This window comes from Corvus hawaiiensis, chromosome 8 (assembly GCF_020740725.1).
Source record: "Corvus hawaiiensis isolate bCorHaw1 chromosome 8, bCorHaw1.pri.cur, whole genome shotgun sequence".
Taxonomy (NCBI): domain Eukaryota; kingdom Metazoa; phylum Chordata; class Aves; order Passeriformes; family Corvidae; genus Corvus; species Corvus hawaiiensis.
The window spans coordinates 16,604,443-16,885,478 of NC_063220.1; the positions used below are offsets into that span (position 1 = coordinate 16,604,443).

At 38.6% G+C, this 281,036-nt stretch overlaps 6 protein-coding genes across 12 annotated transcripts; 4 read left to right on the forward strand and 2 right to left on the reverse strand.

Moving 5' to 3' along the window:
- The first annotated feature begins 13,972 nt into the window (after window positions 1–13,972).
- Window positions 13,973–21,155, forward strand: SLC35G1 (solute carrier family 35 member G1). Its single transcript, XM_048311958.1, has 3 exons — window positions 13,973–14,269; window positions 18,176–18,356; window positions 18,855–21,155. The coding sequence occupies exons 1-3, from the start codon at window positions 13,981–13,983 to the stop codon at window positions 19,612–19,614; spliced, it is 1,230 nt and encodes a 409-aa protein (XP_048167915.1). The 5' UTR covers window positions 13,973–13,980; the 3' UTR covers window positions 19,615–21,155.
- Window positions 21,156–29,276: 8,121 nt separating this feature from the next.
- On the forward strand, window positions 29,277–179,195 carry PLCE1 (phospholipase C epsilon 1). Of its 5 annotated transcripts, none has more exons than XM_048310526.1 (34): window positions 29,277–29,386; window positions 62,104–63,701; window positions 101,046–101,337; window positions 127,153–127,469; window positions 136,521–136,666; window positions 138,456–138,714; window positions 139,397–139,605; window positions 143,827–144,493; window positions 145,023–145,205; window positions 146,057–146,174; window positions 146,556–146,709; window positions 149,898–150,020; window positions 150,105–150,241; window positions 151,169–151,407; window positions 152,410–152,471; window positions 152,634–152,799; window positions 154,582–154,689; window positions 155,105–155,221; window positions 155,304–155,462; window positions 156,475–156,598; window positions 157,933–157,974; window positions 158,726–158,850; window positions 159,534–159,651; window positions 163,902–164,033; window positions 165,161–165,451; window positions 166,170–166,333; window positions 167,245–167,506; window positions 168,409–168,527; window positions 169,654–169,782; window positions 170,530–170,739; window positions 172,522–172,683; window positions 172,842–173,060; window positions 173,801–174,012; window positions 175,221–179,195. In XM_048310526.1, exons 2-33 carry the CDS (start codon window positions 62,514–62,516, stop codon window positions 173,978–173,980), a joined length of 6,921 nt encoding a protein of 2,306 aa, XP_048166483.1. In that variant the 5' UTR covers window positions 29,277–29,386; window positions 62,104–62,513; the 3' UTR covers window positions 173,981–174,012; window positions 175,221–179,195. The 5 variants fall into 5 exon arrangements, with proteins under 5 accessions (XP_048166483.1, XP_048166484.1, XP_048166482.1 ...); XM_048310527.1 differs by lacking the exon at window positions 29,277–29,386 and adding an exon at window positions 36,970–36,999; XM_048310525.1 differs by lacking the exon at window positions 29,277–29,386 and adding an exon at window positions 37,527–37,677.
- Window positions 179,196–180,135: 940 nt separating this feature from the next.
- On the reverse strand, window positions 180,136–196,047 carry NOC3L (NOC3 like DNA replication regulator). Its single transcript, XM_048310531.1, has 21 exons — window positions 195,995–196,047; window positions 194,513–194,720; window positions 194,000–194,126; window positions 192,437–192,594; window positions 192,264–192,320; window positions 191,149–191,279; window positions 190,548–190,709; window positions 189,713–189,806; window positions 189,336–189,511; window positions 188,995–189,123; window positions 188,401–188,532; window positions 187,951–188,031; window positions 187,315–187,415; window positions 186,779–186,851; window positions 186,643–186,706; window positions 186,484–186,555; window positions 185,328–185,509; window positions 184,965–185,093; window positions 184,260–184,357; window positions 182,369–182,453; window positions 180,136–180,656 (listed from the first exon to the last, which is right to left on the reverse strand). Exons 1-21 carry the CDS (start codon window positions 196,001–196,003, stop codon window positions 180,525–180,527), a joined length of 2,400 nt encoding a protein of 799 aa, XP_048166488.1. The 5' UTR covers window positions 196,004–196,047; the 3' UTR covers window positions 180,136–180,524.
- A 127-nt stretch (window positions 196,048–196,174) lies between these two features.
- Window positions 196,175–238,022, reverse strand: TBC1D12 (TBC1 domain family member 12). 2 transcript variants are annotated; one of them, XM_048311043.1, is made up of 14 exons: window positions 237,147–238,022; window positions 220,599–220,722; window positions 213,791–213,847; window positions 208,839–208,954; window positions 207,078–207,160; window positions 205,352–205,469; window positions 204,905–205,011; window positions 204,211–204,291; window positions 202,642–202,736; window positions 201,882–201,953; window positions 199,911–200,039; window positions 199,474–199,583; window positions 198,092–198,350; window positions 196,175–197,854 (listed from the first exon to the last, which is right to left on the reverse strand). In XM_048311043.1, exons 1-14 carry the CDS (start codon window positions 237,974–237,976, stop codon window positions 197,786–197,788), a joined length of 2,250 nt encoding a protein of 749 aa, XP_048167000.1. In that variant the 5' UTR covers window positions 237,977–238,022; the 3' UTR covers window positions 196,175–197,785. The 2 variants fall into 2 exon arrangements, with proteins under 2 accessions (XP_048167000.1, XP_048167001.1); XM_048311044.1 differs by lacking the exon at window positions 213,791–213,847 and having other exon boundaries at window positions 237,147–238,021.
- Window positions 238,023–251,290: 13,268 nt separating this feature from the next.
- On the forward strand, window positions 251,291–255,125 carry LOC125329707 (D(1) dopamine receptor-like). Its single transcript, XM_048312025.1, has 2 exons — window positions 251,291–252,672; window positions 253,207–255,125. The coding sequence occupies exons 1-2, from the start codon at window positions 251,413–251,415 to the stop codon at window positions 253,210–253,212; spliced, it is 1,266 nt and encodes a 421-aa protein (XP_048167982.1). The 5' UTR covers window positions 251,291–251,412; the 3' UTR covers window positions 253,213–255,125.
- Window positions 255,126–266,561: 11,436 nt separating this feature from the next.
- FGFBP3 (fibroblast growth factor binding protein 3) lies at window positions 266,562–267,718 on the forward strand. 2 transcript variants are annotated; one of them, XM_048311545.1, is made up of 2 exons: window positions 266,562–266,649; window positions 266,985–267,718. In XM_048311545.1, exon 2 carries the CDS (start codon window positions 267,052–267,054, stop codon window positions 267,559–267,561), a length of 510 nt encoding a protein of 169 aa, XP_048167502.1. In that variant the 5' UTR covers window positions 266,562–266,649; window positions 266,985–267,051; the 3' UTR covers window positions 267,562–267,718. The 2 variants fall into 2 exon arrangements, with proteins under 2 accessions (XP_048167502.1, XP_048167501.1); XM_048311544.1 differs by having other exon boundaries at window positions 266,595–266,683.
- The last annotated feature ends 13,318 nt before the right edge of the window (window positions 267,719–281,036 follow it).

Genomic DNA, 281,036 nt, shown 5'->3' on the forward strand with positions numbered 1-281,036 from the left:
ATTTCTACCATTCACAGACAATGATTGGTGAATAAAACTAATCATACTATGCAGTTCAGCTAGCCACATGAGCTGATTAATGTATATTTTAGGAAGCCAGTCCTAAACAGTATGCTTCTGTAATAAAGAACGGAGGGGTTTTTATATTTAATGTTATTTGAAAAGTAAGAAATCTCACCTGAACAATACTACTCTAATAAGTTAATTTTTCTGATGCCTTTTTATCCATAGCTGCTAAGTATTTGGCTTAATAACTACCTATTCCGTAAGTATTTACAATGTGAGTAGAAAGATTTTAAACTATGTTTCACAGCTGAAACCTCCCAATTTTTTCTTAATAAATACATTTCCAAAAATCCTCTTAATAAATAATCTCTTGTTTGGCAGTTTCCTTTATATGTCAAACCATATTTCCTTTATGTGGTTTTAGCTTTTATATGAGCATGATTTCAAACCCCAGATGAACCCAAATAATACTTTTTATTATTTCTCAACATTGGCTACACATCTGTGATTGCCAACTCAGTTTGTCCATTTCTTCTTCAGTGCTCTTTGCATGGGAAAGGAATGAAATACAAAGTCATGAACCCATCTCCAATCTACCAGCAAACCATTAAATGTTTTCTATTTCTTCTTGTCTTCTGTTTCAGTCTTTTACTTAAGGTCCAATTGAATTATGTGCACTGTTTCTGATCTGATTTTTCCCATTGTACTTGTGCACACTCTATCAAATTATAAAGATAATGGCTATGTATCCTCCTCATTATGAACATGTTATCCACATCTGGCTGAATTTAAGTGGAATTGGAGAAACTTGCTAATCTGCTACCAACATTTATTTACAAACAACATATTTTGTACCTTGAAAAATTTATGTTTCACGGAATTGTATTTCAGAGCCAGCCAGCTTTGCTGGCTAAGGCCTATGCTATAGTAGTGCTATGATTGTTTTTCTGAGTTACCTCATTCTGAAATAATATGACAGACTTACGGGAATTCATTGTTACTCCTGGGTTTAAAGGAGGAATTTAAATGCCTGCAAGGGTGTGAGTCACTAGAATTTTACATTCACAGTACATACAAAACTAGCCATGGTACAGTGGAGGGTAGCAAGGGATTAATCTGCTGGAAAACGCAACTGTGATATCAGTTTGGTTGTTGTCTCAGAAAATTTTACCTGTAATCAAGCATTAGTGATTTGGGAAATTCTTAATGCCTATGTAATTTTTGGAAGGCCAACTAATTACTATAAAATGCTGAATTGAAACCCATTCTCTTTTGAAGATCCCTTTCTTTAGTCAGTCAGGTGGAGACTCACAGGGACAAGAGCCAGTTTCTTATTGTGTGAGTATAGCATTTCTTTGTGCCACAGAAGGAACTGAGGTATTTTTAGAACAGAACTCATAATCCCTAACGTAGAAGAGCGTAAAGGCTCATTAGGTGGTTCCCTGAGCTGTTTCTTCCTGATTCCAGAAACTGGCCTTTTAACAGCTCATCTGAGCATAAGGCTAAGACCATATTCCATCCTGGTTCTCTGCTCAGTATTCCTTCTGATATCAGTGGAAGAGTCAGCAAAAAACGAGAATAGAACCTTTTATCATCGATACATTGATATTTTTTTTAAATGTTGTTTTAAAAAACCTGTTTCTTTCAGCAAAGTCTCTGTTACTTGTGGTTGACTGGCTGTCTTCGGTAGTTGTAATGGATTTTCTAAACTCCCTAATTGTTTTGTTTATGACTGACAGAGTATGTAAGCTACTAAATGTATTACAGAAGACAGTGTTGAAGGTTATTAATGGGTACTGCTGATCCTCGACGCTCCTTAGTCATGTTAATGTCTAAGACAGAGAAAAAGAACATTAATGGAATAGTATTGTATTTCTACAACTACTTCATTATATTTTTAATAGAGCACAAATATAAAATATGCACCTCTCTACTTTGGAAGAGATATATAAAATACATTCAGAATATCTGATACTATACCATGTGTAACTTTTTTTATTTTGTCTGTTGCAATGTCTAGGACTTGCAGGTTTTTTTGTTCCTACTTATTTTCCATTAAAAAAAAAATTCCAAAATGCACTCTGCTACTAAGAAGGAAATTCAGTAAGGAAATATCTTGTTGAGTAAGGTAAAATAAACAGAAATGTATTACTGGTTTGTATTTAATTTTAATTATAACTTAATTATTTTAATTTTTTTAACTTTATTTGAAGGGGTTGTAACAGCCACTTGAAGTACACTTGATGATGGGAAACAATTATTAGCATAGTTCATAACGTGTGATATGCTTTGATATGTTCTAGTGGGAAGCTCACTAACAGCTGTATTTATGTATATGAGCATTACAATATATTGTGTTAGCATTCAGTGGAAAATAAAGAATGTTTAAACCATAGAAGTAACAAAAAGTCCTCAGACTGACAATAGCACCAAGAGAAAGCAGAGAAGTCAGCATGCCCAAAATGTTACAACTAGGAACAGAATATAAGCCCACAGCAAGTCTCAAGAGTGTGGAAGTTTTCCCCTTCAAGGAAGTAATTTTCTTTCCATGAAACACGTACCAGGTTTCTCTTCAGTGGGGACCCCTGAAAATCCAGATAATCACCCAGTTCTTGAAAAATACAGTTAGAAGCTTACAAACTAAAAGCATTACATCCATGATCCTAATATGTGGATTTTTTTCCTTTTGATACCTCTCTGTTACATCAGAGTGGTAACACAAAGGGAGTGGTGAGCACACTACTGCCCAGTAAAAGGGCCAGGGCCCTGCCAGGGCCAGACAGAAGTTAAGCCAGGTTCAGCAGATGGAAAATGCAAACCCAAGCACTCAATTCACTCAGCTGTTAATGCCTCCCCCACTGCCTAGCAGGTTTTCTCTCTGATTTGTTATACATATTGCCAACAGTTGCCACTACCTTTCATATGTCTGAAAGCCTTCTCCTCTCATTCTTGCTGATCTGGAGCCCTAGGTGTGGTAGTAAAGCTGTGATTTAGACTCCTATTGATTAGAATGGCTGAATGTGTTTTTGTGGCCAGGAACTCACCGATAAATGTCGAGGTCTTGGGGAGTTCAGTTCCTCCAGACCGAGCTGCGGTACACTGCCTGACTTACTGCTAATGGCAACTTTTCTTCCTTACTGATGACTCTGAATCCTAATGGCTGGTGTTACAGGCATGTCTCTGTTTATAGTTCACTTAAACAAAGTGCTCAGAGGCGAACCTAACCCTATTTCTATTCAGGAATTTTCCTGAAATGAACTATAACTACAAAGACCTCCAGTGTGCTATACAGAAGTGGTGTTGTATTTGTGCTTTGAGACTTTGAATTGCTCCAATTAGTTATGGTAGTGTAATACTTCTGTCTTCAAATTTGTTACAGTAGAAAGCAATTTGCCCCCAAATATGCATATTTATATTCATAGAATTGTTTATTTATACTCCAAATAAACTGAAGTGGATGATGGCAATAATTATGTTACTGTTTCCGATCTCCCATTCATCAAATCAATTTCTGAATTCTCAAAGTTGTTTTCAACTCAGCCTTACTTTATTCTTCCTACTGAATTATTTCAATTGAAAAAGAACTTTCTGACCCATTCTCACTTCCTGTTTGAAGGCCTGGATAGCGACAGCAGTATGTTAGCAAGTTGTCAACCTGCCCAGATGGTGAGCATCCAAAAATGCTGAAAGAGCTTCAGAATAAACAGGCTGATCTGCTAAGAATACATAGTCCTTCATTAAAAACAATTTATGTGCAAAAGAAGTAGAAGTAACGAACATTATGTCTATTTTTCTAAAAAGTTCATGGGATAACCAGTGGGATTTCAGTAAAAAGTAAAAGTAAAATCCACATTTATCTGAAATTATAAATGAAAATGGAAGTGTAAAATTTCAGGAGAAATTAGGTAACTAAGCAAGTGGGACAGGCTGACTAGTGAAGTTGAGGGTCCAGAAATGCAAAATATTATACATAGGAAAGAAAGGCTTGCAAAGTTTAAAATTAGCAGTAAAGAAAGTCAACTTGACATTGTTGTGAACAACTCAGAAAGATACTGATCTCAATATACAGCTACAGGAAAGAACAAATAATGCTACTACATGTGCAGGATAATAGGGAGAATACAACACTACATGTCATGGCAAATCACTGCTGTTGCCTTATTTGAGATACAGCATGCAGTACTAATGTAGCCATCTCAAAAAACACTGCAGGGTGATTAAGGACTCAGAGATGTGGAAAAATTCCCTGAAGGCGTGGAACAAGATGGCACTTGACACTATCAAACCCCAAGCCATAAACCAAAATACCTTCCCCTACAAATTAAATTGTGGCATTCACTGTCATAGGCAGTGACATAGGGGACAATAATACAGCATTCAGAAAGTCAAATATGGAAAAATTACATAAAAATTGTAATTCTATTTTTTTAGTACTAAACATAATTGCTCTTCATTAGGGAAGAGAAGGGTCTTTGCACTTCTGTCAGAAGCATCTGGCTGTAACTACTTTGGATGAAAAGCCAAGCAGCTGGATAATGAATGTGCTCCAGTGTTGCATTTCCTATCTTCAGTTCAGAAATTAGCTCAACTTTGTTGCTGAGGTCCACAAAATAAAATATGTAAGATGTACATATGAGACAGACATTCAGAAGCATTTACAATACTGAGAAAGTTAACACTGAAAAAATCTGTAAGATACCAGCAACATAATTCCTTGAAATTATGTCAACAATTAAAAAACTTTGGCAAATTATTTGCAAGTACTTGAGAATATAATTGCACAACTTAGGCTTGCTTCAGCTATGTAAGTCATGACAGAAGTAGATTCCCGTGGGAAGAACAGAACTCAGCTTTTTATGAACTTATTAATACGATTTGAATATTAGAGCTGTAGGAGCATTAGTAGCAAAGTACCTTATGATTAAGCAGGTAATAGTATTTTCCTGTGAAGGAGTAATTTCTAAACCACAGGAACAGATCAACAATTTTGGAAAAACAAACAAACAAACAAACAAACAATCCCAATGTCACAATTTCCAAATAACTGTGAAATTTGAAACCCCTATCCTGCTCCATTTTGTCCTCCATATACAATAACATAAGGATACTGCCCATTCAGGAAAAACACCGTACATATGTTGCTCCAAAACGTGAAACAAAGGAAGAAAAAGGATAAATCTGGAACAGAAAGTTTAATTGCACATGTGAATATCTAAATTTTTTGATATATAGATTACTATGAAAAAGAGAACATCCTTTTAATGTTTACACTTGAAGGCGTTAGCTACCTGAATTATAGATTGCAAACACAGATAAAAATCCAGTGCTTCTAAATAATTCATATGCACTGGCATTAGTCCAGTCTTAAATCCTATCTTTAACTTTTCCTTAGCATTATTTAAGATAACAATGAGTCCTTCCAACTAAACTCACTTCAAGGCTGGAACCAAGAAAAAATATCTGGTACAGCAGCTGCTAGAAAAGCTCTGCCTTTTTATAAAGTGTTCTGCAGTACATCAAACTGCAACAGCACTATGATAATCATATTTTATTAGCTTGAACCGAATTGGAAATGAATGTTTGTTCCAGAATTACAACTCATTTCAGAATTTCTGTAAAATCATTTTGAGAGCAGTGATGCTACCAGAGGATCTAAGAGTTAGAAAAAAAGGAAGCTGATTTCAACTACTTATCAAAAAATCCTATGGGTTTGGTTGTGACTTCGCCTAACTGTTGTATAAATGTAATTAAGTAGAATTATTGCAAAATAATAAGTTAAAGAAATTATATCAACTGTAAAGTGTACCTGGCAAGATTATTACAAATAAACTATGCCAGAGCAACATCACTCTATACAGCCAGAGCTCCCTTAAGCCAGTGAATTGCAAAGGTCCTTCCTTCTCTGAGAGTACCTTATAGCCCTCCTTGTTCCTGCACAGGGAGTAGGCACCCCAGAAGCTGCCCTTGGAAGATGGGAACGAGCTCCAATCATGCCTCAACAGAAACAATTTCCTTGAAGTACAGCCACAGAGCAGAGGCATTCCTCCCAGTGACAAGGATAAGTCAGCAAGGTCTTGAGGGCACCAGCTCGTGCATGTCAGAACATTCCTAGTTTTGCTGGTATTTCAGGGGGAGTAATCAGCTTGTGTGTGTCAACAAACCCAAGCTCACTTAGCATCCACTTGCTGGGGAGCCAGGAACAGATTGCAGAGGTCAGCACATGCCGCAAAAGCTTGGTCAGCCCATTCCTGGGGGGCTGCCACTCTGGCACTGTTCACAGGATCTGAGGTAGCTGAGGTTACAGGGACATAAAAATAACCATTTGGAGTTAGACCTGGGTTCGTGTGCTCCAGTGTCCTGCCTACTTGGCCAGAAGTGATGCTTATTCTAAAACCCAACAGTATGGGAATTACAGCACTATGATTTCCCAGTATACCCTCTCAGCCTCCAGCAAGAAAGGAAAAGAAACCCTGCTTCTTGCCTTAAGGAGGTGTTCTTGTGGACAGCAAAATGCCTAGAATAGGTACATCCCTCATGCAAGGCAGCAGCAGGGTTTTTTGCTCTAATGAGGAATGCTCTTCTGCATTGCGGCTCCTGGAGGTAATGAAGGAGCACTGACTCAATTAAAAAATAATGAAAAAAAAAAAAGACCCCATTTATGTCTGTGAGTCTGACAAAGGGAAAGGGTTTTAAAATCTGTGTTGCAAGGGTTTTTTTTCTTAACAAAACTGGAGTTGCATTTCAGCTCACTCCCCTTTGAACATACTCATACAAGCAAATTGAGAGGAGTAAGCATTGCACCAGCTTGTTGGAACAAGGTGAGAGGTGCACAGGCTGAATCATGCTAATGTTTCATATGTTTATCATGTGTCTATATATAAATACAAAATATAAATATGCTTTATATAATAATATAACAATATCATAAATCATTCACATATATAAATACATAAATGTGTTATAGAGTCCCAATAAGCTAATACTGATCCATCACCTGTGACGAGGTTATTTACATTTTATTTAATTTTTGTTCTGGGGAAAAGTAGAAGCTAATGAAGAATAATCTCTTTTAAGTAAGGCATATAAACAATTGCTTAATAATTCATAGGAGTTTCGAGTAAGGCAGCTTCCCCCCTTCCTGCCCTGCAGAGCCGCCCCAGGCAGATAGCTTACAGAATAGGAAACATACTGTGTAAGTGCCAAGAAATGCAGCTGATTTAAATAATTCTCTCCCTTTCCACAAAGAGAAACTATACATTCAGCCATTTCTACTGCTGTAAAAAGACAGTTAAAGTGACTGTGAAAATATATAACAGTCACAAAGGGCATTATAGAACAGAACAAAATCAGACAAGCAACAATGGCAACTATGAGCAATTTCCACTTTTCTCCATTCCTCCTTGGGAGCTCTGACCCTCAATGGCACTCAAGCTATACTTCTGTTCTCTGATTTTTGTACTGTACTGCCTGCCAGAAAAGACATCTCTGGAAAGTCACCACAAACTTTAAAGTTACATAATATTTTATTTCTCTTTTTTTTCCTCTCCATAGTGCTGCATGCTATGAAGAAGAAAGAAAAACTCCCCCTTGTCTGCTACTCATGCTCTGAGTAAATTAGAAGGAGTATGTATTTAATGATGACATCATTTCTATTCAAGCACATTACAGAATGGTAACTGATAACCTTCTGCCTATCTTCTGTATCTGTGGTTCAAAGAATATCTGCCCTTCCCTCTTGCAAGCCCTTTGGCTTTAGTGGCTGTGTTGAGCAAGCTTTTACAGCAATTTCAGTTATACATAGTGGCAATTTGCCACTAAATAACAGGAAAAATTCTTTCCAAGATTTCCAAGGAAGAGTCGGAAAACAAAAAAGGTTATCAAAATTTCCAAATATGTTTTTGAAAGATCCAGAAATTGGGATGGGTTTGGGAAAGAATTTTAAATGAAGGCACTTATATTGTTGAAACATCAAATTTAGATATTTCAAAATAAAGCACTGTATTTTGGAAATATATAAATTTAAGCAACAATCAGGAGGAGATGCTTACCAGGAGAAGCACCTACCCAGGGCAGTGCATACATAAATTCTAGCATGCTCATTTCTTCTTTTCCATAATCCCATGCCATCAATTTTTGATTTTTTTTTCTGGATTCCTTGTTTATTTTCTTGTATTTTCCTTTTCCCCCCCACTGTGCATCTCTGTATACACTGACTGATCTTACTCCTTATGAGTAACAACTTATTTAAAGGGAATAGACCTTTACTCAGTTTTATGGCTAATCTCATAACTCAGAACTAGAAATAGTACTGACACAACAGGAAATGCAGTAAGGGAAAGGGAACATGCCAAGGTTGCATTCTCTTCACTGCATAAATGGCTCTAATAAACAACTGGAATTATAAGAGTTACTGTGCTACAGTGAATCCATACTCCTCTAGCATTTTTTAAAAAGGCACTTTCCCGGGAATTTTTTGTGTATAGTGAGTACTCAGATACCTTCAACCCACCAAATGAGACAATATGCCTGAATAAAACCCCACCCACAATTATTTTGCCAGAAAGCAGACTTTTCCAAATTTATACTTTCACACTGGTTGCCTTGCCAAGTTTATATTAAAAATATAGATTCTCCTAAAGAAGTAGAAGTAATAGCCTTGAACATGTTTTATCAAGCACTGACAGTTTGATACATTAGGAATTCTGTTCATTACCTGCACTGTGTCCCAGCATAAACTAAGACCATACCCATGTATGTACGCACCATGACATGCAGGAGTTACAACTGAGAGAGAGGCACACAGGGTGTGTAAATACACGTTTCCTGTTAAAAACTCCTTTCGCTGAGATTTGCATGATATACTTGTTACATAACAATCTATAAAACTTCACTGCAGTACAACAGCAAGTGCTGCTGCTTCCTCAGAGTACCAGGCCAAGACCTGAATGCCACCCACCACCACTGTGCTGTAGAAAACTAACAGTGTTTTGGCTTGTGGCAAATACAAATGATCAACAAAACCAGTACTACTGTTCATTTTCTTTTCTCACAGTGAGTTACTAAAGTTCACTCTATTGGTTTGCTTAGATGTTTATGTTCTTCAGTGGAAATAAAAAGATAGAGAAAGAAAGAAGAGGAATCAGACAGATCTTTCATCAAGAGATTAAAAGAAAATATTCTTTTGTCCAAGATGTATTGGAATAACAGCCTTTTCCACATGCTTAAAGAGAATAAAAAAATTTACATAACTTTTTTAATTTAAGGATCACCATCTAAATTTGCATAAACTCTCCAGACATTTAAGTGAAATACAAGAATGAAAACACTACAGTCTTTAGAGTACGTGGAAAACTATTTTTAATTTATCCTTCCAGGAATACTAGCTACAGAGACTTGATTGCTTAGCAAGCAGTGTAGTTAAGCCATCTGAGGATAGAAGCATGACCTTTATGTGGCCAAAATCAGCTAAGCAGTACACCTTTAATACTGGATTGAAAGTACACTAACAATTATAGAAGCAGAATTTGAATATTGTCCTGCTTATCCATTATTTTTCAATTCTTCAGAAGTAAAGAAAATGAAATCTTTCATTCTGGAGACCATCGAATTTTTTGTTACTCCTTGAATCTACATATCTCAATACTTTCAATCTCCTGAAGAGCAACTGCTAATAGTGCAATCTGGAAAATGCAGTTAAAAAGAGCCTCAGTTTATCTCCATTATATTGACCATAATTGCAGGATTCCCTATTATTTCAGTGTTCCACCCCATCTCCTGTTTTATAGTACTATTCATTACAAACACCAACTCAGGAAGAAGAATACTGTGATACTTGGAACACACTGTGACACAAGATTAAACATTTGTACAACAGTCCTATATATACATGCAGAAGCAATTTGTGGTGATGGCAAAACTAAGAATCATTCACCATCCACCGAAACAGGGAATCTGAGAAATACAGGTCTCTTCTAACACCTAAGATGGACACAAAACCCACTAAGACAGACACTGGAATTTTGATGGGGAGGCAGGAGCTCATATGGACCACATTTTTACTGGGCTGAGAGACTACAAGTGTTCATTCATTTTAAACCTAACTTTTGTTTTTTAAATTTCTTTTACCATGTGATCAAACACAGGAGCACATTGCCCAGGGAGGTGGTGCAGTCGCCACGCTTGGAGATATTCAAAATCCCAAGAGAGAGAGTCTTGAACTCTAGCTGACCCCGCTTTGAGCACGGGGGGGGGGGGGGGGGGGGGGGGGTGGAGTAGATGACCTCTCAAGGCACCAGAAGTGCCCATCAGCCTCAGCTATTCTATGATTCCCAAACAACTCTGGGTTGGACAGAAGTTTGAATGAATGACCAGGACAATGAAACTCCTTGGTGCTGCAATAATCATCTGTTTTATGGCACTCAGGTGCAGAGGTAAATGGTTATTACAATGCACTTAAGAGTTGGATCCATTTCAGAAGCTGAGGAAGTAATTCTTATCTGGTTTTTTGTTAAACCTTTTCAGAAGGAAAGGAAACCATGCAAGTTTATTATTTATTTTGTTACTTATTTGCATTAGTCTATATTTCTTTTAATGAACTTTTTGCTAGACAACTTAAAAAAAATTGGTTTACAGACTTATCATTTTTACAGAATAAAAGCCATAGGAATGGACTACTGTTTTGATTTAAATCTACTACTTTTATAGCTTAAGCAGTATGTAACAGTGCTGACTCAGCTATATTCAGATCAAACTGGGATAGATGTCACCAGGGTGTTCCACGTGCAGTACCAGGAATCCAGATGTCCTTCCTGCTGGAGCTCTGCAGAGCTTTAGTGCTGCTCTTAGGAGAAGTGAGTAAGGGCTAGGTCAGTTCCAGGGCTCCCTCAATTTATATTAATTTAGTTCTTACTAAGCCTCCAAGAGCAGCAGTGTTCCCAAAAGCTTATTAGAATATATCAGCAGTGGATAAAAGAAATTATGTGATAGTGGATAAAGGTCTTATAATCTCTTAGAAAAGTCCCACGGTTCTCCACAAAACTTACTTAATTGCTTTGTCATTTGTGCTTGTTAGTGTTTCTGGAAAGCCACTGTGAGGAGTCAGAGACAGCATTTGCAGGGGGGGGAGATGGAAACCGAACACCAAAGGGACCCTTACCAGGCACACAGACCAAGACCAGTGACACATTACAGGACTTTGAAGTACGTGTCAGGCCTGTATGTCAACCGGCAGTGAAGGACTGGCTTGTTCCTGGCACTTATAATGACAAAAACTGTCTGTCTAAATTCTGGGTGAGGATGATAATATTCTTCCTCTGGAAAGAGTAACCTCAGAAAGCTCCCTGTGTGGAGAGTGGTGACTACGCAGGAGGTGGCTCACTTTCTGCACTTAGGATATTATGGAAACCAAATGAATGCCATTTCAGCTGCTGCTGCAGTTTAATTTTCAATGATCGAATTGCCCAAGTTTACTAAAGCTTTTTCTTATGGACTTTGCACTCAGCAAAGATACTATAGGTGATGTGCTGGAGAAAGGAACAGCTAGTTCTGGGCACAGTATTACAGAGATGAGACTTAATCTGTACTTGAAAAGGCTGCATTGACACGTCACATTTATGCACGTACTTAATTTTCCAGTCTACGGCAGCATGACTGCAAATTACATTTGCCTGCTGGTTAGTTTGGGCAGCTGCAACTGCTCTGTTTCCTTGTTCAGAGATGAGGGTTGTACTTCACAGGGAGAACTTGGAAGCTCTCAAGCTGAGACAAACCTGGCAGTTTGACCAGCAGCAAACAGAACACTTCATGTATCTTGGCATAAACAAACACTGCCCTCAGATGTTCCCTTTCAAAACCAGACATGGAGGGGTACAGAGGGGGTTGTTGCAGTCTCTTTGAAACTCTTTACAGCTCAGTACTTGGCACTGTGGCACTTAGAAAAATTTACTTTGGGTTTCATAGTGGCAGTATTATAAAATAAGTACATAATCTGTGTATTTTAACAAATAGCCAGAAATTGTAAGCATTCACTAAAATTTGTTCTGTGTCTGTACTGTGGACCATGTTTGGCCTCTGGTTTCCTTCACTGAAGACTCAAGTTAGCCAGCTGCTTCTGCTGTTACTGACTACAGAGGCAACTCACCAAGTGACTGTGCAGACAGCCACAAAAATCCCACTGCTCAGGGGATGTGCCAGGTGTTCCTCTGAGACACCTGTGGGATCACCAGCCCGGGATAGCTGCTGAGAGACAGAATCCCCACTGCCCTTCCACCAAAACTTGTCTGGGGAAGGACAGCTCTAACTTTGTTGGCGATTCATGAACAGTGGCCTGTGAAAGCTGCCTTGGAGTGCAGATAAGTTTAAGTTTCTTGAGAAAGCAACAGGTTGCCAGGTTTATTTGCACCTCCCTCTCTAAATTAAACCAAACTCTGAGTAATAGAGAAGTGCATTAGGAAAAAGTAACTTCTTAATTAAGGGTGTCTGTTTGGGAAATTTTGCATCTCCGGAGGAAAGCTTTAGTAAAGCTTTCAATATAGACTTTGTACAGAGCTATGCTGATAGGAGCTGTAATACAAGTTGCTTATAAATATGCAGCATATATTTATTTTCTTGGTTTATAGCAATAAGAGTTCAGATAATTTAAATATTTAGAAATAATTAATTCTGATTTCAACACAACCTTATTAATTGATTTATCTTGGTTTGATAATTGATATGGCATATCTAATTTTTAGTTAAGAACAATCTGTGAAACAATTCTGGTCATATTAATCAAACACTGGCTCCAAGATAATGAAATACTTACAGCCTCTGGTGGGTTAGCATGGACTATAAAATGTGCTAAACCAGAGACCCAGAAAGCTTGAAATAGCTTTTATGAGGTAGCTTGAGGGAAAACTTAAAATCATTTGTATGAAATACCTTGTATCTACCATTTGGCATTCAGTTTGCTAAAGCTGTAGATTACATTTCCCTTTGTTAAGAATAAAGAAACAAACACGGATTAATTTATGCAGCTAAGAGATTTTCCTCCCATTTTAATTATTGGTAACAGCTCAACTTGCTCAAAAGGGGAAAAAATAGTATTTTAAATTTATTCTGCTTCTTCTACTCCGCACTTTCTCATGGGTAAGGAAAAAGGGCTACTCCTGTTTTTCTCTCTACCCTTTCCGATAGGCGGCATTGTTTTCTTAGGGAAAACGTACCCCGAGAAGGTGGCTAAATGATTTCTGTGCCCTACTAACGATCCTGACTGAATCGCCCACCAGGTTCCCATCTCCATTTTGACCCGAGTGCAGGCAGCAGCTCTTGCAGGGAGCGATGTTCTGCCCTGCCCACTGACACGGCAACACTGACGGGCCCACCAAAGGTCATCCCGGCTCTCCCAACGGGCGCGGAGCCCGGTCCAGCGGGAATTCCCACCGTGACACCCCGGACATGCGGGGCTGTGGCGGGTCAGAAACGGGGCAATTGATGACCCCGCCCAGGCTGAGCTGTGAGGGGTCACTGCCGCGGACACACACAGCGACACTTTCATTTCGGGCGCGCAGATGACGCAAAAACGCCCCTAAAATAACTTTGCGTCACCGTTTCCCAGCGTTTTATCTCCTCTGCTCGGCAACAGCCGCGGCCTGTGCAGCCCCCGCCGCTCTCCGGCGGGGTCAGAGTTCCCCCTCCCGAGGCACCGCGGCCTCGCCGCTCCCCGGCACCGCTCCCGCGGCCCTCGCCGGGTCCCTCTGGGGGGGACGCCGGGAAGGAAGCGGTGGGGCGCTGCCTCCTGTCCCGGCAGGGGCGCTCGGCTCCCGCCGAGCTCGCAGGCAGGTACCCGCCGCGGGAGGGACGGGCCGCCCGGCTGGTTCCGGGCGGGGCCTGGCGGGGGGTGGCGGAGCCGGGACCCGGTGTAGTCCCCCCCGCGGGTGCTCGGCGCTGCGGGCGGGCGGAGGGAGGGCGGCAGGCGGCGCTGGGCGGCCGCACCGCATGCGCAGGAGGGCAGGTGTCGCCGGCAGCCGAGGGGCAGCCGAGGAGCCGCCGGGAGCATCGTGGCAGCCCTGCGTCCTCATGGTGCTGTGTCAGGGCGGAGAGGGCGACGCTGCTCCGGCAGCGGGCGGGAAGGAGTCGGAGGTGCCGCCGGGCCGTGAGGACGGAGCGGGTGCGGTGCAGCCGTGCCTGTGCCCGGCACCCGGCGTCGAGGCGGCGAGCGCCGAGGAGCGCTGCGCTTGCGGCTGCTGCTCGGGCATGTCCTGGCCGTGCTGCTGCGAGGCACCTGGTGAGGAGGGGGAGTCCGGCAGGCGGGGCAGGTGGCAGCGTCCTCCCGGCTAGGCTACCCGCTCTCGGGGTGACATTGCCGGGCCGCGGGGGAAGGAGAAGCGGCCCGAGGGCAGCGGGCTGTCCGCACGTGGCGGCAGGGCGCGCAGCGGGCTCCGGCGGCCGCAGAGGGCGCCCGGCGCCGGTGCCCGCCCGGCCGCCGGCAGGAGCCGCCTCGCCGCTTCCGAGCCGTGCCCGCGGGTCACCTGCGAGCGGGTTCAGTCTCGCCCTCTTCCTCCCGCTCCTCTTGTCCGGACAAGCCGGCCCCGGTGGAGGAATCAGCGGGCTGGCAGGCGCGATCTGCTCCGTGCCCTTGCACCTTGTGCCCGTGCGCCGGGCGCGGCTCGGGCCGGGTGCTCGGTGCCCCCCCACGCCCCGGGAGCGGGCAGAGCGCCGGGACCGCTCATCCCCAGCGCCGGGCGGCTCTGTCGCCTCTGAGAGAGCTTTGAGAACGATTATGTCTCGGGAAAACAGTATTTCCTGTTGTTAAAATTTTAAAGTAAGACTTGACAGGTTTGGGTAAATAGAGGTGCCTTCTGCCAGTGTGCCTTCTGGCACTATAAATACGTTTGAGAGTGCAGTTCAGCAAGTCCACGTATTTGGGACTGTGACTTCCTGGGAATTCTTACATGGCTTTAGTCTGAGTGTAACGTTTATTTTCTCCTAACTCGAGTCCTCGCGTCACTTCTTGGTGATGTTTAGTTGATAAAGCCACAAAGTTATTGTGAAATATGCAACATGTAGCTTTAAAGTAGAGTCCTCTTAAAACATAAATGTCGTCTTGAAATAACTTCTGAAGTTATCTGGAGTACTTTTTTTTTTTCAAACGACTTCACTGAAAATGTGTTTGTCATTGAATTGACTGTAATTGACTTTCCAGCAGAAAATAGATTTGGTGGTGAGCTACGGAGAGGACAGAGTCCTTCACCGGTGAAATTCACATTAGTGTCCCTTCTGAGGCAAAGCTTGGGGGAAAAAAAAAGTGTTTGAAATCCTGAGAAACTTACATTAATTAACCAGAAAGAGTACTTTGTCTTTGGGATGTCTGTCTCGCAAAATTGTTGACTGAGTCTATGACTGAAGACTATGAATCATGCTTAGATCTTGTCTGCATGACCATGATTAGTTCCAATGCAGGCTGTTGTGCTCCTGGCACTTTACAGAAGTCAAAGAGAGCTCTTGTGCTTTTTACAACATGGAGACTCTCCTACCTTTCCTGAAGGTCTGGAAGAATCATCTTCTCACTTACCACTTTTCCCATATCCAGTACTCTTCTGCGTCTGCTACTGTTCCTGAGATGCTTGCATGTGATAAGTGTGATTTTCTTCATTGCGTGCATTTTGCAAGTATAAAAACTGTTTGGAACAAAGCACGGCATTAAAAACACCGTCAGAGTTTACACCTAAAACAGTGCACAGTGGGAGGCATTTACCTACAACTTAAAACAGGAATGGAAAATTGTTTGAAAGCATTACCTGTGGAGATGGCCAGGGAGTAAAACTGGAAAACCAAATCTCTAGCCACTCAAAAAAGAGGACTTGGGTACTGCTTGAAACCTTTTGATTTTCAGGCTGCTACATTCTTTCAAAAAAGCATGAGTGCTTGACTGTTTTGATGATGTTCGGCTAGTATTTTGAGGCCTAATATTTTGTGGGGTGGGAATGTTATCTTAACCTAACTTCTCCCTAAAACTTACTTTGAAATAAGCACTCTTCAGAACTGCAGTTCTTGTTTTTGGTGGAAGAACTTGTACCATTTTATTTTTAAAAGGAAGTAAAACACTTTCTCATTGCACTGAGTACATGCTTTGGCAATGCAAGATGTTGATGGTTTAAATTCTAGTATTACAAGATTCTGAAGATTCTGTTTCTGATAGGCTTGGTATATTGGGTAGTTTACAGAAATTAGTTCCTTCTGGTTTTTGTTTGTTCCTTACGATCCAAAGCTTAGTTCTGGGTGTAAGATCCTTTTGGTGTAGTTTGCTTTAATTTGATTGGTTTTCCATTTCAACACTTTCTTTATTTAGGTTGGCTTCATTCTGTAGTAATCAGACAAGCTGTCATGCCTGAAATAAAAGTTAATAGTTCTGTTTGTGCTGTGTTCATCCATAAGCCAGCCTGGGTTTGGATTTCCCATTTCAGTTATAGGCCAGTCTGATTCCTCTTGCTTCAATATTAGAGACTGTTGATTTTGTAGTTCTGTTATGTGACTATGTGGATTAAGGTATTACATAGTTCATGAACATTTTTTAAATCCACTTTGTTTCATAGTTGGTAGATGTCCCGGTCCAGTGTTGGTTGGTGGTAGTTTTTATAGTCAGTTTTATGTAAGAGGCTGTTGCTAAACAGAAGTATTTCAAGTAGGAGCTGTAACTCACTTTCCGCTGCAGTGTGGCAGGATTCCTTGAGAAGCAAACCTTTTGCCTACTTCAGGTTGTGGTTGCTGTTGTAAAGCCAGGGTCCCTAGGACTGTCAGCCTGCAGTCTCCCCTCCTAGGCAGTAAGATGCAGTTTATCAGCCTTGAGTGCTGATCTCAAGGAGGATCAAAATGGTTTGTGACAAGTTTTATTAATTAAAAAAAAAAAACCTCTCAAAACCGTACTTAGTTGCTAAGCAACTCACAGCAGTACCCTGCTGATTATGTTTTAGAGGATCCGTAAGGCTTACAGGCTGCCACACTAATGTGAGATGAGGCACCCTTTTATCAAAACACTGCCTCTGGGACATGGAGTTCTTGCTCCTATCTTTAGAGGGTGTCGCAGAAGAAAAGGTGACTCCCAATGTTTTATGCAGGTAGAGAAGAAGAAAGAGATAGTGAGATGACATCTCACTCAGATTTTTAGGTGGGCTTTATTTTCCCTGATGTTCACCTCTAGGTTCAGTGGAAAGACTGTTACTTTTATGCAACAAAGCAGTAAAAAAAAGGCTGATTTCCTTGGAGATTGCTGCTGCTGACCTCAACACAGTTCTCTCTCTCACACAGTTCTCCCTCTCCTTGCTTTTTTTTTTTTTAAATAGTTCAGGGTGGAGAAAATGAATGGAACGAGGAAGAGTATGTTGTTGAAGAAAGCCTTAGGCAATGAGGAAACTTTAATAGAAACATTAGACTCGGGAAACTTTCAGGAAGGGGAGGTCTGATAAATAAGCATAAACTAAGGTCTTCATGGAATTATGATAGACATCAGGCCTTTGATGTTTTAACATTAGTTACTTAAACTTTTTTCTGCTTAAAAATGTATATTTGATGCCTATTTGAAGAAAATATTTGAATTCTTACAGCAAGATAAAAATGTGATCTGAAACTTCTGTAGGTCTGGGTCAAAATTAGGGTGACTTAGCTGCAAAATAAACATGAGGTATAACAAAAATGATGTTCTGTATACAAATTTTACATTGTGTATTTGTGAGAAATTAAATTAAATTTTTCCTCAGGATCCTTAGTTAACTTAGTTAACGAAGCAGCTGATTCCCAAGATAATTGTTTCAGAATCTGATTATTTTGTAGTCAGTTATATTTATTGGTCCCTGGGCAGAATTGTGACTAGTCCCTATAGTAAAACACGTACTAGTCTGATATCTACAAGGAGTCCTACTAACTCATGTAGAACTGCAGTGTTGTGTATCCCAGGTGTTAGAGTTCATGTCTTACACCCTGTTTTGAGAAAAAAAAGAGGACTCATGATGGTCAGTGAAAAGTATTTTCAAGGTATGTCTGTTAAACAGATGTAATATTTGCATTTGTTTCTTTGGTTCCCCTGTTCTCCACCACAAAAATCGCTACAGAGGTGTGGAGCACTGCAGTGTGTGGAGCTGCCTGATCAGAGAAGTCTTCTAATAGATCTTTACTAACTGTAGTTTATCTGTTGCAGGGACAAAGAAGAAAGCTGCGTGCCCAGGACTTGGTCTGTTTTATACCATACTGTCTGCCTTCCTTTTCTCACTGGCCTCTTTATTTCTTAAAAAAATAGAAGATGTACATTCAGTGGAAGTGAGTGCATTTCGATGTGTTTTCCAAATGGCATTTGTTCTTCCTGGTTTAATATACTACAAGTAAGTGTAGAAAATGTTTAAAGTTATTTGTTAGAACTAGATCTAGAATTATGACTCACTTAAATAAGATTGCAGTGTTATTTTAGTTTGGACTTCAGTTGCATAACTGCATTATTTTAGATTAGTTGATAGTTTCTTAATACGAATCAGAAAACTGAAAATCTTTGACTCCCTGAATGGTAGAGGCTTGTACTAGGATTATTGTATCAAATGCTTTGGTTTCCACAAAGGGGTGATCTTAAAAAAATAGAAGGTAATTTGTAGGTACTCTTGGGTTATTTTGCAAGCAAAAAATTAATTGCTAGGAGAACAGGTTCTGGACTCTGAATGTGATTGCGGGTCATGATGGAAATAAATTGGTCTGTGATCAGACAGTTAAGAATATTTGGGTATTAAAGTCCCTCATTTAGAAAGGTGTGTACCATATTTAAATGTGTTTGGATGTTAGTCATGAAATAAGCAAGACAGTGACATTAATGTGACCTTTCTGTTTTTCAGAACAGGGTTTTTGGGACCAAAAGGTAAAAGAATTTTTCTTTTCTTCCGAGGATTCCTTGGTTCTACTGCAATGGTTCTTCTCTACTACGCTTATCAAGTCATGCCACTAGCTGATGCCACTGTTATAACTTTTACCAGTCCTGTTTTTACATCATTACTGGCATGGATCTTTCTCAAAGAGAAATACAGCCTTTGGGATCTTCTGTTTACCCTCTTTGCAATCACTGGAGTGATTCTTATTGCCAGACCACCATTTCTGTTTGGGTCACATGTTACGGGGATTGAAGGAAGTTACACAGATCACCTTAAAGGAACTATAGCAGCAATTACAAGCACGTTATCTGCAGCTTTGACTATTGTTATACTAAGGAAGGTGGGAAAATCTGTGCATTACTTTTTGTCAATTTGGTATTATGCAGTCATTGGATTAATTGGATGTGTTATAGCATTGTTTGTTTTGAATGAATGGCGTTTACCACACTGTGGCAGAGATAGGGTTTTTCTAATATTAATAGGCTTGTTAGGGTTGGGGGGTCAGGTATTTCTCACAAAAGCATTACAGATAGAGAAAGCTGGACCTGTATCAATCATGAAAACAATGGATGTGGTGTTTGCTTTTATTTTACAAGTTCTTTTTCTCAATCATCTCCCAACTTGGTGGACTGTGGGTGGTGCCCTTTGTGTAGTAGCCAGTAGTTCCGGAACTGCCATTCGTAAGTGGCGACACAGCGTGAAAAAACCTAAACAGAGGGAAATCTAATAATAGAGACACTAATTCATTACAGAAACAAGCAATCTTGAAATATATATAAATACAATATTTATTTTTATTTAAGTATCCCATTTACCAAATTGTAGTACCAAATTATATCCAATAAAATAAGCTGACTTTTTTTTAACCAAAACTGAAGATATTTTAGCAACTGAGGAGGTATATACTTTCCTTTCTTATATTTAGGCATGCTCATATGGGCGGTAGATACTTAAAATTTGTTGCTTCCTTTCCAAAGTGGACAATATTTATTTTCCTAAATTTCCTGACTCTCTACTTCTTAGATGCTTTCTTTATTTTTCAGAGCAATGGAAATAAGTCTCCCAGACTTAATACCATTCTGTGCTTGATTACCACAGGGATTGCAGTACAAAAGTTAGAAGGGAATGAAGAGTTGATAATCCTTAAACAACCAGCTTTTATAGAACAGATAAAGCTTGTTCTTCTACAAGCTTTCTAATTATTATTTTGCACAAAACAGATGCCAAATGTGGATTTAATTTTAATTTGGATTCTAAAAGAACAAAAGCAATTTCATTTTTCCAAGTAATACCAAGGGAAAATTAACTTGTGAAAATTACCTATCAGCTTGGCTTTTTTTAAAAAAGAATTTTAAGTGTTTGCACTTACCTTACCGACATAGTGAAACAACCTAATCACCTTTTTTTTTTTTTTTTTCAAATGTGATTTTCTCAATAAACATGTCTTTAGTTGCTGCAGTCTCAGTGATGAGAGACAACAGTTAATCCTGTACCACTCATAAATAAGCCCTTTCTTGTGGTATGGAATGCTGCACTGTAGCTGCACTTTTCTGTATTCTATGCAAAAGATTGTATTTTTTAGGTATTTAATATAGTTTATATTTAATGCTGCTTATGACTCTTTTTAGATCTTCTATACAATAGTTCTTTATGAGATGAAGTTTGAGTCTCTTTTGCCTTCATAAAGTTAGGAGGATTTACAGTAAAGCTTTTGCCAGTTTCCAAAGAATGTACAAGCCTGCAATCTAATTGCAGTCTCACAGAAAATGGGGGTTGGCCAAGGTCGTACAGAGGTTCTACAGAAAAGGTTTGAGGAAAGCTTGGTGTAAGGATGAAGCTATGCATACACATCACATTCAGGCATCCACACTACATCAGACAGTGCTAGTGGGCAACTTGAATCCCACTTCTCCAGCTGGCCCTTTTAAGTCTGCATTTATCACTTCTCTTGCACATCTTCTTTCTTTTGTAGGCTTTATCTTGAATGCAACAAATACTAAAGAAAAATACTTGTATTACTGGTCTTGGTGTCCTTCATGTTTCAGGAGGACTAAATGTTTAGTATCAGAAAGTGGGATTTTCCCAAGTTGAATCTTACATAGTTTTGGATCTTGTCTCAGTAGAGTTGAAAGAAAATTTTAACTTGAATCTTGATTTGGTTCTTTGTATCATGGGGACGTTTTCAGTTACTTACTCACTCTAGTGTTCTTCTAAAAGAGAATGCTGTGTTTTGTACACTTGATAACATGATTTTTTCAAAATCACTAACGGTGGCACATGTTTTCTTATTTTGATTTATAGATGTCTGGTCACATGTCTTTTCTTTTGCCAGTAAGCATTGCATCATATCAGGGCAGATCTAGGGACTTCAGTCCCAAAGGCATAGAATGTATGTAGTACTTTAGGGTCAGCGTGTCATCTAATCTATTGAGTTGGAAAGGGCCTGTCAGGATCATTGAGTCCAACTCCTGGCCCTGCACAGGACACCCCAAGAGTCACACCATGTGCCTGAAAGCATTGTCCAAATGTTCCTTGAATCAGACAGGCTTGGTGCTGTGACTGCTTTCCTGGGAACCCTGTTCCAGTCCCCAAACATCCTCTGGGTGAAGAATCTCTTCCTGATATCCAGCCTAAACTTCCCCTGACTCAGCTTCAGGCCATTTACTCGAGTCCTGTCACAGCATGGGGAGAAGAGATCGGCACTTGCCCCTCCGCTTCCCCTTATGAGGATATTGAAGACCACAGTGAGGTCTCCCCTCAGTCTCCTCTTTTTCAGGGTGAACAGATCGAGTGACGTTAGCAACTCCTCGTAAGTCTTCCCCTGCAGACACTTCACCATCTTTGTGGCCCTCCATTAAGCTAACAGCTTAATGTTTTTCTTATATTATGGCACCCAAAACTGCCCTCAGCACTTGAGGTGAGGCTGCCCAGTGCAGAGCAGAGCAGGACAATCCCCTCCCTTGCCTGGCTGGCGATGCTGTGCCCAGTGCTTCCCAGGACACAGATGGCCCTCCTGGCTGCCAGGGCACTGCTGACTCATATTCCCTAGCCATCTACCAGGACCCCCAAGTCTCTTTCTGTGGTGCTGCTCTTCAGCCTCTCATTCCCCAGTCTGTCTGTTGCCCTACCCCAGGTGCAGAATCTGTCACTTGACCTTGTTAAACTTCATATGTTTGGTGATTGCCCAGCCCTCTAATTTATAGAGGTATCTGCAGGGCCTCCCTGCCTTTGAGGGAGTCAACAGCTCCTCCCAATTTAGTGTCATCAGCAAACTTCATATTCCTTAGAGTCCTGTGTCCAAGTCATTAATGAAGATGCTGAAGAGAACTGGGCTGAGGCTAGAGCCCATTGGTGACTGGATGCCAGGCTGATGTCACCCCACTCACTGCAGCTCTTTGTGCCTGACCCGTGAGCCAGTTGCTCACCCATCATGCACCAGAGTTATCCAGCTGTGTACTGGACAGTTTGTCCAGAAAGATGCTGTAACAGTATCAAAAGCTCTGCTGAAGTCCAAAAAGATGACATGTACTGGCTTTCCTAGATTGACTAGGTGGGCTATCCTGTAGTAGAAGGAAATCAGGTTTGACAATCAAGACTTGCCATTCATGAAGCTGTGCTGGCTGGGACCAATGATTGCGTTGTCCTCCAGGTGTTTTTCAGTACCTCAGAGTACTTTTCCACGTATCATGAGGAACTGTCTTTGTCCAAGTTTCTGTAGGTAAGACCAGCACCCTGAATCTGAATGTGTTTATGGATATGAGCAGATTCCACTTGAGTGGTAGAATCAGTTCCTGCTTACAGCTGTCTGTTCTCTGCTTTTCCTGAAGGCTGAAGCTCAGCTACTGCTGACAAGGTCAGGAAACTGCTTTACTATCTCTAAAAACCCTCACATAATAATAAAATTCCAGTTTGGCACCCTTTTTGCATAATACTGTGAACTGGGATTGTTTTTCTGCTGCTTAACCATCACTGCCATTGAGCAACAGCTTTCAGGGGAGGGAAAGAAAACAGGCTGCATTTTTTACTGCTTCACTTCATGTTTAATATGCATATGTTTGAATTGCCACTTATAAAGGTGTGGTTCCAAAGCAGTTCAGATTGATGCAAACTTGGATTGTCAGCTAGCCCAGATCTCTCCACTTGGCTCAGTGCTTATGTGGTTATGATGAGCTACCCCTGGGAGCTGATCCAGTACGATCTTTTAGTAAGGTTGTTGGAGAGGGCAAAACCAGAGTAGCCTAAACTTGATGACAGTATGAAAACATTAGGAAGTAGAATTAGATAATAGTTGAAAGTACAGTGTATGAATGCTGCTTTGTCAGTACAGAATAAAAATTATGTGGAAGCTTACATAAAAATCTTTAGTTCATATGATTTCAATGAATCTTGTTTACACTTAGTAGAGAAGAACAGGCTACTGAAGAAAGGATTGTTTTCTTGCCCTTAACACATAAGTAAATGTAGAAAATATGCTACATGACCAGAAATCAACATCTAGGTACAGTGATTTGTAATTTTTGTCTCAAGTTCTTGCAGAAACTCTTTCAATATATTTCTAGTGCCAAAACCCCCAGATGATTGATTTTTTTCTTTGTTCAAACATACAGGGTTTCCTTATGGCATCATCTGCTTTTTTCCTCTTGCTGTTCTTAAACCTTCCTAAATATTTAAGTTGTTAAAATAATAATCTAAACCAGTGTTTTGGAACACTGTTTTGATTTTGATCTGTCTTTTAGGGAACTGTTTAACTGGAATGAGAATGAAGAACTTGACTAGGGCTTCTCTATCCATAAAGCATGACAAGCTAGTTTCTGTAATCGGTTTTTTAGATGATGTTGAGAATGAAAGACATTTAAGCTTTAAGTTCTTCAACCACCTCAATTTAAAAATTTTTCTTCCTCTTAAATATAGGCTGAAAACATAAATATTAGTTGCAAGCCTTAAAGAAATTACAAAAGTGTGGATACCATGAAATGCTGGGGTTTTTTAATTGAAAATATTTCTTTAAATTTCTCTTAGGATGGTAAAACTCTTCTTCAAAGCTTAACAGTTTGAGAATCTGAAATGAAACTGAGCCTTGATTCTTTTAGATTCTGATCTTTTTTAGCTTTTTAATACAGCAAGTTTCTCAGGGTCAAAAGTTATTTTTCTGAGCTTTGAGTCAGAAATATATTGATGTTCATTGTCTGCAGTGTCCTGTTGTTATCTTTACTTTAAAGTTTGATAAATATACTTTTCTAATAGAAACTCTTTCCTTTGTAATATGATGAAATATTGTTGCATTGCAATTGCTTTCTTAAAATGTTAAGTTTCTCTTGAATTTCAACATATTCATTCATTGATTCTGAATAGAAAGAATAATAGTTAATTATTGGTTATTTTGCACAGAAATGTAGGGATAAAAAGATTTAGTTGTTACTGATGCATCATAAGTTTGTTCCATGTGTTCTTTACTATGCAAGACACTGTAATTGCCTGTGGTCTTCAGTGAGACTTTGTAGCCTTAAAGCCTTATGTACCCACCTCTTCTATAGAAAGCTGATGGCTTTGTACTGTCACTGTGCAGCAGCCAATTTCTTTCAGGTTAAGTTGGTTGTTTAAAGTATGCTCTAAAAGCCCTTTAAATAAATCTACACCAAGAATTTGACAAACTCGTTGTGTAGACAAGGGTGGTCTATGTAATTAAAGTGGATTTCCAGCATTTGTCAAACATCAGGCATGAAGTAACCTCAACATAACAGGTGATATTACTAGTTAAATGTGTCATTTTTATTCTGAAACCCGACTCCCAGTTCCAAAAAGTGTTCCAAGATGGTGCTTCCCATAATTGGTAATGACCAAATGGATCATACTTCCCTTGATCATAATTTAAAATAAATGACTACCCCCATCGTTACTTTCTCTTCCTTGCGCTTTTGTTTAAGAGCTGTCTGTTGGAAGGTTTATTTCTAGGGAGGCAGCCTCTTTAGAAGTTATTTCCTTGCTAACTAGCAGTAGTTACCCAGGAAGAGTCTGTCTTTTAGTTCTCTAACCATGATAACCATGGCAGGCTCTTCAGGGTAATAAAAGCCCCACAAGGGTAATAAAAACACGATCTCTGTCTCTGTGTGGATTCAGCATTGGCAGTGCTGACAGCAGATGTGAACACTGACTTCAGCAGGACATTGCAGCTACCAGAAGAATGTTTTTGGGGTCATAACTGCCTGTCCATCCAAAGAAAAGTTGTGGCTTTATGTTCCTGCAGATGCAGGTGACTTCAGGGGGGAACATACATAGAGTTTTATGGTGATAACTTCTGTGTATCAGAATGAGTAATTTCCTATGTTATATGAATTATTGTTTGACAAAAAGGGGGTAAAAATACCCTCAGCATTAATTAAAGGATTTTTACTATGTCCTATATATTGTTAAATATATGTTGAATTATATGTTTTGTAGAAGTTACTGGCTTTGTTATGTAGTAGTATATTTTTATAGACAATTCTTATATATTGAAATGTTAAGATATTTTCATAAGAGATTTATATTCCTCATTCCTAATAAAATGATCCTGAAGAATTAGTCTCTGGTTTTGTATTGATTAGTGGAATATAACTGAATGTAGTGATTGTAAAACTTAATGAAAGAACTGTTAATGAAACAGTCCCTGGTAAACATGAACATATGCCTCAAATTCTGCTAATATTAGCATGCTGCATCGCATCTTATGCCTTGCAACAAGCTAGTGACAAAATGAAGCTTCATCAACTTCCATACGTTCATGTCATAACTGGAAACACTGTAGCATTGACAGATCAGTAAAGTTAAATTTTCCTGTGTCCAAGTGGCAGTTTGTTTCTGTGGATTTTTTTGTTCTGTTTTATTACTGTACATCATGATTGGAATCCAACTCTTGTCCCTCTTGTCACAAGGTGATACTTAATTCATCCTTGTGCTTCCCATTATCTAGTGTGTCAATAATTAATTTTTCACCAAAGAGGAAGGAAAAATTCATGTTTGCTAAGTATTACAAAAAGATTGCAAAATTTATTATCCCTAGAGCACTACTAGTTCTACAGCATTGCCAGTTTTTGTAAGAGCAGAAGATAGCAGAAATGAACTTCTCAAGCTTGCGCTTGAGAGCTTTGAGAGGAGATGACAAATCTTTTTTTCTGGGTGTAACTTAGGGAAAAATAGATGAGGGGCTATGAGTTACATCGTGGGGAATTACTGGCAGTGTTGGCCTGTCTATCCAGCATCCTCTTCATTTTGTATGCTCAAAAATTAGCTTCTTGTAGAATGACTCAGTGCTGTTTGTTTCACGTGCTCTAAAGTAAAGGAAAAGCAAGGTACTTCCTAGAGATCTAACTGTGCCACAGATAGGCAAGGGAAGATTATTTGTGAAAGAAACTTTGCCACTTTCTCTTGGCAGTCCTGTGTGTTCTTTGGAATAGCTAAAAATATATAATAGAAATTTAGGCTTCAAGGGAAGGGGGGAAAAAGAGCTGTTTGGATAGTATTAAAATATTTATTCAGGAATTATTAGTGACATAGCATAAGAGACAAAGGCTATTACTAGATAATAAAACTCTTGCAACAAAATTACAGAATTATGCTATTCACTCAAAAAGACCCCCAAAACCCAAGCAAAAGGAAAAGAGATCAAAGGATTTCAAATTAAAAAGCATTCCCATTATTACTTGGGAAACAAACTTCACTGAAGTTGTAAAAATACGAGCACTGCAAGTTATCCCCTTATTGATTTGATAAAGAGTTCTTACAGTCCTGAGCACAGGAAATAGTATTTGAGATAAAATGTGCAGATGAATTCTTCAAATAGGTTTCAGTTGATTTTTCTTCAATTAGCTTTTATTGAACCGTATTTTTGGACACTATGGAATGGAGTTTGTACATTGCCCTGTCAAGGAGCAGTGAATTCTAGAAAGGATAACAAACTAATTTGTCATCTGAATTTACTTGTTGAGCAAAGGGAAAAAGAGATTTGAGTTCTTGCTCTGCTGGAATGAAGTGGTTTTGGGGTCTGTATGAAAGAGGTGGAAAGAAAACTTGTATTTTCTGGCCGGTGAGTAGGAAGTTCATTTTCCCTTTGTACTGTGACTGTTCTGTCGGCAGGTGGGGCTGTCTTTCTTAATTTATTCCTCAGGATGTAAGATTAAATCCTCTTAAAAATCCACGGATCTAGACGTTAAACATTTCAGTACAATGTGATGTATGTAGTATAAATACTAAATTTAAGTAGGATTCCAAATGTTGTTGAAGCATTTTATTGACTACACAGAATGCAGGTCAGCAGACCCTTGAATAATCTCTTAAACTCTTTTCTCTGATGTTTTAAACTGTATCCTGCACCCCCCCAGAGCAAAAGATTCTAGATGGTGCTGGAGGACTTCGGCAAGGCTCTCTCTGAAGTTCTGGGGAGCAAGGAGAGAGGGTCTGCCCCCTTCGTGTGAGCATCAGTGAGCTGGCAGGGATCTTGTAATGAGATTGGACATCTTATCAGTAATGATGGTACTGGGTATGATGCAGTCTGGATATGTAGTATATATCCTAAACATTCTTATTATTATTAAAAAAAAAATTTAAAAGGGAGGGATAACAAGTACATCCTTGCTGTTAAATTCTTTGTGGCAATTTGTGGTGGGCTAGGATGAATTTAGGCTACTGGTTCTAATGTTGCACAGAAACAGAGCACATACACTGTCTGAGCAGTTGACCAGCAGGTTGTAATTGTTGCCTTCTGTTTTTCTCCTGTTTGGCTGGGGGATATAAAAAATATTTCTGTTCCACTCTTAATTTTTATTTTGGGGCTGGGGTGAGACCCCTACATAGTTCTTGAGCTGGTTCTTGGTGCAGGTGCTGGGGCAGGGAGGCCTTATACATCATCTCGTACCTCATCCCCAGGCCCTACTGCCAAATATTTCCAATGCCAGGGTTTCCCAATAACTGTTGCTCTGGTCACCACAGCACGGGGCTATGGACAGGAGCAGGTGTGCTGGAAGAGTCTCTTCAGCCAGAGCAGCTGATTAAGGAAGATGTGCAAGCTTTTGAGCATAGACACACCATATTGTGCCTAAAGCCTGGTAGAGTTGGGAAAGGTTGTCCCAACTTAAATTAAGGGAGAGAAATATTAGAAAGGGAGGAGGTGACATAGCTAAGTACTGCAGTGAGCTAGAAAAAATACTTGTCAACATGTTTTCCATTGGAAGGTTGGCTGGAGTATTTTTTGCTGGTGTTAACTGGCACTGTTAGGTGTTGTTCTACTTCGTAGGAAGTACTGGACAATTTTTGGGAAGCTGAGTAATGTTAGAGAAGAGAAAAACCTTTTTAATATTATTTGGAAAGGCAACGTGGCAAATCCATTTTATTTTATAAAAATACACACAATGCACTTTGAATCAGATATTAATATTTTCTTTCTTGTTTTCCCATTAGTACTTTATTTCTTAAAACAAATATTCCTTTATATTACCATAAAAATTTTTCAGTCACTATTGAGTTTTGATCAGGAAGTGAAGGAAAAAGCCGTTTGCTTTTAAGAAGTAAACCTGATTGTATTGGGTTTTTTCACTTTGCCAGAAATATTTCATGTCAATCAACGCCTTGTAATAGATGTGTGTTGAATTTCTTCATTAAACATCATCTTTATGTAATATGAATAAGACCCTATGTTCTGCTATTCGTAGTAATGTATGTGGGGAGTCCTATGAAAACACTTAGTTGGTGTTCTTTATTCTTGCCATATGACAAAACACTTTTTTCGTTATTGAAAATGGAGAGTGAGAACACAATACTACAATCTGAAATCTCTCATGGGAGGACTGCAAGTAGCAAGGTAGCCTTTTCTTCCCCAGAAGCCTTGTTTGCTTACGTGATTCCTCTCCCTTTTCTGCTTTACCTGCCAGAACCATGTAGCTCTATTTCCTTTGCAGTTCTTTACTTCTTAATTTGCAGAAAAGGTGGCTAATTTTAATTTCAGATGTTATCAGCACAGTTGTGTTGTTTTTTTCAAGGAAAGAAGGAAGGTGTGAAACATATACATATACGTATATATATTAAGCTATAAACTTTACAGATTAGCCATATTTTCTGCATCAACAGGACTTGTACATTTTAATGTCAATGTCTATCATAAATCATCTTGACAGAGCCTTACAGAACAGCTTCTTGTATCTCTTGTTCTCTTAGGAGGGAGAGAGAAGGGAGAGAAAAGGGAAAGGAAAAGTCTTCGGGAAAATCTTTGTTCTCTCACTGGCAAGTACTCTGTAGCAAAGCTGTCCCAGTGAAGCCTGTCTGTGTGATTGGGTACAGATTTAAGGAAGAGAAGGAACAGTTTGTTCTCTGCTGATTATATAAGAATACTCTTCACAGCATGTTGCTTGCTTCACGTTACAGCCTGTATCCCATGATTAGCATGGAAAAAAATAGGAAAACTAGAGTTATACCCACATTTCTATTTCTTTACTATGCCTTTTTTGAAACCTGGAAACCTTGGGCTTAAGGTAATGAACGCTACTTTATTTTAGCCTGTAGCTCTCTAAATGTCAGTTTTGATCAAGAAACTTAAATGCTGTTTTTCTCAAAAGAAATATATTTGCCAGTTTGATTCTTCTCTTTAAAATTTTCTGTAGGGTTCTGGTCTTTCCAAGTTCTCCGATGCCCACAGATATTTTTGTAGCATGTTCTTCTAATTTGCCTTTTGTCCCCTTGGATATTTAGAACTTCATTTCAGGATTGAAAGCATTTTTGCAGTCTTTACTGATGGTTTTTTTGTGACAAGACAGATTTCCTCTTTCATATGCACACTTAGAAATAATGCTCCAGGTAGGTAATTAATGAAGAAGCATTATTCACTTTTCATTTCTCCCATTTAAATGTTTTTAGTGCATTAGGAGCTTATAGACAGAAGAATGAAGGGTTACACTGCACTTTTAAAAATTGCAGCCTAGATCGCTCTCTCTGGAGCTTAACAGATATGTGTAGGCCCCCAAATTTTTATATAGATCATACTGTGCTTACATACAATGTGCTGTAAAGAACAGCGGCTACTTTCAGTTCCTCAGTTGTGCTTACACTGTTGTCTCTCAGAGGTGGAATTGATGGGGGCTGCTGTGGTTGTACTCTCAAGGGCACAGGAATATTGGGTGTGTAGTGAGGGTGCACAGGAAATGGAATACAGCACTGCAGATCAGTCAGGACACTGCAAAACTCCTAATCCTGCATATAGGGAAGATTATTGGGGTTTGAGGTCATCTTATGCTCTCTCTCCCCTCAAATGCTGCCATGGATGATGGACTGTTCACTGGAAAGCTGATCACATTTACAATACACTGGCAACTGAGAAACTTGAAAACAGGAGATAACAACACTGTACTGTCTTCAGAAATCCTAGAAATTTGTTTTGGACAAATGTTTTATGAAGATCTTTCCGTAACAGCCCCATTCACAAACCTTTTGGTTCTTTAGCCCTTTTTTTTTTTTTTGCTGTCACAATCTTCCTGGTAACTTTTCTGCACATGATCTTAGGTCATTAGTTTAGAATCTGGTGGTGCTTATGTATAGTTTTATTATTGACTTTTTTACTTTAAGTCTCAATTTTGTTTTTATGACTTTTGTGATAATTTAAGGGGTACTTTTATTGGTATGTTATCACACTTCAAAGAATTTTCGACTAGGCTGTCTGGGATTTTCAGTATTAAATGCCTCATAACCACATGTATTTATTTTCTTAGCCTTAGTATATATATGACTCCAAGCTGTAATTAGTGACTCAGTGTTAAACTGTACCAACATGTCTATAAAACACAGCATATGGATATCTTGATGAAAGGAAATTGGGAGATGCTGCTTTTATAAACCTGAAAGCTGCAGAGCAGATGTGGAAGGAATTACTGCAAAGAATCTCAACTGGCATATAAAACAGAAGCTGAAGTTTATTTTGGTTTTATTATAAAAGAAAAAACATTTTACTAAAGTTCTGTTGTATTTAAGGTTACATAAAATTGTGTTGTTTAGAACTAGCTGTGAAACTATGTGCACTGATGGGACAATGGAACAAGGCAATTGTTTTTGCTTTAAATATTTAGTACTAGAAGTACAAGCGGATTGTAAAATACGTATTTTTAGAATTTACAGGAAATTTAATAATGTTCCTTTTTGGGGAGAAGACTGGAATAGATATTGCAAAGTTAATATCCTTTTTTTAATTTCATGAGCAAAGAGCAAAATGGTGATTACCCGTTTTGCAGTCTGATTGTCTGGCTTCTTCCGTGGAAAGTCCTAGTCATAAATGTTCATTTCTCAAGAACTATCAACCACAAGCATTCCCTTGCTCTCATATTTTCAACACCTAATCAGTCAGCCTGACTTTGTAGAAAACACTAGATTGTTATTTACTTACCTCTTATATATTTCAGCAAAGCACTGAAGTGCTTACCAGACTAAAACATGGGTGCTGTTACAGCGCTAAAAGATTTTACTCACTTTATTTTCCTTTTCAATTATCCTGTTAGTGTAATGCTGCATTAAAATTGCAGTGAATTACAGTACACAGTGAAAACACTACAAGATTTTGAGTTACACTTTTACATAGAGGGTACTTGAAATCTCCCAACGTGAAATACCTTAAGAGAAAAATACTAACGTACTGGGTAATTACATGTTTTCTAATGTGATTGCCCACTGTGTTGACACCATATTCTTCAACTATTAAAAGAAAAACAAACAATTAAAATATCTTATGGCTTTAACTATTCTGGTTACTTACCTAAACAAATTCTTGTGTTGGTTCTTGAATTTGGTGAAATGTATACTATGGCAGGTTGCCAGTAAAGGAGCTGAATGGGGTTAATATTAAATTCAACCTGTAGACTGGTTGTTGTTTAGACGTGAGCATTAAAGACAATACAGATTTTATAATTTATTACATGAATAACTCATTGTCTTGGCTGCTTGTTTAAAGGGGTGACAGAGCACGGACAAGTCAGGCAATTTGTTGCTTTGCAGATGAAGGGAATCCGTGAGTGCAGTGATAATTTGGTATTCAAACTAAAGACACAATCATGAACTACCTTTTGGTGAAGCTCCCTTGAAAATGTCAGTCAGGACAAATAAGAGTAATACTATTCTAGAAATACTAGAAGAGAAATACTGTACTAGAAATACTGTTCAAAAGGATTAATAAGGTGAACTTGTTAATGGCATTAAACAAAGACAAATACATATAATAATTTAGATCCATCAGGCTTTATTGTTTAGATGCTCAGGACAATACTCCATTCTGGTTGGACCATGTAATTTTATGCAAGAAACAACATATTTTATCATTATAAATGTATTGAGGATTTTACTGTGTATTTGAGGAACTTCAAATCTAAGACTATATGAGGAAAGCAATAAAGCAGGTTTCTCAATACATTTTCATCATGACTCTATAATTTGATGTGGAATGAAAGGGCTAGTTCCTTGCCACTTTAATATTGCTAATCTTTATGTATATTGTTGGCCCCTAAATTCTCATAGATTAATCAATTAATAGCTATGTATTTTCCATCCTCTGGGTTTTGGTTTTTTTTTAGGGAGAAGTAACAAAATTATGGTATAGTATTCAATTTTATTAAATATATTAACTTTATTCAATTACTAGTATTAATACTTAGACTTCCATTGTCCCTGAAGTGTAATATGAAATTAAAAAGTATTCTAATGTAGTCTCTAACTTAAAAAACTGTCATAAAATAATGGTATACTAAAAACATAGCTAAGTTATACAATGGGAATACAGTTAAGGCATAAAAGGCTTTCTTTGATCTATATCAGGAGCTACTTCACTGAAATATGAAATTTCTTGGACTACAACTTGTGTAGCCAAAAAAAAGATAATGCAATTATTCCATATTTGTAATTAATTATCTTTAGCAGAAAAGTTCTCTCCTAGAGATAATTGAAAAAATTGTGTGAGCTTTTTTCAAGTTTGCTACAAAACCTTTTGTATCTCTTCCAAAGACTAATTGGGGCATGACTTTATTAATGATTTGAAAGTCAAACAGCTGATGTCAATTCCAAAGCTCATTGCTTCAGCTTGTTTTTAACTGTTATTTTTTTAAATCTAGATACATTTTTTTTTCTAATTTAAATGTCAGAAAGTCTTTGAGCAAGTTCATTAGACTTTCAGAATTGCCTCTATGACTGATGGTTAATAGGCAAAACTGACCTCACATCACATAAAGTAATATTAAGTTTGTAATTTAGTTACAAAGCTTCTGGAACCTTTTGGAGAATAGCAGACTTCATAAGAAAGCTCCAGTTCAGAGTTAATAATTTAAAAACAATTTCTGAAATTCAAGTAGTTTGTCTTATGCCTGTATTTATTTATTATTTTGAATCAGTATAGAAGTTGTACTGGTTGGGATTATTTATCTAGCAATCACAAACAGCCTCAAAATTGGGCTCTTAGTAAAATAATTGTCTTAAGTGAAACTGCCTTTCTGTAAGAACTGGTTTCATGGGGCAGAATCCCTTCATGACTGAAGTAGGGTTGTGCTTTACAGAGAGAGCTGAGATGCCCTGACGGAACAGTCACCACCCTGCCTCCATGGGCTGTACTTCTGCAGAATGATAATTGGTTTATTGGAAGCAAGGAATGAATTGCAGATAAGGCCTGTGTGTTCCTTCACAAGAAAACTGTCTATCCATTAGTAAATCAATGAAAAGTTTGCTGTACTGAAACCAGAGTGCAGTTAAGAAAACATTCTCAGTCCTTACTTTCATGTGTTTCTAATTTTCTTTTAGAATTTCTGTTTACATTTGTGCAAGTGTGCGTGCTTTTCTTTAGTCCTAGCTGAAGGGTGAATTTTGGAGCAAAGCCCAAGGAAAAACCTTCTGGCTATTTTTTTAAAATCAAAAGCATATTTTAAGTGTTTTATGTAATTTGTTAAATAAATTGTTTGAAAATATTGCTATATAATACCACAATTAAAAACAAAATATTTCTTTGTACATTATACTGCAGGGTTTAGGCAAGTGATACATAGCTCAGACTGAGTGCAGAAAAAAAGCCAGGTATTCTTGAGTACTGATGCTACCACTGTAGTTACTTTTTTCCTGATGGGAAAATTGCCCAAGTAAACTCACATTGCTTTAGTTTCCCCATCTGTATAATGTGAATAATACTTACCATCTCATGGGAATGTGTGGAATTTAATATTCATGCATCACTTTGAAGTTCATCTCTAAATCAATTCTGTAACCCAAACTCCAAAATGCATGGCTGATAGAAGACTGTGAGACACATCAATATTTTCTGGAAGTCCTGTATTTTTCTCTCCCTATAAATACTGTATTTTAGCTGGATGTGTTGTCTTTCTATATTGTCAAGCCTGATGGAGCAGTAGGGTACAATGTGATGACTAACAGTGAGTTCTCGTGAGAACAGGGTAGACACTGATGTACAATGAGGGAGAAAACTGAAGCACTCTCAAGACACTCTCTGCTTGGCTAAGAATGTTAAAAAGAAACCATGACCCGTGAGTTAAGTCCAGCAAAACAATACTTTCTTCATCTGTTTAATGCTGAGGTTACCAGGCAGCTCAAAATTCACTTCTGCAAAGCTCAGATGTGGTACCCAACAGAAAGTGGAATTCTGGCTGCCTGCAGAGTTCTCCCACCTTGGGAACAAATTTGAGGAGAGGTCAGTGACTTTTTTGGGGGGGAGTCACTTTCATTGTGTGTACAACCAGGGAGAGACATCCTGGGTAACAATCCTAACAGCAGCTTTCCAACTTGTCATCAAGGAAATGAGCTTCTTCCCAAGTAAGTCTGCTTGCAGCAACTTTATTAGATATATCTAGACACCATTCATATTCAAATTTTTCTCATCCTGCAATGCTTGGTAGCAGGGATACAATTTCTGAACTGTTAATTGCATAAATACTTTTTAGGAAAAGAGCAGTCCTGCAGCTTTGTGATATTCATAATTTCTTCATTCCTACAGTATTCAGAGAAGCAAATGTCATCCCAGAGAAAATGAGCATCTAATTATTTTGTAGAGAGCACTTCTCACTGTTGTATCTAACGTGTAACTTTTATAGTGTTCAAAAATATTACTGTTATTAAATAATCATCCAGTGTCCTGGTGAAACAAGAAGTTTTCAATTTACAGGTGAAGAGCTGGATCTCAAGAATAAGATCCTTAATGCAACAAATTGCTCGAGCTTGTTATTGATCCCTGGTATGCTAAGTTGGCCCATTGATGTGTGCCTGACGACCGATGCCTTTTTGGCAAGTCAAGGATCTGGTGATTTCTCCAAATTTCCCATTCAGTAAAATGTAACAGTTTCTTTTCAGTATAGGATATCTTTTATTGTTGGAAATTTGGAAGTTGAAAAAAAGTGCAAACACATTGTAAAGGAAAAATTATATATCTTTCCCCCTGGAATAATGTGATAGCAAATTTCCTGCACTCTTTAAAACAAATGGAAAAGCAGAGAGAAACTGGAAAAAACTTCTGTGGAAAGGTTGGTGTTGCCTGTGTGTTTGGAGGATAATTCATTATCACTATTGTAGAGCTGAAAATCCATTGCATGACCTGTTATGAAGCAACTGACACAAGTTGCAGTGTACACTAGAATATTATTAATTGAATGTATTTTGAGCCAATATTCAGGATCTAAGTATATGAAAGTACTGAAAAATACACAGACCACACAAAACATGAGTTGGAAAACATTCACTACTCAAATTTTAATTTTTTCAAAATATTGTATCATGGCATTTTTTGGATACTATATATATGCAGTGAATGAAATCCAGGCCATGCTGGAGGCAAAGGGAATGTTAAATTTTCTGCAGAACCTGGATTTTATCCAGTATGTACTGTATTTCAGTATAGAATGACCAATATTACAAGTTAATTAGCTAAATTAGTTCAGATTGATCATGTCTCATGTCTCCTTAACAATAAATTATTTAGATGGTATTCTGCTAAAAAGATCAAGGTGTTTTACTATAGTGATGTATTTTCTTCTCTGTTCTGATAATCAGAATCTGTAAGCCATGGACAGACTCAGAATAGATAATAAATGTAAAGCCAGGAAGTAATAAGTGAATAAATATATAACACACTATACCTGACCTAATTTGTTTAAAAAATCCAAATAACAACATAAAAACTGTTTAAAAATACGTAACTTACCAGTGGGCAACCTCACTGGTGTTTTTTGATGTATTTGTTGAATAGACTATTTGCTAACAGACTTTCTCCACTATTATTACTATCTACAGGACACTAATACTCTTGTATTATGCTCACAAGATAATTATTGCAATGAGGTGATGAGTGTTTGCTCAGGTAACAAAGTAGAATACTTAGGGATAGATCTGATGTTTCAAGTATAATGTAAATAGTATAATGTAAAATGGTACGACGAGTTCCTTGCTTTGAAAGAGAATGAAATAAATGAACTGTAAGTTTTATAGCTCCACACTGGGACACAATCTCCGCATACCTTCTTTATGAGAATCGGTGCCCTTCACATAAAAACGTCCTAAACAAACCCGTGTTAGCTATAGCCAACTCTCGCCAGTTTAAGAATTAAGAATGATTCCTTTAAACTGGAAGTTTACGACGCTCTTCCTTCTTGTACTTCTTATGGAAAAAATTGCAGGCAGAGATGCACTGCTGCCTTCACCAAACCGCATAGTCCCGCAGCACCGACGGAAGCCACGCCGCGTTGCCCTGCCCTCCCCAGGCTCCGCGCTGTCCCCGGAGATGCTGTCCCCGGAGATGCTGTCCCCGGAGATGCTGTCCCCGGAGATGCTGTCCCCGGAGATGCTGCCGGGCCGAGGCGCCGAGCCGGGGCTGCGCTCCCGCGCTCCGCTGCGCGCCCGGGGCGCTGCGAGGCCGAGCCGCGCTGGCGCTGCGGAGCGGGGGGCGCGGGCCCACATTCCGATGCGGTGAGGCAGCCGCGGCCCGGCCCGCCCCCGCCCCGGCCCCCGCTCGGAGGGCGCGCACGCCGATGGCGCTGGACCGGCTCCAGCCGCGCGGGACGGCGCCGCTATTCCGCGGTGCGGAGGCGCGGGGCTGGGGCGCTCGGCCGATGGCGCCCGTCTGCGGGAGGTAGGAGGCTGTTCCGCGGGCGGCTCCAGCTAGCAGCTGCCAGCGGCGGGACGGGACCCGGGGCGCGCTCTCTGGCTCTGGGGGTCCCTTCAGCAGGCGCCGCCTAGTCCTTCAGGAGCAGCAGCGCGCACGCGGAGCCGGGGGCAGCGGTTCCCGGTGCTGCACTTGCGGGACGTGGAGTGCTCCACACGCCGCCCGCAGCGCGCCGTGCCTGTGGGAGCGCGGACAAGGAGGAGCTGCCGCATCCCGTCTGCCTCGTGTGCGGGGGATGTTCCCAGCGACCCGTCCCGAGGGCAGGCATCCGGCGGGAGAAACCCGCTCTGCACCACCGAGGAGGGGCGGTCCCGGGGCAACCCTCCCGGGCAGCCCCGCGCCCTCTGTCCGCGGCTGACTCAGCCGGCGGCGCTGCCCCGCGGCCCCTCCCCAGCTCTCCCCGTGCCTCCCGGGCCCGGCGGGGCGGTGCGCACCCGCAGCCTCCGCCCCCGGCCCGCCGGGGAAGGCGCCTCACTCGCTCCGCCGCCCCGGGCAGCGGCGGCCGTGGAGCCCTGGCGAGGCGGGGGTGGCCCCGTCCCGCAGAGCCCTCCGCCGCCGCGGCCCCGCCGCTGCTGGAGTCACCGCCGACCCGAGGAGGAGGAGGAGGAGGAGGAGGAGGACAAGATGCCGGGGGGACGCTGAAAGGTGCGTCCGTGCTCACCCCCGCCCGCTTTCATGGGCTCTTTCCCTGACTCTCGAGCGTGGCTGGCTCTCCTCCGGGGGCTCTCTGGGGCCGGGTCCCGGCCCCCCCGCTCTTGTGGCACCGGGGGATTGCCGAGGGCTGCTCGCTGCGGCCGTGCCCGGGGGCGGGCGGGGGCTCCGCTTTCGGCCATGTTCCGCAGACCCCGCTGCCCGCGCCCTCCCCGCCTGACCTTCGGCTTAAAGGCTCTCCCCCTTCCTCCGGGAGGGTTCAAGAAGATCCCAAATGTAAAAGAAAACTGGGGTGGGCTGCCCTTAGCCCATATGCTAGAAATTGTTACAAATTGATCCCTCACTTTCTCTCTTCCACTGTGATTGTACAAGCAGTTGTATTTTTTACGTTAATGTCTGGCAAATTGTAGTCCAAGATTGGTGCGGCGCATCGGAGATGTAGCGTTGGAAGGAGCCTGTGGCTGTAAGCGACAGGGGTGCTGTCTCTCTCCCCCCCCTTCAGTGGGTCTCTGCTCTTTGGGGGTGCTGCAGGCCCTGACACCCAGGCGTGAAGGGGCAATGCATTCCTCCCAGCTCCAGACTTCACTTTGCCCTGTTTGGTGAAGTGTTGTTGAGTTAGAAAGACTCAAAGTCTGCAAACACTTACAGAAGTAGTTTCACTGAAGTGTTCGTAGGATCAGGACCAAAGTGTCTAGATGTGATGCTTATCTGTTCTGCTGCACCCTCTTTGGATGCCACCAGCACAGGTGATAAAGGGAAGAGCCTATACAGGTGACTGAACTGGGCTTCAGATGAAGGAAGTGAAAGACCTGGATTAAGAGTGGTAGAGAAATGCCTGAAGGATCAGCTGTACTTCAAGGAACAGTAAAATGTTTTGTTTCATAGTGAGGTGTTTGTGTAAGGAGCAGAATTGGCCTTCTTGTTGTATTTATTATGCTAAAAGTTTGATAAAAAGTTTTCCAAATATTTCAGTCCTCTACGTTTGTATGATAAAAGTTTGCTAAATATTTCCATTCTTTACATTTGTATATTTGAAAGAGGATCAGAGAACCTGCCAATTATGAAGCAACCACTTAGTAATTGTTGCAGAGCAGTGACTACTATGTAGTTTAAGAAGTCATGTCTTTCCAGCTACAAATAATCATCTCTGATCTGTGGTATTGCATCCCTTGAAAAGTCAATGGCAAATAACCAATGTTTGTGATCATTACAAAAACACCTAAGGAAATCTGTGAGCAATGAAACATACAAGGTGAAACCAGAAACAGACACAATGTTTTGTGTATTAGGAAGTGCTTGAGAGAAATTCACAAGACATAAAAGAGCATGTCCAGTCTGCATAAATTTGCAGAGGATTACTAAAAGTCTTGCTTTCTTAGTCATCTATATAGAATTCATTCTTGTTCTGCCATATTGAGGTAGTAATCTCAGATTCTATAATGAGTTCATTCGTGTTTTCATACATGGTAAAAAGTTTGTTACTAAGATTTTGTGACTGTAGATCAGGCACTGTAGTGCAGTTCTTGTCCTGTCAGTTAACACTGATTTCATGTGATACATCTTATCCAATAAAAGTGTGATGTTCAAACCAGAGCTCCAAGACATTAAGTAGGAAAAAAATGCCGCAAGGTAAAACTTCTGGGTGAAGAAACATGAAAGCCCTACTGCAGAATAAAAAAAATCTCAAAACTGTGTTTACTGGAGATCATTGAGCAAGTTCATGAAAGAGATGATAAGATAAGTTGAGATTTGGGAGATTTGTAATATGAGAAAAAGAAATTCTCGGTATTTAGGTTATCCAAAAGAATGTCATGGAACAGTTTGAGCACTGTTCGTAAGTACCCGTAGAAGTGAGTATTTCTTTTATCAAAGGGCTGTTTTATTTAAGAGAAATATGAATGTTAAGATCCACTGGTCACTAGAACCTGCACTGAAATCCAATATAGAAGCAAGGCACATATTGAAAAGTGACAGGTGTGACTGTTCATGGAAGGTTGTAGATTTATAACCCCTGGAAACATTTTGCTTAAGTTAGCAGCTCTTCCTTTTTTTGGAGAACAGCAGCTATAATTTAGTAATAGTTCTTGGATTTGAAATGAGAATTAGTTAAAGGAAAACTTCGGTTATAAAGGAGGCAAAAATAATTAATCTATTATTTCATTAGAATTCTGTGATTTGCATAGGGATTTTTTTCATTAAATATTAAAACTAAGGGGTTTTTTAGCTATCATCTTGATTTATGTGCATATTTACAAAAGCATTTCTTTAAGAGTGTTTTTTCTTTTAAAACACTTGACAACTGCATTTCAGAACAGGGGTTGTCATTTTGTTTCCTGTTTCTACAGCACTTACTGCAAAATGGATTTTGGGTCATGACTATGACTCTTAAATTTTATAAATGACAATGATATGTGTTATTAGCAATAATTCACATCTCTTTTTTGTTTTATATACTTCTTGAAAATACCGGTAACTGAAATATTGGAACAAATTATGCAGCTCCAGCATGGACAGACTTACTCTCACGCCTGTTCACAATGCAGCCATTGATGGTTTCATTGAGCAATGGCTATAATTTGATTGTGCAGACAGCAGGTTAACAGCTGTCTGTACCTTTAATATGCAGTTTGATTCATTTGTAAATAACACTTTTCATCACATCTCTGTTTTAGAAAGCTGTTAGCATGCTAATATGAAATCCATGTTTTTCCTTAGATTAATTTTGTCCCTTTCTGAGCCTTCTTAATCATTGAGAGGTGTTGCACATGTACTTGAGGACCTACATGATTGAGTACATACTATGTGAGAGCAGTCCAGCTAACTCTGCATACTGCTTTATTTATCTTGGCAAACCTATATATATATATATCTGCTTGTGGGTGGGGTTTTCCGTAGTCATGCTTCTGCCAGATATTGGTCATATTTCACTCCTTGATTTTTTTGAGCAAAGCATCTATCTGCTGAAACAAGACCTGTGCTTAAGAGCTGAGTATAAAGTACTGATAGACTTTCTATGAATTTCCTGATTTGGGAGGTCTCTAATATTTTTCTTTTGTTTCGAGGCACAGAATTTTGGTTTTACTTGAAACAAATAAGTTAATTTGTAAATATGTCAATGTGGGATCAAAGTCTGATCCACTGGTTTCGCATACTCTGCCATGCTGACATCTCGGTGCAAGACATAATTAATGTCACCGATTTTAAACTAGGCCATCCACAGTACTTTCTTCTTAACTGCCCAGTCATTCATAAATAATCCAACATGTTCAAGCAAGAGCTTGATGTGGCAGCACTTACTGAAAACTGGTAAACTCCAAGAGCGAAGAGGAATGAGCTCAACTCCCCAGAATTATACTTCTTCCAGAGTCCGCTACATTGCTCCAATTTATCAGGTGTCAGTGATGGTGCCACAGGTAATACCAGCTCTTTCATTAAATGATTTAGAGCAGCAGGGACACAAACCTTGTGGAGCATGGTACGTGCCCCACCGAGCTTCCTCCTGCATTCTTTACACCCGAAACTCATGTGTACTTGGATTAGCATTTGGGTATTGAGACAGTGCAGGCTTGAGTCTTGTACAAGGAAGTGTATTCTGTGGGCCAGTATATGTACTGTGACATTTTACTCACAGTAGTCTGAGGCATATCATAACAGTTTGAATAGGCTGTACACTGTGGGATACTTTTTATTCTACATAGCTATCAGTAAGTAGTATTTAATAACTTGTTACAACATTTTCAGTGGTGCCTCCTCATTAAAAGAAAACTGAATATACTATTATATTTGTCAGGTGTAACTTTTCATAAGTAATTAAAAAATTAAATGCTCAGGTGTTTTCAGTATTCTTTATGTTACTCATTTCAATGTTTTAAATGAGACACAAAAAGTAGAAACACTGAGAGCGAACTTGAAGCTACCATTTGAAAATATTTATTTTTGGGGTAATGGTTTTATTCTATTAGTATGCACAAGTGCTGCATAGCTTGCATCTAATAATAGTGTGTTTTCTTAAACAGATGACTCTCCAGTTGTATTGACCTTGCCTTGTGTAGTAGGACCTTGCTGTCTGCTGTTTCAGACAATGCTCTGATGTGAGATCTCTCCTCCCACAGTATTTTTCTCTGTCTTGCTAGAGCATACAGCAAGAATGCTGCTGCAGTGATCTTCGGTATTTGAGGTTTTTGTTACACTGCATCTTCTTTCAAACATTTTCATAATGCATTCCTTTACTCCAAGTACAAAACTCTGTTGCTTGGATTAGGTTAATTTCTTTCTGTAGTGGTACAAATACCTTTCAGCAGTGTTTTGGGGAAAACCAACTTGGTTTCCCTTTGGAATTTAGCAAGATAAAAAGGGGTCATACCAGACCAGCTACTGCTTTGTGCACTACCAACAGTTCACATCAAAGAACAACCTGTAGATTTCTTCTTGAGAAACTTTCTTGATGTGAATGCCTCCTTTTTAATTCCTTTAGGGTTTTGGATTTTTAGCTATGTACCAAATTACAAGGGAAAAAGAAAACCCAGTGTTTTAATATCCAGGCTGGTTTGTGTTTTGAAGATTGTATTCTGCCTCTGTTCTAATTTTAGGTAATTTTCATACTCTGACATTTTTCAAAGATATATTTTCAACCAGTTAGTTATTGGTCAGTTTGGACAAGTATGTTAAAATGCATTTATAATCAGATTGTTGCATTGGTGGGCAGAGATTTCTAATAGTTGGTTAGTATTTTTCTAACTTTTTCTTGAAATAGTCACACTTTCGGTGACTTTCAAGTGTATCAGATGTTCTGTGAGTACATGCCTTATTTCTACTGAAAGCTGTGGGAAAATAACCTCATTGCAGGTATTTCTTGTGAAAGCTTTAAGCTTCTGATCACTCAGTGTGCACCCATTCTAGTTCAGCAGACTTATGGGAAGCAGTAAACATAGAGGAGTATCTTTGCAAGGCTGGAACCCCCTGGATTTCTCACTGCAGGAGGGGCTGGCAAACAGGCTGAGTCCCTGCTTGGTTTTGGAGTTCACTCCGTAGTTATGCCATGGGCCATGATTTTGTAACATATTGAGTGGCAAAGGTGTCAAAGAGGACCAGGCAGATAATTCTTCTTGAAGTCTTTTGTGTTATGGTACTTCTGCATTTTTTTAGGTGAAGAATATTTCTTAATATGGCTCCTTTAGAGCCCTTGAAGATTTTCAGTGTAGCATGGATAGTCTGTTGTTTGCATTTTTACCCCCAAAGAACATGCAAAAAGGGGAGAATCTTGCCTAATTACCTTTGTTTTGTTATGATTGCACCTTTTTGTTTGTTTGTTTTTGTTTTTCTTAATAATCAATTTATGGAATAGACAACAAAAATAAAAACAATAAAATCAAACAGTTGGACACCTGTTGGAAATATTTTTGTCTTAAGAGCCACTCAAAATGTTGCTGTCATTATTGATTTGAATATACGTCTGTTCTCATTCTGTGCTTTAATTCAGAAAAGTATAAGCAAGAAGTTCAACTTCAGTGGTGGTGTTCACTCAGTAGACTTAGAAATGTCTCAGGGAGAAACAACATAGAAATGGATGCTTTCATGTGTGTGTCATTTACTAAACTTCTGTGACAATCCCATTTAGAGGCATTCCTAATATCATTAGCCTGGGTAATTTAAATATTTAAGTACCATTATAGTGTTTTAAATTTTTTTTCCCTTTTTTTTTTTCTTTTTTTGTTGGATGGATTTAGAAAGTACCTATCAGTATTTCATCATCTCATGAAATTATATAGCTTAGGCCAAGTCCATGTAGCATTGGATGCTGTTGTTTTCATTGTGATACTTTTTATGCCTTTGTCCCCCTAATTAAAACAGATTTCAGAGACTGTATGACAAGATTCCAATACGTGGTTAAGCTAACTTGCAGTATGAAACAGAATTGTTTATTAATTCTTTCATTATTTTTTTTTAGATGTGTCAAGTTGAAGAAGAAGGTGGGATTTTTTTACCTAAGCCAAACTAGCCTTAGGTACTTAAGCAGAAAACATTTGTAGATAAAGATCTAAAGTAGAAACTAGTTTGGAAATACAGTTGAACCCCAAAATGCACTGTTCAGTTGTTTCCATTCTCTTCTAACTTTTCTGAAAGAAAATAAAAGTGTATACGTAGTAACCTAGTATAGGAATGTGGTGGCCATTAAAAATCTAGCTTTAGCAGCCAGTTTCACTGTAGAGAAAGAGTATAATATTAATACTGTTTGTTCTTGTTTGTATTAAGCAGATATCGTCAACTACCAATCTGTTGGTAGATTAAATTGCACAGATTAAATTTGTTTATATATAGTTATGGAAACATTTCGGATTTGCTATAAAGACAATATTCTTGTAAAACGCTAGTTTCGGCCCACGACTAAGAAGGCATTTATGAGTCTTCTAAATTATTCAATGCCTTTTTTTTTTTGTTCTTAGTGGCCAGCTGAAATTTTTTCTTGTTCCAGCAAATTCTGAGCTATGGCAAAAGTTTTTAGCAGGATCCCTCTGTCACTCAATTATGAATACTTTTTGGAAGAATGTTTTGCTTGGTGTGATTATGTTCGTGCAGCAAATTCTGGAACTCTGTATTGGTTTGGCACAGCCTGGTTTTAGGTAGCAGGGCAGCCACAAAGCTGGCTCCTGTGAGGAAGCTGCTGGAAGCTTCCCACCGTGTCCGGCAGAGCCAATGGCTGATGGCTCTGAAGATGGACATGCTGCTGGCCAAAACTGGGCCAATGAGAGAGGGTGGTAATGCCTCTGTGATGACATATTTAAGAAGAAAATCAAAACAAAGTCACAAGATTTTGGATTCTAGTCAGAGAAGAGGAGGAGGTGAGAACATGTGATGGAAAGCAACATGGCGACACCAAGGTCACGGGAGAAGGAGGGGGAGGAGGTGCTCCAGGCGCCGGAGCAGATGCCTCTGCAGGCCGCGGTGCAGACCATGGTGCAGCCCATGGTGAAGCAGGTTGTCCCCCTGCAGCCCATGGGGATCCACGGGTGACGCAGAGATCCACCCACAGCCCGTGGGGGAGGTGCCCATGCTGGAGCCAGTGGATGCCTGGAGGAGGCTGTGATCCAGTGGAAGACCTGGTGGAGAGAGAGGGCCCTTGCTCCCAGGCTGGAGCAGCGTGTCCTTGGGGGACTGCACCCTGAGGAAAGAGAGAGCCCCGGTGCAGCAGTTTTGGGAGGGCTGTGTGCCCGTGGGAGGGGCTCAGGCTGCAGCAGGTGCGGTGTGGCTGCTGCTTGTGGGAGTGGGCCCAGGCTGGGGAAGTTCTCGGAGAACTGTCTCCCCTGGGAGGGACCCCACGGCCTCATGGGGAGGACTCCTCTCCCGGAGCAGCGGAAGGAAATCTGGGGATGGACTGACCAAACCCCCGTGCCCTGTCTCCCTGTGCTGTTGGTGGGAAGGAGGGAGGGGCTGGGGGTGGGGGGAGGGTGTTATAAGGGCTTATTTTACTTCTCATTATCCCGCTCTGATTCTGTTAGTAATAAATTCACTTTGCAACTTAAGTTGAGCCTGTTTCGCCCTTGAAGTGTTTCTCCCGGTCCTTATCTCACTCGTGAAGTGTTCATTAATTTTTTTTTTTCCTTCTCCCTCCACTGCCCAGCTGTGGCAGGGGAGGGTGAGCGAGTGGCTCTTGTGGGTGCCTGGCATTGGGCCAGTGTCAAATCACAACACTCTATGTTAAAACTTCTTATTTCTGTGTAATAGGAGGTATAAGAACTTGAGGGATCAGGGAAAATAGTGTTGTTTAAAATTTTGTAGATTCATTTGTATAAAGGAATTCAAATACCTTGGATATCAGCAACATTTTGGGTTGTAAATGGTCCTTCTTCTTTACCAAGAGAAGGAAATACTAAAATTTTAGATTAACTTCGGGAGAATTAGAAAAATAATTGGGTGATTTGTGATATTAATGAATGGATAATATCTACAATTGAGGTGTATTTTCACTGTTTTGTCTAGTCATTCCAATCCATTCTGGGGGCATGCCAACAAACTTGTAGTATGGAAAATGTGTTGTCAGCACCAGCTGTTTAGAGCATCAAATTCCAAATTTTCATTATCCTTCGCCTTCTATGATTGATATGGCTTAAAATTGATAAGTGTGGGACCTTCCTTTTTGTCTTAAAATTCTTAAACCATTATTGTTCCCATTTTCATTCTGTTTTTAAGGTTGAGATTATGAATAATTATATTACTAGTACAACTAGGGCTTCTGGAAAAACAGTGCCTTTCTGAGTATGACTGTAAGAACAGTGCCTTTCTTACATGACTGTAAGAATTGGCAATACTGGGATGCCTCTTCAGAAATTAATTCTTTATACTTTGTGAACTGTGATTCTAGATTTGCAAGCCAGGTTCAGTAGTGGTGTGCAGAAATAAACAGTTCCCTAGACAGCAGGCTATAAAACAGGTCAGTGTTAAAATATGCAGTAACATCCTTCAAATGTCTGTATAGTATTAGACTACTATGCCTGCCTGAATTCTCTTTCAGGGTTCAGATCAAAACATCTGTTTGGAGTTTTGTTACCTGATAGGTATGATAGAATGATAGAGATGCACAGACAGTAATGGGTTTTCTGGAGGTCTTCCACCCTCCTAGAAGAGGCAAGTTTGTGTATTCTCTTAAAATTTGCGAATGTCTTCTACTTTGCCCAAGGCTTAGCTTCATGTTTGTGTCATTCCCTTGTTTTGTTCTGCATACTCTTTATTCTGTTATGCAAGTTAATAATAAAAATGTTTATCCTGAACAGTCAGTTGTCCTGTTGTCTAGGTACAGAAAGCTGGTTTTGAGGCTAAAATTTCTGAGGACAAAAGATTTTGTACCACAGTTACAACAGTACAGCACAATATTATCCTGTATAACAGCTTCAGTGCACCCCTGAACTTCATTTCAGCCATGGTGCTTTATAGAAAGCTGCATAGAATTGACTTAGGAGTTAGTGGGAGAGCTGTAAAAATATTTGAGGAAGGTGTGTACACAGATTTAAAGCAAAGAAAATTGTTTGGTATGACAGCATTGGAGCTCTGAGGTTGCTGTTGCGAAGAGTGGAAAGCCCTGAACGAAAGAAAAAAACCAACTTTCATTTGCTTGTTCTTGCTCGAATTTACACTTAGCAAAACTCTCCCATACATATTCTGTGCATTTGAGTCAAAGAAATCGATGGATAATTTAAAAAAAAAGCCTTTGTGTCCTGGTTTTCCTGCTTTACCCATTTTGCTTACAATAAAGCTCTATTCTGTGAGCAACCATATGCATCCCAATAAAGGTTTTAAAGTTTGAATTGAGACAGAGACTGTCTCAGCTTTTGGCCAGCAAATGCAAAGAAAGTTGGCCATGTTCCCTCTATTTGCCAGAAAAGCATGAAAGCTGGGGCCCCTCCTCTGTCAGAGAAAAAGGGAAGCTCTGATCTTTCTGCATACAGATTTTTGCAAGTATTGAGTCCCTGACATATTCTTGGTATGACTTGTCTGTCTCTTGCTTGCTAGATGTGGCCCAAAACCCCCAGGAAAAGACCGCCCATCTACAGTGAACTTGGGTAGATTAACCTGGGCTTTTTCCTCTGCTTATCAGTTTGGTAGTAGTTTTTTCCCTCTAGTTGTGGTCCTAAATATCAACAATTAATTCCGTATCTACAGAATTACGATTTTTATGCACGTGGCTTGTCTCTCATTCTACTAAATCTAAAGACCTACTTGCATTTTTACTATTTGATGTACATATGAGTGTGTAATTAAAAAAGCCTAGATATTGTACTATTTATTGTATGTTTGTGTGTAGGCACTTCTAGTACTTGAGTTTCTCATGTTCAGGGCCTTAAAACTTTCAGTGTTTAGATAATCTGACAATCCATTGAATGATGTGTGACTATATAAAATAAGACTATTAAGTTATGAAGGAGATTATTAATAAAATTTAGGCTTATTTTTAATGTTTTCTGGTATGGTTCAAAAATATTTAATTAGTTATTGTCAAATATTTGAACTTAAAGTATTAAAAGTAAGAATATGGAGTTTAGTACGTAATAATATCTCTTGCACATTCTTTTTACCATAACTAAGATTATGTAAAGGTTGCTGTGTAATTTTTTTCTGGTGAGTGAATCATGAAAACTAAGCAAGTGCTTTGGTTTTTATGGTTATTATAGGCAATAATTATGCACACCTGGATTATGTACAACTATTATAAAGTTATATAAACAATGTACACCCTTCTGGCTTTTTCTCTATAGTTACGACATATTTTCTGTAGTGGATATAATTTTTATTTTTCAGAGAGGTCACATGTAAGATCAGAAGTGCTGAAATATATACATTGTATTTTCAAAAATATGTTGAAATGTTGTAGTACTACTAGCCTTATTACTTCCATAGCTGTTTCTGCTTTTATAAAAGCATTAGAACACTTAAGGAAAAGCAACCAGCATTAATGAACAAGTAATAAGCCAGAAAACTACAGAATCCACGAATACTTTAGTGTAAGGAGTGTGCTGTCTGTTTCTAATTTAATTTGTTCTCAGATTACTTTCATGAACTGTTGAAGTTTGTCAAATACTTTGCGAGGTCTAAGGTAGATTTTGGTTTTGAGGGTAGAACTTGCCTTTTCTAAACTGTATTTCATTCTACTGATTTTATTTTTCTTAAAGGTAGGTAAAAAGGGAAAACAGATAGTTTTGGAAATCAAGAAAAAGACGTCTTGAATACAGGGGGTCTGAGTGTGACATAGTCCCCACTAAATTAACAGGAACTAAATTAACAGGTGTAAGGAGATACTTACAAGATTGCAAGATAAGCTCATAATAAAATTAGAGGACTACTGATAAAAAAAGTAAAGAATCAAGGAAAAAAGCCCTAGACCTTGAAGGAAAGAATGAAAGTGAAAAAGATCTACGGGAGCAGCTAACTGTTTTGAGGTGTGGCAGTAGCCTGCCTAAGAAGACAGATGAACAATATTTAATTTGAAATCTCAAAGGACAGGTTAGTCTGCATTCATTTACGTATGCTGGTTTTATATGCTCTTTCTACTGTTATCCATGAACTTTATTCTAGATGTACAGGTACTATATCTTTATTTCTCATCACCACATTTCTCACACAACCTTGTGAGAAATTGATTTTTCCTTGTTGGCTTTCTATCAACCAGAAAGTGCCGGAGAGGAAAGCAATACCGTCCACATTAGAAACTGTTACTATTTAAACAAAGATCTCTGTATAGTATGAAAGATATTGATTGGGGAAAAAGGAGAGCTTCATTCTGCCTGTTGCACCTTGTGAATGCTGGTACAGGTGGTACCCTCACTGAGCTGTCATTTGTAAATTCTTTCTCTTCGTATCATCAATGGACTTGAACAGTGGTGGCAAGTCACTGACATTTGTGGCAAGCCACTGGTAGGCATCAGCTTGCAAACTTCCTTGAAGTAGTTTTTTGGTTTTGCACCGTTTTGAGACATTACATAGGTTTTTGTTGCAAGCAGAGCTCTGTTGCCAACATCAGCCATTGTTTTGTTCAGAACTGTGTAGCTTGCACAGAGCATTAGTTTTCCTTGCTGCTTTGCCTCCCTTCAGGGATCTTTTCTCGTGCCAGTTATTACTTCATAATGCACTCAGCCGCCTGCTGGGGTCATCACTGGTTTGAACGGTCTGTCCTGCAGGTGAGCCTCCTCTGCGCTGGTCTGCAGGGTTTTCCTCTCAGAGGGATGAAGTAATTGCTGTCATCTTGCCCAAGAGAAGTCCGATTACAAGGCCTTGGACTGCTCCTTATCTTTCAGTTTGCTGCTTCAGTACTGGCCCGAGAGTGTTTGATTCAGGGTTTCAGAGCAACCTCCTCATCCCTGCTTTTGGCGACTTAGAAAAGTCCATATTCATTGTGCTGTTCAATAATTAATTTCACTCAATTTCTTTTTATCGTTTGTGGTTGTGCCTGATGGTGAGACCAATGACCTCTCATCCTGGAGAGTTACAGGAGGGGTCAGTGGGAGGACAAGCCAAGGGTTGAGACTCTGCTGCAGTCCACTTGGGTCAAGAAAGGCACCAGTGGGTGAGTTGGGTCCTGATTCTGATCTACAAGTCTGATCAAATGGTGAGGAGTGGCAGAGAGCAGGGCCTGAGCCCAGAGATGTCAACATCATAGCTCAGCCCAGAAATGGGAGCAGTCCTGAGCTGAAGTGGCTCCTGGGCCTGCTGGGGGGGGTTGCAGGTGGGGCTGGTTACAACGTTTATGGACTTGGTGTTCTTCAGCCTTGACGGTGCCTCTGATAAATACCCACATTGATCCCATCCTGGGTTAACGTCATGGCGTTCTGTGCTGGTTGCAGCATTGGTTCGTTGTTATCCTGCCCAAATACGTTACAGAAAACAGAGTGGTTTGATCTTCTTTAAGTGTTACAGCAGAAATAACCTTGAGCGTTTCAACATGCATTTGCTGGCTTGTTATCTTTTACAGTCCTTTTGTGGTTGTGTTCTTTGGCTTGTTTAATTGTGGCACCAACTGCTTCCTCTGTGGTGCTTTCCCTTCTCTGCTCAAGTTTAGAGCGTGGATCAGGCATACGTGCATGCCTCCTCCCTTCTAGGACCTTTTTGACCTAAATACAAGGAGTTGAGTTGTATTGAGTTAATGTGTTAGCAGCAGGGATGCACAATCAAATGGATGCAAAAAAATCTTTCTGCTTGACTAAAAAAGTATGTATGTAACACCCATTTTTTATGTAATATGTTATTGCACAAGCATATGAAAATAAGACTCTATCCTAAGGTAAAAGAACTGAGAAGATTGCCTAGCAGCATTTTCAGATTTTAATGAAACAGTTTTGTTTGGATACTAGCGGACTCTCTGGCACATATTGCCAGCTAAGTCAAAAAAAAAAAAAAAAGGTGTTCTGGAGAAGGAAGTGTCATTTTCCAAATTATGACTGCAGTTTTTAGCCTAGTTTCATATGGAAATGACTTTGCAAAGGCACACTGTGTGTCTATACATACTTTCTTCCAACTTTTAACTTGGCCTGTAGCAATTGGGTTTATTACAAAGCGCAGATCTCGAAAATGCTAAAGACTCAATAAATTTCATGCAGATGTTACTCAGGTGCAGAAGAGAAGTTCTGTAAATCATTTTGTCTGTGAAGAAACTGCACATTAACTGAAGGTCCATATAGGAGAAAGTCCTTAGTAATACCTCAGCTCTAAGAAAAGCTTTAGTTCCAAGTGGCATCATGATTATTTCAAATTCATTACTTCTAGGAGTAACTAAGGTATATTATGCTTGGTTATCATGCATTCTCTTGTTTTAGATTGTACCTTTAACTACTCTACATGAACCTTAAATATCCTCTGAAATACTTGTCCATTAATTTTACCAAGAACTTCATTGGGTTAAAATTGCATCTATTCAGCTGAAAGTACAAGAACTTTTAAGAAATGTAAGAAACTTTGAACAAGTGATCATTTGTGTTAGATAACAGAATTAGCTTTTGCCACACATTCTTACTCGAATTAACTATAATTGTGAAGACTGAAGTAGACTAAAAATTTGGCATAAAGTCCCATCTCATCAAGGGAGCAGATTTTCATGTTTAGAATTCCATATTACTATTCTTGAAGCAAGGAGCTTGACTGTGCTACCCAAACTGAAGCTGTTTTATGATGACTGAACTTAAATTGAATACTGGGTGAAGGTTATCTTTTTATCCTAAAATAATTGGTGAAGTGCAAATGCACATTTATAAGCCACGTATTGTAAATACAAGTAGGCAGAAATACTTAATGGACTAGTTTCGTAGTGTCTAAAAGATAACCAGGAACAGCAAATAAATATCTCCTCAGCAAGGGTGTAGGTGTTCATTATGATGATCTTAAAGGTTCTTGAATGAAGGAAAACCTTAATATGTCACAGTCATTAATGAAGACATGCTATGTTAATCTTCAGGCATGTTTCTCCTTCAAATGGGTTAGCTTGTTAAAGAAATGCAACTGGAGCTTAACAAACGTGGAATTTGCTGTGTATTTTCTATGTTTGATTCTGTTTATCTTGGAAGATGTGACAATATATTATAGAAGAAACCTCCTAATTTTGATCATGGGTATATTTCTGTCCCGTTTATTTATTGAGTAGGATTGAATAAATAGTATTTATATTTTGAATTACAATGAGGCCTACAGGGGTTTTAAAATATTGAAACATTTAATTTAAAATGATCACAGAAGAGGTCATTCCCAACATAATCAATTTTATCTTAACTTAATAAACATCTTGAAACATCCTGAAAAAATAACTTGCAGTTGTGTGGTGACTTGCTGCTTGCACATTTAATTTTGGCAAGAGCGAAAATCTCAGAGATTGCTTCATGGCTTGAATTAGACGTCAGGGTGGGCTTTCTCCCAGAGAATGATGTGATTGATAAAGCCATCATAGGAAAAAAATGAATGTAGTGGTGATTTGCTGAGCAAATATTGTTTGCTATATTTGAGTAGTGCTGTTGCCAGTGTCACAGTGCTTGATATCTAGAAATGTTAGAACAATAATAGTAGTATAGAAATTGTTTCGTGTATCTTCAAGGGTGCTGAATCAATAGGCTTCTGAAAATTCCATGATTTTAAAGCAGATAATTAATTACAATCTAAGCAAACAGGTTGTTTGCTCTTGCCTTTTGCTCTTATCTTGTTTTTTACTCATATATTCTCTCTTCAGCATAATAATATGCATGTGACATAGCAGATGTTCAAAAGAGAAAGAATAAGAGGTTAAATATTAAGATTCCTAAATGAATGGCATGAATAGGTCAGGAATGGTATACAAAGAAAACATATTTTGAGAAAGGGGAATAGTAGTGTAATAATTTAATAATGTCAGTTTTCAGCATTTGAATTATTTTTCTTTGCTTTTCTAGAACTAAAGTGTGAATGCATAAATTGACAAATGACTGAACTTTTGTCCTCATACAGATTAGCATTTAATTTTTATTTGAAACATACACTGGGGTTTCAAACTCACTCTTGTTGTAGTTATGACGGCTGAACAATAACATAAAAATTATTCCTCAAGTAATGTTTTAAATAGGACTACTGTGGCTTAGCATACTGTGAGTAAAAGTGTTAGCTTGGGTTTACAGAAGATAAACTGTAGTGATATATGCGCCTTTAATATACCCTCAGGCATTTTAGTACTCAAAAATATTTTTATTACAGGTTTGTTCTGTTCTCACCAGTGTGGCTTGAATTACAGCTAATCCAGGACAGAGAGAGAGGGAAATGAGAGAAGACTTGGGTGTTCACAGGAGAAAAATACTGTAAGGAAGCACAAACAAGACAGGGAAAGTGAAGTGTTCTTGTTGCTTATTGTGTCACACCTGGATTGGAGTAATTTTTAAACTTCAGCAGGGTGACAGTTTCTTACGACAAAGTGCAGTTGCTGTTTATTGAGATATGTGTCTGTATGGCACATTAAGTCCCTTGAAGGCATGGTTTCACATTGGATAGAAATGCTGGTGAGCTCAGATGGGAAGACTACTATTAGCGGCACTTTGCTGTTAAGCAGAACTAGATAAGAAAGAGGATTGCCAGGGCTGGAGATTCCTGCTGGATGTGGGGTTTTGCTTTGTGATGTGAACCTCTCTGGTATCGCTTCAGGAAAAAGGACAATGAGAGATAACGGTGTTTGGATAGCTGGTAAATGGTTCTTTACCTCAAGGCTGAACTGTCACTGTGTTACCAGTGTCCAAGCAAATAAACCTGTTGCTGTAGAAACTGATGTGCTGGTTTCTATCGCTGCTCAAGTGTGGATCCCAGTACAGGGGGTGAAACTTTGCTGGGAGGCATAGGTGGTGCTCCAGGTAGGGTGTGGAGTGTGGCTGGCGTGCTGTGGTATCTGAACCCTGTCCACTACTCCGAATGGGTCAGCCTGCTGTAGGGCTTGGCCAATGGCTGGCTGACCAAGGCATTAACCTCTGAAGGCTTGGAGCAACTGACTCAGGCAAATGGTATCCTCTAGTAAAGGCAGCATCTCCAAATGCATCTTTCAAAAGTGTAGTAGGAAGAGAATGAGATCAGAACATGGAACACCTAATTCTGTCACTGGTGTGCCATTGTGAATCTATGGTTGGATGTTTTTTATAAGTGAAGGCCTGCAATCAGTTTCCTACTTACTTTTCCTTCGAATTTAAGAACTCATCTGGTTTTCAAATAATGTAATTTTTCCTGCTCATGTACTTAGTTTGCATGTGCTAATGACTCTTCGAAGACAGAGTTTGGTAAAAACTAGGATGGATGGGGTATACCATGTTTACAAATTACTACTACATTAGTATGTAATCCGGGGTTACTGTTGACTCTTTACAGTCATAAACAGTTCATATTTCCAAGTGGCAGATTTTGAATATGATAACCAAGTTCTCAGAACAGTAGTGTTTGTCTGTAAGCCTTCCATTTTGTATTAATGTTTAAAGGCCACAGAAGTGACTGGCAAATAAGTATATACAGTCATTTCCCCTGTATTTATTAATTGTATTTTGATGACAACAATTATTTTCATTCATATTTTAACAGAAACATGATTTGCACTATTTTAAAAATAATTTGAAATCAAGATGTCTTGTGCACAAAACACTTTCAATTCTTCTTCTTCACTTCTGTTTGATGGACTTAGAGCCTTAGTAGAAGAGTCTCCTGTTACTTTCCAACATATTTACTACTGGGTGGCCTTAATGAAGAGACTTACTGTGTTTTATCAGTTGAGGAGAAATGGCATAATTTGAGTAAAGAGAAACCACACAAATGAAGGACTTGGGAATTTGTTAGAGTAAAATGAAGATATGAATGATGGCATTGAGTTCAGGGTGAATCATAAAGTTTTCAAAAGTGGACAAAGCCTTGAAAGAGGATGATGGTTGAATTATTTTCAAGTCTGAAGCTCTAGGTGTTTCAAAGGATCTGAAAGACTGATTGTCGGTATTCAAATACACACTCAACGTGTGGGCAGTGCTGTGAATGTGTTTCTTGCTGTTCACTGCAAATTATGTGAATAATTCCAGTGAAGCAGAGGATAACATCTGAATTTCAAAAAATGGTTGATCCTTTCAGCTAGTACCAATCTTACTGTTATGGTCTTTGATTTGTTTTGGTTTGTCTTATTTGTTAGTTTTAACTTGTGTTGCTTGAACCTCTCAGATTTTTATACTTACATGTCTATATTCCTATAAATCAACTTTTAGAATGTATTTTGATGACTTATTTAAGCTGTCTCAATGTGACATGCTGCAGATGCATTTCTACTCTGGCCTCGGATTCTCCCTTAGTCTCCGCCCTGCTTTATGCTTATGCTGTCTCTGTCAATTTACATGACTGAATCATGAGCATCATCAGGTAATTCTACCTGAAGACTCTCTTCCATTCTTTCTTGGTTAGTTTTCCTCTGGATTAGTTGATCCTTCTCGCTGCAGGAGTTCCTATTCAGGAGATACCTTACTGAGAGTGACAGGGAACGAGGGATCAGCTAGTTTGGCTAGAGCCTGCCAGTAGCTTGGCTTAAATCTCAAACCTCATTTTTAATTGTGTTTATTTTTTTGCATGGTTTTGTATGACTACTTTTTAAATTTTAAGATCTTAAAATAAATCCTGATGCACTAGTTCATTCATCTTTTACATGCTTTTTTTAAAAAAAATTATTTCTCACTGTATTTCCTGGTTTTCTTCTGTATAAGCATTATTTATCCTTGTCTTTTATACATACATTTTATTGTCAGTCATTTTCTTTATAGTTTGTCTAATCTTTCTAAGAGATCTACTTACCAGTGACAAGTCTGTTGAATTCTGTACCTTGAAGATTTTTATTTTGAATTGTGCTGCACTTCGTTTTCCTGTTAGTGTGACTCAGTGCTTGAAAATACTTTTTATGCATTTAAGACTGTTTTCACGTTCCTCAAAAAATTAAAAGTTATTCCAGAAGTACTTGTTCAAAGATGGAGAGGAATTATACTGCCTTTAACAGCTAGAGTTGTTGTGCATCTCAGGTAGAAGGACTTGTTCATCCAAGTGTCGATGATGGAATTACAGCTTTCAGATAAGGTCACTTAGCATGAAATTCAAGTAACCGCTAAACAGAAAGTTTATTTAAACAGCTTACTGCCGATCATCTAGAAAGAAATACAGAACTGATCCTGAAAATAACATAAATGCAGTTTTGGCTTCTCTCAGTGCATCAACTTGTGCAGAAAAGGAATTTCTGTAAAGAAATAATGAGTGGAGCTGGTATCTGGCAGAAGCTTCACATTCTCCCTGATGCAGTGATGAATGATGAGGCAATTGAGAGGGTTCACCATCTGGCAGACATTTGCATAGTTTGAGACATCTAATACACAATCATGTTTAGATAAGTATTCTAGAAATTAGAAAAAAGGCTCTAACTTGACAGGATATATAAATACTGTAGTTCTTTGAGATTTTTTTGTTGTTGAAACACAGATGCTGGTGGTAAATCTGAGGTTTTGCATGATGCTCTATGCCAAATCAAATGTTGTTATAACTTGTTTCCAACTGTTCAAATAGGATTTGTGCACATCACAAGTGATTCTTAAGAGTCTAGCTATTTCCTCCTTACTGTTTGCCCGTGGTTCCCTAGGGAGAAGTGAGGTTTAGAAAGTGGTGATGACATATTGGTGCCCTGTTCTTGTTCTAGTATCTCCTGCTTGTTTCTGACATAAAACACTGTAATGAAAAACTAATAGTGTGCATAATACAGCATAAATTAAAGAGGACTTAATAAATGTGGTTTCTTATTCTGTTCATGGAATTGCTCTGGAACAAACTATAGCTTATCTACTAAAAAATAAAGCTCATTATTCTTTTTTAATTGTAAAATGATAGTTCTAATATACAAACAATTTTCCTAATGAATTAGTTTTCTCCTTAAGAGCTTGAACTGGGGTTGTAGTTGTCAAGCATGTTGTTGAGGTGATGTGGCGAAGATGATCAATTGTTTTGTATCCACTTACCATGCCAAATTATTTCTGTAGTTTGCTGTTTCCCAAGAATCTCTCACTAACTGATTGCTTATGCCTTAGATAATATGTAAATACTTAAGAATTTGAAATATTAATAAAATTATTTGGTTGTTGGAAGGGGATTTGTGTGCTGAAATGTCTTTTGCTTAGGATAGTTACCTTATATACATAGCATGTAGGATGAAAGTTGAAGAAATAGTTATAAATGTCTGAGTGTGGCCAGGGTAGAGGGGAGGATTGTCAGGTTGCTTGCATTTGCCCTTCAGCTGTTTTGAATTACCGTCTGTCCCAGTCCAATAGCAGTTAGCCCATGGAAACCACAGTATGTGTTTAGTAATGTCCTGTATCTGTTTGTCGGTCCGCCTTATTCTCTGCACTCATAATCCTGGCCCTACCAGGGAGTCACTGAGTTTCGTGTGCGGCTCCCACAGCATTGTACATACAGAATTGCATTTGGCATCATTGACAGCATGCAACTTCTCTAAACAATCCCCATCTTCACCTTGATACCCATCCTTTACTTGCCCCTCATGCAGTTGCCACTTGTTCCCAATATTTACATGATCATCTTTTCCTTTGACAGCCTAGAACTGAAAGGCTTTCTAACTTACCACATCATGTGATGGTTCTGGTCCTTCATATGCCTTTCCTAAGACTAAATAATACTCTTAAGTTCAACATACTGTGTTTTGTTTTTGCTGAAGCAGAATTCTTGCTGACTTCAGAAGTAAATTACCTTGAGTAATGAGTTATAGGTTAAACTGATAGTAAATTAATACAGTTTTGTAGTCTTTGATTATATTCGATGTTTTACCTAGACTGTTGTAGACTTCAATTCCTGATATCTGGGGAATAAGAAATCTTTGAATGTTGTTATAGATTGTTATTAATACTAATTAGAACAAGCTTGTACTTGGAGTCCTAAAGTGTATGCAGTCAGTGTAAATGAAAAAAAAGCAGACAAATTGTAGACAAATTACTTTTGTGTCACATGTTTTCAGACTTAATACATTCTGTGAATGCATGTGCTGTTGTTTATTTTAATTACTCATTTGTCTTTGTTGGCTGACCTCTGCATCCACAATGATTCACTAATGCTGGATCTAGTTTCTTATATTTTTACTTTCCTTTACTGATAGAAGGAGCACATTACATTTCTGACATAACTTCAGCCTTGTAAAATGAACCAGTGTAGTTATTAATGGATTTAATCAGCTAATCTAGCGGCTTTAGAAAATGCCAGCATGTATTGAATACAGTGCAGGCTTTGCTGTTGACTTCATGTGCTTTTATGTTCAGATTTAACTGTAAGTCTAAATCAGCGTGGATGTACAACAGGAAGAATATTCTTTTGAATAATTTCAGCATTTTTATGTGCAAGTGCATGTATATGTTTGTATGAGGATTTTATATGAAGATCTAGGCTTTGGCCACCAATATGCAGACAGGCAAGAAAAGGAAGCTACAGAGAGTGATAATTCTGCAAATCTACAGTACGATACAAAATACAGTTTTATTGGTTGAGCTTGTGAGTTTTACAGTTGATAGCATTTATAACACCGTGTTAACGCACTTCACAGCATGTGTAATGAATTCCATCAGTTTCAGGAATTTGCTGGGCACACTGAACTGAAATCTGTTGATCGCTGTGGAAAGCAGACACTGAGAAGAGTATAACTTAGGACACATGAAACCCATGTCATCTGTTCAGCAGAGCCACAGCTTCAGATATTTTTGCAGTTGTCCATAGATCAGAGGCTCTACCATCATGGTTTTTACTTGCTGTCTCATGAGGTTTTGCATACTCATGCACTAAACATACCAGACTAAGAGAAATTTCAGGGTGCATTTAGACATCCTAGCAAACATGGTCTAAACTGAAGCTTCTACTGAGAAGCTTCTACCAGGCATTCCTAATATTTTATTTTCATGGAATATAGTGATCATGTGACTGCAATGTGAGTCAGTTTGTTTGGATGAAAAGAATAGTTTTGTGACTTATCAGCCAGGTGAATCAGTTTAACTCTGTGGACTCATGATCTCCAGAGGAGTGAGATGGTGGGAATGGGGACAAAAAGAGAAGAGTGAGGGGAGGGGTAGGTCTACCAGGTTTGGTGGCAGCTACCTGCTAGATTGACATAGCTGAAACAACAAATTATGTTTTCAAATTGCAGAAATGTGTAAACCACATTAGGAAGCATTTTCTTCCCTTGCCTGTGCTGCTCATTTTCTCCCTTGTGCTGTTGTGGCGCATTAGTACAGCCATACTATGAACTAGATTGGGAAAGTGTTTTAGCTGTGAAGTAACTTGAGTAAAAGATTCTTGAGATGGATCACATTTGCATTGCAGTCACATTGCAGTGGTCACAAGAGGATGGGAACAGCTGGACAGGCAGTGGGAGCTTCTTATGCAGACATTATTCTTGAATTGGATTTCAAACAGGCACAGATAGAGAAGAATGATATTGGTAGAGAGAAATGGGCAGGTGTGTGGCCTCAGCAGCTGAGGGGAGAGGTGACCAGCAGAACAAGTGTTGGGGGAGATTTGAGATAATTTCTAGAGAAAAGAAAAAGGTCTGAGAGAAGCTGTTTGGGGAGGATGTGTGGAAACACTTAGGTGTAAGAGAAAGATAGGAAAATTATGTAGGAGGAAGGAGGACTGAAAGACCAGTCCTAGTCTCTGAATGAGCTTTGTGGATAGTCTGGGATATAAATGGACTTCTGGTTTTAGCAAAACCTGCTTAGAGAAGCAAATCAGTTATGTGATTATATTTATTTTTTAAAGTTTCTTCATAAAAACCCAATGTAAGTTAACGAACATGGTCAATTTCATTATCCTAAAATCACTGTGGGATGTTAAAGTTGCATAATATTGTCTTTTTGCATAATAGAGTGATATTTTGTAAGAGTTTCATTTTGCAACAGATGTAATAAGAGGTATAATATTTGCAGTGACAATCCAATTCATTAATTTTTATTAAATACAGAGAGTACAGTTATGAATATATCAGTGGCTTGTATTTTCTTTCAGTTGTGTGGAAATTTGTGTTCTGGTCCAAAGAGGAAAGATAAATCAGTAGATTAAGACATTTTGATAGATCACAGAATTCCTTGAAAAATCAATGCTGAAGACAACTACTACTACATATACATGTTTTATACCTTTTACAAAGAATTATTGTTACTTGATATAGCAAGAAAGAAACTAAAGAGATGAAGAAAAAAATCAGCTGCTTCTCCTTCCTAAATCTTTCTCCTTTGATCAGCATCATCATATGTAGATGTGAACTGAAAGGCCAGTGGTTGCCAGAAAAAAATAAGATGGGATCCATCAAGTGTGCAGTGGCAAAAAGTTATGTAAGCTGTCACCTGTGGATTTGAAAAGGAAGGACAGGGAAGAGGGATAGGAAATGGTAGAATAAGAAAATTGACGAAGTGCTTTCCTTTTTTTTTGTGGATGTGTTGGGTTGGTGGTGGTGTGGGGTTTTTTTTTTGTTCTTTTTAAAGTGAAATAGGTGAAGTTGAAGAAAGTGGAATGCATTTCAGGGTACAATGTAAAAGTATAGGGACTACCAGGGAATGTAGACTTTAAAAATTGCTTGAGTGTTGCCTTTTCATTGCATGTGCTCTACAGTTGTGCTGTTGCAGTATTACCTAGGCTGCTCTGTGAGCTGTGTTGGTAACATGAATGACTCTTTTAAAGACCCAAGCTTGCCAGCCCATTGAACTACTGCTGTCTCCTTCTACAAAACTTTTCTATGAACTGGAGCTGTTATTTTCCTTTCTGGTGCTAAATCTGTCTAGTACAGGATCTGAGTTTACCACCTGGACTCTGCTCCGGCTGATCTGGCATGCACATGCATTTTGTAATGGGTGGAGAATGTAAAACTTGTGGCTCTTTGTTCTCTCTGTCACTTTCCTTTACAACCCTCCCTGTCATTAAACCAATAAAATTGAAATCTTGACTGAAGTATTAAATTGTATTTTTTTTTCCACGCACCTGTGGTAGCTGTACTGCATGAAGAAACAATGCTGTTGGTGGCCTAGCAAACTTTTAAGCCACTGATTTGTAGCAAAATGTAACTACTCTTATTTTGTATTTCCTTTTTTTGTGATCCTCCATCCACCCTGGCAAAATGATACATTTAGTTACAAATTTAATTATGTGAGAAAATAGCATGTCAAATGTCCTGTGAAGTAATGAGTGTATTTACCTTTTGATTTGTGCTAGACTGCTTTTGGATGATGGTTAGTAATCAATAAAAATGAAAGCTGACACTCTAAAGTGCATTAAAATAAAATTGTTAATCATAGTTACTTGAGAAGAGTATCAAAATAGATTTTACACCTCAAATTAATTATTGAGCTCTTCTGCTTTTTATCCCTACCGTCATTCCTAATTCTATCCACTACAGATGATTTAACTATTATGTGTAGCTGAACCAGTGATTTCATAATTTGCCTCAGTTTTCTGCTACTTGTTGCTGTTGAAGCTCTAAAGGTTTTTTTTTTGCTTGTTTCTATTGAATTTAGACTGTTCTAGTAAATGTAGGCCTTAGTACAGCTCTACATTTTCTACATTTTTAATAATACAGTTTATGTTTTTCAGTGCTAAGTATGATAAATTGAAGTGTAAGTGCACGCTTGTTTAATTCACCGTGATTTATCTCATGAATTATCTAGGTGTGTCTCTTTTAGTCTTCTGTTTCCTTTGTTGAGCTGTCTGTAACCTCATATTTTCTGATTCCAAGATTTACTTCTACCATGCTGCTTGCAGGAAAGAAGCTGAGAATTAATGACAATGTTGAAATGCAGGTTAACTTTTTAGCTTAAGTCATACAAGTAAAGGAGTCAAAAGATTATTTGTATTTCAGTCTTGCTCTAATCTGTCTTTGTGCTTTTTCAGTTGTAAACTTGTGGCAAAAATACTGTTTTCTTCATGATTTCATGGTAACAGCATACAGTTTAATGAAAGCAGAAACCATGTAACACCAAAACAGTTGTATTTCTGAACAAGAAAAGAATTATTTAAAATCACAGTGTGGGTTTAAAATTTACTGTGTTCTTGAAAATGTTTTAATTTATCCTGGCTATGAGTCAGAAAAAATATGGAAAATACATTTTCTTTTTTCCCTTTTTTATTTATGTGTTTGATTTAATTGTTACAGCTTCAGTATAATTAGTTTTCTGCAGTCATGTGGCTTTCCATAGTGAAGTGAAGAAAGCTATTTAAATATGTAAAATATGACTGTGATGTTCCAAAATTCTTCTGTGAAATTTTAAGACAAATTTAAATGTGTATTTTGGAATTCTCTAGATCTCAGTACAATTAACTCACATTGTTGTGTTTGTAGTTGTGATGGTGGATTTTGTGCCATGGATGTTGTTCAATATATCTATATATGTCTTTTCTTTACAGAAAACCAACTTTTTGGATGCCCAGTGGGGAGATGCATCTGTGACATGGAGTACGTGTTTAGTCATCCACAATTTGAGACAACAGTGGGTGTGCTATATATGACAGAAGAATTAATTGTGGAGAGTGTCCAGCTGAATGGCTACATCACAATAAGAAACTGGTTTTAAAATGTTAGTGTTTCATGCCAGTAATCCAAGGTTGGGAAAGCCTAGCAGCCCAACAGTAAAAAAATACATTTTTTTGTAAAAGCCACTTCAAAAAGAACAAGCAGTCAATATACATTTTACCATGTGTACCCTGATTCTTTAGCACTGAATCTTTTATTACACTGAAATCATGGTGTGAGAATTGGTGGAGAAGGTCCTCCCCCCATCCCCAGCACACATCCAGCAACTAAAGACTGTGTCAAGATGACCTCTGAGGAGATGACAGCATCTGTTCTCCTCTCTGTGGTACAGGGTAAAGTGATACCTGCCCAGTCAGCTGGAGATGAAAATACTGAAAATGCTTTGGACACCAGTGCTATAAAAAGACATACTGCCAGTTCAGGAAGGCAAACCACACACACTCTGTCTTACTTACACAGACTTGAAGAAGAAAGTCTTCAGGGCTCAGTGCCCAAAATATTCCCTCTGGCCAAAGAACAACTGACTAATGACAAGAGTAATGAAAACTTCTGGGAGAGGAACAGCTCCATCTCTGATTCAGTGGAATTTCTTAACATTAACTGTAACATTGTGCAGAAAAACTACAAGAGCAATATCCCGTGCAGTCAATTGTATCAATCTTGTGATCCTTTAGCAGGGGAAGAGGCATGCCTGGAAACTGGAATTCCTGTTTCGCTGGAAAGAGCCATGCTTGCTGAAATTCAGTTGAAAATGAATGGACCTTCATTAAGAAGCCAGACAGCAGTAAATAAGAATGACAACAGTGATCCCGATAAAGTGGCCTTTTTTCACTTACATTGTGCTAGTGAAAGGAATATATCAAAGGCTTTGTGCAGTTTACACAACAGCTTCATTCTGGATGACTGCTTGCAGCCCATGAGTGATGGTGATGGTAACAGCACTGGTTCCCCAGCCTGCACCTGCAGCATAATGGAGTTGACAAATAATTGTGAGAATGAAAATGGGCAGCAGTTGTATGAAGATGCTCTAAGGGATAGGTATTTATGTCTGGAAAGAGCACCACGAAAGGTTAAAGTGGCATGCTCAGGTCACAACTTCTGTGGAAATAACTTTACTGGAAGAATGCCCTCAAAGCCCTTTCTGAGCCATTTTGAGGACTGTAATGATAACTGTGAAGAAGAGTTGGAAGAGGATTTTTTTAGAAGCAAAAAGGAACGTTCTACACTATTAATAAGACGTTTCTGTAAAAATGATAGAGAGGTTAAAAAATCAGTTTATACTGGAACGAGAGCAATTTTTAGGACTTTACCTTCAGGGCACATAGGAACCGTTGCTTGGAATTATATTGAGCAAAGGAGGAACAACAGTGGTGTGAAGCTTTCTAGGATTACAACAGAACAGCTAACCATGATTCAGTCCCTAATAAAATGGAAATTTAATTCCTGTCTTGAGAAGTCTTTATGGTGTGAGGTACGTTTTTCATAGTGGTTTTGGGGGTTTTTTTTTTTTGTTTCCTTGTTTGTTTTGATAACCTGATGTCCTTTCCATTAAAAAAGTGCCTTCAACTAGTAAACACTTAGTAACAATGAATGGGATATTTCACTTACCCACATTGAACAACCTTATGCTGAACACTGCTTTTTAGAAAAATTTATTGTCATCCTTTAAAATTCTTTTGGTTTAAAATACATGTAGTAGATATGCCTATAACTATATGTGCATAAAAGCTATACATATATATGTATATACATATGTATCTGTATAAAATGTGTGTAGGTAAATATTTATACCTAGATTTATGTATAAATTTATTTATTGACAAAGATTCTTTACATATAAGAATATAACGCACCTATATACAGATTAAAAATATATTTGCATTTTATAGATATTTGTATTTTAAATAGAAAAGGTATATTATATACATTTATATTTTTCCATATATATGATAGGTGTATAAATATATATTATAGCTCTACGCATTTGAATATATATAGCATATATGTGCATATAAACATTTGATGGATATATTAATGATATAATTGTTCCATAAATACAGTAATAACATTATATGTGAGAGTATTAGATTACAGTGAAAAATTTGTCACTCAAGAAAAGAAAGCATAGTATTTCCCCAAGTTACAGGTATTTCTATTTCTTTTACACTAGCAAATAAGAAAACGAGTAATATTTGAATAATATACAGTAGTGTGCTGATATTGCCCTGATTTGTGTTCTCTTAAGTTACATAATGCAAGGAATTCTAAGTTTAGAATGAAATCATGAATGCATAAATTATTATTATAGAAATTACATAGCACATTCTTAATATATTATTTTAAGTAGTAAAAGATTTTCTGTGCTGGTAAAAATTACATAGTTGTCAATATAATCTATAAAAGATTTTGACCACTGATTACTGAGCTTAGCAAAAAAAGGAGCTGTGGGGTTTTTTTGTTAAAATGTATGAATAAGCTCTAGGGAGGGGAAAATAATCAAGGTAAAGGAGAGTGTTGTCATATAAGCTATGCTTATAAATTGGTCCTGAATAAATGGGAATCTCTTCTGCTCGAAGAAATTTCTCGCACTTAGTGCTCAGAGTCTTCAACAACTTTCAGTAGGACTGAAATGGAGGAAAACTTCATGAAATGGAATCACAGAATCATCTTATCATTTATGTTCGTTTAAGATCACAGAGTCCTATGGTAAAATTGATCAAACAAATTCAAAATTTTGTCAGTTATAAGGGAAGAGAGGACTCTGTGACTTCATTATAATTGTGCCCTCCTGTAATATCCTCATGTCCTTCTAGAAATTAGTATTTTTCCATTTAAATAGTTGATTGGAGAGTTCTATAAACGTGTATGTCAGGTTTTTTACCAGGTTGCAGAGCTTTGCGGTACTGTTCATTATTGTGAAATTCACTACACTGGTCAGTGGAAGTTCAAACTTGCTGGGACAGCAGATGCACTGCAGGGTGAATGGTCATGCTCCCATGAAGGAGTGAATATAATTCTGTGGATTTATTTAACGTGGTGTATGCTCAGTACATTTCAGTATCATTATAACTTTTTTGGAGGAGAGATGGGAGAATGTTTTGTAGCTGCGGTAGCTGAAGGATGTGTTCATGTTTCTTCACTGGACATTTCCAATTTGACATGAGTTCCTTAGCTTTTATCATGCATGCCTGTTTCACCACTTTCTACCACTGCTGTATATTACTGAACATACAGCATTTGAAGATTTTTTTGTAGTTTATTTATATGAACGCAGAAACAAAAGTAGTAAGTACTCACTGAATAATTTTAAATAGAAAAAGTTCTGTCTACAAGTGAGCAGAAGATAAACAGGCACTGTAAAGCACTTTGCGGAACTACAAGGCACAAAATGTTTTCCTCATGGTCAGAAAAAGCTTAAAACCACATGTTTCTAAGTCTTTCTTGATCCAAATGGACACCAAAACTGTTTTTCTTCTTATCAACCTCTGTATATAATCTCTTTATGTATAACGTGCATCAAGTTCTCTTAGCATTGTTTTCCTGTTATTTTAGTGTCAAATACTATTTCTGCAGTAATATTTCTATGTGTTTATGGCTTATATTATTAGCACTATAGATAGATTTACACAAACAGAAATTAACTTAATGGATGTGACAAATATATGGACCTGTTGAACATAGGCACCGGGTTAAAATAATTTAATGAATTATGGGCATTTGTAGGAATCTTTCATGCTAATAATCAAAGGAAGAAGGAAAAAGTAGTAAATGAATGTGGTAATTTGTTCTTCCTTTCCCCTTATCTCACCCTTTGAGCATGCATTCTGTTTGGAACAGCTAAGGGAACAGTAGTTCTGTTCTTCAAGAGGAAAAAAAAGTTGAAGAAATTAAGTTTTCATAGCAGTACTGGTGTAACATGGAACAATAGAGACCTTTATGTTCTAAGTAGGAAAATGTGGGTCTCATTTGTGCATATCCCTTACATAAAAATTCTAGCACTAATATAGGAAAGGCACTGAACTGTCGTCTTATTGAATGATTTTTTCTTTTTTCTTCCTCTACATAGGGAGGTGGGACTAAGGATTTGCACTATATAGAAAATACATGAAGTTATATTTTGCTTCATGTAGCATATTATTACTGTCTATAGGTATTTTGTATACAGATTTAGACCCCTCTGGATTGAATGTGTGTGTTGTATGAGGGGAGAAGATCTTTATGTTGAATATTTTTTCTAGTTTTGCTCTTAGTTTTTGTAGCTAAATACAGTGCAGCACTTACCCTTGTCAGATGGGTGTTGTATCTGTTCAGGAGACATTTGCTTGTCCATGTTGGAACAGTGCAAGCCCCACACATCAGTACATATTAAAGAAGTCACAAGTGCAAAGAATTTGCCATGGAAACAGATCTTGAGAGTGCAGGCGCTGGTGTTGGCTTTGCTTGGGCAGTATCCACTGCTTGGGTTCAGCTCAGCTGCACCATGTTAGCAACCTGACTAATTCCCAAAGTCAGAGTTTCTGAGATCTGTGAGATGTTAGGTTCATAGGGCTGAAATACACTTTGTTTTTTCCTGATATGGTGGTGGTTTGGCTGTGGTGGTAAGGTAGTGTGACAAAAGTAACCATGTCGGCCATTGACTAAGATATTAAATCTGGGCAGCTCGCTAGACTTTCACTGATTCTCTCAAGTGACCTCAAGATCTGCAGATGGCAGCTGCAACAACATAGCTGAATTCTTTAGTTAAGCTTATTTTCTAGGCGTCAGTACTATCTTTGCTGTGTCATTACATTCCTGGTGCCAGTAGTTTGAGCTTTAAGAAGCAAGAACTCTGCTGGCTTGCTGAACTCTGCTCAGATAGAAGTTGGCACTCTAATATACCTGATATTCATCATAGTTGCTAAGGCACTACTGAAATGCCAAATACTAATTAGGCAACAATTAAAGAAAACATTAACTGCCCCACTCTGTTTCCAGGTAGAATAGTGATTCTATTATAGATTTATCTTGTGGGAGTGTTTCATAGTTAATGTAATGATTTGGTATAGTAGTTCAGCATCTGTTAGCATCAGGTTTTTTTTTTTTCCTTGTAGTATCCATAGTGTTTTTATGACTCCTGTGTAAAATGAATGTAATGCAAGGATTTGTGATACGCATGGCTAATGTAAGGAGCCCTTTGTTAAGATTTCTTTATTTCCATAAAGTTGAGCTGTAGTCAGTTGGTGGTATCTGTTAATAAAAAGTTAAGGAGAGAAAAAAGATTTGGAGGTAAAACATTTTTATATCATGTTTTATTAATGTTGAATCTAAAATAGTCATCTTGGATAATATTTTTTAAAAAATAGAGCTAGGCACAATTTTTTTTCTGTTTAATAGATAGTATTTGATTTTTTTTGTTGTTTATAATTGATTATTAATTCTGACTATATTCTTAACTAAAATAAATACTTTGTAATTAATATAAATACTGTTTTTAATTTTGAACCTATAGAGAGCTCAGTTTCCTCCCTCTGCTGCCCTCCTCCCTTCCAGAGCTGTATCAGCAATTCTAGTCTGCATGCTTTTCTGGCATTCCTGAAAATATAGATAGATTGAATATTTCACTATCAGTCATGGAAATAATGTCTGCTTAGGTTATTTCAACAACAATTGCACTAACCGAATGCAGGAGCTCGTTACTGCAAATGCTAACACATGACTATGAACAAAGGAAGAGTTAGCAATGCAGTGTGTTTGGAGAACATTTTGTTGGTCATTTTTCTCAGGTGTTGAGTTAATTGTAACCTTTAATTGTCAATATTTTGTCAGAAAGAAGAGTGTTTTATATCTAGAGTCTTTTATATCTAGTAGTATCTTGGAAGATACACTTTTCCAGTGCATTCAAAACATAATTTATATCATGAAGAGGCCCATGTTGATTCTTAAAAAGTGAAACAAAAGCTTGAAAGCATCTGATTTACCCTCTGTACTAAAAGGGATAAGCAGCATAAGAGTCTCTGTTTATGTGCTGTTTCATTCAGATGACTGATCTGATTTAGTAGACACAAAGCTTATGGAGTGTCCACATGAAACCTGGACATAAGAGTCTTGTTAGTAAAGTTATTCTGCCAAACTCAGAGATTCACAACCCACAAAGCAGCCTAAAAAAATTAAATTATTGCTGGCTTTCACTTCTGGGTTGTTTTTAATTGTTTCTGTAGGAATTTCAGGTCTGGGTTTGCTGTCATACCATCTTTCTGTTAGAATTATGTGCTTTTCCCACTGTTTGTTACTTCTTGCTACTTATTTTAAAAGATGGAATTCTTTAAGTGGATTTTTATTCTCTCCCCTCACAGTTTTGCCTGCATACCTAAAATGTAGCACTGCTCTTTATGCTAAACTTAATGCTGTACTTGTACTTCTATTTAACAGAAAAAAGGCTACTTTGTGATTCTGTGGTGTGGACTACAGGCAGATTTGAGATTTTTCAGCTTTCCATTTTGAAATAAAATTTCTAGTCCAGCATGCTGAAAGGAATTTACAGGAAATAATGACATAAAGCAAATAATCTGCAAGTGGTTGGAGTGTTCCTCCACTCTAACAGTAATTTTTTTATCTGACTGTGCATGAGTATTTTGCCTGTTAAAATGCCATTGTGCTTTTAGACATAAAGGTTTATTTACTTATGTTAAAGTAGTTGCTAGGTAAGGACAAGCTGGTATTTATTCTACCTGGACCTTGTGTTTCTTGTCTCTTTGTTTGAAGAAAAAAGTTAATGAGCAGAATTGACTATTTGGAAAAAAATCAGGGAAGCAGGAGAGAAGCCAAACAGGCATGAAATTATGTTTTCCCTTCAGTAAGTGCTGTAAAAATAAATTGAACTTTTTAAAATGAGGCTCTATACTTATATTTGCTTTGGGTTGAGTTACTCCAGTTTTAAAGGCTAGCTTTAAAAATAGAAAATTTACCCTCTGTCTGTAGAAGAAGTCATTTTACTACCATAATGTGCCACAGAGTTTGAGCTAAATTGCTTAATACTTTGTATTATTTTTTAGTTGCCTTATACCTTTAACAACATTGGGCCAAATTATGAACAATAAGTTTTAGCTGTGAGCACACTTAGGTATTTAGAGCCAATAGTGTGGGAGTCTTGGCAAGAGTATTATATTATGCCTTCAGTTTTTCCACATTTTCTGACTTTCCTTCTAGTGACTGTTCATTAACTGTAAAGAAGCATGAAGGTCTGGTTTAGAAAATCTCCCTGCAGCACATTAAAGGGTTCATTTTAGAGTGTTAGAGTTGGACACTTTTCTAAATTCTTTCTCAGTTGAAACTAAGTTATCTCCATTACCTGTATGAACTGTTGAAAAGTTGGGTTGTTTACTCTGGTGTAAGTTAATAAATCTGTGCCATGTAAAGATCACTCTGTTGGTGAGTGAATAACTAAAATCTGAATTTGTGAGATTTCATATACATTTGAATTTATCTTGCTTTTCTACAATCTTTCAGAATCTTTTAAAAACAAATTTTTCTAAAATTGGGTTGGGTTGACAGTAATTGGTAGGCATATACCTTACCAGTGTGAAATTTAAAACACAGTTTAGAGGAAAAATCTCTACTGGAAAATTTTACTTGCCACAATATCTTAAGGCGTCCTCCATGAGATATGAGGCTATTTGGTTCCTCTGTGTGTCAAAAGTGATTGGATAATGTACGGTTATGAGCCCTCTGGTCATGGAATTTTCTTGAAAATACGAATTGGTGACGGCCTAAAAATCAGAATAACAATTGAATGTAATACAGCCATTAAGTACTGTCCAAGTATTTATGAGCTGGACTATCAAGTGACGGGGGGCTCCAAGAGTGCTCCCACACCAGTCTAAACTAATGACTCAGGGCAGTGTGACAGCACACAGCCTTCATCAGGAATGTCAGAAGTGGGGCAGTGCTGGAAACAAACATTAGGACCTGGTATTTGTAGACACTTTTTTATTTTTCTTTTTTTCTTTTTTAAATTTTTGTTCTCCTAATAATTTCACTAGACAATTACATAGTTAGACACTATTATTTACCTGCAAAACACATGTATCTGACAGTGCTTCTATTGCCCTGCCAATTGTGTGAAAGTAACAATTTGTTTAATATTTTCAACTGTAACCAGATACATTAATTTTTGAACTGAGAGATTGAAGACCTGCTTTTAGTATAGAAAATACTCAACGATGGAGACCTACAGAGAAGGTTGCTGTGATAGCACGGAAGCATGCAACAGTAATGAAAAGTTTATTTTTGTCTTGAAATCAGCATCTGCACTTGTTTCAGGAGTCTGAATACTCTAATGAACTCTCATGAAAGTGGGGGCTTTTCTTTTTCCTCTTAGCTTTTATAGTAACTGTAATGCAACTGAGTGTTGCTACAATTTGGACTTTGAATCCACAGTAAAATAATGTGAGCTTCTTTTAAGGTGATTAAAAGTGATTGTTAGGTACTGGTTATTTTCATGCTAGTCTCCTGACACTGTAAAAATTGTTTTCAGGCAATCACAACAAATACCAACCTTCATTAGTAAATTGTGGGCAAAACAAAAGATGTATTATTAGCTGCACTAGTTTCATGTTACAGCAGTCTTAGTTCTTAGAATGTTTAGGAATTCCCTTCAAATATTAGAGAATGGGTGAAATCCTGGTCATACCGTAATCTGTTTAAAATCTCCTATTGGGATAATGTTACTTGGAGGGAGAAAAAAAAAGATGTGCAGAATGGAGCTGTTGGCTTCATGGGAACCGTAGTTTTATGTCAAATGTTTTAAGAGACAGACATGTGCCAAACTTGGATTAAGCAATTTTAAAACCATAGTTTTAAACTAAAAATATTCTCTATATAAATATGTGTAATGCATTGTAATATAACTCAGGTGGGATCATTAACTTAATAAATAAAACTTCCCTCAGTTGCTTATGCTGTTTTTTACTGTTCATGTTATCACACTGCTTGGAAGCTGTGCTTCTGAACTTGAATCTGTGTCCTAGCTGTTTTACAAACAAGTAATGATCTCATCTGTTCTCTAGACTTAGAGGCAGTTAGTTGTTAGTGAGCTCACTCAGAGTTTGGAGAAGATAAACTTCTCCCAAACACTCTCCATATGCTGTGGCTAGATTTCCTTTTATCTCAGCAAGCTCAGTAGCTGTGTGCTGCACTGTAGTCTGCAGAAGAGACATATCCTGTAAGTTTCCAGTGGGGGGAGGGGGAGGGAACCAAAATGTACCTACCAGTTCCAAATATTAATATTAGGGAATTTTAGAGTTATGAGCATAAGAGCAAAGTAAAAACCAAGTCTTTAATAAAAATGTATATAACCCATCCCCAATGGTTAGGCGGAATAAAGGTCTGAATGATAATTCTGAATGGTTAGTCTTTCAGCAAGAACATAAGAATGTATCCGAGGCCTGGAGAATTGTTCTAAATGGGATTTTGTGTTGGATCAAGAAAAAGACTCCCGAGAGCAAACTGTCCTCAATCTTCTGTTTTAAATTAGGAATTTATCTTGAGTAACTTTGCAGACTTAGAGCATCCTGCAGCATGCTTGAGGCCATTCTAGTTCTGACCCTGTGCATATGTGAGATTTTTTACTTTATATAAGCACATTATTGTTGTCATGGGAGCTGTAACATTGGACTTCCTGTCTGTTGTTTGCAATCTTGGGATTGCACTGGTGGCTTGCGTATGTCAATGTATATATTTTCAAGGGAAAAAAGTGTTATTTCATGAGCATTTAGAATATTTCCCTTTTAGGAAATTAGCTCGTATTCTGGCTTACCTATGTGTCCTTTTTAAACTTACCTTACTTAAAATACAGTCAGGGAGAACTACAAGAGTGCAAAACTTTTCCCGTGTGAACATTTCATTGAGATGTAGTGATTTGCCATCAGCATAAAGGAGGCTTTGGTCTATTCACACCAAGTCACTCAGCAGGGCTGGGGGTGTAGGAAAGATAGAGGTTATCTATAAGCACGAAGTATAACATGAACCATATTTAACAGCAGTGTATTAATTTTCTTATTTTCTGTTAGTCCAGAAATAGAGGGATTTTGTTTCTTTTTCATTACAGTTTTCCTTAACCAAACGATTGTGGATGGACATTTATTGTAATTTGACTGCTTTTGAGCAACAAAGTTCTTTTATCTTTAGCAGGCATTTGTGAATCACTGCATATGTAATTTAGCTTGCACCGTGTTTCTTTGCCATTGGTTTGTAAAAACTGCAAATCCAGCCTTTGTAAATGATGATCACTTTTGAGTCATATTTTTTTTAGTTTTGAATGAATTTCTCATCACACTTTAGTTTTGACCAGCTGTTTCCTGTTTTTCCTGCCAGTGGTTCAGCTGCTGAGGAGATAAATGCATCAATGGTTCGTTTCAGAATTAAATTACCCTTATAAAATGATGGAAAAGTAAAACAAATATGTTGGACACCATTACAAGTATGAAGTTATGCTGAAATTTGAAAGATGAAGTATTGTTTGCTGTACGTAGATGTTTCATATACTACAGAGCTTTTGCCACACCAGGAACTCACTTCATATAGAAGAAGTAATCCAGCATCGGAAACACCAGGATGAAGCTGTGTGTGGGGAATTTGGGGGTGTGTGTTGGAATTTTTCAAGCAGTTCCAAGTTTTTATGTTTGCATGAGAATATTCTGATTTATCTGATAAATGATCAACATAATTACCTGACCATTACATCATATTTGTCCTGTTCTGCCACCCCCCAGGTTTTGGACTGCTTTGGATAGATGATACATTCATTTTTGTAATCATACAAATTGCTTTGGAATTTTAGAACTGAGTTTGTATATGTGTATTTTCAGAATAAAGCAGGGCAGGTGTATCGGGGAAGACAGGGAATAGCTGGTATTACCGTCTATTAGGACTGGCTCGTGCAGTACACTTTGTTTCTGTTTTGTTCATGGTGAACTTACTCCATATCCACATAGACAGCAGCTGTGTTTTGTCCTTGCTTCAGACATCTTTCTTCAGGACCTTTAAATGATTTAGTTACTAAACCAAAGAGGTGTTTATATAGATAGTAAAGAAAATATTGTCCCCTATATTCAGATTTGAGGTCATTACTGTGTAGGATTGTGGAAGGATCACCCATTGGCTCTTCTTTTTGTTTTAGTGTACCAGGCTGTTCTGTGGCATCCAGCCACACCTGTCCCTTGTGCTGTTTTAGTCCTCTCTGGGACCTGAGTGGTCAGATTTTATTTAATCTGCACCCCTCTGGCATGATAGAAAAGCACACAGACCGTTGGTTGCATTTCTACTCCCATGGCCAATCCCCTGGATTGTGAGCTTTAAATAATTCCTTACCTGTTAGGTCACTGGGTTTCTTATCAGTGAGTAGCAGAGGAAGAGCTGGGTCTGTAGTGAAAGTCCCAGCTCCAGAACCTCAGAGTATGCATTTGCTCCCCTGGACAGGGTGCCTGAACTATTTTTTATATTTACCCATTTATAGGCCTTATCCCATGCCATTTTAAGGGCTCTGCAGTCTTCTACACAATGCCAGCCTTAATAGCATTTACCTCAGGATATCGACCAGCTATTGCCATTTGAGAAAGATTCACCCCTGCATCTTGCACTCTCTTCGTTGCTTTAGAGCTTTTCCAGGCTCCTCCTCCCCAAGTTCCTTTTGGTGGATGACTCCAAGATCTGCTCTCTCTTTCGAGGTTTCCTGATCTTGGAAGTCTCCATGGGAATTCTCATTAAATTCAGTGATGGGAAGGGGGAAACATTTTCCTCTCTCCCATGAAAATTCTAGTTATTTCTAACTCCTCCTAACTAGCTTTGCTGTTTGTACTTCAAGCCGATCAAGTAGCTGTCTTATCTCGTCTCCTAGTGCCATTCTTGAATTTACAGTCAACATGCTTACTATTCCCTACACTGGTGGTCTTTATGGAGTCTCCTTTATTCTTCAATCTTTTATAGAGACAAAAAACTTCCCATTTTATTTCCCTTTAGTTCTCTACTATTAGATAGGGTTTTTTTTGGCAATATTCACAATCTATGTTCAGCTGACTCTCACACTTAAAGCTGAAATTCCTTCTTCATGCAACTGCGTGGTCTTAGTGGGCATTCCTACTTATATCAGCCTTAAGTCCAGCTTTGTGGAGCTCATATAAATTCCCATGTGGTGGCTGTCCCATTTTTAGCTATTATATTTCAGTTTAAACTTTTCTTTTGTCCTCTTTCTTTCCATGTTCTTTTAGGGGATTTTTTTTTTTCATGTGAAGATTAGTAAACAGCATTCAAACTTTACGTTGGGTGGTTGATATGCAAATGGTTGTACTATTACACTTCTAGACTGCAATTTGTTTTTCAAAAGAGATGGTATTTTTGGCCAAAGTTAAATCAAACTATCATAGAACATATTACATTTGTAAGGGTTTTTTTTCTACTGTACTCATCAGGAAAAAAGTATTTGCTAATTAGTATTTATATTAGGCATTAATGACCAGATTCCTCTGATCCTTGCTGAATTTAAATTTCTCCAGTCTGCAAAAAAACACAAGGAAAACAACAGCCAAGATGAAAGCAGATTCACAGGACATACCCCTGTGGTTGTGACTCAGTGGATCTGACAGAACAAAAACTTTAAAACCCCCTTTTTTTTATTAAGTAAAAGACATGGAAATTGATTTAACAGTAGTGGGCGAATTTGCTAATGGGATATGAAAGGTAGTTAACTGAAGGAACTAATGAAAAGGAGCCAGTGTTCTATGAAAAACTTGGAAGGAAAATAAAAGAGATAGTTGACAAAGCATCCTTTGAGTTTTGGGACTTGAAAAATGTTGAGAGCAAAAACTGACAGAATCTTGTTTTCAAACCTAACCAGAACTAAGAGATTTGCTGATTTTCTGTGGAACTAAGGCATATGTAAAGTAGTGCTAGTGCTATCATGCTAGTTACATACAGAGTTTGCACTTTCAAGTAGAAATGTAATGAAAATTAATAGAATTTGGAGAGAGATTACTAGTCATCATTTGATTCCTAAATCATTGTGAATTGAGACACTTTGGCAAGGCTTGATGTGACAAGGCCAAGCAAGTGTGGCAGGGCTCAGTAGTTGGGCAATTTTACTACCTTCTTGGGGTTTTAATTAGATGATATTTTATAGGGTTTTTTTTCCTTAACAATATTTCTGCTATGGAAAGTATTTGATAAAAATAACATGCTTTTATAAAATGGATGTTAGTTTAAACAAAACAGATCTGCAGGAAGAGTTACTGAGTCTCAAGTTTGATAAAAATTGGGTTCAAATTCTTACCTGGTCAACAAATGAAATTAAATAATGAAATAGAATGAAACTTAATTTTGGAAAGCTTAGAATAACAAAGTTTCTTAGAAGACTAAGATGAGGCATATCAGAAAATTTAACACTACTGCTGCTACTTTGACTCTCTGTGCGTTCCAGAGACTTGCAGACTTCCACCTTTCTCCCAAAGACAAGGAGCAGAGCTTTCTACTTTACCTAGATCATACATTACCATTGCCACAGTAGCCACAGTACTTGTGCACATACAAGAAGAGATTTTTGGTTCTTAACTGACGTTTGTGTGTCATTAATAGTATGTGCACCGCAGCTTGGAAACCCATGACTGAGACCATGACTTTGTTGGACCAAATTTTGCAGGTTTTGGCTGAGATGAGATTATTTGCTTTGTATTGTGTTGATAAATTCAATGTCAGGCCCCATAAAGACAATCTAGACCGTAAGTTGTTTTCCTGTTGGGAGAACAGAAGAAAAGTTGACATCTAATGAAATTTTAAAAATGAAATTAAAATTAGAAGCCCCCTAAGCATATCATCATCATTCTGTAGTCTAACTTATGCCTCTACCCCAGGCCTGTCCATATGTTCTCTGCCCTATTATCTTCGATGTGGGTACTTTTCAATTTCAGATCTTAAACTGCTGCTGCCATAGCTGTGATCTTTTTGTCAGGCATTATGACTTCTTTCAACACTGTGAGTGGCCTGAGGGCATTGAAGCCCAGGGTCCAAATTTTTAGCCACTAAAACTATGGTTTACTGAAACCTTGCTGAGCTGAGGAGTTACTGCAGGGCCTTCCTTGCACACCCTCCACATCTGCCATTTAATGTTCACATTTAAATGGGATAAAGAAAACGCTGTTCATCCTCTTGACATTCCCTTATCTCTTAGGCTTGTCCTGAATCACATCATAGAGCTTCTCTTGGTGCCTGTGTCAGTTCCAGGTGCTTGGGAAGGAATCACACAGCTCTACCAGGGACTGGAGCAGCTGCTAGGTGAGCAGGGGCTGGATAACACAGCATGTCTGCAGAATTGTAAAACAAGTTTCAAAGTTTACAGATATTTTTTAAAAAGCCTTGCCATGTAGTTAGGCCAAGATGTTAAGATATTAAAGCCTTCAAGATCCATTAAGACTGGGAAAAAACTTCTTAATGACTTGTCAAGATTACCATTGTAGGATAACAAAGTGTTTGGGGAATGTTTTTATAGACTAGATTATTCTGTAATGTTATTTTGTAACAAGGAAAACCATATTATTTTTTCTTCTCTATATTTGCCTCTTTTTTTTTTTTTTAAGTAAGAAACGTTCATAAAATTGATTAAGCATTGACAGGATATTAACTGGAAGTTTGAAACTGCACTGTTTTTGAAAGATGTTTTTGCCACTGAGCATTCTGCAGTTCTAATTTTTGTACTTTTCTAATTTTTAACTTCTTTATGCAAGCAAGCACTATAGGCAAGTCACTGGTAACAGCTTTTCTCTAGCCCAAGAGAGAAGTAACTTACTAAAGTACTATACTTTGTTTTCTCTTCTAGATGATCTTCTGTAGTTAGAGGATCTTATTAGTATGTCCATTCACATGTGGTCCAGCAGTTAATCCTCTGCATTTATTAACATATGACCTAGGTAAGAATGAAGGGCATACAAGAAATTATATTTTATGTGTCCTGCCTGAATCAAGTTTGATTATAGGATTTGCTTGGATCAAATGGCTCTAGGACCATTAGACTTTGTACATCCCTGGTTCAAAGGCTATTTGCATTTTGCTAATTGTTGCAAGTTGCTCCTGTCAGCCAACTGTTGTCATGTTGTTCAACATAGTGCTTTTAACTTAGCCTAATACCATGGACAGATGCAATTGGTCTGACTGAGATCAGCCAACGAAAGTATGAGGGTTCAAACTATTCTTTGTCAGTTGATCCTCCAGAACAGGAGGGAGATGATCTGAGAAGGCTTTGTTTATACAATAATTCTCATTATACTTTTCTGAAGTTAGAATTCACACTTTGGTACTACTCAGAAAAAATGCAGCCACAATTGTGTGTTTAAATTAGACACATAAATTTCTTAATTAGTCTACTGGATGATTTACCTACTATCATGATTTTCAACATGCTGAATGCCCTGTGTTCCTCATAATCAGACCAGCAACAGTTAGAAGTCTTAGAGATTTACAGGTTTGATTTTTAGGACTCCAGTTAAAAAATTTGGGCTTAAGTTCCACTGAAACACTCCTTGAAAGTATTGACAGGGCTGCTGCATCACTGTCATCACTGATTTCCACTTAGACCTGGTTTGGATGCATATATACATGCACATGCATATATAATCACGCATAACTGAGTATGTGATATGATACCCTTGATGATAATGTCTTTGTCTTTCTGCAGTCCTTTTGACAATAAAACTTCACTAGAGAAGAATCCTTATACTATATTTATGCTGACCCAGATCTCTGCAAGGATAGTTTTACAGGTATAACTTTCCTAGTAGAACTGTATTAGCATCTCTTTGCTAGGAGAGCAAAGGCTAAGGTTTCAAAACAGCTTGTAGATGGGCTGTGTGTATTTAAGTGTGGAAATTAGTTCATTTTTCCATACCATGGTTACAGCTCATATATTTTCATTTTTTGAAACTATGTAAATACTAAAATATTATTGAAATTTGTACATTAGAAGAGAAAGAAACAGGAAAAATCTGATTGTTGCACCTGCCACTGAAGTTTTACTGTATTTGAAGTAAAATGTGAGGCATATGCCATCTGGTGGATAGAATAATTCATACAGTTTTATTGCTAATTGTGATACATTTTCTCTGCTGCATTATCATTTTTAATTGCCATTGGTAGATATTTCTTTAGTCAGAAATAAAGGGAAAAAAAAATCTAAAAACTGAATTTGAGGGAAAATAGAATTCCAAACTTGGCACTGGTGTTTGATTAGACAACTGGATGCTTGGAAGAAAAACCCCAAAACCCAAATGGTAATGAAACCATTTTCCCCCACTTCAAATAAGAATTCTAAAGATTTAAAATTTTGTACCAACTAGTCAAAGATCATGCCTGATAGACCTTTCTCCTTAAATAGCCTCTGGCTTATTGCAGATTATGAGGTGTTTGCCATGGTCCTTGCAGACAGGTTGGCTGTTGCTGTGACATGGCAAATGAGACTGGGGCAGCCTTTCTGAGCCCGGAGGCCCATGTCCTACAGCAGCATTCAGGTGCCTTTGCCTGCAGGTCAGAATTCCATTTTGCCCCCCACTTGGGGCACAGTTTCATTAAGTACCATTTTGTGCAGAAAGCCGTGCTTCTACAAATGTCGGATTTCTAGTACGTGTGAATGCAGCTGTGACTTGGCTATTTTAAAAGCCTAAATTAGGCAGATACAGTAAAGAGTGTGGCCCCTATTGAATATTTCTCTTTGCACACAATGCTACATGGGGGCATGACTTCATGATATGCATCTCAGGACAGTTTATGGAGTAGACATAGTATGGGATAACAAGTGGAGCAGTCAGTGTATATTGATAGAAAATTTCTGTTATGTTGGTGAATAGTTTTTATTATTTGATCTTTTATGGACATGGAGGAATCTAACATCCTGTTATCTACTGGAAGACTGATAGTACAGCTCCCTCATTTTTTCTTCAGACTGATCAAATATCTAAAATTATTTTTTTCAAAACTTATTCTTAGCATATTAGAAAATAATGAAAGAAGTGCTTCATAATGCCTTTCATACTGTGATTTACTACAGATTTGATCTAATAAAAGCAAGTTTGTGCTTATAGTCTGAAAAGGAACAAATTATTTAAATACATTGTAATCAGTGCATGTGTGAAATGGAATTGTCATCACCATGTTATGTCATTGTTCCACTAGCTAATGAAAAGGCAAGGAAAGGAGCTGAAATACAATACAATGGAAAAAACATTGTAAAAAAAGGTAGTGGTATTGCTTCCACACGCTCCTGATTTCACTAGTTCACACTAGTTCAAGTGTTGGCACTGTGCTGCACCACATTCCCACACAAGAGTGCACAAACAAGAGGGAGATTTAATTGCACATGGAAGTATTCATGGTTTATTTTATTACTGGAAGTAACTGACTACTTTAGAAATATTTTAAAAGATTCTTCTTGACAGTAAACTTGCTTAGAGTGGACTCAACAGACTTACTATACGTGACTCCAAACTTCATGGCTCTGTTATTCTTCTTGTAACTAATTTATTTCTCAACATTCAAAGAGAAATAATGCTTAAAAATGCAGTAGGACAAGTTTTCCACTTATTTGCAAAAATTAGAGTTGAAATGTTATTTGCACTGTAGTATAACAGAGCTTCTTTCTGAACTAAGATGCTTTGGCACTTTTTTGTGTCGAGTATTTAGTGATGAAAGAACATTTACAGGCTTACCCGCCTTTTAACTGTTTCACTGGTTGGGAAATACATTCAGTAGAACATTGCTAAAATGTTTACAGGTTTATACTTCACATGGTCTGCACTCTTGTGGAAACATATGTATGCTATATTGGGAGTAAATTCTGTGGTTTGTGCTATGAATCTTACTGTGTCTAAAATGTTTTGTATGATTATTTACCCTCAGAAAGGCCACAGCACTTCAAAAGGTTCAACAAACACTGGTGTCTAAAGTTGCTTTGAAAAGATCCTTTCTCATCAATTTTTAAAGCATTTTCCGTATGCTGCTTTCTCCCCTTGAAGTTCTGAATGACTTCTATCATATTATATTTTTTTTAAAAAGTGTTCTTCCCAGTCTGATTGAATGATAGGCAGCCAAAGGAGAAGCCCAGAAGAGGTCATTAAAAAAAAAAAAGGGAACACGTATAGATATATTTTTCTAATGATTCTTGGGGGGAGTGTTTTTATGATATTTAAAGGGCATTCAAGGATTTCTTCAGGCAGTTTGTGGGGAAGCCCCCCTACACTGTCATTGTAGAACTTTTCCAACTTAAGAGTGCAGTTAGAGAGGCAGGTCTTCTTCCATCCTGTGGGACCAAGTAGAAGAGTCAGGTCTTTTCACGGGCTTTGCAATGTCATGTAGTTCAATTGGCCTAGATCCCATATTTCATTTAGGAGAATTAGGTCTATGATGTATATGTCAAACCTTAGTTTTGTGAGATCCATCCCTTTACGAGCTTGGGAATCCTCAGAAAATGGTTTAAGGTTGAGTTTTAGTGTTTTGCTGACTTTCTTCTACAAACCAGACAAAATAATCTTTTCCTAAGGTGAATTTGCCCATCATGGAGCCAACCTTCCTGGCTTTTTGTGCTTATATGGCTTGAAAAGAGATGATATTTTCTCTTGGATAGTCTTATGTCATGGCACTTATGTTTATATGAATATAAACAATAAGAAGTTTTATTTTGAGCGAATTATCTTAATATAAAAGATTTATTCAGTTTGCTTCGTGTTGTTGATTAAAATGTCCTTTGTGTTCACATATGTATTTAAAAACAGATTAGAATCTGTTTCTAGTAAAATGTTGCTCTTGGCAAAAAGATGAAAAGAAACTTTTTTCATGTAAAGAACAGTACAAACACTAACTAGAATAGATTGTATAAAAGAACAATTTAAAATGAAATTAATTTTTTTTTCAGTCCTAAATGCTATGTATTTCAAACAAGTTTAGGCTTTAAAGTTAGTCAAGCCTCAATACAGCCTGTGAATTAAAAAAAAGAATGGAATGTCACTCCTTCAGCTCTTTACTAGCACCTTTTAAAACTGGTTTCCTTGTTGAAAAAACCAATTGTCCATTTTACTCTCTACTACTTGAATAAGATTGTGGGCAATGCTTTTTTCTTGTTTATACCACTGTCAAGGCTATAGAAAACAATTTTCCTACCAGTAGGTGGAATCAGATGAAAATCTTAATTATTAAACACAGCATGTAGCTGTATTTTCTTATCCAGCCAAGAGAAAACATCTGAGTAGCTCCAGTTTTGAAGTTCACAAGTAACAGCAGATTTCTAAAAAATATTTAGCTCATAAGAATACAAATTAGATAAATGAAAAGTTGTTACTATTTATATTTAAGAATATTATGACTTTGACACTGGTTCTTTACATGCACTTTTGGAGAGTACTCCTGGATAGGTTAAAAATGTTGTGTGAAAGAAAATGCTGTTATTTGTTAACATCTATAGCTGTTCAGCAGGCAGTTACTCTTCTGAGTGACTTTTTCATAAAACTTGAGAATTAAATCTTCAAATTACAAATACACGATACAAAAAGAATACGATGCCAAAAACTTATGAACATCTGGGTTTTGTACACACTATTTTAGAAAATAATTCTGATCATCTTTGTAATTTTTTCATATTAGATTTACTCTGAGACCTCTTATAAAGAAGTTTATCAGTATAATTTCTTTTATATGTCCTAGAAGCATTCAGAATAAAAGAGGGAATAAAGGTTTCCTGGTTGTATAGTGTATATAAGGTTTTGGCAGTGTTAACTCTTAGTTTTACATGTAATTAAAATAACAGGGTTGTCACATATTCATATCTCCCCTGAAAAACCTGAGTTTGTGCAGAAAACTCAGTTGAAGACTGACTGATTCATACACCAGTTTATCTTTACTGAGCTGATTGAAAGAGGTATGGAATCCTTTGGAAAGCAGTAGAAAAAGGTTTGTCCAGCCTTGTACTCATGGCAGTTGAGGGAGCAAGAGCAAAGAGCAAGACACTGAATTTAGAAGTTACAGATTTTTCCTTCATATTTTTCCTCTGAGTAGTTTTCATTTTGGAAATGTTATTTACATACTTATTTTTTCCATGTGCTCTGTATTTGTAAACCTAAAGTAGTATTATGTACTGATTTTGGGGTATAGTTTGTTCTCCTCCTGGGTATTTTGGAAAGTAAGTGAAAATATTCACCCACCCTGCACTTGTAAAACTTTTCAATAAACTTTAGAAATTAGGAATTATACAGGAAAGAAAATGTTAAGGTCTTTAGTGATGGACAATGCAGACTTTCCAGCTGGTCTTTGGCAGGTATAAGAAGTGCAAGTTAGACCTCAGTCTGTTTTGTTTTTTTTTTTTTTTAATTCTGCCAAAATGGTCTCCTGAATTCTCGCCTTTCGTCCTCTTTACTGGTGTAATTTTATGTACTGGGGAGTTCCCATGTATGTTCTTGGAGGAAATTTTTCATGGGAATGTTTTTTGCCTTTTTGCTGAGGAAAAGCTTTCCAGGGATGCTTTGGATCAAATCATACAGAGTATTGGTGATGAAAAGCATAATTTACTGGAGCTCAAAATGCAGCTCACACTTTCTCAGTGAAAGGACTGGGGTGTTTACTGTATTGCAAATGCATGTCTTGGTATGGACAGAGGTTCCAAAATATCTAAGAAACTAAAGCCCTTTGGGACAAACCTACACAGACAAAATTCATGAAAGGTGTGTGGGAGAACTTGTAACACCAGAGTTTTGCATCTGGGGTTTTCTGCTCTGGGACAGACTTGGCAAGGAGACCAAAGGGAAAATGTTGGCTGTTGTTGTCTTTTTTTTTTTTTTCCCAGGCTGTATACTGTAGTACAATTCCTTGCAGATATTTGCTCTCTCCAGTTCCATTCAGACAGAGAAGCGGAAAGCTAATGAGATAGGCATTTAAAGATTTGTAGGAAATACAGAGTTTGCTTTTGTTCCATAGCACAAAGTTCCTGCTTTTTGTAATGTCAAAGAAGGTCCCTGTGAAATTAAAGCTATTTTAGAATTGACAACTCTTAATTACGAGGTCATATAGTCAGTCTTCTGCAGAGATGGATTGTTGTCTTTGGAAGGAAAACAAAGCTGGCTAATAGTGCACCTTCACCTTTTTGTCAAGAAAATCCTGCAGCTGGGGACAATGTCACCTTCTCTGAAGACAGGTCACACCATTTATGACTTGTGCTGGCACAATAAACTCTCATCCCTCGGGCATTTTGTAGTGGTTTATTTACCTAAAATTCCTTGACATTATTGAGAAAACATTGCTTGTCTTCCTTGGACTGAAAGAATGACAAACACCAAAAAAGCTGTTGACGTGGGTGGAGGGAACAGTGTTGTTCTTCTGTTGGGTTCCACAGATTAATGGAATTTCTTGTAAATGCTATTAGGTCCATATGTTATGGCACTAAAAAATACATGAAATGTGTATTTGACAGGAAAAGCATTTGGTTTTCTTGCTGACCCTGTGCTAAGATGAAGAGAGCAAGGATGTCTTAGCGATGCCTGACTCCTGACTGTTTTAGTCATGTCAATACTTACCTCACATCCTGCATGTGATATTGGAGTTCCTGATGAGATCTTAGAAACTGCTCAGAACTGACAACTTAAATGAATGTAGACTTGTCAGCTGCCTCCTCCCAGTCTTCCTGTTTTGTTTTTTTTTTTCGGTGCATGTATGTGTGTGTAGGGACTCACTTCAGAGTGCTGTCAGTTTAGTTAGTTTGACAAGCCTACTTGTGTAGAAAAGAATATATTCCAGACCATAGGGGCATGATGATATTAAATTCAACTGATAGAGAGCATTACCAAATTATACATGGAATTTAGATAGCATTATGTTTTTCTACACAAACCCTAAGTCCCCAAAGAGGAAAGAGAATTTCATTGTTTATCTGCCAGAAGTGCACTTAAATTGTATTTGAATAAATCTGTTAGTATTGTTGTTTTGTTGGGACTGCCAAGAGTGGATTGGCTGTCTTGAAGTATTTCTTTGCATAGTGGATCATGCTGCACATTAAAGAAGCTTAAAAGAGGAAAGCAGTTTCTGTGCTAGATGGTATCGAGGTTCACACTTGGGATAATGATATGGGCATAGGCACTTAGAATGAAGATTTTATTATGAGCACCAGGAGTTAGGAATTTTCAGTTCAAATTACATCTTTTGACCAGGTGATTTGTTTTAAATTCTCAAAGAACATTTCTGCTGCATTTGTGGAGTAGTAGCTATGAAAGACCGTGAACCTTAGCAGCACACAGTATATATAGGTAAAGCTACAGTTTCTAGATCTGCTTAGGTAAGTCCATTACATATTTTTAAACTTTTTTTTTCTGCTACCTTCTTTCAAAATCATTTTGCTAAGAAATCATTAATGTCTCCTTTGAAATATCCATATACTTGAAAATGTCAATACATTATGAACTAAATGCCCATAGATGCTTTCCCACAAACTTCAGGTTTATCTTGCAATAAATTTCCTTGTAATTAAGAAAAAGAATTACAACTATTTGTCTGAACTGTATTATATTCACTCATTATGTTAAGTTTTCTTCATTCAGAATAATAGTTGTTCCCCTACTTCGCAGTGGAAGTAGAAGCTGCCATGGAGACTGGAATGAATATAGTAAAGATGATAATCTTTTCATTGATAATCTCCCAGTAGGGCCACCTGTTACACGGAAAGTGGTTTTGCTGAAATGAAGGAACAGGCTTATCATCTAAGATGTCCATTTTTTAAAAATATCAGCAGGTTGAAAACATCTGTTGATGTTTCTCTCTGTTTCCAGTAAAACAGTTGGCAGGCCTGCTAAGGGAGAATAGTTGGGTTTTGTGACTTGTAGTTTCAAAACATATAATAATGGTAGAGGATTTCTTTGAGGAGCTAATCTGCATTGCAAACCTCAGCATGGTTAGAAGTGTGTCCAACATGTTTTCTGTAGGAGAGGTATCTTTAAATATTTATATGATGTGTCTCTATCAAAGAGTTTAGATATTGACAGATGCATTTCAGCATGAGTTAATCAGTAGCAAGAAAGCAGATAGCTGAGTGTGTACCTACTGTTTTGTTGTTCTGTGTAGAAAAACACTCATTATTGGGCATAAAATAGGCAAGAATAGACTATAGCTGTTCCTCTTGCTCATTAGCCATATGGATTCTCCTTCCAGCATAGTTTTCTTGTTGCCCTTTTGCTCAAAAGTAATTGATCCATCTCTGTCTCCAAAAGAAGTAATGAAATTGGTATACATGGAAGAGGTTTTTACCCTGTTCTTTTCATGCTTAGGAATTCCAAGGGGTTGTCTTCTAGACACAAATTTGTGTGGGAAAAATGAACCAAATTTTAGAATATCCTAAAGTCACCATGCCTTGTCAATCAAAAATACATTTTCCCTGAATATAACCACTAAAATATTTCTTCTGGCTTCCAGCACTTGAGAAAATAAACCACAAATTGGTATTAGGGAAAGATCAGTTATTAGAGTTAAACAAATTATTTTTTCCAAAGAAAAGTTCTTCACATGTAGTTGTTGTATGATATTTCATTATTTTTAGTGAAAGGAAAGATTCTGTAGGAAAATATATCATATTTATTCCAGGAGGTCTTATTCAAAAAAAGCATGCATGTGAAATTGTTCTTGCTTCAGTTTTGGAAGAGTGAAAAAACTGTATTGTAATGCCAGAGCCTACAATGCTTAAAATGCTTCTAATGTACTGGTCTATGGGGTGTTTAATGACAAGGTGTCGTGAAGTTTTGTAAAATTTTTTGTATAGACCTTAGCTACTTCCTGCTATTTTTGCTTTACTTGCCTAGATGATGTTCCATTTAAAATTGATAGTCCTGATAAATTGAATAATATTAAAACACTTGTTACAGATTTCTTTTCAGAAATCATTATATTTGTTTTCTTTGAGCATAATGCTCTCTGCCATGTGACCTTTTTTATGTACTTGCTGCAGTCTGTCAATTATTGTAAGAGAATACTGAATGAAACTATCATGTTTTACTGATAGTTGGATGTTTTGCATGCTTTTTATTTTCCCAGCACCCTAGTATGCAACTGTGGCATATCTTTTAAGAGTTTTTCTTCTGTGTGTTTCCATAATTGTAAAGGAAGGTATCTTAAATACAGTAAGTGGTGTGTCATGTTACTTAAAAAGAATTCAGAAGATATGCAACTCTCACATTTACTTCACACCTTCTGCTACTCAGTGGTTCTTCAAAACTCCTGCTAGTCAGTGCCTTTGCAACTTTCACCTTTGTCATCATTACCTTTATCACATACTTCTTTTTTTTCCCCTTCCATAACTTGTTATTCTCACCTATAGTCTTTTTTCAATCAGTGTTTGTCCACAGATCAAGTTACTGAAGAGCTGTATTTGAGGGTTAACTAAATAGTAACAAGGCCCACTTCTGAGATAGTTACCCAGGTTACCAGATATGGAATTATTCATGTTGATTTAAAGTGTGACCCACTCTAAGGACCCTATCTGAGGAAAGCCACAAAATACCCAGTGTGCTGCAGTACTTTTATGTTGGCTCCTTCATGTATCTTTAATCACAAAAAAAAATACATTTGTAAAGCTGCTTATTTCAATTCCTGCACTAGCAAAAATTCTCCTTCATCCACTCTGTGTTTCTCTGTGACCCTCTTAAAGTTGTATACAGTTGTCCTTGGAATTTTTTGGCTTGCAAAAATAACTTGTGAACCAGGCCTTTCCTTTCTAAATTGTGCCCCCTTGTGAAGAAGTATGGTGAGTTAGCAGGAAGGGATACTGCAGCATGAGAGCAGAGCAGTGTGTGGCGGCCTCAGCAGTGTGCTTGGGAACTGGTTCAAGAGGACCCTAATTAGAAATAATCCTCTTCTGTTTATATAATTTGTCTCAAAGCTTTTTTCCTAATAATCTGCATATTTTCTGAAGTAATATAATTGTATTAGTAGCTTAGAGATGAGAAATTTAATGTGGGAAGAATTATTTTACTGAGAGTGAGTTTACATCATGCCAGTGACCTTATTTTCTGTATTTATAAATACATTTTAGAAACTGCTTAATGGCTGGCATTGCAAATTAATTTTTTTCTATAAATTCATACAATACCAAGAGTCTAAGGCGGTGCTTTCAGATAAATTTAGCATTGCATCATTTCATTTGCAGTAATGTAAACACAAACTCCAGTAGGTCTGCAAAATTAAACATAAAATGTATCAGATTTTATTATCTGTGTCTGTGATCACATTGAAATGCTTATGGAGTTTTTACAAGGAACAAATTTCCACTGACTGTTGGGAAGTAGACTTGTAGGAGCTGCAGAGGTGAGGCAGCACCATGTGAAATGCAGCGACGGGATTAAGATTTGGCAACACACTTCTTTTCTCTCCGGGCTCTTAGGCAGTCTCTGTAGACGGGAACAGACTGTCATCTTGTGTTTCTGAAAGCCAACCTGCAGTTTCTGCTTGTATTGGCTTGTTTCAATTTCTGTACAGTTTTGTCATGTTTCCTGCCAGTTGATATGATATGGATATGGTGAAACACAAGGGAAAAAGGTATGGTTCATGTAATATAAAATGCTAAAAAGTTTTTCTTACTGCAGGAATAATAGGAAAGCTTTCCTTCGTCAGAAAGAAGAATGCAGTGCTGGAGAAAAATATATTCTTGCTTTATTAAGCAAGATATTTCTTTCTGGAATGAGTTTCTTCTCAGTCAGTGCTTACCCTGTAGATGTAAACAATTAGTAATTTTGAAAAGTCTGTGTTGTTTCCTTTTTATTTAAAATAGGCATACTGCATGTGAATGTTTACTGGCTTATTGTGTTTACTTGATTGTAAAGCCACTTATAGAATTTTAGCACATGAAGTTATGAAAGTCTACTGTTTTGTTTAGTATTGGCTCTAACTCTATAAATAAAGTAATTACTAATTTCAGGCTTTTTTTTTTCTTACTTTATTGTTTTTATAATATACTTAGACACAGTTAATGAAGTCAACATTAACTCCCCCCAATGAATATCTGACTCTTACTGTGACTTGATGAAGAAATATTCCATGTACAGCAAGGATTTATAGGAAACACTTGATATTTTTTAGTAAAGTATATTGCAATCATAAACAAAATATAAAAGATTTGGTTTTTTGAATATACAGTAGAATATAAATGAGAAAAATTCTGTACCTATCACTTTACCCAGTGTAATCAATAGAAAACTGTTCAGTCAAAATGCTGTCAGGATGACATTTGATTATTATGTATATTTTTATAAATGCTAAAAATACTGTTTTGTCTTATTTTCCCATCATGTGCATGTGAAGCTAAAATTACACTACCCACTAGTGATGATAGACAATTGTTTCCTTTTCTCAAACATATGTTGTACTTTTAAATAGTCTAGATAATTTCCAAGTTTTTTAATGTTTAAATGTACTGGACTAGTCTTCCAGTAAAGCAATATGTTTCAGGAATTTAAACTATGAACAGTGCTTTTGACTTGGCGCAAGCAATTTATTGTGTAGGTTGGTTAATGAGGGATCCAAGTACCTACTTATAAAAATAACACGATAATGTTCTTTTTTGTACATAAGCTCTGATGATTAGTAAGAATAAGTTGTGATGGTTACACTAAATGAACACAAACTGTGTACCTCTGTGACAACTTGTCTTATTTTCACTTAAATAGCTGGAGGAGTTTTACCTTTCTGATACCTTTGTAGTTTGGTTAGCTTTATTATGTTCAAAGCAAATGACCTGGGAACATTATGACAAAGCTTTGATGCTTTCAGTAAAGGGTCTAAAATACCAATTTTTTCTTTGTGCTGCTAAAAAATCGTAACACAAAGGGGAATTAAAGGTTGATACATTACAAATAATGTTAAGTCATATATACTGTGATAATGCCTGGCAGCATTAGGTTGTGGGACTTACTCTCCAAGAAGCAGAATAAATGGATAGGAAGGTAAAAGTTCCTGTTTTAAAGTGATAAAAAAGGAGAGCTGTGGGATATACAGATAGGATATTTTACTAAATGACCATATTGCTAAGTAGCATGTGAATATGGGCTTTTGCTGATATATTACTAAGTCCAGGGCATTAATGCCCTGTAAATGAATAAAATACATCTTTAGGTAGTCAGAAGATTAAAAAAAAAGAATGACTAGACAAAATATTGAATTACAGTCACACATTTGTTAAGCACATATTGAGGGTGCACTTAGCAAAACCATTCTTAGTTTATGGAATTGTATTTGTTGCCATCTTTATTGGTTCTTCCCTCTCTTAATTTAGAGGGGGATCATGACTCTCAGCTAGTGTCTTTTTTATATCAGTCATTTTAATAAAACTAAACTAGTGCCCAAGCTTTATATCTTACATTTGCATAAGCAGCTAGACCTCCATCATTGCTTCATCTTTTGTTTTCATGTGGTCTTCAATAAATACATCTTCATAAGCAGTTTTCATTGTAGAAGAATGTGTTAGTGTAGTTTGTAGAGTAACTTCTGGAATATAAAGACTCAGTTTTAAAATAGGCTTTAGAAGTACCTGTCTCAGATGGAAATTAATTTTTTTCACCACAGTATTGCCCTTTTCTGCACCAGTATTACAATAGGTTTATGGATTTAATGTAGATTTGGCATTTGATGAGATTTCTGTTATAAAAAGGATATGTACACTTTACCCTCAACAGAATAGATTGTCCTTGATGTGACTCTGAGAAAATAGGGGCCTGGAAATGATCTCTGATTGTTTATTCTGTACTACAGTAAAGATCCATTAGATCTATATAATCTTTATAAAGTACTGCTTTTCTGGGAGTTTTTGTCCCTGATGTCGCCTCAAGTTCTTATCGCAGCACTGTCTGAACAAGTCTTCCTGCTTATTCTCAGAATGATGACGCTGTGGCAAAATTGCCCTCTAAAGATCTTGAGAATGTACTTGTCAAGTTGAAAGTATTTGGGACTTAGTAAAATGTTAAGCTACTACTAGAGTTTCATGGAAACATACAATGCTTTCAACATTTTTTCATCTTTCTATGATAATTATTTAAAACAAGAGCAAACAACCATTTTTGCTGAATAGTTAACTGAAACATCCATTACAAATTTTCCTCCCTCAAGTACGTGAGTAGTTTGTTATGTACATGAAAACTTGCTGCAGTTAATTCAAAACAAATCTGTACTCAGCTCTCCCAAAGCTGTTGAAGAGCACTATTTCTCACTAAGGTGAAGCTTTTGAAATTTAAAGAATCCTGAATTTGGCACACGTACTTACAGATAAATGAGTCAAAGCTTTTTCAGAACTGGTGTGATAGTATGAAAGAGAAGCTTGTAATAGGAATCTAAGTTTTATCCTTCATTTTGAGAGGCTAAGCATACACACAGGTCACTTATGCATGTAATTCAGTATAATATAATTGCAATTTATAAAAATGATTACACTGAGCAGAGCGGCTATGAATTTTGGTAAGGAAGCTGTTGTATATACAGAGTTTAGTTGAAGCTAATGCTAAAGCAAAATAAATCTCATGGATGACTAAACTCTAGCCCCTGGGTCTGTAGCAATCCCCAGAGAATAAGGAAAGTTAATTTAAAATATTTTTGTTCATCTGGTATTAAGCCAGATACCTTAAATTCTGAAAATCAAGCCTCCAGTGACATTCCACTCCAGTGGGAAAAGAAAGGAGAACATACACTCTGGTCCTGCAGAAACTTTCTTCATCAACAACAAAAACCTGCAATTTAAATACTGAGCTAATGTGCTCTTATTCCCTCTACCTTGTTCAGTCACTCTACTTTTTCACTCATTCTCTTAAAACAAGCATATTTACTTTAGAAAGCATATTTTAAATGTGATGAAGGAATTAGAACTTTTGAAAATTGCAGAACAGTGGATTACCTATTTTGTGATTTTCAGTCAAGTTAAACTGAACTGGAAATACAATTAATGAACCAATGCCCTGTGTTTAGATCTTGGAATTGGCTTCCAAAGCTCCATTTGGAGACAGCATCAATTTTAATTAAACCTAATGTTACCATCCTTTCATCATTTTAGCGGATTCAGATGACAATCAAAGATTCTTTCAGTGACAATTACTTTGGTAGATTCAGTTTTATTCCAATATACTGTTGTCTTAATGTAACTATGGCTATTGATGTGTATTAGGTGTCTGTCATCAAAGTTGTGTCATAAAATAAAAATATGATGTGAAAATTGAATGTATGGTGTTCTGCAGGACAGTTGTTTAAAGGCAGCAGCTGAACACCCCAGCTGGAAACACGGAAAACAGGAAGTTATTTCTTTAGGTTACTGCATTGTTTATTAGTTGTTCACACTGTCTTCACATTTTTAGCTTTTCTACACTTGAGATGCTTTCTATAGATCCAGCACAGTCTTCCTTAGCAGCTAATGACAGGGAAGATGAATAGTGTTGAAGGTACTATGTTCTTGATTCAAGAAACCAACATAAGTAAAATCGCTTCATTGTACCATGATGGATTATTGTGATTGCTTAATTTTAGCCAAAATTTTTATTCTAAAAATTTACAAAATTGCCCTTTTTATTTTTATCTTTTTTAGTGTTGTTATTAAATGTTCATTGTGAAGAGTGATGAATGAAGACTCACTTTTTATAAGTAAATTTAGATTAAACATGTAATTTAGAAACTAAGTTTGAAGTGTCAATATTCTGTTGTGAGTTTGGGCAAGGAATTTTGTGTTTCCTATTTCTGGGTAATTAAAAAAAAAAAACCTCTTAAAGTGGAAAATGCCTCTTTATAGAACAAAGTTATTTTGTTTCATGAAATCATGTTCTGACCTAAAAGTCTATCAAACAATTCAGTCATGAAAACTCTGAGAATTTCCTGGCCCCTAAGTACTATCCAAAATAATCTTATAATTATTCATGTGACCCTATGAACCCAACAGCTGAAGTACAAGCAAATAAATAGGCATGGATTCAGTGTCTATAAAATTAGAAAATGAGAACTAGATTTCCTGTGCTAAGGAAAACTTGCTCTTTTATTAGCTGTATGCTGTGGGTAGGATGCATAAATTTTACAGCTGTAGTAATCTGCCTACCAATCTTTTACTGTAATATCAATTGCAGTTGGTTATAAATGAAAATATTTAGGGATACAGCAAGGTTTTGTTGCACTTTACATTTATTTAATCTTTAGGTTTTTGATTACAGATCTGAACTATAGACTGTTATTGATAGATTTGGCAAGATCCACCTTTCAATGTAAGTCCAGAATGTAAAGCACAACAAAGTCCCATTGTGAGCCTTTTTTGATACAAATAATAATAGTGATTATATAATTACAAAGACAGTTTAATTACATGTACTTTGTGTTTGAGCCTTGGCACATTTACTCTGACCTTGAGACCTTCATAATCAATTCTGAGCAGTTTCTCTACTCACAGGGATGCAGCATCACCTGTGTAAAACTGAATTAGCCAGTTCTGTGACCTTTAACCCTTCCCATTGGCTATCTTATGAATTTTAATATGAGAGACATGGGAATGGAACAGACTGTGTGCTTTCTGAATCAGTTATGTAAGTATACATATTAACGTAATACTTTTAAAGAACACGTAAGGCCAGAGTTTGGCATAAGCAGCTATGGTGAACTTTGACAAATAGATGAGATTGTAGAAAGAGGATGAGAAATCAAACATGTAAAGGGTGGTGAGACGTGGGCTTCAACAGCCATAATTTTTAGGTTTTTCTGTTTGGTTCTGAGATGATCATGTTGATAGGAGATCTCTTAAGTGGTTTTTTCTGTACTGTGCGTTACCCCTCAACCTTATTGTCAGTTGGTAGTTCAGGAATATGCAACTAAGCTCATCTTTCAAAGTTGTTTAAATAGTCAGTTCACATGAGTGAGAATGCAGCTATTTTTAAATGTGTGAGTTCTGTGGAAGCCTTTCCTCAAATGGGAAGGATACAGTTGATACTAAGGTAAAAACCCATACAGATTTCTGCCTGTATCTGATGAGTGTGTGAGGTTTTTGTTTGTTTTTTAGAGAAAATCTAGACTTGGTATTGCTCCACATATAGAATAATAGAAAGAAGACAAGGGAAGGGGGCTGTTGGATTCCTCTGCTTTGAGTGCTCAGTATTCACCTATTTTGAATGCACCCATCACGTCAGTATTTCCGAAATGAAAAATATGAACATGATGCCTGTTTGAAACCTTCATTGAACTAATTGAATTAATTTTTTCTTTTCTACCTTTGAAGAAAGAAAGCTTTCAAGGATGTATAAATAGAGTTTTCAGTAGCTTCTGTTAGAATTTCTTACTGTTTCTTACTTGCATTTGAAAGGTTCAGCGATCCATTGTAATAGTAACGTCCCATTACAGTTTGATGTACCAAAGACTTTTCTCCTATGATGAAAGGAGAATGTTCATCTCTCTTGAATTGAAATTATTGAATCATGACACATTTAATATTCTAACATCTAAATGGTTTGAGTGAATTATTTCAGTCTTTCTGACATAGTTTTAAGCCTAATTAGCCTATTTTAGATAATGTACTTCGTTACATTAAAGCTTCTATACTGAAACAAAAATTCAACTTGCTAGTCATCTTCTTGTTTTAAATATTTTTAGAACACACCTGTGAAGTTTTATATGAATGATTTTTTTTCATCAGTAAGGTGCATCGAAAGTCATTATTAAAAAATATTTTTGAAAAGTAGCTATGTGTGTGGTGCATATACTTTTATGTTAAAAACACAGTAGGTAATTTAACACAGTAGGATAACCCAAGAAATTCTAGTCCGCATGATCAGGGCGTTCAAAGACGTGACCCACTTCAGACTAGTAAAACTAGCAGCTTTTCAGTAAAAATACCCCAAGTTGTGCATTAGTTAGGTGGAGATAACACAGATGTTTATTTGAAGGAGTAATTTAATTTATTTAGTTACTATGACAGCATATTGTGTGTAAATTATATTGTTGGTGAAAGTTTGGAGGAAGTAAATAAGCACTCAGGAAATAAAAAGAGTACTGTCTGCATGTGGAGTTGACAGGGGTAGAACAGTAAACAGCTAAAAGTTGAAAGTTGCGAAGTACTAGAAAAAGATAAAATATTTAAAATGAAGAAGTTAGCAAGTTAGTAATAAAATAACTAGTAACTATGTATTTTTTCACGTACACTTTTGTACCAACAGAGGTATAAATATCTGACCCAGCTGACCAGAAAGTGTTGGTTTTGGCTTTTTCTGGCTGAGATTACAGAGGTTTCTCTCACTGGCAAGGGTATTGTTTCACATTTCTGAAAAGTGATGTGAACAACTCCTGTGTTGTGTTTGGTGTCATCCTTTCATTTTCTCCATAATCGACTTGAAATTTCAAGTATTTATGGAAAAACTTTTGAATGACAGTTAATTAATGCCTTTCATCAGCCTCTGTTTTATATCTTGACTCTTCTTAGTAATTATTTTAATCTAAATTGTGTTACCTGCCTTGAAAAGCAGGACTTTCTGGGGGTGGAGATGCTGTGTTAAATCTGTATCCCAATTACACTGCTTTTTCCATCTTCTGATTCTGTGAAGTCCATCTTTCATTTGGTAAGGGCTATTAAAATTAGTACTGTTACCTTACAGAAATGGAAAATAAGTAAGTAATAGCCACCAAGTTTTATCAAAAGTGAAAATGATGACTTGTTGGAAGTTTGGACCTGCTGTTACAATTTCTGGTCTTAAACCCAAGTCTCAAATTAATTTTTTAAAAAACTGCATCATCATTTCCTGATGATAACAGATGAAAAAAATTCTCGACTAATGACACTTGTCAGATATCAGAACTGAATAGTGGTGGCTAATATTTCTGAAGAATGTTGAACTGTATTTAAGGATCGCCTGTGCAAGATAGTTTGATCCTCATTAAATTCTGCTTCTGTTCCTTGAAATTATCTCATCCTTAACAGGATGCAATTCATAAGAAATATTGACTGGTGAGGTAATGCAGATTCTGTAATTGCAGTTGAAGCTGTAGAAAGTTCACAGAACATCACTTAATGAATATTAGTGTTTGGGCACATCTATGCTTGATCGCTCTTTTGGCAGCCTTCCAGCTGCCATCAACACTGATTTCCATGTTCCCAGGGTCAACTCATCTGTTTTCTGTGTGTCCTCTGCTGCTCTGTGCCACATTGCCCAGTTACAACTTACTGTGTAGAACTGAATACTCAACAAAACTTGCTGTTGAAAAAGCGCACTTTATTGCTCTGTAGCACAGTACTGTTGTCTTGTGCTCTGTCCTGACGTTGTAAATATCAACATATTCCTCATCCTTCCTCATCCAGGTGGGGTAGAGTTTTCTTCTTAGTAGCTGTTACAGTGCTCTGTTTTGGATTTGGAATGAGAATGGTGTTTCATCTCCTGCTGGGCTGTATCATCGTGAGTCTCTCACAAATTTCAGTGGTGCTAGAATTTAGAAAAGCTTACAGTTGGCTATTTGTATTCGTCCACTTCACCTGGAATAATAAGTTAGGAATGGAATTTAATTGACCACAGGTTTTATCATAAAACTTGCCCTATTTGTAAAATACCAGAACTCCGTAAGATACATAGCCAAAAATTTCATCAGCTCTCTTGGTGTGTGCTTATTTGGTTACAGGCTGCTGAGTACCACCAAGAAGATAATGTTCTAACAGTCTAAATGTCTGGCTTTTGTACTCCAAACACTGAAAAACACTTACCAAAATGTCCAGTTTCTTGAAAGGATTTCTGAAGACCTCACCTATTCGATTGCTAAAGTGAACAAGACTTGCCAGTGAACAGAACTAAGAAATAGTCCTGACAGAGCAGACCTTTCAGCTGTTCAGAGCATCCTCTTTGTCAAACACAGTAATATCCTTTGGCTTTGAACAACCTGCACAACTGTTTGATATATGGGCTCCGGCATGTACTCTTGAGAATGTCACATATACAGTAAGAAGAAAGACAACATATACACTATTCTAGGGATAAAGAAAAAAGCATTCAGTGTTTAATGTATTTCAGTTCTTATAATTGATACATAATCAGAAGTTGTTACAAGAGATTAATATTTTAGAAAGACCTTGAATTAAAGATTTGTACTTTAGCAATGATCTTGAAACGTCGTGAACTAATCAATGTGGGTATGGTCATAACCTGAATGAGATAAAGCTGAGAAAATCCAGTGTACTTCAGAAAATTAAAATCAGCATCACCTCTTTTTTACATTTGTACTAATAAATGCTCCAAAGTGTTATGCTGGAGTACCATTTTGGAAGATGTAAGACTGAAGTATTAACCAACTGTGCACTAATGCCTCATTCACCCAAGTTCACCTTGCATACTACTTTCTTTCTGCCAGAAGTGGGTTTTTTTCATAGCTTGTATTCCATGCTACAGATATCTGAATTAAATGGTAGAATAAATACCTGTAAAAGCAATTGGAATGGTCCTTGGTCATGACTTCCAAGAGATCACTGTTAGCTTCATTTGATCAGTATTGGTAAGGGTTTTCTTCTGAAAAACCTGCAGGGCCAAAATGAAAAATCACCATCAGAGTTTCCTCATTTTAATGTAATTTTTCTTGGAGCAGAACAAATTTGAAAAGAGCAGCATTTCCTGTGATGTTAATTGTGTTTAGGCTTGTATGTTCTGTAAAACCTTTGTGTTTTCAAAGGAGATATTTAATTGATCTTCAACACATGCTGTCCTGAGAGTTATTACTTGATATACCATTCTGGCTTACAGGCATTTAAAATTGCTTTTAAAGTGTGCAGCAAATGAAGGCAGGCTGCTATCAGCAGCCCTCCATCATAGAAATGCTCTGTAGGTGAACAGCCAGGAAATCAGACTGAAATATGCCAAACCAACTGAGCACATGCACACACCTGCTACGTTTCAGTATTTCATCTTCATCATTCAGGATATCTTTATAGATATGTTTAGAGAGAGTTTGGACAGATGCAGTGAAGTATTAAAGCTCTATTACACCCTATTTTCTCATAATTTTACAGTGTACTAGCAATAAGCATAGTTTTTCATGACCATTCTTTGCAATGAAATTCTTGGGTACACATATTCTTCATTATTTTAATAAAGTGAGAGAAATTAAGCTTGCTTCCTAATAATGGGACATTTTTTGTCTGTTCGTAATTCCTGTCTCTGGGTTTCATAAGCACAGCAGCTGCTAAATGTTTGGCAATATGGTAACATGCCTCCAAGTTTTAAGCTAAATACCTGAGGCAGAAAAAAATATGAAAAGAGAAACAAAAAAAGACTACAGTAAGAGGTACATGTAAGTTTAAGTAAGAAATCACTTTTATTTCTTATGAACTGCTATATCTGATATTTCCAGTACAGCAGCATCCATGAACTCCAGCTTCATTTTGGGGGAATATCTGTCATAAACTGGGCAATAAATAGCTGCAGTGTTTAGATTTCCACCATTTCTACACAGTAAACCTATAGTAATGTCGTGGAGAAAAGGACATATTGCAATTTGCAATTGCTTGATGATTAAACAGAAAAAAAGATTGCAAGAGAAAAATAAGGAATAGTTTCAAGGCTAGCATAAGTTCCTTGTTCTTACAGTTATTTTTAAAGTTAATTTTAATATCCTGGCAAAATATGTCTGTTGTCACTGTAAGAAAGTTTTATTGCCTGAAGGTTATCAATAAGTTAACTTGCAGATACCATTTTAAGTTACTTGAAGCAAAACTGAGGGACTTTTTAGAAGTCCCTCAAAAAGTTTTGATGGTTTATTGCATACATTTTTAAGAGCTGAAAAATCTATTTTGTTTCCATGTATTTTCCAAATATGGACTTGGTTGTAAAGCTACAAGGATGGAATTTTGCCTGAATTTAATTTTTATTTTAATGCTAATTTCCATTTTTGAGTTGGAGGACATTTTTCTCCTGTAGAAATCAGAAATATTGTATGTTGCAGGTAATTTTTATTTTCCTTTTACTTTCCGTTAAAATCTCCTTAAAAAATAGAAGAAAGTAAAAATCTCTTGAAGCCATAGCATACTTTGATTGAAATACTGGTGTATTAGTATGTGTAGTTTCCTGTTTCATCTCAGTTCTTATTTTAAAAGTGTTGTATGCTCATTCTAGAATGTTTAATATCACAGCACTTTTAGATTCGGATGCTGTCCTGAGTTTCTTTTGAATTACTGTTTTATATGCAGTAGGTGAGACTTGGCAACATCAGACTGCAGATGGTTTTGAAATCTTTAATTTGATATGTAAGGCAAAAGTGAGACTTTGTTTTTTGATGGGTAGCTGTCAGTTTAGTGCTGCATTTTCCTCTTTTTGGTTTACATTCATTTTTAATTACATTAGTCATTCTTTGGTAGTGATGTGGATCAATAGGATCTGGAGTCTGCTAGGACGAACTATAAACCCTGGCTTGGAATAAACTTCTTTGTCTCCCAGGCAAGATTAAGTTTCCCCAATTGTCTGGTGCAATCTCTCTGAAAGGTGGTTTCCCCTATCAGTTACCTGAGGGATTTGTGGCTATTCTGATTGTTTCAGTTCTTTTACAGGGGCTGATAAGTATTCACATTTTTTCATAACCTCATCTGTGTGCAGCAGAGGTAACACTCTCAGAACTTTAACACATCAAAACAAAATTTGAAAATGTTATGTGACGTGCAGAGTCTTTGGAGACAGCTAGTGCCCTGAAGTCTACTTTACACAGAAGAGATTAACACCATTATTCTATGTATAATCTCTCCAGCAAAACACTGTCGCCTATTTCTGTCAACAAATGGTTTCTTTGCTTTGGCAGCTGAAAGAAATTTTAGTTGTGTAGGCAACAGAACATGCCTTTATAAGTTGCAGAACCCAATTTAAAAAATATTTTGGATGGTAACTGCAGTTTTGAGAAGTTAAATTATATTCATTAACTAAATATTTTTTTAAACAAGCTGAAAGACTAATTATGTCTGCTGTGCATGACACGCTCATAGTCCAATGGTTCACTATTTCACAGTACACCTTTTGAAAAGGTACTTGCAGACAGTTAGCTAAATAAAAGGTCTATGCCCATCCTGTTCAGATAAGGCATGCTGTAAGAGCACGTTTTCTTTCTGAACTAAGGTGGAAATGTGTCTGTACTGACAGTCTAAAAGTCCATAAAACTGCCAGATAGCAAAGAAAAGAGGATAAAAATGCAGGTGTAATATTTCTAGAAACCTCAGATCAAATAGATTTTGGAAAAGTTGCAGAGAGAGGGGAAAAAAGATGCCACAGCATTTCATGGTGTAGTGCATCACAGAAGCTCTCTTTTAATGGAATTAGAGTTATATATAGCCATAGTCAACATGTGAAAGTTTCTTTTTTTATGTTAACAAATATGTCAGGGTTCTTTTTCAAATCGTTGAATTACATTACTAGTTAAGAATTCTTATACTTTTAATATAAAATTTTACTGGTTTCTCCCAAACATGGTTAATACAAAAATTAAGGCTAAGACAACAAATATGTACTTAATATATTGGATTGTGTTTGATTTTCTGCAATTTGTTTACGCGGATGAAAGAAGTACAGCACTGTTCACCTCTTCTGTTAGTGGAGGGTCAGATCCCTCATGGGAGCAGGGATTTTGATCCCTCCTCTTTTATGTGGCAGGGTAAATGCCAGTCTCAGGGCAGAAGTGGATGGGTGTGAGATCCCTGTACCGGGAGCCGCTTCCCTCCTTGGATCTGTGGCTGGGCACGTGTGTGTCCTGTGGGCAGGGTGCCGGTGCCTCTGACATGTGGCATGCACAGACTGTGCAAACAGTTTCTTATCGTTTGACTGAGCACACACGTGCTTGCTTTGTAGGACTCGCTGCAGTTTCTGCCATGTTGATGGATAGCTGTATTTTGTTTGTATGTGGGAAAGGGTGGCAACAAGAAACAAGGCATTAATTGAAAAAAAACTGTCATGAAACCATCATCTTACTTCTGAGACTTCATCTAAGACTGGTGGGGAACAACCTCATGAAAATTTTCTCAGCACCTGTCTTGGTGGCAGTTGTACTGACCTTTCCCTGTGTTAATTTTTAGTTTGGTAGTTTACACTTTGTAATTACGAAGCACAGATCACTGAAACAAATTATTAATGTTAATGAATAAGTCAACATAGAAGAATGCAAAGAATCAAGTCTCCCCTTGTATACTAAATGAAGAGATTTCTTCCAGATTCTTGCTTTGATCGTTAGACTCTTTTAAATAAGCAAACACTACTTAGTTGCTAAGCCACAGGCTGAAGTTCATTAATGTGTTATCACAAATATTGGAAAAAGAGTACTAAACCAATATAAGATAGAGGACCTGTGGGTAGGCTGGACTTAACGCAATAAACGTGACACCGGAACATTTTGAAAGAGGGTTCAGAGGGATTAAAGCCATTTCTGTTTGCAAAACCCCACCCACTCAGTAAGAAAAAGTGCCAGCTCTGAGTTGATCTGTTTTTTCTGCTACTGATATCTCTAAGATTTTCTGGAAGTACAATAGATTTAATACTATTATAAACAAATTTCTGCATATTCTATATTTTAAATGCTGATGAGGTATATTGATGTGAGGTTTTTTTAGTCTAATAGTTATCCTTAGAATGCTTTTAACCATAGATTGAAAGCCAGAATGACATCTTACTTAAATATCCTGTTTGGGAGCCTAACACAAAATCCTCAAAAACCAGTTTTGGATAAGTAGATATTGCAGGTCATTGAACTTCGCAAGAAGTTGTGGTCATTTGGAATCGTTTTATATTCAATGTGTTATCCTAAGCAAATGAACTAACGGTCCATGCTTTTGCATTCTCCACAGATCTTCAGTACAGTGAGAGAAGAAGAGGAAGGAGCAGAAGATATTTTTGAATATATTCCTCATCTTCTGAGAAAGCTCCCAACATTTGTTACAGACTGTATATGCAAAGGAGATGGTTTTTGTGTAAAACCATGTGTAAGAGGTGCTTACTGTCAGTATCGTGCCACTTTACAGAGGACTGCACTCTCTAACTATATAACTGGTGCTTTGCTAGAAGCAACTACATCGTTAGGAGCAAGAAGCGGTCTTTTAAATATCTTTGGAGGCTCAACTGGAAGAACAATGCTTAAAGGTAATGAAGATATATTTTTTTTTATTGCTGCTTTAATTATAGAATGAGTTGCAGAATTATTAATACTATATAGTATTCTGTAGTTTATATACTCATATGAAGTTAACAGATAAAAAAGGTTTTCATGTTTTCAGGTATTTTCCTTTGCAATCATTGATGTGTCATAATGACTAGCTATCTTAGTTTACTAAAGTAAAAGTGCAGTTAAACTGAAAAGAGTCTTATTACAAAACAAACACCTTTTCAGGTTTTTTTCTTGGAATCTTTTCTGCCTGCATCCAAATTTAATGCCTAAGCCATTGTTTTTAGCGTGTTCCTATGTGTAGTTTTTCTCATTTACCAAGTGCTCCTGCTTATGGGCTGGCTTGGTTCAGAACTGGAGAAAGAAGTGTATGCTCTACTTGGTTATTACTGTTGTCATTATACAAGTACCTGTCAGCATAGCACTGTGTTGTGAAGTATGTACACTTCGTTACTGATGTATTGGTGGTCTTCTCCCGGGTCCATCATCTTTCTAGTATTGAATCATTTCAAATAACGTGGGTATTGTCTACGTGGAAAATGCCTTTTGGAAAATGGATGTTGCATGCTAAACTTCCATGCTGATCATCTTCATATGTAGTAAGAGTATCCTTAATGTGATTTAGTTTAGTCAGTTTTGGAAGTTAAATAAAGCCTTCTTGGTACAAATTCTGTGCTTTAAAAGATGGTTTTGTATAGAATAGTACCTACATTATCGATTAATTTTTAATTAATGCCTAGAATATTTCATAAGTTACTCAAGCAGTTGGAGATTTATCATCATCTGATAAACCATAACTGAAGGATATAGTATCTCAGTCATACCATGGTAGAAGTGATGCATGTGGATATTATGGCTTGCCCAAAATTTTACAGGAATTTGACAAAATAAGTGCAAAATCAGCATGGTTCCTTAGCTAATGCAGATACTGACTTCATTTTTACAGACAAATAAAGGTATAGTTTATCCTCAGATATGGCTGTCTTTTATCCCAAAGAGTGGCCCTTTCTTGTTTCAATTAGTTTCTCTCTAGGTGAATCAAAGGGCAGAGAGAGGCAGTAAAATATCTAAGAATAACAGGTACAGATGGCAAACTTGTAGCATCTGAATGAATTTCAGTAGTACCTTGAGCAACACTACTAAGCTTCATATACCCTCATTGTCTGTAAGAGACAGATATATACAGTATAGTGTCCTATTTTGTTAGGGTTTTCCTTTTTATTTTGTTTGGTTTGTATTTGTTCTGGGGACATGAGTGCTTTAGACAAACGGACAGGGACATTCCTGCAACAGCTCGGAAGGCGTGTGCTTTGGAACTGAGTTCTGGAACTGGAAGCAGCAGCAATAGTTAGGCTCACTGAGCTGCTAATATGGCTTTATCTTTTTATGGAGCTTGAGCTAGCGAGTGCACATGTGTGCTCTGTGTACTCTATGTACTAGCACACTTTGCACTAGTTTGGGGATATCTGTGCCGACAGTATTACATGGTGTATATTGTTGGATTCTGAGCCAAAGGATGTAAGACATTAAGACAAAAGACAGGATTTTGAACTCAGTTTGTGATTCCACTGATAGCCTGTGTACATGGTAGAGCTTGGATTTACTGTAGTGGTCTAGGCATGATTTACTCTACTGGTCTCTGGTGAGGAAGAGATGTGCTGCAGCTTTAGGATATTGAAGTTTTCTGAGTGTGGAAGCTTCCTGTTTAGTTATGTTGTGGTGATCTATTATAGCTGAGAAATGACAGAGTCCTCTCTAAAAACGTTTATGGAGTGTTACCTGGGGATGTGGCTGAGTCATTCACATTAGCAAGGAACCCAACCATATTCTGAATTCAGAGCTGTGGTCATTATTCCTGGGTGTGTACCTTTTGAGAAATTGTCCTGTCCATACAGATTGATAAGAAGGTTATTTTCATCTGTCCAGCATCCTCTCCATGGCTGGATTTAACCTCAATAAGCTAATCTCATCTAAACCTGAGAATTTTTAATTCACATCAGTAAGAGCTCTGTCATCAAATGCAATGGAGGATTTATCACAGGATACAGAATGTCATGGGAGCACTTCACTCAGTAGTTTGGAGGCATTGAAAAGGGACTATATTGATCCTATTGTGCTTTAATAGTTGCTGTTGTTTCACCCTAGTAGGTAGCACTGTGCTGCCACTCACTCCCCTACAATGGGATGGCAAGAGAATCAGAAGGGTAAGAGTGCAAAAATTCATTGAAAAATTCAGTTGAAGAGAGTTTAATACATAAAGTAAAAGCTGTGTGCGCAAGCAAAGCGAAAATAAATAATTAATTCACTACCTGCAATCAGCAGGCAGGTGTTTAGCCCTTTCCATGAAAGTAGGGCTCTGTCACATTTAATGACTTCTTGGGAAGACAGGCACTGTAACTCCAAATCAGTTGTCAACTGAAGAGTAAATATTACTGCAGTTCAAATGATTTTCAAGACAGTTGTTAAAAAGCTTCCAAAGCAGAAGTAAATTTGTTAATTAGAACCAGTCTGTATCATCAAGTCTTGAAAAGATCTCAAGGGCTGTTGAATTTGTATTTGGAGAACCTTTTCTGGATGAGACAGTATTCCACTACTTTTCTTTCAAAATGTTTGCAATTTTTGGAGACAAAGTTCAGCACTCTCTTGCCCAGTCTATTTAAAGAGGAGCCCGTTACTTTAATGGGGAGTGCCTTCATGATTCAAAAGGAAGACTTCTCAAAAAGGAAGACTTCTCAAAAACTTTATACTCTCTTTAGTTAGGGCTTTTACGTAATATCTGCCCTGGAAATAGGGATCCTGCAAACAGCAAGTCCCTAATACTGGGATAGCCTCCTGGATTTCTGTCTCCCTAGCACCAAGCACTTAGTGAGTTCTTTGTGTTCAGTCCTTCAGGGGTTACTTAGTGACCTGAGCAATGAACCTTGCAGTCACAAGCAGTCCAACTCCAGGGAATAGTTTTCTAAGGTTTTGCTTGGTAGCTAAGGACCTTAAATGCTCTGAGTCCCCAGGGCTAGGATGGTTTTGTGGGCAGATCAGCCAGTGTTGTTAGTTCCACAGAAGGCTTCCAAACATACCAGACCTCCTAAGCCAGAATCCCCAGTCACATGGATCTGAGACTGAGAGTTTTCAGAAACTCATGTAGGCTTGTTGTGTAGGAGAGTCCTGTCTTGGGCCTGGAGCAGGGAGCCTGCAATCCCTCCTCTCAGACGGCTCACAGAGCCGTCAGGCTCCCGACTGAGGGGCTGCGACTCCGGTCCCGGTAGCACAGGGACAGTCTGAGAGTGGACTCCGGGAACCACAGATGCCTGGAGTTCCCACAGCTGGTCAGTGACATTCACATCCTTGTCAGCATCTTTGTTGCTACAGAGAACATAATTTTCACATATGAACACTGAAGACATTTATCCTGCACTGTTTTAGTACCTCTGTATGTAACTCAGAGTCTTTGGTTAGTAAAAAGTTTTGAGAGTGTCTTTCAGTGGGATTTGGATTGAAGCCAGCTTTTTTTCCTGTCGAAAGGAAATCCTGCTTTTCAGCCTGTTCTGTGTCTTACAAATTGATTGTTACAGAAGTCTGCTCATAGTTGTGAATGGGCCAGAACTTTCACTGGAGTCATATTTGAAGGGCCAGTCATTGTCACAGTTCATATGGTATTGACATTTTTATGCAGAAAGTGAAAAAAAGAAGGAAATAGAGTATGTGAAAATGTTTGTACTTTACATTTGATAGAGTTATCATTTGAAAGAAACTTGTACTCCTCCCTCCACCCCAATTTAATTCAATTTGTAGTCTAAGATAAAGGGAAGGAAAGTAGAAGGAGGTGTCTGAAGATGGAGCAGACTGCAAACATTTTGTATCAATATTCTTTGACTTTAGCATCTTCTAGAATTGATGAGTCTGATGCCACTCTCTGTGATATAAATCGGACTACCTCTTCCAGAGAAAGCTGGGCAGGACTTGTTAAATAGACAGTAGCAGGTTTTGACCAAGAACATAAGGAAACTAATTTGTCATGAATGTGGAGGCAGACTGCATTGATCTTAAACAAACCTACTTCATTCATACCACAGAATTTAGTGATTACCCTTTATCTGTAATCAGACTTTGCCATCTGCAAGACTGCACAGCAAACAGGTGCCCAAGTCTCTGTGGCTTTTCCCACTGCTATTTCTTGCACCCTTTGCACAAAGTGTATTGTTACAATATTGGGAAAATTCCAGGATCCCTGAAATTGGGGCAGTTGTCTGATAGCTATATGTCGGAGTAATGGGTCATAACAAGCTTGATGTACATAGATTTAGAAAGGCCAGCATGATTTAGTTGGTGTGTGTGTTTGGGCCCAAAGGTTAAGACCATTTAGAATGAGGGATAAAGCCAAATGAGCTGACATTAAGGCCTGAAAAGACAAAATGTGTCTTAGGCTGAGAATCTGTGGTAAGTAGATGAGCCAGGCAATGCACTGTAGGAGAGGAAATCAAATACTGGAGATAGGTCAGACTGTATGTAGATAATGTGGCCTGAGGCAAGGGTGTGAGTCAGGAAAGAAGGATTTCATGCCTGCTGTGTTGCCTCCAGGATGTAGGTCAGGAAGAGCAGGAACAAGTGCAGGTCATCTGGTTAGGAAGAGAAAGAAGAGTGACATGGCAGGAAGCACAGATCAAGACTGAGATGTCAGGAAGGAGGAGAAGGATTTTGGAGGACAGCTGTAAGTCTAGGGACACGTGAGACCGTCTGGAGCTGGCTACAATGATTGTCCCTGCAAATTGACAGAAGGGAAAGATCACTGAGGTCAGTCTCCTGGACCTGTCACCCTTCGGCCAGGCCCAGTTACAGCCATATTGGTCACACCAAGGGTAGTAGGAGAAAGACTTAAGGAGGATCCTTGACAACATTAATTTAACAAAAACTTCCTTTAATCCAACATGTTTAATACATTATAGGGACAAAGATACAAATTCTACCAGCATAGCTTGTCTTGTCCTTACAGTCTTCTTTCCAGGTTCAGTAAGCTGTGTTACTGCAAGATAGACACATAATTGAACCAGGCAGTAGATCGAAGTTAACCAGTGTAAGTAATCTAAATAAAAAAATGTAATATATTTTCATCTGTAAAAGTCCGCCTTTGTATGTAATAGCTATCATACTCAAGGTACATGTCTGTATGGATCTGGATATCCTAACCTGTGTACAGGGGTAAGCCATTAAGAAACAGAACTGAGTTTCAGATGATTTTATATAGATTTTGGTTCCACTCATACTGTGTGATAGTTTTGGTACTGATGATCCTTTAACCTGTGTATCTGAGTCTCAGCTTACAGCAATATTTTTGTTGGGAGTCTATAGCTGTTACTTCTAACACAAGAAAAAGAACAGCTTAAATACATAGAATGAGTTTGTGTTGTTAGAGGTTTGTTGTGAGGAAGGTAATAAAGGACATGCTAATATCTGGATGAAGACTGAGAGAGCAGAAGTTTGTGCAAAATGATGTTAGTTTTAAAAGCAAATTTGGTTTTTTTTTATGACGACTACTCTTCTGAAAAAAAAAGAAATGGGATTCTGAGTGCAGATAGTTAATCCCTGAAATGCTTATTATTGTTTATTATTTCAAAGGTCTGAACATTTGTTTGAATGGACCTTGTAAAAGTAGTGTCCATGGGAACTTTTAAAGCGTAGAATGGAAATTTTTTGTATGTTTATGTTAGCATGTCAATCATGAGCAAAAAACCCCAAGGACTCAAGCATCAAGATGACTCAAAAGTCATCTCTTGAAGTTTTGGTTTTAGGAAACAAACTAGGAGAGAAAGTCAAGTTTTTGTAGGATAATGCTGTTTTATTTCTCTCCAGACACATTTTTTTGTTGTTGTTAAATTCTAAGAAATACTCTACAGTTTACTTAGCAGAATCAAAGACATTCAGATATTTTTCTTTGTGTTTTCAGATACTTGCTTTTATGACTAGTGAAAAATACTTTAGTATTGACCCTATAATGATGAGAAATATTTAATTTGATGATTTATTTTGTGTATTTGTAGTGAGATAGCATTAATAAAATTGATATTTATAAATAAAATTAATTTTAAATTTTTCTATTCCATCTCCATGAGCATCCTTACATTATCATATTTAACATGAATTTTTAAAAAATCTAAGTGTCCTAGTTTCCAGCTGGAAGTTGGATACAACACTGAATTGTCATTCTTCCAATTAAGAAATAATATGCTTGTGTTGTCAATGAAAAAATAATGGTGTGTTGGCCAGGTCCCATGGTCATTCCTTCAGTAGAGATTTTTCAGACAAGACGTATATTCACCGTATAAACAGAGTGTCTGTGAGTGTACCGCTCGCATTCCAGTTCTGCACAGACCTCTCTCTCAGACTTCCTGGGGAAATGGAGAAAGCTTTCTTGTGGCAGCATATTGGTTTTCAGTCTTGTGTACTCTAGCAAATTTCATAACTGACTTTTCAGTGATGTAGTCCTGCTGCTTGTAAAAATGATGTAAACTGTGTGTAGACAAGCGTAAGGTTAGAATGAAGAAAAGAAGTGATAAAAATGCCAGAGCCAGATAATGACTGTGAGATGAAGGCAGGCGTTTTGTGTCTACTTACTTTCTGAACGTAGATGCAATGTGAGGACTATGCTCTCTTTTTAATTCCCCCTATTTGTAATTTCTTTACGGTTAATCACATTTCTGGAAGCCTCAGGGAGGTTTTCCTTTACTTTGCCTCTCAAAGAAACTTTTTTGGATGGTTGCCTAAGTCATAGCCCTTTGTCCCATTAAAGCTAATGCTATTGCCTTTTACTAGAGTTGTTAGTGCAGAGAGCATAATAGCTGTAAAGGTAGGGCATTTGCTAATAAAGAAACCCATGTTGTGTTTTTTGTAATGCTTCAGATGAAGTTTCCTAAAACAAAAGTAATTCCGTTTATTACTTTTGGCCTGTTTAAACAACACTGTTATAAATATAACTTGTACAAAAGCCTGAGTGTAGGGTAACTTATTTCTTAATATATTAAAAGACAAAAATCCAGCAGAATTAAAATCACTCTTGTTTATAACTCTGCTGTCAAAATCAAATGCTTTTAGTCTTAGCGGGATGTATGCTCATCCTTAATTTCTAAACTTCCTTCCATTTGAATCCTAGTGTTTCAGCTTTTATCTGGGGAGGTGGGAAATCTGACCTTTCAGTGAGCCAGCCAAATGCATGTCTTCTTCATGGCTTACACAAGGCATGTCAGTTATGCATTTTGCCACAGTTTGTAGCTTTAAACTGAGCAGCTGTTGCCTGACTGTTAGTTTGGACAAGTGCAGTGTGGAGACTTTTTATGGTACTGAAAGTACCTGCTCTCCTGGCATTTTAGGAGGAATCTAAGATTCAATGGAAGGTACATTTGCTGGTAAGATTTGCCCTTCTGTGGCCCTGATTATATGCGGGGAGTTTAATCAAAGTGGTAGTTTTATTTCCAGAGAAGTAAATTGGGTGACAGTTTTCTAATCTAATATTAGATCTATAATGGCTGCATTTAATAATAGTGCTTTAAGGACACAAAAGTGTTTTTAGGTGGAAAGGGAAGTAAGGAATATGAAATAATGTTGTGACTGTGTATTTTGTATTTCAACTTGTTTGAAATGGAATACAACATTTCAATTAATTTAGGCAAAATGCTTTGCATTTATCCGGTTCACATTGCAACTATTTCAATGTTAAATTATGTTGTGGGACATTCCTTTGTTTCTTATTCTACAAAAAAGAAATGTCTTTTTTTTGCTGGACAAAATATGAATTTCAGTACTTTTTAAGGTTCTAGAACAAGGTAAAAGTATTTTTTTCCTAAAGTACATAAATTACTCAAATGTTGTAAGTTAGTAATATGTTTTTGAATGTAAATGCACTGCTGCTTTTTTCTTTAGTGAGCTTTTCTCCCTGTATCTTCAGTATACAAGTTTAAAACTTGGAATCAATTTTTGTTTCATGGTTGCTTAAGGGAGTTTACCTTTTTTTTCTTTTCTGAGTGGCACAAATGCACAGCAGCATGTAAAAGCAATGCTTTGCTACTAACTGGTCATAAAGAAACACCTCTGTTTGCACGTTTTTTTAAACTGGCATCTGTAACTTTAATGAAGGTTCATAATATTTTACTCTGTGAAAGGAATGTCTTTTATGTGCTAACCCTCCCATTTCCCTAATCTGGCTGTTAGCTAAAGGCTATGACAAACATTCACCATTCAAGGTGGTAGTAACCCATTGCAATAGGAAGGTTGTCTTGGTTGTCAACACTGTTATTTTCACCTCAGTGATTTAGATAGCACAGAAAAAAACCTCCCTGATACCAAGTGTATCTGTATTAATTGCAAAACAGTGGTGTTTTTGATGTCTTTATTCAGTCACTGATAGCAAATCTGAGATACTTAGAAGTATTACTAGAAAGGCAATGAAAATTATTTTAGTTAATTCCAACCCAGACACTGCCTTTTGGCTGTTTTGTAATGTTCTTAGCTTTGATTTGAGGCAGAATGGTGTAACCATTTTTCTAAAAATTAAGCTGATTTGGGCATTTTCTTAGGGCATAATTGGTTTAGCTTTTATTTCAGGGGCTTCATATTGACATAGTTTTCGAATGTTTAAGTATTTGCTTTTGAAATACTAGTTATGTATATAAAAGCATTGCTACATATTTTAGTAATTCTGAAATAAGTAATTTGCCAGGAAGATTTATCAAGCGCAAATTGAAAATGTTTCAAAGCAACAGTAGAAGAACTAGGATACAATTTGATGCTAAAAGTACTTTGATTTTTTTCTTGAGCTTAATTTTAAGGGCTTTGCACAATTATACAGTAATTACATATTTTTGTCTACATTTCCTACAGACTTAGTGCAACAGATTTCATGCACATTTTCAGCTTTCTTTGTAAAGTGTTGAGATCTTCTAGAAAAGGGTTCGATCTGATGCTGTTGCATTAGGTCTCTTCTCTTCACCCCTATCCCCAGGCAGGAGTGGTGTCTTCTGAGAGCATTTTTCTTTGAGATGGGAGAAAGAATTCTCTGTCTGGAAAAACTATTGCTTTAAATGCTTTTAATTATGTTACTGTTAGCTTTAGACAAGGTTTGACCTGGAGTTGTCCACCTGTATTTGCTTGTTCAAAATTAAATTGCAGAGCTCTGCAGAGAAATAGAGCAAAGTGGTCCTGTGCAGGGCCAGGAGTTGGACTGGATGATCCTTGTGGTCCTTTCCAACTCAGCATATTCTGTGATTCTGTGAAAAATTTCTTTAATATAGATATTTCCTTTTAAAAACAGAGTAGTTGTTGAAGTATCATAAATGTGCATAACTTACTCTAAAAATTCTTATATGCTTTTTTCAAATAAATTGCTCTGCTTATGAGTTTCTAGAAGTTTCAAGTTGGAATTCAGAAGAATTCCGATTTGAAACATTGTTAATCTTTGATAATTGATTCTGAAAATAGCTATACCTAAAAAGAACGCTTTTGTCATATTTGCTGAGAAGAGGTAGTTCTGGTTTTGTGTTGGTGTAGCACTTGGGTGATAAAATGTAATTAACATTTTAGAACTTACTTGTGGTATCATACTTTAAAGCACCATGAAGTAGTTTTCTTGTTATTTGAGTTAAAGTGTTTTCAATTTGAAAAAAAAAAATGAACCTTAAAAGTAGAATTTTCTTCTAGGCTTTAGATCTTCATAGTGTGCAGTTCTGTAACTGCCATGAAGTAGAAGGAATCAAATTAATCATATAGTTCATGTCTACCTCATAGGTACAGGATTTGTGAATATAAAACCTCTTAACAGCTACTAACAAATCTTTTAAATATGCATTGAACACAAAAAAAAAAAAAAAAAGAAGAGGTGCTGCTTCAGGTACTGGTTTTCTGGAAGATGGTGGTAGGATTTGCATACAAGTTCAGTGTTTGGGAGAAAAATCTTCAGGTATTTTCCATAACCATATATAGAATGAATTGCGCTGAAAAAGACATCAAGGAAAAACAAAAATATATTTAGAATTCTTGTTTGCAAAGATAGAACTAGAACTGTGTCAGTAACTAGGATTTCTGTTTACTTCCAAACCCGACAAATATTATACTTCTTTTTGTTCAAAAGAAACAGACAGATCTTCGAAAACCAAAACTTTTTTTGAACATCAAATATTAGAAAATATTTCAGAAAGCTTGAGAAAGAAAAAAAAGGTTTAGTGATTGCATGGATGATGGTACATCAAATTTGAAAACAGGAGGGCAGTAACAGCGTGTTGTTTGGGAAAGTAAGAAAGCTCGTAGAATTGCAAAGCCTAATGTCAATGGAGACATTTAGCTGGTCTGACATCCTTCTAAGTTGTCTCAATTCTAAGCTCAGTAGTTGAATGGTGCTACTGTACAGCCTTCAGAGGAAGCCTGAGAACATGCACAGCTTTTCCCAGTAGCCGCTGAAACTCCAAGACAAAGAAGGGTGACACTTCTAGTTTGAGTTTGTCTGTCATCAAGGACCAACCATTTTTCTTGTTAAGCATTTTTTCTGCTAGATTTCATTATTTAAAATCTGATATATTTCCCCTGTTGGGAAGTGCTTACATATCTACTAAAGTCAAGTCTCTTCTCAATTTCACTTTATTGAGCTAAAGTTATGCGTTTCTGATCTCTTTTTCTGGGTCTCACTATTCAAGCCTGGAATAATTTTATAGCTCTTTGCATATTCTGTGGTTTGTCTGTGGCTTTAAAAATACAGAAAAGGTAACTGTGTATTATTGATGTTATCCATGATCTATTCAGGAGGACCTGTTTTTGCCACTACCACCTCCTAAAAGCTCATAGAAAACATTTAGTTTTAGGGTCCCATCTTATTTCTTCAGAGCCGTGAACTTTAGGAAAGCAAAACTTTTCATACACAGTATTTGCAATTTTTTTGTGTAGAATACTTCCTATTTCCAATAGATCTATAATACGTATGCTGACTTGACTGCTTCTTGCTTTTCTATTAAAGTCAGGTTTGTAAGGTAAAATGCTAAACTGCCATGTAACGGTCGTGGAATAATTTGAGTTGGAAGGGACTGTGCTGGTCTTAAAGACGAATGTGCTTTATTTTCCCAGCTGTTTTATTTTTTTACTATATTAACAATATTGCTGACAAGGTTGGCCCTAACTCCATTTAAAACCTTAGCTGCTGTACAGGTAGCCGTAGCACCACAAGGAAGGAAGAGAACAGCTAATTTTTACTATGCACTTCTAGAGAAGGAATTAATTGCTTTTGAAATCTTCAGGTTAAGGGAGATTTCTTAAAATCTGAGGAAGGTACTAGTTTTGAGTTGGTTTTCAGATGGTAAAATCACTAGCTTTGAAGGTTTTCATGTTAGGAAAGGACTGCAAACACCCCTTCTAGTATAATCTGCTGAAGCTTAATGACAAAGACACAATTCATTAAGGAGTCTTGTGACTGTTTAGAATAGCTTTTATGTAGCAAGTGTATTAATCCTGTGAAAGCCAAATGTAATACATACTTCCATTTTTTTACAAGATAGCTAGTTCCAGCAGTATAATACATATAGCTATCCTCTGTTCACTTGAACACGATTTTGTAAAAACATGTTTTTGCTAATTTACCTTATGATGCCCGAATGATGTAAACAAAAACAATTATAGAAAATAGTTGCTTATAGCAGGGTTTAGTCTAAGCAGAACTATAGCAATTTACTAGTGAAGATGTAAAAAAGCTTGCAAGGATAAATAAGTACTTAGAACATTTATATTTGACGTTGGAAGAAGTAAGTAATATTGAGGCAAGTCATAGATGTTGAGATTGTTTAGATCTCTATTATGAAGTTAAGGTTGATTTAATACTTTGTGTAGTCTATTGTTTTACTTCTTTTGGCTTCCAGACATGCGCCTGCCCTGTTCTCTGCTGTCTGCTGTATTCCACTAATCCCTCTCTGGCTTAAACTCCTGCGTCGTAGAACAGATCTCAGTTCTAAGGCTTAGATCACACAGGCTCCTCCACTCTGTAATTTAAAAACATACGAAAGAAAGAATCAAAATCTTTTCAGCTTTGACTTTTTGGCAGTTCTTGTTATTGTGATGAGTTCCTTTCATTAAGCTGCATAATATTTTTGCTGTCTCAGTACTACAGATTGTTTCTTGGACTTCAGAGTTTTATTAAGCGTATCAGCATTTCCACTGGTAGCTCACCTGGCCATGTCTGTACTGCACAGCAGTACAGTACTTTTCTGGTGGTGAGGTAGCCCATGATGTAACCGGTCCTTTAGTCCTTGGTATAGCCACTGAATTTTGTGACTGTGCATTTGATGTGTTCTGTATGTCAGTGGTAGGACTTTGATCATATTGACTCGGGTTTGGTGCATATTTCTCTTTTCCCCTTTAAAATGCCTCTCAGCATCCTTTGAGTTGTGCTTCTGGCACAGCCTTTGTGATTCCAGAAACCTTGCTAAGAATAGCTGGCTAGTAGCAATACTTTATTAAAAGAAATCTGGCATGATATAATACTTATATAACATCATGAACATGACTTACTATCATGGGAAGTTGTAAATTAATGTTAATCCCTTATCAAAACAGCATATGAATTTCCCTTAGCTTCCCATCAGCTTCCTCATGAGAAAAATCAGCTTGTTCAGGATGCTTGCTGTTATAACCCTTTTGAAAATTTTCTGGTAATTGGCATAATTAGATGTTTGCATTGAAAGATGCCTTTCAAAATTATCTTTTAAAATTTGGAAATTGCATTCTAGAGTAAGGAATACCTTCTTTCATTTAATTCTGTAAACTACAGAGTCCTTTTCTTTACTCAGTAAATTTAGCAATGTTATTTGGACTTTGCCAAACAGGTGTTGTACTACACTGGAAACTTGCATTCAAATTGCAGCTTAGGAGAAAATGTGAGACTGGGGTAACTAAGAGGATTGCTGCTCTTCTGGGTAGAGAGATTGGTTTTACTTTTCCTGAATTATGAGAGGAAGTAGTTTACAGAAGAGAAGAGCTGAATTACTTCCCTTCTGAAAATAAACCTGTATGGTAATAATTTTATTTTATTCCTCTGTGGTTACAGACTTCCCTTTTTTCAGGCTGGCTTCCTGAGTTGTATTTTAACCCTATAGGAAAAAATGCTAATTCAACATTTTGTACATTTACAGTACATATTCACCAAAGAGCTTGAGAAAAGACCGTGTCTGGGGGAAGAGAAAAAGAACGTAAACGAATCCACCCTAAAATAAACAATAAACATGTATTAGGAAAGCCATCTGTGTCTTCCCTGCATGGATCCCTTTGCATGTTGTGCATTGTAGTTTTTATCCATGAAGTGCTCCCCCAGTGAATTTGGCTAACTGCATTGGCAGACTTCTAGAGGTTCCCACAGCTTTCATCTGATGTGTGTCTCCAACTGCTCGTTTCTTTGATATTGCAGAATCTTTGTGGAAGAAACATCTTATGTTACTCTGATTTTTTTGTTGTTCTTTTAAAGTATCTGTTAAGTAACATGCTTTTTGTCCTGTGAGCACTCAACCCATGATACTTAGCCCATAATACTGGATTTCTCAGAAATGGCTATTAATACTAGCTTTGAAGATAGTCCACTTTTAATTCCAACCACAAGAAAAAAAATGTAAATAATATGTAGAATACAATACAGTAGTTCAAAATAGTTCAGTTGGAAGGGACCTACAGATAATCTAGTCCAACTGCAATAGAATAATAATTCTTTTAATTTAAATTTAAGAGATTGTGCATGTTTTTATCTAGGAATACACATAAGGATAACAGCAAGGGCATCGACTATGATTTCGCATCTCTGTTTCTGTGCAGTGTAAACAGGACACAGATCAAATGATATTTTGTATGCAGAAACCTAAGGAGGAGTAGCACAGCTCTGGCTGTGTTGGGGTAGAGTCGAGGGAGCTGACCACCATGACAGTGCTCTGCAGCACATGTGAAAAGAGCCATGGATTTGCTGAACAGCATTCCCAGTGGCTGCAGGTTACTGACTGGGTCATCATCAGTTAATGACGTACTCATTTTCACATCTTAAACATCTCCCTCTCTTTTTGACCAATTTCGGTGAATACTTTTTTAGTATGTCTTAAAATACTTTTAAGCCATTTCTTTAATAATGAAGTGCAAGTGTTGAATGGTTGTGAATTATGAGTATTAGCTTTGCCCTTCACCCTGTTATGTAATCCATTATTTTATTTCCAGTTCATAATTTTTCTCCATTTTTAGCATCCCTTTCAATGAATGTCCTTGGTTCACTCATATATTCTTTTGTGAGAGGACCTTTTAATATTTTTCTCTACATTGTGAATTTTGAACTACAAGGTAGAATTACTGCAGTATTTCTTTGTAACAGCATAGAATTTACTGTTCTTATTAACTTTGTTAAGTATCTTTATAAATGATGATAAAATGCTTTAAGAGCACTTTGAAAGACCATATTGTTATTAGGTTCTTGCTGCTGTACTCTGCTGACACAGATAATACAAAAATATTATCACAATAGTTTTGTGATGTTCCATTACAGCTTTTTGACAGATGCCTTAGTAAATCTTGCTGTATTCTCTGATTTGTCTTAAGCATTTCTATATGGATGTTTTCGTTTAAATACAGGTATATTTCCTGGATTTTGTTTTCCTTAGAAATCTAAAAATCTTAGATATCAAACTAAATTATAGCTGCTACAGTAAATCTGCTATTCACGAAATGTTCTCATCATGAGGGATATTCAGGGCACACAGTAGAGTGAGTAATCGAATCCTCACCAAAACTAACTGGTGAAGCTGTAGATTCTGTAGGTGCTTCAGTTATGTAGAGGTTGAATTGATATTATTCAAAGTGTAATATAGAATAAGGGAAAAGTTTCCTTAGCAGATCATACGAAGGTATTTTGTACGCAAGTGCGCAGTCGAGACTATCTGCTGTTAGTGGTTCTATTCTCTATCCATTTTCTGTGAAATAATTACGTAGAGGACAGGTCTCAAACAAGCTAGTTTTAGGAACAGATTCTGTTTAGGTAACTGCTGAAAGCAAGCCAGAATGATGAAAACTCTGAACTGATCAAACATTTTTCAAGTGTGTTCCGTTCCTTTAAAATTCTTTCACTGCTAAGCTTCAGGGCTTAAATCGGAAACATCTAATCAAGTGTTGTTGTTTTTGCTGGATGTGGCTTGGATTAATTTTGTTCCAATCATCAGTAAGAATAATAACCAAAACACCTTATGCAGCAGATTTGTGTGCCCTTTGGTCTATGTGGAAAATCTGGTGGTGTGTCTCATGCACTGGATTGTCTTTCATATGAAGATTCAAATGGCAAGAATAATGAGTTGTAAGTGTTGTACACTTATCTTACTTAATTCTCATGTTATTCTTTGACATAATTATACTTAAAATTAAGTGCTCGGATTGGCATCTAGTCTTCGTCTTGTACTGCTAACATCAATGGCATTTTTAGTATTTGTTTCACTTGGTATGATCACTGAAGACATAGGAAATATTCTTACTGTTTTTACCTTAAAGGACTATACTTAATGATTGTTTTCCAAATAGAAACAGTTTTCATTTGAATAGTTATTTGAACTTAGGCATTCCTGTGCAGTAGTTGGTAAACGGGACCAGATGGGAACATACCATTCCTCTTTCCCACCTATCCTTGAAGGTTCACTGTCACGTATAATCTAGTCTTCAGGATAAGACCAAAGTAAGGAAGATGATGCTTTTTACAAATTGTGTTTCTGAGCATCTTAAAGCCAAAAATGCACTTTGAATTTGTGCTTGTGGTAATTTTTAAAAGTTGTGCGGCCAAGGTGCAAACTTCAACAGATCATTAATTAAATGCAGGGATTGCTGATGTCAAAGTCTCAGGCTAGAAAGGAATGCCTCAAGGCTGAGGCTCTGAAGCACTGAAAATGCCTGTTGTTGCAGTTTTACAGTTATTTACATTATGAATGCTATATTTTGCTACAGTTTGTATGGTCTTTGAAAATTAAAAAGTTCCTGAAACAACAACAAAAAAGAAAATACAGAAAATCAGTATCATAAGACCTTGCTTTAATGGGTACCTAACTTCATATACATGTTGTATTTAACATCCTTTTTTTCCATTCCCAAATTACATTTTTGTTTGCATTTTCTCCCATTCTCACTGATTTATAACAGAGTTCTTTCATTCTTAAAACTGAAAAGCTTCTGCTTTACATAAATGGAAAAAAAATAGGAATAAGATAAATTTTAATTGTCTTGATCAAAATACTCAAATATTGGAACCCAACCTGAGATTCTTGCACTCTATGTAACTGCTGGATATTTCTCCATTGCAGCCTTAAGTCAAAGTTGTATGCATTTTAATTTAATTCTGTTCTGTCAGTGAACAGCAGCTCCTGCTTTGATTTTGGACATGCTTTGCATCAGTTTTGGGGGGTGGGGTTAAAGCTTGAGTTCTGCTTTAACTCAAGCAGTAAGTAGTTCATTTTGCAGTGAGAATTTTACAGTTCTTTTTCTACAATACTCTTTTCTTCCAAAGTAAACTCATAAATCCTCCCTTTTGACCATTTCGTTCTTATGGGCTGGAATTTATCTGGTAATTTACTTGTACGTTTATTAGCATTTGAACTTAACATTCCATATGCTATGCTGTGTTTATATCCAGGATCTTAAAAGGTCTTGAATACAGATGCTGCACAGAGAACCCTCCTGCTGGTGTGTCACTCAAGTCAAAATCCTGTTAGTCTACCACTGTGACAGCCTTTAGGAGAAAGATTTATGAAATGTATGTGAAAGTGGAATATTTCTGAAATAATTCAGGAGTTTTGCAGAGGATGGGATTCGTTAGATGGGATTTCATTGCAGGAAAATAATGAAAAACCCGAAAACAGTTAAACAGCAAGTGCGGTGGTGTTGTATTAACCACTTTCCAGCCTTTTCACATGTGTGTTACACTGTGATATAAAGGTGTAGATTTAGAAGATCAGTCATTATTGCCCAGAATCCCTTCACCGAGCCTTCCTGATGATAGTTGCCTCTGAAGCAATGAAATCTTGTGTCTGGTCTTGCACAGTGCATGCTGCAGCATGCCACAGCAAGACAGATGGCATGTTGGTATCAAACAGCTTTTGAGAGCTAGTTTTCAACCAGCCAGCCAGACATTCACAGTCTATCTACCAAATTATAATTAAACCTTCTTCTGGCAGGTGTTCTGAAATCATGATATAGTTTCATGAGTTACAGTAGTAGGTGAAGGTCCCCTAAAATAGCAGGTTGCAGGTGGCCCATTGCCATACATGTAGTCTGGAAGCACTAAAGCTGCTTTCTGACTAAGCATGTAGATGGTGGATCTCTTCAGACTTCTGGCAGTACACACTGCTGATTCATCTCTCCCTAATACCTATGTCTATGTTCAGCCAAACCCTGCGTAACATGGAGTGCCCTTTGTAGCTGAGGGGTCGGTTTGCTGCCCTGGTAGCCTCAGGGTCATTTGTTGCAGCACTGTCTTCAAATCCTATTATTTCAGGTGCAGAAGAAATGTTTACTGGCTGGGGTTAACACACAAAACGACACTGATTCTTATGCAGATATTCTGGAGCCATTGCTAGTTACACTTTTCTGCATGAGAATGAAGTCTCAGCTCTTTGCTAACTGCCCTGAAAATGGAAAGGAATTGGAAAATCGGCATCAAATTGGATAAATTTTGTCCTGAGATCTGCTGATTTTGCAAAGTTAAAATTACTGTTACACTGCTACTAGTTGCACCTTTTTTCTTGTGAGTTTACAGCCAGAAGAATACCCAGTGGATCTATTTATTATGGACATGTCTTTGGTTTTATCAGCTGTAGCCAGTACCAGCCAACCTGCCTACAGAGAGGAAATGGTTGGTTAAATGTGTTGACAGTATATGGTAATTCAGAGACAAGCAGCCAAGTTCTCTTGTACGCTGCAAAATATTTCCATGAATGACTCAGGCTAGTGGAGTGGTAAAAGCCCTTGGATACACTTCCAGAAATCTGAGCAGCAGTAATGGATGTAATTACACAGGGCAGTGTAGCTGTACCCTTGGGATGATGGGAGGCAGGCATGGCAGTTCAGGTGTGGTGAAATCATGGTGATGCTTTGAATGCCTTTCATGTGTTATGTCAGTGCTCATATTTCACAGAGATTTCACAGGATATTCTGAGTTGGAGGGGACCCACAAGGATCTTTGAGTCCAACTTTTGAGTGAATGGCCCATACAGGGATGGAACACACGACCTTGATGTTACTAGCACCATGCTCCAGCCAACTGAGCTAATTTCACTATATATAGCTTACAACCAGGATCCTCTAATCCACCCATAAACAGAGTTTAAGTAGGTTTTCAAGCTCATACTTATGGGTAGGAACTTCTGAAAAATGTAAGGACTGCTTTGTAATTGTTAATTTAAAGTTAATATATTAATAAATACTTTATGCTGATTGTCTTTCTATCAGCTTTACAATCTGAATGAATGTTTTGTTGTGCATAGGTTTTACCCTGTGAAGATGTTTACCCAACTTTTGTGGTTAAAGAAAAAAAAATTCTTTCCCATGCACGTGCATCTCAACTATCCTAATAATTTTGTCACTTTTTAGACAACTTAAATTTGTTTCAAGTCAGAAATTATATAGGCAGGCTGTATCTCTAACTATACAGTACTTTCAATTTTTTTCCCAGGTTTTCACGTGATTGATGTTATAATTGCAAAAATAAAAAAGTGTATTCAGAGTCTGGTTTTCAAAACTGAACTCCTTGCCAGTTCCTAAAGCAAGAAGTGATTTTAGGAGTAAGTGGCTGTTGTTATGATCACTCCATACATATCTTTCTTTTTGTTGAATTCCACTGTGCAGTCAGTTCATGAGTCAGGATTTTGTGGTATATAATGTAATTTCATTCAGTTATACTTCAACATGCTAGTTGCCTTTTTTAAAAATCCTTTCCAGAGGTTTCATATATCTGTTCAACAATAAAATCTCAGCCTAAGTAGAAATATCTGTGTGTTGCAGTTTTCAGGTGTTCTATTTCCAGCCAATTTCTTTTCTACAGGTGATGTCTACCTTTTTCTGTTTCTCTTTGTACTGTAGAAATGATTGTTTTTTTCAGCTGGCCCTATGTGGTAACTTGCTGCTGCTCCCCAGGAGGTCGTCACCTTCTTCAATGTCTTGCTGTTACTGTGACTGTATTAAACTCGAAGCAGGCATTCTTGAACTAGCTGTGAAGTTTGCTGTTTCTATTCCAAACCTGAAAAAGATCCCGTGCCCTCAGAGTCTATCAGTAATCTTACTTGGTTTAATAAAAAAAAATCATTTTCCTACAGACCCTAGCTCATCTTTTCTTCAAGTCATCTCTATGTCTTCTGCTTACTGATGCTCAGGTCGTAATGAACTCCAGTTTTATTTAGTGCAAGTACCCTGTAGATCAGAGCTCCCCTGGTGATAATAATTTCCAATGCATGTTGATAGGCAGTTTTAAGAAGTAGCCCGTATTGCTAGATATAGGTATATGGAGAGAGAGCCTGTGCGTCTTCTCATTCTTTGATTACTTGACTCATAAGCAAATTTGAAGAAGAAACAGATCTATTGATTTCAGTGGTTTCTACAGTGAAATTAAACTTGAACTTGATCCTATTCTGTGCCAAGCTTCCCACTAAGTTAAATATCAGGCTCTTTAATACTGGAGTGAGTTGTTTGCAGTCAAAATTGATAACAGTGAATTCATGTTCATTAAGGGAGAGAGAGATATTTTTAATTAGATAGAAGAGAAACAGGAAATTAACAAAAGCTTGTTGGGTTGATTATTATGGTACTGAGATACGTTACATCCAAGGGACAGCAAAACAATGCTATCCCAGTTATGCTGATCTGTATTGGAAGCTGGTGTTCAATTAAACGGCCATATATTGCATAGGTGTCTTCTGTTTGGGGGAGCTTTTATTGTGTTTTTCCTCTTTTTTGAACAGAACGCTTCCGCTTTTTATATATTGACAGCTGTTTATCTGTGGCTATTTTAAAATTTTTTTTCTCTGGTCTGTTTCTATTTTCTCACTGTACACATAATCCATATGTTCTCTTAAAGCAAATGAACAGTTTGCAGGATATCTGTAGCATATCTTGTTAAAAAGGCTTCTATTATAATCCATTTATTGCACACATTTTAATACCAGCAGAGAAAAATAATCCTCTAAGATTTTTCTGTACTTTCGGTTACATTAGTATAATGTCATGGAAGCAAAGTCTATTATCAAAAATCCAGCTAAGTTAAAAGATGTTATAGTAAGTTGAATAATTACTTTTATTCTTACATCTATTGAAATCCATCTTTTGCTTTAGAACACAGTTTGTCATAATCACAAGATCGTCGCCAGTAGCCTTCTAGAGAGTGAGCATGTTGTTATTGATTATAATTTTCACTTTACTGCTTTAAAACTGTTTTTTGAATGGAGAGAATACTTTTTTTTTTAATCAAAGTAATGTAGAAAGAAAAGAATCTAGAAATAAAACTAAGAAAGAAATCCAGTTATTTAATTTTTCAATTCATCAAACTTTGTTGAAAGTAAATTTTCTTATTCTAGGCAGGCTTACTCTTTTGCAATTGCATTCATTTAAAAAATGCAGTGAGCTTTCCCTGGATGAGCTCCCATATGCACAGTGCATTCCCACAAGTATCACATGTAAGAGTTGTTGTAACTGAGTTGGGATGAAGTAATTCTGTACCACTGTCCTTACTTGGTCACAGCTCATGTGGAAAGAGATGAGATTTTATCAAAGTACAAATTACATGGTTGACCACAGTAATTTTAAGTAGGATTAGCACTTTGACATTGGTGTGATTTCTGTCAGGGCTGTATTTATTTCCCTTCTGTTTTTGTATCGATTCCACTTACCATGTTCAAACCCAGTCCTGAATTTCTGCCCTACGGGAAATTAATGGCAGCAGTCCAACATTTACATCATATTGTGTATTAATAAAATATCTGTATGCATGATGAAATAAAATTTTATAAAGCAACTTCTTTTAATTTTAGCTTAAATACAATAAACATACAGACAATTTTACTTTTTTTTTGTTAGGACATATCACTTGCCATATAGCTACTATGTTTAGTAGAACATACAAATATAGAAAAATTCTACAATTATAGATAATTAACACAGCCTTTCCAGCAGTATTTTACATTGTTTTATTCATAAAAGTTTCTTGGCTTTTTTCTTTAAAGTGAACTTCTCGGGTTTTCACATTAATACAGTACTGAATCAATCAACACTCTTGGTAACGTAACAAACAAACATAACATGGTTCAATAGAGAAAAACACCAGAACAAAACCCAGTTTCTTAAGACTCTCTTGAAACTTCTCTGCATACATACACAAAAATGCACACACAGTTTTTACATATTTATCTGCTTGAAATTCATTTTTTCAGTAAAGCTTTTTAGAGCCTGTACTTACACAAGATGTATGGAAATTCAAAGTTTTATAGTAATAAAGGCTGAATTAATTCTAAGTTACTCTGTTGACCGAAGAGCTCCTTTAAGCCTTGTAGAAAGTTTTAAAAAATAACAAAACCACGTTGTTCTTCAGACAGGGTGTTTTATTACTTATGATGTGCCTAGGCTGAGTAATATCCTGAAGCAGGCACTCTGTATTTTTCTCCCATTCTTAAAAAGATTATTATTTTGTTACAGAAGAAGAGACCTTTTTGTTCCCATGGGCATCAGCAATGATTAAGTCAGTCCACGAGTCCTTTGTTAGAGCTAAGCAGAGGTTATCTTGTTTTGATTAATGAACTCAATACTTGATATGTTAAAGATTATCTGCTTCAGCTGTTTATCAGAGGGATAAGCAAAGCTGTCAATTTCGGCTTTAAGCAACTCGCAAATGAATAGTCTGGGTCCTCATTTTCTTGTAGTACTTTTAGCATTAACTTGGTGTGGTAGAACACAAAAACCAGTAACATTTACTGCAGCAGCAGCTAATTTTAGTGAGGACTGTATCTTGCCTTAACTAAAAAAACTACTGTGATTTTGGTCTGAAAGCAGTTCCATTCTGCAAGTTACTCGAAGGACCTGGCCATTCTTTGAAGAGCAGAATGATACTATTTCCTGAAGAACATAAACTGACAACGCAAAGCTGGAGGACTTGTGTATGAGACTGGATAAGGAGTTTTATAGCAGAAACAGATCAGTTCCTGGAGTGAAAAATGGTAGAAGTCTGAAGCATGCACACACAAAAAGATAGTCCAGGAAAAAAACCTAGTTTAATACAGGCAAAGAGACAGAAAAAGGAATAGGTTTTCATGCAGAGTGTAAATCATGGAAGGTGGTGAAGTTGAGAATAAGGATCCTGGATTTTCTGTGATAAAACACAGAAGACTGGAATGAGGAAAGATAAAATATCTGAATATGCCAGCAACCAAGACCTGCAAAAATGTGAATTATGGAAGAATTAAATATTTATAGGTGTAGAAAATGTCAACAGGAATAAGTTACTCTACTTACTTAAATAAGTTATCTATACTTCTTCAGTATTTATAGCCATACTTTAGCCATGAGCTGTGCGCCTTCAGATTTCTGTTTAGCCTGTGTTCCTCTCCTTGGATATCAGCTGCATTTTTGTTGCAGCAGCCTGTTCCATGGACTCTCACATTACACAGAGAATTTACATACAGTTCTTCCAGTTTAATGAAGAATTGAGAAATGCTAGTTTGAAATTCAGTGTTTTGAATCAGGAAGTGTTTTATATATTTTTGTCTTCGATCTTCTTCCAAATCCAGCAATATCAGTGGCTGCTCTTGAATCACCTTGGCTTAGCTTCCATGAAAAGATTTTCTTTTTGACAGCTTACTTTTTCTGTTAGAGTGAAGCTGAGTTGTGAAGATTTCATTATGAAAGATGATAGTTTCATTAAAAGTAGTTTCGTTAAAGGCATTCAAACTCCCTGCACTAGCTTTCTGCTGAATTTGATCAATGGGCAGTCAGTTTAGTGAAATCAAGTTCTAATGAGACATTTATTCCTGGTGTCTTCTGGCAGTATGGAGATATGCTTTAGACCCAGCCTTAGCTGTGGTCAGCTTGTGGTGTTGAGCCTTGTTCTTAGATATGAGAGGTTGTACTAAGTGGAGCCTGAAGGGTGGTTATAGTTAGGCAAGGTAATGCGCAAAGGAGCATGATCAGTGCTCTAGCGTATTGCAAATTCAGTGTCAACCTTTGCCAGATTTTGAGGTCTTTGTGCATGGTGTAGTTGTTAACTGTGATGGAGAAGATGAATTATTAAGAATGCACAGCAAGCAATGCGTTGGGGAACAGCTCATCTTCATTCGTTATCTCTCTTTTATCAGTCAATAGGCACTCCTTATGGAGTTATATCTTCCTTTCCTGCCATATTGGTAGCTATAAGGTGTTTAAAACTGTAGTTACCAAATAATGTTGGATTTCCAAAGCACCAGTATTGCTGTGGCATTGCACTGTCCACAGTACTTGCTGTCTGTCTCCTGTGGTATGTGATCACCTGCAGCCAGGCCATAATCTGAGCTGTCTGGGCCAACCGTCCTTTCCTGACCTCAGTGCCTGTTCCAGAGACTGAATGTTTCTGACAGCTACAGCTTTTTACAAATTGGGATGTGCTAGTTGCCTTCTGGTAGTGCATCTTCTGGTGCAGTTTTTTCTGAAAAGGATCCACTTTTTTGCACTAAGACTAAACTAAAGCACAGTAAGTGAGGATGCTTGAGACGTCACTTCAGAAGTCCATTTGTGATCTAAAATAAATGTACAACATAGACACAACCAGTACACCCTCAATTTCAGTGGTGAGACACAGGGGAAGCTGGTGCAGGCTGCACTTTTTCTGCCTTGAGTGGGAAGAGCTGTCATGCATGTGGAGTCAGAGAGGCGTTGTGACTTCTAGGTAGCAAATGGGTGTTGGTGGGTGTTTGTGTCATGCCTTAGATATCATTCTCTTGCCGAGATAATGCTGGTTGGGACAGTGACAGTTCAGTCCATATAAGCAAAGCATGTGTAAATAATCCTTGTCATATAAAATGAACATGGTATTTTGCATTGTTTTTATTTTGGCATAAGCCTATGTTCTGTTGCAAAGTCAAGGATAGTGCACATGAGCTTTTAGTGCTTTTTATTACGAAACCTCTCAGAATAGTTCTGGGCAGATTGAAGCAGGAAACAGAACTGAAGTCTCACGTAGAATTGAAGCAAACAACTGAAAGGGAGCCCAGAAGCTCACTGCGCTCCACCTGTTGCCTGAACCATCAGAGTCATGTCAGTGGTGTTCTTACCTGGCTTTTCCCCCTTAATCTTTCCTGCAGGTGTTTCAATGACAGAGATTTCTCAGTATCTACAGATACTGTACAGCACTTCTTCATTATCACCGAAGTTACATATGTTCCCCACTATATAACCGAGATACTGCTTGTTGCAAATTAAGCCCATTAGTTTTTTTGCTTCCTAGTCTAGACAGAAACAATTTGTTCTTTCAGAAGCTTCTTCTGTGTTTGAATATTTCTCAATAGGTTCTGTTAGCCCAAAGACTTTATTTAGGGCTGCTGCAATTTATCTTTTGAATTTCAGTAGAATATATTAACAAAAGCCAATTTTCTGTCTTTTAAACTTCCCTCTGATTAATAATAGTTTGCACAAAGTGACTGAGAGTGGAAAACTCATGTAGCATATTTTATGTTTATTATAGGGGACTGAATTTTAATCAGTCATTATGAACTTGTTTTTTTCATTTTTAGAGAAAAGAAAGGATATTTGCTATGTCTATGAAATGAGAGTTTATATATATATTAAAAAAATTAGGTAAAGGGTAGATCTAGGGTGTACCTCCATTATGTGTGGAAAAAATCTCTGAAGATATTTTGTGAAGCAATGCAAAAAAATAAACTTCTTTTTCTGAGAATGAGAAAGAGTACATAATATATGACTATGAGTGTTTATACATTTAAGTAATTCTTGAAAAATTGTTCAGAGAACTCATTCTAAACTTATCTAGTAAGAAGACTCACTCACTATTTTGGAATCATTGTGATGATGTTTCATGCTTCCCACACGATCTTAGAAAGCTTGCCTTCTTCCTTCTTAGGAAAAGTTTTATTTTTCAAGAGATATCACTGCTGGGATATTATAAAACTACCATGAATGTTTTGTATTAATGGATAAAACATGCATACTCCCAAATATATGCATTTTCTGAGAGGAATGAAAAATGTTTTGTAGCCTTAGACATTTGGTTTCACAATGCAGTGAGCTCAGATGCAATTTATCTTACAGCAAGAGGATTATGAAGAAAAATGCTGACCCACATGGGTTTTAAGTTATCATTATACATTATTTCTTGTGGCAGTAGGGTCTCAGTGCCCCAGCCAAGGACTCAAACTTCTTTGCACTATAGCTGTTACATGGAGGCAAAGCAGAGGCACACTCTGCCAGATGACGCTTTTATTTGAGGCTGTGACAAGGCCGCAGGTGCCAGAAGCAGGTGTTTGGATGTTTCAGGAAGCAAGTCTGTTTTGGTGGGTGGTTTAACAATCTCCCAACTCTAGTTGCCCTCTATCTAGCCAACACCAGATATAAAGAGCGCAGAAAAACCCCACGTAAAAGAATGTATTAGATAGTTTAAATAGAAAGAAAGTAGTTAGAATATAGTGTATTGCTGAGTAAATGAATGAACAGTTTAACGAAACCAAAATAACAAGTTGTCTTGTTTTTGCACAGCATGGTCCAAGAGTTAAAGGCAGAGCCTAATAAATTTTTTATTTGTTTTGTTTTAGAACGCCAAGCGTGTACATCTATGGCTGGCTCCAGCATCCTTCCCTCCAGCGTGGCCGGTATCAGCAAGGAGCTGGTCGAACTGCAGCACCTCATCCAGTTCCCAGAGGAGGTTGCCAGCATTCTGACCGAGCAGGAGCAGGAGCTCTACCGGAAAGTCTTACCCATCGACTACCTCTGCTTTCTAACCAGGGATTTGGGTAATGCTGAATGTCAAAGCAAGCTGCCATCTCTTAAGGCTTCCATATCTGCTACTATTCTTTCTTCTCCCAATGGTGAACATAATGCTGTAGAAGATCTTGTGACAAGGTTTAATGAGGTAAAACAAAACTTTTAAATTGCTTTTCATAAGGGTTATTACCTGATGTGTGGGTTAGTTATTTCCTTTATCTCTCAGAGATGAATTTAGCTGGAATGACAAATTTTTAAAATATAAGTCAAGATGACCAGGGATTTAGCTAAATAACTTGGCACTGAATTTAATAGGAGCTATGTGACCAATTTGCTCAGTGAGTTTGGGAAACAGTGGCCCAACTTTTTCTTGCACATTGTAAAGTAAACATGAAGAAAAAATTACAGACTTCTAATTCTTTGTATTTATACTGACAGTACGGAGTACAGTTTCAGTCAGTTTATTATTTTGTTAGGTGCTGGAGTTATATTTATTTGTTTTGGATTTTTGTAGACTAAGCATGATCTTAGGAGTCAGCACAGAAATATTATAAACTAGAATTTTCTATATTTTCGGTAATATAACTATGCTAATCTGCACTATTTGTTTATTTAATCACTGTGTGTGTCTTGAGCATTGTTATACAAAGAAGTGTCACTTGGCATGACATTTTTACAAGCCAAATCTTGAGGTTTTTAGTAAGATTTTATTTTGTTTTTAGTAAGGTGATCTTCTGACAAGTTTAATAGAAAATTGATTAAGGATTGAGAAAAGTGTAAAAAAATCCACCCCAAACCCCAACTCAAAATCAAACCACCCTAGTAAAAACTCATGTTTCATCTGCAGAAACATGGAACAGTTGTTTCTTCTTTTTTTTTTTTTTTGGGGGGGGGGTGGGGGTGTGAATTAGGTGCAACATTAGCAGTTGTGTATTAAACCCCAGTGCACTTCCTTTTGCTGGGCAAAGAAGAATCGGTGACTGAATATTTAGAATGTTTCAAAGTGTTCCTGATTTTTGCAAGTTGCTGAGATTTAGCAGCTAAAATAGGGTAAATATATTGGCTTCTCTCACCTCATTCCATTATGGGAACATACATAAAAGTTGCAACTACAATATTCAGTCTTTAAACGGCATAATAGTTTAAATTAGCTGTAGTAGCAATACTTAAGAAGACACTGTGGCTGGTGTGTTGCTGGACAGGACTGTAGGTGCTGACCCAGCTGGGGCCCCGCTTCCTGTGGGGCTTCTCTTACGGGGATCACTGTGCTGAGGCCAGGGGAGACAAGGTGCACTGGCCAAGCTGGGCTACAAGCTGGTGAGGCACAATGCCAGGGCAGTTTCTTGAGGACATGTTCCCATCAGCTGTACAAATTAGACTGACCATGACTGTGTTCTGAGCTGAAGGGTCACTTGAAAAGAAAGTAGGTGCTGAAGAAGTCTTGTTAGAAATGACTGAGTCTGTTCCATACCAATTACAATTTTAGTGTTAAAGTTGCCTTTTGTTAAAACAGTCAGCATTATCTTTTAGTCTTAGAGGTTTGTGACTTTGCAGGTTTTGTAGTCTAGCATTACTTGTTTGGTAATGCTACAGGATAGTTTTTTATGTAATTTGAATTAATTCCTAAATATTCAGTGCACAGATTCTCTGGTGTTTAGTGCAATAGATTATTCGAAGTGTAATCTGGAGTAACTTTTTAAAAACATAGATGCTATGTGTTTAAATGGAGTTATTGTACAATATTCACTGCTTGTAATAAATCACTGTTTTGCTATATGCTGTATCTTATGATGAAGTATATCAGTTGCCATAGCCAATCACAAGCGTGAGCTCTCAAAATGTCTATGTTTATAAATGGAAAGAAAATTCTTGTACAAAGAGTCATGATTTTGTTGGCAAAACTCAGTGAGCACTTGCTGATTTTTTTGGCATTGCCTATAGAAATACTGAAGTGTATTTATAATGTGGGAGCCAAAATTACTTTTAGGATGACAGGCTTCTGGTACATGATGGGTAAAAACAATTACATGTCATTGTTCTGTTAAATAACAATTATATTATTTAGAGTATTTTTCATAAAGAAATATACTTTTTAGTATTTTTTCTGACAGTACATATTAACGAGAAGCACTTTATAATACTTGTGTAAAATGACAGTCAATCCCAAAGATTTTGGGCTACATGCATTCAGTACCATCAGCTATAAATAAAGCCTGTAGTCTTTAAGTTTTGATTAAAAATACCGTTGCATGATAGTGGGACCTTGGGCACAACACATACTTATCAATGAGACACAGCAGATACTTCATTTGCTGCTAATAATATCCAATTGATCATAGAGTCTTGTCAGAGCAAGACTGTAGACCAAGCTAAAGACAGATATTCTTTCCTGTTACTAAATGTAATTGAAAGCTGATTCTGAATTAGTGGCTAGTGTGGGAGGATAAGAGTGACATACAGTAACATCTACCTTTACAAAACTATTGGCTCTAAGTCTCTTAGACTGTGCACTTAACAGTAGCAGTAATATATTTTTCTGCTCTAATGGAGCTCTATCAGAAGTTTAGTTTTCAAGGATGTAAAACTGTAGGAAGAAACTGTTGAGATTCTGCAGAGTTAGTGGAGCCCTGGCAGCTGGGAAGAAGTTAGGAAAATGGTACCTAAGCATGCTGTAGGACCCTGACAACTGTGACATACTTTTTCTCCATCTCTCCTTGTTGCCTACTGTGCCTTTCTCTTCTTCATTTTATTTTCTCTGATTCCTGTATGGCATGAGTTCGCCGTACTTCTTTACCTGGAGTGACATGTGCTCCTTACTCAGTGTCATATGTCACAGTCCTCCTGGGATTCTGTTTCTTTTTCTGTCTCTTTACCGCTGCAGGCTCTTGCACCTTTATGACTGACTCCCAACCACTCTTCCACCTCTCACCAGCAAAGCAACCACAGAGACACAAGCACAATGTACATGTTATAAACATTTATGTTTATGTAAACATTTAAAATAATTTCAATAATTGCTGTCTATAAACATGAAAAGAGTCTCTTGTAACTCAATCTTTCTGGCTTAAGCTTCAAGTAAAAGAAAACCAATAAAACTTAAACTGAAACATTTAATTTTCCATGCTGAGATACGCATACAAAGCAATTGCGATGTCTTAGACTGAAGGTTGCACCAGATTGGAAGATCATTCAGACAGCTGACTGAAGGTAGTTCCACTACTGAACTGAAAATGCAAAATAAGAAGTCGAATGGATAAGATGATTTTTTGGAAAGATATGACTGCCAAAAAATAAGCTAAGAAGGTAGAAAAGTTTGAACAGTGTTAGTATAGCCCTGCTACTGGAGTGGGTTCACCACTCACTAAGTCATTCTTAGTATCAGTAAAGTTAATTAAAATATGGGTACTTAGGACACTTAGTGATGATGTTAGCTTTATTTTTAATGGTTAAATTTTGTAAGGTTTTTTCATTGTTCATTCAAAATACAAATTTAAACCTCACTAGCAAAACAGAGACATATCATTTTACTGAAATAATGGAATGTAAATAAATATTGCACTGTGTCTCTTAGTTCAGCATTTTTTTGCAATGCCTAAATGGGTTTGCATAATGCTTTTAAAAAGATTATGTTTGTAAAAGTATCAAACTGTTTCCAGTCCTTGTTTGGAATAGTGTTTAATCAGATTTTAAATGGTAAATGTTCTCTGTAAGATTATATAATTTCACAAAAGCATGTAAAGTAAACCGTCTGTTCATAAGATATGCAGTTTAACATATTCAGATTTTAAAAATGCATCTGAAAATTATTTTGCATATTATACCAAGAGCCAAAAAAAATGTAATACTTAAACCTCAGTATAACCCATGTAAAAAATTCCAGTTCTGTTTTATACACAGAACTGTGTATAAATATATACACAGATATTCATCAATATGCGCTGACAGGTTTGTGCAGTTAGCAGTGCAGAGGAACTCATTGCAGCCAGCTATTAGTGCTAGTGCTGCACACTGCTAGTGTTTTTTAATTATTGTTTTTAAAGGGAGAAATTGGACTATACTGATACACTCAGAATTCTGCTTTTAAACAAAATCATGTTTTTCCCTCTTGCCATAATTACTGCATGATATCTGATGAAGGTTGTTTCTTACATGGGTTTTTCATGTTCTTCAGATTTTACTCAGATTTCTTGATTTTTGTCAAACAAAATTACTAAAACCAGAATGACTTGGTTAAATGGGTTATAGATTGCTGTGCTTATCCTTTAGATACCTGAAAAATCATCTTCTTGTTTTGTATTCAGAGACTTTTCATACACATACTTTATTTTGTCAGTATTAAAGTTTCTTGCTTTCTCGGTCCAGTGTAGGCAGTATTTAAATCAGCTGCAATTTGTTATAGAAACATATCCATGGCTAATTTTTATGTTACGTGTTAAAGAAGGTATGTACTGTAATGTTACTTTGTGGTAAACCAGAAGACTTTATGTTACTTTGCTAGCAACGGTATTTGTTAAACTTCAGGCAGGCAGCTGTGCTTGGTAATTTCACCTCTGAAAGCTGCATCTCTCAAGTATTATGAAGTTCCTAAAAATGTGATATAAAAATAGAAGACATCATTTCTTCCATGTAGCATCACCCACTGAAGTATGTAGCTTGGGAATTGCTGTAAAAATTTTACAAACTTAAGTGCTGGGGAAATGAGTGTAAAACACTACAAATGATAAAACACTGCACATTGCAAGTGGAGATTGCTATTAATTTCCTCCCTCGATAGCACCACTACATTTACATTCTGATAAAATATAAACAATGAATTAATGCCCATTTAAAAAAAATCACATAATACATTCTCTAGGAGCTATATAGAAGACAGTAAAGAAACTATATATATAAAAATATAGCCAAATATATATGTATGAATTATCACAATCTTGAGTATTAGAAGACTGAAATAAGAGAATGAGTAAAGACAATCCATGGCAAGTTTAGGGATACAGTTAATAATTCAACATGCATTAAATGCTGTTCCTTCATGTGTACTACATGTAGCAGGGTTCCCATAGAGTAAATGATAAACAGTCCCACAGATTGCACTTGTAAAGAGATTTAAGGTCATGTACCGTAACTTGAGGATCAAGTTCCATCAGGGGTGTCTCTTTCACGTCCTTCATGTTTTATTAGTAAAAGCAGCTGAGCCTCAGTAATAAGCTATATCCTACCCCTGACAAGTTGGGAGATTTTTGCCTGCATATAGATTTGACTTGAAATCAGTGGTAGTTCAGTATTTAGGTAATCAAAAACATAGGATCATTTTACGTTTTAAATGACTGATATATATTTACCATGTTTAAAAGTAAAGAAAAATTAATGCTGAGTAAAAATATGCCTTTCCCAAATGTATTAGCAATATCTAACTTGAATTTACTTGAAGTCTTTGATCAAAGTAAGATAAGCCAAAAAACTTAAAAAAAAAGAGTTATTGAATAGTATAGATTTTGATGCAGTTAAAATAGTAGAGGTGATATAAAAAGATAATTCCAGAAAACCTGAAACTGTACAGATCTTTTTGTACTACAAATTGTGATACATATTGCTCAGTACAGCTTGCATTGCTAAGACATCTGGTGCAGGTCCTGTGTGCTCAGACTCAGATTCAAAGGAGATTCCTATATCTCTGAAAATTTGCAAATGAGGCTACTTTCTATGTATCTGAACTTAATTTGGCTCAATGTTGTCAGTGCTTCTCTCTATTAGGGCATCGGAAAATATTTAAGTCTTAAGCAAACACCTATTCGATTTTGCTTGTTTAGTACTTAGTACTGGTATCCAGTAATCCTGAAAGACACTCATTTTTATCCATCTGAATGAAAAGACTGATGTTATTATCAACTTGTTTAAGTGGATTGTGTTTTAATTTATTACTTTTCTTGTGTCTTGCAATCATGTGGGTTATCGTAACGAAGCCAGGATACATTTTCTCATGCTTTTCAGACTCATCAGCAGTGCAGCGGAAATCTAATTATAGGTTTGCTGTGATGATTTCTGTTCTGAAGGGAGCTTAAAATGAGTTACATTAACAGAACTATGTAAGCCAAGTGTGAAAAAGAAGTAAACTAAGGAAATAATGATTACTATGTTGATATGTAGATTGTGATCTGATGTTAAAGTGCTGTCCAACACAAAAACTTGGTCCGAAAAGCTTTAGTGCTCATTCTGAGAAATATTTCCAATGTATTTTGATCTCCTTGGCAAGGCTACTCCTGCGCAGTCTTTGGCTGGGATGTGCTGTCTGTGCTCAGGCACTGCCTGAGTCGTGAAGCCCTCGTGCTGCTGTAGTGGCAGCCTGGTACCAAGGCAGCTGATGGTGCTTCATCTCAGGTCAGGTGTTCCTCAGCTGTGGTGAAGCTGGGGAGGTGGCTCTGCAAGCCAACCAGGAGGGAAGTGCCGCAAGAGGAGGTGCTGTTCTGTATCCACTTGGCTGGAGTGTCCAGAGGTCAGAGCTTGCCGGGGTGGGGCTTCCCTTTGCTCTCTTCCCCCTGCTAGAAAACCCCTGGTTTTAGTGGCAGAGAAATTGTGCCGCATTAAAATACCATCTGTGCTACTTGCTTGCCAAAGTGGAAAAAACAAGATTCTAAATTCAGCTTCCAGGTGAATTCCATAGCCACCAAGAAATAAGTAAATATACAGAGTGGTTTTCTGCTTTTCTTCTGTGTGAGGTGCATCTAGCTCAGCTGCACGCGGACAGCATCTGAGGAATCCCACTTCTGAACTTCCAGTTCAATGAAAATTTGATAAGTTTGTTATTTCTTGAATATCCTCTGTTCCTGATCTCCAGGAAAAAAATAAAATACCAGAGTTTTTAAAGCAGGCACGTTCATTATTTTTCAGGAGTGGATTGTATCATCTGTCCCCTGATTCAGCCCAATGTGTTATATCTCCCTTTGCCCATTCTATTTTAAAATTAAAAGATTCAGACACTTTATTTTTCTTCTTGTTTAGTGAAAGATTTTTAAAATATTTTCTACTCCCAATTGTTGTCCTGCAAGAGGAGTGAGCATAAACTTCATGGTGCTTTTTGTACCCTTCTTTTGCTCTTACATGTTATACATTATCTTGAGGCTGCAAATGCTCACCCATGCTGCCTTTTATAATTTTTTGTTTGTGTTTACAGATTATAAAAGTTCATCATACTGTTCATAGCAGTCCTAAACTCCCTATTAAATGTAATTTCAGTAAGTGGCTGCCCTAGTTTCAAGGTTTCCTCTTAAGGGAGAGAATGAAGTCAGTTGCCTTTTGAGACATTCTTTCTCAATTTTGATACTGTTTTCTCCTGATCATTACATCTTTACTACCTTAGGTTAAAACATATCTGTTTAAAGTGATATGAATCTTTAAAACGTCTACAGCCATATTAATCAAATCATTACCACATTTGGTATTTCATAGAAAACAAATACTAATTTTTTTGTGAGGTTGCACATTTAGAAGTTGCATTCCCTAACAGCCATTTCTGGAAAATGAGAATAATATCCAAAAATAATATGTCACTTTATTCCAGTATACAAAAACAAATCTGTGCCAGCTTTGAATCACAGATCTGACTGTTTTGTTTCACAATTTCTGAATTTTTAGTGGATTTATATTATTACCTTTTATTCTGGTTTTGCCCTCATTTGACCCCTGCGCCACACAGTGCTGTGGTGGTTTGTATTTTCCATACCTTCCTGCTCTTCAGGTATGCTCTTCTTTGTTGATTGAGTTTTATGTTTTAGGAGTAACTAATTGAACACATCAAATGAAATTTTAGCTGAATTCAGAATCTCATTATGAGCTGCTGCAGCATTGTCCTCACTTGTGAATTACTGTCCTCCCCAGTAAATTAATTTCTTCAAGAATTCAGCCCTAAAAATGTGATTTTTTTTTTTTTTTTTGTACAGACATATACATTGCATGTAGGGACTAAGACTTTTCTTCTCATCTGGACCTTTCTCATTTATTGTTTTTGATTGATTTGGCCATCAGAAAGGTTAAATAGTAACTTAGATTCTTCATATTCTTTGACTGTCCTCCCTCAGGAATGGGCGGCTTGGAACTCTGAGTCTGTATAGACTTGCATAAATAGAAGCCCTATATATTTTCACTGGGGTTATTTTCTTGTTAGTACTTAACGCATTTTATTTCACATGCTTGGTTTTTAAAATAAAAGTCTATGGCCCCTGAGGGGTGAACTAGCATTTTCTAATTTTTATAAGCCTCTCCTCACACTGGTATTATCTCTAAACACTTGAGTCCTTCAGGACCAAAGAATGGAACACAGTGTCAGTAAACAAATCACGTTTATGCCTCCTAAGTGTTTACACAATGACAAAAGTCAAGCCACCAGGGAGTCATATTGTAAAAAGAAACAGTTGGTTTAAATTAGGTTTCCATGTGAAATATATCTACTTTTTATGGATGTTGTGGGAACATAAACTGGAAAGAAAATCTGCACACTGATAAAATGAAGGTTTGATTTTTATTTGTTTAAATGCAAACAGAATCATGTACTAAGTTGCTTTCTGATTCTGGCATTAATTAATTACCAAAGAGAAGTTGGTAGTATGGGCACACTTTGGAAGGTGGGATTTCTTTTTATTTACTTCATTTGTGATCTTGCAAACAGATAATGCAAATTATCTGGAATGTTCAATGCATATAGGAATTAGCAAAATTGTGCATTAAATGCATCTAGTTTTATGAAACTAACGGAAACAAAAAAAGTCCAATTTATCAACTTTCACTGTTCATATTGTTAACAAGGGTTATTCACTGTCAGGCTGAGATTTGTAAGTCATGTTAATGAGAATTTATACTGCAGACTGCTCCAGCAGCTTTAGAAATCAGTGCTAGCTGAAGCTGTCCATTTTCTTCTGTGGCATCAATGCACATTCAGAATATCTTATATTAAGATGCAGTCGTTTTTTGTTTAATAAAAGTTTTTCTAGACTAGTTAATGATTTTACTGTTGTGATGTGAATATGTCACTGTGTAAGTTGTGTGTGCAAGGCATATGTGATTTGGACATGAACATGTAAGTGGAATTTTGACTGATACCCTCCTGATGGACAAAACCAAAAAACCCACGTTATCTGTCAAGTACACATGAATGCTCCAAGTGACGTTGCTTTGGCTGACCATACTGTTTGTTTGATTTTACAAGGTGAGCTCGTGGGTTACCTGGCTGATCCTGACTGCAGGTTCTATGGAGGAGAAACGAGAAGTCTTCTCATACCTAGTACATGTGGCAAAATGCTGCTGGAATATGGGCAACTACAATGCTGTAATGGAATTCCTGGCAGGGCTGAGGTACTGGCAACTCTTTTTTTCAGATGGCTTTTCAGTGATAGATTACATTGCAGCTTCTGTTAAGCAGATGTCTCTGGAGAACAATGAAACTAAACAAAAATCCATGGCTAAGCCACATCATCTCATGCTGTGACTTTCTAGTAATCCCTTTTGGAGAAATGAAGCATGCTAAAGCCTTTTTTTTTTCTCAAAATGCTCTGAAGACTCCATCAGTTTTCCTGGTGCATGAATGTGTTGCATTAGAAAACTTTTTTTTTTTTTAACAGAAATTTTTTAAAATGAACAAAGAAGATGGGAAAGCAGTTGTGGTTTATCTAATGAGCTACAACTAATGTAAATTGGGGTTGGAGTCTCCAGAATATAAGTGGAACATAATCATGGTGATGCTCTAAAAGGATCAGTCTTAAGTGTAAAAAAGAAACCAACCCCAAAATGACAAAAGAACCCCAACAAAACCACACAGCCAAATATGTTTTTTAACCCCTCTCCTTTACTTATGCAGACTGATGTACTTAGACAGACTCATGCTGTCATGGTCTTATGTAGAAGGACCTGCATTATCTCAAAGAGGAGAGAGTAGGGGGTCAAAGACAGCTCATTGTGTGCTTTCCTCTGGAATTATAGGTTTATGTAGGGCCAGGGGAGCAGGAAAGCAGTGCCTTAGCACTGGCAATTCAGATGGCAGGAAATGGGACTGAACAGGGAAGAGTTAAGATCAAATTTCCCATCTCTTGGCTTTGACCCTTGTTGTATAAAATGTTTGTGTAACAAAGCTCAAAAGTGTTTGCATTGCTGTTCTCTGTGGTTTAGTAAGGCTCTCACTGAGCTATTTGTTTATGTTTTTGGTATATAAAGCACATTTGGAACACTCATAGGCATGGGGAGTATATTTCAGCAGAATACATCCACAATCTCCAAGCCATGTAAGTTATGAGGGAAAATGCAAAGCCAGTTAAGGGCTTAATTTTATCTCCAATGTATCTGCACAGCACAAGGGAGGAAGAGGAGAGGAAGGCTAGTCCTGATGAGCAGCATTTCTGGGCCAGGGATGGAAAGTGGGGTTAAGGGCAGTCTACTGTGAGTGTATCTTTGGACTTTTTGGTATGTCTGAGGCCAGGGGTGGGAAGAAAGGCTATATAATTACATAGACAAACAGTTCAGAAGGTAAGAGAACTCCCAGAGGTACTCACAGTCCTTGGAGCTGTTTCTGTCTGAAATGAGAATTTCTTTCCGGCTACAGCTCCGCACTGGAGCTGGAACATGGTCCTGACGTCCTTATTTCTGTGAAAATAAATAATTTATTTTGTGAGCAAACTGGGGAGGAAATCAATGTAAATTTTTAAAAATAAATTTAATTTTATTAAAACCCCCCAACTTCAGCTAGTTTTATGGATTGTTCATAATAAAGCTGAAGGAATTTGTAAGAAACACTCTGGTTTATCTTTATGCTGTTTCCTTAATCTTTTCTTATTTCTTTCTGGGCCCTTAGAAATTTTAGGCAATGGCACAATAAAAATGTTAGAAAGCCTGTTGGTATGTTTTATACAGCTGGGCTTTTATTAAAATGTGAAATACTACTCCAGTAGATCAGACTGCTAGTTTTTAATTTTTAGTTCTGTTCTTTGATAATTCAAGGGAGGGAATTTTTATAAAAATAATGGCCTTGATTTCATGCATTCATTTCTGAGCAATGATAATTTCCTCTATTACAGATATGCTGCAGGTGTTGAACTTGAAGGTAAATTGTTCCATTTTTTTAAATAAATGTGGTGATCTCCTCTTGCAATAGGTCAAGAAAAGTGTTAAAAATGTGGCAATTTATGGACCAGTCTGATATTGAAACCATGCGAAGTCTGAAGGATGCTATGGCACAACATGAGTCATCATCTGAATACAGGAAAGTGGTCAACCGGGCACTCAATATTCCAGGCTGTAAAGTTGTTCCTTTCTGTGGTGTATTTTTAAAAGAGCTCTGTGAAGTTTTGGATGGAGCATCAAGCCTCATCAGTCTCTGTCCGCGGTATAACTCCCAGGATGAAACATTAGAGGTAAATGAGATGAATATTCTAAGTTGTTATGTTCTTAGCCAGTGCTTTATTTTATATAATCTTACACAAAAGCATCATCTAATTAAAGTTTTCTAAACCAGACTGTTACTAGATTTGTCAGTTACATGGACCTCAATTTAATTTCCAGAGATACTTAGAAATTTAGATTTGGTTGTTTCTACCTAGTTCAATATCAGAGTACTGAGAAATTAGCATTAGGAGCAAAGGATCATATTTATACTTTGGATTAAGTAAGTATATAAACCCTGAAATGTGTAATTATTTTCTGCTAAGTACTCTGACCTTCCACTTAATTCACTGGGAATTGGAAGTTTTCAGTTCCTTAAAAACAGAATTTAGAAGCTCATCAGGTCAAGCTTCTCTATGGAAAGAAACAATTCTCTTGAGTTTTATTATTTTGGTTTGAAAAGAAAAATGCCCCTGTTAGATGAAAAGTTAAAGACTGAGGTTTTTTAAAAGTTTTCAGGAGTTACTTTAACTTGTGTTACTAGATTTATGAAATGATTTGGTCTGTTTTGGGTTGCAAGTAGGCACAAAATCTCTTGGGAAGCAAGTAGGAAATATGCACTAAATAATCTTAATAGTAAAAATTTCTACAGTGAGAAGTAGATGACACAATGTTCTATTTATACCTATACTAATCTTTTAGATATCTATATAGTTTGTTTCAGATTACAGTGGACAAGACAATTTCTTACAACGAGTAGGCCAAGATGGTTTAAATAATCCAGAGAAAGAATCAACAACAAACAATATCTTTCAAACTATTCGGAGCTGCAATCGCAGTTTGGAGTCTGAAGAGGGTGAAGACAATGTTAGTGAAGGGAGCAATTCAAGGAAAAACTCCTTGAAGGAAAAAAACCGGTACCAGTAGGTCTCATTTTATTTTCTATCATCAAATGTATATTTCATGGTTTTAATATTTGATTTTCTTTTACCAAGGCTTGCTTTTAGAAATAAGAGCAACTTTAACATCTTCCCTTGTATTTATCCACTTCCAATTCAGAACTTTTCTCCCCTGATACTCAACTACTTGGAAAGTCTCTGTATAGCTATATTTTCCCTCATGATGTAATTACTTCCTCTCACGATAAGGGTAGATCCTTTTTGTCTTACACAGAGAGCTTTAAAAATCCACAGTTACAATTACAATTTTGATCTCTAGTGACAGGAATAGCACCAGGACATATTTGTTATCAGAGCTCAGAACATTATATTCTGCATGCTCAGGGAGTGTTCTGGCCCCTCCAAAATAAAGATTATTTATTATCCTTCAAAAGACTTCTTCTTTTAAGGACATGTTAGTTTGAGGGGTTTAAATTTTGTCCAGAAAACATTCATGTGTGAGTACACATTTTGAATTTTTAGGTTGCTATAGTCCTGCTATTTTGCAAAGAAGTTTACTTCATTGTGCCCTGTGTAAAAATAGCCCAGTGTTCAGTAATCTGATTTCACTTTGAAGACCACTTTTGAAGACTGTACTAGTCACCAACAGGAAAGACAGTAAATGCAAAGTTTAAGACATTGCATGATATTCTAGAGTGTTGCTTTGCAATTAAGTCACATTGCAAAGCTCATGTAGAGATAGGTGGGTCAGGTCAGCTTTCAGCTGAGTAACTGTGTTAGACTAACTTCAAATTAAGTAACAGAACTGTACTGCTCTGAGGTGAAGCACTGTAAAATTATGTGAGGGCTTGCATAAAAAAACATGCTTAAGTCACTGCTTGATTTATTTTATTGATAAGGTGTGTCAGAAATATCAATATGTTCAGAACTATCCAACTTATTTCAGCTACTTAAACATTAAATCTAATAAGTGCCTGAGAGGCAACTACTATCTTCCTGTTGAAAATGCATTTATTTCATTAACATATAATTCTAAATTTCATTTCAAATAAATAATCATTATTTCCTGAAAGAATGGTTTCTAATAGAATTATTCACATCTGGCTTTAGTTGCTTCTGGGAAGTGGAGCAGTAGATTAAGCCAAGAAAGACAGACCCACTTCTCTGCCCATTTATGTTATCTCTTACTTCAGTCCAAATACTTTCTTCCAGGAATTACTTTTTGTTAATAAATATGCTTTAAAATCAACTTGCAAATCACAGTTCAAATGGTGAATAAGCTAGGCATATAAACATTTCACTTGGATGAACAAAATAGAAATTAAATGGAGTTCCTTTCTTTATGTGTTTATGAAATAATTTTTGTTAATTTACTTATTTATGCTTTATATGTAAATAGAATCTGGGAAGTTCTGCTCTAAAATAAAGTAGGAATTCAGTTTTTTAAAAAACCCAGTGTGAATCTGAAATGAAAATTTAGGATTTGAATGGACAAAACTGCGGATCGGTAGTTAAAGCTATGTTTCCTGGTTCAGGCTACTAACTACTCAGTTATGAGTATCTGTACTTCTGATGCAGTAAATACTGATTTTAACAGTATAATACTTGTAGGAGAATACTTCTGAAAGTACTGATTTAACTCAAGTATCTCATAGGCTTTGGAAATTCCTTATTCACTTGCCGTGACTTTCCTGGGCATGCAGAAAGATGGGTGAGGTACAGGAGCAAATGGCAACAGAGGCATGTTCTGTTGTGCTCGTAAGCAGGCTGTGTTTGGTTTATTTTTATGAACAGCTAAAAAGTTCTAAGGAAGAAATTTAGTCCTCTTTGTTGTGAGACGTGTCATATTTGCATACAGTGTTATAAAATCCAAATTATATCATAATTATGCATTATCTGATAATTGTAATGTTGTGGTCATAAAGGCAGAAAAATACACTGCATAACATGTTTCTCATTACTTTATAATTACAAGAAAGATTTTCAATTAGTTTTTCTTTTGATGATTTGGATCAGTATTGTGGAACATGAATGCACCAAAGCTGGTAGGTTAATTTGATTTGAAGAAAATGAAAGGCATCTAATAGAATCAATGGGCAGTGGATATAATTACTTTCCTAGTTGCGTTAGCAAATAAGCTCTATCACTCTGTAGTCAGTGACCCATCTCATTGCCCTGGATTTCTGTACATGCCAGATAAATATCAAACATTAATCTTTCTTAGAATTCAATTTCGACAATTAATAATTTTTTTTAAAAAAAGGTAGGCAGGAAAATGAAAAAAAAAAACAAACCAAGTTTGAAATACAGTTTTTATGGAATTGTTAATTACTGAGTGACCTATGAAGATACTGCTGACTTTGAGTCATTGCTTTATTAGCCTGATCTTGTCATCACTTTTAAGCCTTTCCAATGACACTAAATAGCATATAAAATAATAAAGGAAAACCTCCCATTTTTTTTTCTTTTTGTGTACCTTGCAATTTTCTCCTCTAAAACTGCAATCTGTGTCACTGTTTCCTTTATCTTTTCATTTCGTTGCCTCTCAGTGCAGCACGTGTAAAGAAAGCCCCTGGTGCACCCCAGGCTCTGTAAGTGCTCTCAGTAATTGACAGTGGTGTGGCTTTTGGCAGCTCATGTCAGAGGCTCCATTTCTGTGTATGGTTATGTGTGTGTGTGCTTGGCTTACCTGCTTCCTGTATGTTTTAATCTGCAGCATGCAACACATGTGAAACAAGGCATAAACAAAGCTCTGCCATCTCTGCTATAATAGACTCCTCCAGCCATGCACATCTACTCTCAGAATACATTTTATAGCATTTTTACAGAGACTTGTTTGATTGTTTTGAGGGCATAGGGGAGAAGGAGCTGCTTCAGTTGTTTCTTTAATTTTAAAATGTTTGTTGTGTATAATACAGGTAAATATTTCTATTTACATGTGTCTGGTAAGACTCTAGTAAGGCAATTTATACCAACTCAGTTATCATGCTTGACCGTTATTTTTAGGAATATTTCTTAAATAAATAGAGCTATAGTTAAGACTGCAGTTATTCTGCCAGGGCCCCTCACCACAAGCAATAAATCCTCAGCTTATTTGTCCCTTTTTTATAAATTTGGTGAAGAGATAGAGATCTCACCAATAAATGAATTTGTAGAGGAATCATTAGAATTGCTGTATGGAATAAGGGAAAAATTCAGGTTAATTTGTCATCCAGGTAGGGAAGAGTTTTAGGGAAAGCTGATGGTCACTGGGGGAGATGGTGTATGTGACTTGGAAACACAAGTCATCTTTGGCTTGGTTGGTAGGAGAGGGGCAGGAACTGGGAGTGCTGTGGTGATAGGAAGGGGAAGCACGGAGGTATTAGGATAAGATGTCTTGAAGAATATGTAGAGGAAGATGGTTTGGATTTTATTGGCCGGATATCCTTAAGAAAATATGCTTCATTATTTCTGTTGTACACAGAACAGTTTGTCCTTTTTTATGTTCACTGAAGTATCCAAATATTGAACATTTGTACATTCATACATGTTAGAAGCTTCTGCAGGGAAGGCATTTTATTTAAACTACCTCATCTACTAGCTCAGTATTGTTGCTCTGTATCTACTGTTTCTAACTTTGGCAAAATATTTCAGAAGTTCTGGTTGCTGCATACAAGTTTTATGTTAATATTTTCCTTAAGTAAAATAAAATTTCTGATGGAAAGTATCTGATAAAATTCTCGCTGCATTCTTAGGAGGAAGGTATGTATTTTAACCACAGTTTTGCTAGTGTTGGTCAGAGTATTATATAATGTGAAAGGTCTGCACATTAAATCAGTAATAGAATAGAGATTAGAAGTCCTGTCTGAAATCCACTACATCCTGCTAACATCTTCCACATATGGTACTTGATATTTCAACTGAAGCAATCTTACACAGTGTATTTAAAAACTGGAATCACTTGGCTTTAAGAACCAATCAGACACCTCTTATTATTAATGCAAAGTTTGGAAACTTCTAGGAAAATATAATCATATTGTTTCAGGAGTTATAATTAATTCTAGCAGCATCTATTAATTAATGCAAAATTGCAATAACATAAATTGTAATACTTCAAAAACTACACAAGTTCCTGTAAGTCCCAATTATACAGTGATGATAGTAGTTCATTTATTTAAACTACAGCAGAAAAAATATTAATAAAGCATAGCATAAATCAGCACATGTATTACTAAATATAATTCTCTCATCTTTGCTCATATGCAGATTTCTCATTGGAGATCTTTCAGATTCTGAAAGTGACATATTTGAGCAGTTGAAGGAATGGGACACAAATTCAGTGGAAGAGCAGCAAAAGGCTTTCTGCCATGGGATAGAACTCATTCCCTGGTACGTGCTGTCCATCAGGGCTGACGTCCATCAGTTCATGCAACAAGGGGCGACCGTCATTCATTATGACCAGGAGACACATCTCTCAGCTCGTTGCTTTCTTCAGCTCCAGCCTGACAATAGTACTTTGACTTGGACAAAACCCACAACAGTTTGCCCTGCAAATGCCAAGGTAAAACTGAGTGTGCTGGGTAATACCGCTGAGCTTGGTAAATACCAATTTCTTGGTAATACTGGACTGGTGGAAGGTTTTTTGGACTTGTTTTCAGCCAAGGCTGTATATATGGGACACTTGGGCATTGATATGCACACTGTGTGTGTTCAAAATAAACTTTGCAATATGTCCCTTGAAGAAAATGGTATAACACTACTTTATGGACTTCAGACTACTGATAATAAGTTGCTGCACTTTGTTGCTCCAAAATACACTGCCAGAATGCTGTATGATGGATTGCTGGAATTGACTAAAGCTGTAAGAAAAATGAGGAGATTCCCTGATCAAAGACTACAGTGGCTACGGAAACAGTATGTCAGCCTTTACCAGGTAAAACATGCTGTGATTCTCTATAAAAAAGTTCAAAGATATCAACAACTTAATGTAATGCAACTAGTTTCTATCATAAGTAAGATTAGATTAATAAATCTCCAACTTTGTAACATGGCTTAAGCAGTAAGATCTGATTCTCCACACAAGGTTATGTCAAATCTTGTAAGTTTTCAATACACTGAGGTTAAATTTTTTTTTCTTATGAAGCTCTTCATATGTTTGGAGTTTTAGCCTGATCTCATCTTCACTTTTAAGCTTTTCCAATTACAGTAAACAACGTAAGTATTTTATTAAAGAAAAAAGCAATGACAGTACTTGAAAAGGGCACCAAAATACTGAGTGATAATAGTTAGGGCCAAAAACATCTCCAAAGCAGCAAACAAAATAGCCCTGGGGAATTCACTCAATAATCAAAAATTGCCTCCTCTTGATGTTTCTTTCATTGGTTCCTCAGAGTAGTCTATATTATTGCTTAAAAAAGGTGTCCTTATTCTCCTTGTTTTGTTAACGCTGAGAATCTTTGTAGGAGGATGGAAGATTTGAAGGCCCAACCTTGGCTCAGGCTGTTGAGCTGTTCGGAGGCAGACGATGGAGTGCAAGAAACACAGGCACGGGATCTCTCGCCAAAAGCACCGAGAAGCCCAATGTACAGAGAAACAACACTCTGGGAATCAGCACAGCTAAGAAAAAGAAGAAAGTACTCATCAGGGTAGAATATTTTGTTATTCATGTGGTTTTTTTCCTTCTTTCAGTTACTGTGTAGCTGTGTTCTGAACCAGAGAAAAGAAGTTAGATGATAGTTTTAAAACTGTTTATTGTAGTTTCAAGTTTGGGGATTATGGTTTTCCAATAGTTTGTGTTTCTTTTCTCATGCTTGCAGCATTGTTAGGACATGTAGGTGCTGGGGCTAGCAGAAGGGGACAGAATCTTCTTGCAACCTTTAGGTGCTACCTCAGCATAAAGGTAAAAATATTGGTGGTAATAAAAATCTTAACATGCAAAGGGATGTCTGGAGGTTGGTGTAATTTTTTTTAATCCTTTTTGTTTTCATGTTTCGAAAAACACTACCACAGTTATTCCACCTCTGATTAGCACCCACTTTTATCTCATGTGGGTGACAGAAACATGACCTAGTCTGGAGTCTCCTCTCTTTTCCTAGAGAAAACTGCTTTAAACTTAGACAGGAGAGAAGAAAATGCAGGACTAGCACCTCTATGCTACCCACATTTTCTAGCGGGCAGGTAGAAAGATTCTCAGATGAAAAGGTCCATCCTCTTTAGGGCTCCAGTGCACCAGTAAAATAGTGTAAAACCAGCTGCAACATTTTAGAGAAGCACAATCATTGTCATCTTCTGTGTGATGTCAAACTGAGGTAACACCTAATGGTCCCACGCTTGACTATGTATCTGTTTAAGTTGTCTCTTTTCTACTGGTATTGGCCTTACAATACCTGTTTTGTAAGGAATAGGTGATTTATATCATGGCTTCATTACAGATTGTACAGATAAGAAATGGAAATAGTGGGTTTGGGATGCTTATTATGGTGCTCATTATTTCTAGGGTGAAAGTGGAGAGGCCACTGATGATGAAATGGCAACTCGAAAGGCAAAAAGCTGTAAGGAATATCGTAATAGAAGTGGTTCAGATCCTCAAGATATTGATGAACAAGAAGAACCAGGTAAATATATTGCTTCAGTACTTTAAAGTCCATCAGGGTTTTGCTGAAAGTCTTTTTATGCAGACATTTTTTATAGTGTTAAACTTATAAACCTACTTTTGCAGTTGAAACTCCAAATGCTGTGAACTTTGAAATTCATTTCTGCAGTTGTTCATGATTGTTCTTTAACTTAGTTTCAGTAGCTTTCCATTTCTATTCAGATAAAATGCATTTTTAAGTGTTGTTCAATATGTACTTTTTTGACTGTTTTGGGACAAATCTAGAATCCTGTTAGTGTCTTACTATATGTTTTAATGAAATATCCTATAGGTCTTCTGGACAAAAGCATTTTTATTGGGACAGATGTTGTAATTGCGATGAAAACTTTTGTTTTCTCCTTAGATCAAAATATTATTATTAACTCTTCTCCATCTAACAACCTGCCATCAAGAAGAGCTCACTCTCTGACAGCATCTGGATCTCCCAGTTTAGGAGCTACATCACCAGCAAGACCAGTCTCCTCTCCTGTAATATCATCAAGCAAAAGTCAGTCTAGGTAAGGACAGAATCAATGCTTTGATTTAAAAAGAAAAGAAGCTACTATTACTTACTTACCATCAAATGTGGGGTTTGTGCCAAACTGGCAAAATTTGACAAAAACAGCTCCAGAAATGTCATTAGCCTTTTTGTAGACATCTAAAACACATTGTAGAACAGCACAAAACATTTAAGCTGAAATGCCATGAATCTGAGGATGGCTTTGTAGCAGGTCCCTGTGCGGCACGCTTCAGTTTATGTCTGTTACAGAAGCAGATTGGAATGCTGTTCCAAAACTACACAAATAAGGAGCTTAACTCTTTCTCCAGATCTTCTCCAAAACATAGTTCTAGGCACCTTCTGTATAGTAAAAATCAACAGAAATGTTATAGATGTGTGAACTGAAGTTCTGAGATTTCTCAGCATAAATAATTTCTACCTGGGGGAGTAATAACTTTTGCTGACATTCCTGGTGATGACTGCAGTACTGTCTTGGGAATTGGAGGAACAGATTTGGAATCTTCCTCTTACAGGCCTCTTTTTCTTGAACATTCATCCTTTTTGTGTCACTTAGGGGGTGTTAAAGGTTATGCTGTTGCAATGTGTGCAGTAACAGTGCATTGTTTTATTAATGCTGTAAATACTAATGGTGATGGTTGTAGTAATTACAGTATTAACAATATAATGTAACAATGATAATATGTCAGGGATGTGGACAGTACTTCATGACATACAAGAGGACAGCCTCAACAGAGGCTTTCCAGTGCCTTTCAGAGAAGGAATGCTGAAATATCGTTATGAATATGAATCTTCGGGGTTCCAGGACAGCAACAGTAAACAGTGGAAGAGATTACTGCTGCTGGTAGAACATTATTTTTGAAGAGTTGTGTCTTGTGCAATGGTTTCTGTTGTGTATTTCTCGGGGATCATATGTATACTAAAAATAGTTGGATTTGGCAACAGGTATGAGTAGTAGAGCCACCTGTGAACATAAGTGGTTGGCTTAACACTGGTTTGTGAGGCTCTGTGTTCTTCTTGTTTTTCACTGTCATTCACAAACTTGTATTTGTCTTGGTAAGCAATTATTCTTTTATTTTTTTGCAAGGATGAGAACAGCTTTCTTTTACATTGAACTGAAGAAATACTGCTTTTCTATCTCTGGAAAATGCTTCCGTGTTTTGCAAATCTTCTTTTTGCTTTTATGCCAAAATAGTTGTTGTCTCTAAATGAGATTAAAAGGCTCAATGGAGAACTCGCATTCCCTGGGAAAGGACAGCTAATGTTCCTTTAAATCCTCTCAGAACTGCATGGATCTCTTTGTAGCTAAGCACCGTGGACCTCCCCCAGTTATCACAGGTTTTCCCTGGAAAAGTTGTCTGGCACCTCCTCAGCATTGCTTTGCAGAGAAATCCCAAATTTGCTATGACCCTTCTTGCTAGAACTTGTTCAGGATGTAGCTTATGGCTGTTTCATATGTCCAGAAGAAGTCTTCCTCAGAACAGATTTACATGTTTTACCCATTATCGTGACCCAGTTTTCATGAGCCATTAATAAATTTGGAGCACTGGAGAGTTTTATTCTGAACACAGGTAGCTTGCACCTGCTTCTGTCATTCCTTCAAAGCAGATGGGCATCCGACAAATTTCCACGTTCCTTGGAAATCTAGTGCCACTTGTAAGGTGGAGGAAGCAGGAGAATGGTTGATAAGGCCACTGGAACACAGAGCACAGGACATGGAAAACTAGAGATGGGGGCTTTTTTGGGAAGAGAGAATAAACCTCCTCTCTCATTAACTATTTACAGGTGTAATCCAGACTGCTACTAGTTGCAGTTTTGGTTGTTGGTGATGATGGGGTTTTCTTGGGGGTTTGGGGCTACTTTTTTGAAAACTTTTTGTTTGTATTATTTCCCACTACTCTGGAAGATAATCTTATTGATCAGATAGGATGAAATGCTGAGCATTTTCTTCTGCTCTTGGTCTCCCATTTGGTACTCTGCAGTTCCAGTCTGTTTTCTGGAGTCTAGAGACTTTCCTCATCATGGTTTATTTTTCCTCTCTGATAAAAATGCTAGGAATTATTTTAGCTAAAAAAAGTTATATGCAGTATGTCTCAGTACTTGCCATAGTGATGTCAAACAAATCGAACATTATCAACTAAAATAGATGGTATTTTTTAATACTTTTAAATCACATTGTGTTTCCAATTGCATGCATCCATCTCATGCCAGGAGTAAACTCAGGAATCTGGTCCAGCATATTTATGTAAGAAGTCACCTGATTGCAGGCAAGTCTTTAGGAACACTGGACAACAAGCTGGTCCTGTTTTGCCATCACAGCTGTTGGAACTATTTGTATTGAACCTGATGGCAAAATTAATAGATTAATGGATCTCTATATTTGAACATTACAGAGCAATAAAATCTGACACATGGTCTGATATTTTGAAGGAAATACTGTCACTTCTGCAGTTAGTTATGGTTTAAACTAGATAGTTCTTGATATTTGTGTTGTTTGCTTAGTTCCTGCCCTTTTCAGGATGCTGGTGCTGGCAGATCCCATTCCTGTAATGTGTGTTCATTGGTGTTTAGGCCCAGGAAGGGGCTCAAGAGCTCAGCCCCTCATTGCAAGTTACTACATGTTGTTCACTAAGGACTTGTTCATACTGCTCAAGTCAGGGTCTAACTGTATTTACCAGTGTAAATCCTCTAGTAGCCTAAAGATTTTGGGTTGTGACTTTTGGAAATGTGCTGGTTCTACTTCAAAAGCCTTTTTCAGCTACACAACTTAGATTAATGATTGCAGTTACTGAACAATCTATTTTATTATTTCATCTTCAATGAACCTTATACGCAGCCTGCATTTCAAGAATACTGGCATTGTTTTCTTTAAAGGGAAAATAAGTGCTTTCATTTGTGCTATGTGCATCAGGCCTTTTTCCACATGAAAGTTTTAAATTGCATGATATGCATTATTCATTCTGGTAAAGTTTTCAGTTGTCTTGAAGGAAAAAAATAGCTCCTATAAAGCAAGACGGTAAAAACCATCATAATGCATCTTATGAGATAGTGCTTAATTTGCTTCTTCCAGATTTTGTTAGCAAATGCATTAAGGAGAACACAAATAAACTGTTAATACAGTAATGCATAATATTTCAATTAAGTAGAGGTTTAATATAACCAAACTACAGCAGTCTTTTTTGGATTTAGCACCTGGAGCAGCAGTAGCTGGCATGGCCGCGTCAAAGGAGGAATGAAGGGATTTCAGAACTTCATGGTGTCTGATAGTAACATGACTTTTGTGGAATTTGTAGAGCTCTTCAAATCTTTCAGGTAAAAGATTTTTTTTTCTATGCTAATTTCATTCATCCAAGTTTATAAAAGAGCAAAAATTGAACTTCTCTGCTCTTTTTGCAGTGTCCGTAGCCGCAAGGATCTGAAAGACCTTTTTGATGTTTATGCTGTGCCTTGCAACCGGTCTGGCTTAGAGCCTACTCCACTTTATACTAATTTGAAGATTGATGAAAATAGCAGTGGATTCCAGCCTGATTTAGGTTTGTTAAAGAGAAAAATGCAGCTGTTAGACTGCTGAGCAAGTTCAGTTATTGGCGTTAAAAAAATGCATCTAAGTCAGTCTCATTATCAGTTATAAGTTTAAGTCAGGGGCTGCTGCCATGCCTCCACTAATACCTAGTTAGCAGAGTTTAAGACAAAAATGAAGTGAAGGAAAAGTATTCCAGCTTTCCACTAGACAGATATATTTGTAACTGGTAATAGCAGAAGAATAAAGCTTGTTGCTGAATGGCTGAGCCCAGGGATCTGTAGGATCAGGGATCAGGTTGCAGGAGCCCTGGAAGGGCTAAAACACTGTGCAAATATAGGGAGGAGAAATGAGGAGGCTGTACCCTGTGTCCCCTTTGGCTGTTTTTTCTTATCTAGTTTCCGTGGATCTGCTTTATGTGGGATAAGGGGGAAGGAAGCCTCTGTCCCCTTTTACAATTCTCAGTCACCATAATCTAAGTCTGGGACTTTGGCCACATGTAAAGAAAACAGTCTTTCTGCCAAGCAGCTTGTGGGGAGGGTGTAGAGCAATTGGCACAGGAGACTGGAAGAAGATAAAAGGTGATTGAACAGGAAGGGTATGGGGTTGCGCACAGTGAAGGAAAGGCTTTGAGGCTGTACATGGTGGTGAGAGGGAGCAGGAGAGTCCTGGGCGTGTGAGAGGCTGTGGATCCATGTTAAAGGTTCCAGGATTTTGTTCAGAGTCATTGGACACCTGTAGTCCACTCACATGCATGCTTAATGTTCTCTCTTCTATTAGTGGATAGAAACAAGATGGTTTTGTTCTGATCGACTGTGTCAGTGCTAAAACACTCAGTGAAATACTTGTGTGTATTGTACACTACATTATATTCTATATGGGATATATAATACACATAATTATTTAGCTTATATTTTTATTTCCTCATTTTTCTTTTAAGATTTGTTGACTAGAAATGTTTCAGACCTTGGTTTGTTCATTAAGAGCCGGCAGCAGCTATCAGACAACCAGAGGCAAATATCTGATGCTATTGCTGCTGCCAGCATCGTAACCAATGGTACGGGAGTTGAAAGCACATCGCTGGGAGTATTTGGAGTAGGAATCCAGCAGCTGAATGACTTCCTAGTGAATTGTCAAGGAGAACACTGCACCTATGATGAAATCCTCAGTATTATCCAGGTCTGCAATACAAATATCTTTCCTTTCTACTAGAATTTGTGGTACTTCCATGTTGCCCATTAACATTGTATGCTGTTCAGAATAGCATCTGTGTGGGCATCTCCTTTCACAATGATATTGTCTCTGCAGTTTACTTGAATTTAAAATTTAATACTATCTTTATTTTGGGCTAGAAAATTGTATGGATGTCCATAAATATATCCATTTTTAAAAAACGCAAATAAATAGTTCTATTAGCTATGTGTACTTTAGCAGGGAAGGGATGTCACTAGCTAGGAAAAGTGTTTGTGACAGTTCATTTATTTCTCCTTGTCTGTGACCACATTTGATTGAGCATAACCCTGCTTTGGAACTTTAAAAAGCACCATTTACACGTATTTTTATTTTATTGTAAAAAAAATTTCCAGAGGAAACATGGACATTTTATTCCCTTGTGTACAATGGCTGATGATTTTAGAAAGTGTGTAGAAAAATTTTTATTCCTCGAAACATGCATGATTAATGTACTCCAAAACTAAGCACCCATTTAGCAGTTAACAAAGGCTAAAAACTATATATAACTATCAACATGTGAGACAGAATTGCAAAGTTTGAAAGACAGAAATTCTAAAGAAACTTCAAGTTGGAATACCACAAATCTTGTTAACTTGAGATGGTGGTATGTTGTATTTAAGCATAATAGATGGGAGTAGGACACCTGATCACAAATCTTTCTTAATTTCAACTTAATTGCCATCTCAGCTTTGAACAGGAGGTTGGATTACACAATCTCCCAACATCCTTTTCAACCTAAATGATTCTTTGATTTATGATTATGACTTTAGTATGTTTGTTTAGTGATTTGTAAAACACAATTTGCAGGCACCTGATTATTTTATCCACAAAACATGGTTTTACATACTAACTGTTCAGTGCTATGAGCAGACTACATATAAAAACATGACATAGACGTATTTCTAAGAATTGTTATTATATATCTCTTTAATTCCTTCCTCCTTATAGAAATTTGAGCCTAGTGTGAACATGTGCCAGCAGGGGCTGCTATCTTTTGAAGGATTTGCAAGGTAATTACTTATGCACTAATTTATATATACACGTGTGTATATATATATATGTGTGTGTATATATATATATGTTAAAAGATGATACAAGTGTATTGATGTTTCTAGGAGAGTCAGAAAATGCTCAGCACAGCATAAAATTTCCTCACATCTTCTCACTTCTAGATTTTTGATGGATAAAGACAACTTTGCCTCCAAAAATGATGAATCACAGGAGAATGCTGAGGACTTGCACTTTCCTCTCTCATATTACTACATAGAATCCTCACACAATACTTACCTTACTGGCCATCAGCTTAAAGGGGAGTCCTCAGTGGAGCTCTACAGCCAGGTATGCAGGATTGGATTGTTCTGTAGCTTTCAACATGAACTTGTTTGTTTTACTGGTAAGTTTCAGGAACATGACCCTTTTGCTTTGAAAATCTAAATGTCCTAAACCCCTGCTTGCAAAACTTTGGAAAACATGATGTGTGGGAAAGCTGCCTGTAAGAACAGTTGTGCTCAAATGCCTTTTCTAAGGAAAAAAAAAGGGTTTAGTTTGAGATTCATAGCATTTAGACACCAGTCGGTCTGACCCAACCTACTAAAATTAGACTTTCCCACAGGAAAGACTGATCTAATATTTTAGTTCATTCAGATGTCAAAAACACTACTGAAATACTGTACATTGCACTGCAAAGACAAATTTCAAATAGAACTTCTACAAAGGTTACTTCTAGGAATATTATACAGATTTTAGACTTTATGCCTGATTGGTGGTGAACAGGCGAGGAACAAGTTCTCCCTTGGGCTTTCAGTTCTGTGTTTGTTTGTATATATATATTTGTATGTCTGTGAGTTTGCAAAATGCTGGAGAAAGCATCAAACTTCCTATCAGTAGTGTTTTCATTATGCTGAGTTAATGACTCACCATTGAGAAAAGACTCATCTGGTGTCCCATGTGCTGTCTCACCTGTGGCTATAGACAGAGAGGTGAGGCCGTGTTAGGAAATCCTGAATAACATGAATGTACTGAGTAATGCAGTTGCAGAGGTTCCTGCAGTAGCACTGCATAGTGATCTTAGTATTGTGTTGGTAATAGATGGGAAGTGAGATAGAGATCAACTGCCTTCAAGGTTTGCATGATTAAGAAGAGCTTCTTCCTGTCCCTCAAGTGGCTGTTGCCTGCTGAAGGGGCTCTTTGTTCTGGCTCCTTTAGTCTGGCTCTCACAGAAGTGGTGGAGTGCCAGCTATGGACACAACTGCCTGAAATCAAATTACTCAGGTTTTGAGTAGAAATAATTTTTTATTTGTTCATGAATGGTTTTGCTGCAAATGGGTTTGATTGTTGAGATCTTTCTATTCAGTAAAATATTAAATTGTAGTACAGATGACAGGCATGCTAAATACTGATAGCAATAATAAACTGGGCTACCACAAGATGGGTTATCTCTCCCTTCATCCTTCCTCTTTGCTTCCTTCATTGGTTTTTTTAGCAATGGCTTTCTAAATAAATAAATGAATAATTTAAAAATTGATGAATGAATTGATGGCTGTAAATTAGCTTAATATAATTAAGATGGTCTGGCACATTTCCATTTTAACTATCCTCACAGAAATTTTTAAGACATCATTTTCAGACTTTTATTTATAAAACTAACAATAACAAAAAAGCCCCCAACAAACAAACTGCACGTGCTTTCCCCCTAAGCTGTCATGGGAGCAACCTGGAATAAATTGCTATGTTGCTTTATAGCTGCTTTTGCAGGTAGAAATATGGAAATGTTTCTCTCTCTCAGGAAATTAAGCTGTACAATAAGAACCACCTTCTGCAAACAGATTCCATGTGTCCTCTAAGATACCATGAATTTGAAAGCTTTATGGTATTTTTCCAAGAACATACGTGCTTTCTTAATTTTCCCATCGTTTTTCACTGGGAAATAAGGAATTCAGTTAGGGAATGCACTTATCTGGGCACTATACCTTCTGTGGGCTGTATACTTCACAGAAATTGCTCTTTCCAGCAATTTTGTTGAATCACTGGGCTTTCATTCATCTCTGCAATGTCTGTCTTCTACTTTGATGGTATGATGCTGTGTCTTATATGTGCTTACACTGCTCAATTGCATTGTAGGTCCTTTTACAAGGTTGCAGAAGTGTAGAATTAGACTGCTGGGATGGTGATGACGGGATGCCTATCATTTATCATGGGCACACTCTTACTACAAAGATCTCTTTTAAGGTATGCTGGTAATTGCACATAGAAACAAAAAAGTGAGAAGTTATTTTTTCTGTAACAAAGGGAAAAAGTAATTGCCTACTAGAAAAATACAAATTCTGATGGGCTAAATTCTAATAGAATATAAACTATAGATTATGTCAGACATTAAATTCTCAGCAGTAAATATTACGCTTTTCAAATTAGTTTTTGTAGCATATATAGGGTAATTTTCTGTCTTTTTGTTGTTACATAAGTAACAAAAGTGGGTATTGCCACTTGTGTTGTAACAAGATGTCAGCTTGCTTTGAAAGTACACTGTGGCCTCTCCCTTCTTCCAGAGGAAAGCAGATGTCCAACCCCCCTCTCAGCTAACAGTAGCTGAACTGAGTGCTGCAGAATGATCCCACATTCTTTCAATGGCCTTTCTCTCTCGCAGGAGGTGGTTGAAGCCATTGATCGCAACGCGTTCATCACTTCCGACCTGCCAGTCATCATCTCCATAGAAAACCACTGCTCGCTGCCTCAGCAGCGCAAGATGGCCGAGATTTTCAAGGTAGGCCGTAAACTGCGGGAAGTTATTCCATGCTCATGCCTTGGGATTTTCCATAATACCTCACGTGTTCTTGATATTTCAGAATGTATTTGGAGATAAGTTGGTGACAAAGTTTTTATTTGAGAGCGACTTTTCCGATGATCCCATGCTTCCTTCCCCTGGCCAACTGCGAAGAAAAATCCTGCTTAAAAACAAGAAGCTGAAAGCCCATCAAACACCAGTGGATATATTGAAACAAAAGGTAAAGCCCTTCCTTAACAGCAAGCAGTGAGACCCAACTCTTGTTAGAAATAGTTCCTTTGTGTTTGAAGTTTTTGCTAATCCCATATGTACAGCAGAATAATCTAATACACATTCATGCTTGGAAGACTCACAGTGGATTGCAGTGCTTTCAAATAAGTAGACAACACATACAGTAAATTATAGCTACAGCTTAACTAAATTTTAGTGTATATTAATTTTATAAAACTTCATAATGTTATGATTAACACCACATGCCCTACGTGACAAATAGAAATGAATCTTTTTCTGTGAGGCTATAACATTCGCTGTTCATGTTTATTTGAGAAGTAGTGATATGCATAGAGTATGTGTGTATAATTGTAGTAATTTTTGGTAGAGTTCTGCTTTGTTTCTTTTTTCATATTCAAACCAGGCAAATACTCAATTTCTTACTGACTTTTTGTGGGGGACTCTGCTACTCAAATAGTGCTTATTATTCCCATGTGAGAATTTTTTTGATTTCTAAAAATTAGGGCTTCATCTCTAGTAGTCTCAATCTAATAATGTCTATGGTTAGTCAGCAGTTAGATGGAATCCTTGAAAACTAACAGCCATTACCCAAAATGTAAGCACAATTGCATTAGACTTAAATTCTTGTTATCAGAGGAGTAAATCACACTGATCATACCAGTATATGGATATTCTCCAACTTCTGAAAAAGTATTTAACTGTTTCTGAAACAGCATACCTCAGACTAGAAAAAGGCAGTCTTGAATGATGTGCAACATGGCCATTTTCCCATAATTAATTAGGTTTCATATCTTATTAAGTCCTTTTCTTGCAATACAAGTTCTCTTTATATTCAAACCCTTAAAGGGGTATTTTATCTCGATCTTAACAATCTTATTTATTTCTCACTTAATCTATTCATTGCTTTCATATCAACAAAATAAGATGCAAAGAGTGATGAAAATTCTTTTTCTTTTTAAAAGTACTTAGCAATAATGTAGTAAGTGCTTCTGTTGTTGTAGGCTCACCAGCTGGCACATATGCAAGCACAGGCTAGCAATGGTGCTAGCAACCCCACACCTACCAATGAAGAGGAAGAAGATGAAGAGGATGAATATGACTATGACTATGAATCTCTCTCTGATGGTAACTATAGTTATTTTTTTGGGTTTTTTTTCATTACAGTGCTTTTTTTAGAACTGTAGTAATAAGATATGTGAATATTCTAGTTCAGGAATGAGCTAGGTACACAGTGTCCTTGCATGAGTCTGAAAAGGCTGGAATTCTTCAGCTGGTAGAGAAGAGGACTGAGGGGTGAATTGGAAGCAGGTTTACTGAGTCATGGAGTGGTGGATTAAGGGAAGCAGAGAATGCTACTCGTTAGATCTAGGAGGTGCTCAGTAAAACAAGTGGAAGATCAGTCTAAAACAAGTAAAATGTTTGTGCAGCTCATAGTAAACTTTTGGAATTTGCTGCTGTGGGAAATTGCAGAGCCAAATGGCATTAGCATATAAAAAAAAAGGATTGGACAAATTCATGGGCAGATTTATAAGCAAATGTTACCAGTAGCAGTATTTGGTCCAACATCCCTGTTATTCAGCAGCTGTGATTGTTGGGATGGTACTAGGGAAGTGGACCATGATTAGTGGCTGGTTGCTCTGTTGCCACTGCCAGAAAGAGAATACTAGGCTAGATGGACAACTGGCACAGCTGGGGATGGTCTCCTGAGTGATCAGTGAAGTACTTCACTCACTGCACCTTAAGTCTAGTGGGGACCTGTTCTAGGTACCGTGTTCAGAGAAGATGTAAGGCTTGAGCATGTCCTGCAGCACAGGACTTCTTTCCAGATGGTCTCTTACTTACATTACTTTCTTCTGTGTTTAGGGATTTAAAAAATAGTCATAAAATTAATGAATGCATTTCAGGACTTGACACTGCTTGTGGAATAGCAGTGTTATTTATGAGTTTGATGTCAATGCTGCCTTCAGTTGCATTTTGCCTGAAAGTTGGCGTAACTGGCTACTTGAGCATACTCTTCATGATGAACAGAGTAGAGATAGTGTAGATAGTAAATTGCTGTGAAAACTTAGATCTTTGCTAACAGACTTGCCAAGAAAATATTGCAAACTTAATTGCAGTAAGTGACTTTTGAGCACTGTTCTAGTTAAGAGAAGGTTTGAGAAATCTGAAACTAGCAAGAAACATTCACACCTCCAGTATACAAAAGAATCTGCAGAATGGTTTACTACTTTATTACAATGATTATTCTTTGGAGTCTTTAATTGTGTTAATATTTTGTTAAAACTAATCTAAATAATGGTCTGTAAACTTTCTAAAACAGATTCAGGTGTTTTTTTTTTACCGATACTTTTTTTTGCGTAAGGCTAATAGTTTTACAGCTGACACTTATTTTTCATTTCTCTGGCTCTAAATCTTAATCCCCTGTACTCTTATTCCCTCTCTGACTCGTTTCCCTGTAGCTGATGTCCTTAATGCTTCTCCTGCTCCTAACAGCCAGGAAGGTAAAAGCCATTTGGTTGAGCATTTTAACTGCATGAAATCAGCACTGCATCTTCAGCCTGTTCAATGTGACAGTGTGAATATATAGTTTTTACTTCATATTATAAATGCAAGTAGATATTCTTATATGGCATTGTTAACTGTTCAGGAACTGTTAGAAACCTGCATGTGTGACACTTGTTATGCATAAAAAGAATATGGTCAAAGCATCAGGAATATCAGGAATGAATTGAACCATTCCTTTTGTGACAACTGCAGTATTTTGGTCCAGAAAGACCACATCATTATTAGGCATACTATTCTCTGAAAAATATGTAGCTTTGAAGAGGTATTTCTATAGATGTAAAAAATACTTGTGCATGGTGAAAGCAAGCAGAGGAAAGCCAAAACTTGCTGTACAAAATGTGTACATATTTGATGGGGTTAATTGTGATTGGACTTTGGCATTTTTTTGTCATTCAGGAGTATCAGTTGTTTTTAGATGGAAAACTTAAATCATTAGATGGTTTGGGTTTAAAAATCTGAGCACAAAAGGATGGGCTTTAAAGGAAGTGCAATGTCTCAACTAAATACAAGCATTAAATTTTTAAACAGAAGGTTACTACTCAAGGATGATGCTTTGACCAGCAAATGTATTATTTTACCATCTGGTTATTCATATAAGATTCACAGCACTGTCCACAAATACTGTTAATTCAAATTCAGTTTTCATTTGAAATTGTTTGGATTTATTAAAATCCCATTAATTTTTAGATAATATTCTTGAAGACCGACCTGAGAATAAATTATCAAGTGATAAACTGCAGTTTGAATATAATGAAGAGACTGCCAAACGACTAAAGAAGGCTGACTGTGCTACTTACAATAATAAAGGAAAGGTAGTTCTGCTTTTCCCCCCTTTCTTCTCAGCTATGCTTTGATAGATAACCAGGTTCCAAAGGATTTGGACAGTTCAGATAACTGAGACTTAGATGGCAAATGCACTTTAGAGAAGAGAAATAATAGGAAGCATGGAAGGACAGCAGAGAAAATAGCTTAAATAGAATAGATGCTCACCATACTGTTCAAGAAAAGTCCTCAGAATTTATTGTATATATAGGCTGCTTGGCTGAAAATTAGATCCAGAAGCTTATTTAGATATTTCATTCCATTGATATTGATGGAACTGAAGATTTCATCTGAATATTCTGCATCTTTGTGTTTCAAAATAAGTTTAAAATACCACACTAAAATATCAGATAACCACAACACCTCTTATTAAATCATCTGAAAGAGGAACCAGTGTATTGCTGTTTAATATATTGTAGATTCTTCTCAACATGGATGTGTTTTGTCTAAATGTTTGTAGAACTCACTCTGAATAAGGCCTTTACACACTACCGCAGAATCAGTAACAGGTATTTATGCAGAAATCTGCACATGGGAGGGAGATTTGTTAGGTGAGAGCAGAAACCATTGAGGAAAAAAGAGAGAAAATATTTCAAAGACATAAGTAAGATATGCAAGAGTTCTTCCGCATTCAGTAATACTATTATTAAATGTTCTTGGTATTGTCACTCAGGTTTATGACATGGAGCTGGGTGAAGAATTCTATCTTCCTCAAAATAAGAAGGAAAGCAGACAAATAGCTCCAGAGCTATCAGATCTTGTCATTTACTGTCAAGCTGTAAAGTTCCCGGGTAAGTACACTGCCCTGTTTTATTGCTTTAAGCTTTCTAATTCCTGGAGACATTATGTTTATGTTTTGAATTAGTTTGAAGTAGTCGAGGAGGTTCGTTCTTCATGATTTGGTAGTCTTCCTAGTAACAGCTCCTGGCTGAGAAGTAGTGTTCATAAATTATGTGAATACATACTGTTTGTCATATTAAAATGTTTACAAAAGTGAAATTTGCCAGTCTTCACAACTTAGACAACTGCTTCACTGCCAAATGCCAGATGACAGAAAGCTTTATCTTAAGAGCTCCGAGTTTCCATGTAAGGACCTACTGAATTAAGAAGGAAAATACTCTTAAGACCTTGAAGGAGGAGTGTGTCACATTCCTTTAAGTGACCTCGGTTTAGTGTGTTTCACCTTTGCCTGCAGCTGCATCTTCTGTTCTTTCCCAAGTGGACAGGAGAGGAGCCATTTGCAGGGGTAAAGCAACTTTTCCTGGGGTGAGAGAGGGCAGCTGCTTGCACACTCTCACACAGCCTTCATGGAAGCAGTTACGGAAATAGGAGACTCTTCTTCTGTACAGTAGGAAGAATAATGTTTGCAGAGAAAAGGAGAGGGAGTGACTGAAGAGATCACTGATAGTTACTTGTTCAGTACTGAAATGTGAGGCTGGGTATATTTTGGCTCATACTGTGTACATAAATACTTTTAAATTGAGAATTTATTGTTTATTGATGTGTTTAATGTTTAAATGAAAAATCTGCTTTTTAGTGGAATGGTTTTCTGTGGAAAAGTGAGCAATTCTGCCAAAACATGATCTTATACAAATAGAACTATAATCAGATTAGAGAAGCTAACCAAACATAAAATAGTGTCAAATAGGCAAGATAAACATGCTGGAAAATGGACAGACATTCTTTTCTAATCTTTTATAACTTTAAGAATTGTAGGTGTCACTTGTAAAAATAATGACTTCTAAAAATTCAAATCTGATACTCTTTTTAATGAAATCTGCAATGAGATATCTTTCAAGTAAAATATTTTCTTTTAAAGAAAGATATTCAAGATTAAATGGGGATAGTTAGGGTTGTTCCAAGCATTTTGACACACAGAAAAATTCTGATATGCTAAGAAAACTTCGAAATATTTAATTTTTAATGTAATACTGGTTATAAAAGAAATACCTGCTTCCTTCTCAAATTTCTTCCTCTTGCTTTAAAGAGATCATGAATAGAACAATTAAGAAAATTATCTACTTTCGCAGATAAACACATGAAACTGTAGAAATTACTTTTCCAACAAACTTTGTCTCCTTTGAGACAAATACTGCCTCCTCTGAGGTAACGTAGACTTCCATGGCCACCCTGCCACTGATTGGATTCCTCTGCTCAGCTGGAGGGCACAGACATGGTGCAGTGCCCTGCCCCAGTACTGTCCATTAAATGAGGGGAACAAAGCTGGTAGATCCATGACTATGTAGCCCTACTGCCTGTGCAGTAAAAATCCAAGAGTTTTGGAAATAGAGAGGGCAGAATTCATGTCAGTGTCTGATCAATGGTGTAAATACTTTATTTCTCCATATGTCTTCATGTATTTTTGTTCTGTGTTTACCCTTGCCTACATCCCTGAATGCTAATCACTGATTTGTGACTATAAAAAAGGACAAGGACCATTATGTTCACTTTCCCTAACCTACTGGGTAACACAGACTTCCCTAAGTGTTCCCTGGTCAAAACAGAATTTTTCATGTGGAGAAAATAGCATTTCTTGTTTATAAAACCTCTGGTAACAAGGAACCCAGCATAGCTCATGTTGTTTCTGTGCTTTTTGACCTTACAGTCCTTGCTTAACTTGAATTTCAGTGTGTTAGATGTCACTGCACCCTTATTTGAGAGGCTGAATGTCTGTTCTCTGGGTTCACCCAAGCTGAGGGCAGTGGAGCAGCCCTGAGCACTGCTCCTGGCACTTGGCTCGTCGCCTTGGAGCTGAGATTCTTACACAATGACTAGAGAAACTGAGTACATAAAAGCAGGATTTGCACAACCAAGTGGAGGGAGCAAGGAGTCACCTGAGCTCACCAGCATGAAATTTGGTCACCATCTCCATCATATCAGATTATCTGCCCCTTTATTAATTTCTTTTCAAGAAATTACAGTGAACATAGAAAGGGGAACCCTACATATAAAAGTGCTGTAAATTCTCTTTCAAGGTCTTCAAACCTGCAGACTTTCTCTTGGTCTGAAAGATGTGGTGAGAAAGTGGCAATTACAGTTTAACCTGTTAGTTAGTATGGTGAGAATGAGAAGGGCAGGGAAGCTTTCAGTCCTGTGGACTAAAAATCTAGAAGCAGTAAAGCAGTGTGCTTATATCTAACACATGAGATGGGCACTAAACTCTGTAACTCAAAGAACATGGCACAGGGGTTGTAGGGAAACACAAAACATTTACTCTGTCACTGTGGTAGTACATTAGGATTTATGTACATTATGGTGGGATCTAAGCTGGTCCTACTTTGACCAGAGAGTTGAACCAGGTGACTCCTATATCCTTGTCAACGTCCATTATTTTGTGAATTTATGGTTCTATGAATTGGTAAAGCTATATTCTAAAGTCAGGTTTAAATTGGAGTGAAAAATTGAGCTTGTCTCTGGGAAGAGATGTGTAACATGCAAAGCATGGGAAAGACTGAAAGGAAACTCCCAGATGCAGTGTACCCTGTGGCCATCATGCTGGCTTCAGTCAGCCCTGGGGCTTTGCACTGCACTCTCTGGTGATTTATGAGGTTAGTTTGTTTCCTCAGTGACTGTCTCCAAAATAGCATTTTGAAACCTGGATCTTACTTGCCAAATCCACTTGATCAATTGAAAACTGGGTTTAAATAGTGCTGGAAGCACATAGTGCATAACTCCTCATTCTTCTAGTTCAATTCATATTCCTTGATCTCAGTTTCTACCATCTTCTGTGGTTTATGTATATGCTTGGGCCCAAAGAGACAATAATCTCCAATGCTGAAAACATTTATGTATATTCTAAATGTTACTAACCCAAGCAGTTCCACTGAAACTGTGTGCGTAATTTTAGTAAGTACATGTACACATGCCAGAAAGATTGAGAGCTGAAAATTTGCAGCTCAGTCAGAAAGAGGCCAATGTATCCTCTTTGTGATTTACATTTGTATTTGAAATATAAGTATTAAATCCAGAACTGTCTTTAGGCAGGTGTGAATTGATGTGAATTAATGAGGAACGTTTTAGGAGTCACAGTTAGGCATGTACAGTGTATTTGCTTTGTTATATTCTATATCACAAATGCATCTTGGGTCTTTGAGAGCATCCCATACCTCACTGCTGTGGGTGTCAGAATAATTACTGTGCACTTTAATTTTGATCTGCTGTGTGCTCTCTCCAAGCCAACAGAAAGAAATTAACCTTAAGTGGGATTAAGTCTGTTTACTTCACCAGGATTCAGGTCATGATTTTAATGATTATGTTTCTAGAATGAACAAGTTTGAATAATAGCATGAGTTTTCCAGCTCCACTCCTAGTACATATTGGCCATTAAATATGTAATGGATTTTGCACACCTAACTGTATTTCCCTACACAGAAGATGACTCTGAAAACATTTTGAAGTTAAACTGTTTAACCAACAGCATTTGGGCATTCTATATTATATTATATTATATCATGTCATGTCATGTTATGTTATGTTATGTTGTGTTATATGATATTATATTATGTTTTAAAATAATAATCTTACATTTATTTAATTATATAGATATAGTAATCTTGATGAATTCCATGATATTCACTACTGTACAGATTTATTGCTTCTGTAGAAAAGATTTTTATTTTTTTAAATTATTCCTAGGATGAATACACTGGGACTGTATTTTTTTAGTATCAATTTGGACAATTCAGTAATTTGACAGAAAGCCACCTTCCTCAAGCCAAAAAGTAAAATGGAGAAAAAATTATACCACAGAGAGAGAGCTGTATATTGTACTGCTTCATATGAGTTTCTATATACATGATAGAAATACATACATATATATATTACATATAAAACCATACATAATATATACATATATAAAAGTGTGTATATATGTAAAGATATTAAAATTAAATTATGGAGAAAAATACACTATAGTACCCTTGTCCTGTGTACTATATAACAAGAGTATTCATGCATTCAAAAATAATGTAAAATACGATGGAAAATGTCATGCCCTCTTGGTCATGTTTTTGGCTCATTTATTTTACATTTATGGGAACAGGCTTGTCAACTCTAAACCCATCTGGCTCTAACAGAGGAAAAGAAAGAAAAAGCAGGAAGTCCATTTTTGGCAACAATCCTGGCAGGCTGAGCCCTGGGGAGTCAGCTGCTCTTGCCAAAGCATCTGGAAAAGGTAAAGTTAGCATCTTCTTTCACCAGTCACATGGAATGACTCTGTAATGCAACACATGTACCGTACCAAGTTGTTAAAGATCAAATGCTTTGCAATGTGTAAGACGTTAAACTTTGGAATGGTTTCTCGTTAGCACGGCAGCTATTACAGTACCACTATTACAACTGAAGTGTTGAGTGCAGAATACTAGCATTACTTGGTCAGAAATATGATGACCCTAATTCATAAACAGTTCAAAACTAATGTGCATTTTAGGTGATGTATCTTGAAGTTCGTATTTTAAAAGATCTAAGTGAGTGTTTTCAAAGTACAAATGGAAGCCAGGACTGTTGGGCTGGTCCAGAAAAGAATTTTTATTGTCTGAAGTAGAACTTAGCGGCCTAAAATTCAGCCAAGTCCAAATGTGTAATTGTGCAAATTAGACTCTGCAGGTAATTCAGTTTGTGAACCTGGAAACTGTGCTTCTGCCTATGAACAGATGTAAAGAAATACAAAGAAAGTACAGAAAAGGTTCTGGAGCAGAAATAAGACCCAGATCCCCTGCCTTTGAAGTGGTTGCCATAAACAGATATTTTGAACTCATTTTCTGACTCAAGGAGGGTTGCATTTCTTACAGCCCAAGGGCACAACTGCATCAGACAGAAAAGATTTCCTTCTTGTGGCCAGTGTCCTAAAAGTGAAGAAGTCTGGTGCCTAATTGTAAGGCATATAAATATTTTGCTGCCTCTGTCCCCTAACTTTTGCAGTCTCTGTAGATTGCTTGTTTGGACAATTAGCAGATGGCTTTCAGTCTTGCCTCTCTTCCTCATGTAAAATATATAAATGAGAAGAAGGGAATTTTATTCTCTTATTTTATTCAGGCAAATGCTAATTAGGTATTTATTTATGAAAGTGGTTGTTAGCACATCTAATCATGGTATTACTTCAATATTTGAACGTTGTGTTTCCTCCCATGGATTGTTCTTACTGTGTAAGGACTGTGACACTTGCCCTGAGTAGTGTCATTTTCCAGGATCACCTTTTTCTACCGGAACCAAAGCACACACACACAAACCCACTAGAAAACATTGAATTTTTGGAGTCTCTGGACCTGCAGCTGTACCTTGAGGGCACTGTTTATTTTCCAGGTCCCTTTGATGCGATGCGGCAGACCTGGGAAGATCCTTGCTCTCCTTACAACTCTCCAGCTTCCCTCAGTGCCATTATCAGGACGCCCAAGTGCTATCACATCTCGTCCCTGAACGAGAACGCTGCCAAGCGGCTCTGCAGGCGCTATTCCCAGAAGCTGATCCAGCACACCACCTGCCAGCTCCTGAGGACCTACCCCGCTGCCACACGCATCGACTCCTCCAATCCCCACCCACTGATCTTCTGGCTCCACGGGGTACAGCTCGTGGCTCTTAACTACCAAACAGATGGTAAGGCTACACAAACTCAGGTTTTAATGTTCTAAATGTGCTAGGAGGCCTTAAGTAATGAATTTGTATTTTCCCTGTTTACTTTTCCTTGCTCTCCTGAGGAGATCTACCTGTATCTGTGCAACCCAGCACAAGCAGGTTCAGACCACAACAATCTGGTCCTTGAGAGCCTTGACCCCAGAGTCCAGGAGCTTTATGCCAATGCACCAGGTCCCCTGATAAACCAGAAGTGCCTGGACAGCAACACCTTCCATTTTTATTTTTATTCTGTTGCTGAAGGTTGTTTTTTTTCCCCCAATTTGAGTAACTATTATCCCTTTCTGATAATTTCAAGAATAAAAAGGTACTGAACTATTTTTAACTTGGAAGTGCCTGGATGCTGGTTTAATGTTGACCAAAACATTTTTGGACTATTGGCTATCCTATCTTGTGTTCCTTCACGTTTTCAGTGGGGGATCCATTAGGTCATCTACAGTGCTCTTTCATTCTGCAGTTCATTAAAGACAATGGAAAGGGAAAGAATGAACTGTTCTTAGAGTTTTGTGTAATTACTTGGATAGATTGGATACATAAATCACAGCTAATTCTGAAAACCAGGAATAGCACACAACTAAAATAATTTTTAGAAAGGTACTTCAAACAGGACGTTGTTTTCACTGTTACAGTTTTTCCATTGTATCATTGCTCTCTGTCAATTTTGGCTGCCTTACTTTCACAGACCTTCCTCTGCAACTCAATGCAGCAATGTTTGAGGCTAACGGTGGCTGTGGATATGTTTTGAAACCTCCAGTTCTGTGGGATAAAAACTGTTCAATGTACCAGCAGTTTTGTCCATTGGAAAGAGACCTTGATAATAAGGAGCCAGCTATATATTCTTTAACAGTAAGTACATGAAAAGGGAATTTCATACAGGCAAACAGAGAGACAATTTGCTACTACAGTCTTTAACCAGCATTACAGTCATCCTTCTAAATGAAAAGATTGAATCTTTAAATGTTGCTTCCAAAGGTCAGCCTAACTAACAGAAATTGGAGAGGGAAGGAAAAAAGATTTGTCTTTATTTTATTGTGTTGGCTGATTTGTATCCGTAGTTACTTTCATGTTTCCTTCACAGTATTTGTTGAAACCTAGTTCTGAAAGCATTTTCCTTGGGACTACACAATTGTGTAAAATTACACGTGCCTTGATGTTTTACACATTTGTGAACACTTGAAAAGCTGCATAAAAAGCCATTATGGAAAGCTGTACTGAATCTTGAAAAAATATTTTTTGTAACTTATATAATATATATAATTCATGGATTTGTGGCCAAAAACAAAGTATTCTCAGAAGCTAGTCCTTTCCAGGAAATGTGCCAGAAAAGTGAGATTCATAAGAATCAGAATTCTCCCAGCTGTGGTAATTGCACACTCAATTCTTGTGTTGTGTATGCCAAAGCAAGCCAGAACTCAGTGCCATCACCCCAGAGTAATGGAGAAGAAAATGTGATCCTTTTTGACTACATTACTGGTACATTCTTTCTGGATTAATGTTCAGATGCCTTGAACAGTTACACTCACTATATGTAGTGTATTTTTTCAGGGGAAAGATACCATAGAAGTAGTGTTGGGGGTGGAGGGTTGAGGAAGCTCTGCTTCTGAAGTTACTGCCCTGGCAATCACAAAAGTGAGTGTTGTAATTAAATCAGCATGTTAACGAACTGTGCTTAGGGGTGTGCTGAGCAGTATTTAGCTCAGGATCATGACAGCATAGGGATTACTGCACTAATTGTTCTCTGTCCTCCTCGGCTTCAGATTGTGTCTGGCCAGAACGTTTGCCCCAGCAATAGCACGGGCAGCCCCTGTATCGAGATCGACGTGCTGGGGATGCCCCTGGACAGCTGCCACTTCCGCACGAAGCCCATCCACCGCAACACTCTGAACCCCATGTGGAATGAGCAGTTCCTTTTCCGGGTTCACTTTGAAGATTTGGTCTTTCTGCGGTTTGCGGTTGTTGAAAACAACAGCTCAGCTGTTACAGCTCAGAGAATCATTCCCCTAAAAGCGCTGAAGAGAGGTACAGTGTAGTTCCTGGTGGCACCCTGTACCAAAATGGTCCAGCAGATTCCTGGGCTGGGTCCTTCCAGAGGGAAATTTTTAATCAGCTGATTGCGTTTTTCTAGAGGAAACAGGGAACAAATGCCAGACAGCATACCATGGCCTGGCAGTACAGGGCTGATCTAAGGCTCCCTGGGAGCTGGCCCCAGTGACTTGTAAAAAGTCTGATCCTGTGCTTTTGTGGAGGCAGGGGTGTGTTGTACACACCTGCTCCAATTCTGGGGGTGCTCCTGAGATTATGTTCACCAGGAGACTGGCTGCTCCCTTAGGAGGCTTGGAGTGGTTCCACTCCTGCCTTGTTCTTTGCCCAAGAAACTGCTGTAACAGCTGATCACTGGGCAGAGGGGAATTGCACTTCTCGCAGCCATGGCTGGAGAGGAGTTGAAGGAAGGGTGGAAAAAAGTGAGAGAGAGATGAAGAAACATCACTAATTGTGTGACACCTGGGAGTGGGAGTTTCCATGTTGCCAGTAGCTCTTCTACATTTGCTTTGTGCCACTGTAACACCACACAATTATCTGGGTTGGTATATGAGGAGATCTGGCCATAGACATGCATTTTCCAGTAAGAATTTGACCTTGCTTCATTCATGTTCTGATATTTAGAAATCATTCATTTAGATATTTTAATGTATAACTATACTGAATGTTACAGCAAAACATAGGTTGCTCTATGAGCCACTTGGCAGCAGGATTGGTGTCACACTGTTGTACAGAGTGTGAACGCAGTGTTATTACAGTGCTTTAAATCCTACCCATGTCGCAAAGTGTAGGTATAAATACAGCAAATTTGAGTTTTCCAGTTACGAGACTTGTGTCCTAGGATATGGCAAAGTATTTACAGAAGGATTTTTCCTCTTTAGGCTACAGACATGTCCAGCTCCATAACCTACACAATGAAACATTGGAAATTTCCAGTTTGTTCATAAACAGTCGGAGAATGGAAGAAAGTCCCTCTGGAAACAATCTGCCTGCATCTATGGTAATTTAACTTTTGTTTGTTTGTGTGAATTACCTGTATTCTTAGTTTAGTAACTACTATGATGTGAAGATCTCTGGAGCCAGAGTGTTCAAAGATGTTAGCCCTCAAACCTGCACATTCTTCAGACATACCCTGATGACTATCGTTTTCTTGGCTTTGGTGGAATTAAGGTTATCCCACCTGGCTTAAACGGTGGGAAGGTAAATCTTTCCAAAGTCTGGCTTCTCTGCTGTATTTAGGTATAGAACAAGAAATACACTCCTGACTGGGGGAGTGTGGATGAGCAGTGAGGTTCAGTGCTGCTTCGTGCATTCCTTTGTCCATGAATTGTAAGCAAAGCATTTGAGACCAAAAAAAGAAAGATGCGAATTACCAACAACTTTGAAATAATGAGAGTAAAATTGATTTCTGTTACAAGAAAAGATGAACTCTGTGGTTCTGTACATACACACAGATTTATGTATGTATGTGCACATATGTATACATACATACAGATATTTGTATATCTAAAAATATGTATGTATGCATGCATAGATGGATGTGATTTTTGTTTAAAAGCCCTTGCTGTTAGATTACTTGAGTTACTTGTGTTTTGGCAACTTTAAACATGTATTTTATCATCTTACTGACTCCTAAAGTGTCATAAAACTTCCTGAGCTCCCATGTGTGCAGCAGATGTGTTGCAGATATTACCTCCTGTCAATACATACCAAACTTGTATCTTGGTGAATTACTGGGGCAGAAAGGAAGAACAAGTTGTTTGGAGGTTAAAACAAGGCAATACCTTTTCGTCCAGTAATCTGTGTGCTGAATCCAAATATCTGAGCTCAGCTAGCGTGGGGAATGAGTGATGGAGGTTGGCCCTTCGTCCAGTGGCAGTTTATATATTCCCACTGGAAAAATTCCCTTTTCTCTTCAGCTTCAAGGTAGGATGGAGGTTTTTGGAGGGTTTGTTGGGGGTTTTTAAATGCCTCAATCCATAGTGTAAGAAAGAGCCATGTATTAACTGAACAGCTTTTCTTTGTCAAGGCCCTTACAACTTGTTTGTACAGTTTCTGTTAAGCAACCTAGAAATAACATGCCTGTGTGAAAACATCCAGTAACCTGTTGAATGTTGTCTGAACAGTTGTTTAGCCTGGGAGAACGGAAAGCTCCTGTGACTTACAAAGTGACAGTTCATGGAATTCCAGGCCCGGAGCCTTTCACTGTTTTCAATGTAAGTGCAGGGACCACGGCTGCACAGCTGCTCCATCAGGTGAGCTTCCTGCTGAATTGCAGACTCTTCATTGCAAGAATCCACACTAACATCGTTCTGGACTTCTGTCTCCCTGCACTTCTCACACGCAGGGTCCTTGTAGTTCATTCATCACAGCAAGGGGTGGTTAGAAATGCATTGCTGTGGAATTAATTACATTGCAAACACAGAGTATAATCAGTGGAATTTTCCCAATCTTGGCTTCAGAGAATGGGTTTATAATCTTAGAACATATTCCCTCTTAGTATTTTAATATTTGGGCATATGCAGATGAGAAGAACAATCTCTCTAGTTGATGGGGGCAGTGGGTTCTCCTTACAACAAGGGCAAACATTCCTGCACAATTCTTTGAACTGAAGCACTGTAGGAAGAGAGAGTAAAAGTTAGAGGGCTAAGTTCATGAGTAGAAAAACCAGTTAACTCAGCAGGGATTGTTATTCTAGCAGTGGGAAAAGACTGTACTGTCCTGGGATGATGAATAAATTTTCTGGCCAGCCAAAAAGGACCGAAATAAGCTTAAATAGTACTGCCTTGTCTGGAATAGTTGAACTGCTTGGCTGGGCTAAAGAGAACAGGACATTACCCCGGAGTGAAATATCTGAATAATAAATAGCACATCAGAAATCCTGCCTGCACTGTCAGAATAGTTACTGATTCTTAAAGCTTCCTTATTCATTCTCATTTATAACTACTAATTATGCAGTGTTTATATTTAGCATTCTAATTGTTGTGTGTTGTTTGTCTTAGCTCTTGGCTACCATAAAAGGCACCAAGTCATGCGCTGCAGACTATTTTCTGATGGAAGAGAAGAGTTTTATATCTAAAGAAAAGAGTGAATGCAGGAAACCACCATTCCAGAGAGTGATTGGTCCTGAAGAAGGGTTAGTGCAGCTTTTGAACAGTTGGTTCCCAGAAGAAGGATATGTTGGAAGAATTATCTTTAAAACCCGAGAGGAAGTAAGTGTGTTTTAGATAAATTATTATTTATAAAGGTAGCTAAAAATAGCTCTTAGGACCAGGAAACAAAAGCGTGTGCAGTATTTATTTCACTACTTGGTAAGTAATGTCAATGCTGTGTACATTATTTAAAAACAAACTTAACTCTTGATTGAGCAACCACAGCTGGACTTTATACACCTATGTGACACCAACTGGACCTCCCTCAGCTCCAGTAGCAGCTGTGTGGTGTTTATTCATTATGGCTCAGTCACCAGCTCAGTGCCTCTGTTTTGAGTGACAGTTCTAATTTAATGCAAATCTAGATTATGCCATCATTGGAAATTAATATAAAGATAATAGTTAATACCAAAGGATCATAGATAACAGAACTCCAGACAACCACCATCAATTTAGATGGCAGCAACTTCTTATCTGTCTAGAAAGATTAGAAATAATTTTAATATTAAAGGATATGTCTAAAAGCCTCAAAGGATGATTAAATTACCAATGATAGCCTAAAATAATGAAATAGGTGATTTCTTTTAATTTAAAGGTGGAACATGACTTCAGTTTAAACTATGAGCAAAGCATCTACAGCTTAAAATATGCTAGTGCCCAGGCTTGTGAGACAGAGACAAAAAAAGCAGGAGAAAGACACTTAATGATCCCATTTTCAGAGGCACTTTCTTTGGTCAGTTCAGCAAATAAAAATGCTTGCTTAGTACACAGATTTTACATACATAAATTACAGAGGTCCTCTAGTATACTTTAAACTGAAAAAAATGTATTTTTGCTTATTTTGACAGAACTTTTGATACAGCTTCAAATTTTGACAAATTGCTTTTATATTACGCAAGTTCACATTTTGGTTTCCTTTACATCTAATAATTGGAGCAAAAATGACAAGGTAGAAATTTGTTTATGGAAACAGTAGCCTGCTGAATTCCACTGACTGCAGCACTGCCTCTGTCAGTGTACGCTGCCACACAGTCCTGCCAAGCCCCATTCCATCAGAAAATGGGTTAAAATCTGTCTTAGCACACGTGACAATTATGCTGTAGTTCTGTCCTGTGATGTACCTCAAAGCATTATCCATAATTTTGAGCCTTTCTGCAGACAGCAGCACCTCAGATCCTGGAGCTAGCCATGAAGCTGCAAATCTGACTGGAAAACAAGGAGCAGGTCCAGTGGCAGGGTGCAATACACAGCACATATTTACCCCTTATGAATCCCAGCCGTGTTCCAAGGCGTTGGACAGGAATGCACTCCCTGAGAGAAGGCTCAGGGAGGAATTCTGTCTAAAGTCTGCAGTAGTCATTGAAGAGGGAGAGAGAAACAAGCAGCCTTCCTCTTGTTCCACATCACAGGAAAATGTTCACTCAGATTCTGGCTCTCTAAATTCTTTTGGCTTTAGTGCAGGGACAGGAAAGAAAATAACCCTTTCCACCATCTCCCATTGTACTGGCACCATTACATGACAAAATATCATTTTGTACACATAAGGAAAGGATTTAAGGGACCATTTTTGTGAAATACGGTGCTATGCAAACATCTCCATTCCTCACCTACTATGAAAGGTATTTCAGATACTGATTTTAGAAAATACGGGTATTTACTAGCATTATTATTATTTTTTATTAGCAATAGTGGCTTGTTAAAACTCTCTGATAATGTATTTAATGAAATGGAGCTGAGGCAACTGCACAGTCTCCAATTTCCACGTGGTAAAAACCTTTTGTGACCACCAGCTATTAGTTACCTCTCTGAAGTAAATGAATTTGTCTCTCATTTTCTCTGTAGAATTTAAATGAGAGAAACGTCGTTCAAGAAGCAAAGGAAGAAGCAGCCATCAGCTCTGAGGATGACAGTTTCTTTGTTCAGGTACATGATGTCTCCCCAGAGCAACCACGCACCGTGATCAAAGCTCCACGCCTCAGCACGGCTCAGGATGTCATACAGCAGGTAAGGGCACGTGCCCACCTTAACATGTGGGGTGGAAGTTGGTTTCAAACAAGCCAAGGTGGGGTTTGTTCTCAGCACTAGCTGAGGAATCAGTTTACCAACCTGAATCTGATGGAGTGCCTTCTTTTTTGGTGGTTTTTTTTTCTGCTTTTAAACAGACTCTCTGCAAAGCCAAATACTCCTACAGCATTTTGAGTAATCCAAACCCAAGTGATTATGTGCTCTTGGAAGAGGTGACAAAAGAACCAGCAAATAAAAAGTCTTCAACATCTAAACCATCTCAGAGGATTCTCTCTGATCAAGAGTGTGTGTTTCAGGCCCAAAGCAAGTGGAAGGGAGCGGGAAAATTTATCCTTAAGCTCAAAGAACAGGTTCAGGTAAAAGATGCAATACTTTGCTGTAGGTGTTATAGGTGGTGTGTGATTCAGCTTAATGGGAACCTGCTTTCGGTGGGAGGGAGACATGACTGGCATGAGGGCAGGTGGGCAGGACAGACTGACAGACTACAGCAAAAAGCAGATTCCTCTTTTCTCTGACCTCCTCTTACTTTTTCCTTTGCAAAACTGTATCAGTTACACTCAGCAACACAATTCCCTCACAGCCTGCAAATCCAGGACAGCCTTTGTCTGCTACCAGCTTTCTGTTTCTCAAAACCTTCTGGCTGAGCATGTTCCCCATCATAATAAAGGACCATTCAAATGGGCAGAACTTATAAGCTACTGGAATAAGGTCCCCTTTATTCCTGCCCAGTGAAAAAAGTTGTTCTGTTGCTTTGTATCAGGCTTTAAAAAATGGCAGGAATGAAGTACGTGTCTACTGGGAGAAGGAGCTGTGTTCTTCTTTCCAGCAGACACCATCAATGCACAGCTGCTGTTGCTTTAAAGTAACTGTATTATAAACACAGATTACCAAATTTGCTAAACATATTTTAACAATGCGTAATTTTAAATTAATTTATTCAGAACAATCAGAAGGATGTGCCTGGATGAAAGCACAGCCATACTAAATTCCTAAAGGGAGGCCTGCTTAGCAATATGTTAGGTGTTTTCATATTCTTTTGGTATTTCACAGTGAACAAGTAGCTGTTAAACCACCTCTATGATCTTAATTCTTCCAGGCAGCACGAGATGACAAGAGAAAAGGCATCTCCTTCACCAGTGAACTGAAGAAGTTGACCAAGTCGAGTAAGCAGTACCGGGGCTTCGTGTCGCCCTCGCTGCAGGTGCTGTCGGACAGTCCCCAGGGCAGGGACGAGAGAGCCGCGTGCGCCCTGGCCTTCAGTGACATCATGGAGTAGTGCTGGCTGCTGCCTCGGCAAGGCCTGCCCAGGTACGAGACACCAGCTCGAGCACTGAGCAGGCATTCACAGAGCATTCCTGTCTCCAAGCTGTAGCTGATTAAACCAAGTGAGACACAAGCACTGGCAGAATGATCCATAAAAGCCTCATAGACTGGTGTGCACAGGCACAATGACATCAGGAAGGTCTCCAATCCTTTATTATGGAATTTGCTCCAGTGAATCAGAATGGTGGAGTTTCATCCACTTTCTCGTCCATTTAATCCAAAATGTTGCATCCTGGTTGATTTTGCAGTATGCATTTTTATCTACAATTGTGCTTAATTAGTGAAGTTCTGTTACTCTTTTGCTCTGAGCCATGGCAAATGGAAGTGAGCAGTAGAGCTTTTACTATTTTTTGTTACATCCAGATAATAAAATCATCAGGATTGGTTATATCTTTTTTTAGCTAGAACAAGTTTATAGTGTTAATTTCTGTCTGTGGACATCTTGCCAGAACTGTTTAAACATTTACACTTATCCTTTCTGTATCTCTTCAATTTTTTCCATCTTGCTTGACTTCAAACAACTGAAATACACAACAAAGACTGTCCCATTTATATGGAGACACTAAGTGCCACTTGCCCAGCCATGTACACTAACCAGACACTTGCACAGTGCTACTACGGCACTGCGACAGCAGCTGGGAAGTTGCAGCTCATTATAAATGAAGAAATCTTTTTCAGTGTTGATAATCCCACCTCACATACAGCCAATTTAAGATTATATTTTTTTTTCTGTATACATCTAATTATTAAAGCATTATTTGACATGCACTGTAATGCTGCTGCTAAGCCATTAAATTACCAGAATTCAAGCACCGTTTTCATTTGCAAGGTATTTCAAATAGGAAGGGATGAATTTGATACCTTATTTCTAGGCTGCTATAAACCCCCTAATGCATTAAAACAATCTGAATTCAAGGAAAGCAAAGTAAATTACAGGAAGATCACAGTCACTTTCCTTCTTCTGCATTTGGTTGGTTTTTTGTTTTGTTGGGGTTTTGGTTTGGTTTGGGGTTTTTTTGTAAGTTGGTTGGTTGGTTGGCTGGTTTTTGGGGTTTTTTTTTGTTTGGGGTTTTTGGGGGTATTTTGGGTTTTTTTGTTTGTTTTTTTGGTTTGTTTTTGTTTTGCTTTGTTTTTTTTTCTTTTTTAATTGTGAAACTCAAACCTGGAATTTACATCACTGAATCCTTCTGCAGTGCCTTTGAAGAATCCTGCTGTGGACTGAACTGGTCAGCAATTGTGTGCCCTGTGCTACAGATGCTTAATCCAGGAAATGCTGCTGGATTAACATCCAGAATCTGGGAATCCTAAATGGGATACTGTGGATTGGAAAGATGCCTGTCAGCTCTTGGAAGATTCTTCTCTTCCTGTATCTTTGCATCTGCAGACTCTCCATAGGCGGATGGAGAAGTTTTCTTGGACTGTATGTTGTAAACAAACACGTCTCATCACCCTCCCCTTTTTAAACAAAAGATAATTTTAGCTCATTGCCTCTAAAGAATCTGAAGGCAGAGAACCAGAGTGTTCTTTTATGTGTATTATATTAAAATAACGCACTTTTACCTGAAGATCATTGTTAAACACTGTGTTAAGTGATTGTAAAGAGATTGAAATATACTGTAACTTCCTTCATATGTCTGTTTTAACTTTGGTGAATATACACAAAACACTCGAAATTATTTATGGTTTATCTACATTAACAAAATAATGTACAATAGCTGAATACACCTTACTGGTAGTGAGACTTTGACAAGGAACAACATTTCCTTCTTATAAATTTTAGTTTTCCAGGCTTGTGTTTAAAGAAAGAATATTTATTATCATGTTCCAAAGTACATGCCATTGTATAGTATATTTATCATATACTACTTTTTAGAAAATGCAAACTTTTTATCTTTCTCTGGATTTAGAGGAAAAAAATGTTTGAACGTTTCTGGTTGTTTCTTTTCAGCACAAGGTGTTTAATATCCAGTACTGACCAAATCCAAAATAATGCATTGATAAGTGTGATTAATGTTTCAATATTTTGAATTCAAACCACATTTTTGCATATAGCCAGGAACTGTCTTTTTATTTGTCTGTTAAACCCAGAGAGTATAAAGAACTTTACACTATAACTCTTGACAATTCTGTTTACATAGAAACACTGTTGTGAAGTTTTATGTGTGCTGAATTCATCTTTTGTTATCTAAGTTAGTTGTGGTAATCTCTTTTTTTTTCCTTCCATGGGAGTTACTGATGTGTTTAGTTATTTAAAACAATCCATTACAGGGGCACAAATTGAACAGCTGCTGCAATCAGCCATCCCTTTGATCTCCCACAAGAAATGTGTCTGTGGGGAACAAATTGCTCCGTACATGTTCTGTTTCAGTACAGCAAACCCTAAACAGAGGAACGAAGTTACAGGCAGTAGTCTCATGACAGCTAATGGCCCCCCATGAATAAGAAAATGAACTAAAAGAAAGCAAAGTTATTAACTGGCATATAAACAGACAGAATCTGCATTCTGTCACCAGAAGCGATGAAGTCTTTCTCTATACACTACAGAAAATGCCTATAAAGTAGCCATTACCAAAGCAAAAAAGTGCCCTCTTGAGGTCACTTCCAGCTTTCAGAAAAAATAACCACAGACATACAAAAAAGTCTGATTTCTGAGTGGCAGTTCCTCACTGAGTCCATGCACTTCCCACTGCTCATCTTTCACAAAAGTAAAGTTTTGAACTTATGTACCAAAACAGCATTTTGCAAATCAGCAACATGACCCAGCTAAGTCCCCAACCAGCTCAGCATTTCCAACAGTAGCAGCTGCTGTGAGAGGTGTGCTCCCTCCCTGCCCTGCCCAAGGAAAGACTGATCCCAAGTAAAGTGTTAAAAGTGACAACTTACCCATAGTTTTATAGGCATAGTTTGCTTTGGAATACTTTGGAATTACTGGGAAATACTTACATCAACCTGCTGCACAATTCAACTAATGCAATCATTTTTTTTTTAATGTTAGCTTTATTCTCTCTGTTATTTTAACACAATAGCAGTTTGGTATCATTGACAATTTTTCCCTTTTGGTGTTTTTATGGCATTTTAGAAACAACTCTTTAATTTCCTGTAGTTTGCCCTTATCTGTTTAGCTTTTTTTTTTTTTTGGTGGTGGTGGTGTGGTTTTTTGGGTTTTGGGGGGGGGGTTTAATCTCTAGCAGCTCTGAAAATTCTAAACATCACCTGTAGTGTCACAGTAGGCTGGAGGATACCCTTGCTAATTAATTGGATTCAATGTTGGTCTTATGTCCATGTTGTCATCCACTAGTGCTTTTCTGTCACCCAGATATAAAAGCAAAAAAACCAATCATGGGAAGTCAAAGGGGACATCAGTAGTCATGTCACATTGTGTACCACAGGCCTAACACCAGCCTGAAGTCTGGTGGCCATTTAAAGTCAGCAGTTTTGTACTATTTCTGCTAACACAATTTTTCCAGCTGTGGGAATAGCTTATTACTACAAGTATCTTCATCAAGCACAATCAAAACCTCCTTTTACTGCTGTTTATCACAGTGAAAGAAAACAGCAAAATATTTGGCTTTTTATTTAAAAAACCCTAACTGTAGATATATAGACAGCTGGAACTGTGTAAGGCTAATTAACCTGTGCCGGGATTTTTAACTTAAGTATTGGTAAATACCCAGGTAAACTTGTCTTGGTGAAACATGATACACTTTGGGGTGAATTTGGAAATGAATTGCAGTGCCCTTCCTTTTGCTGGTTCCAAGTAGTGGAAATACACCACCACTTGAAGCATTAAACAGCAAGGGGGGGTTGTTAACTTTTGTGAAAGCCCAGTTAAAGGGCTTTCATGTGCTAAGTTATTATGCTAATAGGAAAGTTTATTCTGTTTAGCCACGGATTTTATTGCTGCAGGAATCTCTCCACACATTCCTATGACAAAACTGACAAAAAATCTTTGTCCTTTTCCATGCTTTTGGCTGAGTATGGACATCAATTATGAAAATACATTCATTTTTACATTACAAACTATTTACAGGAAGCAGCTTCCAGGATAAAGTTTGAAAGAAAGGAATGTGAATAATCAACATCTTCCAGAAACAGGCAGTCTCCGAGCAGTAGCAGGCCTTGCACTGCACACTTTACAGGTGGAAATCTCTTGCTTCTCATGCTCCATTGCCTATTGGCAAAACCACAGAAGTATTTTATTCTGTACTATTTAAAAACTGCTACTTTTCTACCAATTTCCTACCCTTTCCCTGTGCAGCACGTGCTGCTTGCAGTGGTGTGCCTCTATGGGCCAGAAGCTGGGCAGTCGCAGTTCCTGTGTGCGTGCAGAGCTGCTCCACATGTAGGAACTGGAGCACTCCAGGAGCTGCTTCCTCTACCGCCCAAAGGGCTTCCTGTTTCTATCTTACTGACCCCAGATTAGAGCAGTCAGAACACTACAAAATACTATCTCAGTTTTAATTTTTTTAAGCCTAGTGACTTTTTTCTCGCTACAAATATTACTAGGTGAGGTGTCTGAATAGCCACTTTTAGAAAGGTGTCTGCTTCTAGGATTCACAGGCTTTCAAGAATTAAACATCTAAACACAGCAATATCCAAATATTTCAAGAACACTTTCTCTTACATTCATAGTTTATTTTCAAAAGGAGAAGACCTTGCTGGTAGCTTTACAGGCTAAATCTGCAGCTTCTGAAACTCAACTGTCTGTTCTGCTCTTCAAATGCTTCAATTAACATCTGGTTTTTAATCACTGTCTGTTACTATTCCACTATAAAACTCAGTTTACTTTTAGGGTAGCCCACTAAATGTACCAATGGTGGCAATTTTTCCTATCTGTGATAAATATTTTGTAACTTAAAATAGTGATAGACATTTGGCAGAGTTAGCAAATTAAACACAAAAATAGACAGCAGTAAATAGATTTTGCTCCAGTAGATGTATAGGCTCTTTCAGAATTTGTACAGTTGTCTTCCTCTGTCTCTTCAAGCATGTCAAAATATTCTGACAATGCAACATCACTACGTGCCAGTCTTTATATGTTTGGAAACTATGTAAAATGAACGATTTTAAAAGTGACTTTTCCACCTGGACTGTTTTCTCTTTGCTGACTTGAAGAATAAACTTGTATTTGTATATGTTGTAAAAAAATAAATGGTTTAAGGTGTTGACTCTTTGCTTTTGCCTTCCTGAACTGACAGTGGTGTTGACAAATGGCCCCCTTGGAATTTTTAAATTTAAATCACATCTGTATTTGCAAACACTTAACAACTAAAGAACTACTCAAAAACTATGGGAATGACAGCCCAAGCAGACAGAAACACATGTATAACCACCAGGATTATGTATGCAGTTTTGCAGTCTACATAGTGAAATAGGTATTTTCTAATCCCTTAATACACAGTTGTCTGTTCTAAAAATGTTTGTAAATGTATGTTTAATTATTTGGAAGTTGGTGAACCAGTGTGATTAATATTAAAAACATGTATTAAAAGAGAAATAAATTGCAAAACTATCAAAGAACCATAAATCAGGATAAAGGACTAAATACCCTAGAGAAAAAAAGATATTTTTTGACTTACAGGAAAGCTTTGCAAAACTTACACAGGTACCATTATCACATCTTAGATTAGGCACTACAGACATGGATTAGCTGTCAGCCAGCTACATTCCACTGTACAGTGGAATTCACATAGAGACAGTACTCACCTTTAAATTATTTCATATATTTCACCTGCTCTTCGCAAAGCCAACATGCAGCTGAAAATGGATTCGAAAACAATCAGACAATAAATAATATTTGGGGAATGTGGAGAGAATTACCTACATAAAAAAAACTCAAAACATCTTTACCTTGTATTTGTCCAGTATTCTTGACAGCAATGCTTTATTCAAGTCACTGCAGTAGAGCATTCAATCACAATGACAGTATAGAACTGAAATTCAATATTCTTAATTTGCTAATACCAAGATTCATCAGAGGGAAAAAAAACACCAAATGCAAAATCATTTCAAGGTGAGACAAATGGTTAGAAGTCATCAGAAGAAAAACAGGAAAAACGCAATACATTTTCCAAATGTCTAGGTAACTTAGACATCAAAAAGTCAATATTATGTTAACATTTTCAAAATATTTATTAAGTTATCAACACAACCCAGTGAGTTCCCAGAAACACATATGTCTGTATTCTGTTATAAAAATTAGAAAAATACATAAACAAAAATATAATTATGCATGGTTGAAACAATTCTTAAATTATGTGGGTTTGTTTTTAAAATACTGACACGACAGTTCATTGTGATGCCCCAGCCCCCTGAACATGGGCCTGGTGGTTAGGGGCACAGGCTTGTAGCTGTGTGAAAAACTGCTGGTACATTTTTGTGTGTTTCTGTATTCACACAAAAGCCTACTTTTATTCCTTTTATGATGAGTGGTGATTTCTTTCAGCCAATCTTTCTCCGTAATTAAGAAGCCAAGTGAACTTGATTGATAGGTACATTTATGCCAAGGATGATTCCTTCAAGTGCTTAGCAAAATCCAAGGGTTTGTGAGCAACAGTCTGACTGACATGTTGTTGAAGCTGTTTGTTTAGTTCTTCATCTACAAATGAATTCATTTGTGAGAAGGTATCCTGAAAAATACAAAATATTAGTTGTATTACTAAGCAAGGCCATGTTTTCCATGCCTACCTTAGATTAGCAGTCTTGTTTCTCTCCCGTGGTCCCGGTCATCTGGACCAGACTGGAACTGGCAGCTCACTCCTCCCTGGCCTGCAGTAAATTTCCTTTGGCTGCACGCAAGCACTGTCAAGCAGTCCTTCCTAAGCTCATGGGTTTGGTGAGGGTTCTCTGCTTTCTGGTAAGCTGGGCCTTAAAAGATTACCTACTACACACAGCCATGGCTTCCAGCTCTGGGGGGTTCACACACTGCCTCCTGTTCAACACACCTTATAAATACAAATCAAGCACAGTTTGGTGAGAGCACACCTTTATCAATCAAGCGTCTCTGACCAAAAGGCCAGTGAAAGCAACAATGCTCACAGCACAGGTTGTGAGTCAGAGAGGAATCCCCTGGCCCTTCTGCCTCCAGCCACACCTGGAGCCCTGCATTTTCCTGGTGCTCAGATGAGGAATGATTGTCATGCACATGATTTAAACTTCCCTGTGAAAGTCTTAAAATTCCCAGAGTCAAGTACTTTGTGCACTCACAGAGAAATGAGAGCCTCTCTTTAGTGGTGCACAGGGCTCCAAGTCAGAGCTTCTGTCAAGAGCAGGGAGATGCTGACTGGCAGCCTGGCACACAGAGGACACGCAGGACAGAGTGTGGAAAGCTTAGATACTGCCAAAATTTGTTAAATGAGCCAAACAACCATAGAACAGGCAAGACCCCAAGGTAATTTTCCCAGTTAGGTCCATTATAGCCATCTATGGACACTTTGTTATCTTCCTGTTCCATTGTTCCTGCTACCTAAAAGAGCTTGTGCATTTTCTTATTCAACCCAAATTTCTCTCCCGTCTGCTGTTCTCAGCCTTGCTCTGTCAGAGCCACTCGTGTAACTCCCTAGCAGGACACACACATCAAGAAGTCATTATAAAACAACTGAATAGGTTAAGTACAAACACATTTTCAGAAGCTGCTTCTCTAAAATGGAAAGAAAAATTGTGCTTTCAAGGCTTCAACTGACATTACTGAGTTACAAAGTGGAGCACTGACAATGTTAATAGGTTATATTGTTTACATTAGAAAGAAGGAAAATTATCACTTTTTAAAGGACACACCACTCACTGGGCATTTAATGGAGGCTGGCATCTGGAACACATCCAGTGCTGAGGATATAAACACACTTTCCCCATTTCTCCTCTTTTTACATTAACTCTTCGTTCCCCTCAAATTTCCACTTAGTGACACTAACAGGGATCAGTATCCCTCGACACACTGAATCAAATGCTCTGGAAATCCAGCTGTCTTGGCAACTACCCACCCTGGGGAAAGAGCTGGCTTTTTATTATTGCTTTTTGAACAAACATTAGTTCATCATTACAGAAAAGAGCCAAGAAATCTGCACTGAACCACTGCACAGTGCAAAATAACAGCTACCGTATTAGTCTTGCTATGTTAACTGATGCTGTGGGAGGTAGGACTACTTATACAGCTATTTTTTCCTTCCTTATACTCAGTCCTATCTTATGCCAGTTAAAAAAATATCCTTGATGCAAAAAGTACAGAAACCAGAAGCCAAACTCAGTGTGCCAACGTCTGGGCACTGCATAGTGAGCTAGAAGATACAGGTTACATTGGTGTGTCACATAGTTAGAAAAGGAATACAGAGAGATGAGATAGTACCTTTCTTCTAGGTGTTACTGATGCAACAGGAGGATTAAAGGTCATTCCCTTCATACAGTATGTCTCAAAAAGTTCTGTAGCAGACCTACAGTAAACAAACAGTGAAAGAAAAATGGCATTAGATAACTAAAACTTCAGCTGATCTATCACCACTCCAAGAGCAACTTCTCACACTCCCCCCACTCTCCCCCCTCCACCACACTTTAGGAGAACTCCTCAGAGTAATGAGCATCACCTGGAAAAGATCAGAAGCCAAGGGCTGGGAAACAATGTGAGTCAAAGTAAGTAAAATGTGTCTAAATACTCAGCTGGGGGAGACAAGAAAACTGTTCTGTTGTCTTCCCAGAGCTCTGCTCTGTGCATATTTGAAAAAGGGGAGGAGGAAAAAGGCAGGTAAAGATTATGTAGCTGACACAATCTGCCAGAATTTCCAACAGTTCCTTACCAAAGGGTTTTATGAAAAAGCATCCATGGGAGAACAGGGAAGACCATCACAGAAAAGAACTGGTTAAAAGACAAGAAACAGAGGACAGGAGTCTATGGTCAGTTTTTGCAACGGCAGGAAGAAACTGGATTTCCACAAGGTCTTTTCCAGGACCTGTGCTTTCCAACATGCTCAAAAAAGAGCTGGAGAAGACCAAGTTATTTGTAGTAGTAAGAATGAGCTACTGGGTGGAGAACTGCAGACAGACTCTATGAGATGATCAGAAAAATGGCAAATGAAATTTAGTGTTGGAAAAAGCAATTCCACATAAAAACAGTATGCTCTGAGCTGACCACTATCACTGAAACAAAAAAATCTTCTTGTTAGGACAGATAATTTTATGGGATTGTGACTTTAGTGCTGTTTGGAGTTGAAAAGAAACAGCAAACACAATAGAAATTAGTTACATCAGTGTATAAATCCACAGATCACCCACATCTCAAATACTGCAAGCAAGTCTCCAATTTAATCTTGAAATGCTTAAATTGGTGTAAGTACAGGAACATGCAATAAAGTTGATGGAAAATACGGAACAGTTCCTGTCTGAGCTGGATCCCTCCATCCAGGAGAGACAGTAGATGGAGGTATGTTATGATTGAGGTCTGCCAAGTCCTATGAGGCACAGAAAGAGTGTGATGGAGCAGACTGTTCACTTCAGCTCCCAGAGCAAGAACCAGAGGATGTTAAATTAAGCAAACTGGCACAAGGTTCAAAACAAAAGAAAGCAGATCTTACCATAAGGAGCTGTGAACTCATAGAACCCTTTCCAAACAATGCTGCATTTGCAACATGTGTGCTCTGATTCAAGGAACATGGAACAGTTTTGGAAAGAACTCCATGAAGAGAGAGGCACTAACAGAAAATGGAATCAGGTTCAGGAAATCCACCAAGCTGAAACCTGTCAGAGGCCAGGACACTGCTCAGAGCATGTCTTACGTGTATGCCCTGGTTTTACTTTTCACAAGACACCTGCTGCCAGCCACTGCCAAAGATAGGATGCTGAATTCGATCTTCGTCTGAGCCCGGATGGCTGTTCTCATGTTTTAACCTGCTACAGACCTTACACTGCAACTTGGGTTCTAGTTTCCACTGGACAGCCCCAGTTCAGTGATCCTGATCCATATTCAGATCAGGGCTGCTGCTGAAGATATTTTGCTCCCGGGGGAAGAAAACACACTGCACTTTGAGATGTTTACCCTTGTCACAGCCTGGCAACAAGTCTCAAAAGGGAAAAAAAAAAAGAAAAAGGCAGCCAACATTCTGTACTGGCAGAAGAACAAAGAGTTTGAAGATCAGAGTCCTTAATTTCATAGATAATTATTTTTAGGAATTCCTTTAATATAGTATAAGCAACAGCTTCCTTTCAGGGCCTATTTTGAAAAAAATAAGAACTCTTTGATAACTCACCTTTGGGTCATATCAAGTGGAAGAGCTCCTGAGCCTTCAGTTGGAGCTCCAGCAATAAGGTGAGATGCAAATTTCTGCACTGTTGGATGATAATGTCTCTGAAAGAAAGAAAGAAAGAAGGCACTAGACAGACAGTAAGGGATAATGTATTTATCTATAGATTCTCATATTTATTTCCATTTCTGTAAGATGGAAGGTCCTTTAGTTTAGAAACTGAGCACCTCAAAATCAGTCAGTTTGTGGGATTGAGTAAGAACACCCAGTCATGCATTTATTCACTCATATCGTGTTGTGAGCATGATTCTCCATAGCTACATATCTAACTCCTACTCCCAGAAAACAGGGAGAAAGGGCAGAGGAAGCCCTCTCCAAACCCTGACTGGAATGACAGATCAAGGTGTCATTGAACAAGGGCTGGACTGTAACCGAACTTAACAGATTTAAAAAGTCTCCAAAGGAATCTAATAAGGCAACCTGCAGTAGACCCAGTGTGGTATTATCATAGGGGATGTGTAACAACATCTCCTTTTGAGCTCATCCTTCCATACCACTGTGTTGGTCTTCCACTCTGTTGGAATAGGCTCATGTCAGCCAAGACTTGACAGATAAGGCTGAAGACCTCTGTTCTCCATTTGTGTAAAGCACCTAAACACTGAGCAGCTATTTACTGCTGTTACTTCCCAAATCCCTGAGTTACTCATGAACCTGCAGTAGATGCAGCTCCCACAGGGCTGTGTTCTGGGCGTTGCAATGCTCTGGTTCCTCTAATTCTGGGAGATAAACTCCACTGCCTTGAGATTCATTGTCTAGTAAGAGGTCCATCTTTGGGAATGTCTACAATACAAAAAAAACCAGAAACTGGGTTGTTTATATTACACACCCAATTATAACATGGCTAAGTCAGTTTCAGGATTCATTCCACATTATTCAGTCTCAGCAGCATTTAAGGATACTCTGTTTTCATATTCTAGTTAAAGATGCTTTAAAAAGTTTTGCATAAAATCAATTTATCAAAAAATTCAATAACCTTTAGCCAGTAAGCTAAACATTTCAACAAGTAAAACTTACTTGCATGAATATCCTGTTTGTTGCCAAGATCCCAACACTGGAATTTGGAAGTACATGAAGAGCAAGGATGGAAAGTCGCTTTAGGAAAGCAAGAGCTCGCTGCTGAGACACTTGCTTTCTCCTCTTGGCAAACATGACATCCAGGCACTGCAGCACAATCTCAATGTCCTCGTTGGTGCCACCTCAAAAGCAGAATTTCATACATAGTAAATAACCACATCATGGACATACAGCTGGATAACCTGCTACAGGCTGGGCACAGGAAACTGAGAACAGCATGAAAGCTGTGAGGCTCAGACACTTCTCATGATTCAGACATTAAGCATCCACCCTTTTTTGATCAAAATAGTCCAGCTTTGAACAAAAAAAATGTACCATTGTTTCTGTGCTCCTTTCTAAGAAAAGACTTGTTCCATCAAAAATGTCTAAACATGAAACACAGCTACTGTTTCAATCCTAAATGCACTCATTGTATCGTTTTCTATAAACTATTAAACAGCGCAAAGATTTGGTCTTTTACCCATCCAGATCTGCAGAATGTTTATTCTTAATCTTTTAATTCTTAGTGAATTCACATTTCTGAAGTTAATTAAAATTACGTTAATTTCAAATTTTATAAATCTCTTTTTTCATCAATTATTCAACTTCTCATAATTACTGGAAAATTTAGATTAGAAAATTAAAATGTCATAATTACAAAAATCAGAAATATATACTAGAAAATCTTAGCAAACAGAATCTAAATTTAATTTTTTTTAAATTATATTGGAAAAATAGGGTATTTTTTTCTTTATTGGAGAAAGAATTAGAGAAAAAAGACAAGAATTTTTAAAATACCCCTGAAAGAAGTAATTATAAGGATTTAAAAAAATTTAAACTGAGGATAGGATAAATGCTTATCCAAGATCACATACTTGGCATTTCCTACTGAAATGACATAATTAGAACCATGTATTGCAATAATACTTCAAGTATTTGTATTGCAGTAATGCAGTGTGCAACCCGAGAAAAAAAGTAGCTTAAACCAGACAATAATCTTTTCAGAAATCAGGTATTTTTAAAAAAGTGTAGTTTATTAATGCTACATAAAGGCTTTGATAGCAAAGAAACAGAATAAACATCTAGGTGAACAGTGAAAATAAGACTCTGGAATTACCTGCATGTAGGCTGAACAGTGTCTTGTAAAGATGTGTGTAAAATTTCATCGGATCAATGTTAAGAACATCACCTATTAACATAATCCCAAATAAACACATTTACTCCATTTATTTAAATGGCAATACTAAACAAAAGTTTGATTTTAAAAATCTCTTACCTTGACCAGAGAGTATATGAAAAGCACTGAGAATGCAGTGAAGACTCTCACGGTAGCTTAAATCCTAAGAATACAAAACTGATTAAGTAAGCAAAAGAAACTAATTTTAAGAAAACTATTATAAAACTCAACTTACCCCAGATGCAATAAGAGAATGAAGGACAATCAATAGGTCATCAAAAAATTCCACATTTATGAGATGAGCAAACCTTGAATCAAAGAGATTTTCATTTTTAAACTACAGACATTATCTGAAAATTCACTTCAAAGTGTTCTGAATTGCCAAGACACACATCTTAAAAGCAGGCTAAATCAAATGCTGAACATTTACTGTCTTCACAGGAAAGGACAATTCAGCCCCGAAATGCTAATCATGGCTTTTCTAGAGCATTAACAACATGCTTGTGTCCTTCAGCAATTAATCAGACAAAATAATGGAATCACATCATCCTCTGTGGCATTTGCACCGCATCAATTCTATCACGGAAAATTTCAAATCACATTGAAATGCCTTTGGAAACAGCTGAAAACTTCAGCAGAGAAATAAAAGAATTTCAACTTATTTGTCAGGGACTATCTTTTCTCACTGCTTAAATCCCTTTCAGAGACAAAAATTTCTTTAGTGCTTTATGTCTTTTCCAATACACACAAGAGAAGGCAGTCAGTTCTTACTTTGCAAGACCTTCTAGCACAGCTGGCAAAAGTGGAGACTTCTGAGCTTTCTTCAAGATCCTGAAGTAAGTTACAAATACAATATTCAAGGTCTCGGTGTGCTAAAGGAAAGAAAACAAAATTAAATACTTAATCATGTAAAATAGACATTTCCACTTCACTTAAACTCAATTGAAATGCTTCTCTCTGTCCAAACCTGCACTCAGGCCTTCCAAACCAGTCCTGGCACTGCCCTCTCTGCTCTTCTTGTGCTGAAAAGCTCAAGTCCTCACGTGCTCTCCTGCCCATGACTCTCACCTGACTACAGCCACACTCCTCCTTTGCCTAAAGGCCACTCCGAGAGGCTGTAACACCCATAGTGTCCTATGGAGTAGGGCACCTGGAGGACATTTGCTAATGGATTCAATACCTTTTTGAGCAGAGAGCAGAAGGGAATAGAAATGGCTGTTGGCCTTCCTGGGTAAACTGAGAGTGGTTTACTGAAATCTCTGTCACAGGCAAAGCATTTGTTAGCTGACAGCATGATTTAAAGATGTGGAATGCTGACAGGTTGGGATGAAGGGAAGACACTTAGTTATAAAAGGGTTAGAAGCTGCCACTCTGCAAAAATAGGGAAATAATCTCTCAATTACTTACCAACTTCAGTTTCTTTTCTTTACTTTCTGATGCTTCTGCTTCCAGGAGTTCTCGTTCCAGTTTCTCTTCAGCTTTCTTCCACTGAAAATATACAGTTGATTTTAAGACAACAGATCAAATGTTTCCAACCAGTCTGGATACCCAGGTTGCAAAGATATCCAGAGAACAAATTTTCCACACTTGATGAGTTGCTTAAGTCACCCTGTGATTCTACAGGATAAACCCCCCTATCAGAAACAACCAGTCAAAAGCATTATCAACACAGGAAAGAGGAAAAAAATAGGAAGATAATTAAATTCCCTGTAGGACTTCATAAATTTTCAAATATAATGTAAAAACTGATGACTGATGCTGAGAGTTAACAATGGCAACAGCAGATGTGCAATCATTGCTGGAAAAAATTGCTACATAAAGTAACAGAAGTAGAGCATGAGAAACCACGTGTCATACCTTTCTTTGCATTCTGGAAAGATTTTTTCTTTTCTCTTTGTAAGTCATGAACTTTTTCTTAGGTGCAATGTCTTCGGAATCTTTTTGTAATTCTACTTCCTTAATTCTTAAGTGAAGAAATACTTTTAACACCTATTGTAAAATAAAATAAATACAATGAAAGGTGATCTACAACCTCATAGGACACAAAAGGTAAGAGATCCTGAATTCCATTCCAGCTAGTGGGCTTTGCTGGTCAAAGGTTCTTCTGTTTATTCCCCTCCCATTCCTTCATACCTGTATCTCTTAATCCCTGTTCCCAGTTCCTTCCCCAGCACTGTCCATTTCTATCCATTCCTCCATTTGCCTCTCACTTCAAGTCTCCCTGCCTGACTTAACCCATATCTCTGGCAGGATCTGATCTCCACCTCCTCCTTCCCTTGTCCCATACCTCTCTTTAACTCTCTGGCTCAGCATAATCCTGAACTGTCTGTGGTCTGACAGAGTGAGGAAATTCTGCTTGTCTGTAGCCAGCAGCTGCAGTAACTTTAATGTTTGGATTTTTTTAAACTTTTGACTGAAGAATATTGTGATGTACAACAGAAAGACTCTTACCTCAGGTCTGACATCGTAATTTCTACCCCTCACAAGGCCAGAAATGACCTTAACTACACCAAGAGAAGCATAGCCCAACTTGTCCTGTTTAAAGAGCTTCTTAACTGCCTCAACACACAATTCAGAAATCTGAAAAGCAAAACACATAAATTGTGCTGTAAAGCCAAGTCCACAACAACAGCTACTAACAGATGACACTCATGGTATTTACTAATTACAAAGTGCACACAGCCTTTAAAATAGTGAAAAGATCCAGCCACAAGATCTGGATATTGTGGAATAAGGCTCAGAAAGAATTATTTTTCATGCAAAACAAGAACTCTAATCAGAAAATCACTTACCATTTTTGATGGATCATTCATGAGTGGAACAATGAGAACAATAATGTTATTGTGGAAGTTGAAGTGGGGTAGGGCCACAAGCAGCTCACACAGACACTTCACTGCTACCTCTGCTAGACCTTTATATGCCTTTAATGAGATGACATTGCTTTTCTTCAACTTCCTTTGCTTCCAATCTGCACAAAATGTTATTTTTAGTGATTACTGTTCAGAGATAATGAGCTTGTAAATATTTAAATTTTCAGTGATTGCAGGCATTCTCCTGCATACTTCATGCAAGTGCTATCTCGAAGACAGAAGGTAGCATACATTCAGAGGAGGGAAACCGCTGCAAACAATCTTGCCTTTACTAAAAAAATGGGAAGTGTTGACTGTACCTTTAATTGTTTGTTCCAGATTTTCCAAATAAAATTTATACTGGCTTACAAGACCTTCTTCAAATTCTCTCAGTTTCTGAGTTTCTTTTTTAACCTTTAAACATAACAGAAATGAGATTTTATTTGGAGAGCTAAATACTGAAATTAGCCAGTGGTGGAAAAAAAAGAAGTTTTAAACCAAGTATCAGATATCTAGGTAGCTTTTTTTTCTAGCCAGACATTCCTAGAAATGTATTAAAAAATATATACTTCTGCATTTTTCTACAGATGTCTTCAGAGGGCCTTTTCCAACTAGGCCTATTTCATTTATAGAGCTTGAAGTAACATTATCAACTTGATGTTATTTTAAAACCGTGACTCTAAACTGCACTAAACCTATACTCAACCTTCTAAATAATTGGTTAAAAACAAGCTCCAGAAAACAAGTTGCTCTGCATTTTTTTCGCAAATTGGTGAACACATTTCAAAGAAATCCATGCCAGTTAGGTGAAAATATTGCATCATTTGCTTTCTTTCTAATGCTCTTCAGCACAGGACCTTATTCCAAGGTCTATGAGGAAAGTCACCCAGGTGTGGTATACTACTTTCAGACGCTACTTCTTCCCTCCATTACCACCTGCATGTCACCAACTTATTGAAGGAATAATTAAAGGTTCAAGACAAAAACCTCTGCTCCTGAAAGCATCATAGCTTCAGAGCTTCCACAAGTATTTGTGTATTTGTCCCCTTTGCTCAAAACCATAAATTCATATTAAACAAATCAGTATTAGTACTTGGCATAGCTGAAAAAACTCTTAACTACTCACATACGCTATAAATAGACTTGATATTTCACCTTGGTAGCCTTTTCTGCTTCGGTCAGAGGCCGAATTTTGTATGAAGGCGCAACATCTTTGAATATCTCCATCAAAGACACCATGACCAGCTTCCGAACAATCACAGCCACGTTAGGATCCTGTTCCATCAGCATGGCCCGCAGCTCCTTCAACTTCTTAATCTGATTGAAGAAAATAGGCAGACATCAGATGAAGATCAACTGCAAACCAAGGGACAAGCACAATGTACGTTAACTCAGCAGTTACTCAGAATCTACTGCATGAAGAGCCATGAAATGTAGATATCCCAACGAAATTTTAATCTCAGGAATGTTCAAAATATCCTGCTATTCCAAACTTGCACATATTTATAGAAAATTATTAGTATATCTTGAAACATTGAGAACTATCAGATACAACCCTGAAATGAGAGCTTATTTGGGGGTCATGCTTAAGGAACAAAGTAGCTTGTACAGAAAATAACAGAAGTGATACAACACTGACCTTTTCCTTGTTCTACCCACATGTTCTTGTGCTTTTGCTACTGTTTGCTCACTTCATATCTTTATTTCTTGACTTAGTGCACAACACAGACACACATGGTTAAGTAAATGTACCTACATTGCTGTCTGGCTCTGAGAGAATGGCAGATGCTAAGGCAGCTATGTGCATCTTCCTCTCCTGCAGCTTTCTTCTCCTTTCAGCAGCCATTTCCTCAGGAGTGAGAATAGGCAGGGGTTCCTCATTAAAGTCTGGCACAGATGTGAGAGTTAGAAAAGAGGGGAAGTCACTCAACAAATACCATGTTGCAGATACTGCATTTCAGAAGGGTACCCTGGTAAGCCCACACAGGAGTAACACAAGAAGTTCCACAGTCAAAGAAGCTTTAAGAATGACTTTGCTAGAGCTCATATTAACCCACAGATTAATTTTTGCTCCACTTCAAAATCTTTTGCTTGCAAAAAGAAGTGGACTAAATGATTTTGAATCTGCCCATGGTGCTCTCTGAGTACAGTGGGAACATATAAACTCAGCATATTACTCCAACCATGCCAAAAAACTGCAGCACTCTGCAATTTGTACCAAATTATTCACCATTCACTTTTTCTTTTAAAAATCCAATTGTTTTGTTTGTGTTTTCTGAATATTATTTTGCTACAAGTATCTCCTTCCTCAACCTCAGATTATATTTAGACAGTAAGGACCCAGAAGTAGCAACGACTCTTGAAAATTACTATTAACTCGATAGCCAATTGCAAATCAAAATCTCAGTTTTCTGGTATTGATGTTTTAAGTAAAAATTTTAAAGACAAAGACAGACACTTAAAGCCTACAAAAGTCTGTCCTGAACTGCATTTCAAAATGATCTCAGAGTAATCAAAATAGAACCATGCAGACATTCTTTATGTAAGACCAATATCTTCCTTCTTACTAGCAAAGATGATACAAGGATAAAAGGAACTTCATGCAAGCATCACTTCCAAGTGAAAAATCAGAACGATTTTGAAGAAAGAGAATCTGAAGCCAGCCATTCCTGAGATTCTAACAAGTAAGAATGCAAGCTTTGATTAATGGTCATGCTTTGGTGGCAACATGGTCGTGAACATATTCAAAAACATCCTGAACAAATACACTTCAATTACAAACTTCCTTGGGAAACAGCAAAGTACTTTTCAGGTACGTCAGTGATTTGGAAAAAAAAAAACCAACAAAAAGCAAACACAATGTTTTATTACCTTCTGCTTCCTCCATATCTTCTGTGTCCTCTTCTTCATCATGTGCAACATTGAGAACTGCAAAAATAGAGTTTCTAGTGTCAAGCACATAATCAACACTGTGAAATTTTAAAAGAATAAATTATATACTTCTTGGCTACTATACTATACCATTTCCAGAATCTGTGTCTTACCTGGCTTTTCCACAGCTTGAGGAATAATGCCAGTCTTATCTTTGATGGGGAGCAGATGGATGAGTTCTTTTTCTGGCTCTGTTTGCAAACGTCTTGGCACCTTCTCATATTTCTCAATCACACTTTCATGTTTTCGTTTTTTGACGTGAACAGGTTCACTGAAAAATACGAGGCAAACTAAACGAACCGGCCATGTAATTAGACAAGAACCATGTATGACCAGCTGGATTAAGTGTCTGCCTCTCACCCAGGCCAGGGTGCTGTTTTACTTGTCCTTCCTTCCCTTCTGGGCTCCCCCACTCGGACTACTGGCAAAGCCTGTGTCACACCCCTCTCTGCAAGGACAACAGCAGTAACAGTGTGGCGTGTCACCCTTCCACAGGTATGCTCCTAAACAACACGTAAGTGTACAAGAAGGTAAGTAATTAGTCTGTGCTACTATGAATACACAGTCTGTAAGTGGTGTAATATCTGACAGGTTTTTAAGACAGATTATAGCTGACCAGAGTAAAGGAGATTGAAAAGACAAGCTCTCCAATTTAAGGGAACACCATGAAAGGAGCTAAAAGCCTGTAACAGTAAAACAGGTAAAAGAGCAACCACTTCCACTGTTTTCCTACCATTCTAAAAACATTCTAGTATAATGAATGTAAGACACACAGAACTACATTTTGCAAAATGTCTCTAAATAAAACCACACAATAAATTTGGAGTTTTATAAGACTTTAAACTTATGTCACGCAGAGTTAGTTTGGGGAAAGAGGAAGGTTTAAAAGAAAATTCTAATTCAAGAACTTGCAGCGTGGCTACAAGAATACAGCAAAACTGCAATTTTGGAAATAAAAAATCTACTACTTTCCTTTGAAACGAGACAAAATTATTAATTACTAAGCAGAATCAGCATTAACAAATTAAAACCACCCTACAGCAGCTAGGCATAGAGTCTTTTCACATCCATAAAAAAAAGCAAGCTAAGATTTTCAAACAATCATGTAACCAGACAACTCTGTAGAAGTGTATTTGTAAAGACTATTCTACAACTAGGAGCACTGTCTTTCTACATTGTCACTTTGAACTCTACCCAATGCTTTGGTCCACAAAACTGGTAACAAACTTTTTGTATGAATGTTTTGGTGTTGCATGTGTTTACAGACATGGATTACATAACCCTTTTTATTTTTTTCCACCAATTTGCAGTGCAATATGTATAGTGGTCCATTGTCCAGGGAATGTCCCAAATACTCTATATAGAAAAAAAGACTGTTTACAGATTAAAGCACTTCTTTTCAGTTTGAGGGATGCTACTCACTTCACAGCCAGGGACCTCCCAGGAAGGAACACTGCAGAAACAGTATCCTGAAGGTCAGGCAGAACACCTGAATGTACTGATACACATCAATACATTAATACTGAAGTACTGACAGGCTGAGGAAACACTATACCGGAGCTGCAAAGAAACACCAGACTGAAAGAGACCTCCTGATAAATGCATGACTTTACGTATTAATTACATATTGACCACGCAAGGCTGAATTAGCATGAAAAGGAGACATCACAACTCACTTAGAAGAAAGATCTCTGGTTAAAAAGGATGCTTTTTGGGCCAAATCCTCCATTAATTTTAAGTCATCTTCATCCATCATGTCCAGTGGAAGAGCATCTTCTTCCTCTTTTTCTTCCCATTTTCCAGCTATTTTAGAAGAAGATGTTTACAGATTAAGATCCTATATGCATAGTCACCCTTGAAAACCTAACCCTGTCTACACTTTTGAGACCATTTTACACTTTACTTCAACCTGGAGCTCACTGACCTTTATGCATGTGGTTTTTGTTATCCCAGAAAACTGCCCCTTTAGTGTGACATCCAACAGTGATCAGTGCAAACACATTTCTACCATCTTTAACAGACAGTTCTAGGTACCAGAATGGCTACATTTTGTATTTTTCACAAGTCTCCCTCTCTTTCAACACAAACAGTAACTATCTGTATACAGAAAATGAAGTGTATTTTTCTCGAATTTTACAACAGGAAGCAGCAGGATATTCAGTAACACCCATACCTAAACAAACACTTACCAACTTGTTTTTTCTTGCATTCCTCCAATGGAAAAGGCTTTCTAGAAATAGCATCTCTGACAGCCTCCCTTAGCTTCTTTTGTTCTTTACGATACTTCTTAGCAGCACTCTTCTGCTTGTACTGTTTATTCTTTAATTTATTGTCAAGTTTTATCTGACTAGTTCTCAGTAACTTGCGAAAACTTGGAACTCGCTTTGTGTTTTTTCTCTAGAAAACAAACAGAAAACTACAAGTCACTGACATGTTAACAGCCTTTGTAAAATTTATTTCACTGTTTAAGATCTCTGAGTTTCTATTTCTATCAGGACCGAACAATACGTTTCTTGCTAACAGTATCATCAGTTAGCCTCAAATTTACACAACTGTGTTACATCTTTGAGAGGAGAGCACCATGACAAATGTATTACAGAAACATTCTCTGACAACTTTGTTATTAAACCCTATGTCCATCACTTTTAGACGCAAGGACACTCAAGGTATGGTACACAGTTTGTTAGGGCACAATCTTTTGTGAGCTCCCAAGCACTTTGTTCTCTTTTCAGGGTGCTGCTGTTCCCCAGCACATGATAAGGTACCTCGGGGGACTTTAATGTCCAAGGCCACAGGCTCGGGCAAATGTCCTCCTGCAGCACACCTCCTCAGGCTGAGCTTTGGCTTCCTCCTCCCTTAAACTCCCCCTGCCCAGCAGCGGCAGGGACCTGGCGAGGCTGCCTGCTGCAAGGCTCACAACAGCAGCAGTACCAGAACAGGGTTACGGAGGCCAGAGCTGGGGGAGGCACGGTGGGTATGAGAAACCGGGCTCAGGAAAAGCCCAGAGGCGCTGGTCAATATAGGCGGCCTGTGCCAAACCTGCAAAACACTCCCAAGAGTGCTCGGGATGGGAATGGACACAGAAGGGATCACCCAACGAGGGCCATGGGAAGGCAAAGGCTGTGCAGAGAAACTGGGCATCGAAGCGCTGGTAGGGGTGATGTGCCCCTTCACAAAGGGGACAAGTGGCTGGATCAGTGTGGGGTTTCTCAAATCCTTAGCTCAGTTGGTTGGAGCATGGTGCGAGTAACACCAAGATTGTGGGATCACTCCCTGAACGGGCCAGTCACTTAAGGGTTGGGCTCCATGATCCTTGCGGGCCCCTCCCAACTGAGAACAAAATCCTGTCAATCTTTGAGTCCGGAATTTGAGTCAGTTCAAGTTTAGCTTCCCTTTCTACGTTGGGCTATCGGGAGAGCGCTGAAAGGCCAGCGTTCGCCTCGAGGTGAGAGACGAGCCTGCGCTTTGCCGGCTCACCACCGGTGCTCACCCACAGCACCCGCACTGCTCTGCCGTTCCCGGAGCCCCGGCAGCACTGGCCGCTACCAGCCACGGCTCCCCCCTCCCGCCGGTCCCCCCCGTGAGCCCCGGGCCCCGCTCCCCCTCCCGCCGGTCCCCCCCGTGAGCCCCGGGCCCCGCGCCGCCCGGCCCGCTCCCCTCACAGCCCCTACCGGCTTCATGGCGGCGGCCCGCGCGTGCTGCCCGCCGGCGGAAGCGCTCCCCGCGCGGCGCCGCGCGGCCACAGCGGCCCCTGGCGGCGGAGGCCGAGCGCGCCCTCGCTGACCGAGCGCTCCGCCACCGCCGCAGCCCGGCCCGCAGCGAACGGCACAGGAACGGAACACAACAGCAGCGCGCATCTGCTTAAGTTTTATTTACACAGGAATTGTTACTAGTGGTCTTAAAGGAAGGCTTGATCCTTCTATTTACAGTTATATACAGATTTATAGTTGAAAAGTAAGAAAACTGTACAAGATAACACAAAAATATAAGACAAATCGGATCCAATTAAAGTAGTGAATACATAAGTTAAGAAAATCTGACATTTACATTTCAAATTGTAATGTTATGAGTAGCATATATGTAGTTTTTTAAACCAGATAGCAATGCAAGTTACACCACACTAAATCTTTACCCCGATTATGCAGACTCTGCTTTTAAAACACCGGACAACTGGAAGCCTCCTGCACTTAAAAATACATAAAGGTAATTTTTACTTGATTTCCAGAGGGACCAGTTACAAAAACCCACATGTAAGGAATTCATTTACATTAAATATTAGCAAAAAATGGATCAAGAGAGTGCAAGTGTTCCTCACCTGCAGTGCTATCCATTTTGAATTTCTGTCCCCTACAACCACAGGTTGTTGTACAGCATCTTCAAGAACAGGAAATGTTTGAAAATATTTGCCGTGACACATACAGTATGACCTTATGTCTCACAGTTAAAAGATGTTAAAGAATTAAGTTATCACTAAACCAGATGCTTTTTGGATTTCAGTATTGCACACTAATAAAAAGACAGTTTCAAAAACAATTCTGTGTCTGCATTATTTCCAAGTGTTAAAAGTGGCTGCTTCTTTGAAAACACAAAAGCTGTAAATAGCCTTGTCATTTCTAGTGTTCACCATTACATACAAGTATTTTTTAGTTGGAAATGGCTCAACAAAATAAAACTTCTGGTGACAAAAGCCTTTCACAGAATACCTACTCCATTTACTCCACAACCAATACACCAAAACAAATGCTTAAACACCACTTGCTTTGAAAGCTGTACAGTGAAAATAGCAGCCCTGTTCTTACCACTGTTCAAAATTCATATTATTTTTGCTCTAGGTTTGGGCACAATACATATATGGTTCCTGAGTTAATTACATTTGCCCAGACTGAAGAACGAAGCTGCAACTTAAAAAAAAACAACCAAACAAGTAAGTAAGACAATACCCCTTCCCAAATTTTAACCACCTTGCACATAAACATACCAAACCACCTTATTTGGTCCTCAATACTTGCAAATCGTTAATTGTGGAGGTAATGTTTGTACCAAAGCATTTCGTTTGGATAGCAGTTCAGGGGCCTTAAGATTTAGCAGTTCCCTCATCCCCTCCAAAAAGTGCCTTTGCGGTATTTGTAAAAACAGTTATGCCTCAAAAACTTTTTTTAAAGTACCAACAGAAGTTATTACAAATGTTTATTGCATTGAGCTGATTCTTTTAAAGTATTAAATATGAACTCCCCACTTCTCAGTTTCATAGGTTTTAGTATTCTGTGTGAAATCAGATCTTCCCATGGCAAAAATTAATACTGGCAAAAGGGTGAAGATTTCATCAGTTCATTACTCCACTGAGAGCTGTGTCTTTTTTCCATCTCATTTTCACATTTTCTATAGTGCTTTTTCCATACAGAAGTGATGTGAAGACTTCTTCGTCATCAAGTGGTTTTCCACATTTCCAATTGACCTCCACATTAGCTTTTCGGTGCTGGGCTATGGTTCTTGTCCCCTTCTTTGTTGTCCTTCATCAGTGAGGAAAAGACCTGAAAAAGTAAATTATTTGATGAAAATAAAAACTGCCAGTGTTTTAATACTATCAAGATTAACCACCACAATATTAGCATGGAGATTAATTTCCAGAATGAGACACTAGAAAGGAAGTGCCCATGGCTCGGGAGTCAGACAAGCAGCATAAAATAGTTATGAAGAGAAGTGCCCCACATATTCATGTGCTGACATGTCTGATTTAACTGATATATATATCTCTCCAAGAAACTCACCTGTGCCCATTTTTTGTTACTATTCTGCATCTGAATAGCTGCAATACAACTAAAAAGCTTTTCTGATGTAATATCTTCTGGAAGTTTTGTTAGAAACTGTGCTATATGAATAAAGTCCATCTGTAGGAGAATATCTTCATATAACCGCAGGATTCCTAATCCTGTCCTGAACAAAAATTCTTCTCCATCTCGACAGAAAACATCCCAGACACGACAGGCCAGATCAAGTGGTAATGACTTGCTGTAGAGTGTAAAAATCCTACAAATGAGTAAAAAACAAACAAATAGGAACAGTTATAACTTATTTCAGAAAAATGGAAAGACAACTTCCTTTAAATCTCAGTTACATTAGTTCAGTGTAAGCAGATGACAAGTTATTTCATACAATCTTATTTTTTTCCCCTATTTCAATGATCCACAAGTCTCCAGTTTTTTAAATCAGGACTTGTACTCTGAAACCCATCTGTTTTTATGCAACAGGAAATCCTCCATTTGAATGTCATCTCCTTTAGAAAGCTCTGGCTAAAGAAGTTACAAACCTCTTCGTACTCAGAGTATAAAACACACATAAGCAACAAAGATCACAACTGTGTAACCTAACCTTTCCCATTTAAGCCATATTGTTTAACAGCTCTGTTCATCATTTGTTTCCTAAACTAAATCTAAAGCCATAAATCATCTCAATAGAGGGCTGCATCCCACTAACGTACCAATGATAAATCAATAGCTACATTTCTGTGATACATTTTTGAATTTCTATCCACATTAAAATCACAAAAATCTAATAATAATTCTATATGAAGCTCATCCTTATACACACAAACAGATAGTCTGTCTTTGACAGCACGCCCATGATTCATGGGTGCCTGCATTACTACCTTCCATTACAAACAACACAGCTTGCTACTCTCCGCTTTAGAACATTCGTTACTTCAAACTGTTCACTGTATTTTCAAGTTTATTCCTCCCCAAACCAGGTCCTAAATTTCATCCTCCCTCTGTTTTAAAGTCTCTATTCCTATAGTTATACTTCCTTCAGTAGCTGACTATGCTCATTTCATCAAGTCACTTACAATCACAGTACACCATACTACTATGGTGTAGTAGCCTCCTCTCCCCTACTTATGTCACACAACTGCAGCAACAAGAAAATGAACACAGAGAACTCCTGTTTGTCTCATTTTCTAACTGAATACATCCCTTCTAATAAAGCTTGAAGCCTGCCAGAGGAACTGCAGTTGCACAAAACAGTTCATCATGATTTCACAAGACCTACTGAATGCCTTTTTTAATGCTTTATTTCTAGTGCTGAAAAACCTGTAGCAAAATAGACAGTGTTCTGACAGTTCTAAGGCTAGGTTTTCTATGTTCTGTGAACTCACCAGTCTATCAAATATATGTCTGGAGTAAGACTGTATGATTTGAAATGAAGAAACAATTTAGGTAGATTTTCTTCAAAAAACACTTCAAAGGCTGCAAAGTATTTCAGCATCTGTAGAGATAGTAAAGCACATCATAAGCAAAATGTTATGTTTCGTTGTAAAAGAATGTTTAGTTGTAAACCAACACAAACCCCACCAAGAACTGAGAATGTCAGCACAATGTGACTCCTTAGGATAAGTAAAATTATTAAATGTTTCTAGAGGAGAAATCAAAACATGAGAATGAGTTTTATGGATTAGTATCTGGTATTCTCAGTTTTGTAATCACAAGTTAAAGTTCTCCATTATTCAGTAGGACAAAAGGAAGTCATCAATAAAACAACTATTCTTCAAGTCAAAAGAACGTTACGGTTCAAAACTGGAAACTCTGTGCATACCATGCTGTGATCCACACGGAAAAAGGCCAGCTGGCATGGCTTGTTTAGAAGGTTAGCAAAGGCAATGAAAGCGTCTGCCTCTTCCAGGTTGAGAATGAGCACAGCAGCAATGAAGGACATCCCTTGTACCTTCAAGTGGGAAAAGCATCAGGCAAATATAGGTGAGTAGGTTCAGTACATCTTTGGAAATGGAAATATTTACTGTTTGCAATTTATCAAATACCATTGCATAACATTTCCAGATGAATAGAAACAACATAGATAAATTATTTTTATGCATGCAATCAATTTGATTTCAGCAGTTCAGACGCTCTGGGAGGTCTCATGACCACAAGTCCTCAGGATTTGAAATACAAGAAAGTTAAAACCACACAGGGTGAATGCAGAGCTCATGAGAGACAAAACCTGGCCTCAAGTTCATTGTTAAATTATGGGAAAAGCAGTCATGGAGAAAAACTTCACATATGGGACAGTTTAGACCCAGACAGATATGTTGGAATTGAGACAAAATTCTGTTTCAGAACAGTCAATACATGTCTCTCCACTTGCCAAACCGTATTTTTTCAAATATATAAAATTACTGCTGGTGGTTAGCTGCAATGCAAGTTCACATTTTTCCACCATTACTCTCCCAAAACACTTTAGCCTGCAATAAAAGTGAAGAGCATGATTCTTGTAGCTAAGTGATGATCTGAATACCCATTATGCTAACAATAATTTTACCAAATTCAATTGCAATCATCTTTATTCCACTGTCTCTAAACATTCATGCTGCCACCTCCTCATTAAAAAAAAGAATGCACTCAGCATTTTAACCAACTAGGGAAAAGAGTATTGATATGCATTGGAAATAGTCTATCAGCTTTTCATTTCTGGGGGATAAATAGGTGTGGAAATAAGATTACATTACATTTACTGCCATATTAACATTAAAAAAAAGTGATGAGAAATACTGAGACTAGCTGTATTTCTAATGAAAAAGAGAAGACTTATCCATGAAAAATTACTTATTTGCCTTTTGAAACTCTACCCTGGGAACAAGCAGTCTCAGAACCTGCAGAGTTTGTAATCTCACTTAAAAAATATGGGAGAGTCTCCAAAAATGAGGTCACAGATGACAGAATTCAGGCCTAAAAACATTTGAACATGAAAAACCGACTAGTTATTTATGCAGAGTACCAAGCATATCTGATTTAGAGAGGAAGACACACCCTGTGCTAAATAATGCTTTGTTGCATGGATGTGACTTAAAACTTCTCAAGTGTTTTTGAGCCCCAAAGCATTAGAGCTTGTGAAAGATGTTCCTAGATACCCCCAGGAACAAAGAAGAAAAAAAATCCTTCTCTTAATTATTGGTCATTATTGAAATGCTTCTGTAAGCATTATTGAAAAGCTTCTGAGAGATGTTAGGTTTAGTTGGTTTGTTCAGGGGATTTTGACAGTTATTTTTTGGGGGTTTTTTTGCTTGTTTTTAAACAGAGTAATGTTCACTAAAAACTGTCTAATCTTCACTGAACTCAGAGGGAGTGATTATTCTGTGTCAGCAAGACACCAAGGAGGAGTTTCTGGATTTTAGGATGTGCACTAGTGAAGCAGGGAGTATCACTATGGAAATGGCAACAGTGGAAGCAACAGTAAGAACAGTGAAGTGCTAACTGGAAGTCCACTAACGTCTTATGGAGTTTTTTTCCTGTGGATACTCTGTCAGAACTATAATGCCTTGTGAACACATCCATTTAAAATTTTCCATGTGAGCCAGGTAATACACCCATCACTGACATTCAGTACATTTTCAGCTATTTCATTATCTCTAAGAACTACCACCACGGTGACTGCTAGGAAATAACTGCCAAAGTTTATTTAAGTGCTAGTAGCATAAAGTTTAGAAAAACCTATTTACTTAATATACTTTAATACATGACATCTTAAGCTTATTTGCTATGTTATAAACATTTTACATCAAATACTTACATATCCCACGTCTGGTCTGTAACATGTATATGCTCCTAAAACACTATGCAGGAGATCATGATAAGGACCACCCTAATAAGAGGAGAGAGTGGAAGAAGAAAAAAAAAAAAATTATTTTCAAAATCATATTAAAAATATAGGAAAGGAACAAGCTGATATTTTAAGATGCAAGTGAGCCAGTGAATTGTTGCTTTATTCACATCTAGAATAATACCATTTTTTACTCCAAGCATTACCACAAATGCTTTCGAGATGTTAAAAGAAAAGTAACCACAAACCTATGAAATAATTCAGTGGAAATCAGTACATAATGGAAAATGAGGATATCTGGTACAGATCCAAGGTTGGTCTTTCCTTTTCAGAGACAATGGATATTTTAATACTTCGCAGCACAAGTTACCATATTACAATATTATCTGTTATTTTATATACATGCATGTGCACATATTATAGCTATATAAAAATCATAAAGCCTGAAATGGTGTACTAGAAAGCATCAAGACCTCTGTAGCAGTGAGAATATTCTCATTTCTGCCTGTAGTTTCATAATCATTAATAGGAATCTCCTATTAATGATTTTCAAGGAGGAAAAAAACCTCTTATAGTCCATCATTAAGTCTCTACTTTATTCTCACTTAAAAACATTTAAGAAGTCCAAACAGCTCCTAAAAATATTCTGTATTTGACCAGTTGTATTTCTTTTCTTGTTTAACTATTCAGAATTCTAAAGTTGTCATAACTAAATTTAAAGGAATCTCACCTTCTGGAAAATATACAGGGATGGAAATGTGCGTGATATATCCAACTTAATTAGCTCCAGACTGGCCTCACGATCAGCAACAGAGGCACCTGCATCTGCAAGCAAAACCAACACCTATTAAAGCTGATAAATTCTACAAACTTCAGAACAAAACTCCTGCAGGCACATAAAGATAAAGAAGGCAGCATTCACTCAAGAACCACCAGAAGAAATTCTGCTGACCCTTGAATAGGCCATAGGGACATGATACAAACACTAGTGATGATGTGGGGAAAAAGGTAGCACCTGGGGAAAAAGCTCTTTCAGAGGGCTTAAATCAGACAAGAGCCAACTGGAAAGCAGAAGATGACGATTTGATGAACAGGCTAAACAGAACCTGCTCTGCTGAAGCCTGGAAAGCAGCATTTCATTACAGTCTTCCTAAAACTATGATAGTTGGTCTTCCAGACTTTGATACCAAAGATTAGTAGTAAGCATTATCAGCTTGCTTGCTTTTCAGCCAGAGATGAAAATTCTATCACTCTCAAGTTTTCCCTTATTATTACATTTCCCAGGACATCCGGCACAATTAAAATAGCCCTTTCTCCCTTCATTCCCATCCAGAACTACTACCTTTCCAAGAGAAACAGATTACCTAAGCTTTCCCCCACAGACAGCCCACACCCCCACAACAACAGAACAAACGGCCACCCCACAGACCAAGAGGCATTACAAACATGTTTTCCAAGGATAAGCATATTTACAGTCATGTATACACAGAATTTTTTATAAATTGTTTGTCTCAAGACAACCTTCAAATGAATCACAGAGGTATCCCTATGGAAGAACCAAATAATTTACAGTCAAACTGGCTATGGCAAGTGCAAACAACTGAAGTAATGGAAAAGACACTATCACAGGGCAGCATTAAAAAAAAATATTTATCAACAGCACAAGGAGTTAACCTTTATAACAAGGATATATCCAACGTTAAAAACATCACTGATACTATTTTGCACAGAAAGAACATCCACAGGAGACAGCAAAACTGCATTCTACACACAAGAGTGCTAATATCTCCGCTTCATAGATTTGGGAGGAAAGGCCACCTGGGCAGGCAAGGAAATAGAAGTGGGATCTGAAATGTGTCATGTTTCCTATTTTTCACCTCTCAGTTTCAGAACTAAAAAATAGAAGATTTTTGTTCTTTCCCATAATCGTGGAAGGGATACCAACTAAGGAGAAGCCATCTAAGGAGAGCTAAGCAAGAGCATGTACTGTAATGTAGTTTCCTATTTCTTCTTTTTGTATTTCATCTAACATTTTCATGAGAGCTGAGTCTTGGTATTTCAGAGGAAAACATTAATTTGAAAGTAGCACATGCACTACTTTAATGTGTCATTTATTGATACAGTAAGTACTGCCAAGCCCCTTACTCATTGACTTGTTGAAAGACAGCAAACATTTAAGTAGGGAATGACTTCGAGAATTTTTAACAAATATTCCTAATGCTGCAATTGCAGAGGAACTTGTGAGACTTCCTGGGTTTGTAAAAGTGAATTGAGTTGTTGAGCACTCAGGAGATCTCACCTTCTGTGTCATTCTCAGAACTTGTCTCACTGAAGCTTTTCCATCGTTCCTTAGCTCTTGACAAGAAGATTTCATAAAGTTCTGCAAGAAAGCAAAACAAAACCAATAACCAAAAAGGAAGTAGTAAGAAAAGCACCCATCCAAGATAAAAGCATGCTTAGTATTCTTGACTCTGGTTACTTGGTTTCATCACTGAGGGCAGGAGAAGAATCTATTAGATGTTTACCACTATACACAGTTTTATAGTGTGGACTGTATTGTGCTTTCTGCTGAGGTGAACATGCTAATTATGACAGGGAAATCATGCCTTACATGATTCAGATTTCTATTTTTGTGAATAAAATGCTTACAATTCATCATTCATTAGTTATGAAATAAAGCAATTCCCCTTTTCACCCCCTTAAGAAAGCAAAGCTACAAATTCTCAATTTTAAACATAATTATTTTCTGGGGGGAAGCACTACCTTAATTCTTTTAATACTAAATGTTTATGTAAGCAGGTTTTGAACCTTGTTTCCATAATTTATGAGGCTACAATGTCTAATTGTAAAACACAAATGTTCCTAACCTTGCAAAATACATTTCTTCAGGAAAAATATACCCTGATTTATATTTTTTTAAACAAAACTGTACCTTTTTCTTTGAAAATAACCAACTTAATTTAGCATTAATATGTCATCTGTTAGGAACATACCAGGAGTGATGTTTAATTCGTTTCCCACAGCTAGACTCCAAACCTTCCCACGAACACTTGGGGGCAATCCCTGCCACCACAGCTCTCGAACTCTTCGAGTAGCACGCCTAATATATGGAAGCAGGGAGAAGAAAGAAAGAAAAAAGGCACATATTGCACATCTTGTTTTCTAAAATCACTGGGCAATTTACAAGCAAAATAACATACTATTTACCAAATCAGTATTCAAGGATCTCTGTGTATGCTAAAGCCCCATTAAAAACCCTCAAACATTCAGCTCCCAGAAAGCACGTTTCATGTTGCTCTGTAATGACCTCACACTATATCATGGCAACAAAAACTGACTTCTTGACAACACAGAAAAGGAAAATAAGGTATGTGGGTCCTCAGTTTCCAGAGGAGAAACAAACCACGCTTGCCTCATTTACAAAATAGAACTTTACTTACATGCCTTCCCAGTTAGGTAGTATTTCATTGACCCAAATCACCATAGCACTAGCGATATTCTCTTCTTGCTTGAAACGCTCTCTCATTATTTTTTTCCTTTTATGTGCTTCTTTAATTTCTGTTAGGCATAACATGTTAATAATTCTGTATTAGTGCACACAAATTATTAGGCAAGTTTTTCAGCTATTACCCAAGTATTTGGGTGTCTAAAAGATCAAGGGTAAATTACAGTTGCACATACTATTTCTGTTGATTGTAGGTGTATTTCTCTGGACATTTTTTATTTTAAGCTAAGTTGTTCAAATACAGTGATTTAGACAAGAAAAAATCAGTTTAGGAAACTCAAAATTCTCTTCTGCAGTACACAGGATGACTAAAAAGCAAGGACATCATCAGCGCTGTTTTTCCTCTCATGATTTTCATACCATATTCTATCTGAGCCTTATTTATTACTTAGACTAATCAGCAATATTTATAGATAATTTTATTATTTAAAAGTGCAATTCTACACCCATTTTAAAATTATTCAAATTTTACTGAAGCTTCCACCTAAAAGGATTCTGTATTTTCTTTTCTGGAAACAGGACCTAAAGACCTAAGACAAAGTCACAATGCTGAACAAGAGAACAATGTCCTGCCTTCTGTTAAAAAAGGATCATTTGTAGATTCCTCCTATTAAAAAGGCTAAAAGAAGGACAGAGCAGTGCTCTCCTGACATCACTTAGAACCACTGTGAAACTGCAAGACATTTTCTATTTAAGCATGCATTAGACACATCAAGAGAGTAAACATGCCCTCCCTGGTAAACAGATATGGCCGACCAGCTTAATCAAGTTTTTACTGAAGCTTTGGGTGTGTAGCAACAGTTAATAAACCAGGGCACACACATGAAAACACTACACATGGCTGAACCTCCAAAGATGCTGTTAGTAAAGAACACAGACGACAGATCACAACTTAAAAGATACACATCACAAGAGCAGAGTGAAATGCATTGTCAAATGCCATGGATTTCTTATTACATCTTTCAAAGTAAGCTGCCATGAATCCATAGAGGATCAATCAGTTCAGAAGATTGTATCTCTGACAACAGCCCAAGTAAAACATGCAGCACAGGTTCTTAAAATAGCTTATTCCCTGAATACTAGGCACAAGACTACAAAAGCCCTTTCAACAACTATTCATAGATTGACACAGTACCAGATACTACAGATCTGTTTTTTAAATTAATCATGTCTAGTGGGAGTAAAAAGGTTCACACAGGTACAGCTGATTGAAAAATAACCCCAAAGTTTTCATCTCTCTTCACATTGAAATTGATCTGAAATTCTTAAGAAACTAGATCTTTAAGCAGTCAGCTTTATTATACTTTGGCCCTTAGTGGCAACTGTAGCAACACAGCTTGAACAAAGAGTCCAAATATCCAGAAAGTTTCTAGGTGACCACATTATGTAAGTACCTTAAAAAAAAAAAAAAAAGGAAGTTTTTCCTTAAAAAAGTAAATGAAAGGTTAAGTTGCATTCTGAACCCAGCTACATTCATTGTAGCAGAATAACAATTTTGTAACTGAGCTCTGTTTTAAACTGCGTGCCCCTATGCACCACAGAATAACCCAGATACTAAACAAGAGGTTCTTTAATGTATCTACTTGCCTACAAGCCAGGATTTACTTTATTTTTGCTGCAGAGTTGAGAGGAATTACAGTGATTATTGGCAGTTAACATACCTCGTTTTTTTGCTTCTGCCACCATCTCATCATATTCTTGTCGATGACGTAAAGCCTCCTCCACTGATTTGGCAGGAAGATTTCTGAAAACAAGTTGTTCCTGAATTCAATACACACAAATGACATTCTGGACCATTTCAGAACAGGTTTAAATTTGGTTTCTCTCTAAGGTGAATTCCGGGGTTGTCACACTGCCAGTGTTCCAGTGACAGCTGTAGAGAACTACTAGATGTTTGCTGCTCCTGTTTTTGGTTCTCCTAGAGCTTCCCCCAAAGTAAGGTTATTAAATTTGTTGAACACCTGGAATGATGCTCAAATGAAGTGACAAAAGGGAAATGCTGATATACCATATAGTTATTTATTCCAATGCATTTTTGCCCATGTGTATTTTAATCATTAAATATACCTGCCTGTTGATACTCCAGTTGTTCATATGAAATCTATGATGACATATTTTCAATAAAAGGTAAAGGTTTTTAATCACTGTAGTTAACCCTTTAAAACTCTCACAAAAGATGATAGGTTTCCCAAAGGAAGAAAGGCTAGATCACTACTGATGTCAGAGCTAAAGCTAAGGAAGCTTGGTGCAGTCTAAAAGTTCACCAGATAAAAATGTGTTTGTTTTTCGGCTGCATAATGATCCCCTAATTGCCAAACACACTTCCTCCTGACCAAGGAAACTCACTTCAAAGCAAATTAGAACACAGTGTTTGGTCTCAGCCTCTTACCCAATCTCTAGTCTACTTTGGTCCAAAATAAATAGAAAACAGTTTTATCACTTTAATATTAAAAAAGTTTTCTCTCTCCTCTCATACAAGCAGACAGAATCACTTATTAATATTGTCAATGAAAGTGAGTGCAGAATATATTTTCGAAGGCTAGACTGCAGCAAGACATTACACGCTTGGGATAGCACTCCAATTTGAAACAAGTGTCATTTGCAAAAGTATATTTATCCTAGCTTGTGAATTGTAATACTATGAAAGTAAAGAAAAACATCAGCAATCCAGTTATTGCATATCTTACTCTCTACCATACAGTAAAAGAAATAATGCATTTATGAAAACAAATACTCATAGCAACCCGTAATTCCATTCAGGATATTTCTGTCTTAGCACAGAATGAGCTTATATACCCCTAGAGAGAATACTGAAAGAAACACGAATATGTTCTATTTTCCATTTCCTAACTGGAAGTGATTAGAGCAAACATTTAACAGTGCCATCACAAGCTTTTTCATGGTGCAATTTGAAAGTGTTGCTCCATTTGTTTTCCTCAGCTTGCGTTCCTAGTCAGCAGGTCCTTTCTCTTTTCTTCAAATTGCTGAAGACTGTATAGCTGAAAATACTGACCAATTTATTACCCATTTTTCATTACTATTCTTATTTGTACTTAATGTGAGTTTTGTTACATCTTCACCTTCTGTTTCCTTGCCTTCAGGTGCACTTTTAGGCATTACCTACCTAATGTTTTTTTATTAAATTGATCAAGAAAATTACTGAAGACTTTGAGGATGCCCAGAGCATGGCCACAGACAGCTGTGATATACAGTAGATAACAGAATGGTGCCTCCATTACAGTGAGAAAGAATTCCTCATATAGACCGTGATACACTTAACAAATACTTCTGGAAGTATTTGTTAGGCTATTATGTGGGACAGAATAATCCAAAGATTCTTTCACACAAGACGTGTGAATTTTAGCTCATCAGAAACGTATCTAAAATTCAGTCATTCAGTTGCACAGCAGAATCATACTTACGCTGGTCGATCCTCCAGAATCAAAGCAGTAGTTGAAAGTGGTTCAAATTCAATATTTTTACGTCTTGCTGATGGGAGTGGAGGTTTATACATTCTTCCTGTCCGTGCTTCATATTCCTAAACAACATTATTGATAAAAATTAAATTTCAACTTTCAGCCTCACTCCAAATTAGTAAGCACAGTATTACTTAATGCATAAATAATGTCATAGGAAATATTTTAACATTACTTAATAAGACAGCAAGCAGCAAACACTACAACATGAAATTGCTGATAGCAACAGTGCAGCTTTCCAGGACTGCTAAGTAAAGATGAATGAGAAAGCAGTTTCTTGTATCAACTTAACCTTTGATCTATTCTAGTTCAATATTACAGCTGAGCATCCCAGGATCAGGTAGTAAAGAAATCTGCATAATCTTCCCAGCCTAGCTAGTGCACAAGTATATGAATATGTAAAGTTGACAAAAAAAACCCCCAGCACTAACAACAAAGACCACTAATCAAGAACATCTGTCTCTCCCAGTTTCTTCCTCCTGATTCTAGCCCCCTTTAAGATCCAGTACACCTCATGTTCCTGAGGCCTTTAGCAACACAATCACACCCACATTAACCAGAACCACCTACACTACACTCAGTGACAATATACCAGTATTTATCACTACAAGTCTGTTTCATGTAATTTCCTTTCTCCGAGGTTAACACATGCAATCTACTTAGAAAGAAATATTTAACTGCTTTCAATACACACAAGATTCTGAGGAAGAAAGAATTCTAACCCTTTTACCACAACAGCAACTCAACAAAACAGAAATATGACACAATATTTAGGAAAAAAGCTCAACGGAGCCAGATAAAAACCTCAAATCTCACATCCCCTTCTTTTTAGCCTCTGTAAATAAAAATGTGCTACCAAATTAATGGAATAATATGCATCAACACCATTCAGCACATACAAACAAGTACCTTGAACAATTGGACACAGGATTGGTAGAGTTCTGTTGTAATTCACACAAGCACAAGAAAAATCAAAAAAAATCCATGTTCACCATATGAATGAATACACATATCCTTAAGCCTAAAATTATTTCATTCCACTTAAAAACAGAAACAACATCTGTACTCCTGTCATGCTGTATACCTCAGGACACTCCAGTACATTTGTAAATTAGGAATGTATCCTGTGATAACACCTCGAGATCAGCATCCAGCCTGCCATACAGTAGCAATGCCATCCCTCCGACTCTTGGTAGAAGTTCTGATTTACTTCCATATTCTCCTTTGTAACAAGAGCCACATAATCAAGTTCATTTAGTGGTCAGAGGTGAGAAAGCTCAAACATCAGCAACCTTTCCAACATCGCTACATATCTAACTTGTATGCAAATTTTTAAGAAAAAAAAAAGAAAAAAAACCACTGCAAGACGTACATCAGAAACAAAGCCACTTACCTTTTTTAATACAAGCAATACATGTGAACAATGCTAGTGCTTCCAGCTATCACCTGTGCTAAGAACTGATACACTATTTCCAAAGCAACAGAGAAAGAAAAAACCCAAAAATTAAAAATTCTTCAACAGAGATTTTCACAAAAGGCAGAACTCATCATCCAACTGTGTTTCTGAAAGTAAGTACACATCATGAACAGTTGGGTTTTGTAAATAGAGATCACATGGGCAGAGAAGGAAAACTGTAAGTGTTACTAGAAAGAGTCAAAACAGAGACAAAAATAGCCTCAGGCTTAAACTGTCATGGCTGCCCGTTCCCCAAATTGAAATACATTCCAAAGTATCAGAACCTTCCAAAGGAAGAGGCTTTTTCCTCAAAAAGCCTGTGCTCTAGAAAACTTATTTGAAGATTAGATCCCACAATCATCAGATGTCTGGAGAACTTACGCAAATAAAGTATCAATTTTTTTTCTGGAATACTTTGTATGATTAGATGTAAAGAATCCAATATCCTTAATGGTGCATTTGATGCAGAATCTAAAAAGCTTGAGCTGACATTAAATTTCACTTTGAAAGATGTGAGCTAATACTCTCCCATAACAAGGTAAAATACAGTTTAAAGTCAAATGTCTTGTCACATGCTTAATATGCAGGGCATGTGCCAGAAGACAGAACAGTTGACAGCTAAGATTCAAGACTATGTAAAAACCTGTATATGTAAAAAAATTATTTTGGAAGTGTCACATGTATGGTTTCACAAACTTAAGAGAAGGTTATTTTTAAAAATCTTTATTGCAACGTATCAGGCATTTATTGAAAATTCCAGAACACTTCACAATTACAAAATAAAGAAAAGCAAATTTCAGCTTTAATATAAAGTAAAACCAGTTATCTTCTTACTATGTCTGGAACTGCAGCCTCTTATCCACTGCCAATAATTAACCCAGTAACAAGCTGAAACCATGTTTTTTCTGGAAAACACTGTGACAATATACTTAAGAGTGCTTTGGTATGTGGAGGGACTTGCATTTCTGGTATTTATTCTTGCAGAGATATAGATAAGCCTATTAACCTACAGACAGCTAACCAGGGCTGGGAAAATGTCTTTTGCTTATAAACTGCATTTGTTTAAGAAGATAAAAATATCTCAAACAGTATCTTCTTAAAACAAAACAACAAAAATCCCACCCAAAAACCACAAACCCAACCCCAAAAAAATCCACCACCACAGCAAAGAACACCACAAAAATGCCCTGGTGTTCTAAGTGAAAAAAAAAAACAAACCAAAACAAAAGCCACAGAGGTCTTTATTGCTTGCACCTTTTAGATATCTACACGGAAAACATGCAAATCTGAAGTTTCAGTCATCCTTCTGCTGAAGTACCATAAAGGACAGACCATTGAGAATAATTTTAGGTATCGCTAAACAGCACTGGATTGCTCTGTGTAACATTTATAAGTAACTGCTCATAGCCTCTTCTTCCAACACGTAAGCCAATGTCCTTACAGAAAGGAATTCCAGCTGCATTGCAGCATTCCAAAAGCATTAGGAGACCTGAAGTAGGGTATGCTTGTTGGGATAAAATATTTAGCTAAGTGTGAACACAGGGATTCAGTGTTAGAAGACAAACTTGAATCTACAGAGGCCAAACTATACAGCTGTAAAGGAATAAATACCAACCATAAAATTTAACATGAATCTGGAATTAAGTTTGATCTATTTATGATCCAGCAACAAAAGTTGAACTCCTGGGAAGGAGTGATAAAAGCCTTTGGTTACAAGGACTGTGGAAGTTCTCACAGTACCAATTATACAGACAAAACACCAAACATCCAATTATGTTTTAAGTATGCTGGAGGAGAAAGGCATCTGACATGTAGAGAATTTATGCAACTAAAGAACACAACACTGAATAAACTTCCCCTATCTTAAGGATTGCCTCTATTTAAAGTAGATGTCAAGGCATACTAATACTCCAGTTAAACATCCTGTGTATGACAGTTTCTTCTAACATGCTTTCTCCTCTCTAATGCTAAGCCTGATACTAAAACAGATTTTATTCAATCAACTGTGACTTCTGCTGACTAAAGAGAATGGGGATTGCCATATATTGTGCAAATGGTTTTAAACCTCTCTCCTCTCTACACACGTGACTGCAGCAGATGGGTCTATGAAACATCTATATGATTATTTTCAAGACGTACAGCTAACTAGATATATCATCAGAAGGATTATATGCTGTCATTTGAATTAAGGTTGATCATCCAAGAATAGAAGCATTAATAGAATCACCTAGGAGTGCATCCATGTAAGAAGAATTTCTGCTAATGCATAATCTTACACCAGCGTGCACGCTGCCTCCAGGTTAAATGTTAAAATTGCTGAGCTAGCACTGACTACAAGGTGATTATAAACAAAGAAGTGTTTACAGCAAGAGTAGATGTCACTGAAAAATTCTGTGAGTCATAAACTAGACACTTTCCCAGAAATAAGAATTCCAGATGCTGTCAGGACAGGCAGAACAGTACATTCTTGCCTAATTTGCAGGTGAAATAGAAAGAATAAATATATTGATGGAGAAGAAAATACTAATCTTCACACAGTACAAAAGGACAACCAAACAGACACTTAAGAGTTTCTAGGACAATCTTCCAAAGTTAACACCATCCACCTTCAATTCTTTGTTTGCTGTATTTTTTCCTCAATTGGATATTTAATAAGGTGCATCAAGTTTCATCTTCTTTTGTTTATGAGAAGGCACCAGCCCTGGGCTCAATAAAGACATGCTGAGAGTGGCCAGGCCATGTAATGTGTACCACAGGCATCAGAATCAACCAGCAGTTACATGACTGCTCTGTTTCACAGTTCCATAGAACTAAAAAGCCAATCTGTGCTATTCATGTTTAGCATAGAGTGCAGAATTACATAAAAAGTTTACAAAGTAATGGACATGTGCAATTTCAGAAGGATCCCAGACACAGCAAATAAATAATGTAAAATGTAACAAAAATTTCAATAGCTATGCTTTTCTAGGTTTCTAATTTCACATTGGAAATAGTGATTAAAAGCATCTGGAGTTCTGAAGTGCCACTGTTAATAGGTTGTGTGGCTTAGTGACAGAAAAAAGATTCTAATATATCAATTTTCAAATTTAATAAGGTGTTCAAAAATACTACACATCAGCCTTTCAACTTTCACCATTAAGTAATGAGGCACAGCAAACATAGAAGTAAATTACTGTCAAGCTCTGTGATTACCTATTTCTTGCTATTCAAGAACATGCAATATAAACAGTAAACAATAATACTCTATCACTTCAAGTTGTTAGTGAGATTCACATGTGAAACTTGTTTATTTTACTAATGGTTTTTAATGAGTTGATGGTTAGTGCCATAAAATATTCATGCTACTGTGAAAATGTGATGTTTGTTCTATTTCAATGAGTGCCACACAGTCCCATGCACGGCATCGAATACAACTAGAAAAAGTATATATTAAATTTCATACCCCTGCGTTTAATAGACTGAGAGCAGATATCGACGCAAGACTGCCAGAACTGTCATCCTAATAAGAAAAACAGAAGCAGAGCCTTAGTGAACAAATGAAGGAAAAGATCATTACAATACAGCAACATGCAAGCCAAAATTTAAATTCACATGTAGAGTATTTATCTTGTATGTTTGAAAAAACACGGATGTGTCTGTCCCTCCTCCTTTTCCAGCTCTCGAAATAGACACATATATAAAGCCTTCCCACTCGCGCAAGATCTGTACAGACATCGACTGGATTGTTTTTCTGGTTTAATTGATGTTTTATGTTTTCAGTACTCAGCACCTTTGCCCAAAGGGATGTTTTTTCCTTGGTGCTTCTCCAGGTGCATGACAAAAGGCAGTCCCTGATACACCCTGTGTCTCCCTAGTACACACTACTCACAGATATTAGTCTTACTTAACTACTAGCCTTGGAAGGTACACACTGTTGGAAAGGAAAAACAAAACATTGTCCCCTGCTTCCCCCTGCCATGTTATAATCAGTATTTCTAAACGGAAAGCTCAAAAGTGGGCTACACCTCAGCCTTAGTGGTGAGCTGGTGAGAACTGAGACGTATCTGTAAGGCTTTGAGAAACAGTCACTTCCATTAAAAGTAAGATTCTAAGCACCACTCAAGCAGCAAGGCAACCAGGTAAAAGCAAGCCCAGCTACAGAAGACCCTGTACAACCACAGCTCTGCAGGTTTCCAATCAAAAGTCAAAGCTGGTTTTATAACAGAAAGATAAGCCAAGCTAAAAGATGGGGTGCAGGGGAGGTGACAAACACAGCCCACTGCTTTTAAGCATTGAATTATACCGCCTGGAAGAAGGAAAAATCAGATTTTTATCATGAATTCAACAAAATATATCTACAGTGTTCTGTACCATGCATACCCCAATAACAGAAATAATTTTAATGTCTTTCTTCTCCCTTGCCATACTATTTTTCCTTTCCAATACTGAAGTACCATGCCAGCCTTGGAAGGATAAGGTTTATATTAAAACAAACCAACAAAAAAACCCCACAACTCCACACTTTACAAAAACGTCCATGAAAGACAGCAGATTTACCACCTGAACCTATCCTTTTGGAATTTGATACAGCCTGCCTAGATGATAATTTTGCTATCTCAGCACCTCAAGCTCAGCAGCATGTCTGCTTAACCCACAAATGCTCAGTTCTTTAAGAGAAGAAAAAAATCCATGTATCATGCTTTGCTAAAGAAATTCAAAGGCCCCATAGACGGGGATGGATCCCATAAAGAGAATCCAGCAGACCAAAAAATAAAATATCATGTCCCACCAAATCAAAGCAAAATAAGTTCTATAATTTTATTACCTCAATTTATATTCTTTGTTTCCTCCAAATACAGCAACTGTCAGGAACAGAAATGAAAATACATACAATGCCTATGCTTTCTTTTTCAAGCCTTAGCAAATGAAAGGTTGCTTCAATACTCTTTGTAGTTGTCTTCAAAGACTTTGTTTTTTAAAAAAAACAGCAATCAGAAGAATTCACATCAGCAGACTCAATACCTCCATGTTATTTTCAAAACACTGATTCCCCATCTCCCCCCCCCCTCCCCCCAGCCCGCCCAGTAAGGTGCTTCCCTGAAGATACATTTGTGCCACCAACACAGCACTGACACAGTAAGAAGTTCTCCTTAACAACATTCCCTTGTCAAACTGGGAATGTCCTGGCAGTAAGAGCTGAACTGTACTTTACAGCCTTTATGCAAAACAAAAGAAAGCATTTGTCACTCTGAGGTCCTACCAGTTTCATTACCATTTACTGACAAGATAATCACTGATGAAATCTAGAACTCTGGGGAATGTCTTTGGTTTACCTCTAGAATAGATATTTTATTAACTACATGCAATTCTCAAATCGTGGGAAATTTCTTGACAATCTGAACTGCTACAGCATTTACAAAGAAAACCATCCCAGCCTCCTCACTGCTTCTGGTAGGACTAATTGTTATTCAGGTGTTACAGGTTCCTTGCAAGACCCAATACCCCCATTTATTATCTGTCCTTTTTCAAGGCCGTTTGTTACCAATGTGTTTCTACCCTGTATCTGGCAAACAGGCAGAAGTCTTGCCTTTCTCTTTTCTCCAGTAGTAGTTCAAGGTGAGCCAACATGACCTCTAAATAACAATCTACTTAAGAACCACTCCTGTGAAAAAGCATTTTACAACTTCTCTGAGAGAGTCAGTCCTTGGGTTTGTCTACAATTTTTACATTGTTTGTTTACACACATACACATTTTTATAAGCATTAAGAGCTTTGTGCACTTCTAAACTCTAACAACCAAGTTTGGAGGGAAGAGTTAATATTGCAAGCTAGAAGGTTTGAGTCATACAAAAACCGATTCAAAACACATCTGCTCCTCTGAAGAGAAGCCTCTGAAAACCCTTGTCCCTGGGAGACCACGGGAATTCTGCCGAACCAGTGACTGCAATTTCTCCATTAGATCTCAGACTGGAGAAAACAACACTGGAAAAATACGCGAGTGAAGACACTAAAGTTTTTTAGCCCTCAAGTATTTATTTTTTGTAAAGATTTCAGAGCTACCCCAGCACATTTTCAGAGGTTAGATGTAAAACAGTGACCCAGTCAAAGCTAGTATTTACAGGACTAAGATTAAAACCTTCCATTTTGTACACAAGGTGACAGCTATTGGAAAAGATGGCTTCACTTCTGAATAAGCAGTCATTTCTAAAATCACTGCAAGCTTTTAATGGTGTGGCAGATTTAAGTAGAAAAGAAGCTTTTATTTTTCCACTTCATTTAAGGCTGCCACTGAGAGCAGCGTTATTAGAACTGCTGATAAAGCTAATTTGGTGTATATTTTACTTTTTTTTAATTTTGCAACGTGTAATTGCATATTTTGAGTTTACTTTAATTCAGGCATATTAGAAAAAAACCCCACCATACTAGGGTAATTTAAACAAATTAATAAAATTAATAAAAGGTATGCATGCCTGCTTTAATAAAGTAAGCTAAACTTAATGACTTGATATTCAGAAAAAAATTCACCATAGATTAAAAGCTCTTTTCTTTAACCGTAAGCACAAAAACTGAAATTGAGCTTGCATTTTTTAAACAGAACTTGGACTTTAGTCAATACATTCCAAAATGTTATATATCAGCCCACAAGTCTGTTTCTGCTTTAAATGCTTCTGCATTAAAGTATTTCAGCAGTCTAATTTAAAGGAGATTTCTGTACAGACTGAAAAGAATTTACCAAACTCATCATTAACGACAACATGCTTCTTATAATAGCTAGTTTTATTAGCTGCAGTTCATGAAAAAAGGCACACTTCCTAAAACCATCAAATGTATTTGACATTTGCAGTCCTGGGGAGTTGTTTTCCCTTTTCAAAAAAACAGTGAAGGAAAGAAGCCCAGAGGAAGGAGATGTCCAGCAAAAGAGTTGGCCTCAATCACATCCTGCTTGGGCAGCTCTAAATCCAATGAGAGATGAGCATGCCAGCAGCTGCGAGCGGGGAGATGCAGCTGCCAAGAACTTTCAACCTCTGACCCAGTTTGAGCAAGCGCATCTCGCCCGAGGCAGCGCAGCTGCAGGGACCGTGCAGGCAAACCCCACAGGCTGCTGTGCCACAAAAACATTCATCATCTTCTACACGGGCTAAGAGGCTTGCAAAGAAATAATTTGCAATAATATTCATGAGGCAGTCTCTGAAGGCACAGCTGGCTGGCATCGTCATCTGAAAAATGTCTGAAACAGTATCCGCAATCAGGTTTCCAGATTTTCTTGGAGGTTATTCAAGATATTACAATCACTACCTGACTTCTCTGGAGAGGCACATGCAGCAGTGTCTAGTTGATAGACAGTGACTGGGAGCCACAAGCATTCATTTAAATGTAATTAGCAATTTACTACATCATCCTTACCATAACAAAGAGAACAAAGGAGGCTTCCTTCAGCCGGGATGGAATAGGGGCACAGAAGCCCTACTAGTCTTTTGGCTGTAAATCTACAGTGATGCAATTTCTCAGTTTTACTAATACGAAAGTACTTCATGCTTCATGATATTGCCATAAAACTTCTATGTAAGTATTATCCTTATCCAAAAGACTTCCCCCTCCTATTAATTGCAAAGTTTTTCCTGTTGTGAGTTAATTTTTCTTGCAACAGGGCTTCTTAAAATCTCATCTTCTACACGCAGGATGCTGACTCATTACTGAGTTTCCTTAATCAAGTGTTTATTTGCACCCTCCCAAAGCTGGCTACTGACATCAGCAGAGTGAAAGGACCATGTCCAACCATGAAAAATAATGTTCGGGAATGGCAAGATTTGTGGCTAACAATAGACTACCATAAACTCCCTCACAGGCAGCTTTCCTACTGCCTTGTAGTCTTACACCTAAAGTTCATTGTACAAAAGCTGGCTAACAAGAAGTAACCATGGTTCTGACCACAGAGAGCTAGAAAAATTGGGGGAAAATGTGGGGTTTCTGTTTCAGAACACATTTGATTCCTCCACTCTAATTTAGAAAGTCGAAGTGCAGCTTTTGAGACACACTCCACGCAGGTTATGAAGTAACCTGACAGGTTCACAGAACTGCATGTGAACAAAACATATTAAGCTTGAATCATATTTCTATTGGCTTCTTCAAGGCCTTATATTCTTTTCACTCACATTTCCTGCCTAATGAGGAATTAGTCTAGAGACTACAGTCAGCCATTTGAAAGTGAAGATGCTATTCCCCACTGATCTTCAATAACCAAGTGTGCCTATATTCATTCTAACCCATCACCAACTTAGCAAATTTGAACATTTTTCAACGAAAGAAACCACTGGCTTTTCTTCAAAGGCATATGCACAAGGAGCTATATAGTAAATTCTAAACACACGTGCAAGACATTTGACATATGCTAACTATGGAGACATAAGGGTCATTTCTCAGTTTAATATCCAATATCCTTAGGTATGTAGCTCTAACTGTGTGCAGAGCATACTGTCAGGCTGGTTCCCCTTTGGTAACTGTGCCTCTTAGCTCATGAGGCTTTATCTAAAGACCATGCATGCTTTAGCCAAATAGAAAGCTAAAAATATTAGCCATTACTGATACTTTACTCAAGATCATGTAAATCCAGCAGTGAGTCTAATCTGGCAAACATTATAGCACAAACCACATGACTAGGAGCAACTCAATCATGGTTAAAGATACATTGTTGTAATACATTTGCTTTTCTGACACTTTGGAGAAGTTAAAAAAAATGGGAACACTACAGTTTAAAACAAACACAATCACTGAGGGACAATGGAATAGGAAAGTAGGACAATTTCTTCAGATCATCATCTTCAACAGGTTTCCCAGGAAAGCTGTGAATGCCCCATCCCTGTCAGGTTGGATGGGGCTCTGAGCAACCTGGTCTATTAGAAGGTGCCTGCCCACAGCAAGGAGAGTAGATCTCCCTTCCAACCCAAACCATTCTATTATAACATGGTCTCCAGAACAAATATCTTCATTACTAGAAAACAGTAAGCAGATGACAGGTTGCATTGTGCAGATTCTTCATTTCTCAGGATGGAAGAGACATCTGGATTTTACCACAGTACTTTCACAGCACAAGGCCAACAGCATCCACCTGCACGCAAACTAAGAATGCTTGCCCTCTCCCACCCAAAGAGGAAAAACATTCAAAAAGAAAATTGTATTTGAAAATGTACAAGAAGCATTCAGTTTACTTCACAGTATAAACCATAGAATGATGGGGGTTGGAAGGGACCTTTAAAGGTCACGTAGATTCAACGGACAAGACTGTACTTTCTGTAATTTCATCATTTTCTTGCAACATTTTATTGAGTCACAAGTCCCACTGCATTGAATTCCTTCAAAAAGATTCTCTCGTTTTTCACTTTAGTTGCTCCCAAAACACCCTCTTTGCCATAAAGCTCTTTCAAGGAGATAACTGAACACTGCGTCATTCACAGCCATTTGCACCTGGCAAACACATCAGCTTATTTGGAATTCAAGAAAGGAGACAGAGAAAGCAGCTCTCAAGAGATTCAAGTTACTGTTTTAACCAACACAGGGGACATTCATATTTCTTATGTCAACTAATGTTTCAGCTTCAGGTTTGCACGCTAACATTACACCAAAGATACGTTACCAATTGCTCACCTGTGAAGACTGACATTTTAGTATTATTTTACCACAGACAGACTCCACAGGAACAAATATATGGAAGTGCAACTTTGTGACAGAGAAAGGAAATCAGAGGTACCTTTGTGAAGAATCCCAGTAGCTCCAAAACAAGTTCAATATACAATATTATTTTGCAACAAAGTATCTTGAGTGAAATTAACACTTTAAATTTAAAAAGATGACTTGTTTCAGAATTCTAAGCAATTTGTCACAAGTTACCTACATAGGAAGTCTTCCAGGCAAGGATGACTATGTAAAAGTGAGCCAGACTGCAGCATACCATGTTAAATAAGACAAAAATTTATGGGAAATTAATACAAGTTCTAATGTCTTGACAAAAACAGGTTAAATTCTTTTTGAACATGTACCACCACCTTTTTGTAAGTACTTTTTATAAGTACTGAGATGTACTGAAGAATGTACAAGCTAATCATAAAACACGAGATTCCTTAGTAATTACTATTATTTAAGCAAAGCCCCAAAAGAGTGCTCTCAGAGCACCCCATGGTCATACAACACCAATGTGGATATAACAGCAGAGAAATGCAGTGCCTGGGTGTCATTTTTACAATTTCCGTACCTAGAGTTGCGAGATGTTTACTCACCTGCTGGATAATTTTGGAATCTTTTGGAAGGTTTTCCCTGGGTGGGACTTTTCCAAACAACTTCCAACCAGGAGCACTTTGGACAGCAGGTTTGAGTTCCTTTGTCCTTTTAGTGAAAAAGTTTCTGAAAAGAGAGAAAGGTTTTCCTTTTGTTTATTAGAAGCATATAAAAGTATATTGTGTCCACTTAAATTTCTTCAATTTCGCCGCCAGTTTATCACTTGGATGAACTGTAGAGATTTACTGCTCAGAAAATGCATAGTGCATTCTACTTTCAAATAATTAATTTGAAGTGGAGCATCTTTCATTACAGGTGCTTTGATGCTAATATTTGTACTTAACATTCAACCTTACCCCTAAACTACTTTATGCAGTATCAGAGCTTTTTTTAGTAATACCGGGCATTTCCTTAAACATAAACAGCATACAGCAGACTCTCAAACTTTTGTTTGGGGTTTGCTTTAAGTGTATCTTCCTAACTTACTGGGAGACTGAAATGAAAACAGCTGAAAAACGCTGTAATTGAAGAGGTTTTTTTAAAATGGTGAATTATTACTTCTATCAGTCTTCTCACCTTCAACTTTCATAGCATGGACTAGAAAACCAGGGAACAATCACACAGCTTCGGTTTGGCAGATAACCTTTAGCAGTGCCTATAGCAATTACACTCAAAGAGCAGATGACTGCACTGCTCTTACTTCTTAGAAAGCCAACCATCACAAGACCGTGTTAGTGACCACTTGTCAGATACTCAGCTGTACTATTTGACTCCAATCACAAGCTCCCACAGAGCATGTTATGTACGAGTGCTTTAAAAATGAAAGAAGTGTATTTATTCTGAATATTGGAAAGTTACTTTCCAGAAACTCATAACGCAAAGGGATTAAAAGCTCAGTAGTCTGTAAGGTTATTTCTCAGGAAGCTTACCAGCTTACCTCAGAGAGCAGAATATGGAGCACTTTTAGTGGAAGATGTTTTTGTACAGTGTTAACTAGCTAACTTCACGCTCTTCTTCTGGAAAGAGATCCCAGATTTCTTCACTTAAAGTATTTGCTGTATTTTAAAATATAATTCCTTTTCAAATTGGATGCAGTCACGTACACGCACAGCAAACAATCTGTTGGCTTTGCCCAGATAAAAGAAGCGTGATTCAACAACCACAATCTGGATGATAAGTGCTCAGGGCTCTTAAATTCCAGTGCTGTCACGGTTTCTAGCCAGGCAGTATAGTTTTACAATTAGGAACTGTTAGTGTTTTTAAGGCATTGTATGATCTTCAAATACAAGCTATCTTTTTAGTTCCCAGAATGTTTTTTGTTATTTGGGAAACGAGCAAATGCCTGTCAAAAATCCCTTCTGTACAAGTTTGCGTGAATGAACTCTACAGACTGTATATTTGGCATAGTTGAGGATCTAGCCACCAGCAAACTGGAGAGATGGAGAAGTAGATACTGATAGAGCATGGAAGCCTCCCAAAAACTGGTAAGCTCAAGATTGGTGGTCCTGTGGAATCCAGGAAAAATCAAGAAACCCAGAACACCAAGACTCTCTTCACTCCATCTGAGGCCACTGCTGCACACTACTATCATCATCATCAACAGCTTGTCAAAAAACAAACAAACAAACAAAAAAACTGCATTCAAGAAAACAGCAGTTGCTATAAGCAGACAGGGAGTACAGGACTACACATGCACACCTGATGAAAGAGAACACCATGAGAGATTTTTTTGGAATGCCCAGATGGAAGCTGTTGGTGTCTCAGTACACTGTGCCACTTCTGCGGAAGTCTCCCAGATGTTGTTCCAACCCAGTTACTGAGAAAGCACACTTGGGAATAATTGGTTGCATGGTTTGAATAGTTGTTTGTCATCAATGGAATCTAGTTGTTGCTATTAATAATAACTTAATTAACATGAGTTGTTCTAGTAAGCATTGGTTGTTAACCACACATGCCACAACTCTGTCCCCATCAGAGAAACTTGCAATATCTTAGTCCATCCCTGTGGAAGCGAAGTAAGCACTCAGAAACTCCAAGACAGTGATTTCTGATATAAAGCCTGGAAAGGAGGAACAGTGAAAAAGACATGCCTTTAAAAAATACTATCCTCAGTCAATCCCAGGACTGCACACCATTAGTGAAATGAACAGATCCACTCAGTAAGACCAAAAAAAGAGTGTGCTTACATAAATAACAAAGGCTCATTTCACAAGTACAAGACACCTTTCACAGTGTTTTACATTGTCTTCAGGAGGGAAAGAAGAGCATTCAAAGAATCATCAACAAAACAAGACAGAAGTTTTCTAAAGACAACGTGCCACTATGCACTACCCCACAGCCTTGCCCTTAAATCTGCAACTTCTGCAGCAGCTGTATTTGAACCTAACTAGGGAAGACCTTTACCCCCAAAAGCAGGTATGCAGGAAGGTGCATTCTGGAGTACCATTCTTGACTTCATGGGTAGCAATAACCATCCAGTCTCTGTACCTACTATGGAATACCACCAGGATTACTTGGCAGTTGAACTCCACTGCTTCTAGCACTTGTAGAAGCTGAAAGCTGCGTTTAATATTGATGGCAACCTGTCACTGTATCAAAGCCAGTTTATTATTAACCAGGAAGCTGGTAGATTTTTAAAAGGAAAAAAATGTGTAAACATACAGAAGGTTTTAATTAATATTTCTATACAAAAGAATTAGGCATGCTCATAGCTTTTATAAGTTTTCATTTTTAATTTTTTTTAAACAAATAAAACATTAAAACAAACCTTCCAGAATGTAGTCTGGAAGGAAAGAAGTTTCATTGAGCACATAGTCAATGAAGTCTGTTTCTTGTGAAGGAAGAAAGCTGGTAAAACTTTGTATCATGTCAGAATAAACTTCACATAGGAATTCTAATCCAAAAGAAACTAATGAGAGATTACAAATAAACTTTGCTGAAGATGAAAGGACACTTTTCAATACATTGTTTTGGCAGCTAACAGTATCACATTTGATGTGTTTTTGACAGCAGTAAAGCCTTACAAAAGCCCTGTTAAGGAACAGCATCTGTGAATGCTTACAAGTTGCATTCACTGAACTGCAGGAAGTGTACTACATTTGATGTATTTTTTGCTGCTTAGAATATTCATGAGTTTCACTGGTCCTGGGAAGAGTCAACCATTGAAATGGCTGAAAAGTCAATAGCATTTTGGTAAAGAATCTCAAAATCCACGTGAAAACCTCAAAATTCCTTAAAAAAGAGCTTACACTTTAGACAATGCTTTCTGTTGCAAGGACCCATGGGATAGAAGTATTAAATTAGTTCATTGATTTAAGCTCTAGTTTGCAAAAGCCCAGGGGCAAAGCAAGGTTGTTTTTTTCCCCTGCTTCTTTTATATAACACATATTAACACTCTCAAATGACACACCAAAATGTTTCAGTAGGTGCCTTGAAGAGCTCAAAAATTAAATGAAGCACCACAGAATGAGAAGTCATTGGCACAGACCAAGACTTCTATTGCTAACATGGTTTGGGTTACACTAAACAAAAACCTATGGGCTCTGATCACACAACTACAGTGGCTGTAACGACAGCTATGAGTGGTGGTTTTTCTCCTTGTTTTAACAGTGTTGCTTCAACTATTCTTGCCTGTGCCCACAGCAGTCTGGGCAAGTTTCACCATACTGGTGGTACAGTAATTAAAAAACGTTAACCATTTCTACAGATGGCATTAAAACTATGCTCAACTAATGAAATTGCTTATTTCCACTCCACTTTTGCTTTTAAAATCACATTTGTTGCTATTTAAGATAAATTACTGTAGTCTAAATGCAAATAGAATTAAGTGTCAGAAGGGGATAGGTGGAACTTGATATTTTAATGAATTTTTTATTTACTTTGGGGTTTTGGCTTCCCCTCTCCCCCCCTCAAAAATCTCAACACAAAAAACTTTTTTCCAGTTTCCAAGCTAGCTATAGGTCAGTCCAAGAGGATGACAGATTTCCAAGATTTTGGGGAAAATATGACATAATTACTTCAAGCTTGACCTTAAATTTTATCCAAAACCAGACTGTGCCATATTTGCACAACAGCCACTCAAAGAAAGCTGAAGTGCTTTGAACAGCAGCAACCACGAACATCAGCAGGTAGGAAAGGCTCCAGGGTGGATACATCTCGAGCACTTTGCCTCTAGACATAATTGAGTCACCTCTCCACAAGACCAGGAGTCTTACAAGAATCTTTTGTTTGACCAAAAATGTCAAACTAATCTAGTTTCAAGCTAGACATCATTTTGCTACAGTTCTTTCAACAAAGATCACATATATGGATCTTCCCTTTGTACAACTCCACTGGGTGCCACAAACAGCAGGCTATCAGTATTCCACTGCTTTGTGTATCCCAGCTACTTAAGTAGCTTTCCTTCCCTGTCATTCGAACTCCACATTCAGGCTCAAGCTTCACCTATTCTGACGCTTTTAGCAATCTGTAGGCAGATTTCAGGTGTACAGGAAGGTTGGATCTTACACCTGAGCCTTTTAAGGCGAATATCAGTATAAAGCATACTAAAAATGAGCCTACCTTTCTCTAATTTATTTATCCTGCACTACAGAAAAATGGCAAAATTCAAGTGGTCTCAGAAGAGAGCATAAACCATGTGATCATCGTTACTGTTACACATGAGGAAAGTATGCTTCCTTAAATTAATTAATTTAATTAATTAAATTAATTCCTTAAATTAAATTTTCAACTTTAATTTGAAATGCTGCATCATGCTAGACAAAAAAAAAAAAAAAAAAAAAAAAAAAAAAAAAAAAGAAACAAAACATGAACAAAAAAACACCCCACCAAAAAAAACCCAAACAAACAAAAAAACCCCAACCAACCAACCAACCCACCCCCCACTAAACTATGGGCATCCCTGGAAAGCAAACATACAGTGCAGCACCAAAGAATCAATTTCTTTCTAAATAAAATATTCAGAATTTAGGGTTCTCTTACAAATAAGTTACTACTGTGTTTATATCTCAATGCTGAAAGGTAAACTACTATTCTCTGATTTCTCATCCTTACAACATAACTTTGAGCTTGTTCAAAATGTTTACTCACTAATTTACAAATAAAATAGCTCCAAAAAGAGACCTCAAGTTATACTAGCATAGTAAAAGTTACTTTTTTTAGATAAAAAAGCTAACTGTCAAAATATTTTTCTGACTTTTACTTTACATACAACAATCTGGTGTACTGTCACTTTCCATCATCAATCATTTCTTCTCATTGCATCCACCTTTCAAGAGCTTTGATAACAGGGAAGTTGTTATGCTGAGAAACAAGATTTGAAAGCCACAAGAACTGACAGAGGAAGTGAGGGCTGATTAGATTTTCCTTTTGATTAAGCACCTAGTACCTGTTAGTAAACACTGCATAAGACAACTGCATCGTTTTAAATCCAGGGAAGCAACACACAAACAGGAAGGAATCAGCATCCTATTAAGAACATGCTCACTCTATCATATATAATTTTTCCTCACAGAATCACAAAGGCTTAGAAGGAAGATCCAGCACAGAAGTAATGCTACAAATGAGCATCAAGTTGGACAAAAAAACCCAGTAAGCTTTCTCTGTGTTTTTAATGTAGTTACAAAAATGCAATTAAAAGCCCTGAAGTTAAATTTCTCTGCAATAACATTAAAAATCTACTGATTCCAATAAAACCTCAGAACTTGTAAAGGAATGAAGTAACAAAATTCATTAAAGATTGCATTTGTATTACAAAACAACTGATTTTGCATCTCCATAAAGAACAGAGTTCTGCTTGTGCACGCAATCTGCTCTTGCTCCACCCCATGCTAATTTTTTAATAAGCTTCATAGGCATAAAAACATAGGTCTATGTTTGAAACTTGCTGAAATTTGAATTAGCTGAAAGACGAACTGATAAAGAAATTACTTATTTACCCAATAATCTTCATCCAGAGAGCTGTATCAGCGAGGAGTTAGAAGAGGCATGGTCCAGGAATTGCTATAGATAGATTTCTACAGATAGAACACACTGAAATGAGTAGTTTTTACTTAAAACCATGCTTTTAGAACAAATTCTGAAGACCCCTACAAGCTTGCAATTCCATATTCTGTCACAACTATAGCCAAGTATTGGCTATCTCTTTACCATGCGCAAATCACAAAAGCTGCTTAAGAACACAACAGAATTTTTCTCCATACTCCAGTCTTGGTCATTCTGTTAAGGCCTTACGTGAAATAATTTGGAAATAACAGCAGATAAAAAACCATTGCTTTATTAAGCAGAATTAGCCCCTCTGCTTTAAACAAGACTTTTCAATAATTTACATGCAGAAACAATTGTAACTCAACTCTAAGTATAAATAATGAATCATTGAAAGGAAATTAAACCTTTTTGGTTAGCCACTTACAAAACCTGCAGAGCAACAGGCATTCTACATTTTTAATTTCAATAGCTTCAAGTGTCAGCCCATTTTGATCCAACACATTTATGATTGCTCTCAGCACAAGTTTCTAAGTTCTGCCCTGTATTGGAAGAGATGTGACCCAATCAATTTTACAGTTCACATTTTCCACCATCGTGCTACAAGCAGCAGCTAGATACAAGCTTCTCTTTTAATTTTATTACCCCAACCACAGACTTGTTACAGGAGGTTTCTAGTTTTAGCACCTTCTAGAAGTAGAAGATCTCCTCTTTCTCTCTGCACCACAACAACCCAAAGAAGATCCCAAACCACCCTCTCCAATGGAACTCCAATGTTTGTAATACTCTAAACTTGCAGTCTGAAGTGCTATACAAGCAAGCTTTTGGCTCCTTCCTTCCCCCTCCCCCCAAAAAAATTAAAATAAGGAAACAAAAAAATCCTACCCAGAACAACAACCACATTCAGCAAGACCAAGACTGTAGTATTTTTTTTTTTTTAATTAAATATGTTGTTTCCATTTATATTAGTGGTCAACTAAAGCCTCAGCTATAATTAGGTATACCTGAAATTTAATGAACTGTCAAGGACTAGCTGCTAAGGATTGAGAGGCTGGGAAGGAGATGGCTTCTGGCGCCTTGGAGAGGACAGAAAGATTAACAGAACTATCATGGAACTGCACTGACAAGACTAAATTAAATCAACAAATCAACTCTCTTATCAAGTTCCTAGTGGATACCAGTCCCAAAGGGGCTTTACAAACTCTGCTGGCAAAACAGTTTTACTACAGGTACACAAACACTTGGGAATTTTTAAGAGTTGACAATGTTTAGCAGTATTACAGAATACTTTGTACAGAACACTTATTGAAAAACAGTATTTTACCAGACTACATTATACTCCTAACAAAGAGCTGTTGCACAGGTCAGCTTTACAAACAGCTCAAGCATTCAAAAACATACATAAACAAGCAGACACATAAGCAAGGTGACTGACAGGGTTAAATTTCAGAATGCTTTAATACAAATAAAGGAAGAGAATCAGCCTTTACTTTTCAGAGTGAAGTAGCAAAACAAAGCTTTATGCCAAACTGCTCTATCACCTTCATATTTGATCAGGCAGTTAAGAAGCTATTTTGACACTACACCAAACACTAGGGTCAATCTTCTCTAATAAAGATCAAATGTCACTTGCCCACAGTATCTAAAACAAAATCCTGCAAGAAGTGGAGAATTTTTACCAGCTGACTACAGATATTCTGTATATCTGTATATTCTGGTATTTTTTGTATGGCCAGGAATATCTACTCCAGCAAAGTCACAGCTAGTTAATGAGCAACATGCTCCAAGCAAAACAGTGCTAGAGGAACAAGATCCTTTCCTCCCACAAACCCACATAATGGGGAAGCCCATTTCTCCTCCTTGCACAAGTAATGTCCTACAATCCCTTCTGCTGTATCAATTCCAAGACCATACCTTAGAAGTCAATCCAACTCACTAATCCCACAGAAAACCATCAGCTTTTTTTTTCCACTCTCCAGCCTAATGAGCTACAACAGCTCACTGAGGATCATATAAATACCAGAAGCAGGGCCGAAACATTTTCTTTGTTTCCTGACAATAGCAAATTCTTCAATCAGCTCACCAAGATAACTCACCAAGTACAACTTGATTAAACAAACTACCTGAAATTGTTCTAGCAGTGACTCACTTTCAGTTAAAGCAAAACTCACCGGTTTTATCAGGGCAGTCACTATGCCTATAGTTCAAATGTTTCTATACAATGTATACTTTCAAGAAAAAGGTGGTAAAGATTTCCAGCCTTTGACATGGCCTACAAGTCTGTGAACTGTAAGTTCAAACACAGGGCAGAGTTTTATTTTGAAGACTGTCCCAGGGGTGATTGCTACTCTGACCAGCCTGGTTAAGCCTCAGTTAGTATTTTTCCCTTCTGGTGCCTGACAGAGTGCCTGTCAACTACGCAATTGCACAATGTAGCACTACAAGGTGTTACTGTAGTACTTTTACAGCCACTCAGTGCATCAGGTTTCTGCTGCAGCTAGCAATTCACAATATATTTTGTGTCATTGCTTCAGTGATCAGTTGCAGAAATACTAAAAACACAAGAATTCATTTTTGATCTGTTAGCTGATATGACAATGCAGGGGCCTGATTTCATTCAATTTTGCCTGATAGCTTCTTAAAAAATGAGGAAGAAATTTTCTAATCTACCACTCCGCTACTTACAAGAATTTGAGGAACAGCAAGCCATTTGCAAAACACAGTTTACAACAACAAAAAGCTAGAATAATAGAATCATTTAGGTTGGAAAAGACCTCTAAGATAATTGAGTCCAACCACTAACCCAGCACTGCCAGGATCACCACTAAACCCTGTCCCCAAGTGTCACACCTACATGACCTTTAAACATCTCCAGGGATGGTGGCTCAACTACTTCCCTGGGCAGCCTGTTCCAATGCTTGACTAGCCTTTCAGTGATGATGTTTTTCCTAATATCCAACCTAAACATCCCTTGCCACAACTTGAGGCTGTTTCCTCTCATTCTATCACTTGATACCTGCAAAAAGATGCTGACACCCACCTCACTACAACCTACTCTCAGGTATTTGTAGAGAGTGACAAGGTCTCCCTTCAGCCTCCTGTTCTCCAGACCAAACCACCCCACTTCCCTCAGCTACCTAAAGCAGATACTTTGTGCTTTGGAATCTCCACTGATTCCCATCTCACAGATGCCAATCACACAAATACCTGTGATAGCTAGTGGACTGTTTGAGTTTTAAAGCATTCTGGCATCCAGCATACAAACTGCTACATTACTGCCCAGCAGCAAGACAGACAAGATCCTGCGTTAATGAACGCATTAGGCAACTGAAGCAATACAGATAGGACAGAGCTTTGCAAGGTCTGAGGCCTGACCAGAGCCAAGCTTAGATTGCCTATTCCTACAGCTGGCCTTCAGGAAGTTTTGACCAGCAGAATGTCCCAGGCAAGGAGAGCCAACAAGAAAGCTTTTACTATGCTACATGATCAAAAGATACTCTTTCACTTACCCAAGAGCACATTAAATAAAACTTCCCAATATAACAATGGAAACTGAACATAGCTTCTTCTTAATAAAGGAGTACCGTGGAGAAGGGAGAAAATTGGTAGGAAAGTACTCCTCTAGGCTACAGCTATTCTTTTCAGTCAGGCCATAAGAAAGTAGGAAAGGAATTTAGAAGAACACCAGTCTGAGTGTTTAGCTCTCAGAAGTTCTAAAAGAATAAACTCATCTGTAACCATGAAAATTAGTTTTCTACTAATTGAAGTCATAAGTTCACACACACAACATCCACACTCTTCTTCAGACTGTTATTCCAATATCGAGTCAGAAGCAAAATGCTCTGCAGGTGGCTTGCACAGCTGACTGGTTTCTGAAAATACAGAGCCAAATTATCAGTCTCTTTTGCAGGCTCTCCTTGTGTTCAGACTTCATTCAAAAATCTGTAGGATTTTTATGCTGGAGCTCTCTCAAACTCCGAGAGGTTTGACTGAACCTCGTAACAGGCTGCATGCAGTACGAGAGAGATGAAGCAGAAACCACGCTTCACTTCCTTAGAAAGCAATAATAAAGAGACAGATGCACACACAGAGGCTGAGAAGTTTAAAGCAATGACAACCACCCAGTGCAACAAACCTAGTCCCTTCCCAGCTGAACAACAAACAAGACCAATTATGAGAAAAAAAGGACAGACTATATATCATGAACATCTCAGTAGTTCCAAGAAATTGAAGAGAGAAGTAAAAATTTTTACATCCATGTGAATGAAATGTGACCAAAAACTCTTAAACTTCTTTTTTATTCTTAAGCAATCAAGACAAAATAACCTAATGAATAATTGAACAGCCAAGAGAGCAAAAGCATAAAACGATCATTTTCTTAGAGGCCAGCTGTGATTTAAGTGACCTCCTTTGGTTGTTATTTCCCATGTAAAACATTCTCCTTTTAGTCATAGCCTATTCAGAAGAGATGTCCCATTCACTTTGTCACACTACTCTCAATATATTGAGTCTGTAAGAAATCCTGTGACCCCAAATAAGCAGAAGAGATCACGGAATGAAAAGGCCTTCTGCAAAATGAAGGGGCAGGGGAGAAGAGAAGATGCTTTCAGATTAAGTTTAAATGCCTCTGCAAAACACTCCTTAGCAAAACAAGCTACAATTCCAACAGTTTGCTGCACACTAAGCAGCAATTTAAGCTGTTGGGCTTGAGAAAACCCACACAGCTCCCCACAAAAAAACTACAGCATTAGTTTAATGAGAACTTACTTCATGAAAACTCATATTAGGATTAAAAAACTCCTAGTGTAAATACATGTATCAATGTAGACTATAACACTGTCCATTACGCTGTCCACCACGGAGAACAGAAAAACTGCTGATAATACTTTAGGCATTATAGATTGATGAACACTATACATATGGCTCTAAGGTTTTAGAAGTGACATCTATTCAGTCAGCTTTTTTTTCTAGAAGGGGTAGCTGGGGAAAGACTTGCTGCACACAGAAGTTGGAGCCACATGGCCTTCCAAAACCTATACAGAACTAAATCAGCATAACATTCTTCTGCTTGCACTCCTGAAATTCAACTTCGATTTGCTACTAAACAGATATCCTAACCAAAATGATTCTATGGGTGCATAGCATCTTACCTATGATGAAACACCCACTGAAAGCCAGAAACTGGCCAACATGCCAACACAACTTCACAAAATAAATAATTCTTAGCAAACAGCGAAGAATCTACAGAGGAGCTTCTCAACTCGATAATATGAATGCCATTTCCTATTTATATCAAGTTATGTGTGTAACTCAGGAAAAAAAAATACTGTTTCAAGTTACCCACAGATTTGGGTCCAGGTACTCTTGCTTACTTTCTCCAGTCATCTTTAATTCAAAGCTATTATATGTATCCATTTGTTCTCTTAGATTACAAGATTACTCAGAGAAAGCAAACATACTGCACCCAAAAACAGAACGGTGAAGGGTGCCCTCATGGTTTCTGGGGGGAAGATTTGTTGTATTCCCTTAATTCCTCTCTCTCTTTCCAATATATTGACAGTATATTTGTACTTTTTTCCATTTGGTTTGTTTTGATTTGAACAATGCAAAAACAACACCAAAATCAAAAATAAAACACACAAGTTTTTTCAGCAAGTTCTGACCAAGATATAGGCACAAGCAATACCACAATAGAAGTTAAGCTCTGTGAAGTGACCCCATCAATCTGTTCTCTTATCTTTACATGAACGGAAGGTTTAGAAGATATGTCACAACTAAGACAGCTCATTCCCACTTGACTCATTTTTGATCAAAAGTCCACTAAACGTATTTCTTCTCCATAGATGCACAGTACATCCCCTGTAGTTTCATGCTGATTTAAGTACGCAGAGCCTTTCTCGAAGAGAAACACTGACTCTGGTACTAAACCTTCACAAGGCACATCTAGGTAGATGTCTATGCAGTGCAAAGAGCTGCAAGCGCTACTTAGCAATACATTGAAATACAAACTTCTGAGCTAGAGACACTACTGTGCACTGAGTAACAACACTCAGTGAACCTCCCTGCAACCCTCCACAGTCTCTGCCAAGGACATTAGTAAAGGCAAGAAGATTAGCAGCTTTTGAAGAGCTACCTACTCATGGAACCACAGGGCTGTGTTTACAATGAGGGAGACAAAGATGTGAGCTTCAGTGATTTCTTAGTGCTTTGTGCCTATAAATACTGACTTCTCCCAACTTTCCATCGTCTCCTCAAGTATTTTTCAAAACTTCTGGACAATAAACACAACCACTCTGGGCAATGAAGGAAGTATGAGACTAAAGACAGTTCCCATAAGAATATGTGTGCTACCTAGCCATACATGCTTATAACCCCTTACACCTATTTCTCACATCACATCCCAAAGACCTACAAGAAGCGGAAATGATGAATTAAGCTTGTTGTGAATCTTGTTAGGTGAATACTGGAAAAAAAGTATTTGGGGAAATGGTGCTTCTACTACAAAAATACAAATACACAAATAATACAAATATAACAGTTGTCAACTTCGAATCCAGGAATAAGAAACTTTGCCAACTACCAGATACCTAGATTTGTCTAGCAAATACACAATTCAGAAAAGTATAATATCTATACGAGCTGGAAAAATGCGTGGTACCTACCTGCAGGACTATGAAGTAAAACTCATCTTTAAAAGAGGTTCAGAATCACCACGTCTTTATCTCAGCCCTGGATTACTTGCTACTGCTTGACCTTTTCGTATTACTGTTCTGCTCTGTCCCCCAGAGCAGCGCATGCAGAGCATACTGCAGTCAAGGTAATCATCATGGCTTTAATTCAACTATCCATGCAATGTTCCTGCTCACTGAACCATTGTGCACCCAACAGCAACCCACTGGGCCTACCCAAAAGTGATCCAATAACAGAGCATTGCCCTAGTAAGCTGCTAGGTAAGACCACAAACCATAAGAACAATGCCTGTATATGACTATATTATGAATCATACACAGGACTACAAAGCAGTGACAGGTGACTTTCAACAATCCATTTATTACTCTGACCAAAACAGTAGCACAGTGGAGACAAGTGACCACAGTCATGCAATTTTCCTTGCCATGGCACTCTGCTCCACATACTGATCTACTTCTGGCATCCCACTTCACATGTGGAGAGAAACAAGATGTAGAGCAGTTAAAAGTTGCTAGCATTGATTTGACAGGCTTAATGATTTGGCACAAATACAACTTGAGATCCCAGGGAGAAATGTCATACCTAAGACTTACCTGAAAGAGAAAGTTTTAGTCACTAATGCAAATTTTCCTAGAATCTTAATTATTAATGACGATCTCAAGAGCACAGCCACTCTCCCTGTCACAGAGTTTGGATAAGATGCATCTGAAGACAGCTGCTTGCTTTTTCCCCGACCTGAGCTCATCAGTTTCATCTCCGGTTTAGTGAAATGACAACAGACAATTAACATGGATTATTTCAAAGAACTATGAAGCAGGTCAGCCTGGTAGCTGAAGAGCTGGGAACAAGCTGGAACAGCTGGAAACAGCAGCCTCCTAACCCAGATCTGTCTGATCAGACTGTTCAGTCATTGCAATTACAACAATAAAGCTGAAGGCAGTAGGACTTCGCCCTTGCCTTCTCTCTTTTTTTTATTAAGTAACTGCAAGAAATGTCCAGCTTTTGGAAGAATTTCCATATAATTATGGCTATTAGAAAAAAAACCAACGGGAGATACCAAAGTTTAGACAGCTTGCAAACTCGACAAGACAAAACATCCTACATAAGACAGTCCAGGCTGCTGGGCTACCTGTGTAGCACATCCAGAATCTTTTTTTTTTTTTTTTGGACATTGTGGGAGCAGCTACACACTCTGACAAAACACAAATGAGTTGTTCTCTCTCAGGTACACAGCCACTCGGTACAACTTAAATTTGGGGGAGCAACATCCTTTATGGCTCTGTGCTCACTCAAAAATACAAGCAACCTTCTCCTGAGAAGCTTCACAAGGAAGTAGAGTTGCTACAAACATTCAAACACAGGACAATTTTTATACCATTTCAGCCCTCATTACTGAGATCCTCTTTTTAAGAACTGCAGGATAACCCACTTACATTGGCAACTGAATGAATTTGAATGAATCTGGGCAGTTTAAAATAAAAGTGAGAAGTCTAAGCTTTTGAAATACTGGTTCAGAAGACAAGCACTAACTACTGAAAAAGTTAAAAAAGTTTTATTACCACTTTTCATAACAACGGATATTACCCACTCTAGTATTTATGTATCTAGTGACAAATCTATCAAGCAACACAAGTTTGAATTTGTTTTTAAAGAAAATCACTGAAAGTTTTCATTAATCAATCTCATTTCACCTGATGAGATTAAATCAGCTGTAACTTTGGCTCTTCTATGGATGTATAGGCAGAGCTGAAGGTAAAGTCTCTGAAGCCAGTATTGCTCACCAGGCCAAATGCACCAGAGGCACAGCCAGCTGGACCAGTCATGGGCTGTGAAATAGCATTTGCTGAGAGCCACTCTTTCACTGAGGTGTCTGTACCATAGCTTTTGTCAGGATAGAAGCAATTAATTTTTTTCATGTATTACCTAAGCCTTTACTGAAAACAGTGAGTATCAATATATATATATTGACAACGACTACTACTGCACACCAAGTTCTAACTTTTCTATTGTCCTTGTTTTATCTGGGATAGGGTTTATTTCTTCTCAGTAGCTCGTACAGAGCTCTGTTTTGGATTCAGTACCAGAACAATGTTGATAACATTGACGTTGTGTTTGTTGCTAAGTTGTGCTTATCCTAAGTCAAGGACTTTGTGTCTCATGCTCTGCCAGTGAGGAAGTACACAAAAAGCTGGGAGGAAGCATAGCTGGGACAGGTGATACAAACCGGCCAAAAGGATTCCACACTATAAAAACTAATGCCCAGAATATAAACTGAGGGAGTTACCCAGAAGGGGCTGATCAGTGTGTGGGGACAGGGTCTAGCATCAATCAGTGGCTGATGAGCAATTATACTGTGCATCACTTGGGTTTTTCTTTATATTATCATTATTATTTTTTACTATTATAATTATATTTTACTTTGTTTAAATTAGTAAATTGTTCTTACCTCAACCTACAAATTTTACTTTTGCTTCTCCTCCAGGGAGGAGGAGCCAGGGGCGAAGGGGGTGGTAGGCAAGAAGCTGCATGGTGCTTAGTTGCCACCTGGAGTTAACCCATCTATGAGGAAAATGCTCCAGAATTTCAATCAGTTATCGCTTTGAGGCAAAAAGCAACAATATAAATGTTACTGGTCACTGTGCTCAAGTAGTGAGGCAAAAGGAAGGTAGTTTCACAGAATATTCTGACTTAGAAGGGACCCACAAGGATCATTGAGTCCAACTCTTTAACTGAATGGCCCAGACAAGGATTAAATCCACACCCCTGGCGTTATTAGCACCTGCTCCGACCAGCTGAGCTAATCTCATACAATATACAGCAGTTCACATAACACGGGGAAAAAGAAAAAAAGCATGGGAGGGAAGAACACTAATAGGGAATAGTAGGAATAGCAGAACATCTCTCAATCCATCCTTGAAACGAAGTGGATGCACCAAACTTTCTCTTTAACTGCTACTATCCTTATCATCAAGAGTCCATCTCCTCCTTTCCTGAGAGTTGGCAGAGGGAGCCCGTTTTTCAGTTTGGGATCCCACTTTGAGATCAAACCTCTCCCATCTCAATTCTTCAGTTAATAGATTCATCTTATTCTGACATTTTAAAACATTTAGGGGCCTACTGTTCTATCAGAGTGACGTGAACAATAACTATAACCCCTCAGTTTGGGAGAATAAAAACTGTTGGAAATTAAACTCCTCACTTCATACATGATAAAGGTAATATAGAATGTGCCATAAACATTATAGTCCAGCTGCACCTCCTGTGTAGTATGCTGAAGAGTGAGTAATGTGACAAAGATCCTAGGCGACAAAGCTGGATAGCCCACAGCTTTTAGTTTTGTGCTAGAAACTTACGAGAAGTCAATTCAAGCACAAAGCATAGTCCTTGAAGCTTTCCATAACACACTTTGAACTAAATAAGTAAACTCTATCTACACCGTCAACAAGTAGCAAAGGATTTATAACACTTCACAATTTCCACGGGGATTTGAAAGGAGTTTCCAATACCAACAACTTCCACCTTATTCTCCAAGCGGTTTAATCAGTACCACTGTGATCATTCAGACAATGAAATGCCCTGGTACGGGAAGCAAATTCCACTTTGAAGTCCATGTAGTTGCAGCAGTAAAGGGTCCTTTATCATATTACTCCCACGTCCAAAGCCTCTGTCCTGCCCTAAAAGTATCTGCTTGCTGGCGAAAGAGCCTGTCAGGGCTGGAATCGCTCTTCGTGTGACCCACAGTAAGACCCTGCTGACCCGAGACACGCTCCTGCAGACCACTCGCGGCTGCCCGTGACCTGGTCCGGCAGACCTGCACACCCCTCGCCCCAGGCTCTGCCGGGGGGGGCCCTCACCGGCCCCGCCGCCGGCTTCTTTACCTGGTGAAGAACTCGGCGAAGCTGCTGCCGGCGCCGGCGATGCCCACCCGGTGCCGGGCCCTCTCCGCGGGCTCCTGCGGCGGCGGTGCCGCCTCGGCGGGCGCGGTCCCTCCGTGGGGCAGGTGCTCTGGGGCGCTGCGGCGGCGGCTCACCTCGTACGTGTTGCGGGAGTTCAGGTTCACGTCCGTGAAGCCGAGGGGCGCCGGGGGCAGGGCGGCGGGCTCCGCCCGGTCCCCGCAGGTCCGCGCGCCGAGGGCGGCCAGCGCCCGGCTGCCGGCGTCGCCCCCCGGGCTGCGGGGCGGCGAGGGGCTCTCGGCCACCGCCCCCCCGCGCCGCTCAGCCTCGCTCCGCAGCCGGCAGCTCCTCAGCGGCTCTTCCAAGGCTGTTCCCAAGGGGACGCCTCCCGCCGGGCAGGGCGGGCAGGGGAGGAAGCCCCCGTTCTGCAGTTTCGCTTCCTCCTCCTCCGGCCCCGGCTCATCCCGTCCTGCCCGAGGGGGCGGCGGCGGCGGCTCCTGCGGCGGCAGCAGGAAGCCGACGTCCCCGTTGGTCATCCTCCCGCACGGGCCCACGGCACAGGCGGCCCCGTTCGCGGGCTTCTCCGGGCAGCGCTTCCCACCCGCCGCCGCGGCGGGGCCGAGCGCCGCCAGGTACCGCTGCAGCAGCCGCTCCTGCCCCGGCCCGCCGCCCCGCCGGCTCGAGCCCCGGCTCCCATCCCGCTCCCCGTCCTCCTCCTCCTCCGCCGCCTCCTCCTCCGCCGCTGCCGCGTCCTGCCGGCCCGCGGGAAGCACGGCTGCGCCGCCCGGAGCTCCGGCATCGTCCGGCCCCACCATTTGCCGCCGCGGAGCCCCGGGGGCGCGGCGGGGGCCGGGGCGCGCGCCTTCCTCCGCACCGGCGGCGCCGCGAGCGCTGGCAGCCGGCGCCGCTCTGCGCGTCGGGCAGCGGCCTCGGCGGGGGGGCGGGCGGGCCCGACACACGCAGGCGCGCGGCGCCGGCTCTTCCCCCCGGAAAGTCACCATAGAGAGGCCGGGCAGGAAGCGCCCGCCCGCTCGCTCGCTCGCGTTCGCGGCAGGGCCGCACCCAGAACCATAGAGATGGCACCCAGACAGGCTCTTCCCCGCCAGAGGCGCTATGGAGGCCGCGCCCCCGCCCCCCCGCTACCGTATTCCATCGAAAGACTCGCGGCGCGCAGCATGTACCGCATTCCGCCGATATGCCGCGGCTGCTGAAAGCCCAGCCCGGCGGCCTCATCCCTCCGTCCCTCTGTCCCTGCCCCAGAGCCGCTCCTGCTGGGATTGTACGAGCTGTCCCGGCACGCCGCCGGCCGGGAGCCGGCGTACCTACTGCACACGCCCGCCCCGCCTGCGGAACCGGGGAGCCGGCCGCGGCACAGCCCGGGGAGGGCTGTCCCAGCCCTGGGAGCGGGGCGGGCTCCGAGGAGGGCGGCGGAGGGTCCGGGCAGCCCCGGCACCCGTGTCCCCGCGGGGACGGGCAGGGCAGGACAGCATCGCTTTTTGGAGTAGATAGGACTTACCTGAGCTTTGGGGGAAACGGGAAGGGAGAAAAGAGAAATGAGATCGACACTTCGAAATCTTGGGGTGAATCCTCTCCTGAGCAAGCGATGGAGTGTCACAACTCCTCAGGTTAACGCTGGAGAGGTGGATGGAGGACATTTACAGAGGCAGGTCCTGTCAGCTCTGTTTCCCACCACATCTCTCAAATAAACCAAGTTATTACAGTCCCCTCTGCCCAGCAGGAGAGCCAGGGCACAAGTCACACGCAAAAGAAAAGGCAAAGGGGCTTCAAGTCCCCGGAAGAGCATTAACAGCATAGGTCCCATGCTTGGTCTAGTAGGCTACCCCTCATCCAAGGCAAACACAAAAAGAGACACCTCAACCCAACAGATAACTTACGTATTCCAACAGTAAATACAGTTCGTAGCAAGGGAAGTGCCATTCTTCCGGGAATCCTTGGCCAAAGAAATTCTCCATCTAATAAACCCACCTTCTAATGTGTTCCAGTGCGGTGGAGGGCCCTCCTTTTAAAGGCAGGCAAGTGGGGCATGCCCAGAGAGAGGCATCACCCACCACGGGGAAGAAACAGCCATCCTCTCTTTAGTTTTTTTTTCCTAAAAATTGTGAGCATTTTGGAAAGAAAGATTTAAACTGGGAATCTTCATCTAAATAAAAAGTTGATGCATTTTATTGTGTTATGACTTCTTGTTAGCACTTTGCAATAAAAAATCTTCTGGGCTTTGCTTGAGTTAAAAAAAAAGTGATTTTTTCTTGTCATCTTGTAACTGCACTTTTGAGGTCAGATGTGCAACACTGGTGTTCTACATGCAACCAGGAAGTCTGATCTCATCCCTTTTGATGTGACTAACTGGCAAATACTTGCGATCTCAAATCTGATTTGACTATCTTGATAGCAGGCATGCAGCCTCATCCAGCTACAGCTGTGCCAGACAAGGGACCACTGATCTCAGCTGCTTGCAAAAATGCCCAGTAAATATTCCCAGAATTGCCTTTCCTTCGAATATGACAGTTGACCTGCTTGTTGGGAACACTTTGTAGGCTACTTTGGTCAAAAGAAACCATTAACAGAGAGGAACTAATTAAGCTTTTTGGTTAGATAAAGCTTTCTAGTTAAGGTTTTTTGCTGTAACTAAGATGGTAGGCTTTTTGTTCTCCACTGTGATCCGGGTCTTCTCAGACACGTGGAGGCTGATCACTCTGCCTGCAGAGTGAATGTACATCCTGGAGGCTCTCTACCTTTACCAGTGAGGATTCCAGGTTTAAGGAAACACTCAGATCCAGAGAGTGTCCGCGTTCACTTTCAACCAAGGGTTCATTGTTTACCTGGGATGCTCTATGGCAGTGTCACCTTTGAATAGACTTCAGTGATTTCATTAATGCAGCAGCAGCAAAGCAGTACTAGATGTTAAACAAGCTAAGCAAAATGGAGACTGGCACTGAGGGTATAACGCAGGGCTGGTTTATGGTGAACTGATTTCAGTCAGTGCAGAAGGGATAGTTGGTAATTATGCCAGGGATTCCAAAGAACAGCACATTGTATTGCACAAAATAAGACAATTTGGTTCATTGAATTTGCATTTATTTCCACCTCCAGGACTGCAGTGATTTAATCCCAGACCGCAACTAAGGCCCACACAGTCACTTGCTCAATCTCCCAGTGGGTTGGGGGAGTGTAAAACTGAGGAAATCCATAGGTAGAGATAAAGACAGTTTAACAGATAAAGCAAAAGCTGTGCACACAAGCAAAACAAAGCAAGGAATTCATTCAGCACTTCCCATTGACAGGCAAGTGTTCATCTAGTTCAGCTCAGTCTGATTTGAATGAGCAAAAATGAGCAGCTAGTCTGCAGAACATCGTCAGCAATCCACAGGGAAGAAGTGGGACTAAATAGCAGATTATGAGTGAGGAAACTGTAATTTACAATTTTTTCCCAAAGACTGAGAAACAACACTAGTCTGTTAAAAAACCCAAACAACAAAATGTACAACTAATAAGCCAATGCCTATCACTAACTTCTCATTATCAAAAGAACATAACAAAGACTCAGATATTAGTCTAACTCTTATGCCAATCAATGCTGCTAACTGGAATACCCACTTAACAGGTACACCCAAGAACCAATATGTAGCTGATGGTTTCTCAGAGCTGTTTCATTACTTCTGTAATTAAAATATGGAATGGCTTCCTCAAATCAATGTATAGGAAGAGCTGTACCCTAGGGCTCCCAAACCCTCAGATGTTCTTCTATTTGCAATATAGTTGTGATTTCTGGCAGTTCACTCCTGAGGCTTTCACTTCTTTGGAAATGCTGCTTTGGAAAGAACATCTTGCACCCCACTAGTAGCAGTTCACACTTCTAATACAAAGCCCTCTGGACAAGATCTCATCGCAGAGTGTAACTAACAATTAATTAAGTTATTTGACAGAATCCTGCACACTGAAAGTTTCTCCTTGGCACACTCCCAGCCCTGCTGCAGTCCTAGAATTAAATTACACTGCTTGTGGATCAAACATTTTGTACACCTGTATTAAGGCAATTCAGTCTGTATTACTTTGTTTGTGTATGTTTACACTTGTGGTGGTTCAAACAGTGCCAAAACCACTCTGAGCACTGCTGTGGGCTAAGCTGCACTTGCCATTGCTCTGTTAGGCACCAGGAGCCTTTCCAGGTTATTGACAGTCACTGGAAGACTCTCCTTTCATGTAACCTCCATGTTTCCCACTGCCAGACTGGGCTAATTAGATGACATGCCTATATATAGACTTCTGTTTCCTTCTGGATATCACCATCAAAATACAGAAAAGCCAAAGACTGCAATGTATCCAAATATTCCTGGTTTAAATGTCACTATACCCATATGGACAGAGAGTTATCTAGAAATCACCCTTATCTGAAACCAGTTTAGAACAGAAACAAACAGAAATATTTATTACCACATCCAAAACAGATTTGTAAGCACACAGGTTCTTAACAGTGTAGAAGAAACAAATGAAAGCAATTTAAAATCCACTTCTGTTATGATCCAAAAGTCTTTTGCTTTCCTCTTTCTATCCAGTTAACCAATCAGACACTTACTTACCTGATCCACAGTCTCTGTCCATGCCTGCCAGAAACGCTGTGTTCACAGAGACTTTGAGTTTTCTCTTTCTTTTTGTACAAATTCACCCTTTGAGATGCACCAAAATGGGCAGAGAACAGACACAGATGAAGCAAAGGAACAAGTGTCAACACGTAACACAGGACCTTGTATTTCTCAGCCTGAGATCCTCACTTGCTCAGGCAGTAACCCTGTGTTGTTAGGGGAGACATATTTTTGGAAGGAAGTGAAAGGGAGGTCACTGTAATGAGGAGAAGACCTGAGCCCTCTTCTCCTTTCCCTGAGAACATTTTGGCCAGCTGTTCTCTACCTACCTCTTTTGGGTTTGTATAGGGGGTTTAGAGGACCAAGAACAATTATTCTCCTACATATTTCATCCACTGATCTTGAATCACATATATTCAGTTTCAACTGGTTTTGAAGGTTTTAAAAACTTTCTGGTTTTCAGGCAAGATAGCAGCATTATTCCTAGCCTACAGCAGTACCCATTTTTTGTGGGAGCTCATTCAGCTGCAGGGATTTTACTTTGCACTTTTCTTGCCAACATATATTGTCATGTGCAATGAGAGTGTTTACTTTTCTAAAGTTAATATGTTGTTGATAAAGATTTGTTAGTCCTCCCCTATGGTGATTACAACAAATTCCTGTCTCAGTCTTGTGCTGTTTGCTTACTTGTCATTAATACTAATAAAATCACTTCTATGGCCAATAAAGCAAAAGCAGGAAAAAAATGATTCTTGGGAATTTTCCTTTTAATTTTTTTTAGTCAAGTTATATTGCATTTATATTGTGAAATTAAAATTTTAAAATAATGTTGTAACACACATTGGGGGCTATGAGAACAGAATTCTGTCTTTGCATTCTCCAAACACATCCTCTTCACTTCATAAGGTAAGTTCACTTTAAATATTTAGGAATAATCTAGTTGATTTGATTTTAATCTGCCCTGAACCTACAGATGCCACGTATGAATATACAGCATGACTCTAAAATGCTGCCAAGACTGAGTATCAGATCCTGGGTGCTCTCAAATTCTGTCTGATAAATTTAGTGGCAAGAGAATTCCTGTAAGAAAAAAGTCCACTAAGATGAAACTTGAAAGAGTCTTTCCTCCTGAACTCAGTGAGAACTGAAAGGGGCTTAGGACTATTTGCACATGAAAACTTTTAATTGGATTTTATTATAAATTATTGTCTTGAGATATGACCAGCATAGAATCTTTCAAACCTTTCATAGAAATTTGAAGAATTTGTCACAGAATGTACAAGACCAAAGGAGTGAACAGTTTTCAGTGACAATATTGGTGTGAATTGATCTTACTCATAGATCCAAAATTACCTATTTTTTTTTGCATTACTGTCCTAGAAGTTCTGTTGGTTTCACAGCACATGAAGCTGAGAGATGCAGATACAGGAATAAATAGGTGGAAGCAAGAGCTGCCTACCTCAGTTTACTAAGCACTGCTTGTGAATGTTGAACCAGGTCCTAAATAATAGTAAAAAAATTTTATTCTTAAAAGAACAAGTATCCCTTATCTTGGGCAAACAGAATAAGAGGGAGTGGTTGGAAAGTTGGAAAGGGTAAGGTTCAATTTACTGCTGTGTGTTTAAGCTGCACTAAACTGGCAGACAGTCCCTCAGGAAATGCTGCAGCCAGGCACAGCCAGTAGGAGTAGGACTAATCACAGGTGGTGCAAAAGGGGAGAAACTTTTAAAGTATATTATTTATTAAGGGCATTTGTTAAGTATATTTGCTAAGAAATGTTTGTCTATTTGTACAAACCAACATGCAACTTTTGGCACCATGGATGGACAGAAATGAGGGAAATGAGAAAAAAAAATGAAAAAGAAGAGGCGTGTATTTACTACGCAGAAATATCACCTTCTAATTATGCAGTGTTGCATCCTACACATATCCTGAGCTATTTTCCAGACAGCACTGAGAGCTTGTGTTGTTGAGTTATTCTATAAAGCTTTATGTTATGCTCATCACTGAAGTGTCCCAATCCAACACTGCATCACGTAATGGCTGTAAATGCAGCTATTAGACGATGGCTGTGGCTGAATAGCGTGACAGTAGAACACTTCTCATTTTTCAGTTCCAGGGGTATAACTTATTTTATCCTGACTCAGTCTTAAGAACCAATCATACATCCTGGCTCCTCTTCTCTGTGTAACCTTTTCCATAGATGGAGCACCAAGGAAGAATTGAAAGAGACCTGTCCCCAGTCTAAACAGTCTCATGGAAAGTACCTATCATGCAATCAAGCTATAGCCAGTGCAACTGATATTTGGCATGTTCTACCATGGGAAAGGAAGCCCTACAGATAAGGGCTTTTGTTTATCTCTTGTTTATCTCAAACAAAAATTTGTTCAGCTCTTACTAGAGAAGGAACGTGGAGCACTAGGTGGCAAGGTGTGTGAGCTGTTGGAACTTCTGGGGCAAAGATTATAATCAAGGGACTCCTGCAGGTTGGATTTGTTTCTGACCAGAGATAATTTCCAAGTAGTTATTCCTACCATGATCTTTACTGTGAGCATTTTCGGTGTCCTTTACCAGCACTAAGTTTGGGGAAACCCAGATTAATTTTCAGATTAAGAAGAACTTGAATCGGAATCAATTTCCAAAGTAGTAAGTGTAGGCTGTGGAACCTTATCTGTTGTGCCTACATGTCTGTAAGTATCCTTGAGCATAAATGCCCAGTTACTTTACATGCTGTGGTCTAGCCATGAGCTTGCAGTAAGTGGGTAAGTTAGGCTTGCCAGTATGGGCTCATACCCTAACTTAGGTAATAGAAAATTTGTGTTGTCAAATGAGTGCGAGGAATTCAAAAATTGCTCTAAAATATGTGTTGGACAGATTATAGGGATGTGGAATCTTCAGAGAGAGAAGAGTGAATATGGTTTTTTATCAAAAGGCTTTTATCTGCCTCCTGGCATCACTTCTGCCGTGCTTATATTCTGTGTACCGTATTCCGCTGCTAATCCTCAAACACATGTTTTCCAAGCGCCAAGCCTTACTAGTGGCAGTGGCAGGATCTTCCCTTCAGGACAGAAACAATTGTGCATCATGCTCATGTAGTGTGACTGTGCAGTCCAACCAGGTCTGATAGGGGCTGCGTGCACACTTGTAACAAGATGTGAGACTGAAATGGTCCTTACGAAACACTGAAACTCAGTGCCTATCAAGTATCACATCTCCCAGATGCTAGAAAGGTTTCCAGCTTGCTCACAGGCTCTGTTTCACTAAATCTCTGAAATAAATGAACACAAAACAAAAAGCAATGTTGTGGCTTTCTGAAATTCTTTAAAGTCAAATCATGTTGATTAGAGATTAAATTTGACTTCTTAATTCTGAGTGCTGGGCACTGCCCCATGTAGACAGAAAATCCATTTGCAGCCTGTCCTTTAAAAATAATGCATATCATCTCTCATAAAACTATTTACACATTGTGGGGACATGGGCAAAAAATAAGGAAAACACACATTGATTTTCTAGTTTATTAAAATTCATATATTCTGAAGCAAACCAAAGACATCATTTGTCTGCTACGTTGGAAATGTGTCATCATAAGTGGAGACAAATTAATACTTCCTACAGGGATCTGAGTATGATTTGGAAATAGTTCTGCCACATCAGTTGGTAAGAGTGAATTTCAAAAATCTTTCATTCTTCAAGATCTGTGTGTGCCCTCTGTTGGAAACAAGGGGTGGATTGCATCTTTTAATCTTAATTTTAAAGCTAGTTTTATAAATGCAATAACAGTCAATGAGGCATTTGTATCTTAAAGTATACAGAGGTAGCATTTTGAAATGGTCAACACTTTATTATAGACTGATTTTCACATTATCTTGGTTACTCTAAACTAGATTAAACACTAGTCAAAATAATATAGGTACAGATTACTATAGCAATGCCATGTATTTTGCATTTCTGTTTAGAAAACAAAATCAAAAAGCTCTTGTCTGTGATGTGTCTCTGGAAAATGGCAGGCACTGTCATAAAATATCCAAGCAGCTGAACACATTTCTTTGTTAAATTAAGTGCAACTCAAAGAAAGCAAGGACTGAATTAAAACCATCTCTCTGCCTCCTAAACCACTGGGCTGTGTCAGGAGCCAACTCCATCCCAGCATTCCTGCAGAGAGATGTGTGCTGCTTTGCCTTGCAGAGATGCTCCACAGCTGCCAGAGAATGGTGCTCAAGATCAGGAGAGTTAAGAGCACTGTCACGGGGCTGTCTTGCAACTAAAGCTTCTGGTTTTACCTTCTAGATTTGGGACTGTACCTAAATGTCACAATGGGCATTTCATCCCTGCCTGAGTTGGCAAGGGTATCTGCTCTGAAGGTGAAAAATACTGTTCAGGCACTGGCACGCTCCCAGGAGGGCCCAGTCTGGTGGGCCAGAGGGGATAAACTGCCGGCCCTGATCTCTCATCTGAGCTGCCTTGAGGGAGGCAGCTAACTAGAACTGAGCCAAGAGAGCTGATAAAAGATGGGCCTCTAAGAACACCAGAAGGGAAAAACCAAGAGGTTCACTTATGCTAGTTCTGAGGAATAATAAAATAAATAAAATCAAGATAAAAGAAAGCAATGGAATGACCTTATCACTGAAAAGCAATATGCCAAAAACCCCAAGATGGCTAAATGATTGATGTCTACTCAAAGCTAAACCCAAGTGCAGTCCTTTTGAATTCTGGGATTCAGCTCCAAAATTGAATACTGAGAACAGCCCCAGGAACAGTAGAATATAGCAGAGAGAGAATAAGAAAGCAATTAGGAGGGTTGGTAAGGCTCTAAATGGCTCTGTGCATTTCCTGTATCACTAGAGGTTAAAGGGGATAATCAAAGAGGATTTGGGCAGTCCTGGGAAGGGGAGAGTTTTCTTCTCTGTGTCAGTTGTAAACTGGAAGACACGATGGGAAGAGAGCTACTCTTGCTCTAATTTTTTCAGTAATGAAAAGAAAGCATTCTCTCAAACTGAATAATATCTGTAAGATAAATCAGAGCAATCCTATAATTTTAAAAGTATAAGAGTCATCTTGTCTAGGTGGCATACCCAAGAACTCTGAAAGCACTTACACATTAAGTGGTTTGGTGCTAGAAAAAATATGCAGCTTTCATGTGAGACCTGAAGGGTCAAAATAGTGCAACTTCTCTTTATCTCTCTAGGAAATCAGTTCAGCTGCTTAGTGGTCCAGCCAGAAAAAGGGGGCATCTTCACTGTTGAGTACCCCTTGTGCTGTGATACCAACAAGTGTTGCAGAAAAGCCATTTACCTACAGTTTTTGTTGTCCTAATGCCCTTACACAAGAATCCCAAATGCAAATAGTGTCTCTCCAAATTAGGTCATAGAAAGCATCACAGCACCCCTCCAGACTGGAACACATAAGCTCTCAAACAGTAATGCTTGGCAAGGCTTTCCAAAAAGTGAATTTGGTATTTCTGGCCTTTCTATCTGGGAGAGAAGCCAGGCACTTTTCCCAGAAAAGTAATTTGGTTGGCTATTACATATTTTTTATTCATCCTTACTTAACTTTAAAGGTATTCCAAACTCATGAGCTGATTTGTTAAACATCTGATAGTGAAATCACTGAGAGAACCATATATATATGAAAACATATATGAAGAGCTACAGAGTGGACTCTGTATTGGATGACAAATTCAAATCATTTCTGTTAAGTCTGAGCAGACTAAACATGCTTTTGATACTTAGCTGCCAATTTAGTTATTCTTCCCTTAACTTCTCTAGACAGTTTCTGAAACAATGAATTATTCATCAGCTTCCAGTTCACTCATACAGCTAATCCATATCTCTGTAATAAAATACTATTTTCCGCAGTAAATGCTGCATCCACTATGCAAATAGATTAGCAGTGTCAGTATATTATCAAGTTCACAAAACTCACATGGCATTGAAAGCATGAATATAATATAAAGAGCCAAGATTGTAAGAGTACAGACACGCATAGATGTACAAAAAGATCTTTAGCTATGCAGAGATGAATAGATGGATAGACAGATAATCATACTGGTTTCAGATGTAACATTATTGCCTTCAATGACATTTTTTTCCACGATGTTTAAAATCAGTCCCCAAAGGGACTGTAAAGTCACCACAGAGCTAATCACAAACCCCGGTTTAGTCTGATTCACATGCTATCAATGGCTTTTCAGACTGCAAGGAAGACAACCTTGCCACAGCATCATTTTACCAGTGCCTCAATACATTTTACACAGTGAGACCGCATATTAAAAACTGACACTACTTCATGAAGTTTATTATAATAATCCTCCCCCACTTGGACAAGATCTCAAAATTGAATTAACTATTTAATTAACCACTGTTGGTATTATATTCATTTGACAAAGCAGTAATGATGGCACTGGATCAATGTGGCTGCAACCGACAGCTGCTGAGTGAGAGCACATAACGTGGGTGGCACTTGGCACTACCCTGCATGGAGCCCCCAGGCACAGAGCAGACCCTGCCATTCACCTGCTGGAGGCTCATTCTCCCGAGCCAGCTGCAGCACCATGGCACAGGACATGACAACTGCAGTGCCCTTCCAGGGTGCACCTTGAGGCTTGGCTTGGATTATCATGTCCTGTTTGAGCACTGGGTTTTAACCTGCCTCTGTTGTCCAGCCAGCATGTCAGCGACCTAGACTGAGGCATGAGCTCCAAATGCACTCATAGTAATCCATTAAAGGCTCAATTTTAATTTCTGAATCAGTTCTCCTCTTAATCATAATCTGTGCTATGAAACATGTAAACGCTCAGTCTAGGATGAGATCACTTTACAAGGGGGAAGTAAGACAAGAAGAAAGAAAAGGGAAGGAGGAGATTGATTTTGGTTTCTTATATAAATCTCTTCTCGGAGGGAGGCAGATTTTAAATGCAGTGATTGCATTTAAAAAACATACAATATCGAGACATTATATACACAATGTCTTATGTATATTCTCTGGATAAGTTTATATTTTTCACAGATGGAACAAGCTTATAAATTTTCTTGAGTAAGGAGAAGTTGATTTATCCATTCCATCAGTATTTTTTTCCATTATTTTGCCCAGAACTTTCCTGTTCTATCCCAAATAAGATAAAATCAATAAATAGTTAAAATCAAAGTTTACAGCATTTGCAACTCACTTCACACACTAATTTTCACACAGTTTTGTGTTTTCCGCTGTGTTTTTCTTTCCTCCCTCTCCCATACACTTACACTTCACTCCTTCCTGCCCAATAGAGGAATAAAAGCAGGGCAATGCTTCTATTTCTGTCTTTGCCACTGACTCATTGTATAGTTTCTTAAGCATTTACATCTTCCATTTGGATCCTCTGGTATCTAAGAAGATGAATGTGTCTGTTGATGGTTTCTTTACGGTAAGAGCACTCATCATGTCTGTCTCTGTGCAGATTCTATTGTGTTTAGTAAGAGTTGAGTCCACACTGCAACCTTCCTATTAGTGAAGGTATTAGTAGGGGTTCTGACTTCAATCTACATGCCTACTTTTATTACAACAATATGAAATTAATTTTTTTTTACATTAATCGGTCATATTTTACTTCAGCCAACAGCCACAAAATTTTGAGGTAGGGCATTCACAGATATGCACACAAAATAGCATCATCACATACACCACATACACTCTCCTTTATAATGCATGCTAAAAAGGAGCTCTAGAGATATTCATAGAGCATAATGTGATCCTGGGAAGAGAAGATACACAGAGCTGTTTTAATATGGAGAATTCTGGCTACAGAGCCCTGCAGCACTACTGTCTGCTGAATATGCAAAGGCATTGCTCTTTCCTTTTCAGTGCTGTATTGCCTTAGGTCCCTCTACTGTCCCACTTACAATCCTTCACAAATATATTCTGTCCTTTGGGGTCATTTTATTGATTGCTAAATAAATGTATCAAGTCAAATTAGCAAGTGTGTAGATAATTCTTACAAAGATTTAGCCTTCACTATTAGAATGAACATGAGAGATCTACTGTGGTTTGCAGATGTTGGCAAAATCCATGTAAGTGGAACTACAGATGGTTCCAAATAAGACAAGAGTGGAGTTAGTTCTTAACTCACAACCTATGTTATTTTTACAGCTCCTACTGCTTTAACAAAGTAAATATTTAATTAGAGAAGATTCTAAAGCAGTTGTTTGAATTATGAGTTAGTCTTATAGATAAACACATTAACAAGAAATGTATTCCAATTTTCAGTATCATAGCAGGAATAACACAGCGGGCTGCTTAATGAAGACTGTGATGTCCAAGGCACAAAGAAAATAGGATCTTAAAAAACAGGACCAAATGTTAACAATCTGTTATGAAATGGTACAATCCAACTAGTTTAGCTTAAATACCCTGATTTTTTTAACAGGGTAGGCTGCCAGCTATACTGCTCGAAATTTATTTTAAAAATTTCCACTCTCTCTATTAATTACCAGAAATGTCATAATAGTACAATGGAAATCAGATACTTACTGGCATGAAAATTATTTGTATTGGAACTAGTGGCTGGGGTAGTTTTAATTAGGAGGCAAAGAAATAAAAAAATAACTAATGTAAATATAAATACCTGTTTCCCATGTTAATTAATTACATTAATTGATATTTTCTATTCACATCCCAATCTCTTTTTTTCTCATGACAGGAATACCATATAAATTCTTTGGATATGAAGGATTATACCCTATTTGCATTAGGGTGCTTTATTGAGTATAGGCTGTGAATATGTGCTGTAAATATATACATTTGTATGACAATATGCATACTATTATAATAGCAAATAAAGACTGTTGAAATACATCAGAAGACACCTTTGGCTGAAAAATAAAGAGGCAGGGTTTGGGTTCTGTGAACAACTTTCTGCCAAAATGCAGCAGATCCAAACTAGAGATCTTAGGTTTCTGTGCTTTCGGTTTCATTACATAAAATTTCAAACCAAAAAATAAACGGCACAGTACTGTTTTGGTGAGAACAGGTTCAGACACCCAGCTCTGAGCGCGTTCTCGGTGTACGTAAACCGACACGAAGCGACATCCTGCTCGCTAACAAAGCTGAGATGTGATCGCCGTCTCCAAGAGGAGACACTTGGAAAGCGCCAGGTCCTGCCTCGCCCGTGACACTTCGACAAGTACAGGCTGAGGACTGGGAAAGGGCTCTTCCCAGGGGGATGCTGTGGGAAAGCTCCGTCCGCGCGCTTGGGAAGGGCGCTCGAAGGGCCCCCGGCACCGCCCGGAGCTGCCGCTGCTCTGTCCCGGCGCTGCGGGCGGAACGCGGCTCCCCCGCTGCCCCAGCCCGGCCCCGCTCCGCCGCCGAGCCGGGACGGGCCCTCCCTGCGGCCCCCGCGAGCGGCGGCGAGGCGGGAGGGGAGAGGCGGGGGCCGGGAGGCGAGGCCCCGGCAGCCGGCGGGTGAGTACCGGGGACAGCCCGAGCCGCCGCCCGTCGCCGCCGCGGGGGCCGCCGAGGGCGGCGGGCAGAGATGCCCCCGCTGGGGGCTGCTTCCACGGCCGCGGACGGCGCTGGCCGAGGGGGGTCCCGCCGCCGCCTCGGGCGCTGTCCCGCCGGTAAGAGCAGCCAGCGGGGCCCGGGGCAGCGGAGCCGGCCCTTGCGCCGGGGCAGCGCCCCCGATGGGGAGCGCGGCGGTGGGGGCCGGCCCGCGGGTGCTGCGGGCACTCACCGGGTGCCTGCTGGGCGCCCTGGTGCTGAGCACGCTGCTGGGCAATGCGCTGGTGTGCCTGGCCGTCCTGCGCTTCCGCCACCTGCGCAACAAGGTCACTAACTGGTTCGTGCTGTCACTGGCCATCTCGGACCTCTGCGTGGCCCTCCTGGTGATGCCCTGGAAGGCAGTCACTGAGGTGGCTGGAGGCTCCTGGCTCTTTGGCAGCCACTTTTGTGACACCTGGGTGGCCTTCGACATCATGTGCTCCACCGCCTCCATCCTCCACCTCTGCATCATCAGCCTGGACCGGTACTGGGCCATCGCCAGCCCCTTTCGCTATGAGCGCAGGATGACACGGCACCTTGCTTGTGCCATGATAGCCACGGCCTGGACTCTCTCCATCCTCATCTCCTTCATCCCGGTGCAGCTACACTGGCATAAAGCCATGGACAGAAGAGATCTAGGCTCCTGGCTACCTGGGACACCCCGCTGTGATGTCAGATTGAACCGCACTTATGCCATCACCTCCTCCCTTATCAGCTTCTACATCCCCGTGGCCGTAATGATCATCACCTATACCAGGATCTACAGAATTGCCCAGGCCCAGATCCGCCGTATCTCCACCCTTGAGAGAGCAGGGGGGCAGTGGCCAGCTCATGGCAAGGAGCCCTCCTCCTCTTTGCGGAGTTCCTTGCACAAGGAGACCAAGGTGCTGCAGACCCTCTCTATCATAATGGGAGTCTTTGTTTGCTGCTGGCTGCCCTTCTTCCTGCTCAATTGTCTACTGCCTTTCTGCCAGCCCAGCCTCGACGAAGACGCTGAAGGACAGCCACCCTGCGTTGGCCAAACCACCTTCAATGTCTTTGTGTGGTTTGGCTGGGCCAACTCTTCAGTGAATCCAGTGATCTATGCTTTCAACGCAGACTTCAGGAGGGCTTTCAGCAACCTCTTGGGCTGCCGGTGCTGCTGTTGTGGCACACCCAGGTCCCCTGTGGAGAGGGTCAACTTTAGCAATGAGCTGGTTTCCTATCACCAAGACACCACCTGCCAGAAGGAAGGAGCTGTCCCAGTATCAGTACCTCCCGCTGCCATCACTGCCTGGGTGCAGCCCATGCCCCATGCCATAAGCCTCCAGGGGGAGGACAGCAGTGAGGAGAAGTCTATGGGGAAGAGGGTTGTGACTTCTCAGACACAGACTGTGCCTGGCAGCAGCCCCAACAGTTGTCAGGTGCCAGCTATTTTGCAATTGGATTGAAAGGCAGAGCTATCCCTGGAAACTGTTGCCCCTGTACAGGAGTTGGTCAGTGTGAGAGACCCCATTGCCTTGTTTCAGAGGGACAAGTGATTAAATGCTTCTCACACACTCAGCCAGCACACAGGGAGAGTTCTCCCTGTCTCCATGCAAGCTACATCTATCCCACAGCAACGAAAGTCCCATGCCAGAGGGATAGGAAAACACTGCTCTTACCACAGAGGGGTGATAGGCATATGAAGTCCATTCCAAAGGCACATGGCAGCCAGACATTAACCTCTTCCCACAGCCACATTCATCCGTTATCTCACAGTCATTAGACATCTCCCATGCATTTGTTCACCCCCCACCCTGCAGTCAAACTTGAGGTATGCATTAAGAATAGTGAGATAATTAAAGTAAAAACAACTCATAATTCAGGCAGCCAATCCCTCCAGAAAGTAGAAATATAATGTGATCCACAAAAAAAGCGATGAGGTCATCTCTGTCAACCCATTTCTCTACTTATAGATATGAAGACCAACAAAAGGCAGAGCAAACAGGTGTTGGATGGCTTGCAGAAGAGAGAATACTAGGAAAACTTTATGATCATTTCACGTGTGTAAAAGGGTTCAGCAGACATTAAGGGAATACAGTGGCATCTCACTGTCCTCTGCTTCTCTGTCCACTATTTAAAAGTTCTTCATCTGACCATTTAATACACTGTGCTCCACTAACCACCATCCTTGCCCCATTTTTTTCTGTCCCTTGCCTATGGTTGATTTATCTCCAGAAGATGATGAAGATGCAACTGTCCAGAAGGAGACATGAAGAATGCGTACACTGCAAGAGTTTTCTTGGGCATTCAGTCTCACAGATTGCACAGATGATATTTTTCATAACGATGATATTCTTCATAACAGTGATATTTTTCATAACAGTGAAAGGACAGCAGCAGGAAAGACAGACTCTCCTCCCAGTGAACCTGCTCCCTGTGATTTTTAAACCATGTGTAGTTCTTAAGTCCCCATCATTAATTCTTATGGGAAAATATACTCTTGCTATCCTGCTCTTTTCAGGAATGTGTCCTTGGAGAACACTTGGGTGTGACTGCAATCTGTTCTTCATGGGCTTCCCTGGCAGGACAAGTGGTAATGGGTTTAACTCTAAGAAAGACCAAGGCAAGAATTTGGAAAAACCTTCTAAGAATAATGATAATTAAGCACTGGAGTAGGTCATCTAGGTAAATTATGACATCTCTCTTAGTAAAATGACTGCAATCTTCTGTCAGATATGACAGTGACAATGTTGATCCTGTCTTGGGGCAAAGACCCAGAGTAATGGTCTCTTGAGATAATTTCTAGTTCTGCTTCACTATGACAACGTCTCCTTAAGAAGCATTAAACTTAAGATGTTTGGTTGTGGGTTTTTTTGCATGCAATTATCCTTAGATGTTTTCTTGAAGGCAAGAAAGATACAGATAAGAACTTCAAGATGCCATTGGTATACTTCCATTCTCCTAGTGATTATCCATTTTTCTTAGCATTTAACAACTATCATTCAGCATGCTTAGTGCCTCCTCTGGAGAGCAACCCTGAAATAAACCTGGTGTTTCCTTACAAGAGATACAAGATATGTGGTTTTTTGTTTTGATTCCTGTAGATTACTTTCTATGTGATCATATATAAACTGTACATGGATTCAGATGTCAAAGATTCAATCAATTTGTGAGAGTATTTTCCTCAATACGTTTCTTTCTTCTTACACAAACCAGAAACACATAAAAATGTCAGAATCTAAATCCTTCAAAAAAGAACCCTTAAAATTTTATCCTCAAGGTCTAGAGACATCTTATCTCACCCTCTCCACACTAAAACTCGTCCTGGGGAGATACTGCCCTGAAGTGTGACTCCCCCACTACCTGCCACTCTTCTGTTTCTGTTGCATGAGCTTCAGCTGGCTCCATCCCCCAGAGAGTGAACAGTCCCTGCCCACGCACATCTTCCAGCTCATGGGCAGGCACTCTTCCAGCAGTCGAGGCCACACATGAAATTATTATTCACAGGTGAACTTTTTTCTTTTTTTAGAATGTGTACAGTCTCATTATTAGTGATAAAAGATGTTAATTAATGGAAGAGAAAGATTTCCCTTCTCACAAGTTTTGCCCTGCTATGTAGGCTGTCTCACCCAAGAATTAGGCTGGACTTCTTATTTAGAGTGATGGTGAAAACAGTGCAGGGCAGAGCGAGTAGCAGAAATTAAGCAACGGATATGTTTGAATAATGTTTTTTCTTAAGAACAATCAAAAATGCATGGTAGCTTCAATCTATGAAACAATATTTGCATTAAGAATGGAAAAAGCTATTTGTGTCAGTGCTTGTGGCTATAGTTTAAATATGCTTCATTTATAGGTCAGATTGTACCTGAAAATAAATGTGGATTTTCCTGAAGAAAAACTCCTGGTCTTTACTGAAGCTTTTTAAAGTGACAACTTGAAATTGCTTTTTGTAAGTGATGTTGGAAACAATTGTTTGTTTCTAGCAGCTAACTGATAATGGTTATTACTGATGTGTAGATGACACACATTACAGCTGTAAGGTCTGTTGCAGTAAGTGCAGTGTAATGTTCAAGACTGCAATAAATTACAGAAATTGCATATTATAAACTCTTTATTCTCATTTTCAGTAGCATATTACTGAAGGTACTTCATATGAAACTACACCACATAGCTGTTCAGACTACATATGCTGTTGCTGATTTAATAATATATAAATTTTGATATTTTATGTAATTTTATTTTACTAGACTGGGAAGCATTCTACAGACCACCCACTCCTGTGAATAGTAAATGAGCAAGACTTATTTCCCCCATAATTTTTTGTAATGATTAACTGTGATTTCTGACTGACATTTTTCTCATGACAGGGCAAGCTGCTGTGTTAGATTACACAAGATTCAATTAATATTGTTAGGTTCAAGTGTGATAAGAGATATTAAAATTATTACAATAAGCCAAGGTTAACTTCAGCAGAAGTTAAGAGGCAAAATTATTTTCTATTTACCCTATTGCACCCACCCAAAAGAAGTATCTTTCAAAGCAAAAATTTGGCAGCACTTTGTTATCTATTTCTGGGTCACAACTTTCTTGGCTTGGCAGAGCAAAATGAATCACAAACAACAAAGTTATTTTTTTAGGGAGATCTATGCCTATTCCTCAAACACACTTTTTATAACTCAGATCATCAAATCCACATATCACCTCACATATACTGTGGTGAATCCATAAGGAATTTCACTGACTAAAAGCAGTTCATTTCCATGCCTAGTAGTATCACGTTTACAGTACCATTAATGTCACAGTGACCTAAAAAATAGCTTCTAAATAGCCTTGGTGTCAAAACAGTGCAACCTCACAGATACCTTATCGAAACATTCTTATTAGCCAGTGCCTAAACATCTGAATGAAACAGTTCTGTTCAGCAAAGTACATGTACTGGGCTTTACAATATATACCAAATGCCTCTTCTGTTTAAATAATTCCCACTCCCTTTCCCTTCTGCCAGTCTACAAAGTTCTCAACCAGCTGCAGGTCCTGTTTTTTTATCATACAATTGAGATAAACACAAAATTCTTGTAGTCATGCAAAAGCTCAGCTAGCTGAGGTTATGGTTATGTGCAACTTTAACAAATGCAGAATCCAGTGGAAATATCAACATGAGGAAAACAAGATCATACTCCAATTGTTTGTATCGCACCTCCATTTTTTTTTCTTATCCCTCTGATTAGTATCACATGCCTTAACGTTTCAGTTAAACTTTCTGTGAGAAACAGCTGACCTAGGATGCAAAAAGAGAAACCTGTTACACAACTTGGTTGTCAGAAGCGTCTGTTGCTGCTTTGCTTTTGCCAAAATCATGCCTCTTGTGTTGGATTTCAGATGAGGCACCTACACACTCCATATTAAGCATATTTCAATCAGTTGAATATCAGTAACAATTCTTTTATGAAAAATTCTCTATTCTCCATAAACTGTTTTTTCCCCTGAACTTGGGAGGTTGAAGTGGCTTTCTGGATATTAACCACTATTGGTCCAGTCCCCCTGGATTCTGATGGACCTGAGTGGTTTCATCACTGTGGTTACAGACTCCACCACATAACTTCATCTCATTGAAATGGTTTGACTCACTTTGTGACACCTCTTGCCCTTTTTACTGTAAAGAGACACACAGTAGGATGCACCCCCTGGGCACAGGCTATTCCTCAGATTTCTAGTTCTCTTGAGAACCAATTTGCATTTGCACCAAAGAAAGGCACAAAGATGCTAAAGGGCTGATTTTTCTTCTAGCATATTTGGCTTGAAAAAACTTACTGTAGTCCTTATCTAGCATTGTTATTCCTTCCGAGTCCCTACTTGTGTCTGATCATTGAAGATATTTTAGGAAACCCAGGGTTTATGAATGCATTTCACATTTTTCTAAGTTAAGTAGCTACATGATAGGAAAACTGCCTATCAGTGGAACTACTGAGAGCAATAAATGGTTTGGACCTGTACCCAAGATTTTTCACATGTGCATAGTATGAAATGAATGAAGATGCTAGGGAAAATGTAGGTTTATCTTCATCAACCAGAGGAGAATTTCATCTTGAGACAGTTTTAGTTTAGTTTAGGTAGTGAGAAGACATTTGTGAAATTTGCAGAAACTGTTGCTACGTTCCATTTTTTCTTTAAAGAAAATTTTCATAGAGCTTTCTGCAGTTCAACATTTAAATAGGTTTTTAACTAATCAAATTCATCTTTGCTCCCACCCTCAGTGAGAACACATCACTTCATTTTACTCTTTTCATATTTAAATCTGAACTGGCCAAATGGAGCCTATGTACACTATTTAATGGGCTCACATCTTGTGATGACTTTTGCATGAAACACATGAGCAAGTTTTCTGAGCTTCTATTACAATCAGGGGAAATCTAGGCCAAAGACTCAAGCATGTCTAGAGCAATTTACTGAATTAAGATACCTTCTTCAGGGTGAGAGGAAAAACTGACTAGCTGACAGGGAAAAAAGCCAGTGATGCAGGATAGTAAGATAAAGGGAAGAACAAGATGCAGCGTACAAACAAACTAGTTGCAATTTTTTGCTGTTGGTAACAAAGCTGAATGAGTTAGAGATTTTAAATAAATGAGTGCATAAAATAATGCAGAATATAGAATATTTGCTAATGCCTAAGTCAATAATATAACCATCAAAGATAACATCGGGACAAATGTTCTTGGTACACGTTTGCTAGCAGAAGGAGATAAATACATAAAAGAGCTGAGTTTCAAGAGATCAAACTGGTAATTAGATATTGCCTCATGTTTTGGATTATAGCAGAATATCACTGCTGCCAAACTACATTGTGACAATAAATTAATGGATAGTGGTGATTAATAACCATAACTTCCACTCTAAGAATGTTTATCCTGTAGTACCAGTGCATCCAAGCCATGAATTACAGTTTCACCAGACTGATACTTCCTTGGAGTGCTGCCAGCCTACAGTTTTTAAGCTCTTCAAGAGTTTAAAAACCCCAAATACCTGTTACCATCAAAAGTAGCATATAAAGCAGCTATTAGTGGGAACAATAGGATTTTGGGAATTTGGCAGTTCACTGCCGGCTTCTTTCAAAAAGGGGCTGGATTTTCACTGTGCTGCTGACAGCTTATGCTACTGAAGAAGTGCAACGTGGTTTGAAAGATGTTTGTTGTGGAAGCCATTTCCTTGAAGTGTGGTAAAAAGTTGCTATGATGATCCTTAGAGGCACCACCTCAGCACAGCTGGGGCCAGTCCAGGGACAGAGGAATAGAGATAAAACATAATGCCTTTTGTGCTGAGCTGATCTCTGACAATTCTAACTGATTTTATTTGCAGCACAGGTCACAACACCAGCTACTACCATCACTTTTGGGTCCAGATAATGCACAACAGTTGCTTATCTGAATATGCACTACATTTTAATTTTTTTAAAATAGACACAGCATTTTATTTTGCTTCTGAATAACACCCTTTGTGAATTTAAGCCTAACTTTCAGTGACAGGCAAGCTAGGCAGGCACAAAATTTGAATTGTAAATGCTTTGTTGAGCTTCAACTGTTGTTTAGTATGTCTTACTTTATAAAGCTGAAATGTGTAATTTTGGGGTGGCACAAACTGAGCTCAAACAATGCCTGAAGTCATATGCTTCCAAATATATCTTTTCTCTTTAAGTGATGCTACAATATTCCTGCTCCCCTGCAGTCCAATCATGAGAGTCATTCCTGGGAAACACACTGACAGGAGATGAAGGAAATCTATATAAAATAAAAAATAAAAAAATAACCTTGGAGGTAGAATAGTAGTACAGGGGAAAATTTTCATATAATTGAAGGCCATTGATTATTGATGCTAATATTTCTGCATTACTTAGAAAAATCATAATTTCCTTTCAAGAAATGCTCATTCCTGTCTCTGAGCCTCAGCTAGAAGAGCGTTTTCAATGAAACAGGCAGTTTTTAGCATTATATCCTGACTTACACTACTGGATTTTAGAGGCTGAAGACCCATCACTCTAGGCAAGGGTATCACACGTGGTAAGAAAGGAGAAAAGCCCTGCATAGCATATTGCTCCGGGAACAAAGACTCTATAACACCAGTCTAGTGATACAGGTTACCATGGTAAATACAAGAATTTCAGCACCCCCAAGGGGTTATCTGGGGAGAACTGGATGTGTTGAGCAGAAGGCGTCACTGTGCTTTTGATAGCCCTTGGGCTGAGCATCTAACACCATGCAATCTTGTATCACAAAACAGATTTTCCCTACATTTCAGTCTGCCTGCACACAAGCCCACTGCTCTATAGTGCCTGCTACCATGCATCTTCCCAGCACTGCAAGCAGCTCCCTCCCTGCCAGATACTGTGGTATTTGCCATGATTCTGTTACTGCCTGATCCAGTAATTCTACAGGTCTCATCACTATGCTCTTCTAATCAGTCAGGATATAGAAAAATTGTTTCCCATTTCTAATTGAGCCTTTTAGGCCCAGAGAGACCAGGATGCAGAAAGGAGCAAGCAGCACTAACTGGCTAACAGAAGACACAAACCTGACCATGTTGGATGTGGAAACTCAGTAGTGTGGGCCTGTGTAGTGACAAGGCAAATGCAAACAAGCAAGAATATGATAGTCAACAGTCTAAAGTAATATTACATTCTTAGTTCTTCTTTTTTCAGGTTTTTTTTCTTTGATGTTTCTTTGTTATGGCATGTGGTTTTTTATTTATTTGATATTTATGCAAAGTATAGTTCTACTTAAGAAACACAGTATCACACTCATTTGAATTTTGTAATACAAGAGCCACCAATCATACATTGTCAGTGTATACAAGGGCTTGTATAGCCTGTGTATTTCTGCCTGATAAAAATCACTAGAATTTATAGGCCAGGGCCAACTTCATTGTTTGCTTGTATCTAATATACCAGCATTCTCCCCACTATCTCGGAACTTTAGATAAAACCACAAGGTAAAAATAAACAGAATCCATAAAAAAATGGGGTTCCCTTAGAAAAATATCCACCTTTTAGGTACATGACATCTCTCGCAATTATCTCTTTTGACATGTACTTTGTGCTGTAATAGCCTACATACCAGTTCACACCATGGAAAACCAATCTCCTGCCTTCAGCAGGCAGCAAAATAATTCAGTCTGAATAAACTGACTGTCTGGGGAAGTTTAATGTCTGATCTTCCTCCCCTTTCAGGGGAGGTATTTTACTGTGGAGACATACAGAAAGCACTATGCATATTACATTTTTATCAATTACAAAAAAATGGACTATTTAAATTATTTTTTATGAAATAAACTTAAACATAACAGGAGAGTTTATTGTTATAAGTTTTATAAATTTGCCATTTAGGTTTTCTGGAATTAACTGGAATCTAGTAGTTCAGACCTTTTGTTCTAGAAATCTTTTTTTTTTGACTTGTATTCCAACATACAGCCTTTTTACTCAATTCACAAGACATTTAAAAGAACTCAGTCTTCTGTTTACAGCTTGGTTGTCAAATAATTGTGATTTGTTTCCTCATTAAAATCTCTACAAGTACATTGTCTTAATGAAACCCTCAAAATTTACATTTTCAGAATGTGAAGTTTCTTTGCATTTCATGAAAAGAAGAAAAGAAAGAAGCAATCTTACCCCTGTGAGTTAACTCAGTGATCTGTACATCCATACCCTATGTGGTGGATGGGGGTTCAGTTCATGCCTAGTACCAGGTTTTACATCCCCAGCCATCTGCTCTCCTCAGGCCCGCTGCTTCTTCAATAAAAACGTGCTCTCACACCATCTGATACAAGCATTCTCTGATAACATTTTAATAGATAATCTCCTGCATCACTTTAGCTCCCCACACCCTTCTGCTCTTTAGCTACTCTTGTCACTGAAATTATGAAATAAGCCTTTCCTGGCATGCTGGTCACCTCCACCACACTGCAGCCAAGAAATAGTGTCAAGATGCATTTGTTGAGCTAATTTTAACGCTTTACATTTCTAGAAATGTTCAGATTAAATGGGTTCCTCCAATCCTTCTGTCTGCGCCTAAAATAAGGGGACAAGAGCAATTCAAAAGGGAACTCATTTTCCTTCTCCAATACTTGCATGGGGTTTCAATTACATGTAGGTCTCTGTGCATGTTGCTACAATGAGGAAAGTATTTCCTGCTTCTTTAAGCCGACCATAGGATGACCAGCAATAAGTTCTATGAAAGGAAAGGGTCTTTTTGACATTCTAATGGAGTCCTCTGTTTAGTGCTAGCTGAAATAAATCCCTTCTGCAATTTTCTTCACTATTATTTTGAAAAAGCTTAAAGAACGGAAAAGGCAAAGCTGAAGTTCAGCCTTTCACAAGACTTAGTGTTTCGATCAGCTGATAGAAAAGCCTGAAGTTGTAGGGGCGTTCTTGCAGCTCCATACCCGGCTCAACAAGGGGCATTATCAACACTGAGGTCAGTCCATTCATTACACAGTGAAGAATGAAGGTAGGAAATAGTGGTCATGTGGGTTCTCTGCTAATGGAGACAACAATGACTCTTTGACAAACATTTGAGAAGCAGAAATGGAAAAGCTTCCTAAGTTTGTTTATGAACATGAAGAATAAGCATGGCAACCTTTACATGGCTGATAAAGCAGCATCCTCACAGTGAAAAGCAGATTACAGAAGTAAACATTTAAGAGGTGGCATTTTAAATATGAAAAATTACATGCTTAGAAAAAATAGCATGTAGTTATGCATCTCTAGTCAGAAACACAGCAATGTGAGTTGGGAATATAGAAGTCAATTAAAGAAAGGAATACATACATGGTGCGAGGAACAAAGTGGTTCCTGTGGAGCAGAGGAACCACGACCAAAACTCAATTCCCTAAGACTTCCTGACCTGGGTGGAAACACAGCCTTGGAGAACACAAGGCAAATGACTCAGACCAGCTCGTGACAAAGCCTGTGGGGAATGCAAGACAGAAAAGATGGTGGAAATATATGTGGAATATTTTCTGTTAGAGCAAATGGATTAAGGAGAAAATGTATTCTGGGATGATTCTGAAGAACTGCAATGTCCTGGCTTCCAAAAGAGCATTCATCAGCAGCATGATCTGTTGACTGAAGGGTGGGATATGGATAATTTCATATGGATAATTTCAAACCAATTCTGCAGCATAAGAAATTTATTTATAAATCTCCTGATCGGTACTATGCAGTTTCTTTAACTTTTCTGTCATTTTGCAATAAACTATGTCTTCAACAAAAGTTTGGGTTGAATTTCAGTAACTCTTAATTGTCAGGGAAAGAAAGAAACAACACACAAACATGTCAAAAACCTGGATAAGGGCATCAGTCTGACTGTAGAGAAGTACTTAAACAGGATCTAGAAGGTAATTGAGAAGGTCAGTCTATCTCCCTGTAGACACATTAAATATGATGTTATTCTCTTGAGCCAGTACCAAGAAACTGGAAGATTGATAGCTCAAACAAGAAGGTTAAACACAGCTACGGTCTTGTGTATTTAAAGCAATTTCAGTTTATGAATCAAAAATATTGTTTACACTACCCACTTCTCTGAAAAAGAATTTATAATGACAGGGCTGGAAACTGTGACTACTTTCCACTTGTAAAGCAAAACTGTTTTGCAACCATTTACAGTTGTTGCTGCAATCCTAGAGGCTAGAATGAGAGAAATAAATAGTACTCTTCATAGTGAATGGAGTTTTTATAAAATAAAAATGGTTAATTCAACTGAATTTTTAAAGATCCAAATCCTGAAGTCAAAACCGTAACACAGTTTCCCGTGAAATATCTTCAAAGTCAGCAAAGTGGCCTATAAACAGCATATAGGTTTTTCAGTTCAGAGTTAAAACTTAACAGGATAATTTATTCATTGACCAGGGAAAAGTGTGATTAAGGCAATGATCTGAACTTCTGAAATAAAAAGATGCATAAGGAGATAGCTTTAATGAGTGATTCAATTTTTACCATTTGCCTTCTCAGTTCTTTTCTCTGATAGGTTAACAAGCCGCTTGTTTAAATTTCCTCATCATAAATCAAGTTTTCAAGGTCTGTGATACTCTCATTGCTCTTTTACAGACTCAGTTCAGTTGATCTTTATCTTTTTTTGAAGAGTAATGCTTAAACTGGATACAATGCCCCACCCAAAGTCTGGCTTTAGGCCATGCCTTACTTCCTGTGTCTTATACCTGATATCCTTATTTATGTGTTTGCCTTTTTGCAATTGGATGACAACTGGTGTCTCACATTCAGCTTGTGGTTCACTGTAGCCTTTCGTGCTTTCCTGCAGACGTTATTACTCCATCAGCATCCATCATCTTGGCTTTGTGCAGGTATTTCAGACCAGTATCTTGCACTTGTCTCCACTGAACTGAATGCCATGCTTTAGACTGGTCCTATGAGTGTTCACATTAACTTTGAATTCAGTTTAGAATCTAGATTGAAGCCAATATTACATCCAACATGGTACATCTGTAATTCCTTCCAGCTTAGTCTCATTGCAGCACTCACATAGCAAAGCACACTCTATTTCATTTGCTCGGACGGATAGGCCCCTTATCTCCCCAGGGATTTGTTTCAGGCTCTCTGCAGAGGCAAGGGAATTCTCTCTGCCACAATGCACACTAATCACGTTTTCAAAGATAACTCCATAACCAGCTTCTTCTAGGACTATAAAGGTTATTCTAAGGTAGGGGGACAGGAGGGAAAGGGCAGTCAAAACCCAGCTACAGCAGTAACACAGACTAACTAGATTTAAACTGCAAAAACAGAACAAAAGGATACAGTGATTTTAGTAATGTAAGAAAGATCTTCCCTCACACCGTATCCCCATCGAATCCAAGAGAGAAAATAGTAGCTTGCACAGGAAAATTCATATAAAAGCAATGAGCATCAAAGACTAACACCTGCTTTACCGCAAAAGAGGAGTCACAACCATGGAGAGAAATGTGTGTGTAAATATAGGTACCAAAAACAGGAGAACATGGCAAAGAATATTAAGGAAGATTAATTATTGTATGGGTAGGCTAGAGAAATCTCATTCTGGTTTATTTTCTTTCCTTAGTTCCTGAAGTGTAATGACTTGTATGAGATTCAAAGTAAATTGTCCAAAAAATATAACAGCAACATGCTCATTAAAACACACAGTAACATTTTCCTCCAAAGCTGATACACTTAGGATAATCTACTATAAAAATTATCTCAAACATAGTAGGCAACTCCATTTCACACTGCATAAATGGCAGCAAGAATGTGAAAAAGATCTCAGTGTAATAATACATAACAATTACAGGTGGTCAGAACTTAATTTGAAAGCAACTCCAAGGTTTAGGTGGACTAATAATCTAAGGCACATGACGTGCCTTGTGCTCACTGGAGCCATAGGTTTTAAAAGCCACAATGCAGTCCTTCATGACGCCTCAGCCTCATGAAGGACTCATGAACCCAACAGCCCTCAGTCAGATGCCAAGATTCCTCCTACAGCCCAGGGGGAGTCCTCAGCACCCATGAAAGCAATGTACACAACGTGGCATCCTGAGAAAGGAGCCACACAGCTAACAGACCAGCCTTGTCCGTCAAAGGTAGTTGTGTGTCTAACTCCAGGCCAGGAGGAGACATCAGCTTCCTCTTGAGATTCTTGGTTGTAAACCCTCTCCTATGGTTTGTTGCCTGAGGCATTTTATTTCCTTCGCATGGTCCTCTCTCTCTGCTGTTTCCCCCCACAACCAACTAGGGAGAGCTCTAAGTATGCAATGCAGTTAGGAAGTGGGAGAGCTACCTGAAAATGTTCCCTCTCCCCTGAAGAATCAGAGATAGGACTCTGCATCCCACCTCTTCTCCAGCAGTTGTTCTCTCAGTCTCTGCAGAAGTCTTTCGTTTTTAGGACTTGCTGCACAGAAAGGCTGATACAGACTCATTTCTCTTTCTCCTCCGCTGAGTCGTATCATAGAATAGTTTGGGTTGGGAGGGATCATTAGAGATGTCCTAGTTCACCCTCCTTCAATGAGCAGGGACAACTTCAACCAGAACAGGTTGCTCAGAGACTCATCCAAACTGGCTCAAATATTTCCAGGAAAACATCGCCTCCCCAGGAAACCTGTTCCAGTGCCTCACCATGCTCACTGTAAAATACCCTTCCATAATTATATCTAGTCTAAATCTGCTGTCTTTTAGTTTCAATCAATTACCCCTTGTCCTATCACAACAGGCACTGCTAAAAGTTTGTCACCATCTTTCTTACAGGACTCCTTTAAGTACCAAAAAGGCTGCAATAAAGTTTCCCCAGAGCCTTCTTATCTCAGGCTGAACAACCCCAACTCTGTCTTTTCTCACAGCAGTGTTCCAGCCCTCTGACTATTTTAATGGCCCTCCTCTGGACCCACTCCAACAGGACCCTTTCTGTCCTGTGCTGGGACCCCAGAGCTGGGTGCAGTGTTCCAGGTGGGGTCTCGCAGAGCAGAGGGGCAGAATCCCCTCCCTCATTCTGCTGGCCACGCTGTTTTGGAGGCATCCCAGGACACATTTGGCTTTCTGAGCTGTCAGTGCACATTACTGGGACCCGTCCAGCCTCTCCTCCATCAGCATCCCCAAGTCCTTTTGGGCAGGGCTGTTCTCGATCTGTTCATCCAATACGGAGAGGGCAGCACGGAGCTGCTGGTAACTTGGGGGCATGTCATTGTTGAGGGACAGGGTCAGAACAATAAGGAGTTTGGAACAGATGTGCAAAGTACTTCACCACCCATGAAACAGAAGCACATGTGGCTTTTGAGAGCCTAATTTTGAAAAGAGAGTTCTGAAACTGATGTCTAATGTCCCATCTCCAAATGTGCAGTAACATAAAGGTTATGTCTATGTTCTCTTGAAAGGTCTGGCAGTTTTTTAAACACATCCTATAGAGAAAACTCTGACCACATTAAAAAAAAAAAAAAATCCTAAATAATCCACACTGATATTCTACTTCCGGAAGGAGAATCCCTTTTAACTCCATCAATTGCAAAGGAAAATAAACAAATTGATACCCATCCACAAGGCGCACATCCATCGTCCCCGCGCCTCCGCAGGGACCCCGCACAGCCGAGCTGCCGCAGCCCAGCTCGGTTCCCAGACTCCCTCGCTACCTCGGAAGGGGGCCGGGGTTGCGGGATGGCTTTGTGGTACCGGCTTTGCGGTTTCCTCGAACAAAGCGCGAGTGTTTCGGGCAAGTCCCCGCGAGTCGGTGCCGTCGGGGCACAGCGTTCTCGGCGTGTCCCCGCGCTGTCCCCCCGCGGGCGGCGGCCGGGGAGGGGCGTCGGCGGGGGCAGCCCCCGAGCATTGATAACCCCCGTGCCGGGCCCGCCGCGGCAGCCGGGGAGCGCGAAGCCGCCGCACGCCTGTCCCCGCACCGCCACGCACCGCACAGCGCGCCGTGAGTGCCTCGGGACAGGGCGGAAAACACCGCGGTGCGTGCGGGAAGCCGGGTGCGGGGGGAAAGGACGGGGTTGCCCGTAGCGGGGTCTGATGCCGCTCGCAGCTGCGACGCCGCAGCCGGCGGGTGCGGGCTCCGGCTGCTGCTGTCCAGTTACGGCTTCCCGGCCGGGGTGGTCCCGGGGCAGAGCTGGGGGATGGACGGACACGATCTAAAAGCCCCGGGGGTTCCGAGCCTGGAGAGACGAGCCCGCTCCGCGCCCGGCTCGGGCTGGCGCGACCCCGGGGGCTGCGCTCCCGCCGGGGCACCGCCCGCCACGGTCCGTGTGTCCGCAGGGCGCGGAGGATGCGGCGGGAGGGCGGGCCCCGCACCGTGACGCGCCGTCGCTGAGGCACGCCGAGGATGAGGCTGCCCCTGGCGCTGCTGGCCCTGGCCGCCCTGGGGGCCGCCGGCGGCGGCGCCGCGGATCAGGAGGCGGCGGAGGAGGCGCGGGCGGGGCGGTTCTCCACGCCGGAGCGGCACCGGTGCCGCTGGGAGCTGCGCTCGGCGGCGGGGGCCAGCGAGCTGCGGCTGAGCTGCCGGCCGGCGGGCGGCGGGGCTCCGCGGAGCTGCGCCTACCGCGGGGAGCCGCGGCGCTGCCCGGCCTTCGGCGCCCGCAGCCGGCAGTACTGGCGGCAGATCCTGTCCCGGCTGCGGCGGCGGCACCACCCCTGCGCCCCGGGAGCGCCGCTCAGCGCCCGCCTCTGCGGCCCGGGCCGGGCGCCGCCCGAGGCGCAGCTGCGCCTGCTGCCCGACGCCGGCCCGGCCACGCCGGCCCCCGCCCCGGAGCCCCCCGAGGAGCCGGGGCAGACCTACTGCGCCGAGCGGTGGCACTCGCTGTGCAGCTTCTTCGTCGGCTTCTGGGAGGGCTGAGCCGCCCCGGCCCGCGGGAAGGAGCGCGGCCGTCCGGCCCCCGCACCCGGACGCTCCTGGCCTCGCCTGCCCTCAGCCACCGCCGCCAATACCCCCGGACTCTGTCCGCTCTCTTCTTTTACTCCCCAATAAAGCGGTAACTATTTTGTGACAAGAACCTCGCCTAATTCTTTGTCTCGTCAAAGCCCGGTAACACCTGCAGCTCTGTAACAGTGTGTGACTGACCCGGGTGAGAGCACCTAGGCACAGCTCGTGCATTCAAGTACATTGTCGTTTTTCAGAGGACATAAATACGAAGACGGTTGTCCGTCTCCCCCCGCCCCCCCCAAATCTGTTTCTATGAGCTTAAAGTTTAAAGTTACGCTGGAATCACCCAAGTAGAAAACCACACATTTATACCAGAATAAGAGACAACTGAGACCTCACTAAACAACAAGTCCTAGAAAATTTTTTCTTGCTGACAGAGTTTTCAGAAGCTATATGAACCAGCCCTGTCCTATTTCCCACAGAACAGTTGGTCAACTGTATCCAAACAGGAGCTTGAACAGAGCTGGGTGAGAAGCCAGCTGCGAAAAGGAAGATTAAGAAACTAATAAGCATCTAGGTACACAAACTGGATTTAGGAGATGAATGATATTTCACCCAGCCCATGGCGTAGTGTTGAAGTAGGCAAGTTGTTTTACCAAGGAGAAAGAGGGGTTTGAGATGTTAAATACTTTATCCACACAAAATGGGGTACATTTTGGTAAGGAAAGCTGAAGTTTTCCTCAGCTGCCTGGGGTCCTACACAGCCCCAGACACCTACCCATGACCAGGAACAGTTGCAGACTCTTTCTGTACAGTTTTAAAGAGGGCTGTGAGAAAGCCAGCAAGAAGTAATAAGGATCTGCCCAGTGGCTCTCACGAGGATCTGGACTGTTGCATGCAGCTCTTGGTGCCAAGGCAGTTTCATTTACAGCAAATAGCTGGATAATCCTCAGCAGCACTATGCAAAAAGCTCCATCATCACTGAGTGTGATTTGGATGACTATATTTTTTTTTAACGACTGCTTGCTTTTCCTTCATGTGTCTGTCACCCAAGCAGCCACAAAGTGGGCTGCTGGCCAGAGCATTGCACAGTACCTTGCAATAATGCTCAGCTTTGTTTTATTTCCATGGCCCTGGCATGGCAGCTTTGTGTAGTGCTGCTAGAGCTTGCATTTCTCACCATCAGATGCAAAGGTGGAACACCATGGCAACCAAGCTGATTACCCACATCACTCTGCATTTAAAAACCCAACCAGGAGCTCTGAACAAATGGATTGTTTACCCAAGAGGGAGAAGAAAGAAGAGGATCCCTTGCTCTATGTTTAACCACAATATTCCCCTGAGTCTCCAAAATAGCTCAAAGTCTTCCTTTTAGCACCACTAACTAATGAAATACAACAACCCAAGAGACTATATTAATTGCATTTACTGTGGCTAATAACACCAATGCCTAGTGCTGAATAGCAAACATATACTCAGTTTTTCTACTGAAAAGCTGATCTGCACATCCCAAAGGCTGGAAAACCATTGTGAGACCCTCCAATCTGTTTTTAAGAGGGACGATCATAGCTTTTTGCTTCCTATTTCAGCATTTTCATCCTCTCCCACGATTGGATAACAGCTGCCACCCCAAGATAAGGCACCCAAAGCCAGAAATGCTTTGCAGTCAAGATCTTCACTTCCAACAGAAACTGTTCCTTTCTAGTCCTCTGGCAGCTCCACAGGATGTACATGTTATGCTGCCCACACTCACCCCCAGATTTATTTCAGACCCCCAAATCTGCCCCTGCACCCACCCTTTACCTCTGCTCTCCCACTGCAGCTCTAGCAGCCCTTCACCACTCTTCTGGTTCCTGTCATCCCATCCATCCCTCCTCGGTGCCTCCTGACTGTCCTCAGAAAGAAGAGGCAGTGTGGCCAACCTACCAGACCCAAACCCTCACTGTTTATCCTGTAGGCCTGATAAACTCCTTCCTCCCTGAAGAAGGTGGTTCTGGGCATAATTAACCTTTCCCACATGCAGCTGCTGCTGTGGTTGTCATCACAAGGGTACTGCCAGCTGATATATCAGGACACTAGGTCTGTTTTTTAAGGAAAAGCATAAGCTACCTTAAAACGAAAACAAATTATTGACATTTTAGCTTTGGGAAATTGAATTCTGGGAGCTCTAACTCAGGAAGTTTTCAGAGGCAAAAAAAAAAAAATTAAAAAAGCATTTTTTTGCCATGTTGCACACAGCATTGTTTTCTTTCCTCTGGCTGCTGAGCTCATCTCAGTATCTAGAGGTTCCAACAGAATCTCAAAAGCTGGCAATTCCATTTATTGATTTTCCTTTGGAGAGAAATCAATGATTCTGAATCTGGGCATGCAATTAATGTGTCTGGCTCTCTTTACACACAGAAAGCCCTTGATCCTGTTAAATAGCACTAATCTCTTTCATCAAGTTCTGATTTTGAAGGAAGAATTACAAGATGTTACTCTAATTTGCAAGGTGAAGGAAGGCAGTAAGCTGTCTGGCTGTGTGTAGCAATCCTTTTCTATAAAGTGACATCAAAAATTAATAAATGGAATAACTCTTTCATCACTGTCTGAGCAGAGCTTTTCCCAGGATGGGTCTGGAGTTGCAGACCCCAGACTTTGAGTGGTTCAGTCTTTAGTCTCAGTCCACACAACAGGAATTACTCTTTCCTGGGTTCTGCACTAGGCACTTCCTTCTGGAAAATGCTGATTTTCCCTCTCAGTCATGTCTTCACAATTCCTCTGAATTCAGAGGTTCAACAAGTGAAAACTGCTCAGGCAGTCATAGTTCAGCCCTCAGCTCTACCAGCTGTACTTGCCTGTATTTGCATATTTAATATTTCCACATATTATCATTTGACATTGATGTTTCCTACCGGAGTTTATGACCAACCTGTGCTGGGGCAGCCTGCAAAGGGATGCAATGTTTTTGGAGATTTGTGGTGCAATTTAAAAGCCATCAGACTATTAAAAAATAAGAATAAGGAGGAGGCACAAAAAGGAAAAAAAAAAGAAAAAAATGAAAAAGAAAAAAAAAGCAACTATTCAAGTCAGAGCTGGTTGGATAACCGAACCTGAAATCTTTGGGAATTTCTCTTTAACTGCCTCTGACATATTTCAGGCCTCCCTTGTGCTGTGAGCCCTAAGATTTACTGTAAAGCCAAGCAGCACACAAGGTGAGTGAATGGCAGGCTTTGTCAATTTGCCGAACAACAAATCCCCTCCTTTGTAATAATCTGGATGTTTAAGAATTCCAAGCTCAGTTCATGAACACAGTTACATGAAAGAGGCTTTTAACCATACAGTTACAGAGTTTAGATTAACTCTCCCAGACCTCACACTCCTTCCTTATGTGGAAGGGATCTGTTAAGTACAAGTATGTATAAAATATCTACAGCTTTAGAAATAATTTCAGGGCTTAGCCTCATCTGGTCTGGGCTGTGCCTTGTGAAGTGTGGACAGTCTGCACTGCCTCTCAGAAGGCAGATATTTTGCTCAATTTATTTCAAGCCCTCAGCAGGTAAATGATGCACATTTCTTGGAGGGGGGAGGGCATGAGAGGGGAGGCAGGTGCAGCCCGAGCTCAGCCCACATCCCTGATGGCTGAATAGCGGCACAGCCCGAGCACCGGGCTCTGATGGGACTCGCTCCAGCCTTCCCTGGGCAGCCCCATCTCCCCCAGGCTCTCACGGCCCCAGCCAGCAGGGACAGACACTGAGGGGTGGCCCCCAGGGTCTCAGCACCCCAGGGAAATACACAGCATCTTCACTTACAAAAATAAACAAACAAACAAATAAATGTGTATATATTAAAAAAAACCCAAAATATCTCTTTATAGATGTATTTCAGAGCTCTGTCCTTGCTGCTGGCCCTTGCACCCTGGACAGGCACATGCATTTATTTAACAAGGGCTCTGCTGCCTGCTGGGGCACACACAGCACGATCCCACACCAGCACCTGGGCGTGCAGTTCACTCACTCATTTTACACCCACTCTAGAGCTGTTGCATCAGCCTGAGAAGCTTTTGTGTTAATCTATTAGAGGAAACCTAGGAATAATTGCTCCATATAAAGTAAGACTTTCTAGAACTAAGTTATAGTTAATTTTAGACTCTAACATGGCATTATTTTCTGTTTTGTTTGGCATAAAATGAGAAAATGTTTGATGGAAGTGTCATGGCAAAACACAGAACTAACTAATATCTTATTACATGTTCACAAAGTACTAAAATACCTATTTAACAGAGGAAATCCGTAGGACAAAGTCTGGACCAATTATAGAGATCCAAATCCTAAAATGTTAAGTTCTATGTAATATCTACTTCAGTACACATTCTTAAGCTAATAAAAAATGTCTTAAAGCATCTTATTCTCCAGATTATTTACCCCTATTTAGTCTGACTACTGGACTCAGCAGATATTCTCTCATGAGTAAACGAAAGTCTTAGGTCCCAAAATGTCTATAGGGCTTGAATTATTGATTGAAAAAGAACAAAAAAATCCCACAGTAATTTCTTTTTTTCAGACTGCAGTTGTAACTAGAAAATACATGAGATGTATCATCCTCAGATGATACATGCATGAAAAGCAGGAGAGGAAAGTGTAGTGACTAACCTTTTAAAGCTGTGCTTCTTTTCAGATTAAAAAAGTACTGTGCACTTCCCAAAGTCACCATCCTTAGCAGCAGCATGATTTGCACTAACAGGAATAAATATAGCCTTAACTCCAAGTGTTTGCTGCTTCTTTTTTATTTTTAAGAGCAAAACCTTCCAAAATTATGAATAAATTTATCACTAGTATTCTTTTGATGGGAAAAGAGTAACAAGACAGCCACACAAGAGAGTATTATTTCATGTTAGTCGAGACAAGATGTTGAGGATTTAGAGCTGATCTTTTGTTTCTGCTCAAAGACAAATGGTATAAAATTTATATGCATGCTTCTGTCCTGACAGCAAAGGGCTTCAGCACGACTCTCGCTGAGAGCTAATGGCTCTTGGGGATGCTGCTCTCTGAAGTCCCTCGGCATGAAATGGTCTCTTGCAATTCATCTCCCGTTAATAGCAGCTCCAAGACTAGTCTTTTTTTTTTTTTTTTTTTGAGTTCTTTTATCCCTGGCTGAAGCTGCCTGTGTTCTCATTGGAGCCGAGAGGGTGTAGTGTGAAGGTTTTCTCCTCTCAGCTCTATTCTCTCGCAACCCTCAGCAGACGTCGGGACAAGCTGGAGGCCCTATGGCAAGCGGGGCCTGATGTCATCCCACCCAGCACGGGGCCAATGAACGCCTGCAGCCCCCGCCCTGCCACACATGGACACACCGACAGCATCTCAATGGCCTCGGGGCCCTTTGGAGCTTTATCGGGCCATGGCAAATGGCAGGTGCAACGGGACGGCTTCTTTCACTGCGCGTTCCTGAGCTGGGAACTTTGTGGTGCCGTGGTCATGTAGGACAACAGCAGCAGAAAACAAAAAGTAGTTTGGTTTAAAAAGGAGGTTTTTATAGACCTAAGGGAGATAAAGCTTCTATTTTCACTTCTGGGAGGTGAGGCCATGTGCAGGGGGCACCTATGGGGACAACACATGACTGGGACACCAAGCGGCTCCATCTGGCCCTTTCTGCCAGCACTAGGCTGGTGGGGAGAGCCCAAATCTCCTGGCATTGGTTGCCTTCCTCCTTTTAATGTGGCCATGTGGTAAACATGGCTTAGTAATGAAATAACATCACAAAATTAGGAGTATATGCCTAATGCTACCACAATATAATCTGTCACATCTTGGTCTGCTTGTTACATAGGTCCTCCTCGCCTGCCATGGTGGTGCAGACGTTTCACTGCCTTCTTCATGCCCTTTGCTGCCTCAGGAGATCAGACTCTGATGCTCATGTATGTTTCCACCTCTCTAGTTCCTCTGCCCACAACCTGATGGAGCGGTGGGACTCTCAGAGATGCTAATTCCCTTCAAATTATTCAAACTAAGGTGCCAGTATGGAGTAGGCTTCTTGAGGGAAATTTGGAGCTAACCCCTAAATGAGGTTAATGAAAATATTTCCATCACACATCAGTTGCAGAAGTCATTTGCACTTGAGAGGAAGCACCAGTTAATTTTAAATCAGTGGAAGTGAGAGTAAAAAACTGGCATACGTAACTTGGAAAATTAGGCTGGAAAAGTCAATTTCCTGTAAAAGGATAGCTCATTTAGTTTTTATTGTTACAGTCTAAGTAAGGAATAAGTATATATAAATACTCTTTGTAAATTTGAAACAGTGATTTGTTGGATGCCCTCTCTTTTCTAGGCACTTTGGGAATCCTGTTCAGCACATGCTTGTGCCACTAACCCAGTTATCCCACACAGGCACCCCAAGGCTGGGGAACATTGCTGACGCCATCACCTTCAGCCAGCAGGTGTCCTTGCAGCTGGAAAAGGCAGCCTTGTCCTTCTCCTTGTTTGCTCCTGCACATGTTGCTACATCAGTGCAAGCGTTTATGCAGCCACATCAGAAATGAGATCAGGGAGCCAGGCTGCTTTGAAGCATTCTGGGGCAGGAGTGGTTTCAGCTGGGTCAGAGCCCCCAGGTGCTCACATGATCCCGAGGGAAGGATGGCAGGGGAGCTGAAGTGGGAGCCAAAGACAGCCAAGCCTGGCTCTTTCAGTGACAGGACTATAATGGTGCACCTAAGATGCATTTTACATCCTTCATTATCACTTCTACCCACCCCAATGGCTAAGAGCCAGACTGGGGGCTTGAAGGGATGATGGTCACTCTTGGTGGCCGGTGCTCTTGTATGGAATCTTCCAGTGCTGGCCATGCTCTCGCCCCACCAGCTCTGCCATCCCACAGGGCCCCACCAGCCCTCTCTTCCTCCCCTGTTGTCAGCCTCGGCCTGGTGCTGCCTGGCACTCAATGTTTCCAGCCAAGACCCTTCTCTGCCCCCCAGGAAGAGGCTTTGTCCTGTGCCACCACTCAGGCAGACCACTGGGAGCTTGTGAGGAGTGTGTGGCCATTGTCACTCAGCACACAAAGCAAACTGAAACCATCTCCAGTCCAGTGACAAGCACAAACAATATTTTAGCAACACTGGATGATCACCATTGGAAAAAAAAAAAATCATGTTGTCTAAGTCTTGTGTGGGGAGGGGATGAAGGGACAGGGATTTAAGGCCAACAGAGTTTTCAGGTAAGTTTCTATTAATTAAATTAACCTTTCCAAGACCTTCAATAATTGCTTGAGGCTGTAGAAAGGTAGCTTCTGTCAGATCTTCTCTCTTTAACTCCTAGGGACAACTTTTGTGGACTCCCATAGAAAAGCGTGATCACTCAACTTCGTGTGTGTCTGTGTGAGCTCACCCCAGGGAAGAGCATCCTTTCTTGAGTGAAACGGCTTTTACAACTACTGCTGCTCTTGAGTTGCATTAAGGTTGTAGCTGGAAGAAGTCAAAGCAAGAAGTATGATTTCTGCTGCGTTTGTTTAACCAACACAGCTGTGCCACTGCCAAGACTGGAAACGTGTAGGATGTAAAGGGAGAAAGCCCCCACTGCCTCCCAATCTATTAAAATGAGCCACCAACACAATACTAATGTGGTAAGTCAGGGCAATATGCAAATGGCTGCATGTCCCAGAAACCCTAATCCTATCAAGAATGCAGAAGATGTTAATTTGACCATCTTTCACAGCTCATAAATCTATCTGTAGCAAAGCAAGGCTGCCAGATGTCATCCACTAGCACTTCTTTGAGGCTGGCAGTCTCCGCCTAGATGCCCAATCATGCCTCAGTAAAGACCAATAAAGAGCATTGTTCATGGGGCCTGAGAGCAGCTTCTCACATTTTGCTACAATAGAGGAAAACAGTGGGAAATGTGAATGACTGATTGGCAGAACTGGTGGTCTTGGTTTGCCCTGCCTTCCACATAGGGAGCTGTAGATTTCACATGCATTTTTCATCAGCATGCAGATTAGTCTACCTTGTTCTCAATAGTTAGTGGTGTATGTTCCCCAACTTAATTTTTTGAATCCTAAACTATAAATACAAGCTGGACATCATTCCTTTTCTCTCAGGCAGATACTCCTTATTTATTTCAAACTACTTAAAAGAACAAGCAGCTTTATTATTACGTGATCTTACTCCTAAGATTTAACATCGAGAGTAGAAACATTCTATTTCAAAGCAAGCAAAGGTCTGTAAATAAAATACCTCTAGAACTATATACTCATTTTATCCTTCTCAAATACAAGCTTTAAAATTACCAGTTGCAATTTTGCTTCTTTAATGCCAGCCAGAATTAATCTAATTTTCACAATGAGGGTGGTAAAACAGTGGCACAGGTTGCTCAGAGAGGTGGTAGATCCCCCATTCCTGGAAACATTCAAGTTGGACAGGGCTTCAAGCAACCTGATGTAGTTGAAGATGTCCTTGCTCATTGCAGGGGTTTGGACTAGATGAGCTTTAAGGATCCCTTCCTACCCAAATCATTCCAGGATTCTATGATAATTTACTTTTAAAAGGTGTATATTGAAAGCACCACAGCAGATATTTTTGTGTGAAGTTACCTGGGAGCAAGGTGGGTGAACCTTATTTTTATGAACTGAAATGCCTTTCAGCTTCTCAGTGGATATCATGACTATCACAGAACTCCATGTCAAATCACTTCATGACAGAGTTGGGCTAAAAAAAGAAATGAAACAAAATTATAAAGAATGATGCAGAGAAACAGGAATTTCCAGCAATAAAAATGACATGTGACTGTCTGCTATTACAGGTACAGACATCCCCATGGAAACTGCTGTTCATTTAAGATGTGTGCATTCCTGTCACAAGCCACCCACATAATTTCATTTTAGATCATGAACCTGCAGCCCCACACAACAGATTTCTCATGCTTCTTCAGATCAGACAGAGGGTGTAGAGAGGGGCAGGCTCTGAACCGAGAAGCTGAGGTGCTTAGTACTGGCAAATCTCTGCTCTCTGCAACAATGGAGAAGGTGCAAAAGGCAGCCAGTTAAATAAATAATTCTGATGGGTCTAAAGAGACAAAATGCTACAAAAAAGAAGAAACCTGAATAAAGTCAGTTTTAAAACTAAAGGACATAAGGAATTTGCTTGGGAAATCCTGGTTGCATTTTACTGTTAGAATTAGATATGACAGGGGATGATATATTGTGAATATGAGATAACTATTCTGCTTGATAATCTTAAAACACCAGTATTGCTAAATTATGGTATAAATATAGTGCTAAGTAATTTTTCTGAGACTAACAGAATTATGAGGCAAATGTGTGTTTACAGATATAATTCATGAGTCCAAACTCACTATTTTAACAGTATGTTAAATAGGTTAAAGATGCTGAACCACAAACTCCACAAAATCTGTATTCAGTCTGTAACAAAATCTGTAAATTCAGTCCAGTGAAGGAGACATATTAAGAACTATTTTGTAGTGTTTTTTTTTAAAAAAAAGGAGAATATGTTATTTATTGATATTGCAATAAACCATCTGTAATACATAACAATGCATCCTATTATACAAGCAATAATAATTAAGCTATTAATTGTACAAAGTCACACCATTATTTGTTCTTCTTTACAAAAAACTAAACACAACTGAAACTTGATATATGAAATATTTAACTCATACATTTTGTTCAACTGCTTTACTGAAAAGCTAGTATTTCTGAGAGAGAGGAGGGAAGTCTCAGAAGACAGAGAGCAGGCATACCTAAAGCCATGAATTTAAGGATCATTTTGTAGAAGTCCTTGGCTCCTAAAATTTGTCACATGTACAAGGTTCTCATATCTCTTGCCAAGTATTGTTGTGATTTCAGTATTTCTGCTGGACTATGACCCCACAGCAGAAATTTTAAGTACATGTGGTACTTACAATAAATAAAACTATCCAAAACTTTAATGCATATCCCTGAATAAAACTATTTACAGTAAGTGTGAAATTTTCCTTTTAACTGAAATATTCCACTTAACTGCTCCAGTCTGAAATCACTACTATTTCTTTATCTTATAAATATCTGTTCTTTTTATTAGTGTTCTCAAATTTATAATTGACTAAGAACACTATTAATAGCAGTTGGTATTTCAGAAGTGCATTGGAATATGGTCTAATACACAATTACATAAAAAAGCAGGTTTCCATATTTGTTGAATCCTATCCATAATGGGTTATTCCCATTAGAATTCCCCCCGGGACTTATATGTTCTGTGCTAGCATTGACGATTGCTTGAAATGAGCTAGCTCATCATTCTGCCTCTCCATCTCATTTTGAGTCTGATTATACAAATGGCAAGAGGCTTTTAAAGTTACTCAAAATGCTTACATGGCATATATATGTAGGATGTTGGATAGAAGGTTCACTGTAAGTTTATTTCAGAAATTCAGCAATCTGACACACTTAAGAGCAGCACATTTCTCTAATTTTGCCTCCTTATCAAGACTCTTGGTGCCTTTCACTCTAATTTAGCCTGGAATTTTTCAGACCTTGTGGTGTACTGCTGGCCAGATTTTCTCTGTTAATGCAGTTGCCACCATTCTGAGATGCTCAGTCAATTACACACACCCACACCCCTGCTCCCTCCTTTTTTTTAAACCTTTGTTTTCAAGATCTGTTCTGCACCTTTAGAAATCCACCTTGTGTGCTAAACGGTTCTCCATGCAGAGATTTACTCCCAACAGAACATTTTCTTTTCTTATGACCTGTGTTTTTGCAGTTTCTAGTGCGCTTTCACATTCCTAATCTTTTGAAATAAGCTTTACCATTAGTCCATTTAGTTTGAAGTCAGATTTATTTCACTTTTTGATTATTGGCTTTAGAATCTTTGCATCAAATAACACCTTCTACACAATGTGTTTCAATGGCTTCATATTATTACTGGAACTATACTATCTGTAAAGTTGCACTTTTTAATGTATTTTTTTGATTATCTATAAATCTTTTAGTACCCAACTGCTAAGTAGGTTTTTTCCCTTAATACTAAATTAGACTTTCTTTTATGAAAACAAGTGCTTTAATGAATACTTGTTATTCAAAGTAAAGCTCTTTAATTTCAAATCCAATTAGTTAATTTCACGTTTGCAATGCTTCAGTAAAATACTTTCAAACAGGGAACCACTATCAGACATTGGTCATCATATACAGGTTTATTTATTCAAAGATGGCACTTTTGGACTGCTTAATAGCTCACTATTATTAATTAAAACAATACTTAATGTAACTGCTGTCAGCTTCTACTTTGACTAATTCAATAACTAAAAGCTATTAGACACAATATCCTCATCAGACCGTTGGGTCATAAATATTATATACATAAATTGATTTACTGTTACTTGTTTTTGCAACAAAATCTCTTTCCTCCTTTCACAGGATCACAGAATCAAGTAGATTGGAAAAGACCCCCGAGACTGAGTCCAACCTACTTGCTTAATTTATTTACCTGCTTAATTTACTTACCAGCTTCTTTATCAGCCTAGAAAGAAATTCAACTTCTGTACACATCTATTGATCTATGATGCCCACAGAACCAAAAAACGGAACAAATTTCTTGTTGTGAAATAAGCTTGCAAACGCACTGCTGGCAAATGCTACCTTTTTGAAAAGCAACTGAACAACACAAAGGCAGACACCTCTAGCCCTGAAAAGGGCAACTAACTTCCAAGTCCATTTCTCAGGGTACCAGCTACTCTATTCAATATTACTCCTTCCCCACATTTACCACCCCAGATCTGTACACAGTATTAGCAGCTGACATGAAGCTGCTTTTCCAGCTACAAAAGGCCTCTAGCGCACATTCTTAGGCACTGGTGCATCTTCTTTTGCTCCTTAAACAATTCACAGTTATTTTAAATGTTAAGGTTTGCAAATACTACCACTATGATCTTTTGAAAACTCTTAATGGTTCTAACTTAAAAATTCTGCATGCGTTCCCCTGGCTGCACTTGTCAGGAGCCACTCCAATCACCTTTGCTACCGCCCAGGAAGACCCCAGCTGAAACCCTCATAAATGTACCAGTTTTATCAAGTTTGCAGATGGAGAGATGGATCTGACCTCCATTTCCTTTGAATGTTCTGGCTGCATTAAAATCCCCACCTTCCCATATACATCCTACCGCCACACAGAATCCAGGTGGATAATTTAATGTGGCATACTTTGTTCTTACACTGTCTACTGGAGGTTTTCAGCTCGTATCTGATAATCAACGCTTCAAAACGAAAGGTCTGAAGAACTACTGTGCAGGGCATTTGCCTTTGGTATTTAAATCCTATTTCTTTTCTTGCACACACTTTTTCCCAGGTCTAACATTAATGTTTTGACTTGGCTGCAGCTTTCCCCTTCTAAAACATGTGTTTTTCTCAAGATGAGCCCTTTTGAAATCCCTGTAATGTCTACACATCAGTGTTTACTTTTTAAAGTCAAACATAAATTGGGAAGCTGATGTACCGTGATTATCTTGGCTCTTCCTAACAATTACATTTGTTCTTCCTACCATGCCTTTTCACTGCTTGTAGAATTTGCCTTTTTTTGCAGGTTATTATTTCTTCTATAAAGAACAATCTCTCACTTGCCAACCTTGCCCTTTTTAGAGCAGAACTTACTACCTTCAAACCAGTCATCTACATGCTTTTTCTTTTTATTTTGTGTACTGTTCTGGCTGCCTGTAGCTTTTTCTGATCTAGTGAGCCACAGGAGAGGGAAGAAACCCCTTAATACTCTCAGAAGCATGATTGCTTATGCTTGCTGCACAGGGGCAAGAGGGACACACCTCCCCTTAGGCACTTGACTGTAGCACTTCCCTTGCTGGCAGCACCTCGACCTCCTACTGCAACTTAAGCACAGCTCCAAGAACCACAGAGGGGCAGACCTCAGTCAGTCTCACTGCCAGGTCACCAAAGGCAAGAAAGCAGCCTTGGCTGCTTCAAATCAACACCAATCGAGCCTCTGTACCATTTTTTTTAAACTGGAATACAGAAGGAAAGCCACCCATGGAGCTGTTTCCAGTGAAAGAGAAAATCCATTGTACTTACTAAGTTCAGGAGATGGGCCAAAGAAGGGGAAATGGCTCCTAGGCTGCAGCACCCTCACTGGCAATGATGTTCTGCTGGAAAAGACACTTTTAAAACTTTTTTTTTCAGAGAGTGAGCAAGTGTGTGTGTACTCATAGATATACACACACACAGCTAATGAGCAAGTCCAGGGTAGAAAAGACAGCGGCAACTCCTTTATACACAGTCATTTGCATTCAAAAGGAGTGCCAACATACCTCTTGAACATGCACTGTATGGATAATCCTAACTTTTTCAATTATATATGATAGAAGAGTGTGGATGAATTGTTTTTTGATTTCTAAGAACTAAAGTCTAACTTATGAGTAAATATTTTAAGCAAAGATCCTAATATTTTCAATTTGCTTAGTTGTACCACTTGTTTTCATACTAGT

What these genes read in the sequence shown, in the direction of transcription:
- SLC35G1 (XM_048311958.1), top strand. Translation starts at nt 13,981, where the DNA reads ATGCGCAGGAGGGCAGGTGTCGCCGGCAGCCGAGGGGCAGCCGAGGAG. An exon ending in GTGCTGCTGCGAGGCACCTG is followed by an intron (nt 14,270 to 18,175) that starts GTGAGGAGGGGG and finishes TATCTGTTGCAG; the next exon opens with GGACAAAGAAGAAAGCTGCG. An exon ending in CCTGGTTTAATATACTACAA is followed by an intron (nt 18,357 to 18,854) that starts GTAAGTGTAGAA and finishes TCTGTTTTTCAG; the next exon opens with AACAGGGTTTTTGGGACCAA.
- TBC1D12 (XM_048311043.1), bottom strand. Translation starts at nt 237,976, where the DNA reads ATGGTGGGGCCGGACGATGCCGGAGCTCCGGGCGGCGCAGCCGTGCTT. An exon ending in ATTCCAAAATTATCCAGCAG is followed by an intron (nt 213,848 to 220,598) that starts GTGAGTAAACAT and finishes TTTTCTTATTAG; the next exon opens with GATGACAGTTCTGGCAGTCT. An exon ending in TTCTGAGAATGACACAGAAG is followed by an intron (nt 202,737 to 204,210) that starts GTGAGATCTCCT and finishes TTTTGCTTGCAG; the next exon opens with ATGCAGGTGCCTCTGTTGCT.
- LOC125329707 (XM_048312025.1), top strand. Translation starts at nt 251,413, where the DNA reads ATGGGGAGCGCGGCGGTGGGGGCCGGCCCGCGGGTGCTGCGGGCACTC.
- NOC3L (XM_048310531.1), bottom strand. An exon ending in TGAATGATCCATCAAAAATG is followed by an intron (nt 189,124 to 189,335) that starts GTAAGTGATTTT and finishes TTTGCTTTTCAG; the next exon opens with ATTTCTGAATTGTGTGTTGA. An exon ending in AAGAAAAGAAACTGAAGTTG is followed by an intron (nt 187,416 to 187,950) that starts GTAAGTAATTGA and finishes TCTTTCCTTTAG; the next exon opens with CACACCGAGACCTTGAATAT.
- FGFBP3 (XM_048311545.1), top strand. Translation starts at nt 267,052, where the DNA reads ATGAGGCTGCCCCTGGCGCTGCTGGCCCTGGCCGCCCTGGGGGCCGCC.
- PLCE1 (XM_048310526.1), top strand. Translation starts at nt 62,514, where the DNA reads ATGACCTCTGAGGAGATGACAGCATCTGTTCTCCTCTCTGTGGTACAG. An exon ending in AGAAGAAAGTACTCATCAGG is followed by an intron (nt 145,206 to 146,056) that starts GTAGAATATTTT and finishes CATTATTTCTAG; the next exon opens with GGTGAAAGTGGAGAGGCCAC. An exon ending in AAATCCTCAGTATTATCCAG is followed by an intron (nt 151,408 to 152,409) that starts GTCTGCAATACA and finishes TCCTCCTTATAG; the next exon opens with AAATTTGAGCCTAGTGTGAA.